This window comes from Notamacropus eugenii, chromosome 1 (genome assembly GCF_028372415.1).
Source record: "Notamacropus eugenii isolate mMacEug1 chromosome 1, mMacEug1.pri_v2, whole genome shotgun sequence".
NCBI classification, from domain to species: Eukaryota; Metazoa; Chordata; class Mammalia; order Diprotodontia; family Macropodidae; genus Notamacropus; species Notamacropus eugenii.
Genome location: NC_092872.1, coordinates 550637062 through 550925419, shown reverse-complemented (window position 1 = coordinate 550925419; position 288358 = coordinate 550637062). Strand labels below are relative to the sequence as shown.

The 288358-nt window shown below is 36.3% G+C and overlaps 2 protein-coding genes across 10 annotated transcripts; one reads left to right on the top strand and one right to left on the bottom strand.

Annotated features, from left to right (window-relative positions):
• Window positions 1–68191: 68191 nt before the first annotated feature.
• Window positions 68192–280404, bottom strand: KIDINS220 (kinase D interacting substrate 220). 9 transcript variants are annotated; one of them, XR_011972476.1, is made up of 34 exons: window positions 280241–280404; window positions 266374–266518; window positions 253249–253347; window positions 252573–252671; window positions 242731–242829; window positions 241563–241664; window positions 238518–238616; window positions 236198–236395; window positions 232127–232225; window positions 229234–229332; window positions 228320–228418; window positions 224125–224302; window positions 223369–223533; window positions 221341–221520; window positions 220390–220555; window positions 216838–216989; window positions 216299–216588; window positions 214176–214316; window positions 209790–210033; window positions 209521–209609; window positions 204278–204422; window positions 197868–198030; window positions 163529–163707; window positions 155698–155912; window positions 153007–153120; window positions 152138–152194; window positions 146908–146940; window positions 129660–129785; window positions 127177–127275; window positions 126260–126496; window positions 118474–118531; window positions 70693–77148; window positions 69115–69207; window positions 68192–68678 (listed from the first exon to the last, which is right to left on the bottom strand). XR_011972476.1 is itself a non-coding variant. In XM_072634281.1 (32 exons), exons 2-31 carry the CDS (start codon window positions 266479–266481, stop codon window positions 118499–118501), a joined length of 4107 nt encoding a protein of 1368 aa, XP_072490382.1. In that variant the 5' UTR covers window positions 266482–266518; window positions 280241–280404; the 3' UTR covers window positions 91596–97922; window positions 118474–118498. The 9 variants fall into 9 exon arrangements, 6 of the variants coding, with proteins under 6 accessions (XP_072490382.1, XP_072490383.1, XP_072490378.1 ...); XR_011972477.1 differs by having other exon boundaries at window positions 70693–77143; XR_011972478.1 differs by lacking the exons at window positions 146908–146940; window positions 152138–152194 and having other exon boundaries at window positions 70693–77143.
• On the top strand, window positions 71732–74041 carry ID2 (inhibitor of DNA binding 2). Its single transcript, XM_072634283.1, has 3 exons — window positions 71732–72079; window positions 72424–72487; window positions 73276–74041. The coding sequence occupies exons 1-2, from the start codon at window positions 71732–71734 to the stop codon at window positions 72478–72480; spliced, it is 405 nt and encodes a 134-aa protein (XP_072490384.1). The 3' UTR covers window positions 72481–72487; window positions 73276–74041.
• Window positions 280405–288358: the final 7954 nt, after the last annotated feature.

Sequence of the window (288358 nt, the reverse complement as noted above, 5' to 3'; positions counted from 1 at the left end):
AGTGCTACATTAGCAGGAATAATTAATTTAAATAGTAAACTATCAGACTGTGGAACAGCTAAACCCCAAGTCAGTTCTCAATGCTCCCTCTCTGTTCTCTTGGATCTCAGTAGTAACCCTCAGAGCAGTATCTCCTGGAGACTTTCCTCCTCACACCATCGGCAGTGTCCTGGGCCCATATACCCCATGGGGTTTTATATCCTTATGTCTAATGTCTCTCTCCCCACACTGGTCCCCAGGTCTGAGGTCTCTCCCCATAAAATATGCTTACCCTGGGCATGACAGTCCAAAGAAATACAGGTGGAAGGGACTCCTGAGTCTTTCTAGTGTAAACCCAAATAGGAATTCCCTCTACAACATCCATGACAGGTGGGTGTCCAGCTTTTGCCTGAAAATCTCCAGTGATAGGAAACCAACTATCTCCCACAGCAGTCCTTTCCACTTCAGGGCAGTTCTAATTGTTATGATGTTTTTCCATTTGTGGAAGGGAAATCTTTCTCTCTGTCCTGTAGGGTAGGTCCAGAGGAGCTCATTATTTCTATTTTACAGATGAGGAATTTGAATTTCCAAGTAGGTGATTTGCCCAAGGTCACACAGCTAGTAAGCAACAATAACATGTAGGACTCAATCCTAGGTCTTCTTGCATGCAGACTCTTATTGGAGGTTTATCGAATTGAATTCTGCTTCTGATCAAGAGCAGTCTTCTTTTCCAATCTTTTTTTAACTTCTTCCATCCTTGTTCACTCCTACTAAGAACATGTATCTGTACTCAAGTCCTTAACTTCCTGTGGGTCTTGGATTATGAGGCACATGTCTAACTAAGAGGCATTTTTGTAGTCTTATAGACACAGTTAAAAGCCCAAGGATTCATTGAAGTAGTGCGTAGGATCCCTGTGTTGGTTTGTTTTGATTTTTACCTGCCCATTCTCCTAATACTGACTTTCCTATTCCCTTTGCACATTTCTCTGTAACATCCCATTCTATACCAAAGGGAGGTGGGTTTCTTTAAATGTCCCACTATATATAGTTTCCCACTTCCTGTTACCTTCAAATGAGACTCCTTCCTCAGCTCCTCAATATAACCTTGTCTTCATGAGATGTACCTGTGCTACTTAAGTCCTGGATCCCCTCTCCCCAAAAATCTATGGAAGAGATTCTCGTATTTCTCAGGCAATCTCTCTTCTATTTTCTCTCTAATCAACTCCACCATTTCTTTCACAGCTTCTAACCATTTATAGGATGCTATAAGAATGCTGGCTTTCCTCACTTCTTGACTCTCAGACAACCTCATTTCCTGGGATTGAGGCCCAGTTTTCTTCCTTTCCCATGAGGTGTTGTTGGTCCAGAAGTGTCCTGACACCTGGCCTCCATGGGGTAAGAAGAGGAAATTCAGTTATCCTCTTTTGTTCCTTGGTGAAGCCCTTCCGAAATTGGTCCAACTTGAAAAGTAGTAGACTAGAAGTTAGGAGTCCTGGATTCTAGTTCCAACTTCGTCATTAACAATATGATTTGAACAAGTCACTTTCTCTCTCCGAGCCACAGGATCACAGAATTTCAGAGTTAGAAGAGAATTCAGAACTATCTAGTCTAAACCATCTCTAAAAAATATCTCTTCTGTAAACAGTCTAATGATTAGTCATCTACTCATTAGTTTAAAGATCTCAAGAGAAAGGAAAATACTGCCTCCTCCGGAGATACTTATTCTTCTTTGATATATTCGTCCCCCATTAATACCCTCCCTAATTAAAAAAATAATTAAGCAAAACTCAATGACAAAAATACATTTTTCAGCATGGGCAATGCCCCACTTCCATTATTTCTCATCTCTAAAAAAGAGAAGGTAAATTTGTTTCATCATCTGTTTCCAGACACTGAAATTGGTCATTTTTATTAATTGGAGTTTGGCTGGCTTGTTTTCATTTATGGTGTTGTAGTCATTAGGGATATCATTCTTCCAATTCTCTTTATTTCACAATTTAGTTTTTTCATGTTATTCTGAATTCCTACTATTTGTCATTTCTTAAGGTATAATAATATTCTACTACATTCATATGCCGTAGATCACTCAGTCATTCTCTAATTGATGGCTACCCAGTTTGTCTCCAGTCTTTTTGCTACCACAAAAGAAAGAGAGAAGGAGGGAGAGAGGGAGGGAGGGAGAGATGAAGGAAATAAATAAGGAAGGAAGGAAAGAAAAAAGGAAGGAAATATTTTGTTATATATGAAATCTTTCTTTCTTTGACCTCATTGGGGTATAGGCCCAGTGGGATTTATGGGTCTCAATACGAAAAGCTTAACAATTTTTCTTACGTAAATATAAATTGTTTTCCAAAGGAGTTGGACAACTTCATAGCTCCACTGACATTCTGTCAGAATGTCTGTCTTTCAAAAGCCCACCCTCTCCAGCATTGACTATTTGTCTTTTATCATCTTTTCCAGTTTTATGGACAAAATAGCAATTTGCCAATCTATCCATCCATCTAACCTCATGATAAACTCAGTCTTTGAATTTTTTCATTAACTCTTGCTCTGTTTAGGATTTCCAAAAGAAAGTATGATGACCACCCTCCACAGCCATCATTAGCAGTATTTTAAGAGTTGATGCCCCTGCCCTGAAAGTGGTGCAACTCATACTCTATATCCATTTCTCTAAGTTTAAAAAAAACCTTCCTCTCATCAACACTGTGAGAGAGGAGGTGCCAATATTGTATGTCATATATTGGTGTAGCAACAATCCATGCCCCACTAAAGGATATTTACTTAGGAACCCAGGGGCTAAAGAGACCCTTAGAGATCAATCTGGAAATCATTCTGCCATACTACTACAGGCAATAAGGGGAATAGGACTTTGTGATCTTTAAATTCTTTTGCAGCTCTAAAATCCTATTATCCTATGACATGTAAAGCTGTACAAACATGACTTTGACAAGCAATCAGTTCAGTTAAACCTTCTCTGCTCCCTGGCTGAAGGTCAGCAGCTTCGCTTGCTGAGGATTAATTATTTACAGTGGCCCCAAAGAGAATGCAAGAAGTGTCAGGGACCATGCCAGAATGGAAGCAAGAGAGACTGCTTCTGCTCACTTCCTCCTCTCTCCATCAACGCAAAGACTACCTCACTAGGTACTGATTGGGAGGGGGAGGCCTAGCTGGAAATACTCATTTCACAATTAATAAAGGGTTTTAATGAGAGACCTACTATGACTAATTATACCACCTATAAGAGCAAAGTTTCATTTTTTTTTAAATCACAGTCTGATCCAATTAATTTTTTTTTTTGAGAATTTCATGACACATTTTAAGATAATCGAACACCCTCCTGGGGGTTTAAAAAAAACTCTTTGGGGAGTCAATACTGGAACAGAGGAAGAGAGGAAAATATCTTCTATCACTTTCTCAAATTCCTGCTTTTGAGAACTCTTTTATATCCTTCCTTTCTCTTCCACACCAAACAATTTTTCATGCCCTAAGGCCTTACTGTGAGTATCTCCTTGCCACTAACAGAAGAATTTCAATATTTTACAGGATAAAACAGAATCTACCTAAAGTATTTTTTCCCCTTAATGTTTCCTCCACTGCATTCCTAAGATGCTCTCCTCGATCACCGGGATCTCTGATTGGGTGAGCAATTTGGAGGAGCAGTTACTACTGGAGTTTGCAAGGCACGAAATTAGGGATTTATACATGAATTTATAAGAATAAAACAGTGAAAGGCAATGATACTAATAGCCACATTAGTTGGCACCATTTGATCAATGATAGATATGACTGTTGTGCTAGACATTGACAGAAATACTGCTGCCTAATTATTTACCACTACTCTTTCATTTTCATTCCCACAACATTGTCCATGTTATGGTTTTTCATGGTTGGTCCAGGGCCGCTTGAATAGTAAGGGATCATTTTCTCTGAGTGGGTGTGTTTTGGGTTGGTTTTGCCTTTATGTAGGGGTTTGCTGAGGAATTTTTCCCACACTAGAACAGTGAGAAGATGTTAAAGGACAAATCCGAACAAGATGACAGAATTTGAGCAAATCAGGTATAATTTAGTGGAAACTCTGGGAACAATTTTTATTGTGTAGAACTAGAAACAGCATGGCAGTGGTGCTCTGAAAATGCTGACTTAGGCCTTAACACTCTTCCTTGGGGGCCTTAGGAAAATGGCTAAACCTCTCCGGGTCCATTTCGTCACTTGTGAAAGGGCCACATTGCTGCCTATCTCAAACCTACAGATTTTCCAAGAGTGAAAAACACTTCATAAGAACTATTCAAAGACCATTATAAATCTATCCCTAATATTCTCAAAATGCCTTCATTTCTGGATGCTAAAGCTCTTTGAAAATGAGGGCTCATTATTTCTTTTTTTATTTTTGTTTTGTTTTTCTGAATTTCACTAACAGCAAATGAAACAGGGATTGTCCATGAAACTGTTAGAAAGCTGTTTGTACAGCTTCCTTGCTTTCTCTCCCTCCCTCTTTCCCTCCCTCCTTCCCTCCTTCCTTCCTTCTTTCCTTCCTTCCTTCTTTCCTTTTACAAAAAAACGTTCACTTTCAAAGTAGTTCTATTACTTTGTGCTTTTTTCTGTTCTTCCTTCTTTTCTATGAATTTTTAATTTTTAAAATTGAAAAAAAATTTAAGTTCCACATTCTCTTCCTCCACCCCTCCTTTACCCGTTGAAAAGGCAAGAAATATAATACTATAAATATTAATAAATAACAATATAAATGGTATATACATACAATATATAAATATAAAATATATATATACTTCTGATAGTATACATATAAAGTTATGCAAAATATTTCCACATTAGCTATGGGGGAAGAAAATAAGGGAAAGTAAGGGAAAATATATATATAGTTAGAGGTACACAGCAGGGGCTCATTAATTCCCAGATGAATCCTAAAATGTACACAGATTAGGAATTTCATTTGTCCTACACTAAAAATGAAGAAATTGAGACCTAGAGAGGTACTATGACTTGTATAAGGTCATTCAACAATTCAATGACAAGATAAAGATTAAGATCAAGATCTGAAATTTATCCAGTACTTTCCACTATTTCCCCATGATTAAAGAAATTGGATATTCCGATTTTAACGATATCATTTTAAAGTGAGAGTCAAGGTTTATTCTGATTTGAATCTCCACATTTTCTAAAAATAAAATACAACACTTTGGATCACAATATCCACCACATAAGCATGATAAGAGGAAAGCATGGGAAGGCAATAGCGCCCCTGGAAAAGATCATGGGGTTTTTTTGGTAGACATAATTTCAATGAGTAAAGAAAGTGACATGGAAGTTTAATGAAAGGGGGAAGAAAACTAATTCAAGTGTAGGCTGCATTCTGAGTGCGATCATGTCAGAAGAAGGAAGGTGATAGTAGCAACTATTCTCAGAGTCACAGAATCTCAGGGGTTAGAAGGGACTTCAAACATTATCATAGTAAACCTATTTCTGGCTTAGAAATATCACCAGTGAGTGCCCCTCTAGCTTCAGCTAGAAGAATTCTAGTGAAAGAGAACCCACTAGTTGAATATCCCTAGTTCCTTTAAGTGACCCTTGCAGTGACCTCATGATCTACAGTCCCCCCACTACACTGGTTGCCTTCCTCTAGACACACTCCTACTAGTTGATAAGTCTTTCCAAAACGTAGCTCCTAGAACTGAAAGCAATCCTCTGGATGTATTCTGATCAGAGGAGTCAAACGGTAGTAAAGGAAGCAATGGGTGAGATTTGCAGACAGTAGATTTCTGCTTGAGGCATAAAGAAACTTTGCCATAATTACATATATCCAAACATGGAATGGGTTGCCTTGGATGGTAGTGGGTTCTCTTTCACTATAACTCTTTTAGCTAAGGCTAGATGACAACTCACTAGGGAGACTTCTAAGCCAGAGAAAGATTTGATATGATAAATATGAGGAACTCAGAGAAACTTAGAAAGATTTGCATGAACTGATACAGAGCAAACAAAACAGAACCAAGAGAAAATATACATACTATTACTACAAGAATGTCAATGAAAAGATCACTAAAAAAAAACAACTCTGAGTAACTGACAAAACAAATGAAGGTCCCAGAGAATAACTAATGAAACATGCTCATAGAAAGGGGACTAGGGGATTAGGTGACAAAGAAATACATACATTGAAAAAGAGGAATACTAGGACAAAACATCATATACATTGTCAGATATGGTTGAGGTACTGGATGTTTTTTCTTAATGTTTTGGTTACCTGGGAGAGGCTAATGGGGAAGGGGGAGGAAAAGGGGTATTGAAATTATTGTGATGTAAAGACAAAATGCAACAGTAAATCTTTTTTTAAGCAGCAAAGAAACCCATTTCTCCAAGAAATGGGAGAAAGTATACATAGGATGCAACAGAGCGTGAAGGATGTCCCACATTGAGAGATAAGAGAGAGTCCCAGATCTCTGAAAGCTTTCCCTGCCTGAAAAAAAAAAATAGGCTTTCAAGTATTGGGAAAAAAACAAACCAAACTATCTTTCAAGTTAGGGGGTGAGAAGGTAGGGAAAACACCCTTCATGAGACACTTGGGTAGTGACTACATAGCAGAGTTGAGACAATTCAGATCAAATTATATGCCTTTTTTTCTTCTTGGATTGTAAGAAACTAGGTTTAGTCTTCATTTACAGTGGCAAAGTCTAATCCATACCAATAAGAAGATGATACAGAAGGAGAAACAGACATGTCTGGACATTTAGACTAGTATAAAACTGCTGCTTTTAAAAAATATTCAGAAAACACATGGTTAGTCTTTGACTACCCTAGATAAGCACCTCCTTCACTATCTTTCACAAAAATATAATGGTACTCATTAACTTTCTTGGATTCACTCAGGATTTGCTTTCCTGCTTTGACTGTGTAGAGTCCAGTGCTTGAAGCCTGGTATTATGTCAGTATTTCTTTTCTAAGCCTATTTTTAAGGTGTTTATAATGGGGTCACTTTTTTTTTTTTAACACTCCAGGTCATCCTCTGGTGTATGAAATCTCAGTCTAGGGACAAATATCAGCTTTCAAAATATCATTGTCCTCATTTTTAATGTCTAAAAGTATTATACAATGACCATTAATTTGTTTTAGACTTTATCCAATATTCTTAGTTTCTTTTTTAGGTTTTTTTTAAGATTGAGTACAGTACTGTATTTGGAATTGGAGGACTTGAATGCAATCTAGTCTCTACCATTTACTATCTATCTGTCTGATGTTGGGCAACTCATCTAACCTCCCCGGGCCTCAGTTTCCCCCATTTATGAGACAAGGGAATAGAAGTAGATGGTTTCTCAGGTACCTTCTAAAGAAAGCATTGGAATAGATGACTTTGAGTCAATTCCAACTCTCCATTATCTTACAAAAGAGGATCTTTATCACATCGAATCACTTGCAGACAATGCCAAGCACACCTCTGACCATGGCCAAAGAACCAAGCTTTTATGCAGCATGTCTAATCATGTCTACTGTTCATGTGATTGGGACTTCTGGCCATTCCTGGATGATCTGCATCATGGCATCCAAAATAAATAGATCATAATAAATGATAGTAAATAGTAAATGCCAACTGTTTATAGAAACACTTATACTCGTTCCTTTGTTGTGCATTATATCCATCAAAGAAATGTCATTGAACTTAATAAAATCCTAGGATCCTAGACTGTTAGGGACAGAAGGATGATAGGATCATAGATTTAGAACTTTGGGAAGGTCATCTAGCAATGCCATTATAGTAGGGAATTCATGTCCTAGTTTCCACGTTTGCAGAAACCATGTTGGAAAAAAAGTTCAAAGTGAATTCCCTACTGTTTTTGAACGTTATAGCAGAGTTCACCATAGATTTCTTTTAAAGAGCAAACTCTAGAAAGTGGGCACTCTGCATGTATTAGTAAATGAAGAAGTAAATATGATTCAATTTACAATTTATGTGTAATTCTTCAATTTGATTCAGTTCAAAAATTTATTAAGTACTTACTCTGTGCCCAAAAAACCCTTCGAAGCCCAACTATTGCATAAAGCAAGGTGCTCTTGTAGGGATCGCAGATCACAACTCTAGAAGCCACCTAAAACATCCTTGTTAACATTTACAGAGGTAGAATTAAAGATTCATTGGCAGGTGGGCTACATATCCCCAGGGCCCAATCTGCCAACGGGTAGAAATCTATCACCCAAGAACAGACCATACTTACAACTTCCAAGAATCTGAGCTGATTATAAAGGATGTGAATTGTTTGATCAGGTTGCTTCACCTCCTTTTCAGACCTCCATCATGACTTGCATTTCACTGTTCATTAGTAGGCCTACTAAACGGAAGTATAGAGTTGAAATTCAAACCAGAAAATTGTTTTATTAGGAACTGCTCTGGCAAAATGTTTGATGAAAGACGTTTAACCTATTGACTAAAATGAGGCCTGGAATAATCAGTGAGTTTCATTTATTCATGTTTCTTTTATTTCCTTAACTAGAGAATCATGGAATCTCAGAGTTAGAGAAAGCCTCATAAGCCATCTAGAGCATATTGGACTAGACAAGAGCATAGGAGCTGGAGTCAAAAGACCTGGATTCAAGTCCTGGTTCAGATATCTCCAAGTTTTGTGATCATGATTAACCTCTCTGAATCTTATCTTCCTCATTTATAAAAGATGAGGAAAATATTATTTGTACCATCTATTTCCTGAGGTCATCATGAAGAATGTCCTTTGTGAACTGTAGAGTGTAACGTAAATGTGACTGATATTAATTACCTAGCCCAGCATTTTGTTCTATGTAAGAAAACCCTTTCCAGAAAGTCTGGCAAGTGGTCAGTAATCCAAGCTCCAGTGATGGAGCTTGGATTTTTGAAGTGATCAACTTCATTTCTTTTAATAGCTCTAATAATTAGGAATCATCTCCTTATATTGAGCAGAAGTCTCTCTGCAACTTCTGCCCATTTTTAAGTCAACAGACCAAAAATTGCTTGTTCCTGTTACATCAGTAACAATAGCTCATATTTCACCTTTAGCACTTAAATTGACCATGATCCCATGAGGTGTATAGTATGAATAACATTGCCCCAATTTTACAGATGAAGAAACGGGCTGAGAGAAGTTCTGGAACCTTCCTAGGATCAGATAAACAGCAAGTATAGGAAATGGGGTTCAAATGCCACTGTTTTCTGATTCTGAGGTCCAGGGCTCCTTCTGCAACCCCGCGTTGTCTCCATGCTAGGTACTATTGAGGAGGTGGGGCATCACAGAAGATGATACCCTAGTTCTTAAGGAACTTATAAGAGTGCCCAGCCCTGAAGCAAGAGGACTCCTCTTCCTGAGTTCTGACACTTACAAACTGTGTGACTCTGGACAAGTCACTTCACTGTTTGCCTTGGTTTCCTCATCTGCAAAATGAGCTGGAAATGGAAAGGGCAAACCACTCCAGTATCTGCCAAGGAAACCCCAAATGGGGTCACAAAGAGTCAGCTATGACTGAAATGACTGAACAACAAATGCATTAGTTGTATTTCCAGCAATATGCTTTGTTAACTATAGGCATTTGAAAAATGAATTAAAGAAAAGAGGGGAAGAGAGAAAACACCAAGCAGTACAAAGCAGGAGGATACAACAAATAGACTTGGGCTGGATCCCACCCCTGATTCACTAACTGCAGAATCCTAGGTAAGCCATTTTCATCTTTCTGACCCTCAGTTTCCTGAATTACAAAAGAGAATGTAAGAGCTGTAGCACCTACCTCACAGGGTGGTTGTGAGGTTCAAACTGGTTAATGTGCATCAAGTGTTTTGCAGCCTTAAATGAGTTCAGGCACTAAACAAGGCAGGCCACATTCACACTTCAGTACTCTAAGAGTGCAAAAAAGAGAGTAACCACTACAGGACAGTACATCATCAGGTAGGTCACCTTTTTATAATTGACCCTTAGGGATTCTTTCGTGGGGAGGGCATCGTTAACAAGGCTTATCGGTGAGTATGACAATGGATTTTTAAAACCAAATGCAAGTTTCCTATAGAAGAAAACTAAAATTCAAGATTATAAAAGGACCTGTAGAATCCTATCATCTAACACAGCAGCCCAACCAAAAAAAATGCTTTTCCTGGAATTTTGATGTGTTTAAAAACAAATCTCTTGGCACTCCTTCATTAGTGTTGTTATAATGGCTCTCCTTCCAGGCTGCTTCTTGAAATTGCTGAAAAGCAAAACAAGATTTTAAAGAACAAGATACATGAGAAAAACTCCTTCTTCCTCTTTAAATATGGATGCCCGGTGAGAGTAAAGAATGTAGAGGGAAAATCATGAAAATCTATTATAGCTCCAGCTGCCATATCTTACAGGACTGCTCGGGTGTTTTATGGCATTTCTGTTCACAGGAGATTGCTATAGAGATCTCAGCATTGCCGGTAGCCACACCAATTTCCAGGCTTTGCTGCTTCAAGAAGACCAGATTTTCTTGATTAATAACAAAAGGTTTTGTTGAGATCAGAGCTGTTTCCCACCATCTCTATGCAAACCCAGCAACACAAACTGTGTACATTAGCATTTCAAGGGGCTTCCTATTAAGGATCGCAAGAAAAGCTCCTCTTGGTGGGTAAAATCCATTTTGTCCTCTCTTGTGACATCTGTTCTCACTTTTAAAGCCAGAAAGGAAACTAGATAATGCCAGAGAGGCTTTTGAGTTACAGTATTGGCACTGGGGATGCAGCTTTGGACCAGAAAGGCATGTAACCTTCTCGGACATATATGAGGTTATAAAGGGGGAAATCTGCATATTCTCCTGTCATTTAGGAAAGTTTGAAAACTATCTCTCAAACTTTTAATCGTCTTTTTCATGATTTCTTAATTACATTTTCAATTACTCCTAAACCGTACAAAACCGGGTGCTTTAAATTTCAAATTTTTTTCTTCTCTTTGAATGTTTATTGCTACATATGCTATTGTGTTTCATTTCTAATTTCCCTAAAGCTCATTTTGTTTTTGTTGAGCGGATAAATGTAAGGAAGTGCAGTTAGGCAACTGAAATATGTATAAAAAAGATGGAGGGCAAACCACCAACCAATCAACTAAAAAAATTAAGTCCTATAGACTTGTTCCCTCTTTACCCCATCTGTGCAGCATAGCTCTTAGGCCTCTTACATTGGTCATCCTGGAAACAAAGTGAAGGCAGATTCCAGCAGTTTTTCCATTCACTATTCATTCAGAGGTTCATCAGCTCCATATGGATCCAGCCAACTGCTGTGTTAAATCAGAGCCCTTTCCCAGAATTGACATGGTAATGAAGTCATGGTATTGCTCACAGAAAAGACCTCCATAGGTATTCCTCTTTCGAACAAATGCACCCTTTTCACCCCATTCAGGCCTGAAAATTATCTCATAACATTACAACATCTGTGAACTGGGTTTTGGCCTTTTGGTGTCTAGCATGTTTTATTAGAGTGCCATGCCTTACACACTAGTTAACAGGAGGTGACACAGGGGTCCCAGCTCCACCACAGAGGCAAAATGAAACACAGGGGCTTCCCTCCCCAACATGCAGGGCTTCTCTCTTGGCCTTTGTGTTGGGAGACTTAATTTGTCCTTAAATGCCAGGGCTTTCATTTAGACCACTGCACTGCAATCAAACTTCTGTCCACTCACTTCCAGGTGTTAAACATACACACCAGTATTCACCTCCCCTGATAGGGAATCTTATAATTGGAGAAAGAAAGAAAGAAAGAAAGAAAGACAGGAAGGAAGGAAGGAAGGAAGGAAGGAAGGAAGGAAGGAAGGAAGGAAGGAAGGAAAGAAAGAAAGAAAGAAAGAAAGAAAGAAAGAAAGAAAGAAAGAAAGAAAGAAAGAAAGAAAGAAAGAAAGAAAGAGAGAGAGAAAAAGAAAGAAAGAAAGAAAGAAAGAGAGAGAAAAAGAAAGAAAGAGAGAAAGAAAGAGAGAGAGAGAAAAAGAAAGAAAGAAGGAAGAAAGAAAGGGAGGAAGGAAGGAAGGAAAGAAAGAAAGGAAGAAAGAAAGAAAGAAAGAAAGAGAGAAAGAAAGAAGAGAGAGCAAATTGATTTTAGCTAAATGAATTTGATCCATGCTCTAGCAAATGACATTTGTTCAACTAATAAGTGTATTTGAACTTTGTTTAATCTGGACCAGGTCAATAAAATCTCCAGTAAAGCATGGAGACTGAGGGAATTTATTGAAGGACTACACTATCGACATCTGCAACTTATATGGATTCTGCCCTGATACAATGATTTCATTTAATTTTATGTGACATTTAAGAGCCCTTTTAGAAGGGGGTGGGGGAAATGAAGATTTCTTTATTCTCTCTACAATCACCTCACCTGACTGCCCACAGATGAGAAGAATAAATGTCACATTCATTACAAAGAGTTGCAGATGATCCTGGAGATGGGTTTGACGGGGGAAACTTCCTTGCTCCTCTCAATGAAAGGAACATGTGCATATCTGAGGGTAAATTTTGGCTCTAACTGTGCATGCATTTTTTTTCTGCCAAAATTCAAGTGGTAGTTTGAATAAAATGTTCTTGACTGCTTATGAAATGAACTTGTGGTTGACAATTGGAATGTATGCAGCAGATCATTCAAACAGGCACTCTACCCTGGGTCTGAGTTTTCCTTGTTTTATGGACAGGGGAGGGATGACAAAGGATGCATCTCACAGACTTTTCACACAAATGGCCCTATGCTGATGTCTCTTCACTTTTGGAAAACCTTTCAGGTCACAACTGGTTTTTATACTAAAGTCATAGGATGTCTTGTCTAACAGAGGTGATTCATTCAACAACCCTTTATGGCCCACCTCATATGTGTACACATTGCATTTTGATGCTTTGGACTGGAAGTGCTGAAAACAGAATGAAAAAAATGCTTCTCCATCTTCAAGGAACCTCAATCCTATAATAAAAAAAAAATAAAAATATGAAAAGAAAATCATAGGGAGAAGAAGGATTAGGAGTCATTCTCTGGGATCCTAGAATTTAGAGTTAGAAGGAGCCTTAGAGACCACCTTATCCAACCCATTTGTTGTACAAAAGAGGAAACCAATGGTGCAAAGAATGGAAATGATTTGCTACGGTCACATGGATTATAAGTAGCCAGTCAGGATTTGAACCCAGGTCATAAGATCATAGATTTTGAATTAGAAAGTACTTTAGAGGTCATTAAGTCCAACCCCCTCATTTTACAAATGAGGAAACTGAGGCCCAAAGTGACTTGCTTCAAGGTCACACAACTAGTTAAGCAGCTGATGCAGGATTTGAATCTTGTTTCCGACTGCAAGCCCAGCATTTAAACCAGGCTGCCTTTTCTCTGGTGTTCAGAGTGATAACAAGCCAAAGTTCACTTTCCACAGCAGAGTGAAAAAGCAGGGAGGGAGGCCCAGAGAGGAAATTCAGAGCATCAGTGAGGCATTTACACGATGGACTCAGTATTTTCCTTTTTATAATTTTAACCATTATGATTGGTGTTAGAGTTGGCTTTTAGATAATGTTTTAAGGTTCACAAAGCATTTTATGTGTATTATCTCATTTTAACACCTTCTCAGTGGGGCACATGGAGCTCTCTGCTACTTGACCTGGCATTTTGGAAATCTGCTGAGAATGTCCCTCCCTTGGTTGGGTAAAAGAATTATTTCCTGAGATTAAGTACTCCCATTCTTGTCTCAACTCAAAGACTTCTCCCTCCATAGAATTCCTAATCTCCTTCCCTCCGTCTTACACTCAACATTTCAGCCCCAACTCTTCACTGGCCTTCTAGTCTATCTAATGTTGCAGACTTTATCAAGTGGCGTTATACACAAGGCTTTATACTAGGTCATAGAGATACAGACAAAAAAAAAAAAAGATTCTATTCTCAAAGAGTTTATATTTTACTAAAAGCTCAATGCCCAGGTGTCCAACTCCAACAGAAGGAAAACAGTGAAAATTATGTTATGCTCTGTAATTGCAATGACCAAGCTCTCCCCACCCCCAAAAAAGATGAGAAAGTGCCCCTCCCTGTCTCCTTTACAGAGATGATACCACAGGTACAGAATATTGCCTATACTATGAGACTCAGTTGATGTCTGCTTAGTTTTGTTGAAATGTTTTTCTTCCCCCAGCCCCTTTCTTTTTTATTCTTTCTTATATAGGATGACTCTATGGGTAGGGGAGGGCAGAGGGGGATTATATGTGGAAAAAAGGTAATGTAGATATAAAAGATAGTAATAAAATGTAAAAGGAAAGGGAAGAATGTGGAGGGAAAGGGCAAGATGAAGAGAGGAGAAAGAAGGGGAGGAGATGGGACAGATCACAAGCCTTATGTGGCAATAATACCTGCATTTTCATAGCACTTAACAGGGCACTTCCCCTATCTCATTTCAACCACAGCACACTTTTGAAAGAAGAATAACAGAGGGGTGAAGTCTGTAAAGTGGGGAGGAGGGGGAGGACCTGTTGCCTCGAGGCCACATGTGGCCCTCTGGGTCAGGCCTGCACAACTTAAGGGCCCACAGGCCACTTCTGGTCCACCAAAAAGTAAAAATGTAATGAATGCTTTGTCTGTGCCCTGCTTATCCCGCCTTCCCCTAGTCACTAGTGTGCTCCTCGTGTAACTTGGCAGGTGGGATGCCACTGCACACTTGCTCCTATTTTTCACAAGACCCATGGCAACCAATCACTGTCAGTCTCTAGTCTGAAAAGAGAGATTTCATGATCAATAAAAATCATAAGTAACAAGTGTAATTAATTTGTATCAGTTGAAATTTCTCTTTTCTAAAAATACAATCTATTTGCAAAATAGTTTAATCATTAATTATACCTTTACTTGGAAAGTGAGCTGCTAAAAACCTATCTGCAGCCCAAAGAAGTTTAGCCTATTTGAATTTTGGCCCCACCTGTTGCCAAGTTGTGCAGGTCTGCTCTAGGTCCTCAAGCGCAGCCCTTTGACTGAATCCAAACTTCACCGTTCAAATCCTTTTATTAAGGGAATTTGTTCAGTGAAGTTCAGTCAAAGGGCTACACTTGAGGACCTAGAGGGCCACATGTGGTCTCAGAAGTCACAGGTTCCCCACCCCTGCTAAAATAAGAGTATCTCATTAGAGAAGAAAAAATAGATTCCAGTAGAAAGACAGAACTGTCACTGGAAGTGCCATCCTACGTCCCTCCTTCTATCTCCTCATCACACTCCTCATAAATGGCTTGCTGAAAAGCATTCCAAAGCTGGAGAAAAGTGTGTGAGGGGAAAAAAAAAATCATGCAATCTCAAGGTTGAAAGGTGCTCCAGGGGATCCTGTAGTCCAAATCATACCTGAAAGAGAAAACCCACTAAAACACACCCAATAAGTGATCTGGCAGCCTTTGCTCCAAGACCTCCAGTGAGGAGAAATCAGCCCATCCCACAAGTGCATCACTCTAATAGCTAGGATGTCTACCCAGTACTTGTGGATCTGCCGTCTGGAGTCAAGCAGCACCTTCCACATGTCAGTCTTCTAAATATCTAGAGATAGTTATCATGTCCCACCCCCCACCCCCACCTGTCCCCAAGATCATTTCACTTTGGGATAGTTCAATTGTTAAGAAGTTTTCCCTTACATTAAACTGAAATCTGACTTTTGGTAAGATCCATTTACTTCTAGTTCTACTTCTAAAGCCAGATAGAATTATTCTAAACCCTCTTCTTCATGACTGTCTTTCAAATAATGGAAGACTGAAATAACACTGGTTGCCCTTTTCTCCTCTGGACTAAATGTCTCCAGTTACTTAAACTGATCTTCATACAGGGAAGGCTTGAATTAACACTGCCACTAACTCTTCCCTTCTCAACCCCACCCAACTCCTACAATACCAGCCAAGATTTTTGACTGAAGAAGCCGTAGGGCAGACCTGGCATGATCTGAGTTAACTTTATCCCCAAGTGGATTGATCTGGTACCACCCACCTGTGGGCCTTTGCGGTGAGAAGAATATAAAAAAATTTTCTTGGTGTTAGGAGGTGTTGTGGTGAGAGAGGGTCGTGCTCTTAAGACCCCAGAGAAATCCCTTACTCTTTGTTCTTAACCTCCTTGCTGGGGGCTTTTCTCTGTTGTCTTCTTCTAGGCATTCTCCTGTTTATCAATCTGTGGGGTTTAATAGACTGTAGCTCAAGTTGGTCATGGCAGTCAAAAAAATCTAATGTTATACTAGATCACATAAAAGAGGTTAATAGTTCCAAAACATTCTGTTTTGGAGCTAACAAAGCATTAAATATGCCAGAAGTCAGAAAAAATAACCTTAATAGATTCAACTTTAAATTTTGAATCATAAAACTCATTTTCCAAGAGCATTAATCTCAAAGTGCAGATCTAGAGAAAGGATGAATGTTGAAGAGCCAAGCCAGCAAGATTCACCAGACACCAAAAGAAAATGCAAACTGACAAAAAGACCAAACCAGAAGAGATCGAGTTCAGAGAAAGAACCAAGTCACTGATGTACAAATGTTTGTCCCTCGATTCCTCTCCTTTTTCACCCCCTTTGCCTGCAACCACTGGAGTTTGTACTGAGCATCGGAAGAATCATGTCAATGACTTTATAATGTGAAGGCAGTAACAGAGGTGGATAAGCACTGGCACCAGGACTTTGGAGAGGGACAAGAGGAACAATGACAATGAGCATCAAGTTCTGTAGACCTAGGGGAAGCTGAATTCAGTCTGTTAACTCAGCAAATTAACTCCCCACAGCCACTAGCCAGAGATATATGGGCTCAATAAAAAACAATCCAGGTTACTCCATGGTACTTCCATCCCAAAAGAACGGAAAAGAAAGAGTATGGAGGATTAAGTTGATGCTCTTATCAGACCACATTGAAAATACTCTGTTCAGTCCTTTCTAAGGACACTAAGTACCAGAAAATGTCCAGAGAAGAGGAATCAGTATGGTGGGCATACTCAGGGTCATACCTCACAAGGACCAATTAAAGAACTAAGGATGTGTAGCCTGGGGAAGACTTGGGGTGGGGCTAGAAATGATGCTACAAAACTTATTTGAAGGGCCATCACACAGATGAGATATTAGACACCTTCTATTTGGCCACATAGAAAAAACTAGGATCAATGAGTGTGAAAGAAACAAATTTCAACTTTGTAAAGAAAAAATTGCTAAAAGTAAAAACTGGAATGGTCTGCAGGTAGAAGATGACCAGAATCAGGATGCTAGGGTTCCCTCCAGCAAATGCCTTCCATCTAGATGAAAAGAATTGTTTGCCCTTCATTTTCAAAGAGGACCAATGATATTATGGGATTATCTCTTGACTTGTGCATGAATTGGATTTAAGTGAGGGAGAGTTACACAAGGTCATCAACCACACTCTTTCAGAGTCATCAAAGTCCAGTGGCAGGACAAAAGTCAAGATGACTGGTGATGGCCTGGGATGCGGTGAATGACTTTGGTGTCTTCAATGCCTAACCAAGCTCTAGTTCCTCCACAGTGCCTGCTTCAGCCACTTTCATGGCTGTTGGAACAAATCATTCTAGTTCACCCATTCTGATGGGAAAAGTCTGAGGGTACCTCAAGCTGGTTTAACCCATCTGCTGAGCTGGTTTAACATGCTATAGCTTCTTGGAGCTACAGGTAGATGAATCAATCAGGTGGATACCTAAAGTGGATGAACTCTGAAAAGGACTCAGCAAGTCTTCACACCAGAGATGCTAGTCCTCCTGAACATCTCATACTCCTCAGGTGAAGAGAGTAGCTACTGAAGCAATGGAGTGGTTTCTAGGATCAGTTAGAACTTCTGCTCTTGACTGGATGAAAAATCACTTAGAATATGAGGAGGAAGGAGAGAAAGAGGGTTCCTGACTCTATGAGCTTGATAATCCTTCAAAACTTTGCTTTCTGATATAGCAATTTTTCAGAGGGCTCCTTCAAAAAGTATCAAAATTTTCCATGCTGGTTAGCATTTAGGTTTAAAGGCAATCCCTTAGGTATGAGAAGGGGAGCTAAGAGATGGCTGATTCAGGGGGTGCCACCTTTTCTTGCTTTCCTGATTCCTTCCACTAAAACTTAGGTCCCTCTCTTCATGTTTTCAAGAAGCACTTTGTCTTGATCTCATTGAATCACAAGATCACACAATTGGAAGAAATCTCAGAGGTTATCTTGGTCAACCTGCACCTATATAGGAACTGTCTCAAAAACATCCCCAACAGGAAGTCACCCAGCCTTCCCCTGAAAATCTCTAGTAAGGGGGAACTCTCTCTCTCTCAAGGAAGCCTATTTCATTTTTGGACAGCTCTAAGGGTCAGGAAAAGTTGTCTTATGCTAAGCCAAGTTCTGCCTTTCTACAACTTCCCTGCATTGCTCCTACTGCTACCAATTGTTGATGCCAAGGGCCATGTCATTTTTCATCATTGTATCCCCAAAGCCTAACACACAGCTAGTCATATGTATAAATTTGGTACTTCCCAAATGTTTGTTAATATAGAAATATAGAAATTATCCTTATATGGCCTTGGAAAATTTAGTTTCTAGTCATTTTTGCTCTCTCCTCAAATTACCCTGTATTTATATCATATTTACTTTCCTACATTTATTATATTTGCTAAAACCTAGCAGAATGGAAGCTCCAGAAGGGAGAGGCTGGTCTTCATTCTTCTCAGTGCAGGAAGTTGCACATAACAAGTGCTTTAAAAATTTTGTGTTGATGTTAATTAAATTTAATTGAGCTGGTGTTTGGTAAAATAGAGATATAAGGATCCTAGAGAAAAAGTTACTGGATTCTTTGTGCTCAGGAGATTTGTTAAAGCAAGGTATTATATAATCACGACCCTTAAGTCCTTATTAGTTATTAGTGAAGGGGTGTATGGGGTGTTTAGGGAGAATTAGCACTTCTAGGGTGAGGGCTGATGTCCTTGGTCCTCTTTGAAAACGGACAAACCATAATTGTCAGGGAATGAACTGTTCAGCTCTAGAAGAAACATTCAAGAAAGTCCCTAGGAATTTGACTCATCAAAGTTCCTAAGAAGAAGCCCTTTTCTTAGGTATAGGACTTGAGCCTTTTCCGAAGATATTCAAAAGACAGGCAAGAACTTTGGAGCTAGGATCCCACCTTAGACCCTTGATAATGATATGACTTTGGGAAAGTCATTTAACCCCCTGGGCTTCAACTCCTCATCTATAAAATGAGGGGGGTGGGCAAGGAGTTCCCTTCTAGGTCTAGACCTCTTCTCTTTACTCTGTTTATAGGGTGACAGCCAAGGCAAACCCCTCTGAATCACATTCTGGGACTCTGCAGGTATCACTCCCCTGGGCCATCATCACACCACTCTATTTATCTCCTCAGCTTTGGGCCCAAAGCCCATTTGGTGGGGAGCCAACATCTTTATTACAGCAGTATTTGCTGAATTGCTTCAACTCTGTCTCAGTGACTCATCTGTCTCAATCCCTTTCTTCAATCTCCTTTTTCTTCCCTCATCTACCTTCCTCTTATAAATGTATTCCCTGCCTCTGCTCTTTCACACCTTGTACCTCCAGAGGCATCAGCCACTCCCCACTGCACATTCCCTTTCACTAAGTGAGGCCATTGGCCAACACCCAACTGTAAACCAGTTGCAACATACAATGCATCTCCAAACTCTTGATGCCTCAGGCTCCAGGGCTCAAAGGGCTCTTAATGATATGAACCTCTTCACATGCATGTACCGCTTTCCACATATAAAATGTTTCACATGACATTACCTCATTTATAAAACCACAGAATATTAGAACCACAGGAAACTTTTAGGGCATTAACTCTAAAACCATTTCAACTGATGAGGACACTAAGACTCAGAGCCTAAGGGGTTGGCTGATCATCACACTAACTATGAGGGGCAAAGTCAAAATTCAAACTGAAGGCTCCTGACTTCAAGTACCACATTCTTTCCCCTATATCACAACTGCCTCTATTTAATCCTCACAAGAACCCTAGTGAGGCAGACAGAAGACACATCAGACTCATTTTCTAATTGAGGGAAATAAGGCTCACAGATTTAAAGCCTTTCACAACTTGGCTTCAATCTGCCTTTCCTGCCATATCAGGCATTATTCCTCACCTCCCTGAACTCAATGGTCCAGCCAAACTGGTCTTGTTCCTTCTTCTTGCCTTATACACATGGCATTCCCTCCTCACCTCAGCTTTTAGAATTCCTCGTTTCCTCCAAAATTCAGCACAGCCATCATGAAGCCTTCCCCGATCCCTGCCTCTAGTTCCAGTACCTCCATCTTCCTCCAAATTACCTTGTATCTCTTTTGTATATACTCTATATTTGCCTGTGGGCAGCTAGGTGATACAGTGGATAGAGCACTAGTGCAGGAGTCAGGAGGACCTGAGTTCAAATCTCACCTCAGACACTTGACACTCACTAGCTGTGTGACCTTGGGCAAGTCACTTAACCCCAACTGCCTCATCCTGGGTCATCTCCAGTCATCCTGATGAATATCTGGTCACTGGATTCAGATGGCTCTGGAGGAGAAGTGAGGCTGGTGACCTGCACAGCCCTCCCTCATTCAAAACAAAGTCAAGTGCAAGTCATGTCATCATTTCTCTGATGGCATGGTCTTCTTCGGCAATGAAGGACAAACACACACATATCCACCTATGTACAGGTTGACTCCTCCTACAGAATATAATGAGCTCCCTCATCAATAAAAGAACATCCTTGAGAACAAGAATTGTTTGGGTTTTTTTTAACTTTGTATCTCTAACATCTAGCGCAATGCCTGGCAGATAGCAGCCACTTAATAAATGCTTATTGATCAACTGATAAAACGATATAGCTAGTAAGTACCAGGATTGGAACTCAGGCCCAGATCTCCTGACTCATCACCTTGCCTACCTCTCACTGCTTTCCCCTTAGATGGAAAACAACATTTATTCCTGCTTCAACTTGCTTTGACTGAATTCTCTAAAATTTACCTACCAGATTAAAAATACTTTTTAATCTAGGGGAATGAGGTTCAATCCTGAATATCCACTCACTTTTCCCTTTCACCTTCAAGATACCATCTTTATACAACTCTGAGGTACCACCTCATACCTATCAGATCGCTTGTTGGAGAAGATATGATAAAATTGGGACTCTAATGTATTGGTGGAGTTGAGAACTGATTCAACCATTCTGAAAAGCAATTTGGAACTATGTCCAAAGGGCAATCAAACTGTGTAGACCCTTTGATCCAGCAATACCACTACTAGATCTGTGTCCCAAAGGGATTATGAAATAGAGAAAAAGGCCTACATGTAAAAAAAAATTTATTGCAGTTATTTTATGGTAGCAATGAATTGGAAATTGAGGGGATGCCCATCAATTGTGGAGTGGGTGAACAAGTTGTGGTATATGACTGTAATGGAATACTATTTTGCCATAAGAAATGATGGTAGAAGATTTCAGAAAAACCTGGAAAGACTTACGTGAACTGATGCTGAATGAAGTGAGCAAACCAGGAGAACTTTGTATACAGTAAGAGCAACATAGTGTGATGATCAACTGTGATTGACTTAGCTCTTCTCAGCAATATAGTGATCCAAGAAAATTCCAAAAGACTCATGATGAAAAATGCTATCTATTCACATCTAGAGAAAAGACTATGGAGTTTGAATACAGATCAAAGCATACTGATGTGGATAGAAACAGTGCCCTAAGAGTTAAAAGAATATTGATTGACTTTGTGAAACCCTTGGTGTCCTAAAGTCTCCCCTTACCACAAAACTTTATTATGGAACATATAATTCCCTGTTGCCACCCCTCATCTTGGGGAATGGGATTTCCTTATCTTGTGACAATCATAGTCCTCACCCTGTGCCTTCATCTTGCAAGACTTCTTTATCTTGTAAGACTCCACCACAAGAAAACCCTAAAATCATCCTATATAAGTTTGACCCTTTTCCTATATTACTGCCTTTATTTAGCTCCTTGCTAAATCTCAGGCCTGCTGCTTTTGCATCAATAAAGCTCCCAGTGGCTACAGAGAAGGTCTAAGTGAATTCACTCACATTTTGAACCAGCTCTCCCATTTTTCTCTTCAACAATACTATTTTCACTTTTTTGTTGTTGTTTTTTGTGGATTTTCTCTTTTGTTCTGTCTCTTCTTTCACAACATGACTAATGTGGAAATATGTTCACATGGTCACATACGTATAACCTATATCAGATTGCTTGCCATCTTGGGAAAGAGGGATGGAGCAGAGAGGGGGAGAAAAAATTTGGAACTCAAAAATCTTATAAAAATGAAAGTTGAAAACTATCTTCACATGTAGTTGGAAAACATAAAATACTATTTACACACACAAAAAAAGATAACACCTTTATGACCTTACTTTTCATTCTTTCATTTAATAAACACCCATTATGTGCCAGACATACAGGAAAACTGGGTGGTACAGTGGATAGTATGCCAAGCCTGAAGCCAAGAAGACTCATCTTCTTGAGTTCAAATCTGGCCTCAGACACTTAAATAGCTATGAGACCCTGGGCAAGTCACTTAACCCTGTTTGCCTCAGTTTCCTCATCTGTAAAATGAGCTGGAGAAGGACATGGCAAACTACTTCATCATCTTTGCTAAGAAAACTCCAAAAGGGGTCATGGAGAGTTAGACAGGACTGAAAAACAACTGAACAACATGTGCCAGATACTGTGCTAAGCACTAGATCGTACGTGTATCAAAATCCCTGCCCAACTTAATGTGGAGGAGCTTTAGGCTTGACGGGGACCTTAGAAATTCTCTAGCCCAACCCCATATAATGTCAGCCCAGGTGGAAATGTCAACACAAAGTCCAGAGGAGGAAAGTGACTGGTCTGTGATGACACAGAACAAGTAGTGGAGTTGAAATTTGAAGCCAGGTCTTCTGCCTGCAAACTCATTGCTCTTTCCCCTGTCCTATGCCACTTCTTTTCATTTGCTTCAAGGCATCATTTCCCCTAACATCCTTGAGCATTATTCCCAGAAATATACTTTAAAAATATATACTTAGATATGTTACAACCTGCTATATCTGGATGCTTTAAAGACTTCTGTACAAGAGAGAAAAAAAATGCTAAAAAAAAAAATTTCTATATTCATGACTCAGGTCCTGTCACATATCAGAACAGTCCTCCAAATAAAAACCCTCATCTTCCTCATCAGTAAAATAATATCTGACATCTACTCAGTTACTGAGAGTGAAAAAATAAAAGCTCTTTACATTATCTCACTTGATGAAGGGTTTGGGTTTAGCCCGTAAGATTTAGAGCTAGAAGACAACTCAGATATAATCTAACATCATTTTATAGATAAGGAGAATGAGGACAACAGGAAAAAGTGGCCTACCCAGTGTTACACAAAGGTAATAAGTTATATATATATATATATATATATATATATACACATACCTATTACCCTCTAAATCCAAACCCAGTGATCTTTCATCCACACCACACAGGTCCCTTCTGGTTCTGACAACCTAATGCAAGTGGTGTAGTAGATTGATTCCTTGACTTGGCTTAAAGAGACCTTGAGTTCAAATCTTGCCTCAGACATGCACTAGATTTAGCCTCAATTCCCTGGTAAGTAAAATGGGGATGATAATAATAGCACCCACCTCAGAGGGTGGTTGTGAGGATCAAATGAGAAAATATATGTATGGTGCTTTGCAACTTAAAGTGATATTTAAAAGTCAGTCATTGGTGATGATGATGACGGTGGTGGTGGTGATGATGATGATGAGAGAAACAGGTCTGCAAGACATATGTAAAGCACTTTGCAAACCTCCATAAAATACTAATGATTATTACCATTGTCTCTTTATGTGTGTGTGTGCATCACAACTCAATAGTTCCACTGAACCACTATCTTAAGAATAAGAAATTCCAAGAACCTTCATTCTTTTAATAAAATCCTCATTCCATCCTGAATCATCTGGAATACTTTAACACTCATTCATTTTCCTATCTTGTGACCTTCCTAAAATCACAGCTCTGTGGCTTTCCAGAAGCCTAGTTTGCTGCAGTTTCAAAATCTATGCATTATATAGCTTCACCAAAAAACACACTTGTTGCTCTTTAAATAACCCAACTAAGAAAACTAAAAGTGTAATCAAGTTCATTAAGATGTTTTGATCTGCAGTTTTAACTTCATCCTTTCTTTTTATATGATCTTTAAAAAAAATACTGAGGATTATGACTGTGTCCTGGCCTTGCTCTGGTTAAACTGCTAGGTAATCATAATTTCCCTCTCCCCTATTAGTAACCACTTTGTCAGGGGCTAGTTGCTCTGTGTTGAAAGAATCAAAGGTTTCTAGCTACTAGGCACCCGGGAGGTGAAGTCCAACTCCTACTTTTAGAGATGAGGAAACAGAACAAGAAAGGTTAAATGAATTGCTCAGGGTCACATGACTTGAGAGTTTCTGAGATGAGACTCACTGACTCCAAGTTTAACGTTCTATCCAATATTCCCTTTTGTCACCATACATGTCTCTGCAATGTTGTCACCCTTTAGCTGGTCTAGACCCTAGCCCCTACAGCGCTATTCATTACATAGCTGAAACCCCTGATATATGTGGTCTCCCCTGTTTGTATCACTGGCACTAAACCCAATGCTTTACCTCTAACAAGCACTGACAAATGCTTTTTCATTCATTTTCATTTATTAATTTCTCCAAAACCTATCTTCCGTCTCCCTCCTTTAAGGACACCTGCTAAGTCATACACAGATAAATCCTTTTGTGTTAATGCCTTAGTGGATGATGAAGAATTAATACGCCAACCCCTCCGAAGTGGCACATTTGCATTTCAACAGGAAACTTCAGAAGGCACAACTCTTTAGTCTGGAGGACAAGTTCTTAAGGGTGGGAAGTAAAGCAACTAGAGAAGTTATTTAGGAAAGATGGCTTTAAGCAGGGAAGTTTATCCCAGATCTTTAAATCATCTGTCTACTCCACCTACTGTTAGGGCTTATACTCAAATAACCAAATGCATATGTGATCTCATCAGTTCCAGAGCTCTTCCCTACAAGACCAAACACAATTCATGCATGCCTGTCCTTGACAATGCTGTGTAAGTCCTCCCAGGGGGTCCTTTGACATATTGGAGGCCTTCCTAAATTTCTTCAGACATTGCAAGGGTCTACCTGTTATCATTCTTGCCACGTCACCAGCCTACCTTCTCTTTCTTTTATACAATTCTTCAACAACGTCTTTTACTCCTACCCTTCTTCCAAGTTCCTTATTGGCTATATGTTGTAGCCTGCCATCGTATACCTCTCCATTGCCCCCTAGGTAATTTCTATTTTAGTTTTTCAGAGGCAATACTGGCAAAATATTAGTGTTTAAAAGGTGGGCCTTTTTGTTCACAGGAATCCAGGGGTCAAAGGAGCTTTGCAGTTTTGCAAGGGTATTCCAACCTAGTTTTCTCTTTCTGTTCAGATCTGGGTCCAATTTGCTTCTATCAATCATTCATACAGTCTGAGATATACGTACTGATGGATAAGGGTGTCCATTAAAATGCATGTTGAAATCCGGGCAGTTAGACATACTTTATCTACTTGGTCTTTCCTGTGTGAATTGACAAATTGAATCCCTTTGAATGATAATAAATCTCTTCCAGGAAATTCTGCAACATCACAAGGCTTGACCCAATCGATATCACTTCATGAAAAGAAACATCTGGAGGATATGCCAGGATTCCTTCTTCAATCTAGACTCTTCCCTAGATATCCTCTACCACACTGACACATACCTTTGGCAAGCATACATTGTACCATTTTATGCACTGTTTATGCTTATTATGGGGGGATCACTGAATGGGGTACTTTTTATTGTCATATCTGCCAGTGAATCTTGATCATAGGTGATCTGATCATAGGATTATAGAACTTTAGAGCCAGAATCTTAGAGATCACCCTATCTCAGAATCTCAGAATTTTAGTTATATAGGACTTCAGCAACACCATGGTCTGACCACAATCCCAACCCCACCCACCACACCCCCAAAATACCTACTATGACATATTGCTAAGTGGTTATCCAGCCTCTACCTAAGGAACATTAGCAAGGAGAAACCTACTATCATCTAAGGAAATGCATTCTACATCCAGGTAGCAGTAACTGGTAAGAAGTTTCCCCTTAAATCAAACCAAAATTTGCATCTCTGTAAATTCACACACAGACACACACAGACACACACACACACACACACACACACACTCACACACACACACACACACACACACACACACACACACACACACACAGAGTTCCTAATGTCCTTTTTTTTTTTTTATACATAATAGCCTTTCAAATTCTTTAAGACAGTTATCTTTAAGACAATCCCTCTGAGTCTTTTCCAGGTTAAACATATCCAGTTTCTCAACTAATTCTCAAAGCTCTTTGTCATCCGAGTTGCCTTTCTTTAGATACTATACAGTTTATCAAGGAACAAGGGCCCCTGCCTAAGGGCTCCTCTGGACCCTCCTAGCTTTACAGTGATTATCAATAGTAACTGTTGCTGTTTCCCACCCAGCCAGATGTCTTTGCTTTTCTTGACCTCACTAAAGGAGTCATGCCCTGCCTACTTCTTAAACAGTCCTCTTCAATGAATGGGTGTTGCCTCACCCTAAGTGAGTACCTGCAAAGACCTTGGCGTAAAGGGCCCAAGATCTCCCAGTACATCCTGGGTCATCTCCAGTCATCCTGAGGAATATCTGGTCACTGGATCCAGATGACTCTGGAGGAGAAGTGAGGCTGGTGACCTGCACAGCTCTCCCTCACTCAAAACAAAGTCAAGTACAAGTCATATCATCATTTTTCTGATGGCAAGGTCTTCTTTGGCAATGAAGGACGAACACAATTTATCAAAGTTTATCAAAGAATAAGAGTATGAAGCATCTTATGAAGTAATACAAACCATATCGATCATTTTCATCTTAAAAGAGAGGCTAAGTGCAGTTCATCCATTCCCTGGATAAGAAAACTGAGAGTCAGAGAGGGAAAGTGACTTGCCCATGATGGCAGACAGAAACAGAGCCAGATTTGGTTTCAAATGCAAGCTTCTTTCCTGCTAGGCCAAGCTGGCCTTGACCCCAATTCTCTCCTCCCTCTCCCAATCCAGCCACCCCAGAAAACAGAATTGCAGTTCCTAATTAGGAAACGTGAATTGTGCTCATCACAAAACTAATTTAAGTGTGTTTCATTACTGAAAACAGAAATTACAGTCAAAATGCCATGGGACTCCGAGTGCCAAAACTTTATCATCACTCATTAAAAGAGTCATTTATCAATTCTTCAATAAAATTTAAGTTGTTAAATTATTGTTTGCAAATTATGTTGATGGAGAAAAATACTGAGTAAGCATGAAACACTACTTTTGATCCCAGAAGAAAGAATGCATGTTCTCCTTATTCTCTAGTCTGTCATTCCTAGGTCTCTGTGATTCATCCTCAATACCACTAATGTGTGGTGGGAGAAACTCCAAGTTCTGCTTCTTTTTCTCCAAGGCCTGATATGTGACAATAAGAGAGTACTGACAGAATCGTTGATTTCAGTTGTGGGAATCCTCTCTACTAACACAGATCTATGATTTATACACAGAAGTCACATTGCTAGTAACTGTTGAGGAAGGACCTAGTTTGAACAGACCCTTAGCTCAATATTCTGTTCATTATGCCAAGCTGCCTTTAGAAGGCATATAGTAGTATAGATAAATATATTAGTATAGATATAGATAAATTATATATTAGTATATTCATATATTAGTATAGATAAATTCTTTCTTCAGATATACATGTATATCTATGAGTAAATGTGTGCATATATACATGCACACACACATACAAGATCATTTTTACAAGGAAAGAGGCATTAGTATCTGGAGGGGTTAGGAAAGATCTCTAGTGGCATTTGAACTGAACTTCAGATGAAACTTAGTGAGACAGTGTGGCACAATGAGGAGAGTCCTGTTGCCTGAGTTTAGATCTCTACTTGTGTGATACTGGGCAAGTCATTTACTTCTATAGGTCTCAGTTTCCTCATCTATAAAATGAAGGCTTAGGCTAGACCTCTGAGGTTCTTTCCAAATCTCAATCAATGATTCTAAGCAGCAGAAGTAAGGATGTTAGGCATAGTGGTGATACCCAAAAACTCATAGGTGGGAGATGGAATTTTGTATGTAACAGCAAACAGGCTAATTTGGCTAGACCATGGAACTACAATGTGAAGGGTGTGGTCCTCAAGGAACTAGGGAGCCACTGGAGCAGGCTGCAATGATCTAGGCAGACCTGTACTTAAGAAATATTGTTTTTAAAATTCTTCCCTCCTTCTTTACTTCCTTCCTCCCTTCTTCCTTCCTTTCTGTCTCTTTTTCTTTCTTTCTTCCTTTCTTAGTTATCTTGCCTCCGACACATACTGGCTGTGTCACCGGGCACAAGTCAATTACCTTTTAGTACTCTCAGACAACTCTCTAAGACGATGAGTTGCATAGAAGGGGCCATTCTGCTTTGGTAGAAGGAGTTTCATCATCAGGGGGATCACAAAGGGAATCACAGATCTAGTCCCTGTCTCTATCCTTTATACTTTATCTGTCCAGTGAGGAAACACGCCCCTCCCTAGTAATCTCTTAATCATTTATTAAGCACTATTCCATGCGGAGGCATCGTGCTAGGTGATAGGAAAATAAATGAGGCCCTGACCCTTTTTTCAAGGAAGGCTGTTACAGATGTGTTCACAAATAAGTTCAAGGCAGGGTGCTGTCATTCAATTTAGCTCAGCACATATTCCTAAACACTCGCTAAGTATAAGACACGATGCTAGGCACTGAGTATACAAAGAGAGACATAGCACAGATTCTGCTCATGAGGAGCCTGCAATCTAACTGACAGCAAAAGGAAGATTTAGGAAATAACTTTGATACAAGGGAGAGTGAGATAAAGTCCAAGGAGTGGTGCTATGAAAAATGTCAAAAAGGAGAGCTCATGCTTACCTGGGAAGGCTCCATGGAGGAGGGAGCACCAGAAAGAAGGAAAGGACTTTAACAAACTGGGATGGAAGTAGGGGAAGAGAAACTATTGCAGACAACACAGAGATGGGAGGAAAGATGAAAACCAAATAGAAAATAGTTTATTTAGGCTACAATGAGCTCCTGAGGGCAGACAGCCATTATAGGTGCTTAATAAATGCTTATTAAGTGATTGATTTGGCTTGGCAATAAAATACATAAATGAAAATATGAAATAAGGTTTAAGAAGTAGGTTGGGATCCAGTTTGTAGAGAGTTTTGAATGCCAGAATAAAAAGCTTAAAGTTTATTTAATGCAAGGCAGCTGGGAGCCACAGGAAGTATTTAAGAGATTAGTGAAATATAAATGGGGGTGGGGAATGGACAGTGAGTTTGGATGACTACAATAGTGTATGAGAGAAGAGATGGGGTCTTGAAGAGGGAGGTAGCAGGCAGCAGAAGTGGAGAGGAGATTTGAAAGATTGTGTGTGTGTGTGTGTGTGTGTGTGTGTGAGAGAGAGAGAGAGAGAGAGAGAGAGAGAGAGAGAGAGAGAGAGAGAGAGAGAGAGAGAGAGAGAGAGAAAGAGAGAGAGAGAAAGAGAGAGAGAGCTAGGAGGGATTTCTGTCAGTTTTTACATTTTCTTTTCCCTTGGAAGGGAAAGGAAAACTTATTTTATTTCCCTAAATGAGTCTTTGTTGTCTTTAGAAGAGCTACAAAACCAGTTTAGAAATGGAGAAACCTGTTAAGTTTCATCAGCTTCTGTTTCTATGAAAAGCTGATCATTATCTACTGCAGAGAGGAAGAAAACTTCTGGGCTGGGTCACAGTATTAATGGAATGTGATGAGCCCACCACTACCTTAGGCTACACTCCCATAGATTTTTCCTCCGATAAGCAGTTGGGCCTGAACATCCACCTGCATGGGTGTTCTCCAAGAAATATTAGCAGCCTTGGCAAGGAACATAGCCGGTCAGAGCAGTAATGATAGAACTGGAAGTCTACCGATTTAACACAGATGAATACCCTGTATTCCAAGGACCATACCCCATTTGGCTGGAGTATCTGTCTTCATTTCTGCAAGGCACTAGACAAAGCCTCTCATCACTTCACCTCTCTGGTCCTCGGTTTGACTCTCTGGACTAGGCAATCACTGAAGTCCTTTCCTGCTGTCAATTTCATGATCCAAGGTAGGATCACAAAATCATAGGTTTGGAGCTGGGAGGCACCTCTGAAGTCATTTAATATAAACCCCTTCATTTTACAGATGAGGAAACTAGGACCAAAGTCGTGTAGGTAACAAATAGCAAAGCCAGGAAATGAGCCCAGGCTCTCTCCGTGCATCATGCCTCCTCCTTCCTGGCAGAGGTCACAAGGGAGGAAACCTTTTCAAAATCCCCTTCAAAGGCAGCAATAGCCATGCTGTAGAGAAACAAAGCTCCCAGAAATGCTTAGGTCTCTCAGCTACCCCGTGAAAAAGCAAAACAGTAGTAACCACAACAAACATTTCCAGCCTGCTTGAACATTTACAAAGCATTTGTCTGCTCTCTATGAAGTGGGTAGCAAAAGTATTATTACATCCATTTGATTGTCAAAGAAACTGATCCTATGATATCCTTGCAGATAGATACGAGTTAGGTGTAGTGAGGGAGATTTGAAGCTAGTAGGAAAGCCTAAAGATCAGTGATTAATTAATACCAACCTGGAAAGAGGGTTCTAGTGGCATGCCACAGGGCTATGTCTTTGGCTTGTTCATATGTTCTATGTCTTGTTCAATATAAAAAATATGGATTAAGGCATAAAAGGCAGGCTTATCTGTCATGTGCATGTGCTCAGAGATAGACAAAGTAATATAGCATGCTGCCTGACCAGAGTTCTGAAAAATGGAGCTGAATTCCCTAGTATTTCATCAGACCCCATCAAGAGTATCACATCCATTTCTGGGCACCACATCGTAAGAGTCACAGAATCAGCATCAGCACTGGAAGGAACCTCAGAGCCTACCGAGTCCCACCTGTACCTGAGTAGGAATGCCTTCTACATCTTTGACAAGTGGTCATCCAATCTCCATCTGAATAATTTTAAAGATTCACATTCATATTTGTGCTTTAAGCTTTGCAAAGTGGTCTCCTAACAAAGATCCTGTGAAATAAGTTGAAGCGGCATGGTACATATAATGAACAAAGTGCTGGACTTAGAAAAACCTGGATTCAAATCCTGCCTCTGATACGCACTAGCCGAATGAACATGGGCAAGTCATTTAACTTGTAATGATACATATGATACTTTCCTCAGAGGAGTCGTTTCAAGGCTCAAGTGAGATCAATCAATCAATAAGCACATAAGTGTATTCTATGAACCAGACACTGCCAGGTCCTGGAGATAAAAGACAAAAGGTGAATAGTTTCTTCCCTCAAGGAACTTACGTTCTATTACGAAAGAAAGTACGTATATCTAGGTACATGAGGTAATTGTTGTTGGAAGCAAGGGAAGGAGGGGAAGAGACATGAATAATTAAATTAATAAGGAAGCATCTCATGTAGAAAATGGCATTTGAGATGAGCTTCCAAGGTTGGGAAGGTCTTTCAATGCAAAACAAAAAATAATTTGTATATGATTCTAAATGCAACAGGGAACCGGAGCTTCTTGAACTGGGGAGTGTTGTGGCCAAACCTGTGCATTAGGAACACCACTTTGGCAGCTGTGTGCAAGATGGATTGGAGAGGGAAAAGACATGAAGCGGGGAAACCAATTAGGAGGCTAATACAACGGGCCAGACAAGAGAAGACCCAAACTGGGGGGGTGGTGTGTTAGTGGAAAGAAGAGGACAGATATCATAGATGAAGAAAAAGTAGTAACCAGACTTAGTACATGGAGAATGAAAGAGTGATGAGTCAGGACTTGCTTCAAGGTGCTGAATGAGGATGGCTAGAAGCCTGATCAAAACAGGGAAGCCTGGAAAAAGGTAGGGTCTGAGGGGATAATGAGTTTCATTTGGTTGATGTTGGGTTTAAGCTAACTCTGGGACATTCAGTTTGAAATATCAAATAGGTAGTTGGTGATACACTACTAGAGCTCAGGAGAAATAGGTCTGGGGGCTTCTGCGCGAAGATAATAAGTGGGAGACAATGAAGTCGACAAGTGAGTAAATATAAAGAGAGAAGAGAAGTAGGCCCAGGATAGAGCCTCAGAATGCAGACACAAAGGATGGCTCAATGGTTAGAGCACTGGGCCTGGAGTCAGGAAGTTGTTGTTGTTAAGTCATTTTCAGTCATGCCTGACTCTTTGTGACCCCATTTGGGGTTTTCCTGGCAAAGATACTGGAGTGGTTTGCCATTTCCATCTCTAGCTCATGTTATAGATGAGAAAACTGAGGTAAAGAGGAATAAGTGACTTGCCCAAGGTCACACAGCTACTAGGTATCTGAGGCCAGATTTGAACTCAGGAAGATAAGTCTTCCTGACTCCAGGCCTGGCACTCTATCCACTCTGCCCCCTTGCTTCTCTGGAGTCAGGAAGACCTGAGTTCGAATGTGACTTCAGACATTGTCTGACCTGAGGCAAGTCACTTACTTTTGCTTGCCTCAGTTTCCTCAACTGTAAAATGAAGATAATAACACCACTTAATGAGATAATATTTGTAAAGCACTTAACACAATGCCTGGCACATACTAGGCACTATATAAATGCTTGCTCCTTTCCATTCCATGATGATCCAAAAAAGGAGATTGAGAAGGATCAGTCAGAGAAGTAGAAGGAGAACCAAGAGAGAGAGAAGCAGCATGAAACCTTAGCGATCTTCTCCAGAAAAAGAGAGTGATAAACTGTAAAAGGTGGCAGAGAGGTAAAGAAGACCGAAGGCTCAGAAAAGACCATCAGATTCATCAATTAAGGGATCATTGGTGTCTTTGGAGAGAGTAGTTTCAGTTGAGTGAGCAGGTAGGAAGCCAGATTTCAAAGGGTTGAAAAGAGATGAGATGACAAGTATAGACAGTGGTTTTTTTCTCCTAGGCAAAGAATTTTATAAACCTTTAAGCTTAAAAAAAAAGTCTATTATTAGTATTACAAGTATCATTATTCTCATTGTATAGATGAGGAAACTGAGGCTTTGGGAATGTAAGTGATTTGCCCATGGTCTCAAGGCTTGTATCTAAGCCCCAAATCTCCTGACTCCAAGAGTTAATCCATTACATCATGCTGACTTTGACTCCAGGTGTTGGAGAACTCACTACATCCCAAAGCCAACCTGTTCCATTTATGCAGTTGTCATTGCTAGAAAGTGCTTGTTTTCTGACATTAAGCTATAATATGCCTCTCTAAAATTTCTACTCAGTTCTCCTGGTTCTGCCACCTGGATCCAAACAATTCCTCTTCTTGAAGATATCCCTAACAACTCTATCTGAAGCTCGATATCTCCATTTCCTCCAACAATGCTTGTACAGCAGAGAGACATCAACAAACTAAAGGGTAGCCCTAAAGAGGAAGATGAAAATATTGAGAGGAATATTCTTAGCCTACAAAAGAGATTTATAAAGGGACCTGATTACTAGAAGAAAAAGAAAAAAAAAATCATTTCTTCAGACTTAGGAGCTAGAAATTCCAAGAAGGCAAATTTTCATCAGGTTTAGAGATGGATGGGATCTTAGGGCTCATATGATTGTAGAATCACAGATGTCAAAACTGGAAGAGAGCTTAAACATCCTATGATCCAGTGGCTCTTCACCTTTTTGAAGGTAACGGACGTCCCTGGCTTCATGGTAAAGTCTATGGACCCCTTCTCAGAAGGAGAGGCTATCGCTGTTGTGGGGTTTTTTATATTCCTAATTGAAGCAAATGTTGAATTTCAGTTAGATTAGTGGAAATAACGATATGAATCTTTTCCCATATTCACTGAAATCTATCCACAGACCTTGTGGGTGGTCTATGAACACCACCCCCCTTCCCCAGGTTAAGAATCCTCATCAAATCAAACCTATTCATTTTACAAAGAAAAAGAAGGTTCAGAAGATTTTAAGTGACTTACTGAAGGTCACATTAGTAAAAAAACAATAAAGTCACAATTCAAAGCCAGTTTTCTGACTCTAAATCTAGTGCCCTTTCTCCTAGACTACCCCTACCTCAATTATTTTGCTTCATACCCAAGGAAAACCTTCCTAACAATGAAAGCTAAGAGTAGAATAGGCTGTCACCTAGAGTAGTCCTCTCCCTGCCTCTGGAAGTGTTTCAAGCAGGGTGATGTGGCCATCTCTCAGGGACATGTAGAAAGAACTTCTACACTGGAATGTTGGTTTGATGATGTGTAAGCTCCTTGAAGGCAGGCACTATTTCATCTTCATCTTTTTATCTCCAGCACATGGTGGATGCTTAACAAAAGCTTGTTGATCGATTGGACCAGCTGATCTCTAAAGTTTCTCCCACTCTAAGATTCTCTGTTTCTAAATAATAGCTCCCTCTCCCTTTGAAGAGTCAACAATGGATATTGGTAAGACACTGCATGATAAAGAACCCTGCCTCTTCAGAACAATGTCTTATCCAGGTGACAAATGTATTAGTCTTTGTATCTTCAGTATCTAACATATTGTTTAGTTGTTTTCAGTTGTTTCCAACTCTTCATAACTTTATTTGGGGTTTTTTTGGCAAAGATACTGGAGTGATTTTCTATTTCCTTCTTCCAGATCATTTTACAGATGAGGAAACTGAGGTAAACAGGGTTAAGTGACTTGCCTAGGGTCACACATTTATTAAGTATCTCAGGTCAGATTTGAACTCAGGAAGATGAGTCTTCCTAGCTTTGGATCTGATGCTCTCACTACTGTGCCACTTAGCTATCCTACCTAACAGACTGCCTGGTAATTGAAGGCTACCCTTCAGTTTGTTGATGTTTAATCAGTGCTTCTTGGTGTTAGATATGGGTAAAAATAGTCATAGATTTAGAACTGAAAAGGCTTTTAATCTATTTCAGGCCCCTCACTTTATAGATAAGGGGCCTGTACCCCCTGCAAATTTAAATAACTTACGTAGACAAGTAAATAGCAGAACCAGGATTTGAACTTAGGGGTTCTGATTTCAAATACCTTTTCACTGTACTATGGTGCCTCCAGAAATGCTGTTTCAAATGTAAAGTCAGAGTAACCAAAAGTTCCCAGGATTTTTTTTGGAAAAAGCTTTAAAGGTATATACCCTAAATGCCTGGCCAAATTCCAGCTCAGGCAATTTGCTCCTTTCCGCCTTCCTAAATTCATTCTTTAGTTGTACTTGAATAAGAAAATGTTTGCTTATGTTTCTTTTTGTTTTGCACTGCTATATTTAGTTTAAAAAAACCCATGTGCTTGACTCCATAGGTGGTAGGGTTCCAGGAAGAGATGCAATTTCTCTAATAGAAAGAATTTCAATTCTAGGCATCCAAGAAAAACCTCTCAAAGGCCCTCCCACCTGTTTCAGCAGCTCTCATCATATACATAAGGAAATGGAAGCCTCCAGTGGGGTTTCATGGATCTGGAATTACAAATTCTTAGGGCAGAATAAGACCTCAGTGGAGTCTAGTCCTGCCTGCCACCCACCTAATCAGCTAGTTCCAGAATGACGTGTACCTTGCCCTAGTAGATGACCTCATTCACATTCTGCATAAATAAATGTGGGGCTGGGGAGCTCAGGCTAGCAAAAGTTAGCAGCATGACCCTGGCCAAGGTCCTTAGGCTCTGAGTCCCGGATTCTTTATCTAAAACACAGAGCTAACAGTTGTGCTAGTTACCTCATAGGCTTACTATAAGGAAAATGCTTTGCAAGCCCTATATACAGTGTAAAACATAAAAAAGTAGCAATAATAAAGATTATATTTTACAGTATGTGTTTTTAAATACCCTCTCTTCAATGCTATATATACTTGGGATCTTAATAAGCAGTATTCCATAATCATGAGACAGAAAAGGTAGAAATGATACTTCTTTATATGTTCCTCTTTATATCCCATATAAATTCTTTTTATTATATAGAGGCTTAAGTTCATTGCTGGAATGAATTTTTTTTTCCAAATTCTCAAAAGTGAATTCAAGATTTGGAGTTGTTTTGGTTGTCACTTTTATTTTTGTCATTTTGACCATTACTTGTGATAGGGCAAAGAATCCATAGAATCAGAGAATTTAAAGCTGAAGAGACTTGAGAGATCTAGTACAATACCTTTATTAAAGAAATAAGAAAAATGAAGTCCTGAGAAGGAGCTGACTTGCTCAGGGTCATGAATATGATAAGTAACAAAGAGAGATTCGAATTCAGGTCCCCTGACTCTAAATCCAGTGTTCTTACCCATCATACCACATATTTTTCCCTTTACCAAAAAAAAAACCCAAAAAAACCCCCAAAAAACTTGGAGTAATAAACACTCTCTGAGAAAATTTAAAAAAAAATTTTTTTTGTTTGGAATGAAATATCCTGGACTTTTCCAAACATGCCATGGAACATCAACCCTACCTCCAATCTCACCCCTACCCTTGTTGTTTTGCAAGTGTTCACAGCTGTGGCTATTTATGGGATCATATTCACCAGTAACTCTGTTCACTTTATTGCAGTGAGAGGAGAAAAGAAAAGGAAGAAAAGCTATTGAAGTTGGAAGTCATTCAGGTCTCAATCTCAAACAAAAAAGTCAACACTTCAGGTCAGGGGCTGGAAACTTTCTTCCAATTGAAAACTATTCACCACCATTTTCCTCTGGCAACAATCTATTGCCTAAAGAAGTAGCCAAATTTACATGCCAATGGCTTCAAAGTCCAATCGTGATAACGGATGTGTGTGCATCCTGCAGGAAGTTGCCATTGTGAAGAGTGTTGGGCTTCTAAAGAATATAAGTGTTCTGGCTTGAAAAATCCTATACTTAGAAAAAGTACATAAGGCCCTAGTAATTAATCGGACACAAGTCTCTAAAGGGTCAAGGAGGAAACACATGTATCGTTTCCCAGACTTTCCTTAAAGAACACTGATAAAAATACCATGACCAATTAATGGCCAGGCCAACCATTTGCAACTTCTGGGAAGTCACATAGAGATCTCTTTCTTTTTTCCTGAAATGGGCTCATTTCCAATCATCTTTCATTGCTGGCTTACCCATTCTGTGCACTTTCCCCTTTTCAAACTTTCCAGCATTTACTCATTAGCTAGTTATGGTTAAGACAGCTTCTCTTCCATCATCACTGACTCTTTCCTAACTTTTCAAGATAATTATCTTTTCAGCTGAAGTTTCTCCCTCTTGGTTGTTTGCCAAAAAGTGAACTAATTTTCATAGTTTAGAGAAGAGCAGTTTAAATCTCTTTGTGAATTCAAACTTTAACTTATCCTAAAGAAAATATTCCACCGGTTATTTTGTATTAAAATTAGATGTGTATTTCAATAAAGAGAAAATTATAAGTCTCTAAACTTGATTTTCAGACACACAAAGAGGACAGTAGGCTTGAATAAACCCAAAGAGGGCGGTCCTTTGAAGGGTTACACTCAGGGATGGAGCAGATAATGCCTCCTCCAATTTGGCTATGCGGCTACCACCACTATACATATAATTATCATGGGTTTTCAAAACACCAGTCACATCTGAGCATTTTGCCATCTAACCTAATATAAACCTACTTAGATTGGAATATGAAAAGGAAGCAATTTCTCCCCTCCATCCCTCTGAAATATCTGTGGTTGTGCACTACTGATCTGAATGGTAGAAGAAATATGGTGATAGTGCACAAAATAACAGAGTAAGGTAGACTTAAGTTATCTCACCTCTGATATTTACTATCTGTGTCACAATGGGCAAATCACTCCATCTCTTATTTAAGGTATCTAAGCCTCAGTTTCCTCATCTTTAAGATGAGAAAAATAATACCTCTAGGGCACAGTGAATGAGTATCAGCTTAGGAGAAACTCATCTTCTTGAGTTCAAATCTGGACTCAGATACTTACTAGCTTTGTGACCCTGAGCAAGTCACAACCCTGTTTACCTCAGTTCCCTCATCTGTAAAAGGAACTAGAGAAGGGAATGGCAAACCATTTCGGTATCTCTGCCAAGAAAACCTCAAATGGGGTCACAAAGAGTTGGACACAATTAAAATCATTTGAAAAGCAGAAATAAAATAATACCTCTATCACCTGCCTCACAGGGCTGTTATAAGGATAAAATTAAGATAAGGTACATTAAAGGTTTTTCAAATATTAAAGCATTATCCTAATGTCATATAATACATTATTATGGCAAGAGTTGGAAAGTGTCATAGGTTGGTGTAGAAAGGAGGAATAAATGACCCTAAAATTTTCTGTTAGCGAGCCTATATTGCCATCTAGAACAAATAATTGCATAACCTATTATAAAAGCTGTAATGAGCCTAAGGTTGAGAGCTGGAAGGGATATCCAACCCAATCTTCTCACTTGATGGATGCCCAGAAGAATGAACTTGCCCAAAATAACATGGGTGACAAATAGCAAAGTCAGAATCCAACTCGGGCCCTCTTTCTATTACAAGAAAATCTTCCACAGTGAACTGCTTTCAAATGTTTAACAATTCCTGTTCATAAGAAGTGATCAGCCAAAACTTTAAACCACCCCATCTTCTTCATCTAAAGTGGAGATAGAAAACAGCTGGTAACCATCCTCTATTTAAGAGCAATTCATGTGGCCCAGGGCCCTAAATGAATTCTCATTCCTGGGGACTTGACCAAAAAGAAGGACATTTTCTCCCTTTGGCTCATTAATCCTACTTAGAATTACTCCAAAAAAATTTCTATGTGTCTACATTTCCACAAATGTATGTACAGGGTCCCAGCTCCCCATACAGGCACTCAAGATAATAATAATTCCTATGGGTAGGACAGCCTTTAAAATGTCACCGCAGAAAAAAATACAAAAGATTCACAAGAGCCCATAAATAGATAGGCCCATAAAACATTCAAATAGCTTATTAGCTCTCCCTTGGAAAGGATCTGAACATGGGGGCAAACTTCTGACATTCTAGTAGATCTCTAGCCCTCCTACAGCGCCCTCTCTGCACAGTCCCCCACAACCTCATAGTTTCACCCTGTGGTTTGGCTTTCTCCCAGAAGGCAAGAACACTTTGAGGCTGCTGAATAAGCAACCCCCTTCCTATCAGACCTGCGCTGTCCAAATAATTCACAGGCTTTGTTGTCCCAGTAAGATGCTGTTCAGGAACCATGTAGATGACCTTCTTTCTTCAAAGAACATGTTCTATTAAATCAGGAAAGTTTCTTTCTTTAAGAGACTCAATTCTCACTCAGACTCTCAAATTTCAAAATAATTACAGTTGTCTAAAAATGGAATAGGTTACTCTAAGAAGTAACAAGTTAACTGCTATTAGAGATCTTCACACAAGTGAAGGTCAGATGACCACTTGTAGGGATGTTGTAAAAAGGGCAATTGCTCAGGGATGGCTAAGACTGGATGAAGTCTGAGGTCCCTCCCAACTCCAAAAACATGTGATAAGGAAGTACCACCTATAAAATACCTTAAAATGCAGTACTTGTGTATAATAGATAAACTAGGTTTCTTCAGTTTTCTGGGAAAATATTCTCCTTTTACATTTCTGGCCCTATCTGTGATTGACCATTTCAACTACACACTATATTGAAGAAAAACAATCAGTACAAATACTTTACTCCACATTAAGACACTAATCTGTCAGAAATTATTTTTATTTAATTTATCATTAGTCTAAGTTATTTGGAGGAGGAAGAGAAGGAGAAAAGAGGGAGACAGACAGAGAAAAAGAGAGGGGTGGGGAGAGAGAGAGAAACAAAATTGAGTTAATTGCCATCCTATTATTCTTGAACCACTAGCCCTGGCATCAGTGGGGTCCATAGATCTATATTAGAATCCAAATTGGATAGTTTGTGGTGAGAGTGCTTCCCTATAGAGAAAAAGGGTACTTCCCATAGGGTGGACCCCAGTCTAATCCCTTCAGGGATAAATAGACTGCCCATTAATCCATTCACCTCATGCAAAGCCTTTTAATCCTCAACCCATTTTTCACTTTTCCACTGATCTTTTCCCTGGTGTCTGGAAAGAGTTTTAGAGAAAATTATTATTTCTTAATATTTCTAGAGAAACAAACAAACAAAAAAGTTGTATTTTTAATAGGTTTCCACACCTATCAGCTACCCTTAAATTCTTTGCCCCTGTCGTACTACCAGTCACCTTTAGCCAGACACCAATGCTAGATTATACTAACCATTCACCCTCTACTTTCCTACTCATTTTAAATTCATTTTAAATTCGTTAACGAATCTCAAGGGGTTGATACTTGTTAATCCTTTCATTCTTCCCAAGTTTTTTCTCTTTTACCTTCTCCACAGCTAGTATTCCTAAACCTCCTCCCTCCTAATATCTCCTAAACTACCACTTACCCCTTCCCTTACAGTAGAGAATCTAATTTCCTACTTAACTAGGAAAATAGAGACATTCCATCTCAATCTCTCTCTTCTCCCCAACTCCATAACTCAAAATCCCTCTTTACATCCCCCATTCTCTCTCCATAGTTCCAGTCTCAGAAGAAGAGGTGTCCCTTCTCCTTACCAAAATTAACCCTTCAACCTATTTTCTTGATCTCATCCAGACCCATCTCTTCAAAAAGCTTACTCTTAAAATCACTTCCTTTTTCCCCCCTTATTTTCATTTTCTTCTTATCCACTGGTTTCTTTTCTCATGTTTTTACAAACACGGCTAAGTCTCTCCTTTCCTTCAAACAACAACAACTCCATTTGGGATAATAATATCCTGCCATCTCCTTAAGCTGTTCTATACACATATGATTCTCCTTTTTACAGCCAAATCCCCAAAAAAGTCATGTACATTCCCTGCCTCAATTTCATCACCTCTATTCTCAACACCTTGCAATTCAACTTTCAAATCCAGGATCTGACTGAACCTGCCCCCTCCAACATTACTAACAATCTCTTAAATGGTAAAAATCCAGTAGTTTTTTCTTTGTCTTCATTTCACTTGTCCTCTGCAACTCTTGACACTCTTGACTGTGCCCCGCCCCCCCAAAATCCCATCATTCTCTCCTTCTTTGGTTTCTGTAATATTGATCTTTTTTGGCTCTCTTCCTACCTATTTCTTGCCTCTTTTGCTGGATCCTTCTGATTTTACTCACTAGATTTGACCATTTCCCAAGGCTTTGTCCTAGTTCTCTTCTTTTATCTCTATACTTTCCCTCTTTTTTGGTGATCTCAGCTCTCAAGGGGTCAATTACCACTTATAAAACCTATACTTTCAGCCTTAATCTCTTTCCTGAATTTTAGTCCTGCGTTATCAGTTGCCAGTGGGATATATCCACCTGTATTTTCCATAAGGATTTCAAATTTCCCATAAAATCCATCCCTATTCCAAACTTCCTTATATCTATTGAAGGTACCACAATCCTTCTAGTCACCACTTTTGCAGCCTTCCTGTCATGTTAATTGTTCCTTCTTCCTTAATATCCACATCATCAGTTACCATGACTCATTTATTCTAGCTTCACGTCTCTCACATCTCCCCTTCTCTTGACTAGAGCAGCCTTAACCCTAGTTTAAACCTTCTTGGCATCTTACCAAGAATATGGCACTGGTCTCCCAAATGGTCTCCCTGACTCCCCTCTCCCCCTCATCCAATCTGTCTTCCAGCCATTGTTAAACTGTTATTTGTAAAGCACATATCTGACCACGTCAAACACCCTTTCAAAAATCTTGATTGGTTCCCTATTACCTATAAAATGAAATAGAAACATTTAAAGTCCTTCACAATCTAGCCCCAGTTTGCCTTTCAAGGTTTGTTTCATATTCCCTCCCTCTTCTACCCCATCTCCTCCATGAACTATAGTCAAACTGGTTTTCTAAATATTCTAGGCATATAATATTTCCTCTCCTGCCTCCAGGTCTTTACAAGGGCAATCACACATGCCTGGGATGCACTCGGGAATCACTTCAATACACAGTGCCTTTCATTCTTGAACACACAGCTCAGATATCACTTCTAGTGGAGATATTTTTGGATTATATAGTTGTGAAATACTTCATTCTTGAAGTTCTTTTGTATATACCTTATATTTGCTCATTTATGTACATGCTGTGTTTCCCTGCCCCCGCCCCTACCCCTTACCAGTTCTACACATTCTATGTGATCTCCTTGAGCTCCTTTTTCTTTGTATCTGAGTAGTAGCACTGACCCTTGCACATAGTAGATGTTTAATTAATACTTACTGAATTAAATAGGAATGAATTGAATTGAGACAAACTGCTAAATAGCTCCCATACTTTAACATCTGAAAAACCTCTGTTTTCATTATCATGGGTATTCCCTTCCCTGAAGCAGACTGCTACACCCCATAAGTTATTGTATCATTCCCCCAGAGTTGCTGCAACTGAAAAATTCATCATCCTGTGACCAACGTGGTAGTGAACCTCTCTTAGGTTGGTTGTTGGACAAAAAACTATTGTCAATCACCAAGCGTAAGCATATTCAAATTCTTTCCAGCTTAGTAGGAATTGTCAAAGTTTGTATTTCATTATTATATCCTGTCCCCAACACGTGTGTGTATACATAGATATTCTATAATTCTTGAAATATACTTAGCCAAGATCCTTATTCCCTTACACCTTGATCTTTCCACCAATTACATCATGGGTTCTTACCCTGGAGTCCATGAACATTAAAAAAATATATTTTGATAATTGTATTTCAATATGTTTGGTTTCCTTTGTAATCCTAGGCATTTTATTTTTTGCATTTAGAAACACAATTCTGAGAAAGGGTCCATAATCTTCCCCAGATTGTCAAAAGGTCCATGACACAAAAATGTTTAAGAACTCCTGAGTTGGCCAACCTCTATTCTTGTCATCTTTCCTCAGAAAGATCTCACTAATTTAGTAGATAAGAAACTTAAGCAACATGTGAGAAGGCAGTTGGACTAAGAAGTAATTGGCTCCAGTAAAGGAAAGGAAAAGAATCAGTGAATTGTGTGAGATTTTGTATATTTTATAAATGAGAATACTTTGTAGGTAGAAGTAGCAAAAAACTGAGATTTTTCACTTTGGTCCAATTTCCAGAGGATGAACTTAACATTCCTATTGGGACAAATTCCCTGTTTCCCCATCAGGTGCAGACCAACTTAGAAAATGATTATTATACATCAGGTGTTGAATTGGAAATTCTAGGGCATCTTGGGAATGTTCCCAAAGGAAATGCTTCCAATAGACCAACAGCAAACAGATGAAAGAAGGAGAAAGGTTTTCTTTTCCCTCCTTGCAATGAAAGTAACATTATCCAAAATTAAGAACTGAAATCCTAAAGGGATTTCCAAAATCATGACACCTTTCGGCAATAAAAGAAGCATTTTACACTCCGCAGTCCTGACAATTCAAGTACTCCCTACTGGTTTGAATTTTGACTTGCTTGAGGAAATGAATAAGTCAGAAGCCGAAATATAGAGTTCGTTTCTACAAACTTTAGTCTCACATGTGGGACAGTTTGGAAAATACTGACTGAAGCGGAAAGAGAACAGCATGAGTTTGCACTTTTACATTTCCATTTTGCAGGGGTCTGATGAATCAAAAAAAAAAATCAAACCCCTATCAGGTTTCTGGTATTTCTCAGGTCCAACTATAGTGGCGTGGGCTGTATGGCATAAAGAGTGAAAATCCAAGCCAACCAACCCATGCAACCTCTGAGACTAGACTGTCTTAAGTGCAGTGTCATGTTTTCAGTGGGTAGGAGAAAAACCTAGACTATCAGCCAAGAACTATAGATGGAAAGGCCCTTAGAGATCACCTCATTCCAGAAACCCCAAAGGGGCTGAGACAGTGAATCTCAAGGTCAAACACAAGTTAGTGGCAGAGCTAGGAATTATGGCCAAGTCTCTTTATTTCCAGTGTTATTCCTTCAACTATCCCACTCTTCAGTGGATTTGGTCTATATAATAGTGAGTTGAAAATAACTTCATTCTGCAAAAGTCACCACAGTTCTTCCAGTCTCCCAGTGCTATGGCCTTGGTTTATCCTCAACATTCACTCTTCACCCCACACATCCAATCCATTACCAGATCTTGTCATTTTTACCTCTACTGCATCTCTGACAATCCCATCCCTCCCTCTACTCACACAGCTATCTATTTAGTTCAGACTCCATCACTTCTCATCTACATTATGGCAACAGCCTCCTAATTGGTCCCCCTGCCTCAAATCTCTCCCCACTCCAGTCCAGACTCCATACAGCTGCCAAAGTGATTTTCCTTAAGTGCAAATCTGATATTACTCTCTACTCAATAAACCCCAGTGACTTCCTTTAGTTTCTAGAATCATACATTAACTCCTCTGTTTAGGTTTTCAAGTCCTTCATAACCTTGCCCAGACCTATCTTTCAAATTACATTGGACATGACTCCCCTCCCACAATGTACAATCGAGCCAAACTGGCCTCTCTATTTCTCTTGCACAGCACTCCATCCCCTGTCTCTGTGCCTTTGTGTCTGCTTGACCCACAGGCCTGAAATTCCTTCCCTCTCTGTCTCCACTTCATAGAATCCCTTTCTTTCTGTATGCATCTCATACATTTGCCTCTTACAGGAAGCCCTTTCTGATTCCCCTTGGTAGTGGGAGATGGGAAAAAGGGGGTAGGGGGAGTCTCTCACATGCTAGTGCCCTTTCTCTCAAACTTCCAAAAATGGAGGCCTCAGCCAGGAAATCACCAGCGAGAGAGAGTGGCTAGCATGATACAGGGAAATTCCAGGGTGAGATAGCAGCTGCAATATGGCATCAAAATCCAGAAAGCCAGACAGAGAGAAGGGAAAAGAAAAGCACTCAGGCTTCTAAGGCTAAACCAGAAAAAAGTCCTTGTCTTCAAGGAGTTTCTATGCTTGAGGGCAAGGGAGGACAATATCATTAGCAGTTATATGGATTTTTGAGATTTATGTAGTATTTTACATACTTTCATCACATTTAGTCCTCACAATAGCCCTGTTAGAGAAATGCTGCACATATTAGTATCCCTACTGTGTGTGTTCATCTTTTGTTGCTGAAGAACACCATGCCATCAGAGAAACAATGACATGACTTGCACTTGACTTTGTTTTGAGTGAGGGAGGGCTGTGCAGGTCACCAGCCTCACTTCTCCTCCAGAGCCATCTGAATCCAGTGACCAGATACTCATCAGGATGACTGGAGACTGGAGATGACTCAGGATGAGGCAGTTGGGGTTAAGTGACTTGCCCAAGGTCACACAGCTAGTGCGTGTCAAGTGTCTGAGGTGAGATTTGAACTCAGGTCCTCCTGACTCCTGCACTGGTGCTCTATCCACTGTACCACCTAGCTGCCCCAAGTTTTCAGGTAACTTAAACAAGAACAAATCACTTAGGAGATGTTCTACTGTAAAGACAAGGAAAGAGGCTGGGGGAGGTTGGATGATTTGACAAACATCATATGTTGTATGCCTAAAGCCTAATGCCTTCAGTGTGAGGGCAGTCTTCCCTGTCTAGGTTCCAAATTCCAGGTGGTCCCCTTAAGACCAGAAGGGAGTGTGGTCAGTACACCCTAATTCACTGTTAAAGGAAATTCACCCAGAGGCTGTGACAGACCTTTGTCTGGAAACCTCTGTGACTGCCTGATTCTCTAGTTCCTGATTAAGTGACTTCTGTCCTAGTTCTCCTAGTCACACAATATTACAGCTGGAACGGATATTAAAGATAATCTAGCTGAGCCCCATCATTTTACAGATGAGGAAACTGAGGAACAGTGAGAGAAAGTTATTTGTTCAGGACCACATAGCTAGTGAATGACAGAGTGGAAACTCAAACCCAGGTGCCATAACAACAAATCTAGGGTTCTGTACTAAAGTATAAAACCTACATTATCCTTACTTCATGTGCATTTCTGGCTCCTTCCCCATCTCACTTTGATGCACCGCCTTGCCAGACTGGGGGTTGTTTCCAACCCTTTCATTTTTACAGATGACAAAACTGAAGCCCACGAGAGTGAGGAACTCAAGGTACAGAAAGAATCATCCAAAAATGGTCAATGTAGTATGGTTAAAGTTTTTTGTTTGTTTTGGGTTTTGGTTTTTTTTTTTTTGCCAACTATGCATTTTTGCTACAAAGGTTTTGTTTTTCTTTGTGGAAGGGAAGGTGAGAGAAAGAAAAAATAGATTTTTGTCCACTGGAAAAAAAATTTAAAGAAAAAGCACTGGCTATAGAATAATAGGACCTGGTTTCAAATTCCACTTCTGTCACTTACTATCTGAGTGACACTGGGCAAGTCACTTAACTTAGCATTTAGTTCCTCCCTGGAACCTCCCTGGATCTCACAGTCTTATCTGTTAAGCAAGGAAACTGGACTAGATGGCTTTTGAGTTGCCTTCCAGCTCTAAATCTAGGAGACAAGGGAGACATTTTTTAAATCTTTGAGCCAAGGGAGATATCTTTTTGTCTCCCTGAACCATAGAACGGATAAAGGGGAGAAATGTGAAATAAACCTGGAAAAGGAGACTGGAGCTAGAAGTCCATTATTTTATCCTATGGGAAATGCTGAAGCTTCTTGAAGTGATATGGTCTGATATTAGCAATATCAATTTAGTGGCCGGCATATCTGAGACACTCATGTCTGCCAGACAGGATGGAGATGCCACTTTTAGTCAAGTAATGTCATAGGCTTCCCCAGCTCCTTCAAAGCATTTCAGTTCTGTAATCACTATTTCCACATGCTTCACTTCAGCTCCTTCCAGCAGCTTCTCCTAAAGTTGGGGGGAATATAATAATTCACCCTACCCCACTCTCTTCCCCAACAGTCTTAAGTTTTTATAACCTAGTAAAGCAAATCTTTCTCCCAAAACATGACAAGTTTCAGCAGCTAAAAACAAAGCCAGAGATAGTAAAGCCTCAGAGAGACCTAGAAGGGAGCACAGAACAGAAGTAGATTTTGTTTGTGTTCAGTTCATTCATTTGCTTCTACCTTGTTAAATGCTGGTTTGTTTGGGGTTGGGTTTTTTTATATATTTTTGTATAGTTTTGGCCCTTTTTAAAAAATGTTGATTTGGTTATTTGTTATGTTGATGACTATTAAATTTAAAACAAAAATAAATATCTTGTGTGGCCAAATAGTCTGGCCCCTCACATTTGCTGAGTCATGCTGAGTCATTCACCTAGAACAGAAAGCCCCTCACGGAGGTAATAAGAAACAGCTGGGGCATGTGGAAGGGTAGCACATCTCTCCATTATAAAAGATGGGAGGAGACACCAGCAGAAGTTTGGTCCAAGAGAGGGAACAGAACAGAGCAAAGTTGTTTGCTTGCTGTGAGAGGCCAAAAAAGCCTCAAATTGGGTGAATTTCAGAGGGCCATTTGCAACAGTGCTAATGCAACGGAGTTAATGAAGCTGTTGCTGGGGCTCTGATTACTTACGCTATTAAGAATGGGTTAAACTAGAAAGATTAAAGATGTCAAGAAGCCTGAAGAAACCTGTGGTTAGCCAAATAAATAGACAGAAGTGGGAATTTTATCAATTAAACAAAGATAGGAGAATACTTCTCAAAATATGACGATGATGATGATGATAATGTGCTTATAGCTAGATGTTACGTCAGAGCTCTCAAACAGGAGTCCCGGGCTCAGGGCCACTTCTCATCAGAACTAACTCTTAATCAAAGGACAGAGGCTTCCTTCATGGGATCACAGAGCTGGAGACCTCAGACATCATCTAGTCAGAGATTTTACAGATAAGGAAACTGATGCCCAGAGAGGTTAAAGAACTTACACAAAGGACTTGCACACAAGTAGTTGCCTTCTATTATCCACATACAAAACATAAAGAGGTTATCTACTCACCACTAATCCCAGCAAACACTGTTCTGAATCGAGATGTTGAATGGATATACCTACACATACAAGTACATGACAGAGAGAGGAGTCCCCTTCACAGTGGGTGTGGAAGCTCTTGGTTCACATGGTCCTAATTATATTTCCTTTGGTGGGTCCAACATCTCTCAGCAATGTCCCTCTTGTGAGCAAAGGCAAGTAGTCAAATCAAGTCACCAGAAACATCAGATTATGACTCCTCTTGATCTTTGTAACAGCAAGCATGACTTGCTGTCAAAGTAGGCCACCGTTTCTCTTAGCTAGCACATCTGGGCTCTTTTTGTTCTGCAATGTCTCCACTGCTCCCTCTTCTACAAACTCATGGCTAGTGTTAGAGGGGAAAGATGGAATTTGCTCAAAAATATTTGCAAGGTCTGCTTCAGTAGCACGGGAAGGGCATCACTGACATAAAAAGTAACCGCGTGTACCCTGTGTCACTCGTAGCCCAACCTGTTTCTAATTACCTCCTTCAGATTCCCTCTGAAAAAAAAAAAAAGTTGTACTTAAAAAAAAATACTAGATACCATTTGGTATTGTATAGTTCATGTTAAAGTGAATTGAATATTTTATGTTTTATTTTAATTCACACACACATATTTAAAGACCACACCAGTCATTGGGATGCCTCACTGAATGTGAGTTTATGCTCCCAAAGTCAAAAATGGTAGGCTACCCAAAAGAGGCTCCACTAATTTTTACTTTGCAGCAGTGACCAATATATGATACGTTGGGATTGGGTTTCATTTTCCAAAGCACTTTCACATACATTAGCTGACTAGAGCCTCACACCCCAGAAGACAGGCAGAACCCTTAGTTTTCTCATTGTGACTTTATGAAGACACTGTGGCTCGTGCAAGTCTTAAACTGTCCAGCCAGAGGTCACAGTGGCAGAACCATGTCTTCTGATTCCAAGCCCAGAGCTCTTGTCAGCTACCCCATATTGACTTTTGGAAGGTAAAGGCAAAATTACTTAGAAAGAAGGAAATGGTCTCATTAGCACACATCATGTTCCTTCAACCCCCAGACGGAGATGGAAACATCACGGATAGCTCTCTAGTACTCTGGGGCTCTGGGGTAGCTAGGTGGTTCAAATGTGGTCTCTGACACTTACTAGCTGTGTGACACTAGCCAAGTCACTTCACCCTGTTTGCCTCAGTTTCCTCATCTGTAAAAAATGAGCTGGAGAAAGAAATGGCAAACCATTCCAGGATCTTTGCCAAGAAAACCCCAAATGGGATCATGAAGAGTCAAACATGACTGAAACAACTGAATAGCAGTAATGTAGGGCTTAAGGTAGAGGGGCAAAAAAAACCTCACAAGAAACTAATTCCCCAACACAGACATGGCCCTTCTGTTCAGGCTGTGAGGCCACTGTCACTCTTTAAGCAAAGTGAACAAAGACAAAAGGGATAGTGTGCCTGTAGCTAAAGCTTAGGCTTACTGTTGGGGTGTGTGTGTGTGTGTGTGTGTGTGTGTGTGTGTGTGTGTGTGTGTGTGTGTGTGTGTGTGTGTTCCTTTCTCTGTCTCTCTGTTTTTCTGTCTTTGTCTCTGTTTCTCTCTCTGTCTCTTTCTCTGTCATTGATGTTACACAGTTCCTGCTGTCTAGCTTAGTTATTCAGATCTCATCCATACTCTGTCATCCTGCTACCTATGGTTCCAAATTCCTCTCTCACATTTTCTCTTCCACCAGCTTCTCTAATAACCTTTCTCTGCAAGTGAAAACAGAAGAGCCCCCTCCCAAGTTCATGCAATCAGAATTCTCCAATTACAAGACATTGTGGGGTGAAGGGGGGAGAACAGCATGAGCTCCCCACTATGCATGTGCCCTCCACAAATGAATGAACTTGCCACAATAGGGAGTCGCCATTACAAAAACTGGAACTTGAGGTAATTAGTAATTATCTCATGTTTGATTCTTAGATCCAGTCCCCTTTCAGTAGGCAAGTCATTTCACCTCAGCCTCAGTTGTTTCTTCTATAAAATGGGGATAATGCAGACTTGTTGGGAGAAATCTAATGAAGTAATACATGTAAAGTGATCTGTAAACATGAAGTCATAGTCACATGACCAACAAAATGGAGAATTAGACATTTTCTCTGATTCTCTCGTCCTCTCAAACCTCAAGAATAGAGGGAATATGTGCAAGTACCCAAGGAGACAAGGATGAGAGCAGAAGTCAAATATAAGGAACGTTGGAGAAACAGACCTAAAACATTACACCCCCTATACCTACAGGTGAGGTAATGATGTTTATGGAATTAAATGGGAGGAGAGGGGGAATGCACATAGAAGAGAGGAAGAAGTCAGAAAGAAATGTGATATTCCCTAATCAAGTAAGAGTTTAAGAATGAAGGGGAAATGACTCCTGTAGACTCTCAGGAATAAGAAAATCTATGAGGAAATAAGAGAAGAGGGAAAAGGAAGGATTGAAAGGGGGAGAGGGGAGTGAGAAATTTTGTTTCAGTGGTAGGAGGGAGTACCATCAACAAATGCTCCCATGGAGAAGATAGAGGCATCCTATAATGGGAGAGGGGGATCTTACAATGGGCATAATCTTCAGGCATTAGAGAGATCACTCATTATGTTCTAGGACAGGGGTGGGGAATCTACAGCCTCGAGGTCAGATGTGGCCCTCTAGGTCCTCAAGTGTGGTTCTTTGACCAAAAAAATGGCGAAGGGAAGGGCAGAGGTTAATAATGAATCAGGAACAGGGGAAAATTCTTGCCATGGGATATGTCCTCTATCATCTGCAGGAACTAGTACTTCTAAGAGTTAACAAGAGAGAAAAAGGGGTCAAAAGGCTAGAACTACAAGGTAATAACACATAGTATTTAGCAGAGGAAAGCCAAAATGGGTACTATTAAAACTTTAATTCCGTGAAAAATAGAGACTAAAGAAGGACTAAATAAGTATAAAAGCCATGAATCAAAAAAAAAAAAAAGTCTGAAATAGACAGGAAGGGAAAATAAAGGAAGAGAATAAGGAAAAGAAATCTTTTTTCAAAAAAAAGGTACAAAAAAGTGACATTTTAAAAACTAATGAACAAAATAAGTTAAAGAGTACAAGAGGAAGAAAGACTTACCTGACTACTTAACTGAGAGGAGAAAACTAAAAAAGGGAAGAATTAAATAGCTAAATAAAAGCAAGAAAAAAGACAGTAATGAATAAGCTAAATGAAACTATGGAGAGGGGCAAGAAAGGAGAAGGAGATCATTTGAAGGTAAGGGGAAGAGAGCAGTGGGAATTGAGTTGCTTTTAAGCAGATTAAGCAAAAATAGCTCAAGAGAGAAAGTACTAAGTTTTCAGCAGAATGAGAGGAAATACTAATTTGGTGGGGGGCAATATTAGAGACAAATGAAGAAAATATAAACTTAACTCTCATAACTTTAAATGTGAATGGATTAAATAATCCAATAAAATGAAAAAGTAGCAGATTGGTTAAGGAAACAAAACCCCACAATCTGTTGCTTATAAGAAACACAATAAAAAACAAAGACCCCAAGTAAATATGAAGGGCTAGAAAAAAATTTATTATACACCAGGAGAATTCAAAAAAAGCAGGTGTTGCCATCATGATATCAGACAAAGCAAAAAGAAACATTCACAACAACAAAGGGGAAACAACACTATTCTAGAAGGAATCATACACAGTAAATAAACCAACATTGTAAAGCTTATATACTCAAAATGCCTTAACATCTAAATTCATAAAAGAAAAATTATATGAACAATAAATATTAAAGCACTATATAATTGTCAGCTGATTTTATTGTTGTTAGTATTGTTGCTTTCATTATCGCATTCTGGTTGGTTGAGTTCATATGGATATCACCCAAGGAGCACCTTTTATTTCTACTCTTGGATCTCAGCCATTTTCTATTCTCCATCAATGGATAAACCACTTTTGATTATATTCAACAAATCTATTGGTATATTAACATGTCATCCTTTATTGTGTTTTGAAAAGTAATGTCTATTTTCTCCAAAAGCACTTCTGTAGATTTGTATCTTGTTTATTGCATTCTCTTAGAATATCTATCAATCCTCTTCTTTCTTTTTGACAAAAGTGATAATCATTCTATATCTGCCTTAGGGTGAAAAGCTTTGTTTTTCATTAACTTTGTACAGATTTTTGTTTGTACACCTCTTACATATTGTTATCATTCATTTACCATGCTGAAAGTACATTTTAAGACAGGCATTATATACATGTTAATTTTTCTCTAAATTCCTTCTTCTAATGAAGCTTTGATTTCTTAAAGCATAGTCTCAGCTCTCTCCTTTGTGGCTTTATGTTCAAAGTGCCTTGCCTAGAAAAACTAAGCTATTTGTAAGCATTATTTTCACCCACCGGTAATATCTGGCCTCCAGATACAAGTTCAAAGCCTTAACTTTCTATTCTTCTTTGGAACACATTAAGAATTTTATACCTTGCACGTCTAAATAACATTTTATTTCACTGGAGAAAATTTTCATGAGATGAAACATCAGTTTATTATGTTATTCAGTTGAGATGTATAACTTGATATCATCCCTATACCTATGAATTTCTCTTTTACTTGAAAGCCATGCTCATATCTCTTAAGGAGTGAGGATAATTGATTAAGGTTAGGCAGAACCATAACATGTTTAAACTATCCCCCTGGAAGATGCCATGACTTCTATCAGTTGTTCTTGAAATAAATATGTTAGTGGTAGATTTTAAACAGAAAAGTTTTCCATATGGACATCAAATACTCTAGCATTCTCACTATGCTTGGATCCATTTTATATATCTATATATTTGTAATATATGAGAGTCATAAGTGCAGAACTTGAATCCAACTCAAATATTACAAAGATTTATGATAATCAGTAAAAGTAGTATGAGGGTTATGGTGCTTCTGGGTGGCTGGCTCAAAAATCACCAAAGAAACCAAGTTGTACTTTACATCCCTGTGACTTTTAGCATACCATTTTTGCTCCACAGCCAATAGAGTATATTCTTATAAACGTTATGGGATTTTGTTTTTTTGAGCAATACAAGCTGTGAATGCTTTTGCATAAAATATACAAACACAAAACTGGCCTATATCTGGAGAGGGTCACTGGTGTTCTCATCTGTTGGTAATAAATATGTGTTGCCTTCTGTTAAGAAAGATGGAATCAAGCTTGCATCAAAAAGAAAGTTGGTAAAGTGTTTTGCTAATAATTTATGCACCTCTATGAAGCGTCTCAGTCTATAACTCTGGAACTTATCTAGACCTGACACTTTCCAGTTTTGTAAATTAGCTAGAGTTTCAGTCACCCTTGACATAGCCATTCTTTTGCTCATTATACTAATGATACGTGAGCTTTCTGTTTTGTGTCTGACACAACTTGTACTTTCATTATATTGGGCTTTAACCACAAAGATGATAAGATATTTTCCCCATCTTCCTTCTTCAAGGGTTCTCTATCTTCTCTCTTTATCTTTCTCTGCTTCTCTCTCTCTCTCTCTCTCTTTCTCTCTCTCTCTCTCTCTCTCCTACAATTTCTTTGTTTCTCAAGCCTCTATATTTTCATTGATGTTTAACTGATTATTTTCATTCTTTCCACTGCTCTGAATCCTTGAATAATCTTTTGGTTAACCTTTTGGTTTTCAGTTCAAATTACTGACTAAAATCAACAAGATGTCAAAAACTCTTGGCATACTTTTCCAGCTTTTATTCCATTTTTTTTCTTTTCTATTGTCTTTCATTGGGCAATATGGGGTTTACATTTTCTACTATGCCACCACTGAGATGCTGATCAAATATTCCAGAGTCTTTCTGTGGGTTTTTCATAGTTTCCTCAAATCACTTCTGCCATGGTGATATGGATGCCAGTCATTAGGAAGAAAGATAGAGTGTTCTAGGAATACTCATAGCATCCTCATCATAGGATGGCTGCATATACCATTGTGTGAAGATTCTGAAAATTTTTTTATACTCTCTATCAAATGGGGTAGAATGCGAGGGGGATGCAGTGGCTGAGAGGACAGAGATAAAACATGATAGTTACAGCAGATACCAACTTTTAAAAAGTTATTCTGTTTATATATAGTTGGCCTATTTTCTGAATTTCTGGCATTAAACTCAAAAGAGTTCAAAATGCAGTCTAAGTGTGCCCATCTCCTTTTCACAGTCATTTGAGGCATTTGCATCATTTTTGCCATCTATTTCATTAGCAGGTAGCACTTCTGAAGTTTGTATTTAGTATATTAGGCTTTTAATGTCCTTGGGGACTTCTTTACCTTTTACCTCTTTAGGAGTTTTTACTCTTATTTTATCTAATCTGGGTTTCAGAATGAAGTTGTTTCTTACAATTACGCTGTGCTCTTGTTCTCTAAAATGCAATTAGGCAATGCGGAGATAAGACTGTCATAAACAACAGCAACTAGAAGTCTTGCCTAGAACTACTAACATTTATTTCCAGTTCTGTTATAATGTATCACTGGCACATAGTAGAAGTATTTGTGTCTTCAATTCATTTCATGTCCACCCAAGGTTTACCAACTTTAGCTCAGCACCAACAGTCCAAAATATTTCTAGCAGGTTGAGTATTGGTATTATTGATTTGTCAGGATATAGGCTGATGTGGAAACTTATGGTGCCCTATTTGTTAGATCCAAAGGAACAATTATATCCACCTGCTTTATTCAGCCATTTTCCCCACCCTACTCTACTTCTGCTTGTTTTGATTCCTACACATCCTTTTGAGGTTTAGCTTAAATGTCCATAGAAGTTGAATTCACTTTAAGAAGCCTTCCTTCTTCTTCCCAGTCAGAGATGTTTCCATCCTTTGATGGAATTCAGCACCTCTTTTGTTGTGTTTTCAAATTCTGCTTTATATTAGAGTTACTTGGGTGCATGACTTTCCTCTCTGATTTTTGTTAGCTCCAAGAAGTCAAGGACCCTGTTTTATTTTTATCTAACTTTTGTTCTGGCACCTCATTCTAAGTGTTGCATAATAGGCGCTTGTAGAACCCATGAAGATGTCAGTACTGCTGTTCATACGTACAGTTTATGGATTTTGAAAAATCTGTATGTGTACTGGGCCAGACACAAAACTTGCTTCTTCATGTAGTCTCTTTGAAGAAACTGCTTCATAAAGCCCAAAGCATTATAGAAATGTGGTAATTATTTTGATTTGTACTAATTCAGATAAAAAAGCACTCCAACATTTGAAGACTCCATTAATCTATTCTCTAGGCTAAACATCCCCAATTACTTCAATTGATCCTCATATAGCACAGTTTTCTCACCATATGAATCATGTTCCTGTGAATATACTACAGTTTATCAAAGTTCTTTATGAAATCTAACATCCCAGAAATGAACACAGTATTCCAGACATGGTCTGATCAGCACAAAGGATAATGAAATCATGAACTATTTTGTTTTGACCACTATGCTAGTATTACAATGTCCTTAGACCTCACTAGCTTTTTTTTTTTTTTTTTTGGCTGCCATGTTCTATATTGACTCACTGGGCACAAGAATCATCATCTAGCCATGGGTTAAAAATCCTGAACTTGACTTTCTGTGTTTTGTACCTGACAACTGTATAACTTTACATTTGTCTTTATTAAATTTCATGCTATTAGACTCAGCCCATCCTATAAGTTTTTCTTGTTGTTTTTGTTTTGGGAATCCAACTCTATCAACCAACATATTAGCTATCCTTGCCAGTTTTATGCTATCTGAAAATTTGATACATATCCTAGCTAAACCTTCATTGACTTCTTTTATTAATTTTCCTTCAGTCACCATTCTCTGGATTTAGTTATTCAACCAGTTCCAAATCCACCTAATTGGGCCATATCACTCAGCCCACATCTCAACATTTTTCCTCAAGAAACTGTTTTGCCAAATGTTTTACTTAGAATCAGGTAGACTATGTTTACAATATTCCCTAATCTACTGGTCTAGTAGCCTTCATATATGATAACTACTTTGTGAGGAAGACCACGAAGAAGAAATGCAGCTGTCTTATTTCCAGTCCTGTGGTATCCTCTCCATATTCTATGATGTTTAAAAGATCATTAAAAGCAGCTCAGAAATCAATTTAACCAAATTCAACAAACCTTATTAAGTGCTTACTAACTACAAGCATATTCACCATTACTTTCTATATCCTGGGTAATTATTGTAGCCTGCCAACTTGAATTAATTGAGGGTTATATTCACTTATCCTTTTCTTACTTATCTTGGATCTGAGTCTTCATTAGATAGGTTTGTTCTGTATTTAGTGGGTATTACACTCTAGAATCACGTAGGCATTTTGTTTTATTTTGGGATTAATATGAAACTTGTGGCTTATCCAATGTATTCTATACCAACATACCAGCCACACAGCCAACACAACCATAAATTAAATAGCAAAATACTTAACCAGGACAAAATAGCAAAGTAACAGAAAAATAATAAAAAAGTGGAATCATTAGCAGTGCCATACACAATGGGTATACTGGCTGCCTCCCTGCTGCCTATGAACACATCCATGTCAACCCCCTTTCTTAAAAAATTGTCACTTGATTCAACCATTCCTACTAATAATCTGTATCTCTCTTCCCCTTCTCAGCTAAACTCTTTCAGAAAGCTATCTGCCCGTGGGGTCTCCATTTCCTCTCCTTTTCCTCTCTTCTGAATCCTCTGCAAACTGGTTTCTAATTTCATCAATGAAATCAAACTGCTTTCTTTAAAGTTATTAATTGATTAAACTTACCCGTGAACAACTACATTTCTCCAACTATTTAGATCTGTCTCTATTTGTATGAAGAGAGTTTTGTAACTATGTTCATACGTTCTATTGTTTGCCTTGGCAAGTATTTCATATTTTCTACAGTTATTTTAAATGAAATTTCTTTTTCTAACATTTATTGCTGGATTTTGTTGGTAATATATGGAAGTTAATGATTTGCATGGGTTTATTTTATATTATGTAACTTTATTGAAGTTAGTTATTTCAATTAGTTTTTTGTTTGACTCTGTAGGGCTAAGTAAACTATCATACCATCTGAAAAAATGAGCAATAATTTTGTTTTCTTTGCCTATGCTTATTCCCTCACTGTTTTCTCCCTAGTAGTTCCAGCACTATATTAAATAGAAATGGTGATAACTGACTTCTTTGATTTACCTCGGATCTTATTGGAAAGGCCTCTAGTTCATCCTCATTATAGATAATGGTAGATCTTAGAGAAATACTATCATATTAAGAAAAGTTCTGTTTATTCTTGTTCTCTTTGGTGTTTTTGACAGAAATGGATGTTACAGCTTGTCGCAAGCTTTCCCCCCTCCATTTTTAAAATTATAATTATATGATTTTTATTGTTCCTGTCATTAATATGGTCAATTATGTTCATAGTTTTCCTAATATTAAACCATCCTTGCAATCCTTTCTGACATGTTATTGTAGTCTTCTTGCTAATATATTATTTTAAAATTTTGTACCAATTTTCAGTAAGGATATTGGTCTGTAATTTTCTTTCTCTGTTTCTCTCCCTGGTTTAGGTATCAAGATTATATTTGTGTCATAGAAGGAATTTGGTAGGACTGCTTTTAGGCAAGAGGTGGTAAAGACTTGAACCTGGATGGTGGTTATGTGACTAAGACAAGGGGGTAGATTTGAAAGAGGTTTTGGAGGAAGGACCAACATGACTTGTCAACTGATTGGCTCTGAGGGGTGAGAGAAAAGGAGGAGTTGAGGATGATATCAAGATTACAACGCTAGGTGTCTAGAAGAATGTAATACTCTCAAGACTTATAGAGCGTTTTGGGAGAAGAAAGTATTCGAGGACTGGGGAAATGATGAGTTTTGTTTTGGATATGTTCAGTAAGCAATTGGTGATACAGAGATATCTAATAGGTAGTTGGTTATGCCAGATTGGGGCTAAGGACTAGATATGTAGATCTGGGAATTATATTTACAGAAATTATAACTGAATTCATGGGATGAATCAAAAAAGAGAGGGTGAGGTCCTCTTCCCCAGAATTTTCTTTGTATCTATTTTGTATATATCTTCTGGGTTTCCCCAAACAGAATGTCCTTAAAAACAGGAAAGCTGTTTATTGAATGAATGAATGTATGAATGAATGAAATGAATATATAACATTTCTGCCTTGTATTTCAGCTTTACAACAATGCTGATTTTAGGAAAGAGCCTTGCGAACAAAGCTGACATTTACATAAAATGCCATAGTTTTACAAAGTATTTATGGACATCGTGCCATCCAATATAACAACTACTTATTATATGTCTACTATGCCATGCTAGGTGCAGATGAAATAATGACCAAATGAAAACCATCTCAATTTGATCTTCACAACAACCCTGTAAAGTAGGTAACAAAGGTCTTATCCCAATTTTACATATGAGTAAAATGAAGTTTAGAAAGGTTTAGTGCATAGCTGGGATTCAAATTTTGTTCTTCTGGGTCTGAATCCAGTCGCTCATTTTGTTGCAGCCTCCTATAAATTCTTGTCATTACCACGCTGGGAAGTAGAATTGATACGACAGATTCTGTTAGAAAGATGAAGAAATTAAAAATTCTTAGAGTTAGAATGTATTTTTTTCCTTACCAATCTTGGTTAAATTATTCAAATAGAAAATAGGATTGTTTACCCTCTAAAATTGGGGTTAAAATAACCACACTAGCAAGAATAGGGCAAAGTTTTCACCTCTGTGTCTATCACCTATTCAAATAAAGCCCAGGTGGGTCAGCTGAAAGTTGTCATCTGTGAAATTAACCACATTTATGGTTAATTTAGCAGATGGCAACAGTGTACCCATCTGTTCAATTAACCACACTTAAAAAAATAAGAATGGAACTTTCCTTACAATTTGAAAATAAATCTGATTTTCTTTTAATCTCTATAACTTAAGCAAAAGATGTGTACCAAAGAACAGATCCCAGGGTCATATTCATATAAAATCCTGATTATAATTCTATGTAAGTATCTATACTTGTCCGGTATGTCATATTTTTAATGTAGTCTATACTCACTACTTTCTCACACATACACACATACATACGTACACACACACACACACACACGTTTTCTCACTCTTAGGATCATTGATTTCTATCTGGAAGGGATCTCAGGGTTACCTGGACCTGAAAAGTCCCTCTTCTCAAATTCAGATTCATTTAAATTAAAAGAAATTCAACAAAATATCCTTTCCTGTTTGCCGTCTAGTGGGAAAGTGACCCCTGTTCTTGAAAGCTCTCCCATTGAAGCACAAGCTCTGACCTTGCACAGCTAGAGCTAGAAGGATTCAGATTATAGGCCTGAGAGCTAAGCTCCAAGAGGCTCATCACCAGAACACTGGCTGATGGGTGATGGAGTCTGGGATCCCAGCAACTCATGCAGAGGCAGGAAGTGATAAAATCACAGATGATTAAAAAAAAGCTACTGAGGCAGATGTAAAGAGAATAGGTATTATGCAAAATTTTCTCTGATTCGTGGATAACTACAGTTCCTGCCCTGAAAAAACTTGCAAACTAACGAAACCATGTCCTTATTTCTCAGGTGGTGAGGTGCTACAGTGGGCACCTAGGTAGTGCAGTGAAGAGGGCTGCCCCTGGAGTCAGAAAGACCTGAGTTCAAATTCAGCCTTAGAAACTTACTTGCCCTGTGACTATGGGGAGCAAATCATTTGACCTTAGTTTCCTCAACTGTAAAATGGGGTTAATAATAGCCCCTACCTCCCAAGGTTGTTGTAAAAATAGAATGAGGTATTTGCCAAGTGTCTTGCAAACTTTAAAGCACTACGTGAATGCTATTTTAATTTTTGTTGTCAGTAAGATCTCTAAGGTCCCTTCAAGCTCTGATTCTATGCTCCTATGTCATAAATACATTTTCCATACCTATTTGCAGGTAGCTACACTTTCTAGCCCAGGAGGTGGTATGTTGTTGTAGAAAGAATATTATGAGTCAGAAAAGTAGGCTCTATGTCCTGATTCTGCAGGAATAACATAACTATGTCAACTTTTGTCTATCACTTTAACTCATTATGCCTTAGTTTATTCATCTGTAAAATGAGGTTAATATTACATACCCAATACAGCCTCACAGAGTTGTTGCAAAGCTCAAACGAGAGATCAGTTTGAAACATACAAAATGTTACACAAATGTAAGGCACTCATATTAAAATATGGTGCTTTGCATTCTAACACTCACATGATCTTTTCACTGCCTCTGGGAAAGACAGTAATGAAAATTACTGTATAAAATGGCCATATTAAATTACACCCTAATTGTTATTCTGCATTGCTATGGTGCCTTAATTCCTGAGAGTTAGTAGGATCAAGATCACAGAATTCAGAGCAGGGTGAGACCAGAAAGATAAGGAACCATAACAGATAAGGAAACTGAGGCCCAAAGGGACTATGGTTATGGTTGTAACATATCACAATGTACAGAAGAAACAATAACCTGCTTGCAGGGCCTTTTCTTAGGGTCTGCAACTCTTATTTTAGGCTGGCATATACAGCCTGTAAACAGATGACCATTCACTCCTAGCTAAGATACTTACCTTCTATTCTCTACCTATCTACTGCTCATATCCTTACAAAATCTTCCTTGAAATAAATAAGTTATGACATTAAGAGTCACATTGAGACATATAATCTACCGCCTCACTTTACAGACAAGACCACTGAGGCCTGGAGAAGGAAAGTGACTTATCTAAAGTCCCATGAGTATTAGTGGTGCAGACAGAATCAGGACCCAGTCCTGGACCAGTACTTTTCCCAATACAACAGAGTGTTTCACATTCCAATTTCCCATAGATTTTTGAGAACTGTTTTGAACCTACTGTAATAATTCACCTTTCTATAGCATTTTAAAGGCTTATAAATCCTTTTCCTTAAAATAATCCTGTGAGTCAGACTGTGTATGTATTTGTACTCCCATTTTTACAGGTGAGTAAACTGAGGCATTAAAGTATTGAATAGCTTGCCTAAGACAGTTACTTCTATAAATGTTTGAAGAATTTAAACTCACAAACCATAACTTTAAATCTAATGCTCTATCCACTTCACCATACTCCTTTCTTTTGTCCTTTGATAGAAAGGACTCACCATGTTGATACACTAGAAATAACAACATGGTTCACACTGCCTTTCTGGGTGGTGCCGTTGTTCAGTCATTTCAGTCATGTTCTTCTCTTTGTGATCCCATTTGGGATTTTCTTGGCAAACGTACTAAAGTGGTTTGCCATGTCCTTCTCCAACTCATTTTACAGATGAGGAAACTGAGGCAAACAGGATTAAGTGACTTGTCCAGGGTCACACAGCTAGTAAATATCAGAGATCAGATTTGAACTCGGGTCTTCCAGATTCCAGGGACAGCACTCTATCTACCATCCCACCTACCTCTCTGGATAACATCTGACAAAACCTGACTGCCTAATTCTAAAACTATGTTCTACTAAAGTTATCATGTGATATAATTTAAAGCTTAAGTCAGAGCAGAAATAGACCTCAGAGGCCCATTTACTCCACTCCATATCTGGCCAAAAGCCCCCTCTAACAACATAAGACAAGTGGTCATTCAGATTCAGAAATTTACTTTGCTGACACTGGCAAGCTGGGCTCCTTATTTTAAGAGCACTGGCTTTACAATGAGAAAATCTGGGTTCAAAGGCAACTTCTGATACTTAACCACCTGTGTGACCTTGGGAAAGTCACTTAATCTCCTGAGGCCTCAAGTTTCCTCACCTGTAAGATAAGGAGATTAGACTAGATGTCCTTTAAGCTTCTTTCCAGCTCTAGATTTATGATCCCATGAATTGAAGTGAATTATGAAAGGTATTGAGAAATTACAAGAGTGGAGAGTAAAGAAAGCACAAAGAGGAAGTATGTTGAAAGGGAGAAATGAATGAGGCCTGACCTAAAAGAAAGCAATAAGGCAGAATTTTAATCAAAATCCAAGCTGTGAGTCCAGGAGTAACTGTATTGGCCCAAATAAACACATTTATTGCCACACATACATACATACATACATACACACACACACAAAAGAGCTGACAGGCTTTACTTTTTAAAGACTGTCAGGGGGTAAAGGCAATCTCCACCTAGCCAGTGGCTAAATTCCCTTTCCAATTCAATTGGAGGATGTTACCCCCAATTTATAAAGGGTTGAAACGGATACAGATGCATCTTTGCACTTCTTTACCAGTATCAGTGGTAGAGTAGATAAAGCACCAGTGCAGGAGTCAGGAGGACTTGAGTTCAAATCTCATCTCAGACACTTGACACTCAGTAGCTGTGTGACCTTGGGCAAGTCACTTAACCCCAATTGCTTCATCCTGCATCATCTCCAGTCATCCTGATGAATATCTAGTCACTGGATTCAGATGGCTCTGGAGGAGAAGTGAGGCTGGTGACCTGCACAGCCCCTCCCTTACTCAAAAACAAAGTGCAAGTCATGTCATTATTTCTCTGATGGCATGGTCTTCTTCGACAACAAAGGACGAACACACACACCAGTATCAACAACTCATTACCTCTATTACCTGCCCCTTACTTTCTGTGATTACATTAAATAAGTTAGGGGTGGTGGAAATCAAATTCTCCCCCCCCCCCCCTCCCCCCCCCCCCCCCCCCCCCGCTACAATTGAAGCCTGTCCCCATGCCTTCAATTGACTTCCCTCTATCTCTGCCAGCTGATATCCTTTTCCTTCTTAAAGTCTTTAACTCAGGAAGCACTTCTTACCATGAGCCTTCCTGACCTACAATGGACTCCTTCTGCCTGCTTCTTATAACACAGTATATAGATTATTTCTTTGCTCTTACCACTTTCTACCTCATATCCTTTTTAATTGCATAGTTGTCTTACTATATTATTATTCAGTCATGTCCTATTCTTTGTGATCTTGTGGACCACTGCATGCCAAGGTGATCATCTTCTAATGTCATATATTTTAATACTATTCATGAGTTTTTCTTGGCAAAGGTACTGGAGTGACCTACCATTTCCTTCTCTAGTGAATTCCCTTTTGTCAGAACTCTCCACCATGACCTGTCCATCTCTGGTAACCCTGCATGGCACAGTTCAAAGATAAGACAGTGATCCAGGAGGGGTGTCTTATTATACTATACTATTACTATGCTGTAAAATCCTAGAGGGCAGGAGCCATGCCACTTTTTTGTTTGTTTAATATAGTAGTCAGCATAGTGCTTAAGAAATACTTGTTTTATTCAACTGATACAACCGCAAAATGGTTACACTACTGCCAGGGTATCACAGAATTATAGAGCTCGAGCCAAATGGGACCTCAAAGTTCACCTAGTTCAACCTCCTAATTTAATATATGGGGAAACACTGAAGCCAAGAAAAGAGAAGCAAGTTGCCCCAGAATACGCAGGGTTAAGCATCAGAGATAAAAGTTGACCCCGTATTCTCTGAGAGTAGAATCGGTGCTCTTTTCACCTTACCATGTTCCCTCCCACAGTTAATTTTAAAAACTATTTCAAAGTGATCTCATCTGTTATGGGTACTCCCCTCAAGGGTACAGATTTTATCCATATATCTCTGCAAATCTTCCATAGAAGACTTAACACGGCTCTTTCCATAAAAGAAGGAAATATGTCATTACTACTAATAATAAAACCTGTGGCTTAACACATTGAGGGATTTTCTTTTAAGAATGATAATGCTTTACTGTTGGATGCTCCTGAAATGTCAAACCAGAATGCTGAGGTCTAAAAACTTTACACTTCACACCCAAGGGAACAGCTCTAACTGCTAGATTTGGAGTCTTGTAGGTTACCTATTCCCCTTGTTTACCTCTTCTCTCTGTCTGAGAGATTAAACTTTGGTTGGTAAGGATCAGGGGAAAGTCTGGGGATGCATAGTTCACATTAGAAATAATTATCTAATTATGTAGTGAAAGAATCCTTTTCACTGAGAGTGATAAGGTCTGAGCTCTAGACCTGGATCATCTATTAACTATAAATTGAAAGATTTGAACTAGATGAATCCATAATGCTCTTTCCACTTTTGAGCTCTATTTATTTTATTAGGATAGGAATTCTTTAACCTCTTTTGAGTTATAGAACACGTTGGCTGTCTGGTGAAGTCTGTGGACTCCTTTTCAAAATAATGTTTTTAGATAATTTAAGGAAATGCTAGGTTTCTATTAGAGACTAATTTAAAAAAAATGTCATTTTCCTTCATTCAGGTTCACAGACCTCCCTGAAAACTACTGTTGCCCAAAGGTTCATGGGCAAAGAAAGTACTCCAGATTCTAGAGTTTAATAATTCATTAAAAATGAAAAGCTTTTACAACTTGCAAAATGCTTTCACATACATTCTCTCACAAAATTACAAGATCTTAGGAAATGGAAAGGACTTTAGGTTTCTCATTTGATCCGTTTCATTTACAAAAAAAATGGGGTCTAGAAAGAAAGAGTATTGTCCAAGGTCATACAACTAGCCAGCGGCACAGCTAACAGTAGAATCCAAAGCACCCAACTCCCAATTGTTTCCACTGATTCTTCACAGCAATCTTGTAAGGTTGACAAGTAAAGTAGTATTATTCTCATTCTGTGGTCAAGGAAAGCGAGGCCCAGGGATTTGCTCCTCTCCTGCAGCATGTGTGGAGTGGAACAGCTGGGGCTAGAATCCTGATCACTTGACCCTGGGGTTGGAGAATGAGTTGGCATCTTATTCTGTACTCTGATTTTTAAAACATAATATTCAACCTACACTTAGGATTATGGAATTTAGTGCTCGAAGGAGCCTTAGAGATGGTCTGGTTCAGGGGTGGGGAACCTTTGGTCTTGAGGCGACATGTGGCCCTCTAGATCCTCAGGTGCAGCCTTTTGACTAAGTCCAAGTTTTACAGAACAAATCCTTTTACTACGGGGATTTGTTTTGTGAAGTTTGGATTCGGCCAAGGTCCACACTTCAGAACCTAGAAGGCCATCTGTGGCCTCCAGACCAAATGTTTCCCACCCCTGGACTAGTTCAATTTGTTCGTTTTACAGATGAGGTAACTGTGGCCTAGAAAGAAAAAGTGATTTTTGCTAGATCACACTGAATGTAAAGGCAAGAACCCGGATTCCCAGGCAGGTCACTCAGATGTCAAATATAAAGGAGGATGTATGTGCAGGTGTTAGAGAACTTTCACAAAGTTTGCACAAGTGGGAGTGAGGAAATGTTACTATGGGTGTGGAATATATGAACATAACTTAGGACTTGGCTGACCTGGTGATTTGGTTTCTCTCTCCCCCTCCCCTTCTATCCTTTGTTCTAAGGGTCGTCTCTTTGTAAGGGGAGGGAGAATATGCTGGGAAATATCGTTGTGGTAAAAATTAATAAAATAAAACAACCGCCCCCCTTTCTCAGTCACATTGTATGCTCTCTCCAGGATCGGTGACTTGAGAAAGCATCTATGGTGCAGTGGATATACAATGGATCTACAGAGTACCTGCTGCGTGTACACTGGACTCTGCCACTCGCTACCTTGGTTACGTTGGACAGGTTCTTTGACCTATCTTGGCCTCAGTTTCTTTATCTGGAAAATGAGGGCACAGTTCTAGACGGTGTCTGAGAGGTATTGGGAGGCGCCCCTAGGGAGCCTCTCCGAGGGATACGACGGTCGAGGCCAGGGGCAGACAAGACGAGCCCAGTTTGGTCACGCTCCTGACGTGCAGCGGTGGGGCGGGGTTAGAGCCACAGGCCGCGCTCCCGAACTGGGACGTTCTGGCGCCCTGGGTGCCGTGGGTGGCACCGCCTCCCAGGCGGGCTCTAACTTGACCCTGCGTCACGAGGATCCCCTCCAATCCCCCGCCGCGCCCCCACCCTGGGGTCTCCACTTGCGAGTCACATCCCTTAGCCAACGCGTATCCCTCGGTCCCGCCCCCGGCCCCCCTTCCGGGGCTGCCTTGGGAACCCGGCTTGCGCTAGCCTCCCCGGGAGGTTCGGGCTTTGACGGCACGCGACAGGCGCGTGGCACGGAGGTTGCGGGGAGCTGAGCAGCGCTTCCACCACAAAATGGACAGGATGGCTGCGTTATTGTTTGTTGAAAAAGGGAAGAAAAATACACGACACAGGTCCAGCCGCAGAGTATGCCAAAAGAGAGAGAAAAGCACCCCCATCCTCCCAACTTGCTATGTGCGTTGAATGGAATTACCGAAGCCTTGAGTGCGAAAACAGCCCTTACAGGCAGGCGAAAAGCTCTGACTTAACTCCTGGTTGAGGAAGGAGTTGTCTGCACTGCGCGTAGGGTGGAGAAAATGTGTCAGCGGTGAGAAGAGTGGATCGAAAGCTGTCAGAAAAGAGCTTGGCCAGAGCGCTCTGATGAAGCAGACAGACCTTCCGAGGACCCAAGAGTCGGTGCACGTGGGGCTCCGGGCCGCTAGGGTTCTTTAAAAGTTGGAGTGAAGTCATCGTGTTGGCTAACTTGATCCCAACCAGCAGCACATAGGTGGTTTCGGCCAAGAAAAAAAATAGCGCACAATGTGTTTCTTGTTAGAAACTCAAAAGGCAGGGACTCAGGTTTTTCTTTCTACGCTACATTATAATGTTAAGATGTAGTTTAATTCTGGACAAAACCACTCTTTGAGATGGATGTTAATGAATTCCCACAGATGATGTTGGCCAAACAGTGGTCAGCTTATGATTTGATTTCCAGCGTCAAGATGTGAGGGATCAGGATAGAAAAGCACTTTGAGGGGAAGAGGCCGCCTACAAGCCGGATTGTTACTACAAGCTAATTGTGCTGAGCGCAGCTGCGCAGAGCGAAGCCGCAGTCCTAGAAGGAGGCGCAGACTTCCTGACGCCAGCCTGCGGAGCTCCCACCAACACGCTGGCAGTTCCAGATTGTTTTCCAGACCTTATCTCTAGCTCAAGTTAATTTTCTTTTTAATTTTGTGACCGGAACAAAAGTAACAGGAAAATCCTTTGTGAAAGCAAAACGCTGTTACACATCGGTGCACTCCACAGCATTTGTAACTAAATATTTGCGGTGCTGGTAGTTAAATCAACCTTTCCAAAAAAACTTCTCAAACTCTGCTTTCTTTGAACGGATCTGAAATGTGATATCTCTAAAGGAGATCAGACAGTTGAAAGCAATTGATTTAGCAAGACATTTTACCTGGTCCATTTAAAAATCTCAGGGTAAAAAACACAGCATTGGAATTCTTGAAGTAATTATTCAGAATTGTGAAGGGTTTGGAAAGTTAATAATCCATTTTAGAAGCTGAACAGTTTTGTTAATGTAATTTGTTAAGAGTGTATACTTAAGATATATATATATATGATGATATATATTAAGATCATATGCTGCTAAGTTTTCAAAAGTATCAAAACGGTACAAAACAAAACATCTATGTTTTTTTGAGGACTCCTCCATTAGAAAATATTTTAAAATAAAATTCAGGTGTCCCTCCCTCCTTAAATTTTCTTAGAATCCTGTTTTGGTCACTTTTCCAATGTTGGCTACCTTGTACTATGCATATCTGTGTAATTAGTACCCTCAACAGACCTTAAGCTCCTTGAGGGTGAGGACTGTTATTTTTCATCTCTGCAACCCCAAAGAATTGCACAGTGCTTTGCACATAGAAAATATGTAATAATTGTTGAATTGAATCTTATTTCAGGCCAACGACTTCCTTTGCCAGGGTATTAAATAAACAAGTGAAAAACATGGACTTGTAATCCACATGCTGTTTCCTAGAAAACCACAACAAACCTTTAACTAGATAACAATCAGCAATACTTTCCATTTCCCATCCCCACTCTTTTTCTAAAGCTCAGCCGACGACATACACATTAAATCATTTGGGGAAAGATGATAAATAATTATTAGCACTTTCAGACTGCAGTTGTAGATCATGAAGGATTCTGGATGCCATAAACTGTATGGGAATGTTTGCATCTGGTTCTTAATGGGGGAACTTTCCTTCAAGATAAACCAAAGACTGAGGAAGTCTCAACAAGCTGTCTTTAAGTTTCTGTACTCTTTATCTTTTTTGGTTTAAAATGCAGTCTTCGTTCTGGACTAAATCTGGATATTCACTTTGTAGTGGTAATGAGGGGTGTAAACTGGCTTGTTCCCACTCTGGCGTACAGCCCTACAGTCGCTAGAGGGGTAAAGGAAAAGCCGCAGGGTGGGGTTGGGGGTGGGGGTGGGCATAAACTGTGGACCTTCTCCCTCAGGGGCTCCAATGGAAAAATAAAATGGCATTTTGTGTAATCTGCGGTTCCTAAGGGAAAGACTCGAGAAGGAAAGAAAACACTTTTAAGGATCTGTAGGAGCCTTGGGATCAGTCATCCATTGTGGATACAAAGAAAAGGAGAAAAATATCAATATTTGCTAGAAAAAGTAACCTTCCTATCTCCACCTTCTGGCCTTCCATTCCAGCACAGCCTAGTTTGAAAAGAAAAAAAGTCAAAATATTTTATTTTGGCAAAACCTGAATTACATTATGCTTTTACCATTTTTCCCTCGCAAAACTCTTTGCAAAGGAAGGTTTCTCTTTTCTCGCTCTTTTTCCTTCCCTCCCACAAATAACTAGTAACTTAAGACATACAACTGGCTGCAGGTGCTTGCTGGCCCTAGAGCAGCCAAGGGCCGAGGTGAGGCATGAAACTGCCCCTGTCTCAGAGGCATTGATCAGCTGGGAGAGCCCGCTGACTGACAGCCCCGGTTGCCGTGGCAGCCGCCTGAGCGGCGCCGCGAGGACAAGGCTGGAGGGCGGCGGTGAATGGGCGGCGTCACGCGCCTGGCGCCAGAGAGTCTGCTCCGGGGCTCGCGGCTCCAGCTCTGCAGCGGCCTGGGTTGCTCGCTGCTGTTGCTGCTGCTGCCAATTCATCACCTGTCAGGGATCACTCAGGGGGTCACAGGCGAAATGGACACAGCTGTGAGAACAAAACCAGGGGGAAGAAAGGAGAGAAATCCCAATTGCGCCAGATGTGCAAAAAGGACCTTGAGAATTTCAGCCCCCCCTTCTTCCTCCCCACATCTCCCTTGCCCCCAACTCCCCCCCCCCCCCAACTACAATCACATTGCATCACACAGCAATTGCAAAGCCGCCTCCTTCCCCCAACCCCTTGCAGTGCCTGAGCTGTGGCTGCCTGTGCACCCAACTGAGAGCTGCTTCTGATTAGAGCAAAAAATGGCCTGGACACAGATGTTAGGAGCAACTACAGTACTTGGAATAAAGATACCGGACAAATGAGCAGGTCTTAAAATATAAAGGGGACTCCCAGAACTCATGGGGTTGAGGGTGTATACTATGTAATTAAGAAGGGAGAGGGAAAAACCACCTACCACCCCGCAGGAAACCCTTCACACCTTTTTGCCACATACAAGTTTAGCCATTTCAAGACCTTCTCTTCCAGCTGGGATCATTTGAACTTTGGAGTCTTCAAATGCAAACACATATGCCTAAATGGATGGATTTTTATTCATTGTAACCTAAACAGAAAATACTGTAGCAACATTTTTCTAACACATAATTTAAAAGATCGTGTAACATTGGTACCTCTGGGAGATAAACCTGCAACTAAATTACTCCGTGGTTATTTTTATCACTTACTTTTACAACTTTGTTACACCTATCTTAAATATAAAATTAGGTTGTTGATCAGTGGCAGTGCAGTAGAATCAATCTTGAAACTTTTTAAAACTTTAAGCATATATGAATTTTCCTGTGAGTTCAAAATGATTATCTAGGGAGTATACTAGTTTAATTAACTTTTCAGGTTACAGCAACAACAACAAAAACCCAATTCCACACCTAAATAGCAGAACCACTGTTACAGTAATGAAGCTGGACTATAATGGAGACAGGCATTGTCCTTGGAAAAGAACTAAGAATATGTCAAGTACACCTCGTTTCAATGTCCAAAAATAAGAAAAAATAATAATTCCAGAAATCTAAACATGTTGACGTTAAAAGTATAATACCACTCACTGAAAGAGTGTCAATACAAAAAAAAAAATCTGTTCCCTTGTGACAGTCATGGGATGGTAACACCTGCATTAAATCATTACATTAAAGTAAAAAGTGGTAAATCACTTCCTGATTTAATACTAGTCAAATTTTATTACTTTAATGCTGAAATGACTAAAGATTCAGGAGAAGTCTCTTTCATTTCAATGTTTGTTTGTAATTCTTGCCTGAGTTTGTGGTAGATTTTGACAATACTAGGAGCTATCAACTCTCCCCCCCCCCTTAAAAACCCCCAAAACTTGACTTGAATTATTCCAGGTACAATAAAGTCCAGATTAAAAACTCAGGGACTGAGTCACAAACAGTAAGCAAAATTTAGCGTTCTGAGATCTTCCTGCACCAACTGAGAAAGTAAACATTAAGGCATAGGGGTAGTGGGGAAGACAGGGAAGAATGTATCCATAGGTTACAATATTACATACACCTACTAGTTATGCCTCTTCATCTTCCTCAAGGTAGTGTGGTGTAGATTTGATAAGCTTTAGACTTATTTGCTTACACTGCATTTCTCAGAGGTCTACTGGTCTCTAACTCATTACCAAACCCAAAAGAAAGAAATTATATTGCAAAACACAAAAAAATCAGTCAGATGCTCTTTTCATTGGAGGGAGTAGTATAAAGTAACTGAAAATATACTAAGAACCTCCGTCTTTTTTGTTCTGTACATGTAAGTACAGACAGTTTCTCAATTAGGGCTTACTGAAGTAAAACGGTAGCTAGTCAGCGAAGCGTCTAAAAAAATCAGAAGAAATTGCAAACAAGCTGTCTTTTAAAAAAAATCAATACTTTTGGAACATAGTTATCCTTGGCTATAGAAATAGCTACCTGTCACAATGCTTATGAAGTAGAAGAGCAAGGAGAAATGTCACCACAAACAATTATTGGTGCATAATTAATTACAGTAGTGTGCCACTTACCCTGGAGGGAGCAGACCAGCGGGCTTTCAAGGGCAACGTATGTAAATGTAGTTTCAATATGCAAATTTACTTAATGATTTCCGATTAACATGATCCTTTAAAATAGTCCTGCCCCTCTCACCAAAGGGAAAACAAGGTCTCGTGAAGAACTCTAGTTTTCAGAGCTTTCTGGCTGAGGACGGAGCGCAAGTTTCAGTTATACATTTATTTCACCATTTCTACAATTATTGCCTCCTACCTAGCTCCAGCTTACGATGTTCAAACTAAACTAGAATTATGTGTGCTTACCAACTTTGTTTTAAAATGTACTTTAAAGAGCACCATTCGTAGCGCAGTCATCTACCTTTAAAAGCGTCAATTTTCAGGGACAGGATTATTTGCGATCACTGCTGGAATACTTTTCCTTTTTCTCAATGGTATTCCATTTGTTGCATTGTACTTTGGATTCCACTTCCCTGAGCTAAACTTTCAGTCATTACAACTTTAGATAGTTAAAAGCTCAAAAGGTATGTATGGAAAGGCCATTATTACATACCCTGTACTCCTAAATTCACCAGGGCTTGTGTGCTCTAGCTACTTAATCACTGGAATTAAAATTCAAGAAAACACATTTTAAATTTTCTAAATCCGTCTACGCCTAATCTCCTTCCCTACAGTCTTCCTCCTTTTCCAGGGCTCAGTGGCAACCGTACAGTATTTACCACCCCAGCTGGGCTCCCTTAGCCACGCCCCCCACTTCGTGAAGATTGGCTTAGAACGCGGAAGGACTGAACGTTCTTTGAGCTTTCACTCCCACCAATGGCAGCGTCCTTCTAGCCTGATGGACAAGTCAAGTTCCACCAATAATAGCCGAGAGAAATTGGATTTGGTAGTCCTAGTGTGTTAGAATAAAAGCAGCGTCGACAGCCTACAGCTTCATTCTGAGCCCAGAGAGCTGTTCGGAGTAGAACTAGAGCGGATAAGCTGCTTCAGTCAGGCAGAGCGCTAGAAGCCACCGCTCTCTCTCGCTCTCCCTTTCTTTCTTTGCTGTGCGTCCAACATGAAAGCCTTCAGTCCTGTGAGATCTGTTAGGAAAAACAGCCTCTCTGACCACAACCTGGGTATATCCCGTAGCAAAACCCCGGTGGATGATCCTATGAGTTTGCTCTACAATATGAACGACTGCTACTCCAAATTGAAGGAGCTGGTGCCCAGCATCCCCCAGAACAAGAAAGTGAGCAAGATGGAAATCCTGCAGCATGTTATTGACTACATCTTGGACCTGCAAATAGCTCTAGACTCGCATCCCAGCATTGTCAGCCTTCATCACCAGAGGCCGGGACAAAATCCATCTTCTAGGACACCTCTGACCACTTTGAACACAGACATCAGCATCCTTTCCTTACAGGTAAATGTCTGCCTACGGTTCTCTACCACCATCCTCTCCCCACCCCTCTTTAGCCAGTTCATACATAGACAATTCCTTGTGCTGGCTGTCACTAACAACCCCACTGTTGTGATAATTAGGTTAGTGTTAAGTAATTTTTATTAATTAAAAATAAAGTAGATTGAATTGGTACTGAAATTGCTAATTAGTTCTCGAGATGTTACATCTTATGTTTGTAAATCTGAATTGTCATAGATTTGTGAAATGGTAACTGGAAGTTGTGAGAATACTTTACAAGGTTTTCACGTTCTAGATGCTAACATTGTGCTTCCATTCTTTCCTCCCCCCTTTTCCCCTGCTTACAGGCTTCTGAATTCCCCTCAGAGCTAATGTCAAATGAGAGCAAAGCACTCTGTGGCTAAATATATGGTGAGTGTTTGTAGCTTCTATGTTGAATGGCGAAGTGTTATGCCTAGTGTCTTTTTCCCCATTTGATTCTGAAGGTCCTGTTGTGAGTGTTCCTGAAATTTCACTTTAAAAGTGAACACAGTTGACAGTAGATGTTCATTTAATCCCAACAAAAGTAATGGGCTAGGTAACACCTTGGAAAAGCCTGTTTCTTCGCTGACCAAACAGAAAATTTCCTTTTTAAAATCACATCTGTAATTCACTGTGATAGTGGCTCAAATGAAATGTGTGTTGGCCTGTGGAGAGAATTTGTGTCCAGGCTGTTCTCTACTGTTACTCCGATTATATCAAGTGTTAACCTTTCTGGAAATTAATCTTATAAGAAATTCCATAGTGGACTCTTTTCCTAAAACTCTAGCCCTCTTGGGAGTTGTGGGTAACGAAGGTTTACTGTCCTGCCCCTGAAATATAGTGATCTGGGATTGTCTTCTATCAGTTTAAATAAGTGGCTGTTTTTAATCAAATAATTGCTATAAGAGGCAGACTGGCGCCTCTGAGCTCTGCTTGGAGATCCAAATAAGAGATTGGATTGTGAAGTTTTTCCTCCTGAATGTCTGCTATTTTAATGTTTAATTTGCGCTTTTGAGGCAGTGTGTGTGTTGCATCTGGACGCCAGGGTTTGCCCAATCTTTGAGTGTTTGGTTAAATGTTCAAACTGTGGCTTCCTCCCTGGCGCCAGTCTGTCCGGATCTCTGCCCTTATGTTACATTCTCCTAAACATGCCTCTCTCCTCTCTCAATCTTTTGCAGGTGTTCACGACTCTTTTTTTTTGCACAACAACAAAATCTACAGGATCTTTTCAGGCGCTGAACTTTATTTTTCAACTATGTAATGAGGGAAGTCAACATCAAGTTAAATGGACCTTTAAAAAAAAAAGAAAAATTGAGCATGAATACCCCCCTATCCCCCACCCCAGCGTGTTCTATGACCTGGACTGATTTTAGTTATTTATGAAGAGACTTTTAAATGCCCTTTCTGCAGTCGGAAGGTTTTCTTTATATACTATTCCCACCATGGGGAGCGAAACGTTAAAACTCACAAGGAATTGCCCATTTTAAGCAGACTTTGCCTTTTTTCAAAGGTGGAGCGTGAGTACTAGAAGGATCCAGTGTTCAGTTACTTAAATGAAGTCTTTTGGTCAGAAATTATCTTTTTGACAAAGCCTACTGAATGCTGTGTATATATTTATATATAAATATATATATATATTGAGTGAAACCTTGTGAACTCTTTAATTAGAGTTTTCTTGTATAGTGGCAGAGATGTACATTTCTGCAAAAAGTGTAATGATGTACTTAATCATGCTAAACTTTTTATAAAAGTTTAGTTGTAAACTTAACCCTTTTATACAAAATAAATCAAGTGTGTTTATTGAATGGTGATTGCCTGCTTATTTCGGAGGACCAGTGCTTTGATTTTTATTATGTTATGTCATAATTGAATCCAAATAAATACAAGTTCAAATTTATGTAGAATGTATATGATTAATAAAACATGCTTGAAGTGAATACCCAATATCTGCATGATTTTTGAATCTCATTCCACTCCTTATAACACTATCTTCTTCTTCACCCACCTTGCCTCTTAATAAAGATTGGAAATATGATCCTGAGCAAACTTATCATATGTGAGGCACACACTCCTAAATCAGTGGGGGGCAAAAGGTTGGTTAACTGTAAAGTCTACAGAAACTCACTCAGAATTTTCCCCTGATTCTTACCAGTGATTAGTATTTTAAGTTCTGAACAGCTATGGCATTTCCTTTTAGATTAATATAAAGTTAATTACAAGAGCTGTGGAACTAAGAATTTCATTTTTCAATTAGAATAAAGTTGGCTTCAGTGTAGAAGGGGTGGGCCAGCAGCTACCTTTCTGGGTGGGAATTTACAAGAATCTGTGAACAGCTTTTTAATTTAAAAAAATAGTTGTAGAACCTCTGACATAACTAAGAACTGGAAGAATTCTGCTATGTGATTAAATTTTGGCTGCTCTTTGACTGACTTGCTTCTCCAGAATTGAATTAGTCTGTAATAAGACACTTAAGAAAAGCTATGACAACAGATTTTAGTATTCCTCCTCATCCAACTCAGACTAGTTATTTAATATACAGTGGTTTATCTGTGTCCCCCTTCTGTGGTTGTGAGCCCATTAATCTTGAGTCTATTTACTATATCTTTTTAATGCCCTAGAGGAGATAATGGATAAGGGAGAAATATGTGCAAACTATAGAAAGTATTAATGAGCTATTTCAACTTTAGGTCGTTAAGTTGCAAAATTTGGAAGATTGCTGTTTTATAAAAACAAAATCTCCAGAAAAGAAATTACTTCCTGGGAGAGATGGCTCCTCTGTGGTTAGGAATATTGAGGGGAAAAAAGGTTGGGCCTTTCTGAGGAGTCTCACCTGAAGCCACTTTCACTGGACTGAACAGGTGTATGGGTGGTTCCATAGTCTACAATTGCCTGCTTTTCCTTGCCCTTGACACAAAATCTACCACCCATTTAGGGCTCCAGGGTGGAAAGGAGTGTAAGGGGGAACAAGAAAGCTGGGCTTGATGTCTTAATGTGTCAGACATAATTTAGGGATAAACCACTTCCCAGTGATTGGTGAACTCAGGGTACTGGCTGAAACCTTGAATTGGGAGAAGAGAAAGTAGTTAGGGATGCAGGGGAAAACCAAGCCTTGCATTATAAACCAGTTACAATCAATCCAAGTTACAACTATTCAGCAAGAGCACATCATTATCTTCTGAAGACGGTCTCCCTCTGCTGGATAGATGCTGTCAGAACAAGGTAACTGAACAGGACTTTAAGATACCATACAATTCTCTTTCCCCTTCTCCCTCCAAAAGGAATGAAAAAGGTGATATTCTATGAGTACTTCATACAACAGGACCAAGGTTGGCTATTTGGTTTCCCTTATATCATTGCAATTCTGAAATTTCTACTCTTCCTGCACAAGACAGCATGAGCTCTTTGGTCTTAGTCTTTCTCCATCCAAAGAATAAATCAGTAAGGTTAAGAAAATAATAGAGCTAAAAGTTCAAGGGCTGACTGTGGACTATGGCAAGCTCCTCTCACCACTATCCTTTTTGGTAGTATTCCTCTATACAGCTCATTTGATACCAGGTGTATACTAGCATTTTATTATCAGTTGCTTTTATATGACAACATTTCCTAGGGTAGGGGCTTTAAGGTTTACAAAATGCTCTCTGGACAACATTTCTGTAAGGTAAGTAGTATGAGCATTAACATCTCTACTATAGATGAGGAAACTGAGGCTGAGAGAAGAAATTACTTAGGATCATACAACTAGTGTATGGTAGAGTCAAGATTATGAACTCTTCCCAACATACCATGATACTTATTTTATAGCACCCCTGCTTGCACACAGTCCCCTACCAACACAGCACAGGATCAACAAATCTTGATCACAGCAAGATAAAGAAAGAAAACTTGGGAAACATCCAATACTGCTTTCTAATACCTTTGTGATTTGAGGACATTTACTGTGTTTGAATTCCTAAAGAGAAGCCCAACTAGACTAGTTCCCGCATCCTGGGAGTAAATCCAAAGTAGATGATGATGATAATAGCTGACATATTGCACTTACAAATTTCCCCCATCATTTGCTGAGTATCTTGGGACTGGCTACTCTCTGGACATTCCCAAAATCTCCACCAGTTTGAATTCCGCCTCCTTGGAAACATGTGAAAGTAGCCTTTCTGATTCATAAATCAATATCTAATTTTAGGGGGAAGAGGCTGAGGGGAGCTGGAATTGGGAATAACACATTGTAGTGCATCTGTAAGTCACTGGGCCTCAGTTGCTCAAAAGGCTTCTTTGAGGATTAAAATATTTTGATGAATATGTTGACCCTAACATTAGGATTAAAATTAGTCTATTTTAAGAAAGAAAATCTGTATCTTCTAAGACGATAAGATGCAGAGAATGTGCCAACCTGTGCTGGAAGAGGGGGCTTGCCTCACCTAAGAGCTCCCTATACCAATGAAATCAGAGCTCCCATTCCTATCTTTATCCCTTTCTCTTAAGTGCGCTAGATTTGAAATCCGAGGACCTGAGTATAAATCCTGGCTTACTTCTTAACTGCTTCTAAACATGTCACTTCATCTGCCTTAGTTTTTTTCTCCATAAAATAAGGGGCCTGGACTATATCCTCTGGGTTTTTTTCAAAACCTTACTCTTCAAAGGAGGGAGCCCAGATGATGGAGCCTGAGCACCACCTTCTGGCCTTACAAGAGAAGGCAGCTATTCATGGTTTGGTTACTACAAATAAATCTTTGCAACAAGAATAAGCATTTCTGCCTTAGATTAATGAACCACAGGACAAAATGCAGCGTTTCCAAAACTCTTCAATAGAACCATGACCTTACCAATTTGGGCATAATGCAGATAACAACTCAACACCTGTTCATCCTCTGACTTTTTGTCCATATCTTCTCACAAATCTTCCATCACCCAACATGCTGAAGGTATCTTGACCCTGTGTGGATATCAGTGGGACATAGAGACATTCTGTAGGTTCAGGGGTGTGCTGGAGCCAGCTCGATTCAATTCATGAGAAACCAGGGCTTCATTTATCGTTTTTTTTTCATTTTTCTAAACTTGAGAAAGTGATAGAGAAAATGTTAATAATGCAGATTAAACTTCATGTGCAGGATACATTTTTCTCCAGAAAATTGGTTGCACAACCTGGCACAGATTTAATACTCATGCTCACTACATGATCAGACTGCCTTTATTTTCCAGACATTCATTTTATTTATTTATTTTCCTCTTCTGATTTCTTATTCCCATTCCCCTCATCCTCCCTCCCTCCAAAGTCCCAACAAAAAGCTACCCATCCCTTTAGCTGTGCCCTCTGGAAGGCTTGCTACACAAGAAACAAATTTGCTTTCATTTTAAATCATTTCTTTTTCCACTTATTCCACCATCTCTTGGCTTTCATGGAGACCTGTCTCCCTCCTAATGACACAGCCTCCCTGTCTATTCTTTCCAGCACTGATTTGTATTTTAATGCATTCTTCTACCTCACCCTCCCCACCAATGCACTGACTGAGGTGAGAAAGTTGGAATACTCCATATTCTCCATTTCCACATCCAGATTCACTCCCTACCACCATCATTTAGTAACTTCTCTTTCTTTGAAGTTCATACAATTCATATCTACTATCCAATCAAAATCTTGATAGCTGTTATTTACAGATAAGACACTCCTCTTTCTTCCTCAATGAATTCAGTTCCATGGCTCTCAATCTTTCCTCCCCAACATTCACCCCCAGATTTAGAGACTTCAACATACATATGGATACTTCCTCTTATTAGAGCCTCCTAGTTTTATCAGTTCAAAGTGCCTTATATGTGTTAGGCCCTTAATAAATATTTACTGACTCTGATGGCATCCTTTACACACTTACCTTTAAAAATGCTTCCCTGGTAATGTGCTGTAGCTTATGCACACTGTGGGTAGCCAATACAGGCATCTTGTCTGTAGTTCCTCTGTCTTGGCCCTTGTTTGTATTGCAGCCCATCCTCCCCCTTCCCTGCCCCCTTTTTTTCTGCTGAAACAGCAAATACCTGTAACAGTCCTGTCTATTAGGGTATGTTTGTAAGAGATCGTTAACCTGAAGAAGAGCCTTTCCTGTTACTAGCCCCAGCAACAGGTCCTGTCCAATCAATCAAGTAATACCATCACCCCTATTGCTGCCCTGCAAGGTATCCCATACCTAATTCTTGTTGTTGTTCAGTCATTTCCAACTCTTTATGACCTCAGTTGGGGTTTTCTTGGAAAAGATACTGGAATAGTTTGCCACTTCCTTGTCCAGCTCATTTTACAGATGGGGAAATGAAGATAAACAGGGTTAAATGACTTGTTCAGGGTCATATAGCTAGTGTCTGAACTCAGGAAGATGAGTTTTCCTGACTCCAGGCCCAGGACTCTATTCACAGTGCCACCTACCTGCCCCTTACCCAATTCACCTCCTGCTTAAATTGAAACCTATATAAGCTTTGTCCTTTTACTCCTTCAGGGAGTCTCCACCTGCACAAATGGGGCTCTTCTGCTGGCAAATTCAATAAACCCTAATTAGTTTCTAAACTTTTGGTTCTAGCTCTGCTTTGTTCTGGACCCAACATTTTTATCTACAACACATATAGGAGATACTTCTTCACAGCCCTTTGAGTAACACATTTCTTGAGACTGTAGCACTCAATGACTCACAATCTACAACATAGCATCACTGCAAGAATATTCATATAGAAAAGAGAGGCCTTTCTGTCAGATAGAAGAGTAGGGTCATGAAAAGTACTGAGCAGTTTTTCAAAGGCAATCTAGTTTATTCTTTTTCTATTCAGTTCTGGGTTCAGTTCATAGCATCTCTGTCTCTTGTCTCTGTCTCTCCATTTGCAGCATTTGGTCAGTTGCTATATATATATATATATATACACACATATAGCAACTGACCAAATACTGCAAAGTATATTGCTGTAAATGCTTTCATGTCCAACAGACTGCAAACTTCTTGAAGGGAGGGGCTGTGTGATTTTTTTCCTTTGTATCTCCATGTCCTTGGCACAGAGAAGGCACTTAATAAATTGGCTGATGGCTGATTGATTGACTGATTGACTGACCAGTTCCATGGATTGTTTAATCCAATACCCTGAACGCTAGGCATTCTTTATCCTCTTGATTTTTCCTGTGTGGATAGTTAGCTAAATCCTGTTAAGTTGTATATTTCATTTAGGTGGATCTGCAATGTTTTAAAGTATGATGAAATTAAAACAACGAAATTTATAAATAGAAACATCTGCAAGGTGTTTCCTATATATAAGAAATGAATGAATGAATAAGAAAACATATTAATTGCTTATTATATATGAAGCATTGTTGACATAAATAGTGTCCACTCTAAAGAAGCTCACATTCTAATAGGTTAGGGTTAAGGTTACAACACAAATAGAAGGTTTCAGTGACAAGTGAGATGGAAAGACCCCAATGGACCTTAGGGTTTGATGGCAAAACATCTTCAGCGTCATTTCCTATAATAAAAATATGTCCATTTCTGGTACGGAACCATTTGAGAGTACTGACATTATCTGTAACACAGAAGTACTAAAAGCTTTCCAATTAAATAGAAGATTTCGCCTTCCCCTTTGATATTGTTATATAAATATTATCAATAGTAACATGAAAGGAGAAAGAAATTAGAAATATAAACATAAACACTAGCAAAAAGAAGCCCAAACCATCCATATTTGCTGATACAATCATTTACTTACAAAATCCTAGTGAATCAGCAAAGAAACTAATTGAAACAATGCTTCAGAATAACAGAAAGAAACAAAATAAAATCACAAAAATCAATACCATTATATAAAACAATAACAAAAATCAGGAAGTAAAACTAGAAACAGAAATCCCACTTGAAATGAATACAAAATGTATAAAATATCTGGGAGCCAAACTACCATGGCAAAATCAAGACATAAAAACAATTATAAAACATTTTTAAAGGAAATCAAGAATGACTTTTAATAATTTGAAATATGGATACTCATTGCACATGGTAGAGCCATGCAAACAATAATAATGACTATGATACTAGCTAAATTAATTAAGAGATTTGCTGCCATACTAATAAAAATACCATGAAGGGAAATTAGAGAGCTAGACAAAATAATAACAAAATTCATTTAGAAGAACAAGAGTCTGGAATCTCAAGAACAATAATTTTTAAAAAGTATGAATGATGAGGAAGTAGCAATTTTGGAATCAACTTGTAATATGACACAGTGATCATAAAAATTATTTGGTACTTTTTAAAAGTATAGTATGTCCTTAGAGTTTATTTTACTTAGGATTAATTCCTCCATTAAGTTACTCTCCCTCTAATTCCTTTTTCTACCGTTTTCCTCTTATTTTCCTGTTAAGTGAAATATATATTTCTACCCAGCTCCCTCCCCTCTCCAAATATACTCCTCTTCTCTTTTTCCATTCTATTCTTAATATTACCAAGACATAACAGATCCACTCTTAGGCCTGGTCTAATTAGACTTCTATGACCCCTGATGATGATAAGGTTCAAAGGGGACACATACCATCTTTCCATATTAGAATGTAAACAATTTATCCTTGTTTAGTTCCTTATGATTCATTTGTGTTTACCTTCTTTTGTTTCTCTTAACTCTAGTGCTTGAACTTTAAGTTTTTTTGGCTCTAGTCTTTTTATTAGGAATGTTGGGAAAACCTCTATTTCATTAAAGATTTGTTTTTATCCCTGTATGATTATACCTCAGTTTTGCTGGATAAATTATTATTGGTTGTAAGTCTATAGGCTATATACATTGCCTTCTGGAATGTGGTATTTCAAAATTTCCATTTTTCCACAATGGTACCTGATAAATCATGTGTGATTCTGACTGTGTCTCATTATTTGAAATCTTTCTTTCTGGTTGTTTGCAGTATTTTATCTTTGACCTGAAAGCTCTGGATTTTTACTGTAATTGTCCTAGGAGTTTATTTTGAGGTTTCTTTCAGTAATTATTTGATTCTATTTCCAATTTGGCACATAGTTCTAAAATATTTTGACAGTTTTGTTTAAGAATTTCTTGAAATTAGGATGTCTTTCCTCTTTTATGGTCAAGGTATTCAGGGAGCCCAATTACTATTAAATTTTTTTCTGTTTAGTTGCTTTTGCAATGATATTTCTAATGTTTTCTCCATTTCTTCTTTTAGTCTTTTGACCTTGCTTTAATATTTATTATTATTTCATGAAGTCATGGGCTCCTATCTAGTTCATTCAAATTTTCAGGAAGTTTGGAACGTGGGCAAGGTTTTATATCTCTTGTGCCAAACTATTAATTCCCTTTCCAATTCTTTTCTCCCCCTATAGCTCTCATTTCTTTACCAGTTTGCTCTTCTAGGACTCCTTTTATTTATAAAAATACATCAGCTCTTTTTTAGACTCCTGCTTCATCTCTTTCAGGAATTCTAGCTGGATTTGCTTTCATTCTAAAAGAGATAGAACAACATCCTTAATGAGGGTGATCCAAAATTTTAAAGTAAAATATTGAGTACCCCTTTAGACTGTAAACTCCTTGAAAGCAGAGACTGTCTTTTGCTTCCCTTTATATCCCCAGTGCTGAGGATACAAAAAAAGCATAAAAATGCAGTATTAAAAATGCTAGCTAGAACAATAAAGTAAGACAAAGTAATTGAGGGAATAAGCATAGGTAAAGAAGAAACAAAATCCATATTTGCAGATGACATGATGGTGTAGAGAACCCTAAAAACAACTAAAAACTAACTGAAACAATAATTGCTAGTATGCATATAGCACTTCTTATAAAATATATTACACATCTAATCTCATTTAACCTCCATAACTCTATGAGGAAGATGCTATGCTTATCCTCATTTTGCAAATCAGGAAATTGAAGCTGAGAAGGGTTAAGTGACTTCTCCAAGGTGACACAGCTAGTACATATCAGAGGCAAGTTTCAAACTCAGATCTTCCTAATCTGACACCAGAGCTCTATACATTGTATCATCTATAGTTGCCTAACAATTGCAGTAAAATTACAGAATGCAAAATAAATTTATATAGGTCTGCATGTCTGTTTACCACAATAAAAACCAGTAGGGAGAGAAAGAGAAATTCCATTTAAAATAACTACAGATATATAGAATACTTAGGAATATACCTACCAAAACATACATAGGAAATATATAAATACAACTATAATATATTCTTTATAGAAATAAAGTCAAAGAAATATTAGACTGCTCATGCATTTGCAAAACCAATATAAAAATGACAGTGCTATCAAATTAATTTACTTATTCAGTGCACACCAACTAACACTGCCAAAAGGTGACTTTTGTAAGACTAGAAAAAAATAATGAAATTCAAGGAATTTATCCTCAGAATCTCAAGGGGCACCCAACCACCCAACCACCCAACCCTCTGTTCTGCCTTCTATTCTGTTCTTCCCACAGCATGAATTGGGGTAAGGATTCACTATTTCATAAAAAGTGCAGGAAAAATTGGATAGCAATATGACAGAACTTAGGTATAGACTAACACCTCATAGCATATAGCAATATAAGCTCCAAGTGGATAAATGACTAACAATAAAAGGTTGTATAATAAACAACTTAGAAGAGCAAAAAGTGATTACCATTCAGATCTACAGATAGGCAAATGAGTTCATAACCAAACAAGGTATAGAGAAAATCAAAGAAGATAAAATGAACAATTTTGATTACATAAAAGATTTTGGATAAAGAAATCCAATGCAGCTAAAATTATAAGGAAAACAACTAAGTGAGAGAAATCTTTGCAGCAAGTTTCTCTGATAAAGCTCTCACTTCCAAGCTACACAAGAAATTATTTAAAATTTATAAGAATAAGATTCATTCTTCAATAGAAAAAATGGCCAAATGACTTGAACAGGCAGTTCTCAAGGGAAAAATCCAAGCTACCAACAACTGAATAAAAAATATGCCAAATCGCTAACTACTAAATAAATGCAAATTAATGCAAAACTGAGATTGTGTCTCATATCCATCAAATTGGCAACGTTGAAAAAAAAGAAAATGGTAAATGTTGGAGGGGCTTCAGGAAACTAGGAACATTAATACTGTCTTGGTGGAAATGTGATTTGGCACAGCCATTCTTGAAAGCAATTTGGAACTATAAACAAAGAGTTACCACAAACTGTACATACCATTTGACCCAGCTATACCACTATTAGGCAAACATCCTTCAAAAAACCCAAATAACTGGGGAAAAAAATCCATTATATATATCATACACAAGTATGTATACATGCATATGTATGTATTATATACATCTTTTTATGTCTATATGTATATATTTGTAATAGCTATTTTGTAAGAGCAAAGAACTTAAAATTTAGGGATGCCTAATCAATTTGGGAGTGGCTGAACTAATTATGGTATACAGATATAATGGAAAACTATTATATTGTAAGACATTGAGGAGATGATTTCAGAGGATCTAGGAATATCTGTATGAACTGATAGAGTGAAGTGAGCAGAACTGGGGGAAAAAAACATATGCTATGACAATACTGTAAAACTGATGAATTTTGAAAGATTTAAGAACTCTAAGTTTTAATTTAAGGATTTAAGAACTCAATGATCAACCATGATTCCAGAGGACAAATATGATTACCTACCTCCTAACCAAGAGGTGATGACGAATAGGATATACATTTTTTGAAATGGTCAATATGAGATTTTGTTTTGCTTGACTATACATACTTGTTATAAGAAGGTCACCTCTTACAATTTTAGAGGTCTCCCCCCCCGGGGCGGGGGGGGGGGGGGGATATGGGAAGGAGGAAAAAACAAAAGCAATAGGAAAAAAAATTAAATGAATGGATCACATAAAAGAACAATAATAATGAGAAAACATACCACTCTGAGATGCACATAAAGAATTAAGAAAAATTATGCACCTATAAAGATATATAACAAAGGATTAGCCAATAAGGCCTTCTTCTTCAAACATGTACAATTCTCCCTTCCTGGTACCAACCCATATGGAGGCTTGGGGACCCAACTTCCAGAAAATCAGAATGTAGGTCTTTGATTTTTCTTTCAAAGCTTTCCAGGTATTTGGGGATAGTTTTCTATCAGTTTACTGTAAGAAAAACACTAAATATTAAAACATTAATGTTCAAGAAAATAGAATGAGAAGAACCCCTCTATCCTGGAGGAGGGAAGGCAATTAACCCCTAGATTCTTTTTTTAACATATAAATATATATCCAAATTTTCTCCCCAACTCTTTTCTTCCCCCACTCCAGGATAAACATGCCTTTCCTTAATCTGTCCTCCCTTCTATCCACCCCCCTTCTCCCATTCTCCTCCCCTCTATTTTCTTGTAGGGCAAGATAGATTCCTATACCCCATTGCCTGTACAACTTATTTCCCAGTTGCATGCAAAAACAATTTTTAACATTCATTTTTAAAGCTTTGAGTTCTACATTCTCTCCGTTCCTCCCTCCCCACCAACCCTCAGTGAGAAAACAAGTGATTTGATATAGACCATACATGTGTAACCATGCAAAACACTTCTATAACAGTCATGTTACAAAAGACTAACCACATTTCCCTCTATACTGTTCCATCCTCCATTTATTCCATTCTCTCCCTTGACCTCTCCCCCTACAATAGTGTTTGTTTCTGACTACCCCTTCCCCAACCTGCCATCCCTTCTATTAACCTTTCTCTCCTATCCCCTTTCCTCTGCCTTCCTGTAGGGTAAGATAAATTTCCATACCCAATTGAATGTGTGTTATTCCCTCCTTAAGCCAAATCCAATGAGAGTAAGGTTCACTTATTCTCTCTCATCATCTCCTCTTCTTCCCTCTATTGTAAAAGCTCTTTCTTGCCTCTTTTATGTGAGATGCTTTACTACATTATACCTCTCCCTTTCTCTTTCTCCCAGTACGTTCCTTTCAACACTTAATTTTATTTTTTTGGTGTCCTCCCTTCATAGTCAGCTCACCTTGTGCCCTCTGTCTATATACACACACACACATATATACATGTATGTACACATACATACACACACATATAATTTACACATACATACACTTATGTAATATACACATACACATATATGTACACACATATATATGTGTGTATGTGTGTGTGTGTGTGTGTGTATATGTATGTATGTATATATATTCTCTAACTACCCTAATACTGAGGAAGGTCTCATGAGTTCCAAATATCATCTGTACATGTAGCAATGTAAACAATTCAACTTTAATGACTCCCTTATGGCTTCTCTTTCCTGTTTTACCTTTTCATGTTTCTCTTGATTCTTTTATTTGAAAGTCAAATGTTCTATTCAGCCCTGGTCTTTTCAACAAGAAGTCCTTTATTTCACTGAAATTCCATTTTTTCCCCTGAAGTACTATACTCAGTTTTGCTGGGTAAATGAATCTTGGTTTTGAGCCTAGCTTCTCTGATCTCTGGAATATCATATTCCAAGCTCTCTGATCCCTTAGTGTAGAAGCTGTTAAGTCCAGTGTTACCCTGATTGTGTTTTCACAATACTTGATTTGTTTCTTTCTGACTACTTGCAATATTTTCTCTTTGACCTGGGAACTCTGGAATTTGGCTACAATATTCCTAGAAGCTTTCCTTTGGGGATCTCTTTCAGGAGGTGATTGGTGAGTTCTTCCCATTTCTATTTTACCCTCTGGTTCTAGAATAACAGGGCAGTTTACTTGATAATTTCTTGAAAGATGATGTCTAGGCTCTTTTTTTTTTTATCATGGTTTCAGGCAGAGCAATGATTTTTAAATTATCTCTCTTGGATCTATTTTCCAAGTCAGTTGTTTTTCCAATGAGATATTTCACATTGTCTTCTATTTTTTTCATTCTTTTGGTTTTGTTTTACAATTTCTTGATTTCTCATAAAGTCATTAGGCTTCCATTTGCTCCATTCTAATTTTGAAGGAATTATTTTTTTCAGTGAGTTTTTGGACTGCCTTTTCCATTTGGTTAATTCTGCTTTTTAAGGCATTCTTCTCCTCACTGGCTTTTTTGGACCTCTTTTGCCACTGAGTTTAGTTTATTTTTAAAGGTGTTATTTTCTTCAGCATTTTTATGGGTCTCTTTTAGCAAGCTGCTGACTCATTTTTTATTGACTATCTTGCATTGCTCTCAATTCTCTTCCCAATTTTTCTTTCCTCCACTTCTCTTACTTAATTTTCAAAACCCTTTCTAAGCTCTTCTATGGTCTGAGATCCATTTCATATTTTTCTTGGAGACTTTGGATGTAGGAGCCTTGACCTTGCTGTCTTCCTCCTGTTGTATGCTTTAATCTTTCTTGTCGTAAGAGAATATCATTTCACCAAGAAAGTAACCTTCTGTAGTCTGTTTTTTCCCCTATTTTGGTCATTTTCTCACCCAATTATTTGACCTCTGATCTCCTTTTTAAGTGGAGGGTGCACTTCCCCAAGTTTCAGGGACTTTGTGCAGCTGCTTTCAGAGATACCTCCAGGGATCTATAAATTCTCAGCTCCTCTAAAGTGGTATGATCAAAGGAGAAGTGTTTACTCCTCTCCTGGCCTGCACTCTGACTTGTGAGCAACCACAAGCATTCTTGTCTGTCCTGGATCTGCGAGTAGGATTCCCTCTCCACAGCCACCACCAGCTCCACCATGCCAGTGCTCCTCTTTGCCCCAGGACTTCCACCCAGGACTGCAACCCAGATCACCCACTTGATTCCACTGTATATAGGCAGAGAGCTCTATCACCCAGGTGGGAGAGTTTTCCCACTGACCTTTGAAGCTGTTTTTGGTGTTTGTGGGTTGAGAAGTCTGGAAACCTCAGAGCAGAGATTCAGCACCCTGAAGCTTGCTCCATTCCTGTCTGTGCTGGCATGGCCCAGGCTGGGCTGGGCTTCTTTCTGAGCCTGGTACAATAGAACCCTCTTGTCCACCTTCCAGATTGCCTTGGGCTAGAAATCTGTTTTACTTTGTCATTTTGTGGCTTCTGCTGCTCTAGAATCTGTTCAAAATCATTTTTTACAGGTATTTTGAGGGGGTTGGGTGGAGGACTCAGGCAGATTTCTGCTTCTACTCTATCATCTTGGCTCTGCTCTTAGCCCCTAGATTCTTAAAGGAGAATAAAGCTACCTCTGTTCTGGGGACTACACTTTCTAGTGTCCGAGGGGGCTGGAATGTAAGTAAGTCTAGAGTCCTGTTACAACAAAACAGGAAAAGAAGATTCCTGAATTGAACATGAATTTTAAAAATTTAAAAGTCAACAAATAAACCACAAATAAGCATATGAGATAAAATCTTGACAATTAAAGAATACATAAGTTGGAAATCAAAAATACTATGGTATTGATAAGAAAAACTAAAAGCTGGTTCTTTAAAGACTAACAATATTGATAAATCTTTAGCTAAATAGGTTTTTTAAAAGTACAGAAAAACAAATCAATATAATTAAAAATGACCAAAGTGATATTATAACAAAACCAGGAAAAATAATTAAATGAATTATCAGAATGTACTGTCACATGCTGGAAAAAAAATAAAACCAAACCTAAGAACACAAGAGGATTAGCTTTGAAAATATAAGATACTAAAATTAACAACACCAGGACACCAAACAGAAATTTTAAATAATCCAGTTTCTGAAAAGGAAACAGAACTAGTTGTAAAGGATAAACCAAAGGGAAAAACTCCTAGCTCTCATGAATTTATAGGAGAATTTTACTACCTTTAAAAATCTATTAATATGTATACTACACAAATCATCCTCAAAATTTGGAAAAGAAAGCACTCTACGAAATATTTTTCATGAGACAAATATAGTTCTAATACCCTTAGCTAGGGAAGGACAAAATAAAGAGAACTATATTCTAATATCACTAATGAATATTGAGTTAAATTTTAAAAATAAGATCCTGGTTAAAAGATTGCAGCAACTCATTCCTGTGAATGAAATATTCATTCATAATGAATGAATTAAAAGTAAAATCAAAAGTCATTCCTATGATTAAGTTGGATTTATAACAGTAATATAAGGATGGCTCAGCATTAGGAAAACAATCAACATGTCTTATTTAAAGCAAAAATATCCAGAACTACATGATTATCTCAAAGTAAAAAATTCATTTGTGCTAAAAAAAAAATCCTAAAATTTATAAGGAATCATATTCAATATATTTTAAATTATCTGTCCAAAACCAAAAGCAAGCATTACATGCAATAAAGACACACTAGAAGCTTTCCAAGTAAATACAGGATTAAAGCAAGAATGTTCCGTTTCATCACTATTATTTGACAATTCTAGAAATGCTAGCAATACCATTAAGATAAAAGAATGAAATTAAAGGCATAAAAAAAGGGCAAAGATGATATAACTACCTCTATTGGCTGATGATATGATCATTTACTTATTTAATCCTAGAAAGTCAGCAAAGATACCTATATCTTTATAGATAATAGTTTCAGGAAAGTTGAAGGCTACAAGCTAAAACCACTAAAATCAACAGGATTTTCATATAACTAAAAATCTAGGAAACACTAATAGAATGAAAAGTTGTATTCAAAATAACTATTAAATGCATAAAATATTTGGGAGTCAATCTACCGAATCAAATTCACTATCTGTATTAGTTCAATCACAAAATACTCCTTAAAGATATAAAGAACTTAAAACAGATGAAGAAGTACTCAAAACTAAGGGCTGGGGCATGCTAATACAAGAAAAATGACAATACTTCAAAAGCTAATTTACCAATTTAGTGCTATATCAATCACATTGCCAAAGGTATACTTTATAAAGCTTTAAAAAACAATGAAATTAACAAAAAAATCTAGAGTATCAAGAGAAACATTGAAAACAGGTAGGAATGAAGGGGAAATAACACCTCTATACCTCAAGTCAGTTGGCAATGATTTTTAAAAGTAGAAAAGTATATCAAGGAAACAAATATCAAGGAAGAATCAGAAATAATTGAACTCAGTAAACCAGAGTTCAATGAATGTGAAGACATAAATTATCTAAAAAAGGACTCTATTTGACAAAAACTGATGGGAAAACTAGAAAGTAGTCTGACAGAAACTGGGCTTAGTATTAGATGAATACCTTACAATATACTTCACAATAAATTCCAAATGGATTGTGACCCCAATGTTAAAGATCATCCCCATGGAAAATCAGAATAGAAACAGGTCACATGCCTTTCACAGCTATGGCTAGGGACTGAATTCTTAAGCAAACAAGAGAAAGAGCAATTAGATCATTTTAATTACAGAAAATTGGAAAACTTTTGCACAAACAAAATTAATGCATCTAAGATAAGGGAAGCAGTCAAATGGGAAAAAATATACCAAATATCTCCAATATATGACATAAAGACCAGAAATAGAAATATAGGCCCAAAAACTATTACCCAATTGACAGGTAGTCAAAGGATATGAACAAATAGTTCTCTGAGAAGAATTGCAAACAATTAACAATCATATGAAAGCATGCTCCAAATAACTAATAATAATAAAGAACTGCACATTAAAACAACCCTGAGGTTTCAACCCACACACAATAAACTGGCCAACTTGCCAAACTCAGGAATAGTCAATTTTGGGGTGGAGGGAAATTGTGGAAAAAGAGGTGCACTAATGAATCGTTGGTAGAGCTATGAATACTTAGTACAACCATTCTTACAAATTATTCTAAAAAACTGAGAAAGAACCCTACCAAATAACTTTCAGTTTAAACAAAGCTTGTGGTTTGTTTTTTTGTTTTGTTTTGTTTTAGAAAAGGCAGAAAAATCGTGACCTAGGAGCACCAAAAAGACATATGACCTCATATCTAGCACAAGGGACCTAGCTCTTTAGAACAAAGAACAAGGTCCTCCATTATGATTGCCTTCAGCTTTAGCATTTTCTTTGATTCCTCTCCCAAGTCCAGAGCTTGAGGCTGTCAAACACTTCACCGTAAATTATGATGAGATTCCTATATACTTTCCATTTTGTTACCTCCAAAGACTATATACTAGATAACGGTTATTGTCCCTAAACCACTAAAGAACTTTGGGTGTCAGGACTCTCCAGTTTTCAAATTGTCTTCTCTTCCATTCTCCTATGTATATGAATGGGGAGAGAAAAGACATAGATCTAAACTAAAACCAGGGGACAATGTCATTATCTCTTTTCTTTTCCCCTTCCTAGCCTTTCATAAACAGATGCAGCCAGACTAAGTCTGAAAGGGGCTTTTATGTTATGTACTCTTTATATAACATGAATGAAAACGTTTCTGTTATGTTACCTGCACTTTTAAAATACATAAAATACTCAGCTCCAAAATTAGAGATTCAGTTACTGTATATAAATGATTTGTCAAAGTAAGCTTAAACCCCATGTAGAATTTTATGATCTAAAGTGAAGTGACCAATCTATTATAAACCCCATAAATATCCTTATTTATTGTCCAGAGGATCAGAAGTGTTGGAATTTCATACCTGAGGCAGAAAGGTTACTTACATCTGATCTTCTATCATGGTAAAATCATAGTTATCACAAATTTAGAACTGGAATGGGCTTTAGATATGATCTAGTTCGATTCCCTCATTTTACAGTGGAGAAAACTGAGGCCTAAGGAGCTAAATGAACTATTCAAAGATGTACAGAAAGTAGTTCCAAATCCTATACTTCTTATACCACTCTATATTAACTCTGTCTTAAACTAATTCAGCCTCCTTAGGAGTTACAGGTGATATTCTCTCTAACTTAAATCCTCACAGATGTGTGGCTAAAGGGGCAGTAGGAAGAATATCCATAGCTTTATAAAGTTGTGACTTGACCAAGAAAGGAATCAGACTGATTTTTATGTGTAAACTTACAAAAATGATCTTATTGCTTTAGAGTCATGTGTTGCTTGTAAGTTATACAGTTATTGGCCCTGGCTGTATCAAGTTTGTTATTGCTCAATTGTTTCAGTCATGTCTGACTCTTCCTGACCCATTTGAGATTTTGTTGGCAAAGATAGTGGAGTGGTTTGCTATTTCCAGTTCATTTTACAGATGAAGGAACTGAGGCAAACAAGATTAAGTATCCTGCTCAGGGTCACATAGCTATAAATGTAATTTGAACTCAAGAAGACAAGTCTTTCTGACTTCAGGCCTGGTGCTCTGTTTACTGTACCACATAGTTGCCCCTGTACCAAGTTAAGTCAGTTCAATAAGTTGATATTAGCAGCGTCCACCTTTTTCTCTTTTGCAGCATTTAACATTCTAACCTGCCCCATACACTGGGAAATTCATTGTACCCAGAGATGGAAAAACATTTAGAAAGGCAAGAGGTCCTGTATTGAAAACACTGGGCTTGCCTATGTCTAAGACTCACTTCAAGTACATAAAAGGACCAGTTATGAAAATGCTGTCCATGAAATAATGCATAAAAAGGATAAGTAGCTTTTGTGTAACAGTTCTAGATATATGCAGAAACTTGAATTCTGAAACTTATGTTGATTTGCATTCCAAAAAACACAGTGTGAGAGAGAGAGAGAGAGAGAGAGAGAGAGAGAGAGAGAGAGAGAGAGAGAGAGAGAGTGTGTGTGTGTGTGTGTGTGTGTGTGTGTGTGTGTGTGTGTGTGTGTGTGTGTGTGTAGAGTCTTTATATTCTCATTTACAGGCAAGAGCCCAAATTTTTTGAGCTTCCATGGCCAAATCACTGGTGAAAGAGAAGAAAACATTTCTCACTGGCAGCTATATGCAAGAAAGACATGGTGACAGCATATGAAAAAGAAGCTACCAAATTCTAGTTTTTGGATCTATTTTACTGTTGTAGGGATAGAAATTTTAAATGACATTTCTAAACAAAGTGAAGAGGCAATACAGTAAGAGACTATTCACAACCAAATATAGATTTAGGTGCCTACACTAAAGAAATATATGAACTTAATTTTAGGGATTTTCAGTTAAGATTCTTCTCTTTCCTTTTGGTACAGTTTTTAAATCTAAGGTCTTAATTTTTCTGATGCTTTGATTAGTGGATTAACATCTGACAAATAGCCAGGGGAAGTAAGATACCAAACTAAACTTGAAAAGAATATACATGTAGTAATGTAGCAGGCAGAATAGTTGTTTTTGACTATTCTATACTGCAATGAAATCAATGCTTTCCAAATCCTGGAAAGAAGGAAAAAGGAAAATAATCACAACTGTAAGAAATACTATGCTTGGGAAAGACACAAACTGGTCAGTGAAGTTAGTAAAGGCAAGAAAACGATATACACAATGATTATAACAACAGAACAACCATGAAACAATAAAAAGAGAATGTTGCAAAATTATTAAAAAAAAAAACAACCTCAAAGAAGAGAAATGAGAAAACACATCTCCCCACTCTTTTGCAATGTAGGTGGATCCATGGTTAAGGAACATCACATATATTTTCAGATATATGTATACATATATATTTTTAATTTAATAAAAGATTTTTAAAAACTTTTTTTCTATATATTTTCTTCATTTATTTTAAAAAAATTCCTTATTATATGCCCAAAGGGTTACAAAAATGTGCATACCCTTTGACCCAGCAATATCGCTACTAGGACTGTATCCCCAAGAGATCATAAAAATGGGAAAGGGTCCCACAAGTACAAAAATATTTATAGCAGCACTCTATGTAGTTGCCAAAAACTGGAAGTCAAGGGGATGCCCATCAATTGGGGAATGGCTGAATAAATTATGGTACATGAATGTAATGGAGTACTATTGTGCCATAAGAAATGATGAACAAGAAGACTTCAGAGAGGCCTGGAAGGACTTATATGACCTGATGCTGAGTGAAAGGAGCAGAACCAGGAGAACTCTGTGCACAGCAACAACCACAGTGTGTGAGAGTTTTTTCTGGTAAACTTGGAACTTCTTAATAACGCAAGAACGTAAAAAACAAAACATTCCTAATGGTTTTCTAAGGCCAAATGCCTTCCACACTCAGAGAAAGAACTATGGAATTCATTCACAGAACGTAGCAGATCATGTTTGTGTGTGGGTGTGTTTGTGTATTATGTTTTGATTTGTTATATGATTTCTTCCATTTATTTTAGTTCATCTACATAGCATGACTATAGTGAAAACGTATTCAATAGGAAAGTATATGTAGAACCTATACAGAATTGTATGCCGTCTTGGGGAGGGAGGAGGGGTGAAATCTTAATTTTATGGTAGTGATTGTAGAACATTAAAAAAAATAAATAAAAATTAATAAAAAAAAATTTATTATTGTAAGAGATGGCTCTCTAGAAGGTAGGAAGAGGGAGGAATACAAGGGAAAATTTAGATGATGTAAAAAAGCTATAATAAACTGTATTTAAAAAAGAAAAAATAAATACTACGCTTGACTAGTAAAAAACTCTAGTCCTTCTAGATCATTATTTTGTCTTATCAACACGGGATGTTTGGTTATAGGGCAGAGTTATCCTCTGATATTAACCTCAAAAGGACAAATTGGGATAAGTATAACTTAAGCAGATGTACACATAGCCTCCATTTATGAAAAGATAGTAATAATGATTGATTTCAGAAATTACTGTAATTCATTCATTAAAAAAAAATCAGGGCCTCTCCTATACCTTGGAGATCACCTAGTCCAATCCCCTCATCTTAGAGATAATAAGGGAAGTGAAGCCTGGAGAAGATAAGTAAATTGCCGTAATGTCATATAATAAGTAGAGGGGTGGGGTTTGGCAGCCAGTTATTGTGACTCCAAATCCAGTGTTCTCTCCATTGTACCACACTATTTATACTTCAATTGTAGCTAGCTTCATTCTTCTTCATTTTCTTTTCCAACAGCATGGTGTTTATTCAGGAAATTCCACCCCCTTACTCGGACATACATAAGTAGGTATGGTGAATTCTTATCTAACAGAGAGGAACATATCCTGGGAGGACAAAAACTGCGGTACCTGCTCTCTCTTTCTTTTAACTAGACATAAAACAATGGTTGTGATGAAATCTGACCTCTAATTACGGGGTATATGTTCTCCAGTTTTACAGTCAATGGCTTGATAACAACCCCTCACAGATTATGCTAAATACAATTTGAGGTAAGGCTGCTGTTTGGGTCTCCCCAAAGGAGAAAGCAAAAGAGGTACTCAATGTATAAAATTAATCATGTATGGGTCAAGTCATTTATTCCTACACAGAAAGAAGGAATACTAAACATGAGGGAATAATAATATGCATTAACAGGACTTAGTAACAATTTATAAGTACAATAACTATGGTTGGGAGGCTAACTATAGTTCTTATCAGATCACAAAGCAGTTTTGCAACACTGTTAATTGGATATTTCACATTTCACCTCAGCACTAGGCACTCTGTGATCTCTCTCAGCACCCTGTGGAAAAAAGGCCAAGTTAGGCCAATTCTTCTTTTGTTGGTAGTTGAACTCTCTAAAGTAGAGATACTGCCCCTAGTGTCAGCCACTGTCATTCCAGGAACTCTGTAACTACTGGCACTTAAAGGTCTCACAGGATCTTCAAATCTTCCAAAACTCACAAGGTTGATACCTGGACACAATTATCTCAAGTTTGCTTCTTGATCACCTGCTTAAGGATGGAAATACCAAAGGGGCTGTCCAAACCTAGACTCAGGCTTACATAGTCATAATATGGACTGCTAGTAGCATAGGGGTTCTGTGTAAGAATGGGGCTATTTGCCCCTCACTCCAACATGCTCTCAGAATGCAACTCAAAGACTGTGCCAAAAGAGAGGCAGAGGGATGATTCATTCCTTCCCGGTATCCACCAAGTTCTGGTTTAGCACCTAAATAGAAAACTTTTCATGGGGCAGCTAGGTAGTACACTGGATAAAGCACCAGTGCAGGAGTCAGGAGGACCTGAGTTCAAATCTCACCTCAGACATTTGACACTTACTGCCTGTGTGACCTTGAGCAAGTCACTTAATCCCACTTGCCTCATCCTGGGTCATCTCCAATCATCCTGATGAATATCTGGTCACTGGATTCAGATGGCACTGGAGAAGAAGTGAGGCTGGTGACCTGCACAGTCCTCACTCACTCAAAACAAAGTCAAGTGTAAGTCATGCAGATAAGTAAGATGTTTTAAAAAGCAGTTAATTCACAGAAGAGTGTCCAGCTGCAATCTGCATCTTCAAGGGTCTTTCCAATCCTATTTTAGTTCATGGATTCTTTGGCAACAGCAGGAATCATTCACTTTGTTCTTGATCCTTGACATTCCCCTTTTCCACTGAATAGTTATTTTGGCATCATCAAAAAAAATCTTCATAAAAGTATTGAGGTTCCTGGTCCAACACCAAGTCTAGGAACTTAAATCTGCATAACATGAGATAGCCTGTTTTGGGTTGCTGATTGCTTCTAGTAACTGAGATACCAGACCCACTTATTTCTTCCTTATTTTTTCTATTTTACCCCTATTCCTAGAGATGGATATGTTGCCATATCACCACTTCTTCCCCAAAATTTTTTAAAGTATTAAGTTTCACAGGCAGAATTAGCTTTGTACATAGTTTGAGCTCATTGTTTAACAATACCCCTACCAAGAGGAAATAGAGCAGGGAGGAGTGAAATCCTACTTTACACAATTTAGCAGCTTGAGTTAAAGACTTAGTGGAGGAAAAGATTGAAACAATTAGTTTCAGAATGGTATTTTATGATGCTGCATAGCTTTTTGTTATCAGTGTTATCCCTATTGTGAGTTACCATGAGTAAGTGGAAGGAGGTTATGTAACCAACCTTTTAAGCAGTGTGATTTGAATAGATTAGGAATTAGAGCTCTTCAGTCCTTGTTCTCCACTGATGAAAGTGCCATTAAGGTCATCTCATTTCCCTACAATATGCCCTAGTTTCTCAATAATACCCAAAAATGAGAGGGATACACTACCTCCCAAAATGGAATATTCCAACTTTTATATAGTTCTATTTGTTGTGAAGTCTTCCTGGAATTAAACCTAAATTTGCCTCTTTGAAATTTCTACCCATCTCCACTGGATCTGCCCTCTAGGGTCAAAAAGAACAAGATCAGTGTCTCTTCTGTATGACAGCATTTCAAATACTTGAAGACAATTATCATTATCCCTATTCTTCTCTTCTTCAAACTCTAGTTCTTTTAATAATTCCTTAAACAACATGGATTCAAGGTCTTTCACCATTTTAACTGCTGCCCATTATATACTCTCCAGCTTCTTAATGTTCTTGAAAATAAATAAAGAAATAAATTTAAAATACTCTAGATGTAGTCTATGACCAAGTCAGAGAGCAGAGTACCTCCTTATTCCTGGAAGCTATGTTTCCCTTAATTTAACCAAGATGCCAGTAGCTCTTTTGGCCACGGACATCTCTCCCAACTTTGAAATTCTGTGATTTTGATGTTCTTTCCTCTAAACAAAATAATTTATATTTATATGATCATAGAACACAAATTTCTATTTATCATAGTTGCTAGCCCAAGACCAATTGAATTATCTTGGAAAATACTAATGCTGCATGTAGAAAAGTGTTGCAACATATTCTGTGAAATTCAATAACAGTGTTGAAAGAATCTTATTTTCTCAGAGAAATTTCAGTCAATTATTTTTTATTTACATTAACATCTAGTACATGATAAGATGAGGAAACAGTGATAAGACAATCCAAGAATCATTCAAAGAGTTTTTACTTTTAGGTTGTTCTACTTCCATATACATATATATAATACTGATGCTGAGAATCCTCTCCCTGAAAGAAAATAATGAAAATATACTATATAACTTGATTCAAACAGAGCTATAAGGCCATCAAGTTTTTCCAACTAACTCCCAGATGCTAACCTGGCATTGTCGTATTCAATATTTAGCCAATCAATAAGCATTTGTTAAGCACCTACTATGTGCCAAGCATGTATATGCATATGTACATACATATGTATATATACATACAAAATAAATTTAAGTGTAGTAAAGGGTTGCTTGTGGGTCCATGATAAATTGAATCATCTTTTCCCTTTTCTCAACTCATTTGATGAAATTACAAGACATAATGAAGGAGCAAGTAGCAGGTACAATGAGATATAAAGGTTCAGCTCTTTCCAACTTTATAATTGCCAATTTTCACTTACAAAGGATGTGCCCCTTTGGATTCTGATTGACCAAGATTACAGAAGTGTAAAGAAGGGTTTACGCTTCTTTACCACCTGTATGATGCAGTTAAGTGGTACAATGAATAGAGTCCTGGATCTGGAGTCAAAAACCCAAGTTTAAATTCTGCCTCAGATACTGACTACCTGGCCCTGGACAAGTCATTTAACCTGTCTGCCTCAGTTTCTTTAATTGTAAAATAGAGATAATGATAGTACCAACCCCACAAGGTTGTTGAGAGGATCAAATGCAAAAAAAAAAATGTGTAAAGGGTTTAACACGTTGTCTGGCACATAGTAGATGTGTAATAAGCTTATGTTCTATTTCTTCTCCCCCTTTATACCTTTAGGAGACGTGAAGAACTTACTCAGTAAACTCGATGAAATTATAGGGCAGCTAGACACTGGCTGATTGAAGGATAAGCCACTCTCTAAAGCCTTTAAAAGGTACAAGCAAGTTCTAAGGAGTCATCTCTGGCAGTCAAAAGAGAGCTAGCTATAAAAGAACTCAGATCTTGAGGGAACTGTTCTCACCTTTACCCTATTCCCCCAACCCCTATCACAAGCACACATGCATTGACAATAACATCTTGCTACAGAGCAACTTGCCTAATTTGAAATACAGACCCTATCAGAGAGCAGGTCCGGACAACCCAGCTATGGAGTCAAGCTGCGTTTCTAAGAGGAACAGGCCCAGGGAGTTCAGGGAAGTGACCTGCCAGTGATAATCATAAGATTACATAAGTCCATGTAGTACTACTGTGATCATCACTGGCTACATGTGTGTGTGCGCGTGTGTGTCTCTCCACTAGCATGTGCCTATTCTTTCCACTGTTCTATGTATTTATTCATGGAAGAATTCTCCACAAGATTATGGTGAGAAGATTTTGTAACCATTGTTCATGCTATGTTATTACAAAAAAAATGCTTTTACTTTGAGCTAATATTAACTGGTTAAATATTAAGACCCCAGTGGGAGCTCTTGAGCTAGTTTTTAGAATATAAAACTACAAACTACCCTGAACAAAGTATAGTTGTGCCCTGGGAAACCCAACCAACCAACAGTAATCTAGAGGGTAGTCCAGAGGAGGCATTACAAAGGAAATTTTGGGGGATAACTAGCAGTTGGGGGGGAATTAGAAAAGGTTTCCTATAGAAGATGATACTTGAAATCAGACTAAGAATTCTAAGAGGCAGAGGAAAAAGATCCTTGCAAGACACTGAATCAGATTAAGAGGCAGAGGCAGAGAGTGCATTCTATTTACTGGAGACAGTCAAGGCAAAGGCTTGGAGAAGAAGATGGAGTGTTGTGTATGAGGATGGAAGGAAGCAAACAAACCACCATGTGCCTGACCCTGTACAAAAAGCTTTACAAGGAAGCAAACTGAGGTGACTAGAAGAATGGCAGTGAATGCAAAGAAACAGAGAAGCTTGGAATGGGGGGAGGGGAAGAAGCTAATGAGCTTTGTTTTAGGAATGTTGAATTTGAGAAGTCTACTGGATATCCACTTGGAAATGTTTAACATTGACAAGTTCGAACTGGAGCTCAGAAGAGAGTCTAGGACTGGGTGTACAAATGATTATCATCAGCACAGACAATTATTCCCCCGTATGCTTATCAAGAATAGAGAGCGAGAGAAGTGCAGGGCCTAGGACAGGGCCAGGGGATATTCTCACTGTCAGGAAGTATGACACAGATGATGACCTAGCAAAGGAGACTGAGAAGAAGCTGTCAGAGAGAGAGAAGACAAACAGAGAGAAGTGTCATCAAAGTCCAGAAAGGAAAACGTATCTGGCAGGAATGTGTGGCTAATAATATTAAACGCCACAGATCATCTGAGAGAAAAGGGTAGTCAACAATATCAAATGTTGAGGAGAGGTCAAAAAGGGAAAAGATTGAGAAAATATCATCATATTTGACAGTTAAGAGATTACCAGAACTCTGGAGAATAGTTTCAGTTGAGTGATGAGATCAAAAGCCAGACTATAAATGGTTGAGAATCAGGAAGGGGAGACAATGAATGTAAGCTGTTTTTCAGGAGTGTGGGAGTTTTGTTGTTAAAGGAAGGAGACATATAAGGTGGCAGACTGCAGGAAATAAGCCAATAGATAGGGATAGCTTAAAGATAAAAGAGAGGGTATGACTGTAGGCACAGAGTACAAGTAGATGTGCTGGCCTTAGTGAGAAGGCCTAAAGAGAAGGCCTAAAATATAAAGAAGAATGAGGGATGTTTCAAGGTGTTTTAAAATATAAATAAATAAACAAATAAACAGATAAATAAATAAAGGATAGTGGAGATGATCATGGTAAATGGTCTCTCCTTTTTTAGTAAAGTATGAGGCAAAGTCTTTTTCTGAGAAGGTGGCATGATGGTTGACCCATCAAATTTAGATAACAAATTTGTAGTGGACAAAAACAACAAAACTGTTACATTACTTCCTCTATGTACAGCAGACGCAAGTGCCAAATCTGATGACAGATGACAAACCTGAGAGTGTTAGTAAATTGGTTAAACAAAATTATGATTCAAAAAATTAAAATATATGAGAGAAAAATGTAAAGTCCTTCATTTAAGTTTAAAAAAAAAGGAAGAGACCTACCTGACTTAACAGTTCAAGTGAATAAGATTTAGGGCTTGGGGTGACCAGACACTCAACAGTGGTCCATGGAAAGGCTACTCCAAAAGTAAATGCTATACCAATGTTTATCTCTAGCCAGACTACATCAAGACAAATGTATTTACTTCTTAGTGCCACATTTTAAGAGGAGCACAGACAAACTGACATAAATCTAGAAGAGATATAACTAGGTCATAAAAGTTCTGGAAACAATATTATGTGAGGAATGACTAAAGAATTGGGGAGTTTTCGCTTTAAGAGGAGACTTAGAGGAAGCAGGGAATGATAGTTTTCTTCAAATATCCTCACTTTAGAAAAGAAATCCAGAGATGTTCAGTGGCCTATAAAAGATACTCAAATTAAGATGTGACTAGGCCACATTTTTCTTCAATGTGCCATATATTTTCACAGATTTTTGTTTTCTCTTTCAATTTACTTAAATAGTTATGCAAATTTGGTAGTTAATTCTTTTCTCTGAAATAGATAATGGTTACTGTCCTAGCCTAATATACATGTATATTTTCTTCCCTTCTGTCTTTAAAGATAGTTCCGGCAAAGGAACCATCTCTGAAAACCTCCATGAAGTACCAATTTTTTAAAGTGGAACATTCACACTGATTAAAGAACAGACATTAATGCAAGATTATCACCATTTCCTAAGAACATGTAAAGAATAAGAAGAGTATCATCATGTGTGTTGGGGTGTGGAGAGAATAAACAAGTTACTGAAAACTTAGTTTTTTAGAAAGGCATACTTAAGTAAAAACCAGAAAAATGTTGTGAAGATTTCTATAACAATTTTTTTTAGCCATCAGTAAGAAGAGAGCCATCACACTGAACTCCAAATTAGAGCCTCTCATTTGCTGAATGAAGAGGCAGAAAAGGTATTAGGAGAAAATAAACACATTAAGAATAATTGGACTAGCTCAAATATACATAGAGGAAGTGCATACTGGAGTCAACATAATTTTGACAGCATTGAGGGATTGATCCTCCAGATATCTAAAATAGAGGACAACAATTACTTGGGAGGAAAACAATAAAATTATTGCAAAAAAAGAGGGACTAAGAAAATACAAATAACTACCAACATTTGTTTTTACATTCTTTAAAAATCTTTACGAGAATATTCTACACACATACCAAGAGAATACTTTACAGTACAGAAAAGGAATGGGTAACTTTCACAGACCATATTCTTAGTCACAGAAATAACTGAAAAGGTATAAAGAATATAAGATCCCACTATGCTTACTGTATTTTTCTACTAAAAAGCATTTGATTATTTTTAGCACAAAACCCCACCTGAAAGGTGTTTCTCATGGATATCAAAATCATATAAAGCTTCTGTATTCAGAACTACAATCAACACAATGACCAACCACAATTCCAGAGGCCACAAGATGAAACATGCTTTCCACCTCCTGATAGAGAAGTGACAGTCTCGGAGGAAAGATTGGGGCATTTTTTAGACATGGCCAATAACGGAAATTGTCTTGTTTGAAAATACATATTTGTAACAGGGATTTTATTTCTTTTGCTTTCTCAGTTGGGGAAAGAAGGAACAGGAAAAAAAATGAGGATCTAAAAATAAAATTTAACTATAAAATTTTTAAAAGATAAAACAATCATATGCAGGTTTTTGAGAGATAAAAGAAGGGAAATAAAAAAGTTTAACAATACTCTGATTAGTATCAAACAAGGCATAAAACAAGGTGATATAAGGTCACCAAATATGGTTGGTATGCCAGTGAAGTACTGTAAAGTTCAAATAGAAGATGAGTTTTACAAAGATAGTCACCCAAAGTCACCCAAATATTCCTGTTTGCAGATGACATTGTGCTGATTGAATAAACCTAATAACACTGTAGACACTCCTAATCTAGATCCATAATCACTCAAAAGAATATGGCCTAAGAATACATTGAGGAAAGCACAAGTAGCATAATAATGAATTCCAGTGGTATAAAAAAATAGAAATGTCAGTAGCATGTTTTAGAAAACCACAAATTAACATTATCTTTGTCACATTAAATTATTTTTTAAAATATTTTATTTCTTCCTAATTACATGTAAAAAGAACTTTTAACATTTGTTTTTTAAAAATTTGGAGTTCCAAATTCACTCCCTACCTCTTCTATGCCGTCCCTGAAACAGAAAGCAATGTGATATAGGTTATACATGTGCGATTACGCAAAACATATTTCCATATTAGTGATGTTGTAAAACGAAATACACACACAAAAAAACCACACTCAAAAAAGTCAAAACTAGCATGCTTCGATCTGCATTCAGACTCCATCAGTTCTTTCTCTGGAGATGGGCTGCATATTTCATGAGTCCTTTGGAACTATCTTGAGTTGTTGTATTGCTGAAAATAGCTAAGTTATTCACAGCCAATCCCCGTAAAATATTGCAGGTACTGTGTACAGTGTTCTTCTGGTTCTGCTTACTTCACTTTGCATCAGTTCATGTAAGTGAAGTCTTTCCAATTTTTTTCTGAAATCATCCTGCTTATCATTTCTTATAGCACAATAACATTCGATTACAATCACATATCACAACTTGTTCAGCCCCTTCCCCAACTGATAGGCATCTCCTCAATTTCCAATTCTTTGCCACCACTGAAAGAGCTGCTATCAATATTTTTTTTATACATATAGAGGTCTTTTCTCTTTTTCTTTAATTTTTTAGGGGTAGACACCTAATAGTGGCACTGCTGGGTCAAAAGACATGCAGTTTTATAGCCCATTAGGCACAGTTTCAAATTGTTCTCCAGAATGGTTGGATCACTTCACAACTCTACCAACAATGCATTAGTGTTACAATTTTCCCATATCCTCTCCAACATTTAACATTTTTCTTTTCTGTTATATTAGCTAGTTTGATAGGTATGAAGTGATAACCTGGGTTGTTTTACTTTACATTTTTTAAATTAATAGTGATTTGGAGAATTTTTTCTCATGTCTAAAAATAGCTTCAATATTTTTTCTTCTAAAAACTGTCTGTTTATATCCTTTGACCATTTATCAAATGGGGAATGACTTGTATTCTTATAAATTTGACTCAAGTTCTCTACATATTTGAGAAATAAGGCCTTTATCAGAGACACTTGCTGTTAAAAATCCCCAGATTTCTTTCTAATTTTGGTTGCATTCATTTGTTCAAAAACTTTTAAATTTAATATAATCAAAATTATCCATTTTACATCCTGGGATCCTGGATCTTATTTGGTGATAAATTCTTCCCTTATCCATACATCTGACAGGTAAACTATTCCATGCTTTCCTAATTTACTTACGGTATCACATTTTATATCATGTACTTATTTTGACCTTTTGACCTTATTTTAGTATACACTGTGAAACGCTGGTCTGTACCTAGTTTCTGCCAAACTGTTTTACAGTTCTCCCAAGGGTTTTTGTCAAATAGTGAGTTATTATCCCAAAAGCTTTAATATTTGGGTTTATCAAATGCTAGATTACTATGGTCATTTACTACTGTGTACCTTGTTTATTCCACTGATCTACTCTTTTTCTTAGCTAATACCATATTGCTTTGATAATTACCACTCTATAATACAGCCTAAGATGTGGTATGGCCAGGCCCTCCATTACATTTTTCCCAATTAATTCTTGACCTTTTATTCTTCCAGATGAATTTTGTTATTAACTCTAGCCCTATAAAATCATTTTTTGGCAATATGACTGGTATCTCACTGAATAATTAAATTAGGGAGAATTGTCATTTTTATTGTATTTCAATTGTTTAGAGCTGACTTTATTTGTGTGAAGTGTTTTGTAATTGTGTTTATGTAGTTTCTGGGTTTGTCTTGGTAGGTAGACTCCGAAGTATTTTATATTGTTTGCTGTTATATTTGTTTGCTGGAATTTCTTTCTCTCTTGCTACTGAGCTTTGTTGGTAATATATAGAAATTCTAATGACTTATGTGGATTTATTTTATATCCTGCAACTTTGCTAAATTTGTTAATTACGTCAACTAGTTTTTAGTTGATTTTTTTGGATTCCTCTTAATTATACCATCACATTATCCGCAAAGAATGATAGTTGTTTCCTCATTACCTATTCTAATTCCTTCAATTTTTTTCATTTCTTATTGTTACAAATGGCAATCCCAGCACAATAAAATACTGAGTAACAGTAGTGATGATGGGCATTATGGCTTCACTCTCATCTTATTGGGAAGGTTCTAGCTCATTCCCATTACAGATAATGCTTGTTAACGCTTTCAGATATTACTTATTTTAAGGAAGTCTCAATTTATTCTATACTCTCTCGTGTTTTTAATAGGAATTGGTGCTATGTTTTGTCACTAATTCTTTACAATTACATTTAGTATTCAATTACTTTTTCAGCTATCTTCCCAAGGACCATTTTTAATATAATTTTTATTGAATTATGATCTGAAAAGGATGTATTTAGTACTTCTGCATTTGCTTGTGAGATTTTTATGCTCTAATACATGGTCAGTTTTGTGTAGGTGCCATGTATTATTAAGGAAAAAGATATATTCTATTCCCAATCAATTTTCTCCAGAGGCCTATTATTTCAAACTTTTCTAAAATTCTATCCATCTCCTTAACATTTTATTTGGGGGGAGGGGGTGTGGAGAGAGAGAGGAAAGTCAAGGTCCTCCACTAATACAGTTTTATTGTCTACTTCCTCCTGTGGTTCACTTAACTTCTTTAAAAATTTGGATGCTATCCTATTTGGTGCATATATGTTTAGTATTAGTATTTCTTCATTATCTATGGTAATTTTTGGTAAGATGTAGTTTCCCTTTTTATTAAAGGATCTGCTTTTGCTTTGTCTGAGATGATAATTGCTCCTTTTGCTCTTTTTTGCTTAAACTGAAGCATAATTGATTCTGCTCCAGCCCCTTGACTCTATCTCTCTCTACTGCATATACGTTTCTTGTAAGCAACATATTGTAGGATTCTGGTTTTTAATTCACTCTATCTGCATCTGTTTTATGAGTTCATCCCATTCATATTCAGTTATGATTACTGTGTATTTCCCTCCATTCTATTCCCACCACTCTCTGCCAATTCTGTCCCTCTTAATAAGTGTTTTGCTTCTGACCACCACCTCCCCCAATTCACTCTTTCTTCTATCTGTCCCCTTCTCTTCTCTTACTCCCCTCCTTTCATATTTCCTTATAGGGTAAGATAGATTTCTATACCCAACTAAGTGTGTATGCAATTTCCTCTTTGAGTCTATTCTGATGAGAGTAAGGTTCAAAAAGTCTGCCAAACCCCATCTTCTCCTCCACTGTAAGAACTTGTTTTTTGCAAGCCTCTTTTATGCAAGTTTCCCCTTCTTCCTACCCCTTCTCCCTTCTCCCAGTGTGTCCCTTTCTCACTCCATTTTTTTCCTAGATATCATCCCATCATATTCAACTCACACTCATGTCTTCTTTGTATACTCCTAATTGCCCTAATAATGATGATAAAGCTCTTAGGAATTTCAAGTATCATTTTCCCATGTAGGAAGTAAATAGTTTAAACCTTACTGAATCCCTTATGGTTTCTTTCCTGTTTACTTTTTTATGCTTCTCTTGAGTCTTGTATTTGAAAACCAAATTGTCTATTCAGCTCTGGTCTTTTCATCAGAAATATTTGAAAATTCTCTCTGTCATTGAATATACAATTCCCCGCTCTGCTTTGAAGGATTATACTCTTTTTTTTGGTAGGTGATTCTTGGTTCTAATCCTACCTTCTTTGCTCTCTGGAATATTATATTCCAAGCCCTCCAAATCTTTAATGTAGAAGCTGCTAAACCCTGCGTAATCCTTACTGCATCTTCATTACGTTTAAATTGTTTCTTTCTGGCTGCTTGAAATATTTTCTTCTTGACCTGGAAGCTCTGGAATTTTGATATAACATTCTGGAAGTGATCTTTCAGGAAGTGATCAGTCATTCTTTTAATTTCTATTTTATCCACTGGTTCTAGGATATCAGCATAGTTTTCCTTGATAATTTCTTGGAAGGAGGTATCTAGGCTCTTTGTTTGATCATGGCTTTCAGGTAGTCTAATCATTCTTAAATTATATCTCTTCAATCTATTTTCCAGGTCAGTTCTTTTTCCAATGAGATATTTCACATTTTCTTCTTTTGAATTTGTTTTATTGTTTCTTGATATCTCATGAAGTCATTGTTTCCACTTACCATATTTTAATTTTTAAGGAATTATTTTCTTCAGTGAGCTTTTGTATCTACTTTCCTATTTGGCCAATTTTTTTCAAGGAGTTTGTTTTTTTTTTTTAGTAAATTTTTCTACCTCTTTTACCTTTTGGCCAATGCTACTTTTTAAGAAGTTTTTCTACAGTGAATTTTTGCACATCTTTTCCCACTTATTGTGCTTCTTTTACCAAGATGTTGACTTCTTCTTTTATGATTTCTTGTATTACTCTCATTTCTTTTCCCAGTTTTTCTTCTACCTCTCTTAGATTTTTAAAATCCTTTTTGAGCTCTTCTAGAAGTTCTTTTTGGGCCTGACACCAATTCTACATTTTTTAAGGCTTCTCATGTAGCCATTTTGACAGTGTTGTCTTCTTCTAAGTTTGTGTTTTGATCTTCCCTGTCATCATAGTATGATGTGGTCAAGTCCTTTTTAAAAAAAAACAACTCATTTTTTAGCCTGTTTCTTGACTTTTAATTTCATGTTAAAGTTAAGGTCTGTTCCTAGAGTGGAGAGGGTAGTGTCGCAAGTATCAGGCTTTTCATACTGCTGTTTTCAGAGCTAATTCTGGAGACTTGTAAGTTTTTAGTTCTTCCAAGGTGGTATAATCTAAGGAGAGGTGTGTTCATGGCTCATCTGTCTTATGCTCTGGTCTGGGAATGACCATAAGCATTCTTTTCTACCCTGACCTGTGGCCAGAATCCCTACCCCTCTGTGGCTGCACATTCTAGTATGTACTGCTTCTTCTCACTCTGAAACTGTGACTTGAGTCTGTGACCCAGATCCCCATTTGGGCAAAGCAACAGTCCTGTACCCAGTGCCAGCAAAGTGTCTCCTGTAATCTCCTTCTGACTAGTTGTCTGACCCCTTTACCATCTGTGGGCTGAGAGCTCTGGAAGTCCCTATTGCTGATTCAGTTGCCCACAAGGCCTGCATTGGCTTGCTGGGGCAGGGACTAGTGTTGGCTCTTGCTGGGGTGCTGGGTCTAACTGCTGGTTTGCACCAGGGTTAAGGGAGAAGGCTCAGGGCCTCATGCTGGCATGTGTCAGTGCAGAGCACTTTACTGCTGGCTCATACCCTGGCACAGGGCTTCATTGCTAGGGTATAGCTTTCTACTGGCTTGCCTGGGCTATCTACACTTCAATCTCAGCTAAGTAGAACAGACCTTCCTTGTCGACCTTCTAAGTGGTCTCAGACTAGAAAATTGTTTCACCTTGTCCTTTTCATTGGTTCTGCCACTCCAGAATTCATTTTGAGGCATTATTTTAAAGTTGTTTGGAGGAAAATTTGGGCAAGTTCCTGCCTTACTCTGCCCTTATGATTCCCTTTTTATTTTAACATTTCCCAAATACATTTTAATGCCGTTCAGGCTGGTTGTAGATGTGCATTTGTGCATTTTCCAGTGCTTACTGCTGGTGAGTTTGACACATCTACATTATAGTTATATGGACAACTATACAGCTGGTTTGTGTAGACACTGCAGATAAACAATGAACTAGGACCAGCACTGACAGGAAAAGGAAAATATTCAGGACTGAATTTGAGAAGCTCTACAGACTTTTTAATGCCTCCATCAATCTGCAAACATTTAAATGTTTACTATGTAAAAAGCAATTAGATCAGTATTCATGACACTACCACTGCTGATAATGGCTAATATTATATACAGCTTACTATGTGCGGGGTATAGTGTGAAGCATCTTACAATTATTATCTCATTTGACCCTTGCAACAACCCTTGGAGATAGCTGCTATTATTATTGCTGTTTTATAGATGAGGAAATAGAATCAAACAGAGGTTAAACAACTTGCTCAGGGTTAGTAAATGTCTGAGGTCACATTTGAACTTGAGTCTTCCAAAATCTAGGATCTGTGCTCTACACATTGTGCCACCAAGCTGTTTCTATTTCACTTCTGTCTTTGATAAACACACAAAATTAAATAGCCCCTACCAACATCCAAAGGGAGATAATATGTACAGCTATAAATACATATAGAATAAACACAGGAGAATTACAGGAGGGGCCCCCTACAATCCAGAGAAACCTGGAAAATCTTCATGAAAAAAGATGGTACTTGAGCTTAGTCTTGAAGGAAACCAGAGATTCCAAAAGGCAGAAGTGAGGAGGGAGTAATTCCAGGCATCAGGGACAGGCAATGCAAAGAGATGGAGACCAAAGCATCCTGGTGTAGAACCCCAAATTGACCAGTACAGACGGAATGCAACGTGTGAGAAGAATGGAAAAGTAGAAAGACTGTGAAGAGAGACAGCATGGAGTATTACTTCCTTTCCTGTTTCCTTTGAAACAAAGGCCCAACTCTTAAATATCAATATTCTTCCAGTGATGTTGCACAGGTGTAAGTCATGAAATGCCACACTGTCTGAAGAATTAAAATTTAGTTCATCCAAAGGGCAATGGAGAATCACGTTGTGGGCATGAGTAGGCTGCAATATAGCAGAAAAAATATCACTGTACAGGACAAGTGGCATAAAAGATTTCATCAGGGAGGATGCACAACTGAAAAAGGAAGTAAAACAGTCACATAAAGACACAAGGGTAATTGATAGTTTATATCTACATAGTCGAAGAGACATGACCACTGGACCTACTTCTAGATCTATTTAGATGCAGTTTATCTAGATATACAGCTAACACTAAAGGGAGCAATCCTTGGGAAGAAGGGGCCTACCAGAAACTGCTGACTGCTATCAATAAGCAAGTTAGCTCAAGGGCCATGGGAACAGCATCAAAGCATCTTCCTAACCCTCCAATAAGGACTGGCTTTCAGACCACCTCATGCAGCTGTTAGCAGGCAAGCAATCTCTGTGGAGAAGGAGCCAGGCATTCCCAATAATGGCCACCTATGGGATAGGCAAGGCAGCCTAGCTGAAGCAACAAGCTGAACAACAAGCAACATGCTGAGAGATAAAAGGCAGCAGGCCCAAGAAAATCAAATCACTACCACAATCCCTAAGATCCTGACAGACACAGACCTAGACTTAGCCTAACAGCCCTAGGAATAGCAATGTCCTCCAACCACTGGCGTTTTGTCCAGCCCATTCCCCTCAACTATCAAAACAGAAAGTTAACTCCCATGGAGATGTAACCTGGATGGCAACTGCTTCTGTTTCTTCAACAACTGCTACTAAAGACCTGTTAAAAAAAAAAAAAGGGGCTCATGCCACCCAAGACTTTGGCATTGTTGAATGGTTCAGGTCAGAAATGAATAAGGTTTTATTAGTAGAAATGTCATTAAGGAAGCTCTATCACCTACTGCTTTGCTGCTGTATCAGAGCTTCAGTGAACCTTTCCACCTGACTTGTAGCTGAAACCTCCTATACATACTGTCTTTCTTTATTGGAATGTAAGCTTTTTGAGAGTAGACTTTGCTTTTTTTATTTGTGTGCACATTTTTCTAGCCTACTTTCTGACTTTGGACTTGCCAGGTTCTGTGCTCATCTGGAGGGAATGTCAGGGTTAAGTATGTGTCCTCTATAGTCTTGCTTTCTGGGAGTAGGGTGGGGGGAGGAGTGTAATTGAGTGTTGTGTTATTCCAGAATCTTGTGGATAGCTCAGGTTGGAGAGCAAAAAGCTTTTAGTGATCCCAAAGTAGTATGATAACTGCCCTTCTGGTATGAACACAACACAGTGTTCTGTACATAGTAAGCACTTATAAAATGTTTTTGTTTATGAAGGATAGAAAATGTAAAGGTTTACTGGGAGGAGATGGGCAAGGTTTGTATGGGATGTAAAAGCATGGATGGGCTCCTAAAGGGAATATCCATGTTGATGACATCATGAGTACATCAAAGCATTCTGATTAGTAATCAGCATTAATATGAACATGCTAAATTAAAGAAAATTTAAATTAAATTAAAATTATTGTTCTTACATACATATTCCCCTCCTGGCTGTGACTTTCACCAGGACTCAATTATCTTCTGACCCTGAAACTCAGACCAGGGTCCTTCTCAATCCTGGGAACATTCATCCCTCTGCCAGGTTACTCTTTTATTCCCAATAGTGAAGGCAGGGGCCTATATTTTGAGGATGGACTCAGCCTGGCCATTCTGCATTCTCAAGATCATGCTCTTGGCTCTTTGGATTTCACTACTGTGACTTCTCTCCCCTTGATGCTCCAGCTTTAAGCTTCCTTTTTACATATCATCTTTCCCCATTAGACTGTATGCTTCTTAAGAGCTAGGACTGTCTTTCTTTTGCTTGATTTTGTTTCCCCAGCACTTAGTATAGTGCATGGCAAGTGCTTAATAAATACTTGTTGCTTGCCTACCTTCAAAGGTTGTAACAAAAACATAAAACTAAGATCAACAACACCTCTACAAAGATCTAAAAAATGCATTAGGCTGAATCTTGATTGGGAAGTTTTTAAAAAAACTATAGCAAATCATTTTTTCATGCCAAGGCTGGCAAAAAGAGACAGAGACAAAGAAGTATGAGGACTAGGATTGGGTCCTAGGCAGGAATCACTAGAATATTTCAGGGCAGGGAGAAGCTATATGCTATGGTAAGAAGAGCACAAAGGAGTCTCATCTTCTATAGGTCACACTAGAAGCTGTCACTAATCAGTTCAGGGTCACAGATCCAGGATGGACTGAAGAGGAGAAGGGGCCCTAGGCTTTGTACTACTGAGCAAGGAGCAAGTTCAGTAGCAAGCAGCAACTATGTGGCTCCGAACTTAAGAGCAGAAGAGGGCTCAGTTCTAGTATCCAGGTCAGCCTGACACTTTTCAGTAGAATGACGGCAGGAATTTCAGACCAAAGGGGAGCCTGCAATTCTGTGGCTGAAATAGCAGAGCTTTCCAGTTTGGCCAATAATAGGTAAGTCCAGCAGCAGTCTACTGGCCCATAGATGTGTTGCTCAGATCCAAACCCAGGTCAGCAATTTACAGAGTTCATACCAGAAGGGCAGTTATCATACTACTTTGGGATCACTAAAAGCTTTTTGCTCTCCAACCTGAGCTATCCACAAGATTCTGGAATAACATAACACTCAATTACACTCCTCCCCCCACCCTACTCCCAGAAAGCAAGACTATAGAGGACACATACTTAGCCCTGACATTCCCTCCAGATGAGCACAGAACCTGGCAAGTCCAAAGTCAGAAAGTAGGCTAGAAAAATGTGCAAACAAACAAAAGAATTCCATCATAAGAAGCTATTAGGGTGAAAGGGACACAAAACACAAACCTAAGAGAAGGGAATGATTCCAAAACATCAACAATCAAAGACTCAAAGGAAAACATGGCTTGGACACAAATTCAAACAGAAATCCTAGAAGAGATAAAGCAAGAATTTAAAGAAATGAGAAACATGGAAGAATTAGAAGGTAATTAGCATCTTGGCAAAAGAATAGTATAAAACCTTACCCCAGCAACAAATTCCCTGAAAAATTACAATGGATCAAGTATAAGGTAATGATCTCATAACAGAAAAAAAAAATTTGAAACAGTCAAAAGTTTAAAAAAAATTAGAAAATGTTTCATAGCAAAAACAATTAACAGGGAAAAGAGATGAAGGAGAGATAATTTAATAATCACTGTACCCCTGAAATTGTACCCCTGAAATACATGACCAAAAACAGAGCCCAAGCATCATATTTCAAGAAATCATAAAAGAAAACTGCTCAGAAACAGAGGCAAAAATAGAATCTGAAAGAATCTAGTAGCCACCTCCTGAATTCTTAAAAGGATAATTCCCAAGAATGTCACAGTCAAAATCCAATTTATGTTCAAGCAGACACACTGAAAGAATTCAAGTACCAAGGAGTCCCAGCTCAGATCTCATATGATTTAGCAGCCACCGTTGTAAAGGAGCAAAGAGCTTGGAATATAATATTCTAAAAGGCAAATGATACAGACCTACAACCAGAAAAACTGAATTATATTTTAATCCTTTGGAAGGCAGAGAGAGGGGAAATGAACCTCTAGTGAAATACAGGACACTTAAGTATTCCTGATAAAAAGACCAGAACTATTTCTGAAGTGCAAACCTAGGAGCCAAAAGAAAAAAATTTTAAAGGCAAATATTAGTGAACAATCATAAGGGACTGAACAAGAATAAATTATTACATACCAACATGAGGATATGACAGATAAGTCTCATATGCACCCTATTATCATCAGAGGCTCTGGGGGGAGACTAATTTTAAAGAGCTCAGGAATGGTTCTATATTTTAATAATCTTTAAAAGAGAATGGGAGGGGAGGAAAAGAGAGAAGAAAAATTATTTTATATCATCAGGGTGTACATAGGTGCACAAGGTGCTATACAAGCAAAGAGGAAGGGTGAGGACAGCAGGTGACATTTGAGCCTCACATTTGACCACATTTCAATCAACAGGGAAAGGGGAGAAAGAAATGGGTGAGAAGAGTAAGAGGGAAAGTAGATTAAGGGAGGTATTAGTCCTAAGAAAAACAAACTCTAAAGATGTACTAAAAATTTGTAAATTTTTACAGCTATTTTACAGCAGCTATTTTTGTGGTGGAAAAGAATTGGAAACTGAGGGGAAGCATCAATTGGGAAATGGCTAAACAAGCTGTGGTATATGATTTGTTAGAGTACACTGTGCTATAAAATGAAACGATGAGGGGCATAGTTTAAAAAAAAAAAACAACCAAACCTGTGAAGACTTATATGAGCTGATGCAAAGTAAAGTGAACAGAACCAGGACAACACTGTACACAGCGAAAGCAATATTGCAGCAGTGATCAACTGTGAGAGACTTCGCTACTCTGATCAATACAGTAATCTAAGGCAATTCCAAAGGACTCACTCATGATAAAAAGTGTTACTCACCTCCACAGAGAACAGATACATTCTAAGTGCAGACAGAAGCATATTGTTTTTCACTTTAGATTTCTTGGGATTTTTTTAGCAACATGGCTAACACAATAATATGTTTTGCATGACTTTTTAAACATAGTGGGTACCACACTGCTTATATTCCTAATAGATGAGAGAGAATTTGGAACTAAAAAAAATTTTTTAACGTTAAAAATAATAGTAAAAGATTTGGAACCTGAGGAGAAGGCCATTGACTGAGGAATGGCTGAACAGGGAATGTAAGTGAATGTGATTGAATGCTATTATGCTAGTGAAACATGATGAAGGGGATGGTTTCAGAGAAATCTGGGAAGACCTGAAATAGTCTCAGTCTTGAATCAGTATCAACTGATAGGGGGCAAAGTGAGTGGAACCAAAATACATACACAATGACAGCAGTATTGTAAAGACAAATACTTGCAGGGCTCTGATCAGCTCAATGACCAACCATGGTTCCAACGGGCTCATGTTAAAATAAGTTACACACATCTTGATGGAGAGGTGATAAACTCAGAGAATAGGCTGAGACTTTTTAAAAAATAGTCATTGTGGGATTTTAGTCTTGCTTAACTATGTGTGTTTATACTAAAGTGTTGGGGTGTCTTTTCTTTCTTGGTGGGGGGAGAAGGGAAACAGTGAAGAGGTGTGAACAGAAGGCAGATTTTCACTGACTGAAAAAAATAACAATTAGAAAAGAAAAAAACTTAAAAAATATTGGCTAAGTCAAATGTAGAAAGAAACATTACTTGGCAAGTCAAACAACATTAAGTCAGGGAGAGGTAGTAGACCTATAAGTTCACTGATGAGAGTAAGAATAAGAGCAAAATTAAATATACTGATACTGTGCACATGCGTTAGCATGCTAACAATTCACAGGATCATAAAAATATGGAGAGTATAAAAAAATAGAGAATAAAAACAAAAAAGTCACCCACTTTCAAGCAATAATAGTCCTACTAATTTTATTTCAAAATTAGCTGCTGCAAAAGCCAAAATACTTTACCTCTAAAAAATTTTTTATAAGAATATGAAGTCTTTTCTTAGGCAATTTTCATAATCCCAGAACTGGCAGAGCAAAATGTGACTAGAATTTGAAGGCATTTTGACAAATGAGGAAAAAATGGTTCAACTCAAACCAGAATGAAGATAAAATAAAAATTGCTACAAAAATATACTCCAATAGACCAAATGTCACTTATAAAGACAACAACAGTACCTGGAATAATGAATGAGTTAAACACAAATTCAACATCAAAAGTTTTAAAATCAAGATGAACAAGTTGAACTTGAATCAAATATAATGATATTACCAGAAAAAAAAAAGTATATTGACATGTATTAGTATGATACAACTCGTAAGAACTAGAAACCTCAATACAGATGGATTCCAACAAACTTGGCTTTAAACCAAAATTCCAGTCAAGCCTTACCTTTTTGTTACTAAATTCTTATAAAAGGAAGGTGAAAAATTAATGAAAAAACACTAAGTGCTTATTATGTGCCAAGCATTGCACTAAATTGTGGAGATAAAAAAAACCCAAAGCTAGTGCTGATCCTCAAGGATCATTCTTACATTCTAATGGAGAATACAATACACATAGGTAAGGAAAGACAGCAATAGAGTTGGCTAGGAAGTTGTGGAGGAGGTGGCTCAAGAGAAGTGAAGTGCAACATGACTGATATTAGCTGAGGGCATGGCAGGTTCCTTTCAAACCCACCCCCCCCCCCCCCCCCCCCCAGCAAAGAGGGGATTGGGCATCTCACTGATATCTCTTGGTTTTTGCCAATGTTAGAGGAAAGGAAATGAGCGTGCTGGGAGCTGGGGTTGCCTTGCTGGGATGGAAAGGAACAAGCAAGTAACAAAGGTTCTATTGTTTGTTTTTTAAAAGGATCAGCTGTGGTGGGAATAGCAGTAACAAAAGCAGACTTTCAAAAGCCCATAAAACTATGTTAAATTTTAATTAATCTCTAAGAAGTGAATCATAAGTAGGTTAAATCTCTCTAGGAGAAAGATCACTCATTATATGAAATTTGGTATAGTTGATTCTCAATTATGGGCACTAATGGGGAAAAAGAGCTTGGGTAATATAAAATGGTACATGATTTATGCTAGTTTGAGAATTTTTTTTTGGAAGCTCTATAGTAAAGAATTAAGGAACAACTAGATTACAAACTTTTCTTGTTCTTATGCTTGTAACCCACTCCACATTAGGAATAAAAAGCATTGAATTTCATAATCAGATCTTGATTTCTAACTCAACTCTGTCCTTGATTACAAATGCTCTCCACAACTACCCTAAAAAGCCATCCACCAGCCTCTTCTTGAACTTTTTCAGTTATGAGGAAATTGCTTCACATTACTTCACAAGGAAGCCTATTCCACTGTCATAAATTCACATGGCTGGAAGGGAACTCAGGGGCCATTTAGCCCACCTCCTACCTTCTATGATAGACATGACGAGTGGCTGATAATAATCTTTGCTTCACAATCCATAATTAAGGAAAATCCACTACACCTTCATTGGCAGTCTGTTCCATTTCTGGAAGCTTAGTTACTTGCTTGTTCCATTCTACTCCCTGTGGACAAATTTTTGTTGTTTTTCTTACTCAAACCTAAATTTGTCTCTTTACAACAACCAATAAAATTCTGATCAATTTCTCCTACTCCTGCCATCTAGGGTCAAGTAGATTAAGTCTTACCACCTACTTCAAGACAGTCTTTCAAATATTTAAAGATGGCTTTTATGTCCCTTCTAAGGTTTCTCTTAACATCCCTAGCTTCTTAAAATGATAAGGCATGGAGCTGATGCTCTTCTGGTTGCTGCTCTCTGGAAGATCACCATCTCAACAGCTTTTCAGACAGAATTAACTCTTAAAGTGGCTTCCCTTTCTAACTGAGTTAATTAGGTTCTGACCTGAGATTTCAATGGTGTAAGGAATTCCTAAAATGGAAATTCCCTCCAGAGGTTCAACTGAGCAACTTGTCAGTAAACAATTGTCTCAAATTAAAAGGTTAAATGATTTGCCAAATGGCCATGAAGCTAGTATGTTTCAGAGAAAGGATTTGAATTGAGGTCCTCCTGACTCCGAGGCTAATACTCTTTAGTCATCATGCATTCTGCTTTTTTTTCTTTTTTACTATGTTGAAACATCTCCCTCTAAAATTTCTACCCACTTGTCTTAACTGTCTTCTCTGGGACCTAGCAAAATTAGTCCAATTTTTCCACCAAATGATTGCCTTCAAATATCTGGAAAGAGCTGCTCCATTCCCCACCAAGTCTTCTCCAAAAGATTTAGTTTCTTTTTCAAATCAATACCTCCCATAAGATCTTTCCAAATGCAAAGAAAAAGGAGGAATACATGTGATAGGTGGAAAGAAAAAAATTGGATCAAAAAACTGAAATAAGTTGAAGAAAATAAAAAGCAACCTTAAAAGTTGAAGCAAAGAAAATTTCATTGGAATAAAAGTGCAATCTGAAGGTCCTAGGGAGAAAAATACTTTGCACTGAACAGAGATCAGAAAGTGAGTGGTTAGAAAAATATATATTTTTATTAAAAGTTTGGCATGAAAATATGAAAAAGAACATGAAATGCTGGTTTGTTCCTAGATTGCATACATGCTATCATAAATCTGCACTTGCCTCAAAATTTTATGCTGCTTAAAAACAATAGGTTTTAAGAAAAACTTTATTAACTGCTGTATTACAGAAAATAACTACAGTTAAATTTGATTTGTCTTTCTTCTCAGATCCATTGGATAGCAGAATTATTCACTGGCGAGGTAGCCTCTTCTTCTCCCAGTTATTTTTGGAGAGAAGAATCAATTGTCAGGAAAAATAATTTGTCAACAGGGGAGAGAAAGCAATATTGCTTTGCTCAGTAAGCAGGATAGTGAGAAAGAGATGGAACCCACTCTGCCTTGAGAGCAAATAGAAGAGGTAGGTATAAAGAAAATGCCAGCTACAAAATGATTACTATCACCTTTCCGGTACTTCTGGCTAACAGTATCTTTCCTCATTCTTAAGAGTTCTCTATCACTCCTTATTTTATGTAATATTAGGAACACAGCCTAATTTGTTTTACATTAATACAATATTAATTCAGGCTCCAATAATCCAGAGGGTGCAGTTATTTGTCTAGGGTTGTGTCATAGATTTATAGTGCTATCAAGAGACTGAGAATATATCTAACCTGCTTCAAGAGGAAAAACTTTTTAAGGACTTCAGCATACTGACTGTATGTAAATTATGCTAATCACAAGTGAATTTTTTTTTCTGTTAATTTAAGCAAATAATATGATTATACCTTAGCATTCTGTCAGAAGTTTGATAAAATTCTTGAAGATAATGTAAGCATGACTCAAGATGGTTAAAGTGAAATTCAGGCCAACCTTTCCAATTAGACTAAATCAGGAAGCTTATCAGAGGAAGCTACTCAACAGGTTTTTTGGTAACAATTACAATATGTAGGTTAATTTATCCCTTGTCAATATTTCTGTAACTACTCTGCTCTCAAAAGTAGTACTACACTGGAACCTCACTATTTATTACATAATGTAATTAATTAGAAATCAATCTACTTCAGACATCATCTGAGAAACTTCTTACTCAAGAACCAGAATGATCACGTTATAAATTTTACCTACAACATACTTCAGCTCAATACAAGCAGATACCAACTTGAATGCAGTGTGAAGGTTTTTATATAAATTATTTGGCATTTTTAGCATATTTACTTAAATAAACTTAGTATTACAACTACACTTATCTTTTTCACCTACATGTATATTTTCCTTATTTTAATAATTTTTATTGTCTTTATTCAATAATCATATTCTAACATAAAGTTCAATTAAGTCCACTAAAGTCCACTTAAGTAAAACATACAGACCAATCACCTTGGAGCAGAAAAGTATGGGTTCTAATCCCAGCTTTTTCATTATGTAGGCTTAGACTTCTTTTTTTCTTTTTCTAGTTCCAAATTCTCTCCCTTCCTCCCCCACTCACTGAGAAGGAAAGAATCACAGTACCCATTATACATATACGTATATTTTCAACAAAACTGTTTTATACTGAACTTAGGGCTAACAATCAGTCTTGATTGTTTAAAAGCTGGACTTTGTGGATGTCATGATCTGACTTTAGCTGATTATAACATATACACATGTATGTGCTTGTGTTGTAGACTGGTTTAGAGAATAATAAAGATTTATATTTTTCCTTCAAAACTTTTTATGCATATGGTAATAAGTTGAACATATAGTTTTTGAGATGTCTTTGGAGCCTGGTATTTTATCATTATTTTATCCCTGTGGTGTAACATAACTGACACAACTAAATATTCTACATTGTTTATATTCACAGCCTACTATAAGTGGTTCCCACAACTTTATGATGTAGGAGTCAATGTGTGACATTTATTTTGGATATTTCTTATCTGTCTCTAGTGAGACAATTGAATTGACATTTAACTATGAATTACAGGACATAGAACTACTCAATTACAAAGAACTATCTTCAAATACTCTCCTAAAATCTACTCTAATTTTTTTTTTAATCATAGGACTTTGAAAATTTGGATACAGTAGTTTGACTTCCACATACCTTAATTCAGAATGAATTCTCCTTTTCAGATGCCATAACCTTGGATGTCATTTTCTTCCTAGGCATGAAAGGGTTTAAAATTATGTAAGATACTAAGCTGATCTCTCTATTCCTTAGGTGGTTCTACCCAGAGATTCTCAACCTTTTCCACCATGAGCACTCAAATGTTCACATCCACAAATCAGGCATACTGCTTTATGTAAGAATGTCTTTACCTTTCATTTACATTCCTATGATCAATTTTGTATTTTCCCTGCCAGTAGAAAACAGGAGAATAGGCAAATCCAAAAATCTAATTTTATCCAGGGTTTCAGATTTTCCATGCAAGGACAGGACATTTCTTGGAAAAAAACTTAAAAATGGTTTATATTTTATCTCCTTTTTCTTTTCCTCTTTGTATACTCTCTAGGAGATATTTAAACAAACAAAAATGGCAAAAAGCCAAGAAGTAAAGAAAAGCTAGGGACCTAAGCAATTGGCTCTTGAATATTTGGCTGTAGAAATAGTTGGCTGTAGAAATCCACATTATCTAACTTCAATGCACATTAAAATTTTTGTTTTGTCTTACTTTCTTTAATTTTTTTCACACTGCTTCAATACTATTCATACCCGTAAGTGAAAGGAGTAATACTCCTCTAACTCTCACCTTTCCCTTTCGTGACTTACTCTCACAATAATCAATTTCACTGAACAAATATTTTTCTGAAGCTACTAAAGTTTAGAGTCATTCCAAAGAGGCTGAGAATCCCTAGTATAACCAGAGATATTATATATGATCTTATACTTGTTATCTTAGTCAATAATAAAGGAGAAAAGCGTATAGTCTCCCCATACAAAAAATATTTCCTTGTGGTTAGCTTTTATAAGAAAAATGACAGATTAATACTACTGTAGGAATAAAACATGCAAAACATTTTTATAATCAATACTACAATTACAAGTAGACTTTGGGTAGATAATCTGCTAACAACTATTTGGTCAGTCAGAGAAAATTATTTTAACCATTATACAAAAATAACATGAAAATATAAGAATATGACCTTTTATTTCATGGTAATAAAAGTGATTAAACACTTATGACACTTTTAAAGTTTTACATGATAATATTTTATAAAATCATCTGTAAACATGACAGCTAAGTTTCCTATAAGATAAAGGCTTTTTTTTCCAGAAGTAATGTGTCATTCATGTGAATACTACCATGTGGCCAAGATAGAGACAAGTGCTAGACAAGAAAATTATTTGTGGCTAAGGTAAAAAGTATTCAGAATTCTTTTCATATCCACTTCTCTGAACACAGCAATAAGCAGGAAGAAATTAACCTGTAACTCAGGAACGGCTAAATGGAGTATAAGTTTGGGGAAAGTACTATTAACTACATTGAGAAAAGTGAACTCATGGTAAGAGTGGTTTATTTTTATAATAAGCAATTTTTTTTCCATCTTTACTGTAAAGTATACTTTTCTGAAGTGTAAGTTATAGAAATGAACAGTGATTTATTTTCCCTAGAGTCCTATTGGTGAATAAGCTATTTTCTGGGACTGTGGCTATAGGGTTGCACGGTATATTAGGTGGTACATGTTGAATTTTTTTGGCTCATTAGTGTTTCATTTAGAAACGTTAATCACCAAATACTTTTAAGTCATTTACCTAAATGATTCATTCAATCACAGGCATGAAGACGCTAGACAATTAATGTCAAATCGAACATGCAAAGTATAACAATAAGCCATAAAAAAGCACACATACAAATAGCTCAGAGTATGAATTATCAATAAATAAATACTCCCGAGTCAAAAATGGCATGCCAATTTTTTTATTGTTTTCTAAATCTACACACTTGATATTCAAGTACTGAAAAACATGCAAATTCACCTTGAGGGAAAGGCATGTGTTAAAATGACACTGTTACAACAATCACCTAAAATGAAATAAGTGGTCTAAACTAATCACAGAGCTTCACACATGAATGTGTTGATTATTAAATTCTAAAAGCTAATAACTGTCAATAACCAGCCTAGTCCTTTTGTTTTGTAACTGGATAAATATTTCTTTTGATGGAAGATAACATAAAATAATTATTTTATGAGTTATTAGATAACACACAACAATAATGTAATCTTCAATGGTTACCACAAGGAAGCAACTACTTTGTGCCATAACTTAAAGACTCCAATCCAGTTAATGATTCACTCATTATATCAATGAAGAGATATTAACTATTAAGACTCTATCACAATATGATTATTCAACTAAAACCATATGATCCTTATACTTTGCACATATGTATTTCTTCCTAGTTTTGACTATCAGGTGTGTGCTGCATAAATAAAAAGTTACTTCTAAAGACAACAGCAAATTACTGGATGATTATGATGTACTTACTAATCCACATATTCAAATACAGATATTCCAGCATGTAATTGGAATTTAAACAAGTTTTCATATTCACATTGATTTTGAGCATTTCTGTCTTCCTGCTTTGTTGGAGAGGTTTAAATGAAAGGTTCCATGATGCTTTCCTCCCCAAATAAGAAAAAAATGATGCAACAGTTCAGGAATACATAAGATAGGTGTATTTTCTTTCAGTGATGAATATTTTTATCTTCTAAAATTACACTATCTTGAATTGTTATGTAATTGTTTCATGTACAAATAGTTCAATTTACTTATCTATTCATTCAAGAAATACTGGAATGCTTGTTGTATGCATGCCTCCCCAGCTAGCTTTTAGTATAATGCTTTGTTCAAAGAAAGCACATAATACTTATTGGATGAAATAGTCATAACTGTTAAAAATGCAATTACTAGTGGGCTGCTATATTTTCGGGGGGGGGGCCATATAATTAATTAAATATACCAACACAGCAGAAAAGTTAAGTATATCAGGGGAATGTACCATATTCTGTTTCTAACTGACTCTTGAAATGCCATTACAGCTAAGTGTGATTTCATTAGCTTAGCTTTTGAATCAACAGATGAAGACACTGTTAAATTCAGGGTTGTGAATAACAAAGTACAATGCACCCACTCTAGATATTAGCAGGTATACTTATTCCCAAGTCTTCAATAATGTAAGAATCTCAATCAAGAAGCATGGAAAAAAATGGAAAGATAAAACCAAAGCTTCCTTGGGCCTAAGCCTGGGCACTATTAACTGACTTTCTTAAAGTCCTACTAAACTATCTGTTTAGTGCTTCAAAATATAACCATAGGGAATATTTATTTTTTCATGAAGAAAAGTGGATCAACAATGGTTGTCAACGGAATGTTAGCTGCTTTAGTTCAGGGACTATTTGCATTGTCTTTTTAAAGCCCAGAGCTTAAGGCCTTCCACATAATGGTGCTTAATAAATGCTTGCAAGATTGGATTTATGAATTACTCAATTTTACATGTTATTTCAGTGTCCCAACAAATTTTGTTTTCTAAAAGGGAACTCTAATAGTTTCATTTTTTAACATTAAGAAATAATGTTTTTAAGATCTAACGAAAGGTTCATTACTCTCAGATTTAGCCTTAGATTTTACTTTAAAATACATGGAGCCAAGTTACCACAAAAACTTTTAAAAACAAAAATGGAATTCCATGCTTTCAATTACAGGACAGTCGTTTATTTCCTAAAAGTTCTTTAAAACTAACTACTACATTCTTGTTTGATGGACTTTTAAGAAAATCTTGACTTGGAGGTAAAATAATAATGATTTATTTTTTCTTGTTTCCCTTAAAGAATGCTTTCTCTCTCTTCACCAAAACCTGCACTGTCAGAAGAGGTCACCGTAAGAAGCTCTGAAGAATCTTTTGAAAGCCTTGCATAACTTGAACGTTGGCTTCGTTTATGGGTCATACTTTTTAGATTTTCATTCTGAATACCACCTGAATTAGAACTAGAACCAGGCCGCAAAATAACCTGAGAGGTATCCCTAATTCCTTCTGTTTCATCAAAATTTTGGTTAGCTCTATTGGATGGAGCACTGTTATTATTTAGGGTCACAGTACTGGGTGTTCGATTCAAGTTATAGCCTTTTTGGCCAGTTATAGCTGGCCAATTTTCCTCAGGGCTACTAGCTATCAAGCTGCATTCTGAAGGACTCTTCTTATCTTCAGAGCAAATGGACATACGTGCTACAACTGGATCTTGAAGGCCACTTAAGCTGTGTGGTATTCCCTGTTTTCCACTGTGGCTGTCATCTTCAAGTTCTATGAGGTTGGCCTTTTCAAGATGAGAATCATCAGCAACTTCATTGTGAAGAGAATGATTTGGAGAACTTTCATTAGACCTTACTCCTGAATCAGAGGAATCTTTTTTGTCTAGGAGGGCATCTGATAAGTACTCTTTTGCTTTAATAAAGGTTCTAATAGGTTCTGTGCCTTGTTCTGGAGATTTAGGTATTCTATCTACTTTTCCTTCTGCTTTTTTATCTTTATCTTCTTTGAGAAGAGGAGTATTATCTGATTCTTCTGTCCCAGATTCATCTTCATCACTCGGAAGTTTCTGGTAGCGTAGCCCACTTCCTTTAAGTTTCAAATCTGTCTGGAAAAGGCTTGGTCTTTCTGAAGACTTCTTTCCTGGAAGAAGCTTACTTCCAGACTGATCAGATTTTTCATCTTCTTCAGTGATAGGATCCAAAGGAGATGCATCATTAGTGGAAACACCTGAAGATGAATAATCTATAACATCTCCCCTCTTGATCAAAAATGACTTCCTTGCATCATCTTGTTTCAGTTCACTATCCTTTCCTTTTTCTTGTTCTATAGAGGAATGAATGGAGCCCCCTGATGAACTCTGACCCATATAGTATAGCCCTGCGCTGTGTGGAGAAGATCTGCCACTAATTGTTGCAGAACTTGCGCCCCCTTCTAGCTGAGACATCTGAGCAATATATTCTCTATAGGCATCTCTATACTCTGCCTGAACCTTATCAGTAAGTTTTGAGATTTCAATACTGGAATCCTGTGAATTGAGACTTGAAAGACTTGGGGTTCTGCGAGTTTGTGACTGTGAAGACAGAAAAAAGAAAATACTTTAAGAATTCAACTAAGCAATAAAGAAGAATAACAAATACCAGGAATTTTGAAGTCCTGGAGTTCTCAAAAATCATTTAAGATTATCAGCATATTATGAAAACTTAATGTTATTCCACTTAAGTTCCATAGCTCAAGCAGTTTTAGAAATTCTTCAATTCTGACATTATTTTAAAATTATTTTATGTAAAGATTTTTAACAAATTCATTTAAAGCAGTATTTTAAAATACATAGCAATAAGCACTTGCATCAGCAAACTTTCTTTTTATATCTACAAACTGTCATTTGGGTTGTTTAAAAGTTAATAAAGACTAATCAAATAGTGTCATGGAAGAAAGGGAAGGAAGCAGGAGAAAGAGATAAATCTTTTAACGTTAAAATGTCAGTTTTCAACATAGTTTCAGAAGCTACTTGTATAACAACTTTGAAAGATTTAAGAATTGTGATCAATATAATGACTAACTAGGATTCCAGAGGATTCATAAAGAAGCAACCTAAAATACTCCCTGATAAGAGAGGTAGTGACCTCTGAGTGCACACTTAGGTATGTGTTCGTTGGGATATGTGGAAATGTCCTAAATGTTTTCTTGTTTATACATATTTATTACAAGAGTTTTGTTTTTCTTTCTTTTTTTTTAAAGGGGGGGTGGATCTTCTTTACCTGAAAAAATTTTAAAAAGAGGAAGAAAAATTGTATTCTTACATACTATCATTCTGAACTTCAGACAAGTCTCTAAGACCATAAGTTATAGATGAGTTAAGTTGTGTATCAGTGGAGATGATGGTTTACTGCATCAAATAAGTCACAGGTCCTTAACATAAGGACTGTCATTGATGCTGCACAGTGTCAAACACAAAAAATAACCAATATTACATGCTTGTGACTGTATTTTTCCAGTCAAGTACCAAATACAGGGAGGAAAAAGGTAAAAGGGAAAACATATAAAGTAAATAAAAGACGCAAAAGAACAAGAGAAAGGAGCTGTAAGGCTTAGGGTTGAATTAAAAAGACAGATGAGACAAAAGAGAACAGGTTTCCAAATCAAGTTGGAATCAGAATTCTCAAGAGCTACCATTATCATGAAAAAAAAATGTCTGTGAATAAATAATTTTTAACATTTAACTTGAAAATGAAAAAATCTTTCTTAATGCGCCCTGAAGTAGTAACCAGTTTTCTTTTTGAATTGGGAAATCACTGTCTTATGAAACTGCTTAATTCCATTTTTAAATAGCTTCAAGTGAAAAAGCAAGTTCTTAGCCAAAATCTGCCTGCTATGACTTTCACCTGTTATTTATAGTTCTTACCCATATGAATATAACAGAATGACTATAATAGTCCTTCAAAATTTAAAGACAGCAATCACAATCCAGCTGTTTCCCAAAGTCTTCTCTTCTTCAGAATAAATTTCTTTAATTTCTTCAACTATTTCTCTCACAACATGACTTTATGTCCCCTCACCATTTTGGTAGTCCTTCTCTAGGTGTAACATTGTCAATGTCTTTCCTGCTGTGTGGTATTCAGAATTAAAAACAATACTCCATGTTTTCTGATCCATGGCACTGTAGGATTACTACATTTTTTCATTTTGGATGCTTCTCTAAGTGTAAGTCAGCTCAGAGATCAGAATTAGCTTAAATTTTAAAAGGCTCCAAAAAGTGACAAGGAAAATATGTAGCTGGAAAACAGGCATAGAATCAAAGGAGAGGGGTAAGGAAAAACTAGAGGCAGAAAAGGTAAAAAGTAAAGATGTGAAAGCAATGAAGAGAGCCCTCAGTGAGGGAGAAATGTCCTGTTTCCCTTCTTATGGTCACTCACAATCTGATATAGCTTACAAGAATTCTGCCACTGAAATTTAAAGAAAGGTCAGTAAGAAGCATAAAGCATAAAATACAGATGAATTCTAAAGATCCTAAAGACAACCCAGAAGGAAGAAAAGGAGCTAATCATGTTGGGAGGGTGGAGGAGGAATAAGGAAAGGAGAATAAAGTTTTAACCTATTCTCTCCTTTAATTAGTCTTTTTAAAAAAAAATTCAGTAACAGAATATTTTTTAAAAACTTCATTTTCTAACTTAAAAAAAAAAAATCTAGTTTTGGCCTTGAGTAGAAAGGCATTAAAGGCTAGACTCCAACAATTTATCATGAAAGGGAGACAAAATGAAAAAGGAAAAACCAAGGTAGAAATTTTTTTAAAAAAGAAAATACAAGAGAAATGAATAAAAATATTTCCCATTAGTTCAAGAAAAATTATCCTTATAGTAGACCTACCATGCATTATATGAACTGCTTCTCCTGAATATTTTTTTCCTTTGAGATTCCTCATAGATGATTTCTATTTTTCATTCTTTTGTCTTTTCCCTTTTCTTTCCTTCATTTCCTGAATCCTGCTCATGTGTTCTTTCTGACTCTTCTTTCCCTCATTCATCCTCTCTTTCCTCTTCTTTTTCCTGCTCTTCACCTGTCCTCTTCCTTCCCTTTTTGAAGCACATCCAGAGAAAGAGACTGTATGCTAAAATTTCTATTACTGTTTTTAACATTTCTAGTTACATTTAATATCAGATGAGAAAGTGTGATTATGAAAAACTACTATAGTTCTTCTATTTTGTGTATATACAGTTCTGTAATGAACCTATGTGTAACCATTTATCACTTAATCTAATCCAATTTGAAAATACCAAATGTAGTGAAATATAACCAATATTTTCCTTACAAAAATGCATTTTCCCCTTATTTCAGACACTAAAGGCAAAATTTAATAAGTACCTGCCAACTTAAATTACTGTGGCGTGGAGGAGCTTCATCAAGACCAAGAGTGTTCAGTTCTTCAAAACTAAAGTTCAATGTGTAGGGAGCATGACTAGAAAGCTCTGTATGTGGCAATTCATTATGTAATGAGCGACGAAGAGATTCGCCATGAGGAACGGAGATATCAGCATGATCCGACATTACATGTGACTCTTCAGGAACTGGTTGGTGTTCTGCATTTCTCATATCCAGTACCTTAACAAAACAAGGAAAAAAAGAGTATTAGTGGTGCTAATGGAAAACCAGGTCGTAAAAGTTATTTTTAAAATTCTCAGTCACATTAAACACCAGGAAATCTGAAAATACATTTAAAATAAATTTCAAACAGTATATATGGCTACCTATAATGCCTTTGGTAAGTAATAATGTAATAGATACTGAATATTTTAAATTAAGAGCTACACTGCCTTATAATTTGCCTACTGTACTATCAATATTACTCTGAAATACAACTGGCATGAAGAAAACAGTGTGACATTTAATACAAACCAGGAAAATGAACAAAGGTGCTGTAAACTAAACTTCTGTATAAAATACATTTAAGTGTGATTTGACAAACATCAATATATAAAATCAGAAATGCTATCAACATTATTCAAATATTAGGAACAAATAAATACTGGGATTACATCTTACTGGATTAATAACAGGAACTACTTCGATTAATATTTTGTACCTATCCTTTCTGTATTTCTGTGTGTACATATACCCCCTGAAAGAAAGTAAGCTCCTTGAGAGCAGCTATTTTTTTATTTTTGTCTTTGCTCCTTTAGCACTGAGCACAATGCTGGACACAGAAGAGGTATTTAATAAATGCTTGGTTGATTCATTACTAGTTTTTGACAAAGAAATGAATGAAAATTATTTAATCTTACCACACTTCTGAAAAGATGCCAGTCCCCAAAATGCATGTTCATTTCTTTCTTCAATTCTTCAATGTTACACTGAGCCAGTACACGGCCATTAATATTTGCCTGATTAAATTAAAAATTGAATAATGTATATAAACACAAACACAACACAAAAGATTTCTGAACTAAACATTTAGTACATTTTAAGATAACTTACAGACTAGAAAAGGTTGTAAAGAAGAATCACTATCATTTTGCTTTAATAATCTGGATATTATTCCAACAACTTCAAAGTACTCTTTCAGGTAAAAGATGAATAAGTCATAAGCTCATCTATCTCTCCCTACTTAAATTCTACTAACTCTTAAGGGCCAGTTTAAGTACCACTTCATTCACTCCAGACTTTTCCAGTCTCTGAACTCTTACAGTACTTAATGTTTGCTACTTATTTTGGCATTTATCATATCCTTCACAAATTCAAAACTCTAACTTCATTAGTGTACAAACTCTCCTCCAAAGCAAATCATAGTAGTTACGGAAATATTTCATGAACAGCAGTCACCCAAGTCACATTCTTTGATTTTAATCTTCTCACTGGACTCCCTCTTAGTACTCAGCTAGTTGATTCAAGGATGAGTGCTTTTCACCTAGTTCTATATTTGAAATCCCTCTAAATTCGTAGGGACTAGTAGAGCTTGCACACAAGAGAGGATAGCCTTTGAGAATAAAGGCTCACTTTCATATCACGATTAAGACACCGGAATGGACTTTAGTAGAGAAACTAGTTATATATTGCATTATAATTTAACTTTTTCATGCACATATGGAAAGCAGCATTTTGCAGTGAAGAGACCAATGGAGATCTTTAAGAAACAGCTGAATAGCTACTTATTGGGTATATTGTAATGGGGATTTATTTTTGGGATAATTAAATAATGACGACTTTAAGTGCTGGGCTGGGAGCAGGGATGATGGGCACCATTATTCCCAGAGTACTGGGCTATCTTTATCAGAGTCTGAGAGGAGTTGTTGGTCGAGGGGGTGGCACATTTTTAGTACTAGGCAATTATTCTTGTAGAGGACCAGGATTTCAGTAAGGATTCACATTTACATGTATTTAATTGCTATAAATTAATGAATTAAGAATCCTGATGATTATAATTATACCCCCCCCCCCCAAAAAAACCTCCCAAATTTGTCTACATTTGTATCACAGTGACATCTTCATAGGTAGAAAGGTGTCAGAATCACAGAACTTCAGGACTGGAAAGGATGTCAGTAGTCATTTGCTACAACTTATATCCAAAAATGAATCCCCATTACAATATACCCAATAAGTAGCTATTTTTGGATATAACAGAAAGAGAGCTAAGTAAGCACCAGGTAGCACAGTAAAAAAGCCCATGCTACCAAAAGATTTTCATTTAAAATCAGCAATAGAAGAAAGGCTCCAGGGATTTTAACAGATAGCAATAAACAGATTTTAACAAATAGGAAGTAAACAAAATTCATCCCTTACTCAAAACTTAAAAAACTAAGGACAGTTACTGGGGTAGAGAAAAGAGGAAGGAAGTAGGGTTAGAATAACAGCTGAAGACTAGAGAGGAGGCTCATTATGGTATGTGTTTATATTTCTCTAATTCTGGCTCTAAACTAACAAATATTCTTCCAAGTCTCACGTTAACATTTATGAGTCTCTGTTTTATGAGCTGTTGTGCCCAAAACTGATGATTTCATGATTAACTTCCTAGAGATAAAACTGGGGTGATTTTGAAACAAGGACTATACTCAAATGCTTTCTAATTCAATAGGACCTAAAAGAGCTTGTGATTCAGTAGAGAAATACTTGTTCTTCACTAATACTAATACTTTTTTAATGAAAATACTCTTAAGATAACATAATTTGCTGGAAATGCGCTCAACTCCAAGGTGATTAATCAAAGTGAAGCCTTTCTACTTGAATGCATGGCTATTTGACACAGCAAGTTTAAAAGTCAATTAATGGAAACTAATCAAATTATAGGTACACTGGATGGGGGTAATATAACTCTTTTTTGCAATAATAACTGCTAACCCCAAACCATTAAATAAACAATTATACAATCATAAAATTAACAGGTGTAAAAAACATTTTTAAAATTGCATTAAAACTTATAAATTTTGATAATTATTTAAATCACACAAATAGATAAAAGGTAAAGAACCCCCCAAAATGAGGTTCTCAGTTGAAAATAAAGCTTAAAATCCAAGTGGTAAAAACATTTGATTACAGTAGTAGTTTCTTAAAGTGATTTTTATTTTTAGATATCATACCCATTTTACACATTAATTGGGAAAAACTGAAAACTTGGGATAATGAGGATAGTACCATGTTTAGATTCAGGTTTTTTGGTTCTTGAGAGAGTACACTTTAAAAGGTTAAATTCATTGGCTTCACCATATTTATACAACTCCATTTTCTCTTCTCTTATTTAAATATTAGTCTGGTATATAAATATATACATCACCTTTTTTATTGTTGCACAGTACTGCGGTATCATACTTTGGTCCAAGCCCTCTATTTGTTTCAGTTTCTCACACACCGAATCCACATTCATTGAGTTCAGTGTCACTGACTGTCCTGATACTGTTCCCTAGGAAAGGGAAAAGATATATACATTTACAGTATTTTTAAAATGTTTTATAGATACAAAATCTTGTGATGCAAGTATGCAAAATCTCATGGTATAAAGTATAAAAACACCACATTAACACTGAATTCAATAACTTAAAAATTATCACAAGGAATGGTCCAAAATCACCTGTAGTTATGAAATGGGAAGGAAATATTACTTAAGACATAGTACAAAATTATTTTAAAATGTTGGATTGCCAATGTGTTGCTTCACTATGGAAAAGCTGCAGTTTCATTCAAATCACAAATATCTAAAAAAAAGAAAACAGAAGGCTAGGTCACTTAGATGCCAAGCAAGACCAAGTGGAAGAGTATTTCCTGAATATGCCTTAATCAATATGCCTCTTACGCAAGAACATAAGAGATTAGCTTTGGGAAAAGAGAGAAGTAGGGGAAAAAAAAAACTGTATAAAAGGTGAGAGCTTACGCAGAGAATCCAAGTGTCTACAAACATCAAAAGAAAAAAATAACCCCCAAATATAATTATTTATGTTTCTTTTCCAATTCTATAATGCAACCTACAGAATGCCTTAACCAAAATAAAAAAATATATAAAAATCCTAAAGATTTCTGGTATCTGCTATATTTTAAGTAAATTATTTGTTCATAAGGAATGGTAGTAGAATTTTATATTTCCCTTGAAACAATGTAAACAGCCCACAATGAAAAAAATGTAGATTTATTTTTTAGTTACACCATTACTTGAAGATACTATACTGAAAAATTTAAATCTACTGTTTTAAAGCAAAAATAAGAGTAGTTTATAATAGCAAGGGCATATCACTGTAGAATGATATGCTGCTTTTCTTGCCTCCCTCTGTCAGTTTTATAGCAAGATAAAGAAATGTAAACACTATAGGGAGAATAAAGAAAGCATTTAATTCTTGCACTCACCATCATAAATACCAGCCGGGGAACTTAATATACTTAGTAGAAACCAAGACCATTCCAGAAGACCATTTAAGAAACCTACCTCCAAGCAAAAATTATGTGACTTCAATTACAAGGCTATATTAGCATCCAAGACTACTGTAGAATGTTGTTAAATGTTAGATATTAACATGGCACTGAACTCTAGTTGAAACACACACAACAGACATTTGTATATACCATCCATTCCACACACACTTATAAGCATACTATATTTTGTGTATACGTATGAACATGTTTGGAGTATTGAGTGAAGTTACGCAAATGCCACTTAAATAACCCCTATGATTTCCAGAAAATTGCCAGTCACATCATTGATAGAAAAAGATGAGGAAACTATGAAGTAGAACATACTGGAGGCAAAGGCATTCATTGTATTTGAAAATATATAATCACAAAGAAAACACAAAGGCATAAAATGTATCACAACATACTTGAAGAGCAGGGTATAAGGTACTTTAGAACAAAAAATTATCAACATTTCTGCAATGAAATTATAAGTATTATTTATTTTCATATTTCATATTTTAATTGAATTATGTCACTGAATATCAAATAATTCCTAAAAGAATTATATTTCCTATATAAAATAATATTGTATACAATATCATTATGAAGCTTTTTTAGAGGGAATATCAGTGAAAAGGAAAAGAAAGACACATTGAATCAGTTCAAACTCTTCAAATGATCTTACTCATAAAAATGTTAGTTAAATTCTATGTTAAATTAAAATTTCAAATCCATAATCATTAGTCTATAATTCTGTAACAAATGCTACTAAATCCAGTTGAATTGAGGACACTTCCAGAGGAATTTAGACTACTAGTTCTATAAAGGCAAGAATATATTCAAAAACCATAGACTTAAGTTTCTAAAATATATCCAGAGAACACTTTATCCATTTGGTCAGAAAAAGGTAGATTCCTAGGCTAGAAACTACATCTATGGAATATATTCTATTCTCTCATCATAAGGCAGGGTTCTAACTTTTTAACACTAGGAAAAATTGTCTCTGTGTAACATGTACTACTCAAATTTACTAGTGAATAAACAACACATAGTTATGTATAAAGAAAGGATCAATATGATCACTATTAGATAAATGAATTTTAAAGGCACAAGTCTGTAATAGATGAAGAACCAACTAAATCTAAAACTCTTCAGAGATTAATACAGACCTATCTAAGCCCAAGCAAAATCTAGACAAGTACAAGCTTAGTTTAATAAAAATTTTTATAGTTACAATGAAAATTATCATTGTGGTTAAAATATAATTTAAGATAATATGTATAAGAAGGGTCCATTACATATGACTGGTCCAATCCCTTGAATTTGGGTAGGTGAATGTTTAAACCACCAGTGAAAAATAACAATGTATCCTTAAAGATTTAGTAGCGTGCAAATATTCCAAGAATTCCTCAAAGACCGTAACTACATGAAAGACGTAATTGTAGGCTATTAGTAGGTTCTAGTTACTTAAAAGTCATTTCTCTAAATAAGTGATAACTTGTTTATTTAAGTCTTCATTAAGTTTTATATTTAGATAAAATTCCTATTATTCAATAAATTCACAAATTCCATGGACATTTCTAAAATGTAAATTTGCACATTACTGTAGATACTATGTGCTCTATGATATATTTATTCTTTGCTTAAAACTATAGTTGAATGTTTATAAAAATTCATTCTAAACTACTTTTAAGAACAATGCACAAAATGTTTTTTTTAGTAACCTGACCAACTTGAAGATACAAATCTTATACTCTTCAAAGGCTAAGAAAAATGTAATAGTTATTTTTAAAAAATGAATAGACTGACACTAAGCCCAGAATTATATTCAAGCAAATGCAATACAATAAATTTTTCACTTGATGACTTTGCATAGGAAGAAAGAGAATCTAAGATACAATATAGCTACTTAAAAAATAAAGCCTTTTGCACTGTAGATCATCCTCTGCATTTTTATACTTTCTTCTACCTTTCTATGACATCGTTATTTCCTGATTCTTCTATTTAACTTCTCTGTCTCCTCTGGTTGATTTTCACGAATGTTTCTCCACCTAACAATGGGAGGTCTCCCAAAGTTCTGTCTTACACTTTCTTATCTTCTCTCTCTACACTAGGTGATTTCAACTCCTGTGGTTTTCATGTGTCTTCTTATATTTATGGTCCTCAAACTGACTTCTCCAGCCCTAACATTACTGACTTCTCCAGCCCTAACGTTTCTGACTTCCAGCCTCACATTTCTAACTACCTTTTAGACATATCAAAGTGGATGTCCGAAAGACATCTTAAATTCAACGTGTCCAAACTGAATTATCCCCTCATCACCAAATGCTTCCCTCTAACTTTCCTACTAATGCTAAGGGTAGCACTATCCTTAGTCATTATGGCTGAGAACCCAGTTGTCACCTTGGACTCTTTATCCTCTCTCACACCTCTGATAATCTGCGGTCAAGTCCTGTCCATTCTGCCTTCTTTTATATGTTTCATATATTTTTCCTTTTCTCCTCTGACTTATCACTCCATGTCTGGACTACTTTTGCAATAGTCTACTTGTTGGTCTGTCCCAAGTCTCTCCTCACCCCAATCCATCTTCCACTCAGCTGCCAAAATGATCTAGAAAGAAAGATCACATTACGTCGGCCCCCTATTTAAAAAACTTCTATGGTCTCCTAATATCTCCCGGTCAATATAAAAATTTCCTGTTTAATTTCCAAAGTCATTTTATAACCTGGCACCTTTCTACTTTTCTAGTCTTCTAATACCTTTCTTCTTTCTAGTTCCTTCCAAATGAGACAACTAAGTAGTACAGTGGACAGAGTGAGACCTGGAGTCAAGAAGAGATATGAGTTCAAATCCCACCTCAGACACTTACTAGCTGTATGACTCCGAATAAGTCATTTAACCTTTGTCTACCTTTGTTTCCTCAATTACAAAATGGTGACAATAATAGCACCTAGCTCCCAAAGTTACTGAAGACCAAATGAGATATTTGTAAAGCACTTAGCACAGTTCCTGGAACATAGAAGGCACTTAAGAAATGTTTCCTTTCTTCCTTCCATGTACTCTGTGATCCACTGACATGGATCTTCTATTTCTTGAATATAGTATTTTATCCCTTACTCCAAACATTTTCATTTATTGTACCTCATACTTAGAAACCTCTAGTCCTCTTTACCACAGAGCTTCCCTGGCTTCCCTTAAGTTTCAGGCAGTCTCACCTTCTTTAAGAATCCAAGTTGAGATGACAAGAGTAAAAGTCAAAACTTTTGCCCAGCTCACCCAATACATCTTTTCTATAACAATCTAGGAAATGTATCAGATTAAATTCTGATCAGGAAACCCAAGATAAAGTCACAGTGAATCATTTTTCTGGTCAGGGCAGCTTAGGAAGATAGGTCTGCAAATACCGGGATGGGGTCTGGCCAGAAGAGCAGAGGCAGCAATGGGGAGCATCCTAGCACCCAGAGACTAAGGGGGCTGAGACTGAACCCCAAGGCTGGAAAAATCAAGGTAGAAAGATCACAAGGGACCCCTAAACCATCAATGGGAATAGAAACAAGTGCCAGCTACAAGCTTTGTCACCATTACCCAGTTCCAGGGCAGAGAGGGGCAGCTGTGAGTGAGAGAGGGCCTAGCTGTGTAGGGAGCAAGGAACAACTTACAAAAATATTGCTCTGTGACTCTGAGTCCAAGAGCAGAGGAAGAACTCAGTTCTAACCTTTAGTCCTATATATAAGCCTTTAGGAGAACAACGAGGGAAACCCAAACCAAAGCCTAGTGGTTTAATCTCTCTGAACCTGCTGAACGTCTCAGCAGGCTAACAGTGACTGAGTTCAGCAGCAGTCTATTGAAATCTGACCACACACAATCTAACAGACTCAAACCTACATCAGGAACTTACAGAGTACACACTAGAAGGGCAGTGAACAAATCAAAATTTGTAACCATAGAGCTTCTTTGTTGACTAGGAAGCTTAGGACATAAACACGGTAGAAAAGAACCTGAAAACATGTACAAGCAAAGTTTAAAAGAAAAATGCTGATTCAACACAAGTTTATAAGACTTCTGAAAAGAGTTAAAGAGATAAAAGAGAAATGAAGATTTTAAAAACCAGATTATGAGTGGTAGAGGATAAAATGGAAATGAGAGCTTTGGAATGTTATAAAAGAGAATAGCTTTGTAAACAAGTTAAAAGAATATTACTAAAGAAAATAACACCTTAAAACCTAGAATTAGCCCAACAAGAAGTTAATGACTCTATGAGATATGAAAAAATGATATGTCAAAAGGCTGAAAAAAATGGAATAAAATATGAAATATCTCCTAAGAAAAACAACTGACTTGGAAAACGTATAAAATAGTCTTCCAGGGAATAGTTTGAGTTAATTTAGTTTGACCTCCTTGCTGTCCAAGTGATTTGCAAAAGTCTTCTCCAGTACCACAATTTGAGCACACTACAGTGCTCAGCTTTCTTTATAGTTCAACTTTCACAGCCACACACTGCTACTGGAAATATTGAAAGCTGCAATACTGCTACTATGGCGATACTCCAAAGAGATCAATGAAAGAGGAAAAGGACTTATGTACAAAAATAAAGTTCTTTTTGTATGGCCAAGAATTATAAACTGAGGGGATGTCAACTGGACAGCAAAACAAGTTAAGATATATGAATGTGATGGAAATGCTATTGTGCCATAAAAAATGATGAAGGATATGGTTTTAGAAAAGCCTGGAAAGATCTCTATGAACTGATGCAAAATAAAGTGAGCAGAATCAGGAGAATAATCTACACAGTAATAGCAATATTAAAAAGATGATCAACTTGGTGAAAGCCTTAGTAATTCTATCAATACAATGACACACCACAATTCCAAAAGACTCACAATGCAACATGCTATCCATATCCAGATAAAGAAATGATGGACTGAGAATGCATACTGAAGCATACTTTTTCTTTTCTTGATTTTTTTGGGGGTGTAGGGGTGGGGAAAGAAACATGGCTAATATAGATATTTATTTTGTACAACTGTATATATTTGTAATAGGTTTTGTTTTTCTTGCCTTCTCATTGGGTGGGGGAGGGAGAAACTTTGAAATTGAAAAAAAAGGAAGTCTCTGTGCTTAAAAAAGTCCTCTCTAATCTTAGTATCTTCCTTCTAAGTTTATCTCCAATTTAGCTGTTTACAAGTACCTAGGTGACACAGTGGACAGAATGCCAGGCCCGGAGTAAGGAAAACCTGAGTTCCCTGTTTGCCTCATTTTCCTCATCTATAAAAAGAACTGGAGAAATAAATGATAAATAACTCTAGTATTCTTGCCAAGAAAAACCCAAATGGGGTCATGAAGAATCAGACACAACTGAAAAACAGCAACAATGTAGTTATATAAAAGTTGTCTCCTCTATTAGATTATGAGCTCACTGACAGCAAAGCTGTTTGTTATTTTTCCTTTATTTTTATTCCCAGTGCTTAACAAAACCTAGATGATTGAAATAAGATTACAGAATTTGTGGATAACAATAAATATAATTTACAATTATTACTTCACATAAAATTTTAGGAAGAAAATGTGGCAGTATGTCTTGATATTACTGACAGTTACACATCGAAATAGTATGTGACCCTGGGCATCTCTTGACCTCAGTTTTTAAAGTGACTTGACTAGATGATCTTTAAAGTTGTTTTTGTTTCCCCAGTGCATATTTTATGCAGAGGGTAGGGGCTGGATCTGTGCTTTCACTAATATAGGCAAATCTCAATGATGAATTTCCTCTGGAAATGCAATCTGGAACAATCTCTGTCTCAGCAAAGTTGTCTAGAGCACTGAAAGTATAAGTAACTTGCGGAGAGTCACAAAACTAATAGATGCCAAAGATGGCACTTGGTCTTAAAGAAAGGAACTTTGGATAGAGACTTAGCAACTATAGATCTGAATAGACGACGATGACCCAAAGCATACTCCAGATGTGGTAGAGCTATATACAGGTGCCTATGTTGAAAGGGACCTCGTGATGCTGTCTTTTACACCACTTCTAGTGCCTAACTATCCTCTGGTAATGTTACAATGTGTGTGTATACATACACACATATGTATGTATGTGTATATATATCCATAATGCATTTTACTCTTCACCATCTTTATTCTTAAGAGATTGTGATAGTATCTGTGACATTATCTCAAAGAACAGGGATATTGAAAAGATGGGATTTTATTTCAGCGACAGCACTGGAAATCATTAGAAGCACTACACAATATCCTAAATATAATCCAGCCCATTTTCTCATTCCTTTTCAGTTCTGGGCCAAGTTTGTTCAAACTGCATCCCTTAATCTAGGCAACAATCATTCTTCACTCATTTGGTTTTTCTTGTGCAGATGTTTAGGTCAAATTCTTTTTTCTTTTCTCTACTATTAAACATTTCTTAATTTATCTAATATTTCCCCCCATTTAACGTAAAAACAATTTTTAACATTTGCTTTTTCACATTTTGAGTTCTAAATTCTCTCCCCAGGCCCTCATTTAGAAGACAAGCAATTTGATATAGGTTACACATATGCTATCATGCAAAAACATTTCCATGAGTCATATTCTGAAAGAAAACAAACAAAAAAGAAAACAAGAACGATAAAAGAAAAAAAGTATGCTTTGATCTGCATTCAGACCCCATCAGTTCTTTCTCTGGAGATGGGTAGCACACTTTTCATCGTTAAGTCTTTCAGAATTGTCTTGTATACTTAGACTGCTGAGAATAGTTAAATTATTCACAATTGGTCACTGTATACTATAGCTGTTACTCTGCACACTGTTCTCCTAGTTCTGCTCATTCATTCTGTATCAATTCATGGAAGTCTTTTCAGGTTTTTTTGAGAGCATCCTGCTCATCATTTCTTACGTCACAATCATATGCCACAACTTGTTCAGCCATTCCCCAGTTGATGGATATTCCATCAATTTCCACTTCTTTGCCACCACTAAAAAAGTTGCTACAAATATTTGTGTACATAAAGGTCCTTTTCCTTTTTGTTTTTTATCTCTTTGGAATATAGACTTAGTGGTATTGCTGAGTCAAAGGGTATATATGGTTTTATAGCCCTTAGGACATAGGTCAAAATAGTTCCAAATTGCTCTCCAGAAGGACTTAATCACTTCACAATTCCACCAGCAGTGTAATATTATCTCAAATTTCCCAAATCCCCTCTAATCCTTATCATTTTCCTTTTTCACCATACTAGTCAATCTGATAGGTATGGGATGGTACCACTGAGTTCTTTTAATTTGCATTTCCCTAATCAATAGTGTCTTAGAATATTTTTATATGATTATAGAAAGCTGATTAATTCATCTAAAAATTGCTTGTTCATATCATTGGTCAAATTGTTTTTAGTGAATACAACCACTCTGTGGTATCATGCTAAGTTCTGGGGATATAAAGTGAAAATGAAATAGTATAGGCTCTGAAGGAACATACATCTTCTCAGGGAAGAAAAGGGTACATATAAAATTGCAGAGCAGAAAGAAAGAGAAAAAGAAAGAAAAGCAGGTAAATGGGAAAGGTACCAACAGCTGGGGGAATCAAAGACCTCAGAAAGAAGGTGGTGCTTACACTGAGATATGAAGGAAACTAGGGCTTCAAAGAGAAAGTGCTGAGAAAAAAATGAATTCTAGACATAGGAGACAGCTCATGCTAAGGAATGGAAATGGGAGATAGATTTTGAATTTTATGTCTAAGGCTTAAGAAGAAAGAGTTTGTGTATATCAAAGATAGCATTAATGGTAGCAAGGAGGCTGTATAATGACTGAGGAAAACACCTTTGGTGAACACATACCTTCCTGTTTTATGTTTTGTTTGCCATTAAGTGAAGGGTCAGATGACTTCTTTCTGTACCTGTCAATGAATTTTATCTGATTTTAATGTTTATATGGGGAACGTGGAGCAGAATAAGAAACTCTCCTGAGCTCTCCCAAATTCCCCTCTAAAAAACTTTGAATGCCTCAAAATGACTTTTGGAACTGCAGAACCAACAAAAGGTCAGGGTAAAACAATTCTCCAGCCCAAGACAACTTAGAAGATAAACTGGAAAGGTCTGTCTCACTGAGGTAAGGATGGAGCACAATCTAGCACAAGCAAGTCAAGAGCAAGGCCCAGTGAGACCCTGAGCCCCGCAACCCCAGTGAAAGCCTGTAGCAAGGTTCAGCACCACCAGGCAAGCCAGCAGTAGGCCTTGACTCACAAACCAGGACAGGTCTTGAGGAATACTGAATCAGCAGCAGTGACTCCCAGAGCTCTCAACCCACAAACAATAGGACTGGTCAGGAGATTACAGGGGACACTTTACTGAAACGGAGTGCAGGATTCTGTTGCATTGCCCAAATGGGGATCAGAGTCACAGGCCCAGGTCACAGTTCCACAGTAAGAAGGAACACTAGCATATCAGAGCATCCAGCCACAGTGGAGCAGCATTCCTAGTCACAGTTCCAGGGTAGAAAAGAGTGCTTGTAGTCACTCATAAACTAAACCACAGGTCTAAAGAGCAGTAACCAATTATCACCTTAGATCATACCACCTTAGAAGATGAAAAAACTTACAGGTTCCCAGAACTGGCTCTGAAAAGAACAGCACAAAAAAATGTGAAGCTAGGTACTACTACTATTCCCACCACCCTAGGGCAGAGACCAAGTTTAACATAAAACTAAAAGTCTAGAAATAGCCTGGAAAAATGAGCAAAAAATCCCCCCAAAAAACAAAAAAGAACCTGACCATAGAAATTTACGATGGTAACAGGTTAAGAACAAAACACAAAGGAGGACAACAATGTCAAAATGGATATATGAGAAGACTTAAAGAAAAAAGTGAACTGGAGTCAGGTCAAGAAAAACTCCTAGAAAAGGCCAAAAAAGATTTTAAAAAAACAAATTGAGAGGTAGAAGAAAAATTGGGAAAAGAAAAGACAGTGATGCAAGAAAACCATGAAAAAAGTGCCAATAGCTTGGTAAAGGAAGCACAAAAAATGGAAAATGATGTACTAAAGAAAACAACTCCTTAAAAAGTAAAACTGGCCAAACAGAAAAGAAAGTACAAAAATTTACTGCAGAAAACTCCTTAAAAAGTAGAACTTGCCAAATGGAAAAGGAAGTACAAAAGTTCACCAAAGAAAATAATTCCTTAAAAATTAGAATTCGGCAAGTAGCACCTAATGACCCTATGAGACATCAAGAATCAATCAAACAAAATCACAAGAAAGAAAAAAATAGGAGAAAATGCAAAATATCTCATTGGAAAAACACCTGATCTGGAAAATAGATAAAGGAGAGATAATTTAAGAGTTACTGGACCACTTAAAAGCCATAATTTAAAAAAAAAAAAAAAAAAGCCTAGACATCATCTTTCAAGAAATCATCAAGGAAAACTGCTCTGATAGCCTGAAACCAGAGGGTAAAACAGAAACTGAATGAATTCACCTATTACCTCCTGAAAAAGATCCCCAAAATTAAAAACTCCCAGGAGTATTATACTTAAATTCTAGACCTCTCAGACCAAAGAGAAAATATTGCAAGCAACCAGAAAGAATTCAAATACTGTGGAGCCACAGTCAGGATTACCCAGGATTTAGCACTTTCTACATTAAAGGATCAGAGGGCTTGGAATATAATATTCCAGACACAAAGGAGCTAGAATTACAACCAATAATCAACCACCCAGCAAAACTGATTATAATCCTTCAAAGGAAAAATTGGACATTTACAGGGACATAGGACTGTAGAGAGCCAGTACTGCTGGAGTCCAGAATGTAAGGTACTTGGGATTTGTACTAGCATAAAGGCTGATGTTCTCAGGAAATTGGGTCACCATCCTACTCCTGATAAGCAAGGATGAGATCGGCCTGACCCTGAATGTGTACCCCGAGGTTGTTACACAGAAGGAGCTAAGATATGGAAGTAGAAGATATAAACTAAAAATGTTCTCATGGGAATAACCTTGCTTGCTTGCTTGAGAGAGTATATAAACTTGACCCTCAGATCAATAAATCAGTCATGTACCAGTCATGTACAGATGGTACAGGCTCGCCTAAGCCCCCACTGCTGTTAACACTTTCTTTTCTATCAACCGCCATGCCTTCGATCTGCCAGTTGCTGGCAGAGAACTTTCAAGATTATGGATGAAAAGACCAAAGTCGAACAGAAAATTTGGTCTTCAAATACAAGACTCAAGAAACACATCAAAAGGTAAACAGGAAAGAGAAATCATAAGGGATTCAATATGGCTCAGCGGTTTATATTACTACATGAGAAGATGATACTTGAGAACTTTATCAGTTAAAAGAAGTATATATAGGCAGGGTGTGGGCATGAGTTGATTATGATAGAATGATATAAAAAAACAAAGTGAAAGGGTAAGAAAGTGGAATGCATTGGGAGGAATGGAAAAGGAGGGGTAGAATGGGGTAAATTTTCTCACATAAATGAGACAGGAAAGAGCTATTACAAAGGGGAAGATGGGGGGATAGCAAGTATTGCTTGAACCTTACTCCCACTGGAACTGGGAGGGAATAACATACAGACTAAGTTGAGTACAGTAATCTATCATACCCTATAGGGAAATAGGAGGGGAGGGGAATAAGAGGAGAAAAGACTGATAAAAAGGAGGTTAGATTGGGGGAGGCGGTGGTGAGAAGTAAAACACTTGTAAGGAAGGACAGGGTAAGAAGAGGGAGTAAGAGAAGGATAACAGGAGAAAACAGGATGGAAGGAAATACACAAGTTAGTAAACATAACAATCAATGTGAAATAAAAAAAAGCAGAGGTAGCAATCATGGCCTTAGGAGAAAGCAAAAACAAAAATGGACCTTATTAAAAGGCATAAGCAGGGTAACTATGTCTTGCTAAAAGCTAAAAGGTACTATATACCATGAAGCAATACCAATGCTAAACACATATGCATCAAATGGTATAGCATCCAAATTTTTAAAGGAAAAGTTAATGCATCAAAGCAGGGAAGAGACAGTAAAACTATACTAGTGAGGACACTCAACTTTCCCTTCTCAGAACTAGATAAATCTAACCAAAAAAATGAACAAAAAATGTTAAGGAGGTGAACAGAATTCATATCTATGAGACCTCTGGGAAAAACAGAAAAGGAATAGAAAGGAAGATACCTTTTTCTCAGTAGTACATGGCACCTAAACAAAAACTAACCATATATTAGGACACAAAAACCTTACAACCAAATGCAAAAAGCAGAAATACTAAATACATCCTCTTTAGATCATAATGCAATAAAAGTTACAATGAATAAAAGAGTCGTGGAAAGACAGGTTAAAATTATTTGGAAACTAAATAATCAGAAAGAATGAGTGGGTCAAAGGACAAATCATACAAACAATCTATAACTTCATTAAAGAAAATGACAACAATGAGACAATATACTAAAATGTATGGGATGCAGCCAAAACAGAACTTAGGGAAGAAATTTATATCTCTAAATGCTTACATCAATAAAACAGAAAGAATAAATCAATGAAATGGGCAAGAAACTATAAAAAACAGAAAAAGAACAAATTAAAAATCCCCAATTAAACACCAAATTGCAAATCTTGAAAATTAAGGGAGAGAGTAATACGACTGAGAGTAAGAAAACAACAACACTGAACTAATAAATAAAACTAGGACTTGGTTTTTTGGAAGAAAAAAACAACAAAATAGATAAACCTTTGGTTAATTTGATTTAATAAAATGAAAACCAAATTGCTAGTTATCAATAATGAAAAGGGTGAATTTTAGGACCCATTTTGCTCAAATAGATGTCAATAAAGTTGACGATAAACGGATGAATATTTACAAAAATGTAAATTGCTCAGATTAACAGAAGAAGAAATAGAATATTTAAATAATGCCACAGTAGAAAAAGAAATTGAAGAAGCCATCAACGATCTCTCCAAGAGAAAATGCCTGGGACCAGAGGGATACAAAAGTGAATTCTATCAAAAATTTAAAGAAAATCTAATTCCAACACTATTTAAACTATTTGGAAAAATAGGCAAAGAAGCAGTCCTACCAAATTCCTTTTACAACACAAATATGGTGTGGATACTCAAACCAGGAAGAACAAAAACTGAGGAAAAAAACTTTACACTAATTTCCCTAATGAATATTGATGCAAAAATTTTAAATAAAAACCTAGAATGAAGATTGCACCAATGTATCACAAAGGTCACACACTATGGCCAGGTGGGATTTACACCAGGAATGTAACAAAATACAACACCTGTTCCTATTTTAAAAAACCCACTAATTAGCAAAGAAATAAATGGAACTTTTCTCTAAATGATCCATTTAAAACCATCAGCAAGAGAAGAAAAAAAATTGAAAGAATAGGCAATGTGGAAACAAAACTATTATTCTTTGTAGATAACAGGATGGTATATTTACAGAATCCTAGAGAATCAACTAAACAAGTAGTAATAGTAGTAATAATTAACAGCTTTAGCAAAGTTGTAGGATATAAAACAAACCCTTACAAATCACTGGGATTTCCATATTACCAAAAAAGCCCAGCAGCAAGAGAGAGAAAGTGAAATTCCACTTAAAATAACTGTAGACAATATGAATTGCTTGGGAGTCTACCTGCTAAGCCAAACCCAGGAACTAAATGAATAAAATTACAAAACACTTCACACAAATCAAGTCAGATTTAAACAATTGGAAAAATATTAATTGCTCACAGGTAAGGCCAAACCAATATAATAAAAATGTCAATTTTACCTAAATTAATTTACTTATTCAGTGCCATACTAATCAAACTACCAAAAAATTATTTTAAAGAGCTAAAAAAAATTTATGACCAAACAAGAGATAGAGAGTATTACAGGATGTAAAATGGAAAATTTTGATTATCTTAAATTACATAAACAAAACCCATGCAGCCAAAATAAGGAAAGCAGAAAGCTGGGGGAAAATGTTTTTTTTACAAGTATCTCTAATAAAGGCCTCATTTCTCAAATATATAGAGAACTGAATCATATTTATAAGGATACAAGTCATTCCCCAATTGATAAATGGTCAAAGGATATGAATAGGCAGTTTTCAGGCAAAGAAATAAAAACTATAGTCATATGAAAAAAATTTTCTGAATCACTACTGATTGGAGAAGTGCAAATTAAAACTCTGAGATACCACCTCACATCTAGCAGAATGACTAATTATGTCAGAAAAAGAAAATGATAAAAGTTAGAGGGCATGTGGGAAAACTGAGACACTAATGGACTTTTGGTGAAGTTGTGAACTGATTCAAACATTCTAGAGAGCAATTTTGAACTATACCCAGAAGATGATAATTCTTTGACCCCACAATACCATTACTAAGTCTGTATCCCAATGAGATATATGAGAGAGGTGGGGGGGGGGGGGGGGAGGGAGAGAAAGGGAGAGAGAGGGAGAGAGGGAGAGGGAGAGAGAGAGAGAGAGAGAGAGAGAGAGAGAGAGAGAGAGAGAGAGAGAGAGAGAGAGAGAGAGAGAGAGAGAGACCTAGTTGTACAAAAATATTTATAGCAGCTTTTGTTAGGGTGGCAAGGAATTAGAAATTGAGGGGATATCTATCAATTTAGGAATGGCTGAACAAATTGTGGTATATGATTGCAATGGGATATCGTTTTGCTATAAGAAATGACAAGCAGGATGATTTCAGAAAATACTATAAAGACTAACATGAACTGATGCACACAGTAAAGTGAGCCAAACTAGGAGATCATTATATAACAACACTATATGATGAAGAACTGTGAATAATTTAGCTATTCTCAGCAATACAATGATCCAAGACAATTCCAAAGGACTTATGATGAAAATATACTATCTACCTCCAGAGAAAGAAATGTTGGAATCTGAATGCAGATTGTAGCATACTGGTTTTCATTTTCTTTATTTTGGGGGAGGGAGGGTCATCTAGGTTTTCTTTCGCAACATGACAAATGAAAATGTTCTGCATGACTACATATGTATAAACTACATTAAACTGTTTACCATCTCAGGGTGGAGAATGGGAAGAGAGGTACACAGAGAATTTGGAACTCAAAATTTTAAAAAATAAATGTCAAAAATTATTTTTAGATACAATTGGGAAAAATAAATTATTAAAACCATATTCATGTAAGATACTGCACTGGAGAAAAGCCTTCTAGGCTGAGGTTTTCTTGTTTTAAATCAGGCATAACACGTTGCACGTCTATGCTACTAGAAAAATTTTTTTCTGAAATAAAAACTAGAATGTTACAAAGTGACACTGAAATAGTCATTCTGCAAAGCAATTTGTAACTGTGTCCAAAAGGTTACCGAACTGTGCATACCCTTTAATCCAACAAAACTATAAAAATGCCTACGCCCCAAAGGAGTTCTTTATGTTACATAAAAGAAGTAGAGACGAAATGCCAACAAATTAAGAAACAGCTGAGCCAAAAATAATATGTGAACATAACGGAATACCACTGTGTCATAGAAATAAGGAAGCAGGGGGTTTCAGAGAAACTTGGGAAGATCTGTATGAATTGATACAGAGTAAAGTGAGCAGGACCAGGACAACAGTATACACAATCATAACAACTCTGTAAAGACAAGCAGCTTTGAAAGGTTTAAGAATTCTGATCTAAGTAATCATCAATCATAATTCCAAAGAAATGATGATGAAACATTTTATCTTCATTACTGACAGAGGAGGGACTGAAGAGTACAGAATGAAATATATTTATTAGACATAACTAATGCAGAAATTTGCTTTGCTTAACCATTCACATTTATTATAAGGATTTTGTTTTCCTTTCCCCCCCTTTTTTCAATTGAAGGAAAGTCAGGAGAAGGAGGAAGATAAAGCAGATTTTTGTTACATGAAAAGAACAAAATAAAATGTTAAAAAATCACTGCAAAGTCGTTTCAAGTCTCTCAGCTCATCATTCACTTCTAATTATACTTATTCAGATAAGCAGCAACCTTTAAGGAACATAAAAAATATTTTACAAAAGGAAGAAAATTTTCTTTAAAATAAAAAATAAAAAGGAAGAAAAACAGCAAGAATTCACATTGTTATTACTAAAAATCCAAACCATTAGGCATTAAAAATCACTAATACTATAATTCTGAACAATTTATGTGATGCAGTCATAATTTATCCGTATGAACAAATAAAAGTTCTCCTCATTTAACATTCATTAGTAAGACATATCTGGAAAGTTTGGAATCAATCACCGCAATAACTTCTAACTGAATAATAATCATAGATCATAGTCACTTTGAAATGGGTCTTTAAAATAACAATAACCTACCATATTATGTCTTTTTAGTATAGTAAGCAGCACATTTTGAAGTTAAAAATATGAGTTCAAATCCTGCCCTCAAAATTTTACTAGCTGTTTAATAACAAAGGGTAGGTCATTTAACGTCTCAGTGCCTCAGTTTCCTTCTCTTTATTATCTACCTCACAAGACTGCTATATAAAGAAGGACTTCTGTACCAAAAGTACTACATGTTATTATTGGTGGAAAACCTGGGAAATGACAAAGAAGTATCAAAATGACAATAACCATAGCTAATTTAATTTTTTCCAATTTGTGTTTCAATTATTATCAAATTTATAATATTTTAATTAATTTAATTTAATTAATTTTATAATTTATAATTTAAATTAATATTATTGCATAGTGAACACATGAATTATTTCAATGGGAAGACTGAAATTTAGCTGTATTCTTATTTTAAAGTCAACAAGCTTTAGTGGCAAAGAGCAAATTATTTTAACATTAAGAACAAAAAACAGCATGTTGGAATTACTTGTTAAACTTCAAAAAGATGCACACAAATTTGATTTGTTCTTCATAAATGCAGCACCTATATCCTTTTAAAGGGTCCAGTATTTTTAAAAAGTTAAATTACTTTGGGGATAATTTATTTTGTATCAAAACTTTATTTTCTTTAATAAATGTACTTAGAAATCATCAGCTAGAAATTCATGCCATGCAAAAAGCTAAAAGCAGCTTTTCAAACTAAGCAAAAAAATCAAAATGAGCATTAGTTTTTCTCAGCCCAGCTTTAAAGTGCCAAGGATAGCCTCTAAACAATTCTAATAAGGTAAGTGAATGAGAATTCACAAAAAATTGCTGTACCTGTCTCTGTTTGTTAAACCCAGATTTACACTGCTTTAAGAAAGGAATAAAACAGAATGAAAGATAATATTAAGATGAAAACATCAAAACACAATGCTTAATAACTAACAGATAGTAGCACTTGAACCACTCATTTTATTTAAAAAAAAACAAAAACAAACCTAAACCCTGGAATCTAATTCTATAACAATATATTATGGGACATCATTATTTGATACCCAATGTTGACATGTGCTGTTTTTAGACAATTTATATGAAGTGAAATTCAAAAGTATCTAGTCTATGAAACTTCAGAACTTACCAAATATTAAATATTACCAAATAACAGTTTAAAATTAATTAAGAACACCCCCCAAATTTGAGAAATTACAGTTGAGGGTTATTTACCTTTTTTTTAATTTTTTACTTCTTTCTTTTTTTATTTCTTTCCTTTTTAACAACAAATGTTCTATCATTTTGCTACAGGTAATATAAAATTAATTAACTCAAACAAGCATTACATAACACAGAGCATGTCCACGAACATATTTGAAAGAAAGTACTCTGTTCTTTTATAATAGGTTTGTAAAGTATGAGGAAAAACCCCAAACCACGACATTTTAAGGGTAAAAACCTTCACAGCATGCAGTAAGAAACTAAAATTGACTATGGGAAGCATTGACACATTACTTTTAATACATTTTTATAGTAATGCAGATTTTTAAAATTCTAATTAAAGTCAAAGCATGTGACAATTACTCTTATTATCAAACATACAATTGTTTCTAATATTCTAAAATAATCTGTATTGCTATTAAGGTATCAAGTTAGTTGACAACGCTAACTCCTTAAAGCTGATATATTACATCCTTGCAGTAGGATTCTACTAACTTTATATGTTTGTTTTGAAGTGGCCAAGACTGAGCTTTAAACTTTAAATTACACAAATGCTTGTGAATGCAAATGATCCTGGACACTTTAAGAGTATCTGAAACTGATATAATTTTGCTACAAGGAAACAACTTACTAAAATACCAACTTCATTAAAAAAGAAACTAGTTCTAATAATGCAGGAAAATGTGTCTTTGCTACTTCAAATCAAAATCACAGCCACAAAACTAGCAGATGGAGAGTCTGAAAGATGGGTTTTATTTAACACTACATTTGTAAGGTTTGTTTTCAAGGCAATCTTTTGAAAATCATTGAACTTTTATAAAACTTCAATGCAATTAATTTTATCACTTAATTTTTTGATAGTTATAATACTTAGGCATTGAAACTAACATATGTCTGTACAAATATGTGTGTATGTATTGCTGCTATGGACTCAAAACCTTTCCATTAAAATGTAATTAAAGATTATATCTTCATTTTTTTTTTCAAGTTCTAGCCTGGAATACAATACAATGACTTTCAAGTAGGGAACAAATTACTTTTTTTAAGTTACCCTTCAAAAGACAAAAAAGAATAACTTGTCTGGGTCTGAGCTAAAAAGGGGGGGGGGGGGTGATGGGGTTATTTGAAAACTTTTTGAATCATTTCCGTTTTTCAAGCTGACTCACAAACTGACAAGAACTGATGAGTAGTACACAACATGAGCAGCTACACTGTACAGGCTTTTTAAACAGTTCTGAATGCACCTTATTCCTTACCCATGGCATCTTTATTTTTCTTGTCTTGGCCTCGTCCTAAGCAGAGATAGTAAAAAGTATGGTTTGGGTATAAGGACAAAAGTTCTTTTAAAAGTAGGTTAGGATATTCTAAACCAGAAGTGAAGACAGGAATATACAGTCAATTCCTCAACTTAAGCCATTTCATACTTAAGCCTTCTACTTGTTTGAAACTAATTAAACATCCATTTATCTCTTTATTTCAGGTAACTAAACATATGAACATAAAGGCATACAAATTTTTCTTTCCTAGACAATCTTAATAATTCTTTGAAAAATATTCTGAAACTCCTTTTATAACTGTTCTTAAAGACCTGGTAACTGATTTTTATGGTTTGGGTTGTTGCTGCTAAGTTGTTCTTAAGTAGAAAGTAATGTTGATAGCTGTTAAAGTATGAAAGAGGGATTGGCAATAAATATAATAAACTGACTTTATAGCCCATTGTTTTCCTGGTGCCCTTTATTTGGTCTGACAGTGAGTAGCTTTACTTTTAAATGATTTACTTTTTAAAATTCAATAAATGAGAGAAATATCATTACCATTATCAACAATAAGCATTTACTGAAAACCCACTTGAGTAATTTGAGAGTACAGCTCAAACCAATTTATGGAATGATTTTCAATGTCACCACTTACTACAAGAAAGTTTACTGCAAGGAAAATAATGCACTGAGATCCAAACTACATTTGGAATCATTCTTTAAGAGACAAAGACCAACCAAATTACTAATTATTAACCTTTGAATGTTGATAACTTCAGTAAAATGAATGAGAGTTTTTAATCTACTATATTTATCCATGACAAGTACGAAACTGCTATTCATGAAATGTTAAAGATCTAGAGGAAGATCTGTATCAGGTAGGGTGGATTCTTTGTGGAGGATCCTATGAGAGAACTGGTGACAAAGAATTTTATCTGTTAAGATGACATGGTTAGGTTGAAATCTGCACTGATGTATGAAATACCCACAAAAGTGCACTGAAGTATGTAGCATTTTCTGATACATACCTAGTACAATGGGTAGTCTCATTACCAGGCATCAGGGTAATAAAGTCTTTGGTCATAACATCTCTTAAAGCCCATACACTAAGTCATAAAAGGGTTGAAATATTTATCAGAATGAGTTACCACATCCCAAAAAAAGTACTGATGTACTAAAGAAGTATACTCCTTGATGGCAGAGGTCAAGACAATTTAAATTCTTCTAACCTGAGAACTTGGCAAAGTATTCAGCACAAAGCAAGTGGTTAAAAAATATTTGTTGTTAATTGTGAATAATATATACATATCCATTTTACTGAAATTGAGGCCAAATTTTACTATTTAAAATGAATACAGGACTTTAGTATCACTATTTTTACTTTCGCTGTTTGTCTTATTTTTATTTAATCCTTGATCAGGAACACGTTTAACACTTTTCTTATGAAAAATGTAATTTAAAATAATGTCTTTTTGACATTCTTTTCAAGAATGAAGTGTAATAAATAAATGATGGTATTTTTACAACATTCTTTTAGTTAAAACATCTGTATCTTTAAATGCTTATATGTTGCTTTGGTTAGAAGTTCACAGAATAACATCCTTATAGATTTATTTTCAGTTCCACTACTGAATTAACTCTCAAAAAGTTGAGCTATGTCTTTATTTATTTTTCTAATTAATCCTCTACCATAAAAACCAATCCCATATGCTACTGTAGTTGTTAATTGTTTTGTTCAAAAGCAAAGCATTCTTATATTAGGCACAGGGCAGCATTTTCTTTTTAATATTATATACAGCAAAATAGTATAGCAAATTTATTAAACATAGGTAGAAATATAGAATTAGTTCTTATTGTCAGCATCTTTTAAACATTTCACTTAGATTATATTTTCTCCTTCCTCAAAATGGAACTTTGAAGACTATCCCTAAATGGAAGATCGCATAATGGTTCTACAGAATTCTCTAGTTATTAAAATTTTTATACATTATTTAGAATAGAACATTAACTAATTTAGCATATTCAAACTATTAAAGCTCTTAAAGTTGGTCACAGTATAGGCATACATCACCTACATCATTAATACTTGTGATGAAATTTGATATTAGGTGACAGCCTTCAAAGGAAAAATTAGTCTCATCTGAACAACATTTAGGCATATATAACAAAAATATCATTAGTAAGCAAACTGATATTAAAGGGAGTTAAGAACACTACGAGTTAAGTTGGGGTATCACCAATTGACAAAACAATTGCCCTAATGATATTACAGCTAAATATTGAGACATTACATTGAAATTTGGTTATGATGCACTGATAGTATTATTAAATAACACTGGTCAGGGGAATATGCAGAATATGCGTGTGTGTGGTTTTCTGATCTATTTCACAACATTTTTTGGCATAAAGGATAACATTTGTAATCATGAATATATGTAACAAAGACTCTCTAAGTAAAAGTTATTATGGTATACAATGCCAACTGATCTATGAATGAAAAACTTCCTAAACACTCCAAAAGAATTATGGGATACCGTGTTCATCATTTGTGGCTAACTGAAAAGACTTGAATATGTCTACTGAGATGCTAATGGTTCAGAAGAATTTACACTTGCAACAGAAGCACAAAAAATAGTTTTATCTTTTTTCTACTACCATTAATAATAAACTGGAATCTTAATGTTGACTTAAAAGCATATCAAGTTCATAAGTATGTAGGAATTCCGGATACAATTCACTAAATTAGTTCAATCAACTGTCCCACATATTAAGAGCTTTAGAACCATGACTGTTTATACTTACGTGTGCAATAACGCACTATTAAATAAAATAAATCAAACAGAAGGATGTACATGGAATGAGTTCAAAAGAACTCTGAATTTTATTTAATATATAGTGCTTATTTTGAAGTTTTCATGCTGAGTTCATGTCTTACTAAACACAAGAATACGAGAAAAGTCTTAAAATTTCTTGCAAAATAAATCATATCTTTAGATGTTAGCAAAAAATTACTATTAGTTCTCTTATGATAAGATAATCCTGTAGTTCTAGCAGCAAATTTATTTTACAATATATAGTCTGTGGGTTACTGTAGAAAAGAAAGTGATATGGCATTTACAATATAAGTACAAACTGCAGACACAGGTTTAAGTATTAAGTACTGAATATGATTTCAATTTCAACACTGTGGTTTTTGAATGATTATTTCAGATATTTTAATGCAAAATTCTTCTATCTATATAGCAATTAACTACAACAACATGATGGTAGTGGTAAAGGCTAGAGTCAAATGATAAATCATAACTTAGTTATGAAAACTATAGAAATAAAAAATAAAACTGGAAAAATACATTTTATGGTTAAGTCAAGAAGAGGTAAGATAGGGAAAGAAAGGGCTTAAGGGGTAAATAAACACACTAGCTCTTAAATTTATTTTAAAAAACTATACTTATTAGTGTTTAGCTATGCTATGCTAGTTGCCCATCACAACACAAATGCAGTGTTAGTGAATTGCTAAAATTACAATTAATATAAGATCATTACTGTTGAAAAGCAATGAGATGCTAGAGTTCCACACCACATGACTACTCAGTTATTACCAGTGAGGAGTCTGTGGGTGAAGAAAGCCCCTCAGCAGCATCCTCCTTGATAACTTCCTAACAACACAACAAAACAACACAATATGGGTGAATCAATTAAGGCTTAAACCAAAATATGACAATGAATGAAAATGATTTTCAAGATTATCACAATATTAAATAACCATTTTATAGAAGTAATAAAGTTCTTTTTTTTCTTAAACTTCCAATAACTTTTTGGTGGTAACATTTTAGAATTAAAAAGACAAGTTAATTTTTTTTTTGAGTTCTAAATCTTCTTTTCAGAAAAATTTAGTTAAGGGGGAAGTGTATTTTTCTCTTCAAACAGATATATAAGGATGGTTTTTGCCTTTTGAAATTATTTAAATTTGAGTAAAACATAGTTATCATAAAGGACTGGAAATAAAGTATATTTAAATACAAAATGTATTTTGTTTCCATTATGTTTTCTTGTAGTATTTTTTGAAAATAATTTTAACTACCTTGTTAAAACAAAATGCTTTAGGATGATTTTTCAACACCTCTCATTTATATAACATAGTAAGTATTTTTAGATATTTCATATCCAAGTCCACGAAAAATTAAATGATAATTCATAAATGGCAACATTCATTAAAAAAATACAGGAAAATTATTACAAAAGTCTTTATTACAACATTCACTACTAACACTGCAAGTAATTTTCCTTCCATACAGTAACTAATTAAACATAAACAAAATACATTTTGTATTACCAATAGCTTAGTAATTCTTAGAGATATTTATTTAATAATTTATATTATTTGTACTGAAAGGAAATTATCAAACTTATTTTTAAGGTCATCTATATGTATCTAGATCAATATTTTCATTACCCTTCACATACTTACTAGGCCACTGTTCTGATCTCTGGAAAAATTCGTTTTTATAGATGGACGTGGGATGAGATGTTGGAAACTGCCAGGGTAATACCTTGGCGGGTTAACATATGGGACAAAGAATGGCTATGGAAAGAAACATGTAACAAAAAAGGGGGATAAACAATTACAGAAATAAAATTATATTATGATCAAAAGAAACTTATCAATCCAACAAAACATAAATCCTCTTTTTAAAGCCTAATGTGTAAACCAAAAACAAGTCCAAAAAAGCTTCATTTATTTTGCATAGATAATATTGTATTAAAAATAAATTCAGGGAAGTGGAATTATTTACATTTTTGCTTTGTTCTAAAAACACAAAAGATATTATGTATTTTTTAAAAACTAAAGTTTGGCTCCTTTTTGATTCCAGTAAACAAAATACACAATACAGTCAATTCACAACTAAGTAGTTATTTTATATAAAGAATGCTTCCAGAAGGATCTAACTCAGATATTATCCAGGGTAGTTCAGCTACTCTAATATGCTAAAAAGGACCTCAGCTATGTTACAATCCTGAGTGACCTGAAGGGCAACATTATATTAAGCCTTAGGAGTAACTTTTAATATGCAAGCAGGTTATTTCAAGGGTGGAACACACAGCTCAGCTACAATTTTATGACACATTATAATTGGATAAACTGAAATTTAGCTTAAAAATTTCACACTAGCTATGGTAGATATACATTAAAATTCATAAGTCTCAATTCTATTAAGTTTTTGGAACTTATCTAGTTTTTTGTTTTTTTAAGGCCTAAGCTTTTAAGTCTTTTACTATCAAGGCCAAAACAGGTCATTTCTTAGAAAAATGAGTCAAAAACACTAGTCTTGAGAAAACAACAATCAATGTTGGTGACTATTCAGCCTAGTAATCTATATTCCTTTTCTCTCATTTTTCTCACTTTTAAAAGATGTTTCTGAATTTCAAAGTTGAACTAGCATCTAAATATCACAACGGACACAATTTGTGCAAAAGTATGAATTTTGACTGCTGAGGTGATTTAAAATAAAATCTACAAAAATAAAATTTCCATTAGACTAAAACAGTGCAAAGACATGAGTTCTGCTTGTCAAGTTGCTGCTTCTACAGAGAAATTTTATTATGATAAAAATTATTTTATTGAAATTTCACTTATGAAATTTATTTCTATTCTGGTAACAAGGGTAGAACAATCAAGGCAGCTGGCATAAGATGTCTGTGGCCAATCACTTATTACTGCATATTTCAATTTTATTTGGGTTTACTTTTTAAAAGTAAATACTTTAAAAATCATCATAAAATTCTACTGTGCATTCTTACATCAAACAGCCCTTGCATAGCATCCTAAATGTAATGTATTTTGGCAGACTGATTGTTCCTATCAACAATGGCCCAAGGTAGTAGTAGTAGTAGTAGAACCCAAACTCAGCATGGAGGTTGTTGAAGATAAATTGCTGCCATGGAACCACAAAGCACAAATCTAGGATTTACCAAATTTGCCTCGATGCAAGAACTATCTTTAGGATGACTAATCAACAAAAGATGGTTCTGTCTTCTTCAATTTGGTTGTGTAAGATCAATCCTGTTTGAATTTATTTAAGCTGGTTTCCATTTCCCCAGTCACAAATTGCCTAGAGCATCCAAAGTCATGGCTCATGAGTGCAAACTTCTAGAAAGTAAAAGTAGTTTTTACATATTTATTATGAATTAGCAGCTCTATATTACTTAAAATCATAATACATAGATTACACTGTTTATATTCAAGTACAAATTCCTATACATTTACATTCATAACAAAAACTCATGTTTCTAAAATTTTTCTCTACATTCATAAATATGTACAATGTCATATCTAACTGTAAAAATCTTCTGAAAATTTTTGAGCTTTAAATTTCAGTAGTTTTCTATCTTTACTAAGTACTTTATTTTCTGAGGTACAAAAAATACCAAAAACAAAAAATCGGCCAAAATTTATGAAAGATCCAAATAAGCAGGAAGGTGAAGAGAATGAGCATTTATAGAGCATCTAGTGTACCAGGCACTGTGCTAAGGTCTTTTATTATAAATATTAACTCAACTCTTCCTCATAACAACTCTAGTAAGTAGGTACTCTTATCCCCATTTTCAGATGAGGAAACTGAAATAAGCAAAGACAAAGTGACTTGCTCAGGGTTACACAACTTCTGGATGTCTGAGGCCACATTTGAATTCAGGTCTTGCTGATTCCAGGCCCAAATTCTGTCCACAACTACGCTGCCACCTCGCTGCCTCCAATGACAATTTAAAACATTAAACAGGACAAGTAGAATATGCATAAACAAAAACAGGATGATCTTCAAATTAAATCATGTTTCTATTTATATCAATGTGTATGTCATAGAAAATATACACACATAAAAACAAGTTTTGATTGCCTGACTGCCAAAATGATTTCCCTATAAAAGTAAAAAGTACGTCTTATAATTGGATTGAACTTAGAAATCATTCTAATTTAATTTCTCCCTTCTTTCTTAAATATTTACCTCAACAGTAAACTATTTTAAATATCACCTTTATAGTTTCCTTTGTATTTTTTGAACAAATTATAATTTCAAAATACCAAGGAAACCACGAGCTACTTAATTATGGCATCACATGGAAAGTCAACTCTTGGAATGACAAGGTAGTGGCACTGACTTACCCGGTTATAGAAGGGGTGCTGAGGTCCTGTCAGGCCGCTGTAAGAGCTGCTAGGAGGTTGGGGTGATAGTATATTACCAGGAAAAGTTCCAGTAAAGGAAGCTGAAGAACTCAGAGTTGCAGGCAGACTAAATGCAGATGGAGCTCGAGGATTCACATCTAGCTGCATAGCAGAGTACTGAATTCCTCCAATCTGTTCTCTTGCAGCACGAACATCTAAAATGTTGAATTATTCACAGATAGTGGAAAGAAAGAAAAGCATAATTAAATCTCCATGTTTTTGTAGCTTATATCACATTCAAGTAAGACAAATGATTGTGACTTACTCAGATTCAAAGAAACCTGAAATTAAAGAACTGCTGATATATACAGAGATAAGACCTCTAGAAACTAGATGCTTAAGAAAGGGCAGATGAATTAAAACTCAACTGATCCATGAGAAAATTACAGGATCAATTTCAAAATAGCTTTTTACTTCTTTGTTGAAAAGAATCATTTTAAAAATACAAAATCACTAGCTCTAGTTAGCAAAATAAGATATTGGCGCTAGTCTGTTTTTTAAAGATAAGAGGCTATTTGCAAAGGGCAACAAAATTTAAAATACCGTAATTCAATTTTGTTAAACAAACTGAAGATAATATGCTATGTCAAAATGTCTACAGTACTTTAGAACCATTAGCACAGGAAATAATCCACTGTGGGCTCCTAAATCCTTCCTAATATACGTTATCCAAGGGAATCTGAAAACTTCCAATGTCTAATGCTATTTTAACTTCAATTGTACACATTACTGTGTGAATTTAGTATGTTAAAAGGAAAGGCTTATTAGAGATAACAGTCAATTGTCACTTACATAATAACCTGACAGAAAAACTTTTTCCACATACAACCTGACACAGGGTGCAGAGATACAAGCTGTCAATAAAGTCTGCCAATATTTGATAGCTCTTCCTACCCCCATGAATTACTATTAAAAACATTTTTTGTTGTTCAGTCATTCACATCCAACTTTGTATAATCCCATTTGGGCTTTTTTTTGACAGAAATATTAGAATAGTTAGTCACTTTTTTCTCCAGCTCATTTTACAGATAAGAAACTGAGCAAACAGGGTTAAGTGACTTGCCAGGGTCACATGGCTAGTGAGTATCTGAGGCCAGATTGAACTCATGAAGATGAGTCTTCCTAATTCTAAGTCTAGTGGTCCATCCACTGGGCCACCTAGCTACCTCATTAAAAAAATAATTTTAAAAATACTGTAGCACAAAAACAAAGACAGCAACATAAATCTTGAGTCTGTAAGAGCAAAGGTGCTAGCACGAAAATCTACTACAATATACTTTACATTAAGTCACTTTGATTTCCAAATCTCTGTCTTGATATTCTGCCAGTATGGAAGCAGCTTCTAGAGCCATAAGCAAAATGAAGCAAAAAGTCACAGAGAATTCACACAAAATGGGTTCACTCTTACATTGTGGCATACCATTAGCATCATCCTTACTAGGTTCAAGGCACTTTGAGATATTCAAAGAAGAATAAGATTTGTAAGCTGGCTGTTACCTTGGAACTTATATTTTGGTTTAGAAGTGACATGTACATGTAAAAATAACTATAATACAAAAACATTTAAGTATCAAATGAGAAATAGAGAACAATGGTAAAGGAAATTGGAGTGTCCTTCCTTGAGCAGATCAGCCAACCCTACTACCTCAACCAGCTATTCTGGTTAAAAAAAAAGACAGCATCATTAACTTGTAAGAGACAAGAAAGCTGGGAAGGTTTCCCCCCACAATTTCTATAAGCCTTCCAAAGTAGAATAACCCACCTACTTATGAGAAGAGGATAACACATCTTCTCCTTTTCATTAGTGTTCTTTTCATCTCTTTAACAGGCAACCCCATTGAAGGTCTCTGGCTTTACACCATGTTCTTTTATTTTCATGTATTTCTCTAGCTTTGATAATAATTAATAAAGTATAAGAACTTGATAATATGACCTTTTCACCATTCTGATGTCATGATTTGGATGGCTGTATTAATCAATTAGCTCTCAAGACAGAAAATTTTTATTCCACAGTTAGAGAATAAATTCTTGGACTGAACTTCAATGGCAGTTATTAGTTTCAGAGAATGACTGAGAAGAACATAGAGTAAATAATGCTGCCCTGTCAAGATCTCTATAGTTCCTGGTTCCTGAATTTATCACCCAGCATATTAGTTATTCCTTCCTGCTTTGGGTCACCTGAACACAAGTGGAGTTTACTTGATGCTTGTTGACTGACAGACCTAGAAGCCTGGTTTGCTCACAGTGACAAAGGGCAAATGTGAATTTACACTACTGAGGCAGTCTCCTCTCTCCACCAAAATACCCACTCTACAAGGACTATTGGAGACCCAGAAAACATTCCTGATGGAATAGCAGGAGAGAATGAAAATAAACATTACCTAATACCTAATTACCTTTAATTACTATAAGACATTTAAAATGTCACATTTCCTCTAAATATAGGAAAAAGGCCTCAATTTGAACTTCCTAAGGCCTAGAAAACTTTAGGGAATCTAAAAGGTCACTTTCCAAGGGACATGTCACCTTCCTATCTACTTATTCCTGATAATGCTCTATAAAGGTTCTAGATACAAAGAAGTTTCTTTCTATTAATCTTACAATGATACCCAGTAATGAAATTTATTTCCTGACCAGAAAGAGAAAAATACAATTTCTCGACTTAAGAAATTAGAATTTAAATAAAACTTTTCCAGTTAACTTTATTAACTTGGTGTGATGTTCATTAAAGATCTTCCCCCTTCCCCCTTTAATAGGCCTCATCTGGAGCCCATTAAGGGAGCCTGACTAAGGGAGGCTTGTTTGGTAAGAATGCCCACACCTTTTGTTAATTAATAAGGCCTAGGTGATGAGGGTCATACTCTCTGGCTCTCAAAAGTGTATATATACTCTGAGATGAGGTTTTTGTTTTGGGGGGCTTACTATTTGGAAGAATGTTCAAGTGATATGACCAGATGAAACTCTAGGTAACTGTTAAAGATCCCTCACCCCCACCCCTCAAAACCCAGATGTTGGTGCTCCTCTCTCTGGTCATATATGCATGTAATAGTCAGACAACTGGATCTGTCTGTTGATCTCTGATGTATGTATTGCTTATGGTCAGACAGTTAGAAGCTCTATCTGTTGGTCTTTATTTTCTGTTTGTATTTTCTCTGTTGGTATGTGTGATTAAAGAAGATTATTGACCCCTCAAAAGTTGTTTTCTTTGAGAAAAGCAGATCAAAGAACCTATGCTAGCAAGTCATCCTGGGCATACTGGGGTGCTTGCTGTGACACATGGTAATATTGTAGTTTGTATTCTTAAAGTCTTTCAAATTCCTTGTATATTAATGACCTCTTTCAACCTTTACCAAATCTTTTTTTCCCTTAAATGGCTAAAGATTTCCTCACCACTTTCTTGTTTCTCCTGAAATTTGGATAAAAGAACTGCTTGAAGAGTGAAACCTGAGGGAACAGAAAACAAGCCAGGAAGAAAACTGTCTGGTTCACTTGTTTCAGGATACCTCCACAGGCTCAAGAAAGTAAAAATTATCTCTATTTTAAAACTGGAATAAGGATGGTACCTACAAACTATACACTAACAAATCTGACTGAAATTCCTGGTAAAACTTGTAGCCTGGAGTCAGGAAGAACTGATTTCAAATCTAGCCTCAGATACTTACTAGCTGTGTGATTCTGGGCAAGTAATTTAACCTCTTTTTGCTTCAGTTTCCTCATCCGTAAAATGAGGATAATAATAGCATTTACCGCACAGGATTGTTGTGAGAATCAAATGAAATAGTAATTGTAAAATGTGTTCATCACAGTGCCGGAGAACACAGTAAGTATTATATGTTAGTGGTTATCATTATCATTATCATCATCATCGTCGTCGTCGTCATCGTTGTTAAAATTGTGCAGCATTAAACCGATTGTTAGTGAACATATAAAAATGGGAGTGGTGATGAAAAAGAGCTAGCATGGCTGCATTAAAAATAGCCAGGCTAACTTTATTTACATTTTGATATAAGACAGGTAAGGAATGTTGTATACAGGAAAATCCCTAAACCAATAAAGATCAACAACTATTATGCAATTGCAGTATTAGTTCTACCTGTCACATAGTGAAGTTTAGGGACTTGCCCACCACCACATGGCCAGTTTGTATCAGAAGTGGAATCTGAACACAAGTTATCTTTCTATTCACTAAACCAAAGTGTTTCATAAATTCAGTAGGGGCAAATGTCTTCCATTTGGGTTCAACTTTTTTTTTCTTTTATAGAGTAAGACAGCAGCTTTTCCGACAAAGATCTGAAGATATCTGTGGACACCTAATGGTAAAAGAGGCACAAAAATTCACTGAAGAGGTGAACTTACCAAGTAGAATAGACCAAATGGAAAAGGAGGTACAAAAATACTCCAAAGAAAAGAACTACTTCAAAAGCAAAATTGGTAAAATGGAAAAAGAGATACAAAAGCTCACTGAAGAAAATAATTCCTTAAAAATCAGAACAGGGCAGGAGGAAGATAATGACTCCGTGAGACATTAAGAAACAAAGCAAAGGTAAAAGTGAAAAAACAGAAGAAAATGTGAAATATCTCACTGGAAAAACACTGCTCTGGAAAATATATCAGAGAGATAATTTAAGAATTATTAGACTACCTGAAAACCATGATCAGTAACAACATCAACAACAAAAAAGCCTAGACATCATCTTTCAAGAAAATATAAAGAAAGCTGCCAAAGAATTCACTGATCATCTCCTGAAAGAGATCCTAAAATAAAAACTCCCAGGAACATTATATACAAATTCTGGAGCTCCCAGGTAAAAAAAAAAAATTTCTATCTATCTATCTATCTATCTATCTATCTATCTATCTATCTATCTATTTATCTATCTATAATACATATGTGTGTGTGTGTGTGTGTATATATGTACGTATATTCCAAGCAGCCATAAAGTATCCATTCAAATAGCATGGAATCATAGTAAGGATCACACAAGATGTAGCAGCTTCTCCATTAAAGGATCAGAGAGCTTGGAATATGATATTCCAGAAGCACAAGGAGCTAGGATTACAATAACCTACCCAGCAAAACTGAGTATAATCCTTCAGGAAGGAAAAATGGACATCTGATGAAACAGAGGATTTAAAAGCATTCCTGAATGAAAACAACAGAGCTGAATACAGTTATCTCCTCCACATAGCAACTTTTTCCATCACAGTTTCAATATACCACAGGCTGGCATGAGAAATTAAATTGGAATTTTGGTTTAGAAAATCAGAAATGCATAAAATATATGTATAGTATTGTATACATCAACATAGTTTATCTTTTAATATCACAAATCAACAATTCAGACTTCTCTGGTATGAAGGGAGGGCCAAAAAATTTGCACAGATTTTCCAGACTGTGGGAGCATCACATGCCTAACCCTTATAATGTAGAAAGGATAACTGTGGAAAATTTGACATTCAAACACAAAACTCAAAAGAAGCATAAAAAGGTAAACATGAAAGAGTAATCACAAGGGATTTGATAAAGTTAAACTATTTACATTTCTATATAGGAAGATGAGACATATAACTCCCAAGAACTTTTATTATTTTAAGGGCAGTCAGAAGGAGTCTACATAAATACAGTGCAAAAGTGTGAGTTGATTTTGTTGGGATGATCTCCAAAAAAACCCCCAAACAAATCGAAGGGGTGAGAAAGAGGTATGGATGCACTGGGGCAAGGATGAAGGGAGAGGTAGAATGGGGAAATTTTTCTCACATAAAAGCACAAGGAAGGGTTTTTATAGTGCAGGGTAAAAGGGGGGGGTGGGCAATACTTGGAACTCACTCTCAATGGAATTAGTTCAAAGAGGGAAGAATATATACACACTCAGTTGGGTATACAAATCTATCATACCCAACTGGGAAATAGGAGGGGATGGGGATAAGATATGTGGGGGAAGGGAGAGGAAGTGGGAGAGGGGGGAAGAGAATGATAAAAAGGAAGGCAGATAAAAGAGAGGTAGTGGTCAGAAGTAAAACAGATTTCTGAGGAGGGACAGGATAAAAAGGGGGGGAGGGGGAGAGAGAGGGAGAGAGGGAGAGAGAGGGCGAGGGAGAGAGGGAGAGAGAGAGAGAGAGAGAGAGAGAAGGATAAATAAAAGAAAAAAGGATGGAGGAAAATACACAGTAACTATAGCTATGACTGAACAAGATAAGCTCACCCATAAAATGGAAGATGATAGCAGAATGAATTAGAAACCAGAATCTAACATGTTATTGACAGGAGATACACTTGAAACAGAAAGACACAATCAGAGTTCAAATAAAGGGCTGAAGCAGAATCTATCACATTTCAACCAAAAGTAAAAAAGGCAGGGAAAGTAAAAAAGGAAGGGACAGCAATCATGACATCATACAAAACAAAAGGAAAAAGAGATTTAAATAAAAGCGGTAAATAGAGAAACTACTTAAAAATAAGAGCCATTCTCCAATTGATAAATGGTCAAAGAATAAGAACAGGCAGTTTTCAGAAGAAATTAAAGTTATTTATAATCATACAAAAAATGCTCTAAGTTGCTACTGATTAGAGAAAGGCAAATTAAAAGAGCTATTAGGTTCCACCTTACACCTATCAGAAACGACAAATGCTGGAGGGGATGAGGGAAAATAGGTACACTAATATACTGCTGGCACAGGTACAAACTGGTCTAACCATTTTGGAGAACAATTTGGAACTATGCCCAAAGAGCTATAAAACCATATACATATGTCTTTGATCCAATAATATCCCTATTAAGTCTATATCCCAAACAGACACAGTAAGTATCTCAGGTGGAATTTGAACACAGGTCTTCCTGACTTTAAGCCCAGTGCTATTTAAGTGAAGTTATCTTAATAGTGTTATTTTCATTTGAAAATTTATAATTCCCTTGAAAAACAGCGAGAAAAAAACTTACAGGGAAAATAATTTGGTAATAAAGCTAAGATTTATATGGTGCTTCAAGATTTACAAAGTGCTTTATATATTATCTCATTTGATGCTTACAACAACCCCATGAAGAATCTATTAAAAAGACAAATAAGTAACCTAGTGGATACAAAATTAAACCTGGAATCTGGAAGAACTGAATTCAAATCCAGTCTCAGAAATAACCTCACTGTGTGATTTTTGGGCAAGTCACTTAACATCTGTCTTTCCTCATCTTCCTCATTCAAAGGCAAAATGGGGATGATAACAGCACCAATTGTAAAACACTTTGCAAATCTTAAAGTGCTACAGCTACTTCTTATTATAGCTATTATAACTCCTTAATTCTCCCATAAGATATTAATTACCTACAACACATCTTAGAATTTATCTTTACAAGAGATTCTTAAAAGGTAGGCCAAAAACAAATACAGCATTATCAAACTCATCTATTAAATACGCAAATTTATTATTGGAAGAAACCTTAGAAAACTTGTACAATCTTTTAATTCCAGATGAAGAAATCAAGTTAGTGAAATGAACTGACATACCAAAGATCAGAAACAAAGTAGCAGAGTGAGGACTAGAATTCATCACGCTAGAACTCATCAGCATCTCAGACCAGAGAGAGTGTTATGTGGAACTGCTGGTAAGTCAGTGTAGCTGGATCACAAATTGCACAGAAAGCAGTGAATTATCTGCTACCCACTGTTTCAGTAGGAAATTTGATAAACTGAGTAAGAAATAGTGAAGTTTTGAAAGCCTCAAGTATCATGCAGACTTCACACACTTAAAAAAAAAAATCTAATCACTATTACCCACCTGCAATAATTTCTCGAAGTTTAGGATCCAGGTTTACAGTACATGGCAAAAACGTTTTTACATCTCGAGCAACAAGAACTGGTGTTCGTGAAGACAAAAACACTTCAAAGTTCCTTATATCTCCATCAATTTCAAGCAATGGCTCAACATCTTTAGTTGTTGGGATATTCTTTGATATTCTTTGAAAAAAAATGAAAATATCAATGTAAAATAGTCAATATTATCACTGTATAAGCAGATTCTGCTAAAGGTTTAACAAAAAGATTTTGTTTCTCTTAAAAATTAAGTTTCAGCAGCAGTCATCAAAACCAGTTAGTATTGGTAGAAAAATAGAAAACTGGAACAGACTAGATAAAAGAGAATCAGAAATGACAGAATTCAATAACTCAGTTTTCAATAAACCATATATAGAAGTTACTTGGGGGAAAAAACTTCATTTTGTTAAGAACTGCTGGAAAAATTGGAAAGGAATCTGGAAAAAAATAGGTTCAGACCAATGTTTTATATTACACAATGAACTGAAAATGGATATGCAACCTTAATATTAAAAGATTTACCTTTCATAGTTATAACTAGATATATTCTTAATCAAATAAAGGATAGAGGCAATTAAAAAATTTAAAAGAGATAATTCTGATTATATGAAATTCAAAGGCTTCTTTGCACCTAGGAAAAGAAAGCAAAATGTAGAATGGGAAATTTATCAGATAAGAGTTTATCATCTATATGCATATGTATGTATGTATGTGATATGTAGGTATGGATGTATATACATGTATGATTGTATATGTGCGCATATAAAAACACATATGTATGAAAAACTAAAATACAAGACAAAAAGCTATTTTTTGATATGCTGATATGAACAAATAGTTCTCAAAAGAACTGAAAACCTTTAACATCTGAAAGACTGCTTCAAATCACTAAAAATTTAAAAAATGGAAATCAAAATAACCCAGAGGTTTCATCTTACTCCTAGAAAACTGGCAAAGATGATAAAAGATGGAACCAGTCAAGGCTGGAAGGGCTTTGGAAAGAAAGATACTCTAATACACTATTGGATATATAAAAAGATCTAAGCATTTTGAAAAGTAATATAGAATTATGTGAATAAAGAGGCTAAAATATTCATACAATTTGACGGAAATTCTACAAAGGGAAGGGAATAAGCACTGTGCTTTTAACAAATATTATCACATTTGATCCTTACAACAACCCAAATGGGGAAGCTGATGCAAACAGAGGTAAAGTGACTTGCTCAGGGTCACACCGCTGGGATATATGTGAAGCCAAATCTGAACTAAGGTCTTTTCTTCCTGACTCCAGGCCCAGTACTCAACCTACTGTGCCCTCAAATGCCTCTGCTAGGCATATATCCCAAATCCAACTCAATGATAAAAGGAAGTCTCAAATAAAAACAAAATATTCATAGCAGCACTTTTGGGGGTAGAAAAGAACTGGAAACAAAGTAAATTCCCACCAGCTGATTCATAGGTAAACAAAACTGTGGTGCATGAAGGTAATGAAATATGTGGTGCTGTAAGAAACTATAAATATGATAAATACAGAAAAGCATGGAAAGGCTTTTATCAACGAATGAAAAGTGAAGTAAACAGAGCCAAACAATAAGCATGACACCATAAAAAGAAATACCACCACAAAGTAACTGAAAATGATTACAAAATTGCAAAGAATAAAAATAGCCCCAAAGAAGAGATATGAGAATATCTCCCCTCCCCTGACCTCTGCTTTTGAAGAGGTGGAGAATTTCCAGGAAATAAAATAAATAAAAAGGCTATCAGATTTTTTTTGATGTATTGATCAATTTTACTGATATTTTTCTCCTTTTGCTCTGTTTTATGAGTTCTTTTTTTAAAGGAGATAGATCTCTGAACAAGAGAGGGAGACATATACAGAGAGATGCAGGCATTGAAAAACCAAAGATTATTAATAAAAATTTAATTTGAAAAATGTGACATCTTTTTGAAAAAAATACAACATCAAAGCAAGACAGAAAATGTGTATTTTAACAGAAAACATTACAATTAAAACTGAAGATTAGGGAAAGTATGTGGGGATATTAGATAACAGTTTACAACTCATTTCATGAAAAAAATTATTAGACCAATACAATCAACAGTTTTCATCCATAGAGTCTGAACTAGTTTTAACTCTATTTTCTGAAAAGACCAACAAATTTAACCTCTTCCTCATCAGACATCACTAAGACAACCTTCTGCTACCATCTCTTCCTTTCATCTCAGTCTCATATGAAGGAAGAGACTGGCCCTTCCCCTTGCCAAGCTAATCTCTCTATATGCAGAAGTAATCCCATTCCAACCCATCTTCTTCAGCATATTGCTCTATTACTCCCATTTTTTTCACTTATCTTTAATCTGTTCCTTTCTATTGCCAATAACATTCTCATTACTCAAACCTCAAAAAACCCTCAACTACATCAACCATTTTCACTAGTTCTGTCACTACTACCATCCTATATAGCTCTTTCCTCGCTCTTCTGGTGAAATTCCTGGAGAAGGACACCTATAATACATGCCTCCATTTCCTTTGCTCTCATTCTCTTAACTCTATAGTCTGAATATCTTATCACTGAGGTAAAGATGCTCTCCTAAAAGTTACCAATGATCTCATAACTGTCAAATCTAATGGTCTTTAATCAATCCTCATCCTTACTGACCTCTGTAGCCCCTGACACCATAAATAACCTTCTTCTCCTTGATACTCTTCTCTTTTAGTGTTTTTGGGATACTACTTATCTCTTGGTTTTTCTCCTACCTATGTGACCACTCCTCAGTCTCCTTTGTTGCATCTTCATCAGGTCACACTTTGCTTAACTGTGTGTCACACAGAGCCACAAGGCTCTGTCCTGGGCACTCCTCTTATTATCTTACCAATTTTCATGAATTCAATTACCAAATTCCATACAGATGATTCTCAGATTCATTTGTCCAGTCCTAATCTCTTTCATGACTTCCAGTCTTGCATCTCCAACTACCATTTATACATCTTAAACTGGATGTCCCAGAGACATATTAAACTCTTCATATCCAAAAGTGAAGTCACTTCCTTTCCCCATACCTTACCTTCTTGCTACTTTCCCTATTACTATTAATGGTACCACCCTTCCAGTAACTCAGGCACAGAACCCATGGATCATTCTCAATTTCCTTACCTTATAATTAGTGGCCAAATTCTGTTATTTCTGTCTTATCTCATACATCTGTCTCTCTTATACATCTTTCATACATGCCACCTTCTCTCCTATGAAAATGCCACCAGCCTAATACAAGTCTTAATCACCTCCCCTCTGGACTATTGCAATAACCTGCTGGTTGGTCTCCCTACCTCAAGTCTCTCTCCACTCCAGTCTATCCTCCACTCAGTTGTCAAAATGAACTTCCTAAAGCACAGGTTTGAACAAGTCACCTCTATGCTCAATAAACTCAGGTGACTCCTTATTATCTCCAGGTTCAAATATAAAATGCTTTGGCTTTTAAAGCCCTTCTTATCTTTCCTGTGTTCTTCCACTTCACACCCCACCTCTCACCCCTATCAACATACTCTGTAATCCAGTCACACTTGGCCTCCCTGCCTTCTCACATTGCTCACAGATGACACTTTCAGGAGCTGTCCCTCTCCCCGACTTATCTCCACCTCCTAGTGCTTCAGCTTCCTTGAAATCTCAGCTAAAGTCCTACTTTCTGCAAGAAGTTTTTCCTACTCCTTCTTAATCTTATCTTCTAAATATCTTTTTTGGAAATAGTTGTTTGTATGCTGTTTCCTCCTTTAGGCTGTGAGCTCCCTGAAAGAAGGGGCTGTTTGCTTTTTGTTACTTTTTGCATCTCCAGCATTCAATACAGTAGTGCCTAGAACTTAATAAGTGCTTCATAAATGATAGCTGACTGATGAAAGTCTATATGACTTATTTGTGGATAACAATAACTATAATCCATAATGATTACTTCACATAAAATTTTAGTAAATAAAATGTGGGAAACCTCCTGAGAGGATTCTGGGAAGATGACAGAGTAGGTCAGAAAACTTTCAGCTCCAAATTTCCTCCACAAAAAGACAAAATATTGCCTCAGAGGGAACAAAGATCAAAGGATATAAATAAAAGTTGGGCTCAAACATTGTCTTGCTAATAAAATTTAAGAAGACCCCAGGAAAGACTCAACCTCCAGGGGTAGAGGTTCAGCCTGAATGAAGTGAAAACATTTTCAGGCTCTGGAAAATCATCACACAAGCCCTGACGGCAGTTGGGCTGAGAGGCAGCCTCAGCCTTAGAAACTTTATCTGGTAGACAACCTGGAGATATGAAGGGTGAATAGATGTTTGAAGGACGTTCTATGGTCAGGGGATTCCAAGCACAAACCTGATGAGTACAATAGCAGAGGAATGGAGACCCTGCTGTCTGTGAGCACGTGCAAGAGACTACAGTCTCTGCTTTCAGTCCCATGGTAGAGAGGACAGTGTAGTTTGCAGTCACCTGAGAGACCACAGGGAGCAAGATCATTTGCAGGACAGCATGGCTGGGAACCATAGGTTTAAGAGTGGAGAGGAGAGCTCAAAGTTGAGCCTTGGAATAGATCTCAGAAAAGAACAGCAAGAAGGACCTGAGATTCGGGGCATCATTCCCCATACCTTGGTACTATTATTGACACGAATAGCTGCTAAATAAATGCATAAATAACAATGAGTAAGCAAAGGAGAAAGAACCCAACCATAGATAGCTACTACGGGGATAGAGAAGATCTGAGTTCATATGCAGAGGAAGAAAATGGAGCTGAAAAAACCCCACTCCTTTCTCAATGAGAAACATCAAATGGTCCCAGACACAAAAAGAATTCTTAGAAAAACTTTGAAAACGACTTTTAAAATCAAATAAGAGAGACTGAGGAAAAATTAGGAAAAAAAATAAGAGCAATACAAGAAAGCCAAGAAAATTATGAAAGGAAAGTCAACCAACTTTAAGTAAATAATCAAAAATTTAAGGAAGAAAAAAATTCCCTGAAAACTAGAAGTGGATGAGGGAAAGCTAATGGCATTCTCCTGAGAAGATTCTGGGAAGATGACAGAGGAGGTCAGAAAACTTTCAGCTCTCCAAATTTCCTCCACAGAGACAAAACATTGGCTAATGGTACACCAATAAAATAAAACAAAATCAAAAGAATGAAAAAAATAGAAGAGAATGTGAAACATCTCATCAGAAAAACCACTACTCTGAAGAACAGACTAGGGAGAAATAATATAAGAATAGTTGAACTATCTGAAAATTACGATTAAAAAAAGAATCTTGATACAATATTATAAGAAATTATCAAGGAAAACTGCCCTGAAGTTCTGGAACTAGAAGGCAAAGGAGAAACAGAAAAATCCACCAATCACTACCTGAAAGAGGTCCCAGGTGGAAAACTTACAGGAATATCATAGCCAAGTTTTGTAGCTCTCAGACTAAGGAAAAAATATTGGAAGCAACAAGAAAAAATGTAAATATCATAGACCTACACCAAGGATTACAATAAGACCTGCTAAGTTCAAGAACCACAGGTTTTTTTTAGAGCAAAAGAGCTGGGATTATGATCAAGGATAATTTACCCAGCAAAGTAAAGTATAATCCTGAATGAAAAAAAAAAAGACATTTAACGAAGTGAAAGACTTTCAGGTATTTTTGACAAAAACAGCAGAACTTAAGGGAAAATTCAGCATAGAACACCCAGGAGAAATGTAAGCTAAACATTAATGACCAATTATAAGGGAATCAACAAGGTCAAACTGTTTACTTCTTATATGTGAAAACATTATCAATACCCTTATGACTATCATTACTATTTAAGGTAGTTTAAAAGAAAGGCTTGGGCTGAGCTGAATATAATGAGTAGGGAGATAAAAAGGAGCAATTATACAAATGAGGCATAAAAGGAAAAAACTGATACAGAAGAAGATAGAAGGGGGAGGTGCTAGAACCTTACTCTCATTGGGGATTAGGTAAAAGAGGGAACAATACATACATACATACATACATATATACATATATAAAATTAGAGGAGCATAAAATTTTTCTAAATTCAGAAAGAAATAAGAGGGCAAGGTGATAAAGGTTGGGGTAGAGGATAAGGGAGGAACTCTTGAAGGTGTGGATAGGTTAAGGAATAGGAGGGCATGGTAGCAGGTAGAAGTAAAGCAAAAGGAGTGAGGAGGAATAGGATAAATAGAATGAGAAACATAGTGAGGAAAAATAGGAAGGAAGTAACTATAACTTAAAATGTGAATGGGATGAATTTACCCATAAAATGGAAATTGAGAGATTAAAAATTTGAATCCACCAATGTTGCTTCCAGGAAACACAAAAAATGAGAGATACACACAAAGATAAAATAAAGGAATGTATTAATTAGGTAAACTTTTCTACTTTCTGTTCTAACTTATTTTTCCTTCCAAAACTCATTTCATTTTAAAAATCTTTTGCTTTGTTTCTATTAGCTACACTTATGGTCTTTGTGGTAAAGTCATACCTATTTCCCTCCCCTCAAACGATTTACTGGGGTTATCCTCATTTGGGGTGGGGGTTGTCTCTTGGACTTTTCATAATCTAGAGTATTTGTTAATAGTTATTAGCATTTTCTTCTGCTGAAAATATACTTCTCATATTTTCAGCCTCTAGTTTTGCTTTGGAATTTTGTACTCAGGCCAATATCCTCTAGTACCATTGGTAGGGCTGAAAAGGTTTTTGGTTTTTTTTGGTCCTGTCCCCTTATAAGGTCTGGATACAAATGCTGGTCAGGATAGGACAGCTACTAATCAGGCCTCATTCTCTTCTTTGGTCTCTGGATTCCATCTTGGTCTCTTGGTGATTGACAGGGATTTCTGGAGTTGGGTGGTCTTTTTTTTGCGCAATACTCAGTTGGGAACTGGTTTTAATCTCAAATGTCACCCTAACAGACCCAATGGTCTCAGGCTTATTGTTCATCCCAATCAGTGCTGGACCAGGTGTGCTGATGTAGCCCTGCATTCATTCTAAAAAGCTTTCCATGTCTGAGCAATGCACACCTAGGACCTGTCTCCCTATTAAGTGTCCTATTGTGACTAATTCTATCTCCTAGTTAAGTTTTATCACGCTTCTGACAGGGCTGGGATATGCCTTCACCCTTCATTAAATTTAACAAGCCTCTGATAAGTACTTAATATGTACCAGACATTGTGCTAAATGCAGAAAATCCAAAGGGAAAAATGAAAACATCTCTAACCTCAAGGAGTTTTCATTCTACATGAAGAAACAATGTGTACACAGATAATGTAAATACAAACTAAATAAAAATTAATTTCAGTGGAGGGGAGAACATTAACATAAGTTTCATGTGACTTCAGTGGCATTTGCGATGAGCCTTAAAAAGAATTAGGTAAAAAAGCTGAGGTAAGGAGTGAGAAGATTTCAGGTATGGTAGTCAGCATATACAAAGCGAGAGAGGCAAAAAATGGAAATGAGCTACAGGGAAATGGCAAGTAGAGCAATGTGGTTGGAACATACTTCAGATGATCTGGTTTGGCTGTTTTATGAGGCAATATTGCTCATAATTTTACATTAACTGACTTGATAAATTTTTAAAAATGAGTTTATATTCTAAACCAATATATAGCCTTTGGTTGCTCTTATTTATCTCTGGATGGAAAGGAAGCTAAATGTTGCTGGCTGTGTAGTTTCTATGCTCTTTTGCTATCTTCTTCATGGTGACTATTTTATATCAGTCAAAATTCCTAAGGAAATGGTGACAGCTTGTGTCATCTATGAGTCAGGAAGATCTGAGTTCAAATCTGCCTCAGGTATTTATTAGCAGTGTGACTCTGGGCAAGTCACTTAAACTGTCTGCTTCATTTGTAAAATAGGGATAATAATAGCACCTGCCCTACAGGTTTGTTTCAAGAAGCAAGTGAGACATTTGTAAAACATTTAGCACAGTGTCTGATACATAGTATGCTCTTAATAAATGCTTGTTTCCTTCCTTCATCTGTTCTTTTATCTATTTCCTGTTTTTCAATATCAACAGCTCATTTAAGTAGGTATGGTGAAGTAACCTCAATTGTATTCTACATATTCTCAGTTTTATTTTTTTCCCTCAATTTGCTATTGATTTTAACTTCTGTTTTAATGAGTTGACAATTTGGCTGGACACAGAAAGATGATAAAGAAAGGTATTTCACATCATTTACCAGTTGTTTCACATCTGTTAAAACACAGACAAAATGCATTTTTTGGATATCATTTGGCGATCACCATATTCAGATTCTTCTGGCTTTCTTTTTAGAGCAAGTATTCACTATATTTAAACTTGATGTTTCTCTGTGGTCCACAAACGTTTTGGTCTCTTTTATTTTTTGATCCTGAGACATTTTCCAACATTTAATTGCAGATTCTTTTTTGTAATCTAGGTTCATTTACATTGGGAATACCAATGTTTCTTCTGAAGTTCAGCTCCTTCTGAAGTAATTACTGTTGTTGTTCATCCTTTATTTTTGAAGTGGACCAATGACATTACAGTGATGTCTTGACTTGCTTGTGAGCTGGATTTAGGTGAAGCACAGTTGCATAAAGTCTTCAGCCTCCTCTTTTCCAGAGGCATCAAAGTCTGGTGGCTAAACAAAAGTCAGAACTAGCAATGACCCAGGATGTATAGTCTTCAATGTCTGACCAAGCTCTGGGTGCTCCATAACACCTGTTTCAGCTGTCTTCATGGACACTGGAATCAATTGTTCTCATTCACTCATTCTGCAAGGGGAGGTCTTCACATGCTTGGAATGGACATCCCCTTACCTCACCACCAGGTTTGAGGCCTATCTGTTACCGTTACCCTGATTTAGCCCATGTGTCAAGAGAGTTTTTACCATGGTATGTCGGCTGAGAATGCTACAGCTTCTTGTAATTACAGGTGAAAACTGATGGACACAAAAGGTGGATGAGTAGCCCTGAAAAGCACTTGGCAAACTCTCACAATAGAGATGCCAGCCCTCCCTGTACAATCCATATACCTCACCAATAATTATAGCAGCATTTACAGAAAATCTAAAAACAATGTGATTCTTGGCACCTTCTGACAAGTTTGCTACCACCAGCACAAGATAAGTTGAGCAGGACTGTATAGGACTGAAGGCTATTTGCAACTTACTTATTTTTTTACATCTTATTTGTTTGTTTCATAGGCAAAAGATTTCCCACCAATAGCCAGCCTATAAACAAAAAGCCTCTTCACACTAATCTGGTCCTTAAAAAGCAGAAATTCTATGTTGTTAGGGCCACATTCAAAGTCTTCTCGGTAGAACTTGTACTTTGCTACCACAGCCTTTGAGAGCACAGGGTCATCTTCACTCTCCCATGAAGCTTCAAAAGATTTTATTGTTTAGTCATTTAGTCATTTCTGACCCTATGGTTTTCATGACCCCATGGAACATAGCATACCAGGCCCTTATACTCTTCACTATCTCCTGAAGTCTGTCCAAGTTCATGTTCTTTACTTCCATGACACTATCCATCTCACCCTCTGACATCCCCTTCTGCCTTCAATCTTTCCCCCCAAATCTTATAAATCTTATCAGAAAACTTATAAAAGTCAAATAAGCAAGATGGTGTACCTCCAGCAAAGTACTGGTACTGCTATCACTATTCCAACTTATACCACTTGCTCTATGTCCAGAAAAAGCAAGGAGGGGCTTGGAAAAAGGGAATAAACATTTACATAGTGCTTACTATATTCTAGCTACTGTGATAAGCACTCTATCACATTTAATCCTCATAACAACCCTAAGAGGTAGGTACTATTATTATTCCCATTTTACAAAGGAGGAAACTGAGGCAGAGATTAAGTGATTTGTCCAGGGTCACACAGTTAATAAAAATCTGAGGTTACATTTGAACTTGAGTCCTCCTGAATCTAGGCCCAGCACTCCCAGCAGTTGGGAGACTGGTCTGTACATCAAGTGCCTACTGACAAACAAGATCATAAATTATATAAATATATACACATATAAAATTAAATTGAAGTCCACATAAAATATTTGAAAAGTTTTTAATAGAAAATTAAACAAATCTAGAGTTTTCAAAGTTTTAATTATCAAAGTAATTTAAGATTATTGCCAAATTCAGCCAGCTAAAGGAGTACTTTCAGAAGATCATTAACTCTTTCAAATCTCCACTGAAATATACTCAAACAAATTATAACAGTAGTCTGTTCTAACAACAATATTTCTACTACTCCCAGTTGTGAGATTCAACATTTGGGTAACATCCAAACAGAAGAAGAAACACATGAGAATAAAATTAGCCAAGAAAAGAATAGGATTCTAGGGAGGAGATAATAAAGTATGTTAATTTCAGACTAGAACAATGATGGTTTCTTCTACATCACAAATTCAGAAGATCTCTTCGTTACCAAAAAAAAAAAGGGGGAGGGAATAAAAAGCTTCCCAAACTAGTGCTACAACTGCTCAACAAGTCTACTACAACAGCCTTCAATTTCCTTACTAAATATTAATCAAAAATTAAATGTAGACCTAGACTAAAGGCTTCCCAAAGACATATACATTGTTTTTCTGAGAACTATGCAACTCTGACCAAAAACAGAAATTAAGCAGTTAAAAAGGTGGTCCACCTATTTCAGTTTTTTGAAACTATAAAACAAAATACTAAAAAAAAAAAAAGAAAAAAGATTTAAAGAAAAACACACAGCTGAGAAGTCACATGAAACAAATTAGTGAGATTTTAATGCCTGTTCTGCTCAAGTCTGAATGTGAGCAGTGTTCTAAATATGATAAACAATACTGCTGTTCACAAGCCAACAGTCTGCTGCTGGTTTACAGGCTGAATTCTCTATTCTAACCTTTTGAGCTTAATACATTAAAGTCTTCTGCTGAAGGAGATATTTATGTAAATGATAATCTTTTGGCAACGGTCCATTGAAATCATGTGTCCTTATTTTGCAGTTACATTTTTCAAAAGGAGAGTAGATAAAGAATTTTAAAAGAGATTTCACTCTTTAAATAAGTATTTATTCAAATTTCCAATATTATGAATCTCATGAATTAAAGATATTTGTAGCAAAATGACCTACAAAAGTATTATGACATCGTAGGTATCGATGAGGTAGCAATTTTAATGCGATATTACTTATAATACCAACAGTACAATATTTCATCATGCTACCTTCTAAATAATTTTAAAATATTTTGCCTATAAATGATAGCTTTCTAGAGGCCTACATTTAATCCTCAGCCAAAGTAAATGTGTTTGTTTGTATACATGTGTATATGCATCTGTGTATGTATGTATAAATATATGCAGACATACAGACATATACATTCATGTAATTTTCATTTGAAATGTATTTTTAAAACTTCTTTTCAGAAAATTTATATTCCTTACATCTAAGACAGTTGCCCAGACACTTCATATGTAAAAATAAGATTCACTTTAAATACTGTAAAAGAAGCCTCAACAAGGCAAAATCAAAATGCTGCTTTCCAGTTCTAGCACTTTCTGTTGAGTAGTGAATTTTTACCCCAACAACCGGCAGCTTTGGATTTATCAAACACTGATACAAAGTTAAATAAACAGAAACAGGAAAAAAAGGCAGGCAATAACAAAATTACAAAAAAGAACAACTTTAAAGGACTTATGATTTCTAATCAATTCGCTGCTCAACCATGAACCCAGAGTATCAACAATAAAGAATGATACTTCTTCAGAGAGTTGATAGTATCAGTATATACAACACATAGTCTGACAGAATTAGGTATAGACTATCACCTCAGAGGAAGTACCAAGATACGAGCCAAACTTATACACAGTTTAAATATAAAAGATCTCATTATAAACAAATTAGAGAAGCAAGGAAGAAAATTCTTTCAGATCTGCAGATAAGAGAAGCATTAATGACCAAAGAAGGGATAAGGAAATCACAGAAGATAATATGGTCAATTTTGATTATGGGAAATATTAAAAGTTTCTGCACAACAAAATCAAAGGAGCTAAAATTAGGAGGGGAAGTTAACTGGGAAAAATATTTGCAGCAAGTTTCTCTGATTAAGATCTCAATTCCAACACGTGAGGAACTGCTTAAATGTACAAGAATAGAAGTCATTCCCCAAATGCCAAATGGTCAAAGCACAGGAACACAAATTTTCAGAGGAAAATGATGTTCCACTTCATACAAACCATATTAGCAAAACTGACAAAAGAAGAAACTGACAAATGAGGACAAATTGCAGGAAAATTGTAATGCACTGTTGGTAGAATTGGAACTAACAAGAGGATGGTAACCATCAATTGGGCAATGACTGGAAAAATTAAGGTAGATGTAATAGAATTATTATTGTGTCATAAGATATAGTTTCTGAGAAATATTGGAAGAATTGTATGACCTGACAATCTATAATTAGATGCTAAATTGTGGTATGGAACATAAGTGCCATAGGAGTTCAAGAAAAAAAAATACAAGGGGGTAAGAATAGTCACTTAAGGAATGACTTAAAGGATGAAGAGGGTCTTAATGGATGGAGAAAAGAGTTATACAAGTTGCCTAGATCTATTTTCTCAGCATTATAAATCTTGAATGTTTCAATGAAGAGAGAGTTTCTTAAGTATGTAGTATCAAAACATATAGATAACAAGTATTTTTGCCAGAATCATTAGAATTAGAACTTATTGAGGGCAGGAACTGTTTCATTTTTGTCTTCATATTCTCAGAATGAAGTACAGTGTCTTGGATAGCAGGCACTTAATGTGCTGAACTGAATAGAATAGATACATGTATATTTTAATTTTACTACATTTAATCTTATATTAATTCAATCAACCTGTGTGTGGAAGGCCCAAACGCATCCTATACATTTTTGGAAAAGACAATAAAAATGCAATAGCTTTAAATTTAAATTAAAATCATTTCTTAAAAATATCTTTTGACATTCACTATCCTTTTTGTTCCTAACAACAAATCTTAGAAGTAGACTATAATGATGGTTTCAATCATCACCTTTACAAAAAAATCTCTCACATTTATATTTCTAGTCCTAAGCCCTCAGTCAACCTCCAAATGCCCACAGACCATTTCTACTTGTTTGTTAATATTCCCCAATCTAAATTTGTTCTTTCCAAATTCTACTGGTCCTTCTAACCTCTCTATTTCTGACACTGGCACCACCTCCCCTGTTCAATCACTGGCCAAGTCTTACCAATGTCACCTCTGCAGAATTTCTTGGACATCTTTTCTCATGGCCGCCACATTAGTTAGTATGGACCTCCATTACTATCCACCTGGCCTACTACAATGAAGCAATCTTCTCGCCTCAATATGCTTTCTAAAAGTAGATACTGAGTTACAGAGAAGGGTATATTACAATTTAGCCAGAAGGGAAATCGCCAGAGTAAAAAGTGGGGAGAAAAAGTCTTACCTACTTGAGAAAACCTCAGTACTAGGGTCTGTTCAGCAGAACGAACGGATTTAGGGAAATGAGAAACTAAAAGTCAACAAAGACCCAACTCCCACCCCCACATCCCCATTGACAAAATTACCTTGTAAGACACCACAAGTCAGGTTTTCTCTTCCTTGTTTAGGAAGATGATTTAGTAACCTTCAATGAGATCTTTTTTACATGAGTATTTGAAAGAACTATGGTGATGGCAATGTGGGGAATTTTTGGTGTGGCAACTTCCTGTACCAAGAGAGATTTCAAACCACCTCTGTCTCAAGAGAGAAATCTTGGATGGCACTAGCATTTAAGAGACTTATCCAGAATCATAGAGCCAGAGAGTGACACAGGCAACAGATTGTGAGCCAGGGTTTTCCTACATTCTGCTGCACTATCTCTCTACACCATCTCATGAGCATCCTCTTTCACTCTGTGACCAACAGTTCCATAAAACTTCTTAGATGCCAGCAAGCAAAAGATATCAATTTATTTGCATCTGATTTGTACATTATATCTGGGTCATTCTGTGTGCATTTATCATTGTTTGGACAAGCATATTAAATCAGTATGATTCAATTAACAAGTGAAGAATGAGAATTCGTTTAATGGTTTCCAGTGGTACTAACAAACATTTATAGCACTTCATGTAAAGCTTGCAAAAGACTTTTACATTATTTAATAATGAAAACAACAATAGGATTTATATAGCACTTCACAAATATTATCTCATTTGATTCTCATGACAAGCCTTGAAAGTAGGTGCTATTACTATTCTTGCTTCATAAATAAGGAAACTGAGAAAGGCAGAGGTTAAGTGAATTGCCCCAAGTCACATAGCTATTAAGTGTCTACAGCAGGATTTGAATTAAAGTCTCCCTGATTCCAAGCTTACTACCTGCTGGTCTAGAAAAAAGATTTGCAAAATGCTTTACATATGATTTCATTTGATCCTCACACTGAAGCTTTATAACATTCCTGTGAGGTAGACAGTTTAGGTATTTTTTGTAATTTTTTTTTTTAAATTTTAAACTTAAATACAAAATGAGAAAAGGGAAAAAACTGTAATGCACACCACAGACCATAAGAGAAGATTCAATATGAAACAATAAATTTCCATTTCAAGAAAGCCTATATAATGGCTACTACACATTGTTTTCAAAGCTGCCCATCTTTTCTTTGCTTCCTTCTTGGTTTTTCTTTTGTTTTTTGCTATGCACTTTTTAACTTTATTTTATTTCCCTCCCTCCCCCCACTAACGTAAAGAAGGCTACAATTAAGAATGGATATATATATATATACATATAGATAGATCTCTCTAAATATACACATATATACATTCACAGACATATATGTAAGACCATATTATGCTTATTTCCACTTATCATCGGTTTCTCTGAAGGTGTATAGCATCTTCATATATCAAACTCTTTCTATGTTTTTCTAAATCAACCAGCTCATCATTTTGTATAGCAATACTCCAACCTAATCACATCCTATCTGAGAGACTGGCTACTACAGGTATTAAATGAGGCTCAGAGAAATTAAATGACTTGGCTATGGTCAAATAACTAGCATGTGTCACAGACTGGATTTTAATCTATGTCTTTAAAATTAAAAGTACAGAATTCCTTTGCTACTACTTCACAAAGCACAGGCTCATAAAGATAATGGTGAAAAGAAGTTTAAAGAGGGTTGGGAGGCCTGGATGACCTCAAAGGTCTAATTTCAGCACTAAATCTTATGATTCTATGATTCAAATGAGATCTGTCATCATTCAAGTAGAGAATTACACCAAGAAGTGGGCACTTAAACCAAGTCTTCTAGAAAGGTCTAATAGGCTGTTATAATAAATAAATAAATAAATAAATAATAAATAGTGGGGGTTGCACTTAGCACAGAAAAATTCAATAGCAAAGTAGTTCTTTATGAAAGAAAATCAAAAGATACCAGTAACCTTTGCCAGAAAAAAGTCTCAACATAAATGACTACATGTGTAATCAAATGCTGAAAATTCTAAAAGTACACTTACAAATGTCTACCACTAAAATACACCAAAATTAAATCACTTAATAAATGTAGATGATGAGTGCTATAGTATTCAACACAAAGCATTTGTAAGCTACATATTTAAATATATAATGACACTGAACATTCAAATTGGTTTCTTAATTTGGAAGGAAAATTATCCAAGTTTTTAATTTATTGGAATTTTGTGATGACTATTTTAAGGCTGGCTAGTAAGGAAAAATGATACAAAATCAAAAAACACTGGACTAGTGTCCAACCAAAATTACAAATATTTGAATGATATTTTTTATTAGAAAGCTGCTCCTCTAAAATAACTTTTTTATGTCTTTTGAGGGCTTGTCCCCAGAAAGAACCTGATATTTTTGACTAGGGTTAGACTCCCAAACATAATATTTAGAAACATTAGTTATGCTTAGTACCTGATTTAGATAAAGAATCAAATATTTTCATTATGCTAGTACGTTGACAGCCAGAAAAAAAGCTATTTATTTCCATGAGTGACCTTAAAACTTGATTTTTTTTCCCATTGTGGAACACTGAAAACTCTTACAAAAAAGTGCTAACAGATTTAATTTTACTTTTCCTTTTTCAAATTCTTTTTTTTGAAATGCTTTTAAGAACCAGTTTATTATCCATTTCAGTAAAGTCACATTTCACATTTGTGGGTCTGATTTGTCTCCCAGTCTTTCCTCTGTCCACTCTGCAAACCATCTTCCAAACGGATGCCAAAGTGATACTCTTTTTAAAAAGTATTGAAGCCTATTACTGACAGCTCCTGTTTCCTCACTGCCTTACCAAAGATTATATAAAACAAAAATTAAAAGGAGGAAGGAAAAGCAGTTCAGAAGACTGACACATGAACCATGCCACACAGTCTATGTATTATTACATACTCGGAGTCTCCTACCTCTCCATAAAGGGAAGAGGCACATTTTCTCCACTTTTCCTAAGGCTGAACATGGTTGTTATAATTATTTAACTTTCAGTCCTACCTTTTTTTGTTTTATTTGGGTTTTGATGTAAAGAAGTTTCCCCTATGAATGTATATCCCTTAACTGCTCCTCAACTTTCTATGCTTAGAGAACTGTCAATGGACAGTGAGAGGTTAAGTGACTAGCTAGCGTCACATTACTGATATTTGTCAGAGGGACAACCTGAACCCAGGACTTCCTTACTCCAAGGCCAGCGTTCTACCCACTATACCACACTACCTCTATTTTAAGTTTCTTTTTCTGATTCTGCTCGCCCTGTTGGAGTGATGATGGAGGCTCTTTTCCTGGCTCTGCTTATTTATCTAGGCTTCAGTTCAGACGAGTGTTTCCACACTTCTCTACAAAGTACAGCACAGGTCTGACCTTGATGCTCAAGGAGTTCTGGTGACTCCCTTGTCTCTACGATAAAATAGAAACTACTGTATTTTGATTTTGAAGTCCTCCACAATCTGGCTCCATACTCCTTTTCCAGGCTCAGGGGCCATTTCTGCACTCACTCTGTTCCAGACGAACTAGTGTCTTCACATTTCCATGCGCATGACACTCCATCTCCCATCTCTGTGCCTCTGCACAGCCTGCACCTCGTGCCTCCAATGTACTCCTTTTAGGATCTTGAGCTTCCTTTAAAATCTCAGTTCAAGTGCCACCTCCTACAAATTTGCTAGCGACCTCCTCCTAGAAATTACTAGGTATCTATTTTGTATTTAATTTTCTATGTACATGCTGCTGCCCTAATAAAATAGAACTCCTTGAGATCAAAGATCACTTCACTTTTTGCCTTTGGCACCTCAATGCCAGGCATGGAAATGTGCACTTAATAATGGCTGGTTGATATAAGTAGGCCCTATATAGTGTTTACTCCCTTCCTTTCCCCATTGAATGAATCAGATGCCAAAAATATACCACTCAGCTTAATCACTTTATTCACTAGATACAACTCAAAATGACACAACTACTTCTCAAAATTACAATTTACAATTTCCTTTCAATCATCATCATACATCATCACTGTCATCATTGTCATCCTGATTCTGAAGTTAGCTGAGATGCTATCTATTACCATTGGAAAGAATACTTATGTTATTGAAGTCCATGAACCCACTGAAGGTGATCTAAGCTATCTCTTGTAAAAAAAATTTTTAAAAAATAAAGAGAAATGAAGATCACTAAAACCAATCAACATCAATCACGTCTGCTGGTATATGCATTTTTTCCATATCCATGGTCTCCCATGTCTTCAAAGATTGAAAGGAAATGTATTTTTCCCAGGGCCAAGTTTGGTCATTGCTTTTCTGTTTCTTCAATGCCTTCTTCAATGACTAGCCCTGAGACTTTGTATAAGCTAATTAACCCTTTTGGGCTTTAGCTTTCCAATCTATAAAGTAAGGGGACTGTACTTGGTGACTCTACTCAACTCCCTGCTCACAAAGGTCCTTTCTAGCTCTAAATTTATGAACTTACTTTTCATGATAAATTAGCATAAAACACTGAAAACTCCATTATGAATTTTTAAAAAAATCTCTTTTAGAACGTTTTTCCCTGTTCAAGTAAAGCTATACTTTAATAAAGCTACCTAGCCAAAAATTACAGCCATCTGATCAACACAAATTGTTGAAAAGGCTTTTGCAAACAAAAATACCAGTTTGTTACATTAAAATTGATATTCTAAAAGATGTCCAGGCAAAACCTGGGGCTAGAACCAAGAAGAACAGATCAGAACTATAAAGATGACTACTTGGAGTGTTATACAGATTGTTTAATTTCTTTCACTTTTTTGTTTTTTTCTATCTTTTGTCCTAAACTTTACCTATTAGCCTTCATTTTAAAAAAATTTTGAGTTCTAAATTCTCTCCTTCCCTCCAGTCCTTCCCCTAACCACTGAGAAGGCAAACAATACAATATCAATTATACATGTTTTTCATTTATTAAAAAGATAAAGTTAGCATTCTGAAAAATTAAAGTCCCACCAAGAAGTGTTCATTTACTGCAATTAATAAATATGACTGGTGGATAATCAGTGAAAATTAAAAAAACTGTTTATGAAACAAGCAAGTCACAGCACAATTTTTACATCTTTGATTTAATCATAAAACTATATAAAACCAAAAATAATTTTAAAAAAATTAATGTCTCAACCACACTGGATCCTGGATTAATTCTAAAATGGATAGTTGATGAGATTACTGGCAAACATCTATAGTTGGAGAAGTATTGATTACAATGGGTCAACATGGCTTCATCTATAAAGAAGTCATGCCAGACAAATCTTATTTCCTTTTTGAACAGACTTATTAAATTAGTAGATGATAAAAATTCTGTGGGTATAGTTTTACTAGACTTTAGCAAAGAATATGACAAAATGTCTTACATGACTCTTGTAATGAAGACAGCAAGATATGAATTAGACAAGAATACAGTTAAACAGATTCAGAACTGATTGAACAGCTACTCAAAGATTGTTTGTTGGTCTGATATCTACAACCCAAAGATTGTTAATGGTCTGATATCAATATGGCAGGAGTTCTTCAGCGGAGTGCTCTCAGAGATGTGTGATGGACCTTGTGTTGTTTAACATTTTTCTCAATGATTTATGTAAAGGTACAGATGACGTGCTCATCAAATACGCATGTGGCATATAGCTAAGTAAGACAACTAAAAGAATCAGGAACCAAAAGAATCATGACAGGCTAAAACACTGAGCTGAATCTAGTTAAGCTGAAATTCAACAAAGATAATAAATGCAAAACTTTCCCCATTAGTAAAGAAATCATCTTCACATACGTAAGACTGGGAAAGCATGGAAAGACAGCAACTGTTTTGAAAAATATTTAGGGATTTTAATGGACTGCAAGCTCAACGTGAATCAGGATGATGTGGCAGCCAAAAAAGCTAATGTGATCTTGGGATACATTAAGAGGAGACATAGTTTTCAGGAATAATGAGGTGATGCTCTAAATTTTTTGTATTCTCCTCTCTGTCCTTATCAGACCTCTTCTGAAGTTACTGTGTTCAGTTCTGAGACCGATGGTTTAAAAATACCATCAATAAAGTGGAAAGTGGACAGAGGAGGGCAACCAGGATGATGAAGGACCTTAGCTTAATGTCATATGAGAATCAAGTGAAGAAACTGGTCATGTTTTACCTGGAGACAAGGAGACTAGAGAGAATATGATAGATGTTTTCATGTACTTAAAGGGCTGTCAGTTGGAGAAGAGATTACACTTGTCATCTGGCTCCCAAGAGCAAAGGAGGAAAATTTAGTCTTGATTTCATGAAAAACTTGCTAGCAATTAGAACAGCCCAAAAGTGGAACACCCTGCCTCAAGAAGTGTCCCCCTCCTTGAATAGCCTTCATGCAAAGACTGGCCATCCACTTGTCAGGCAGGTATGTTATAGTGGAGATTCCTTTCATGTGTGGGTTTGATTAGTTGGCTGCTAAATTCCTTTCTAACTCTTAAATTTTGTGACTTTTTTTCCTGTGGAAAGGTATAAAGCCATTTAAGGGATCCAGGTTGCCATTTTAAAGTCAAAAATGGGAGACAACTAAATCATGGAGTTTCAGAGTTGACAAGGCCCATAAAGGCCAATTAATTCAACCCTTACAACATTCCCAAGTGTTGTTACTCAGCTAACCAAGAATTCTCCACAAAAAGTAGAGAGGCCAACCAGCAAAACAAAACAAATGATTACTGTGCAAGGAACAAACTTTAGATGAGAGCTAAAACAGGATTATCATTTAAAACAGAAAAGATTTGATTTTTTAATTCTTGAGTAGAACAAAGATGAATTATCTGCATGAAGTTGCTTCATGAGTGGCTGTGCTCAAAATATATTTATATGTATCACTTGATATGGATGAGTCTCTGACTATAGCTAGCCTTCCAGTTACATCCTTTTACCAGGCCCAATAGTCTTTTGTTTCATCTTTGTATGATCAGTATCTAGCAAGGCAATAGGCACATGACAAATGGTTGTGAATTGAACTTCCAATGTAGGAAAATCTACCACGGCTCATAACCTGCTAAAATAAGCTTCTAAAACCCAGGATCACCTTTCCCACCATGATATGGCACTGAAAGGAGAATATAAATGGTGAATAATTAATAAAGCATAGACATGTTTTTTAAACAAGCATAGGTATGTTTGTGGAGTGAAGAAGGAAGAAATAATTGTATACAAGGTAGCTGATAAATAAATGCTTGTTGAATGATTAACTTCTTTAATTAAAGAAAGTGAGGCTAGAGAAAGTCATCATTTCCCTTTGTTTAAGAAGGCACCCTAGAAGAGATGTGAGGATGATTCAATTCAACTGAAAGTAATATGTATTTATTAAGTGCTTACTGTATGCAAGAAGACACTGTTTCTAGGGGACATAAAAAGACATCAATATGACACTCAAAACTCATGGCTCAGTACATAGTGCTGATCTTGGAAACTCAAAATTAGAAAAGTAAAGAAAACTTACCAAAAATAACAAAAGGGATAGACTCAATGAGTCACACAACTAGCATTTTATTTTTACTCCAAATCACACTTATAACTTTGATGTGTATGTAAAAGAAGGAAACTGTATATAATATGGGCAAAACACTAGCGATTTAATAATAAACAACTAAAAACTAATCAACTAATAACAACCAACTTGAAGGAAAAGGAAACTAGTGAGAGTCCAGGGAGGGACAAAACAGAAAGACACAACATTAAGTTAATGAAAACTTAGCTTAATGTTAGGCAAAGTATCATAATATAATACAATCATTTATTATGAAAAGTCTCCTAAGAAAAGCAATAGGAAACCATTCTTTGAATTATTTAAAAATAGACTAGACCAAGTATCAAAAAGTCTGTGGGCTAACAAGGAAATGAACCAGAGACCTTAATACATGAATGCAATGGAAAATAGATATGCTGAAATAACTTCGGAATTTATGAAATTATTAACTATTAATAAAATAAAAATAACCTTAAGGTACTCTGCTCCACATCATAAAGGTATTCTCAAAATATCTTCCTAAATAACTGTTAAATAGTGTCAAAACCGAAATTGAAAATATGATTATCTTTAAGAAAACTATGTTTAATCTGATCTTTAAAAATTTTCTGTCACTGGTTAAAAGGTTTACTGAAAATATCTGAAGTAGAGCTTCATATAGAAATAATTCAATGGTTGTCTAAAATACTATAATAAAAAAGTAGACAAGATAATGCTTATCTTCAGTTTTTATTTTACTCCTTTTCTTACTTATGTATGTTAACAAAAACCCTCAAATGATTTAGACAAAAGCTTTTAGCTCAACACATAATTGCAACAAAATTACAATAATTGTACCAATTAAAATAATCCTGAATGAACAGTATGTCATCTTAATGTTCCAATGGTTTATAGAAGGATCTACTTAATTAGCTGAAATTGCTTTCCAGTGTTAGTATCAAATGTCATTTGTTAAAAGTTGAACAATTTAGAAAATAATTTAACAAAGCAATTTTACCAAACACCAAGAACCAACATTTTCTTTTTCAGCTGCATAAAGCAAGCAGATGTGTCATCAAATTGCTATAAAAATAAATGAGGCTTTTTATGGGAAGAAAATAAATTTTACTACAAGTGCTAAAAAATACTATTTTCTGATTGTTTTACTAAATCAGATTTCCTTAATAATCAAAGGAATGTATGCCAGTTATATCCTACTGATACTTTCAGCCTAGAAATGCAACCTTTTTTCATATTCAAGTAACAGAAGTAAAAGTATGCAACTACTACTTAACTAGAAACAGAAAGGATATAGTCCTAATTTAAATATAGTAAGATGACCAAGTTATCACCTAAGATTTCATTATTACAAACACATTTTAGTGTGTTTACTATATTATGTCATTTCCTTATTAATTCTCCAAAAAATGCTAGCTGGTTTATCTTATTTCTTACTGGAAATGCTTCATCACATTCTCTATAAATAAAACATAAAGTATTCTTCAATTAATTGTCTTTCAAGAAGCCCACAAAGTTTTGACATGAAAAAATTTTAATACTTCAAAACAATTTTTAGGTTAAATGCCCTACTGAAAGACAAATAATTAAGCAACATGATCAAATATGAAAAAAAACATACCAAAAATTGGCCATTTGGTGCAAATGAGATTTTAAAAATTATTTGTAACTTTTCTGCCTCTTTTTAAAAGATTTTTATACCCCAATCAGACTATGACTTCCTCAAGATGACTGCAGTATATCATTTGTTTTGTATCTTTCTCCCTCCCCATTACACTCTACAACCATTAACATGTGCAAAGTTAAGTATAGTCTTAGTAATAAGTCTTTAGTAAAAGGCCTGTTGGATGAAAAAATAATAAACAAATATAAAAAAATCCAAGAATAAATTTGTCTCTATCATATTCTTAGCTCATTTGCTTAAAGTAAATAACATATAAAGTTTAAGCAGAACAAGCTATACTCAAAGAATACTACGTACTAAATAACATAGATTTACACTTAAAAGAGATTTCTGGGTTAGGCCTAACAGGCCAGGCCAGTAGTTCTGATTCACTGACACTGAGATACTCATGGACCATAGCATATTTAATGAGAAGTTTATTCAATCACAAAATCAATAATGATGCAATACTGATTTATGTGTAAGTGGCTCCCTTCTGTCTCAACATTTGTCATGGTGGCAACATCTAATCAGAAAGGTATATTGACTCACAAAGCAGTAGAATTCAGCAAAGTCTCATCTGAGGAGACTGCTCATAGGCTGGACTTTTAAAATATCACAAGCAGCTAGGAAGCCACACAATTTGTTCAAGCTCTAATCCCTCAGATCAATCAAATCATGAAGATATCCTCCTTGTCCCTTTAAAGAAAAACCAACCCAGCCTTCACAAAACAGATACCACTGCTACCACAAGACCTCAAAATCCCCTTACCCATACCCAAAAGGAATTCCTACTACAGCTAACATATGAAACAAATGGTCATCCAACCCAAATACCTCCAGTGAAACATATAATGTTAATGTAAGGTTAATGGTGGGTAGGGGGAAAAGTTAAAGATCTTCCCTGTCCATTAATAGGCCTCAGATATCTTTTGTTAATTTCTAATGAGGCACTGGATCCCCCTTCCAGCTCTGAAAAAGTATATATATACGTTGAGGTGAGGTTTGACTTTGGGGCTTGTTTTTTGGAAGAAAGTTAGTGTGCCAGATGAGACTCTGGGTTGCTGCTAAGGAGCCCCTTGGCTTTGAAAACCCAAATGTTGGTGCTTCTCTCTCTGATAATGACATATGTATTATCTTTATCTTCAAGAAGTTTATATGTTAATAGAGGAAGACCAGGCATCTTGGAAAAGAGAGAAGTGACCAACGAAAGGTGCTGTGGTTTGCAAAGCTACAGAAATAGAAGACTCATAGGAGAGAAGAGTGATATGCCCTTTCTTAAAGCAAGGGTAATATTGACTTGATTACCATTCTAGGAAATTAGGGTGGAGAGAGTACAGTAAGCTGATAGGAGATAAATTAAAGAAGTATTTCAGTTGGTAGTTACTAACATCTCAACTAGGTTTTTTAAAGCAATAAAATCATGAATTTTCATGAACATATTCAAACATATTCATCCATGCAGAGGATCATACAAAATTCCTTGACAGATAAAATCAAAGAAAAAACTTTGCTCAGTGATTATCCTCTTGATGACTAATATGAAGCAAAACTAAATGGACAGATAAAATACTTCCTAAGTGCTTACTATATGCCAGGAACATGATAAGGGCTGAGAATACAAACACAAACAGAAAAGGAAGACAACCCCTAAATTTAAGAAGCTTACATTCTAGTGGAAGAAGACAATACATACAAGAGCTAAAATATAAAGGGAAAGAATTTGGGGGTGGGGGTGGAAACAGTTTCCCACACAAGGGAAAGGCAGAAAAACAGTAAGGAAGCAAGTGTCTGGGAAGTCATGAGCTACTTCAGCATGGATGGCAGGGGTATTTCCTCAAATGAAATTTAGGAAAGGAATTCATTAGGGCATAAAAGCCTATACTTATACCACTGACCAAAAAAAAAAAAAATCACTATTATGGAGGATGCCCTGAACTAAGTCCAAATGGAAGATTCCTTACAGACAAGCAGGTTTTCAGTGCTCCTGTAAGCACTGTGGTGACTGCACCAAGGTTTCCTCAACAAGTCCCACAGACACTTTCTAAAGTGGTAAGTGCATACTTAATATAAATTGTAACATATGGCCTGAGTTTGTCTAATAACAAACATATCTGTGACAAGCACTGCATATGAACAATAACCTGGGTCCAAAAATAAAATGGAAGGAGAACAGAAGGGATTGCATTTGGAAAATTCTGTAAAGATTTTTAGCTTTCTCTAACACGAAAATCGATCTTTGTAACATCAGTTTTCTCCCCATAATGCTATATGACTATAAATCATGAAGCATGATGCTATTCAAAAAACCTCCAGTGGGTCTTTCATGTCTCTTGGATCAAATACAAACTCCTCTGTTTGTTATTCAAAGTCCTTTACAACTAGCTCCAACCTACCTTTCAATACTTACTGCATATTACTCCCTTCTTCATTCACTCTATGGTTAAGTCACACTGATCTTATAGGAACTCACAAATAAAATTTTTATCTCTCATCTATCTCCAAGCATTAGCACAAACCATCTGCCACCAATGGAATGCACAAAATCCCTCTCCTCCACCTCTTGTAATCCCTAGTTTCCTTCAAAGCTGAGTTCACTCACCACCTCCTTACATGAAGAATTCTCCACACACCCAAGCTACTGGTACTCCCACCACCTTCAATGATCTTGTACTTGTTGTGTACAGATATTTTATATACCCATACGTTATTTCCCTTGCAGAATGTAGTAGGCTCCTTGAGAAACAGTGATTATTTCAACTTTATCTTTTTATTCCTAGAGCCTTGCACATACTAAGTGCTTAATAAATTCTTGTTAACTGATTATTTTGATAATTTATATATATGTACATATATAAAATATATTTATAGCATTTTAAGGTTTATAAAACATTTCCTTCAAAACAGCCCTGTTAAGCAATTAGTGAAAATATTGTTTATATCCTTTTTAATTGGTGAATAAACCAAAATTCAATATGTGAAGTAATTTTACCAAGGTAACTAAACAAGAGCCACTAACTATAGCAATCAGGATGAAGGGTTCTCTAGGATGGCAGACTTTAAGATAAGGAACCTCAGACATTTTCCCCAACCCATTATGATTCCTTCATTTATTGGCAAGTGCCTCTCCAAATGAGTTACAAGGTAACCCCAATGCCTACAGCAAAGAAGGGAAAACGAAGACCATGAACAAGCTCTACTGAACCCTCAAATCTATATTCAAACTGTGACAATGCTGCAGTGCTCAACAAGGCTTTCTAGCTTAACATTTCTGGTAAAAAAAAACAAAAAAAAACAAAACCCATCTCTGAAGAACATTAGAGATGCTCCCACTTTTCAGGGTTTCTATCATTTCCACCCTAGCTAGAAGCTCTTTTCTTATAGTGAGAGTCCCAGAATGCATCAATTAACTTCTCACCTTCTTCATCTACAAAATGGGAACAATGATACTTGTACTACCTACCTCACAGAACTTTTATAACACTAATAAGCACTTAATAAACCTTAAAATGCCATGTAAGTTATTATCAATGGAAGACTAAGATTACATTTGGATGCAACATCAAGCTACTGACTTATACTGAATATTAACACAGAATCCACTAAAGCCCCCAAGTCTCTTTCATTTGAACTGCTTTCTAAGCTATAGTTTTTGCACTTTTACAATTGTTTTTTTGAAATTTGAGGAAGAGGGAAAGGGATGCAAAGATTCCAGTTCTGTCTGCTGATATAAGCTACTTTTTCTAGTTTCTTATCACCTAAAAGTTGAACAAACTGTATATCCTATCAGCTTTTTTGTACTCTAATATCAACAATCTTATAGTAATTATAACTTTTTTTAAGTGAGCACTAAACCGAGATATGATCTTGTGATAAGGCTAAAACAGCTTTCAAAATAAAACAAACACTATGGAATCATTTGCTTTATATGGACATCTTCAAATTATGAAATATACATTCAATAATAGAAATGACATAAAACAGTCTATTAACAAAATACTATTAATAATCACCAACACAGAAGCTATACAGCAGCATGCCACTTCAATTTTTCTATAAAGTGTACTTTACTGAAATACATGGGAATAAGAAAAAGTAAAAGTTCACTAATTTTCAAATATATCATCTTTTAAAACTATATAATTGAAAGACCATTGAATAAAAAAGAACTGAAGAACAGCATGAAAGTTCATAGAAGATAAAAACTCTTTAAAATACAATCAAGTGATTACCAAAAAGAGTAACAGACTGATTAGCGATAAAGTAATTCAAAGAGAAACATGATAAACTTCCAGAACCACACAGAAAGATCAACAGCAGTCATAGAAGCTGGAAGAAGAAGTTAGGGGCCACCAAGGAAACCAGCACTAGCTCAAATACACAGACCAGAAACCCACAGCAACACACAGACTGAAGAGCGAAGCAGCACCTTAATTCAACACCCTCAGTGAGGCCAGAAGAGCACACAGTTCTAAACACAGATCATGAAGTCTATAGTACTCTGATGTAGAAACATCAAGAGAGGTGAAAGTTTTTAGTAGAAGCCCAGGAAACAGACTCAGGAACAAATATGAATTGATCACACCATTCCAGGGTAGAATGGAGAGATGAAAGGAAGGTGACTGAAGCCCAAAATCATAAATTGAGACTTGAAAATAGAGGTCAGCAAAGAAGTTAATTATAATGAAACAGATGTCAAGGCAAAGTAGTTAATTATAATGCTAAATATTTTAAGTATTTATATAATTGTATGGAAATTATATAAATATTTATAAATTTATTTATAAATAAAACAATGTAACTATTATTATAATAAAAATCATAAGTTAAACATAATGAAATAGATGTCAAAATATTACAAAATAAATTTCCAGGCCCTGGGTTAAGACCTGATTTATACATGACTATAACATTGTAAGGAAAAGCAACTATGAAAGTCTCAAGAGCTCTGATCAATATAATGACCAGCCATGATTCCAGAGGAATGACTATAAAATGTGCTTCCCAACTCTAGACAGGTGATGAACTAGAAGTGCAAAATGAGACATAACCAGGTAAAAAAGGGTATCTAGCAGAGAAACTTTTCCTTTTGAAGAAAAACATGGTCAATGTGCTGATTTGTTTTGCTTAATTATGCTGATTTGTTAACAGGGAGGGTTATTTTTAATTTGAAAGGAAGGAAGAGAATAGGGAAAGGGACAGGAGCTACTGACAGAGATGCCAAAATAACTTTCAAAAATTTAATGAAGGATTTTTTTTAAACAGACAAAAGAGAACATAAGTCCTGAGAGAAAGAAACAAGTGGAAATGTCTCAAATTAACATACTGAATTTATTATAAACTTTTAAACAAAGCAAACTATATAACAGAAATTTGCAGTTTCATATACAATCTTCTTTTTCTGTTCACTTTTGTTGATTGCCAAGTTCAGAATGTCAAAAAAATTGTTTTAAAAGAAAAAAGACTGGGCTTCCACCACTTATTGGTCATAGGATCTCTGGCAAGATCATTTGACCTCTCAGAGTTTCTCCCCAACAGCACAGTGGGGAACACAATGGAACCATCTATACTCTAGGGGTTCTTCTGAGGAAAACATTACATAAGTTCCATAACACAACATAAATATGTGCTAGCATTATTACTTTTAATATTGATTAATTTCAGATCATTTTAATTATATCCTTTCTCACTTCCTTGTTTCACCTTAAGACAAGAACCCCAGGAGGCACTTGTTCCAAAAGGAACAGCTCATGAAGTTCAAATACCTTTAACCTGTAACATCAGGAGTGAAGAAATTGTTCCCTACAATTCAAAATACCTTCAGACTCTCCTAAGCTTCTTCTGAAACTTCAACCAAGGCCCACAGTCCCTCTACAAAAAACCATCCAGTCTCTCAGACAACATTTTTTTCTCCAAAGACAAATAATAAAGTTTCTAATAATAAAGGGAATTTCTAAATAATAAAGGGAATATCTAGAAGGTACACCCCATACTTAATTCAATTATTACCACTCATTTTAGGAAAAGAAATGTCTTAAATGTTACACAAATGCTACCTTAAATTGTAAAGATATTTTGCAAAGGATGTATGGAATCTAACTTTTTAATTACACAAAATTACTTGGTTATAGCCTACTGAACATTCATAATTAAGTACTGCTATATAGAGAGAAGCATTTAATTTTTGGTAATAAAACTTAATATTATAACCGTATCAAGAGGAAAGAAATCAAGTCATTAATTTTGCCAACAGAAAAAAGGTTTTCTAAACTATGAAAGACCAGATAGAATTTAATTCTTCTTCAGAGGCCCTAAATAATTATGCAGCACTGCCATCTACTGGAACACTTACTTAACACAGTGTGTACATTTTTTTAAATAGTGATTTAATGTTGAGTTTAAACAAGGTTAAGACTTAGAAGAATGAAAATCCATGAAAGGAAAATAACTACTAATATTTTATTATACTAGAGCAAAAATTTTAGTAGGTAAAAAATTATCAAACATCTTTTTAGAGTACTTGTAAAGTTTCACTTCTATGTGTTAAACAGTAATTTACAGTGATGATGTTTTTCAAATTAATTTTTACTGTTTCTATTTATCTTTTTCAGAGACAGAAAGACACCTGGAAGAGCAACTTTATCTTTTAAAGGCATGAGGTATATTTTGAAAAATAATAATAAAGGCGTATGCATTCTCACTGCGGATTTTACCCACAATATTAATTTGACACTTCTGCATCCCTTTGAAATATGTGTATATCCTATATTACCCACTCCCAAGCTATGCCAAGTCAAAGAACTGTCAAATCAAATACAAAGCCCTACACATATTAGATGTCAAATGCTTTAAAACTGTATTATAAATGAAGTATGGGTTTTCTAGAATTATGAATCAGTTCTATCTAAAAATTCCAATGTTATGAAGATAATTTTTAAGTGTTCCACCCTATTTATAACAACAACTATTAGAATTTTTGATTGTTTATAAATTTTAAATTAGCAACTGGTATTATAAATGTGAGATCCTGAACTTCTTAAGCAACTGATAATGAAAATAGGTCATAAATAGCAGAAATTAGATTGACAATGACCACAATAATTCAATATGGAACTTTAACCAATGTAAATCAATGACCAAATACAGAGACAAAAATGCCTCAGTCAGCAACCCTATATATTTGGCAAATTTCCAAAGGCAACAACAGTTTCAAACATAGGATTATACCACTACAAAATTAGTGACAAAAGGGGTTCACTAGATCATCTAGTCCAAGCCCATCATTTTACAGTTCAGGAGATAAATGTACACATCCCCTTCTCTGTTCTAACACTACCACTACCCTGGTTTCTGGTCCTTATCACATCACATCTAGATTATTGCAATAACTTGCAGAATAGTATCAATGCCACAAGTCTCTCCCAATTCCACTCGATCCTTCACTCAGCTGCCAAAGTGATCTTCCTAAAGCTATACAGACTATGTCAGCCCCTATTCAATAAACTCCAGTGGCTCTCTATTACCTCCAAGATCAAATACAAAATCCTGTTTGGTTTAAGACTTTCGTAACTTGGCACCTTTCTACCTTTCTGGTATTCTTCCATGTTACATCCCATCAATCCCCCACCATTGACCTCTTTGGCTGTTCCTTACTCAAGAAATCCCATCTCTCTACTCTGGGTATTTTCCCTGGATATCCCCCATGAGTGGTATTCTCGCCCTTCCATCTCTATCTTCTACCTTTCCCTGCTTCCTTCAAGTCTCAGCTAATATACCATCTTCTAGAGGAAGACCTTCCTGATTCCTCCTTAATATTATTGACTTCCCTCTGAGATTATCTCCAATTTATCCTGCATATATCTTATTTGTACACAACTGTTTTCTGTAAATAGGATATAGCTTTAGCCCTTCTTTGTATCCCTGGTGCTTAGCATAGTGTTTGGTACAACACAGACTCTAAATAAATGTTTATCTAATTTGAAGAAAATGAAGCTCAGAGAAGTTAAGGTCTTAAGTGACAAAACAGAATTTGAATCCAGGACCTCTTGATTCCAAATTCAGCACTCTTTCCACTCTAAACACATTTGTAAAAAATTTAGGAGGCAAGATGATAGATGACTGATGAGGATAAGAGTATGATGACGCCTACCTCACAGAGTAGAAGGAAAAAGTTTGGCAAGAGACCCAGCTAAGTCAGGTTATTTTAAGAGAACTTAAAGATGAAAGCTCAACAAAGACAATAAAAAAAGAGAAAAACTAGAAAACATTTGCAAAGATTTTCATAACAAACCCTGTTCCCCATCAAGAACAATAGAGGTACTCTACTTAGACTCTAAAATCATAGTCCTAGACATGCTTATAGAGTGGGTAAAAACGGCACTAAGAAGAACAAAGAAGAAAAAAGCAACTAGAACAGACTAAATGTACATATAGAAGATACAGCCTGGAAGCAACACAACTATAACAGCATTGTGGGATCAATTCACAAAGTATCAGAAGATCCACCAAGTGGATAGAGAAAAAAAAAATCTTTGAAATTATTAATACCAAAAAAGGTAAATGAGAGAAAAATAGCAAACACAAACCTAAGTGCTATATTTCTGCCTTGTAAAAAAAGATTTATGACTCTTCTACACAAACATCAAAGATATCCTCAATAAATTTATTAGTATGAAACAGAGATTGCCACAAGTGACATGCTACTATGCTCAAGGGGCCATAAAACTGCACATACCCTTTGCTACATTAATATCACTACTAGGTCTATATACCAAAGACATCAGAAAAAAAAAGGAAAAGGACCTACTTGTACATAAACATTTATAGTAGCTCTTTTTGTGGTGGCAAAGAATTGGAAACTGAGGGGATGCCCATCAACTGGGGAATGGCTGAACAAGTTGTGGTATACAAGTGTAATGGAATATTATTGTGTTATAAGAAACAACAAGCAGGATGATTTCAGAAAAACCTGGAAAGACTTACAAGACTGATACCAAGTGAAGCGAGCAGAATCAGGAGAACATTGTACACAGTAATAGCAATACTGTATGATAATCAACTGTAAATGACTTAGATATTCTCAGCAATACAACGATCAGTACAATCCCAAAGGACTTATGAAAACTGCTATCTGTCTCAAGAGAAAGAACTGATGATGTCTGAATACAGATTGAAGTATACCTTCCCTCTCTCCTTCCCTCCCTCCCTCCCTCGCTTCCTTCCTGTATTCTTGTATAAAACAAGAATACAGAAATGTTTATAATTACACATGTATACCCTATATCACCACACGGAAAGGGAAAGGAGAGTGGGATAAAATTTGGAACTGAAAACTTTAAAAAAATGTCAACAATTGTTTTTACATGTAATTGGAGAAATAAAATATTTTAAAAAACAAGTGACATTACAATCAATCACATCTTCACCACCTCCAAATTAACTGAAAGAAGTACAGTATGTCAGATCCCACTGTGCTTAATATTTGTTGATAATGGAAAAATACCTTAGTTGGTAGAGTAGAACCCTACTTTGAAGGCTTTTTTCTAACCAAGTGCCTCCCATCCATTAGCAAAATCATTCAAAATTGTATGAATGAAATTAAAACAGAAATAACATTGTTCAATGATTCCCTAATAATAAATATCAGGCAAGACTCAAAAAGAAAGTTATCTTATGTTTAAAGATGTCTGCCACTGTAATGGAGGTAATATAGTGCAAAGTCCAATTGAAGAAGTACTCTCTGAATGGCAAAGTCCTACAGATGCTTGTCTGTATATGATACTGTGATGGAGAATTAAACTTTGCACTGACTGCAATAGCTCCTAAAATAAATACACAACCACTGAAAAAAGTTTAGCATCCTCACTCAGAAAAGAAAAGCTAAGTGGATGAAGAATGTCCTCTGCTAAGACTATGACATAATTTTGGAAAGATAACCTAAACAGATTGTTTATAGGTATCTATATTACATATAGATAGTACAAATAGATGACCTAGGCCCAGAATTAAGGAGGAATAGAGCAGGATAGAGTGTCTTCAAGAAATTGAAAAGCTCCTTTAATGATCCTACCAATTATCAGAAACAAATGCTCATCTTGTTAATACCAATACTGTGCCAGAGTTGATCTATGACTGTGATACATCACATATAGTCCCCAATGAACTGAAAATGACAACATAAAGAGCAACAGATAGATATACGGTAAGTTTGTGGAAGCTGCAACATATAACAAATGGAGTACTTTGAAAGAGAAAAGAGTAAAAGAGGTCATCAGGAAAATGCAAAGAAAGAGAAAACAGTCATGTGGTAAAGGGGAGAGATGACAAGGGCCCAGACAGAGTGTTCCACTGGTATCCTCATGATGAAAGGAAAAATCAGAAAAGGCTTCCAGGTCTTTGGGTCAACCCCTTGTGATGAAATTATGGTAAGCCATGGAAAAGAGTCATAAAAGATAGGCAGGTATGTATTATCTACAATTTGCATAACTGGAGGAAATATCCAACTTGATATGATCACATACTCCTTTGAGTAACTTTATTAGACCAATCAGATTTTTTTTTAGGGGGGTGGTTAATGTGTATACATTTAAATCTTATGTAACATATAAATGGAAAGAAAAAATTTAGCTAAAAGCAGAGAACATGAATTTAAAGTTTATACTGAAGAGTGAATGAAATAAAATACTACCAAAATATTTTGTATTGCCCTTACTATATAAAGAAAGCAACTTAATACTTCACACCAAATTGACGGCAACAGTTCAGGAGAGATTACAAGGGACTGAACTAGAATAGTAACTGTGTCAATGGTAAGAAGGGGACAGGCATCTTGAAAAAGTAAAATGAACAAGACTAGGCAAATAACCAGATATGGATGGTAGTGGCTATGGATGAGTTTTTTTCACTTGGTAATTTTTCATTTTACAAACATTTTTGAGATACCACAGAACACAATGAATGCTTGTGAAGTAACTACAGAGAAACTTCACTTTAACTATACTCACTTAAGGTCCAATTTGAAAATCTGACCAAATATGGCAATCACAAGATCAAACAAATCTTTTAATTTGAGTCAAAGTCAGGACTACAATCAGTTAACACTTCTTACTAGGTGAAGATATTAGACAAACTTCCTTAACTTAGTAAGGTCAATTTATATCTAAGGTTTATCAAGCAACATACCACTTAATTTAATGGGATACCAATACTTTTATTGTTTAATGATCAGGGATTAGTATTTTCTAAGCTACCTGAGAAAGTACTTGCACATAGATCTTCCAAAAATGACATTTTTCTAAATAACCAAATAACAGTTTGAATGGTATGACTGTTTTCATTATTCCCCGTAGTAAATAAAAGTGCTCAAGGAAAATGTGTGCGCGTGTGTGTGTGTGTATGCACGCGCACATAGAATATGTATACTAAGTATTAATGTGGTAAATTTTTGTATATGAGTATACTGATAAAGGCAAAATACTCCTACATTAAAATGCTGAAATCTGCTCATACCGGCACAAAAGTATATCTGGGAACACAACTCTGAAATAGTAGCAAATATCAAAAGAAAATTTGATTCAATATACAAAGATTTACTTTGTAAACTCTCCTAGAACACTTCTAACACACAAAGAAACTACAAATTCAATTCAACTGAAAAGACATTAAAAAAGCATGAGTTATCAATTATAGTACCTCTCATAGATGGTTTTTAATGTCATTTGATCGGGAATGCCTTCGGTTTCCTCCAAATACAGTATGAGCCATGAAGTTCGGTAGGGCCATTGTTCTGTAATGTTGATCCAGCTAGCAAGCCTATCCCAATTGAAACTAATTTGATTGGCTCTCAATAATCGTCCTACAGAGGATGAAAACATAACATTTTGTAAATTAATATAAGTACAAGCAAAAAAAAAAAATGAGCAAACTTTCCAAGAGACAAATTACATAATTTAACTTTGCTCTAAACACAAAGTGAAACACCAAGTATGTCAAATATTGATTTTATCTTTTGTGATCATCTGAATTGTTATGAATTTTCTAGTTCTTTAAGCAACTGACTATAAAATAACTTGATTACAGATATTAGGATACTGATTTTCTTTTATACATATAAACAATGAAAACCAAGATCTCATAACCTACCTGAAAAGAGTGTTTTTATGTTCACTCCAGAACTGTAATATCTTAAGCTATCCTAAGATTATGTGTATCTTGCTGTACATTTCAGGAATACTAATAATATCTACTTTAGATATGATTCATATATGGACCTCTGCAGCAAGTTACTCAGCAAGTTAAAGTATAGACTGGCTTTATGAAAATATGTTATGCTGGTTAATAAAGTCATCCGGATTACATAAATTTCTAAGATGCTTTCAAGCCAGGGACTCATGAATGAAAGATTTTAGTCTTGGACTTAAAAAATAAACAGGTAAGATCCTGAAAACATTTAAACAAAACCACAATAGTGATAGCGAAATTCACAGATATTATGCTGAGAACTTAAACTGGCACTTAGAAATGGAAAAAACTGTGTAGAAAAAAACCCCGTAAATTTGATATAATATTTATTTGTATGTTCTTTACACTACAAAACAGACTCAATAGTTTATACTCAGGTACAATCTAAAGCCAAAAAAACCCCAAACTGTCTCATTTGAAAAGTTTAAATCTTAATTTTTCTTAAATGATGACAATTTTTTAGTTTGATGAATAAGATATCCTTTCAACAAACAAGATTCATCTTTAAAAATAAAATTTGCTTAAGTGTGAAATGAACGAAATTGCTACATACACTTAAAAATAAATCTACTGTACTATTGCTAGCGAACGCTCTCTTCCTCATTTCTGCATCTCTATGATACAAAATCAGACTGCTTCCCCAACACTATTCTCTGATAACTTCAACCCTTTCTATTTTGACTATACCCTTCTCATTTCCCTAATATTGCCTAATCTAACACTTTCATTAGGCCATAAAGAATGACTACACTACAAAAAAACTGTTTCTTAAATAAAATGCTCTTCTCAAACTCTTTTCAGACATGGAAACCAAATGACACTTCATCCCTTACCATTCTCTCCAGTACCATGTGCTCTGTCTGCCTTTCTATACAATGAGCCAGGGGAGATCAGTACACTTATTCAATCAATCAGCAAATATTTATGAAGTACCTATATGTGTCAAGCACTGTGCAAAGCACTTTACAAAAATTATACCAATGGATCCTCCAAACAACCTTGGGAGGTAGGTGCTATTATTATACCATTTTACACTTGAGGAAATTGAGACAGAATGCATATAAGTGACTTGTCCAGAAAATCAGACCGTAATAAAAAGACTATCTAGATGAAGTCAGAGGCTAGCGAGAGTTGTCAAACTTAAGTTTGTGATAGACAAAGATGGCACAGCAGCATGATTTCCTGAAGTTCCATTTAGCAACATGTGAGATGGAATAAAAGAGACAGCTGACAGGAGCCATTCAGAGTTGTGATTTAATAAGAGGGCATGGAATTTGAGAGTAGAGGATACTGTAGTGTATGAAATTAGTTAACTAAAAAGTAGGGAGGAAAGGAGCTTAAAAACAAAGGTAAGAACCTGAGAAAATACTGAGGGGTGGAGGTATTGGAGGTCATTGTGAGAATAAACAATAAATTTAAGAGGAGTAAGGCATAGGGAAAGATGGGATAAAAAGGGTTGGGATAAAATAAAGGAGTATCACAGTTCTTGATTATGGAAGTGAAATGTCTGTTAGAGGATGGTGAGACTAGATTTTAACTGTACCTGCGTGCAGTTAAGGGGAAGCTTAGATATTAAGATGGTTAGGGAATTATCCACATGTAGGATGAAGTCCCCTAGTATAAGCTGCAGAACAATTGTGGAAAAGCAAAACAATCTGAAAAAGGAAGAATGATCTCAATTGCCACTATGATCTTTAACTGGGTGATAAAATTTTGAGAGAATGAGTTTCAAAGAAGAGGTTACAGATCAAGTTGCTTGCAGAAGCGAGAGTCTATGAGGAGCAGTGGAGAACAAGGAAGTAATCTAAAGGTGTGTGTATATATATACACAGGGGAGGAGGTGAGAATAAAAGAGAAGGTGCCTTGAGACAGCTTCCTGACATGGCCTCTTTCTTCCATCCTGGGCAAGTTTTCTGATCTGGCCTCTAACTCCCAGGGTAGGTCCTCTGGGCTAACTTCTTTTCATTTGCAGGGGATCCTTCCTGCCTACAGGGGGATCCTTCCTTCCCACAGTTGACAGAGAGATACCATTCCTTCCTATTCCCTCCACTTTACCCCCTGGCCTAACCTGCCTGCAGTTATAGGAGAGGAATACTATTCCATCAACTTCCCCAACTGGTCTCCTCAAGAGAGCAGAATGAAACAATATCACCCAGACGCCAAACCCTTAGTAAAGTTAACTTTCCAAACTCATTCAGCAATGATGTTTAACAAGCTCCCACCCAGTCATACCCTCCCCATTCCAATGATCTCAAACCCCCAACTGTCTTTATATAAACCATGTTCTCCATTGCCCTCTGCTGCTTCCTTATTCTCATCCCCCTCAATCCAACCCCTACCAAGGTGGCACTTCAAAGCTACTCATCCCTTCAATCATGCTCTCGTGAATATGTACTCTATAGGTAACAAACTGCCTTTTATCAGACATTTTTATTTCCCACTTGCTTCAACTTCTGGCTCCCTCCTGTGCTACACAGCCTCCTGGCCACCCCTTTGGCCACTGGCTGTACTTTCACTTGTTCTTCCTACTCACTGTCACTTTCAGACTCTCCTTCTACCTCCATCATTCAGTTGTCTCTCCAACTCTGAGAGATAACCCAATCAAAATTCTGATACCTATTTTCTACAACCTCCAGGACATTCTCCGTTTTTTCAATGCATTCAGTGGTCGATCCAATTTTTCTTTTCTTCTCAATTCCTGCCTTGATAAAACTAGGAAACTTAAACACACATACCAACACTCCCTCAAATTTCTTAGCTCATTTCCATGACTTATTCCACCGTCCCACCTCAGTTACACAAAGAACTTATCACACTTGATCTTGCTATCACTCCATGTTCACAACCTTGGGAGTTCCCTGTCCTTCCACTTCTCCCTCCACCATGCAGCCCCAAACCCTGTTCTTCACCCTCACCATGACCTCCTATCTTTAAATGTTTCCTACACATTTCTACCTGAATAGCCCATATATATGTAAAAATGAACATGTCTAAAACAGAACTTACTATTTTTCCCCTAAACAAACTCTTCCTCTTACCTTTTCTATTTATGTCAAGGCACCACCATCTTTTTAGTCAACTAGGCTTATAACATTAGCACCATTCTCAAGTATTCATTCTCATTCACTAATGAAAAATCAATAAGCGATCAAGTCATCACCAATTCTATCCCCATTACATGTGGCTCACTCATCATCTTCACTCCATTCACATTTCTACCACTCTAGTTCAGGCCCTCATTACCTCTCACCTAGACCACTGGTTCCTATTTGGCCCTCCAGCATACATCTCTCCCCTCCCTAATCCATACTCCACAGAGCTACTCAAATGAAAGAGGCAATATGACATGTTGCAGAGCAAGATGGACTTGAAGTTAGGAAGATCTATTTTCAAATCCTATTTCTGGTACTTCACTAGCTATGTGATTCTGGACAAGGCATGTTACCTGTCTTAACATTCAGCATCCTCAGCTACAAAATAAGAGAATTAGACTTAATGACCCCTAAGGTCCCATTCTTCTCTAAATCTATTATCCTATGATATTCCTAAAATGCAGGTCTAACCATATCACTCCTCTTGCTCAAGAAACTTCAACAGCCTCCTACTGACTCTAGAATAAAATACAAACTCCTTTATTTGGCATTTGAAATTCTTCACAATTTAGGTAATAATTACTATTACTATAATAACTTTAATAGCCAGTGTTTATATTAGTGGCTACTATGTATCAGGCACTATATGAAGTGCCTTACAAATATTATCTCATTTGATCCTTACAACAATTCCAGGAGGTTGGTGGTATTATTATTCCCATTTTACAGGGAAAAAAAACTGAGGCTGAGAGGGCAAGTGACTTAATCAAGGCCACAAAGCTACTAAGTCTGAATTCAGGTCTTCCTGATTCTTGGCCCAGAACTCCATACACTGCCACACCTAGCTAGCTAGCCTATCTTTCAAGCTGATTTACACATTACTTTCCATAAGACGCCTGATTACTCAGGCAATCTACTTAACTGGCCTGTTTCCTGTTCCCTGTAGAACTCCATCTTGTCTTCATGTTTATAAAACTGTCCCTCATCCTGAAATGTTCTCCTCTTCCCCTTCATAGACTGGGAATTCAGCTCCTTTCCAGGATCAGCTCCAAAATACTACTGACTTCTAAAGGCCTTTCCTGATTGCCCCTTATGTTAGCTCCAAGCACTTTCCTCCTCCAAAAATATCACTTGTTTTTATTTCATATGTAGATTATGTTTATTTATCTGTGAATATATTTCACTCTTTCATCAAGTAAAATAAATGCTCTTTGACACATGAACTGTCTCCCTTTTTTGTTTGTATCGTCAGGTCTAGTTCACTGGTTGGGACATGACAGGTGCTCAATAAATACATGCTGATCGATTATCTTCTATAAAATTCAAACTCTGCTCTTTTAGTGAATGAGATAATTACTATAAAAATAGTTCTGTAAATATTAAATCCCTACACTAATGTGATTATTACTGTGATAAATTATATAAACACAAAACTTTATTTAAAATTTAATCTGAGTTCAAAATCAGATTTTTCCCCATTATAAGAAAAATTTCTAGAAAGTCCTACTCTAACTCATCAAGGAATGAAAATTACCCTGTGTTCCTGATATTTATAATAAGAGAACAGAGCCTCTAGTGGGTCCTGAAATGCTAGAAAGGTTTTGAGTATGGTAAATGTAACAGACTTTTCTAAGGATCAGATTTAGTAAATAGGAATTCCACATCATACTTAGGGTGGAACTCTTTGGTGGACACAGCAACCCATAACCCAGCTCCACTCCACTCCTACAGGGATAATCACAAAGCAATACAAAAGGGTGACTGATAAAGACAGCTAAGATTCACACGGTTTTAAAACTATTTATAAACATTAACTTGAATGCTGACATTCTAAATGTGAAATCCTTAGCCAATGACCAACCCATTACCAAGCATTAATTCAGCACCTACTATGTTGCAAGTGTTTGGTATACAAAGACAAAAGGGAAATAATCCCTGCCTTCAAAGGAATTTTACTCTATCCACAGAGATAATACTTTTATATATACGTGCAACAGATACAACATAAATGTTGGGGGTCAGTTGAGGGGGAAGAAACACTAACAGTTCATGGAGATCACATATCCCTGGGTGAACTCAATCATATTAATCTTAATTAATTAACATTCCCAGTATAAATAAAAACAGAAGGCAAAAGAACATTACAACTAAATGGAACAGTGAATCACCGATTCTTTGGAGAAGTTTATTTTATAATGTATTCAAAGACAGTAAGAATCATCACTTCATGAGACATTTGGTCATCTTGTACTGCGGCAGTCAAAAGTATGTGTAAAACCACTAGACAGTTTCTATGTTCCCCTGATATCACATGTACAATGTTAAAAGAAACTGATGAAAACCTATAGGAAGTAGAGTGAACCCTGAGGTGAACTGATTGAAGAAGAAAACAAAAAAAAAAAAAAACATTCAGAATGAGCAGGCAAACATGGATTTTGATCTATACAGTGGGGGAGAATACTGCTATCAATGAGATGAAAGATTCATTTAAGTTTTCAAATGTTTAATTATCAATGCTTTTTAACATCCAAACATAAGCTGAATTTTAGGTGTGTGGCTTCTTGTTATTCCATTAAGCATTTGTTGTATTATGGAATGAGGTTTTAAAGAAGTAAAAAATGGTTTTAAAAATACCTCCTATTGCATTCTTAACAACGTAAATCTTGTAAGCAAACTACATTGTGTTACTTTAACTTGTTTCTGAAAATGTCATTTGAGACAGTCAGAGATGATTTCCTACAGCAAAGAAAACAAGAGTAAAAGACTTACCTGTCACAGAAACAATATTAAGTAGTCTTCTCATAGTCTGAGGACTAATATCACTGAACCAGTCCTCTGTCACTAATAGCTTTGTAAGATCAAAAGACATCTGACGTGTAATGCTCCGCTGCATCTGTCTTCTTCTGTAAGTATCCTAAAAAACAATACAAATGCAAATGAGAATTCATTCATGTGACAAGTAGGAGAATCTAGGAACCTGAAAAAGAAAATGCTGAAAGAGAACAGTGAGAGGGGCTGGACCTATCCTTTCAATGGTAAAAGAAATAGTACACGTAAAATGGTGTAAGGTGTGTTCAGGAAGGACCAGTACCTTTGGTGTGATGGCTGCCGAGCCCTTTTCAGGGCTGTTTTCCACCTTTGGTGGAAAAAAATAATCTGTTCCACTCAACTCTCACCTGTGCCTTCAAGAAGCTGCAGCAAGCAACAATGGCCACACCCCAGTAAACTGTTTCGGCAGATGGGCGAAAGTAGGTTGAGAGTAACCAACGGTGTGGATACACGGGGAGCTGTAGTCACAACCCTGCACACAGGCAGTCCAGGTCATAGGGTCGTTTCTCAATGGAAGCAGTAGTGGGACACGGCAGCCCTGAGTGTCTGAGCAGCCTTTTAAGGATTGCACTGTTCACCTCCTGGTGTGAGGAAGGGGGCTAGAAAATGTGTCCTAAAAATTGCCTGCTTACTCAACCCTGGCCTGATTACCGCGGCAAGAGGGGAATCTCACTCTGTGGTTGAAACACAAAAAAATGTACAAAATGTACAAAAACATCCGCAAAGATGATTCCACTTCCCATCGGCACATGAAACATGCACACACTTGTCTTAGACAACACAAAATCCAGTAGACCTGAAAGATGAATTGCTCTTGTTGCAAAAGGTATCATATCCAAATAGCAGCCCTGAGTGAAACAAGGCTGATAAATGAAAGCCAGCTTACTGAAGTTAGAGCTGGATACACATTTTTCTGGAGTGGCCACAGTGAAGAGGAGCACCGTGACACTGGCATAGGTTTTGCAATCAGAACTTATCTAGTCAGCAAGCTGGTATGCCTGCCAAAAGGAGAAAATGACAGGCTCATGACAGCGCGATTGCCACTTGCAGGAAAACACCATGTCACCATTATCAGTGCCTATGCTCCCACCATGATGACCCCTAATGAAGTCGAACAAAAATTTTATGAAGACCTAAAGAACCTTATCAATGTGCCAAAAGAGGACAAGCTTATCATTCTGGGTAATTTTAATGCTAGAGTAGAATCAGACTACCAGACTTGGCAGGGAGTCCTAGGGAGGAATGGAGATGGAAACAGCAATGGTCATTTACTGCATGACCTCCTCCCCTAAACGCAATAAAACTTCATGGATGCACCCTTGCAGCAAACATTGGCATCTAATAGACTATGTGATTTTAAGAAGAGACAGACAAGATGTGAGAGTGACAAAGACAATGTGTGGTGCAGCGTGCTGGACTGATTATACACTTATCTTTTCCAAGCTAAATATTCACATTCATCAAAAGTGCTGCCCCCAAGGCAAAATGACTACCTGAAGAATTAATGTCAATGAATTAGAGCTCTTTTCTGAGCATCAACACTTTGTTTCTGACTTGGAGGGAAAGGTGAGCCAACACAGAGTTGGCAACAGTAGAGCAGAAAAGGAGTGGACAGCTTTCAGAGATTTGGTGTACAGCACTGCATTTGCTCCTCTGGGTCAGAACAGTCGCAAACAACAAGACTAGTTTGATGAAAATGATGGGGAAATTCAGAAGCTGCTAAATGAAAAATGAGAACTCCACAGGATTTATCAGCAGGATAGTTCATTCACCTCTTAGAAGGCAGCATTTAATTCCATCAAAAGCAAAGTACAGGCAAAGCTTAGAGAGATGCAGGATTCCTGGCTCAGTAAGAAGGCAGATGAAATTCAGTTTTATGCTGATAGTAACAATCCAAAGTGTTTTTATGATTCTCTGAAAGCTATTTATGGACCAAAAACCTATGGTGCATCACAACTACTCAGTACTGATGGAACCACAGTGATCAGTGATAAGGACATGATCCTAGAGAGATGGGCTGAACACTTCCATAGTGTTTTCAACAGACCATAAACAATCAGTGCTGAGGCCATTGACCTTGAAGTCAATCCCTCCTTAGTTGAACTTCCAACTGAAGAAGAGATTTTTGAGGGCCATTAGGTTCCTTCCATGTGGCAAAGCACCTGGTGCTGATTCTATTCCAGCTGAGATTTACAAGGTAGAGAGTTCATTGCTCATACAAAAGCTGACTGATATTTTCCAGGTTATATGGCAAGAAGAGGTTATCCCCCAAAAGTTCAAGGATTCCTTCACTGTCCATCTCTATAAAGGTAAAGGGAATAGATTGTCTTGCAACAATCACAGGAGGCTCTCTCTCTCTTAGTCATTGATGGTAATATTCTTGCTAGAGTTCTCCTTAATAGGTTGATCCTTCACCTGGAAGACAGTCATATCCCTGAGCGCCAGTGTGGCTTCAGAAAGGGCTGAGGAACAGTAGATACGGTGTTTGCTGCCTGACAGCTCCAGGAGAAATGCCAGGAGCACAACCGAGGTATGTACATAACATCTGTAGATCTGAGCAAGGCCTTTGACAATGTTAGTCATGAGGGCTTATGAAAAATTATGTCAAAATTTTGTTGCCCAGAAAAGTTCATCAGTATTGTAGGTTAATTTCATGATGGCATGTTTGTCTGGGTTCTGGATAGTGGACAATGCTCTTGGGCCTTCCCAGTCACCAATAGAAACAGAGCTCTGTGATTGCTTTTTAGCATGATGTTTTCAGCCATTATGTCAAATGCTTTCAATGAGGATAAACATGGCATCAAGGTCCACTACCGTATTGACGGTAAGTTCTTCGATTTGAAAAGACTACAAGTCAAGATCAAAGTGGAGGGAGTGTTGGTACATGATTTTCTGTTTGCAGATGATTGTGCACTCAATGCAGTCTCTGAAGCTGAGATGCAACAAAATATGGATCAATTCTCTGCTGTCTGTGCTAATTTTGGCCTAATAACTAACATGAAGAAAACACAGGTGTTCCATCAGCCACCACCATACCATCTATACATGGAATCATCAGTTACAATTAATGGAGAAATTCTGAATGCTGTGGATAATTTAACTTACCTTGGCAGAGTACTTTCCAGGGAGGTATACGCTGACAATGAGGTTGAGCTGGCTCAGTATTTGGGAGGTTCTGAAGAAAAGTTTGGGAAAGAAGAGGTATTGGACTGACTCTGCAGAGCCACTGTGCTGACCTCATTCACAGGCTGTATGCCTGTGAAACATGGAAAGTCTACCAGCACCATGTCAGGAAAGTGAATTGCTTCCATTTGAACCACCTTCAGAAGATTCTGAGGATCACCTGGCAGGATAAGGTACCAGACACTGAAGTCCTTACTCAAGCTGAATTGCCAAGCGTTGAAACTACGCTTCAGAGAGCACAACTCCGATGGGTTGGTCACGTTGTTCAAATGCAAAATGTATGCTTGCCAAAAAGACTATTTTATGGAGAACTCACATGGAGCAGGCGATCATATGTGTTACAACATGTGTTATATCAGAAGTGTTACAAGGACACTCTCAAGGTCTCTCTGGGACCCTTTCCTATTTTTATGATCTCTTGGGGATACAGTCCTAGAAGCTATATTGCTGGTTCAAAGGGTATGCACATTTGTGTAGCCCTTTAGGCATAGTTCCAAATTGCTCTCCAGAATGGCTGCATCAGCTCACAGCTCCACCAACAATGAATCAGTATCCCAACTCTCCCACATCTTCTCCAACATTTATCATCTTCCTGTTTTGTCATGTTAGCCAATCTGATAGATGTGATGTGTTCCTCAGAGTTGTTTTGATTTGCATCTAATCAACAGTGATTTAGAGCATTTTTTCACGTGACTTTAGATAGCTTTAACTTCTTCTTCTGAAAACTGCCTGTTCATATTCTTTGACCATTTATCGAGTGGGGAATGACTTGTATTCTTGTTCATTTGACTCAGCTGTCCATATATTTTAGAAATGAGGTCTTTATCAGACACTAGCTGCAAAAATTCTTTCCCAGTTTTCTGCTTCCCTCCTACTCTTGGTTGCATTGGGTTTGGTTGTGCAAAATCTTTTCAGTTTAATGTAATCAAAATTATCCATTTTGCACTTCATAATGCTTTCTATCTCTTGTTTAGTCAAAAATTCTTCCCTTCTCCCTAAATCTGATGAATACACTACTCCTTGCTCTACTAATTTGTTTATAGTGTCAATCTTTATACCTACTAGATCATGTATCCATTTGGACTTTATTCTTGTGGATGGTGTCGGGCATTGGTCTATGCCTAGTTTCTGCCACATTGTTATTCAGTTTTCCCAGTAATTTTTGTCGAAGTGAGTTCTTATCCCAGAAGCTAGGGTCCTTGGTTTTATCAAACAGTAGGATTGCTATATTCATTAACTACTGTGTCTTGAGTACCTAACCTATTTCACAGGTCAACCCTTCTGTTTCTTAGCCAGTACCAAGTGGTTTTGATAACTGCTGCTTTATAGTACAATAGTAGGGCCACCTTCCCTAGCATTTCTTTTCATTAGTTCCCTTGATTTTCGAGACCTTTTTTTCTTCCAGATGAATTTTTATACTATTTTTTCTAGTTCTAGAAAATAAATGTCTGATAGTTTGATTGGTATGGCACTGAATAAGTAAATTAATTTAGGAAGAATTGGCAAAAGTCATCTCAAGTGGCATGGAGGGCGGAAAGGCCTAGCAATATACAGAAAGGGAGAAAAAACCTCATAGGCATCAGGTGAGGGAGGAAAATTGATAGGCAGGAAAAAGCAGAAGATTCTCAGCACAAACAATCCTTATTTCTCATCACTTACATTTATTTCATTTTTTCCTTGCAGTTGTTTAAAGAGTATATTCTTTTGGGTAAACTTGGACATGAGTTAAGTGAAGGAAGTTACTAAAGAAGAGAGCAAACAAATAGAAGGAGCAAGATGTGGCACATCTAAGTATACAGCAGAATTAAGTTAATATGGCTCTCTGCTCAAGTCAGTCAGTCCCTGAAAGTCAACCTGAAGCTTCTGCAAGGAAATCCAATGATAAAGTTCATTTGAAATGTAACAATTCAACAGTTATAAAAGGTTTTAATAACACATTCTACCTTTTTTTCAAATGCATTATAACAACACAGAAGTCTGTTTGAAAACAAGCATCTTACCCGTCTGTTGAGGGCTGACTTGCTGCCAAGTTTGGTCATTTCTGCAAGGCTGTTCTGTGAAACTCTTCTGTCAGCATCTTCATGCAATCCTTAAAATAATTGATGAAGACAAACAATTTACACACTGAAATACTTCTGTGTTACTGTTTCTTTAAGTAAGCAGTCACAACTCTCCCAAATATTTTTAAGTAAAAAGTATTCTCTTCAAAAGCAAATTTAATTTCTAGCTGTTAGTAAGAACTTTAATGGTTTAAAAGTTTGGTTTTTACCTGTGCTATCAGAACATACAACTTCTCCATTTGAAGTGGCAGTTACGAGAAATTTTCTTGCACTGCTTAATCCACGACTATTAAGGAAAACAGGCAAATGAACTATATTGCGCATGTAGTCATGACCATTTATATTTGAATCACGAAGTACACTATTGAGGTTCTGGTTAATTGCCTTTATGATAATGTGCGGATCACTTGCAAAAATAGCAATGAATGGACCTTTTGAAAACAGAACTCGGACCTGTAACACAAGAGAGGTTTACATGCATATGTGTTTTGATATACATACATATTCAAATATATTAGTCACACGTATACACTTACTTTTGATATAAATTAATTTAATAAGAAACACTATACTGGGCAACAATCAGTGCTATGAAATGCAACAGGACTCATCATCCACATCTATCAAGAGCTTACAATGGCTATATGAGACAAATGAAATAATGTTATTTTTTGAGGCAGCTAGATCCCTGCACCTGAAGGTCAGGAGTACCCGAATTCAAATATGTCCTCAAATACTAGCTGTGTCACCCTGGACAAGTCACCTAACTTCTCTCTATGCAGTGTCCTCAATAATAATAGCACCTACCTTCCAGAATTGCTGTGAGGATCAAATAGTATCTGTAAAAAGTGCTCAGTATAAGTGGCTGGCACATAGAAGGTAATTAATAAATCTTTCTTTCTTTCTTCCCTCTTTTTCTCCCATCTCCCTTCATCTTTTCTTTCCAGATCTCTAAAATGCTCCTTGATAGTGACCAAAACAATTTAAATCTCTTCAAGAAGCAGTGTGATGATAAAAAGCATTGGTTTTCAGAAGTCAAAAGACTCAAATCCAACCTCCAATTCTGATATTTATTAGCAGGGTAACTAGGGGGAATTTACGTTTCTGAGTCTCTTGCTTCATCTGTAAAATGGAGATAACATTGCTTGCATTACCTACATGAAGAGCTCTGCAAACCTTAAAGTGATCTTCGGTTATACATTTAATATTTGTTTTGTGCTGCCCCTAGATCTGACATTATTCTGTTTTATCTTTTGAAACTCACTCATTCTCCAGGGCCATCAGATACTTCCTTGTTTATAAAGCTTTTCTCAACACCAATCAGATATTTCATAGTGCTTTTTTCTTTTACATCTCTCCCAACTCTTATTAAATTACCCTTTACATTATAATTATTTATACTGTTTGAGTTTAACAAATTTATTAGTATATTAGGAGAAACGTTCATCTTCTCACTCAATTTTCTCTCCCATTAAGACTATTATTTCATGTGAACCAGGAAAATATTCAGAGGAAGAAGAATTCAGACTTTAAATCAAGCAGGGGTTAACCAGATAGGTGTTTTTTTATCAAATTATTATTTTGATAAGTATATTTCAATATTAGTTACCTTTGTAATCCTATGTATTTTATTTTATATATTTAAAAACATTTACTGAGAAGAGGTCCATAGTTCCACAGTCTTTACCACAATGCTAAAGGAGATCGTGACACAAAAAAAATTAAGAACTCTCACTTTAAACCTAATAATAAAATGGACAAAAATGTAAAATTTGCCTAAAGCATCTAATTGTAAATTTATGCATCTTGATGTGATTAAGACAACAAGGAAGAATTAATAGTCTTACATACATGTTCAGTTTTTAACTTGGGGCTTATCTTAAATATAGATGCAAGTGAATAACAGTATTAGAAATATACATTAAAAGTCAGCATCTAAGTCGACATTTACCACTAGTAGAAAAGTCTGAAGCTATCTTCAAATTTAACATCGAAGGAATTTTCAAGAAAATATTATTTATATATGGCAAAGCTTTTAAAAATGTAGTGTGGATTTTTCCAAATGGATCATAATTCAAAGAAATTTAACATTACATATACAATTAAAAATTAAAGAAGCCTCTCAGAACTTAATAGACTCACAGAAAAAGTGGTAAGACCTTTCATAAAGCACTTTTAAAGATCTACTTTCTTTTATTTTTAGTACCTGAAATGAGCTAGTGATATATATATATATATATATATAGAGAGAGAGAGAGAGAGAGAGAGAGAGACAGAGAGAGAGAGAGAGAGAGAGAGAGAGAAATAAAGGGGATAACACTGTTTCCAATACCTAAAACCTAGACTTAATGTGAGTATTTACAAAATTTATGAAATATTTACCAAAATCTACAAATATTAGATTATTCTAGCATATTAATGAAAAAACTGATGAAAAGTTCAAATTAAATTTCATCAAATAAATCAAATATTTTTATTTTCTAACAAATGTTTTAAGTATATCTCATATTTATAAGGCATTAATGAATTTTGGTATGTAATTTCCTTTTAAAAATTAAAAAAAGCAAAACTTATTTAAGAAATATATGAACAAGTGTTGCTATGCATATAATGTTTGCATATAGTATATAAACACATATTTGTATATTAATGAGAATTCTTTTTGATAGTAGCTTGCTTTTCAAAAGAAACACATTCCTTAATATTGACCTTTGGCTCTAGAGAAAATGCTTACCAGAGCTTCTTTATACAGATAACTCAAAGAGGCACACTGAAAATACTAAATTACTCCCCCAATGACTTTTTAAGTTAGAAAACTATGAAAGTAAGACAAGAACTGTTAGGGTTAGTCAAACTACATCATGTCAAGAAGTCGATGTTTTTTCTTGTTTCTATTAAGAGTTAAGCCTCTGGAGCACTAAGAGCAAAGCCATGCTTTTTGTATTTTATTAAATAAAAAATATATACAGGAAAAAAAGCTGTCATATTTCTATTTTGTCTAATTTACTTTCAAATCAATGTTGCAGTAACGTTTTCCTCCCAATACAGTAATTCTTCTCTATAGGGTTTTTTATGGAAGTTAGTTTAGGTAAAGCTCGAGTTACATAGCTGTTTTTCATTTGAACATTTATAAAGACAGAAACAAAGTGCTTCCTCTTTACTGTGCTAATAATTGTGACTAAATATGCAGTTGTTCCAAAAGTATCACATGTCCTTTTTATTATCTGTACTCCTTTGAAACTAATCACATGAAACTACTAAATTAGTAAATGTCTTGAAATCTGCATATACAGCATGAATTATCCCCAATTTCATATTTTCACTTATTAATACACCAATTTTTAAAGTGACATCCACAATAATTTTAAGTGATTCTTTAAAAAAATAAAACTTTTAACATCACATCTACCCATAGCCCAATCAATCTCAAAACACATTTATAGTCATCATCATGGCCATGGATATTTCCAAAGTGAGATTTCATACTTTGTGCCCACAGAAGAGAGTTATTAGAAAATCCATGCTTTTCTCTGTTTGAGGTTAAGTCCTGCTGATACAGCTGTATCATTCAAAATATTCTTACTTTGTGACTTTCCTTCTGGAGGTAGATCTTTTCTGATTTACTATAATCATCCTTCAGTATAAACTGCTTTGATTGAAAAAATTTTAGAAGTAAGAGTTAAAATAGTTTCTTTAGGCTTATTTATCCTTCAATGTAATGGATATGACTGGTACATTTTTCTTCAGGTGTTTTTTGGGAGGTTGGGGGAAGGGGTAGTTCTTCAAGTACTCCAGAGGTTCCCCACTTCTCCTCTCCCACTTTCTCATATACACATTGTTCTATGATTTGGTCCCTCCATAACTATTTTTATAGCCTTTTTCTCAACTAGAACTGAGGGCAGGCAACATTTCTTATTCATCTTTATGGTCCATGGTGGGGCACTTTATGCCATTACTTATACTGCTGAAGTATACCTAATGTGATCTGTTTATTAACAGCACTTGGGGTTGTCCACTACCACAACCTTCTGTGGTGACTCCACAGTTCTGTCCACAACCACAGAAATACTCAGAGAAAGATCTTTACCATTTCTATCAAAAATCCTCATTAGACTTAAAATATAAGTTATAAGATTAAAAAAGAACTTAGAGACCATTTAGTATAAAAGCTTCATTTTACAGGTAAGGAAACTGAAGCCCCTAAGAGGTTAAATGATTGGTCCAAGGTCAAAGAGTTAGTGAACAGCAGAGCTAAAATTCAAGTATGTATGTCACTGATTCTAAATTCATTGTTCTTTACCATAGTGCTTTTTCAGCTGTCATATCTTCTATAAGATCTGTTTCTGTAATGCAAAATATTTTAGCTTGAAATACTATCTCATATTACTACTGATAAATCAAAACTATGCAAATAATTGAAAATTACTCTTAAAAAAGAGTATTAATAAAAAAAAGGACACATAATATACTCCATGATATCTACTTAATGCAAAACTCAAATTTACTTCAATTAAAATAGTATCAAGTTTGGCCTCTATAGTCAACTACCAAGTATATAAAACTCTTTGAATAAGTTAAAATGACTGCAAACATACTGTGTCTAGCATCTGTAGGACTTTGTCTTGCTCACATGCATCCAGCCCATCAATGATAACCACCAGTCTCGTCTGATTCTGAGTGAAGCTGTCTATGGTTTTTGCCTTTCTAGCCATCAATTCCACTTCACATTTCAGAACCTGCTCAAAAGAAAACATTTAAGTTAAAATGAAATATTTCATAAAAGAAAGTTGTTTTTTATTTTAATATTAATGCAAAATAATCCAGTAAAACAAATGCAGACTCAAGAGTCTTGAATCCTAGCTTCAAATTCTGGCTTCACTCATGATATTACACTACTCTGAAAAAGTTACTTAGAGGGTAAAGTCAAGATGGCAGAGGGGAATTTTTGCCTAAGCTCTATCAAGACATCTCCACAAGAATTTAAAAAACATGCCAGACTCACACAAAACCTCATAAAAAGTCACAACGAGTTTTTCCAGCCCAGGGCAACTTAGGAAGATAAACAGAAAAGTCTACAGATGCTAGGGTAGAGGCTGGTCAGGAGTACAGGGTAGTGGCAGTGGCAGCAAGACAGGAGCAAGCACCAGGGCGGAATCCCAGAGGACTCCTTAACTAGTGCTGGGGGCCCCAGTCATCTGGCAACTCCGTTGCTTAATGTCCAGTTTTAAATCACAGATCCAGGAGTAAACAGCAAGAGCTGTTACCAAGCAAAGGGTCCTAGATGAATAGTGAGCACAAATTCCAGAAACTAAGCTTGTGTGGCTCTGAGTCCAAAATCAAAGAAATGATTCAGTTCTAACTTTTAGATCAGAACAAAGACTGGAAAAATGAGGTTAGGAGACTCAGATCAAGGGGCAGCCAGCAGGTTCAGTCTCTCTAAAACTGTAAAACCTCACAGCAGGCTAACAATCACTGAGTCTAGTCACAGTCTATTGAAACTCAACTACATATAAGTCCAGAAACCCAAAACTGGGTGAGGAATTTCCAGAGTTTATACCAGGAGGGCTGCAAACAGACCTCTCCTTGGATCACAACACTTTAGAAGCACCAAAAACTTGCAGGTTCCCCACATAACCCCAGAAACAAATAGAATCCAACACTAACATGAAGTCCAAAGACAAGAAGTAAGCTAGAAGAATGAGCAAACAAAAAAAAGAAGCTGGCCATAAAGAGTTACTATGGTGACAGGGAAACTCAAGATAAACACAGATGGAAAAAATGCCTTGAAAACATCTACAAGCAAAATCTCAAGGAAAAAATGCAGATTGGACGTAAAAACCAAAAGAATTCCTAGAAGAGTTAAAGTAAGAACTTAAGTGATTTAAAAAAACACATAAGAAAGGTAGAAGAAAAAATGGTAAAAAGAGCTAATCAAGAAAGTTATGAAAAGAGAATTAACAGCTTGATAAAAGAAGTACAAAACCTTACTGCAGAAAATAACATCTTAAAAATTAGAACTGGTCAAATGGAATTTAATGACTCCATGAAAAATCAAGAAATAACAAAGCAAAGTAAAAGACTGAAAAAAATAGAAGAAAAGATGAAATATCCGACAGGAAAACAACCTACCTGGAAAACAGATCAAAGAGAGATAATTTACACATCATTGAAAGCTATGAACAAGATACTTGGAATTAAAGAATTCACCACTGGAAGGGAGGTGAGAGATCATGATTCAGTGCTTTCATTTTAATATATATATATATATTCATCAATCACAAAGCATTTACAAAGCACTTACTATATGCCAGGTGCTGTTCTAGAAGGTAAGGATACAATGACAAAAATAAAACAGTTCCTGCCCTCAAGAAGCTCACATTTTATCAAAGAAGACAACATGAATTTACAAATACATACACAGTAAATTGAGGGAAGAAAACAAAATAAGCAGCTAAGGAAATCAGGAAAAGTTTCATGTAGACAGTGGCCATTAAAAGTGATCTATGCAGAGATAATAATTGATCTCAATGGATAACAGATGTCAAGAGAAGGATCTGGAATATACCCACAGTTAGGGAATGTACCTGAATTTAATTCCAAAGGAAATTAAAAGTAAAATTTTTAAAGATCACAATGTTTTAAACACAACTCAATGCTTATAATCCTAGAAAATTCATGAGCTATAGCTTTTATTATAAATATTTCAATGTTTACTTACCTTCATAAAACCTTCACTTTTCAACTTGTGCAGTTTGGTGGCAGCTTTATGGAGACGTTTACGCTGAGAATTTAGGATAGAGTCTAGAACTTTCCACCAAGTACGACAATTTAAGATGAAAGCCAAACCAACAATAGATGCAATTGATATAAGAATAGCATTCACTGTCATATGTTTTTGATCAACTCTAAATATAGCAAGGAGGGTGATTCCAGCAATAATACATCCCAAGATGAAAATGAAGATGACAAAAGATGGGAGACAGCAAGTTTTCTTCCACTTTTTTTTCCCTGTAACACATAAAAAGTTTTTGCCATTATTTATGCTTCTAAAGTCTAGATAACTTAATTCAATAGTCAATGTACAATATCAAATTATTAGGATGCAAGATGACATTTAAAATAAATAAAATAATAAATGAAAAAACAAATAATAAATAAACAATAAAATAAATAAAATAAGGAATTTAAAATGTGTAAAAAGAAATGAACAAAACTATTATGTTAAAATACATAAATAGAGAAATATAAAAGTTCTACCCTGGGTATCTTCAGTCTTGAATACTCGAAAAAGTCTTGTGGCCAAGAAACCAAATTCCCTTTCACAAGCATCAGAAAGAGTTGCAATCATCTCAGCCAATGAAGTTTCTCCACCCACACTAGAGAGTCTATTGTAATCTGTAAATAAAAACCTTCCAAAAAAAATAAAACATATTTTGTCATTATTTGAATAAAATTCAAATTATAAGTCTTGTAAACTATTTGGATTACTCATTGACTTTCAATTAATCTTTTTTCTAAATAAAAAGATAAAAATATCTTTACATTTTCAAACAGTCAAGGAACATGAATTAGTTCTGATAAATTCTAATTTAAAAAAAATTTTTTTATCCAATGAGAAGAAAAAGATCACAAAATATTCAGTATGAAAGGGGGCCTTAGGGTCCATTTTGCCCAATTCTTTTATCTTACTAAAAAAAGTGAAGCTCAGAGAGGTCACATGGCCAATAAGTGAAGACCTGACAACTGTCCATGGAATCGGTTAGGAGTAGTAAAACTAGTTGGAAACAATCTTCTAATTAATGGGAGGGAAGGAAGACATCACCTTCTTAGCACACCTCAATGGACAATGGCTACAAGACAATACAAAAGCCAAAGCAGTCAAATTGTTTTAAATAGATACCATGTATAAACATATAATATATACATACATATATGTATATATAAAAGATACGTATGTATATGCTGATATATCATATAGGAACTATAACTTTGACTTCATTGATGTAGGGAACTCTCAAGTGATGAAACACCCTTTTTATAGTCTTTATAGAGAGTTGCCTAGAGTACTGAGAGGTAATGGCTTGCTTAGGGCTTCATAGCCAAGAACAGCTAGGTGGCAAAGCGGATAGAGTGCTGGGCCTGGGGGAAATGCATAAATACTATACGACCTACATACTATTACCAAAGTAATATTCCTTTAGAGAAATACAACCATAAAACTCCTTTATTCATGCAACTCCAGGGGCTTTCAATGACCTCTAGGATCAAATGTAAACTGCATATTTAACTTTCAAAGCCCTAGAGAACTTATCCTTTTAACCTCACTGGACATTACTCTCCCTTTCTATATTCCGTGATTTTACAATCCAGTCAAACTAACTGCTTTTTTCTTTGATCACTGTACATCTCCTATTTCCAGGCCTTTGAACTGGCCACCCCAACACACCAGGAATGCATTCCCTCCTATACCTCAGAGTCCCTCTCTTCCTTTAAGATGCATAAAAAGGTTTCCATTGTTTAGTTTTTTCAGTCATGTACGGCTCTTTATAACCTCATTTGGAGTTTTCTTGGCATAGATATTAGAGCAACTTGCCATTTCCTTCTCCAGCTCATCTATAGGTGAGGAAACTGAGGCAAAGAGGGTTAAGTGACTTGCACTGGGTTAAACAGCTTGTAAACGTCTAAGGTCACAGTTGATCTCAGGTCTTCCTGACTCCAGGCCCAGCACTCTATCCGCTACATGCACCTAGCTGCCCATAAAAAGGCTTATGTGGACCTTATCAACAAATAAAAATTTTTTAACTTCATAAGTTTAATAAAGGTCTTTTTTTTTTTTACTTCACATTCATTCCTGGATATAGGCACCTCACCCTTCCCTCTAGAAATGAACTATACATTTCAACAAAGATAAACAGTTAAACCAAAAATAAAAACTGATACAATGACTAAGTCTGACAATGTATTCAACATTCTCTTCTCATGATTCCCATATCTCTCCATTTAGATAAAGAAATTGTGCTTTACTGGTTGTTCTTCAGGACTAGACTGATTATCATACTTACTTAGTTACTTTTATTTTTATTATTCTTTTCAAGTACACTATTATGGAAATTGTGTTTATTGTTCTTCTGGTTCTTTTGATTTTACTTTGCATCAGATCCAAACAAACATTCCAAAATTTCTATAAATTCCTCATATTCAGCCACTAATCAATAAACATATATTAAGCACCTACTATTACATGCCAGGCACTGTGGTAAGTGCTGGGGATAACAAGAAAGGCAAAAGACAGTTCTTATCCTCAAGGAGTTCAAAGTCAAAGAGACAACATACAAACAACTATGTGCAAGCTAGATAGCTGACTAGTAAGAAAGAAAACCAGGTACACCTACACACACACACACACACACACACACACACACACACACACACACACACACACACACACACAGAGTATAAATTGGATATAATCAACAGAGAAAAAGCATTAGAATTAAGACTGATCAGGAAAGAATTCCTGAAGAAAGTAGAGTTTTAGTTGTGTTTGAATCCACAAGGCAGACAGATATTAGAAAGGAGAGCATTTTGGGGATGGGGAGGAAATTAATTTCTTAATGCACAAGAGTGTCCTATATATTCATGTACTACAGTTTGTTCTGTCATTCCTCTAACAGGCATCTACTCGGTTTTGGGTTGACACAAATGCTATAAATGTTATATCATATACTGGGGGTTTATTTCTGTTTCTTTTTATTTCCTTATAGTAAAATAAGGAATATGATCACTATGTCAAAGAACATGAACAGTAGAATTTTTTTTCACATAATTTCAAACTGATCAACACTATAATGAGCCCAGTCCCAATTGCCTATTATCTGTCCTCTACATAGCCCCTTTTATTCCCTCAGTTTCAGTGTATCCAAGAATCTGAGACCAGGTTTCCATATGAAAAAGTAAGTGAATCTTTCTAAAGTTCTTTATGTAATCAAAGTGTAATGAGCTGCCTTGGCAAAAGCGGATTGGGAAGTGAGTTCTGTTCACTGGTTATCTTCAAGCAAAGGCTGAGTTGATATGTTGATGTGTTGGTCATCTTGCAGTAAATATTGCATTTGTGGCATGAGTTGTTGGTCTGGATGGCCTCTCAAGTGCCTGCAGCTCTAGAGTTATGGTGATATGATCCTAAGTAGTCACTCTGCCAATCAGAGAAACCAATTCCACTGCCTCCTGAAGCCTCTCACTCTGCCTTCAGATAGCTAATGATGGAGAACATGTTTTTCCTGACATCATGGCTTAATCTGCCTTCTTGCAACCTTTCCTTATTGTTCTTTGATCTATGCTCCAAAGCCGAAAGGAACATAAAATGGATAAAATTTCATAGTAAATAATACTTTGAAACTGCACAATAAATTTAAGAAAATAAAAAAATTTTTAAAAAATTACTCATAATATAGTTTCTGTTACGAGTGCAGCTGATTTTCTGAGAAGACTAAGGCATCATTGCCTCTGAGTTTCTAAAATACAATTATGAATAAAAAATTTTTATCAATTTACTATTAAGCTTAATTAGGAAATACCTACAAACAAATAACACATTACATCTTTCATGGCAACAAATTATTAACAAATTTAGCTATTAAACCACCAAAGAAAACCTCTGAAATTATATGTTCCATAGAATTTTGTACATATCAAAAAATTAACATGACCAGAAGAGAAATTTTTCCTTAATCCATTAAATTTTTACTTTTGACTGAACATAGCACAGTATTTTCCAAGAAAGAAATGAGAAACAAAAATCATTCAGCTCACCTGACAGGTAAGGCTTTTGTAGTTTGCTCTGGCAATTCAGGGGGGTTTACAAACATCAGTTTGAGGAGGAGTTCCAAGTAGCCAATATGTCTTGCCAACCTAGTGCTTACGACCCAGGCCCAATTCCAACTTTCCCCTTCCCTTCGACCACCAAAATAAATTACAGCTGAAATGCAAAAATAAACCCGATGAAATCATTTTAGGTAATCCACTTCACATTAGTCTCCCTAAGGAATAAAATTCAAGTGTCAGCTTTCATTCAGTGACTCACAAATGAATTATGTACTATGTCAGTTTTAAATTTATTGCCAACTTCCCCATACCCAGTGCCATAATCCTAAGCCATCCAATTATACTACCCAGCACCCACCTCTCACTAATGTACATTTACGGTCTCTAGACTAATTTAATATTAGCCTATGGAAAACAATTAGAAAAACAAATCTATGGTTGATAAAGTAGCGGAATACATAAATAGTTCTTTTCTTGCAAATGAAGATAACACTCGGATGAGGGATTAGGGATTGTTTTTATTACCCTTGTTTCAGGAAAAATACAGTGATGCTCCCCTAAACTAAAGGAATTATTCAATTCTGCAACTAGAAAAATATAGTTAACATAATTTATTTAAATAAAGTCTAGTGGAAGCAATATGTAACTAAAGTTTTCTTATAACAATGTCTGGAAAAAGAATTTTACATAATAGATTTTAAAAGCTGCTGAAACCAATTAGAATTCATCTTTTTTCCAGGTCAGTTAGTATGGTAAAAAGAATTAGTAGGCAAGTATATGTAATTTATTTGGTTAAACTTTTCCACTCACTATATGTTAACTTCCAGCAACAGCAATTTTAACTTTCATTAAAAGAAAACAAAATGTCAATATATTAAGTAAAACAATGAAATATGACATATTTATCAATGTGTGAAAAGCATGAAAGCAAAGACTTACTAAAGAATATATACAGAAGTGCCAAGAAGCTTAAAGCCACAGCTATTCCAAGTTTCAAATCCACGGTAAAAGCAAGCAATAAACCCAATCCTCCACAAAGTAACAATGTAAGAAATACTATAAGCCATGAGAACTGGAAAAGAGGTTCAATTTGTTGTCCAGCAAAAGTCTTCATCTCATCTGAAAGAGAAATAGGATAAAACTCGTAAGAATAGAAATGAGAAGATACAAAATCATTTTAAGATCTAATATTTTCAAAACCTGCAAAACACTTTCAAAAAAATCAGAACAAGCAAGAGCACTTTAGTAATTTTTAATGTCTCATTCTACATAACATTTTTTTTGAAGAAATTTACAACAAAATAATTTGTTCATAAAAACTCATGATGTGATAACTTTTTGAAAAATCACCTTGAACACAGATATAAACCCACCAATAAGATTTCCCACTTCCCCAAGGTGAGCACACAATTCCATATAAGCACTCTTGCCTATTTCAAAATCAAGTATGTCTACATCTGTCTCAACAGGAGAGAGAACTCCGAACAAGACTGATTCACTTCTGGTTGCAGAGGTAAAGCATTATTTGTCACTTTGACATGGCTAATGAAGATGCCTGATGAACAAATCAAGGACATTTGGGGGCAATGAATGCTGAATACTTGTTAGTCAACTTATTTGACTTAATGAGGATGGAAGATTAAATCTCAGCATTTCAAGACATTGTGACTGGTTCAGGCTACTGTGTGTGAGCTGTGCATGTAACAAAAAACAGAGACTTAAGAGCAAACTGGAAAACTGGGGAAGGGGAAGGGAAGGCTAGGAACACCATGTACAACTAGGTGCAAATGCTCTCTCACTCACATATACAACTGCACAGGATTTCCCTGCCCATGGCAATGAGATATAGTGGTGGGACCTCTTATCCAAGTGGCTGCAGAAGCCAGTGGAATCATATGATAAAATCTCTTAAATAGAGGAGGGATCTTGGATTCGAGTGTAGAGAGGCAGGGACCTGATCTCTCAAACTCAGGGATGGTATTCTGTTGTTGAGAAGGAAACAATGTCATTAGATAGTTTCAGAATTCAAGCCTTCTGGAGGAATGTCAAGAGTTCTTGGACTGAGGATCACACGTTTGGCACTACAGCTTGAGGATCAAGAAAGGACTGAACCTTGATATAGAGAAGCAAAAACTTGGACTTTGTCATCTGCTACTACCACAAATTACTCTACTAGTACAATTCAGATGGGAAAGAGGCTGCTTCTTTAACAGACCTAGGTTCACCTCCTTCTGGAGTGAAGTTCAAGTTCTTAGGACCATATAGCTACAGGTCTTTATAGATGGTTAGGGTGAAAGGCAAGGACCACTAGAATGTTGGGAGTGAAAAAAAAGTTAAGTACAACCCTTTCAGGTAAGGCTAAAGGCCTGGATAGGTCACTAGGGTGAAAGCAAACAATGGAAAGGAGAAAATAATTTTACTGACTGTTTATAGGCCATTGTCAATCTTTTATGTGCTTTTCTATTTTCTGTGAAGTAAAAAAATGTTGTCTTGTGCCTACTATGCTTTGTTGCCTTGTACGGTTGCATGCAAGCTAAGACTCTTTTAACCACTCTAGTTGGTAAACACCTAGACACAAGCTGTATTTTGAGGTTTCAAAATAAACTCCAGATGGGGACAAAATAAGCTAAAGCCAGTCATTCAATTAACATTTATTAAGTAATTACTATTTATTGTCAGACACACAGCACTAAACACTGGAAATACAAAAAAGGGTCAAAAAAAAAAAAAAGGCAGTCCTCACTCTTAGGTGATATGATTTGAGCCCAGTCCCCTAGAGACTGAACTTCATCCAGGTAAGGCCAGGGCTTGAAGTGCCACAACAGGGATTATATCATGCTTTACAAAATCCTACATATAATGCTTTTCTTTAAAAATATTTTTAATGATAATCTAAAAACTTACAAGAAATTCTTAGAAATGTGCTCTTTAGATATATGCATATAAAAATTATTTCAATCACTTTACCTTCTAATTTCTTGAGCAAAAAAGATTTCCCACTTCCCCACTGGGCATACAATCCCACACAAATGGGGGGTTGCATGGTTGGTTCACTAAGAATATCAGCCAGAGCACTGCTATACAAGTCATAACCAAGCATATCTCCATCGGCATCAGTAGGAGACAAGTGTCCTGTAAATTAAAAATATCACACAATTGTATTAAAAGATGATTTTACTTATATCATTTGAAAGTAATACGAAATAGTATTACTTTTTTGGATTCATATAATCAAGGAAAACAAAAAAAATTACCTTTCAAATAAAGAATGTAAATAGCCTTCAAGAAAATTAAAAATTAAATCTGAGTAAATGTGTGCCAAAATAAGAAACTAAATAGAAGGACTTTTAGAACTTTTATACCTTGAATTGTTTTCTGGATCTATTAGAAATATTAATAAATTGTGTTTAAAGCTTCCCAATATATATAAAAAGTCACATATGAACACTTACTTTATAATGTTCATTTTTTCCCATGTTAAAACCTTGCATATTTAATATTTCACAGACTATCTATTTCAATTATGTGACAATGTAAAAGTAGTTCAGGAATTTTTGTTCCACAGATATAATACAGGTAGATTAGATCAATTAAAAAAATAAATGCATACACTCATACACACACAAACACACATTCCTTGAAACAGCTGATTACTTTACACTTTCAAAAAGGAAATGTATTTCATTAAAGAAAAATAAACTCACTCAGACATAAAGTACTTACTGGCTCCAAATATTTGAGTTAAAATACTTTTCTGATGGCTACAGTCAATGTTGTATGGTGTCTCTCCTGCTTTATTTGGCCTATAAAGCAGTCGTCCATCTTTTGGATTTCTTAAAAGAAGTTCTGCTAACTTCCGGCTTCTGCCACGAATGGCAATATGGAGAGGAGTATCTCCTTTCTATAAAATCATGAGAAATATTTGGTTTTTCATATATTTATACAAAATAAAATCTCCCAAATTCAAACTAAGTAAGAGACAGCCTAGTTAGTTAAAAGTATCATTATCTTTTTCATCTACACTTACTATTCTAGGTCACAATCTCCCACCCCCTAAACTTCCTTCCCTTTAATCTCTTTCCCTATCTGGCATATCAGAACTGTTCCTGGTAACAATAAAAAAACAAAAACAGTAAAGAAAATCCAACTAAAGCCAAGTACAGTCTTTGGAATTACAGAGACTCTATTACTATTTTTTTCTTTCAATTTACACCGTTTTAGTCATTATGTATTTTGTTTCCTTGGGTCTGCTTACATAGTGTTACACCAGCTGATAGGTCTTCCTGTGTTTTTCTGAATTCCTCATATTCACTGCTTCTTATATTCCATTACATTGATATAAAAAAATTTATTTAACCCTTCACTAATCAAAAAGACTGCACTTTCTTTCCAAGGCTTCACTACCACAACCAATTGTTAATTCCTGGATAATTCTAACCTGGTCATAAAGAAATATCTTTGATTATGCTGTTGCAGTGTTTTCACTATGATTTTTTAAAAACTGTTGTGTCAGTATCTATTAGTGAAGTTCAATATGTCTCTCTGCTTAGCCTTGTCTGGTTTAGTTATTAGGAACATATCTGTCTCATAAAAGATACTCTGTTGAGTACTTTCTTGTCAGTGAGAATGAGCTGGACATCATGAGAATTAATCTCTCTTTAAATATTTGGTTAGATCCTCCTCTAAAACTGTCTACAAAAGAATTTCCTTTTTTTATCATTTCCCTTATAGTGTGCCTAATTTCATTTTCTGAGATTGCTAAACTTTCAATGCCAATTGCCAACTTGTTTTATTCCAACTCTATTTTTTCTCTAATTCCATTCCTGGAAAATCTAGCAATGCTGTACCAAAGTCTAGAAAATGTTAACTAGATCTACTACAGATTAATGTTATCTAACCTTAAAAAGGCTTAAACTGCTATTTGGAAATTCTTTAAATCATCTCTTAATTCAATCACACATCAGTTCTTTCAAACTTTCTCAATATTTCTCGAATGATTCTAACCTACATCCCTTATCATCATTAGAGGAACTCATCTCCTATTTTATTGAAATTATCTGGCAAAAGTTCTTTATATTCTTTCCATTCCATCTATCACTGTACATTTCCCCTATCCATTCAATAATATCTCTAATTTTATCTACTTTAATCTTTCCCTCCTTTTTAAGAGAAAAAAGTTTTCTTTCCATCTGTTCACTGGTTTTCATCTTTTCTAATTTTTCTCCAGACCCTTACTCTTTCTTGCTCTTTCTCTGTGTTATGGGATACATTTCTTTCATTCTCTACTGGTCCCTTTCCCTACAAATTATTTAACCCCAATTGCCTCATGCTGGGTTATCTCCAGTCATCCTGATGAATCCGGTCACTGGATTCAGATAGCTCTGGAGGAGAAGTGAGGCTGATGACCTGCACAGCCCTCCCTCCCTCAAAACAAAGTCAAGTGCAAGTCATGCCATTATTTCTCTGATGGCATGTTCTTCTTCAGCAGCAAAGGGCAAACACACACAAATTATTTAAGTCTCTCCTGTCATTTAAAAATTTTTTCTTCATTCTCTTCAGCTATTCCCAAAACTTTCCTTCTTTTCACTGACAGATTTCTCAAAAAACAGGCCCAAAAGAACCAAAAATAATATCTAAAGAACAAGGTTTAGGATTTTGTGGGTTTTGTTTGTTAGTTTGGCAGGAATTCCCTGCCAGGGAATCACTATCAATCAATAAATACTAATTAAATGCCTGCCACGTGCCAACAACTACAGTAAGCATTAGAGATACAAAGACAAAAAAGTATAAATAGACGGGTCTACAAAATCTCAAAGAAGAGTCAGTGAAAGAAGTAGGAAGGGAACTAGAATACAATTCCAGGGAAGTCAACTGCTGCAAGAAACAGTAGAGGACAAAGGATTGAGGAAACAGTATCTGAGGACCAAGAAGTACTTGGTCTCAATTTCTGCAATTAACATCCAAAGTTTGAGAGCTCATGCTCAGATTACTACAAATAGCCTCCCAAATGAATTCCATGTTTCCACAAAAAAGTACTGCTATGAATATTTTGGTATATATGTAACCTTTACTTTTGTTCTTGACCTCTTTAGGACATATGCCTAGCAGTGGGTTCTCTGGGTCAAACAGCTCCCACACTCTATGGCCACCACTTTGATAACATCTCTTGTCCCCTCAAAAAACCAATGTCTACCAAATAAATTCTAAATTCAATTCCTTGGTATTCAAATTCTGTCACAATCCGGTCCAAATCTACTTTTACAGACTTATTAAATGGTATTTCCTGATACAGATCCAATTCTTTAGCGCAATTTAGACTGCCTTTACTACTCCTTTTACATACATGGTGCTTTCATACCTTTCTCATGTTGTCCATTTTGAATGGAATACAAATGGCCATGCCCTGATTCATCTTTCCCCGATCATTATCTAAACTAATCCACGTCCAAGACCAAGTTCAAATGCCTTCTCTGATTTTCCTAAATAAAAGTAATGCCTCTGAATATTTAAAATCTTAATCTCTACATTCATATGTCATTTATTACATACTTCTTTCTACTGCAGATATTGTTACAACTATTGCCTCCTACTTTTAAGTCACTAAGGGTGAGGACCACCAATCAATCCATAACCCTTTACTAAGCACTTACTATTTGCAAGGCACCATGCACCATCTTAACACTGGGAATACAAATACAAAGAACAAAACAATTCCTATTCTTAAAAAGTAGTTTAAATACAGGATAGTTTGGGAGGAAGAGCATTAGAAGCTGTGGGATCAGGAAAGGAATCTTCATTCAGAAGATGGTGTTTAAAATGCATTTTAAAGGAGGAAAGGAAATCTGAGGTAGAGGCAAGGAGTGACAAATACATGTCACAAAAGTGGTGAGTAAATATTTATTGAAAAAACTAACATTCAAATGAATTGTACAATTAATCAAGTATTTATTGAGAGCTTGCTATTTTCTCTGTATACCATTTTGTTGTCTGGGTTGTTTTTCAGTTGTATCTGACTCTTCGTGATCCCTTTTGGGGTTTGCTTAGCAAAGATACTGGAATATTTTGTCATATTCTTCTCCAGCTCGTTTAACAAACAAGGAAACAGGCAAACAGGGTTCAGTGACTTGCCCAGGATCACACAGCTAGTAAGTGTCCAAGGTCAACTTTGAACTCAAGAAGGGAGCCTTCCTGATTCCAGGCCCAGCATTCTATCCACTGTGCCACCTAGCCTCCCCTCTCAAAATACAAAGTAACACACAAAATGTTACTTTATTCAAGTCCCTAGGGAATAACTTTAATAAATAGCTAACAGTTCAAATTGATACATGACTTTTTCACAATTAAAATGTTCAAGTGTTCTCTGATTGCAAGTTATTAAATGTAATACATATATTAAATGTATTAATATTAAATATATTCATACAAATTTATCTTAATTATAGAAATTTATACAAACATAAATAATATTAAATATATTTAAAATATTGAATATGTTAAACGTAATACATATATCCTCCACTAATGTACCACTTCAATGCCTTTTCACAATCTGGAGACTGTCTTGGGTTCCTGAAGGCTATTCCAACGAAAGACAAACTCCACAGGTCCTACACTAAGTTGGAAAAGGTTCGAAAAGTAGTCCAACAATGGACTATTACAACTAATATAAAAATATTCAAACAGATTGTTTATCACACTAGTCCTTATTTTGACAAAACATACTAATACCAACTGAAAAGACAATTTTGCAATCATACATATAACCACTCTAACTACCTCTTCTCTCCACCAAAACAGACCTTAACACTCATGAGCCTGAATGGACAAAACCAGTCAAACCAAGCACTGTCATCCAAAATATTACCTCTATGAAGAAATTACCGGTATTTGTTTGTGGGGGTTTCCCCCCTTTTTTTACCTTATCTACAGCAGACACCTTAGCTCCTTTATCTAGCAGAAGTTCAACCACTTCAATATTTCTCATCTTCGTGGCCTTTATGAGTGGTGTTTCACCATCCTAGAGACAAAAATGTTTTTATGTTTACTAACCTAAAAACTTTAATTAACAATGGTATTTTAAAAAACAAATTACACTAAAGTGCTAAAGTGTAAATTTAAATAATTTACAAATCCTAAAAACACATGGAGATATAACTAGTTAACAGAGTTCAGTTTAAGATGGTCTCATGTTAAAAATTTGCTTTAAAAGTTTTTCTTCACCTAAGTTGCAAGAAATTAATTTTATATTAATATTACAATAATTTATGATATAATCGTTATAAAATTATATATAATATATAATTATAAATAATAATACATAATATGTTATATATAATTATATACCATATAATTATATATAATTATATAATAAATATAATTTATTATATAATATAAAGTATTATAATACTATATTGTTATATTAATATTGCTAAAATGTACTTTAAGTTACCAACTAGACACAATAAAATACAAATTAGAAAAATACTGCAGATCAGAACTGTATCCTAACAGCCTGGATACTTTCCACAAAGTTACTTTCCAACATTCAAATATATCTATATCCATATTGATGGAGGCATTCCCTATAATAATATCAATACCAGTATACTTTCTCATTCTGTGCAACTCTTAACCACTTACTCCCATGATATTAACCATAATTTACTGTGGATAAATTAGGACTATCTTCACTAGAATAGTATATGCTTGAAGATTTTATATAAAGAGAACTCTACAAAAAAAAAATGAACTTTTTAAATGATATGATGAGACCAAGGGAACTAAATAAATATTCCTGTTCTATTTGAATTTATATTAAGCTAATGCACATACCTTTGAGCATATTTCAGTATCTGGATTGCACTGCAGGATATCTCTCACCATTGCTGCATTGCCTTTTTCAACAGCCCAATACAAAGCAGTCTTATTATCCTATAAAATAAGAAGGTATTTTAATACAAAACATAAAGTAAAAAGTGGTATTGTGGGGATATAAAATATCATTGATAACATTCATGGCAGAAATAATAACTATTCACTTTAAGGTATGCAATGCATATGTCATTTTGGGTCTAACAATCCTATAAGGTAGGTACCAGAGTTGTCATTTTATAGACAAGAAAACTCAAGTAAAGAAAGATTAAGTAATTTATTCACAGTCACACAGCTACTAAATATTGGCCTATCTCCATCCCATCTTCTCCAGAAAAATGTTCCTACTCCCTTCTCCACTGTTCCTCATCTTAAATCTCTCCTAGTTGCTTTTCTACTGCCTACAATCATGCCCATGACTGCCCCATCCTTAAACAACCCTCACTTGATCTACCTAATCCCACTCACTGCCATCCTGTATCTCTCCCTGCTTTGGCAGCCACATTCCCTGAAAAAAGGCTGTCAAAAGCGCCTCCACAACTTCTCACTCTTTTTAAAGCTTCTATAAGTTGGTTTCTAAATTCATTATTTAACTGCAACTCTTTCCAAAGTTACCAATAATCCCTTAATTGCCAAATCAAATAAGCATTAGCACAGTGCTTAGCACATAGGTGCTTAATAAATACTTACTAACTGATTTAATGGCCTATTCTCAATCCTGGTAGTCTCTGAACTTGCGCAGCAATTGAGTCTACTGACCCTGCTCTTTCTGGATCCTCTCCTCTCTGGGTTTCTGTGACAATGCTGTCTCCTAGTTCTTTTCCTATCTGTGAGAAGGCTTCTTCACAGCCTCCTTTGTTGGTTCTTCAGTCATACCAAACCCACTAACTGTGGGTGATGTACAAGGTTCAGTGCCAGAACCTTTATCTTTTTCTTCAATACTATTTTACTTGATGATATCATCAGCTCCAAAGGGTTCAAATATCTAAAGTCAGATTGATTTTCATATCCACATATGCAGCCTTAGTCTCTCTGCTAAGCTACACGTAAGGCTGCCTCTTGGATATCTAAACTGGACGTACACTGGACATCTCAAACACAACATATCTCAATGTCTCTCTGCCCCCAAACCTCTCCATTTCCTAACTTCTTTACTACTGCTGAGGGCACCACCATCCTCCCATTCACCCAGACTTCTGACACTCCCTATTTTAACTCACTCCACACAGCCAATCCACTGTCAATTCTTATCATTACTACCATCACAATGCCATTTTTATATGTCCCCTTCTCTCCCATGGTAGAATGACAGCTTAGGCCCTTAACACTTGTCATTTAAACTACCAGAATAATCTTTTAATTGTTCTTCCTATATCAAGTCTATTTCCACTCCAATCCTTTCATTGTGCTGCCAAAAAAATTTTTCAAAACATAATATAAGGCTCAGCCTGCTGAATGAGTTCCAGAATGTCCCTGTTACCTCAAGGATCAAAGGGAAATTTCTACATTTTACAATTAAAGTTCCTCCTAACGACTCCTTCCTACATTTTTAGTCTTCTAACACTTTCCTCCAGCCATACTGGTCTACTTACTATTCATAACACAAAATGTTTAATCTCGCATCTCTGTGACTTTGTACCAGCTGTCCCCCATGCCTACAATGCTTCATATCTACCACTGCAAAGTTTGCTTGGTTTCCTTTAAGGCTCAGTTCAAACCCTACCTTCTGTAAGAGGCCTATCCTGGGTCCTCGAATTGCTAGTGCTTTCCTCTCTAACATTACTTTCCACCTACTCTGTAATTACCTTGCATTTTTCATATTATCTCCCCCATTCAACTGTTTGTTCCTTCAGGGTAGGGACTGGGTTGGGTTTTTTTTTTTTCATTTTTATTTTTTGGGGGTGGGGTAGCTTTTTTGCCTTTCTTTGTATCCCCATCCCCTAGCACAATACACAGTACATAGTAAACTTTTAATAAATGCTTGTTGACTGGTTGGATTAAGAGGTCTCCAGTCACCTTGGAGGTAGTAGCTGCATTACAGTGGTGACTACACAAGCTTGACTGCAAAGGATTAGAATTAATAAGAAGTGATAGATTTAATAGAATTAACATTAAATAGATTTAATAGAAGTAATAAGAAGTGATAAGAAATGGAAGGAACTAGTATAGGATACTCTGAGAATTCAGCAGGGAAAAGAAAGGAAGATTTAAGACAAAAGCTTGAGGGTTTGGAAGGGTCAAATAAAGGTTTTCTAAGAATAGGGGATATATAAGCATGTTTGCAGGCAACAGAAAAAGTTAGTCAATAAGTAGAATCTAAAGATAAAAGACTGAATGATCAGTGGAGCAAGATCCTAAAAGAGATAGAAAGGAGACAACTGTAGTGATTAGAACGAGCAAGGAGAATGGCAACTTTTTATCCTAAGAAAAAATCCTACAAGCTAAGAAAAGTAATACTACTTCACACAGCATGGAGCAGTGGATAAAAGGCTGGGGTTAAAGCCAAGAAGACCTGGGTTCAAAACCTGCTTCTGATACATGTTGCCCGTATGACCCTCAGTAAGTTGCTTAATTTTCAGTAAGTTCAATGAACAACTCTCTATTAACTGAAGAGAAGATCTGCACTAGCAAAGAATACTCCCTCAGCTGGGAATTCCCTATCACAATGAAATTATAAGTCTAGTCCTCACTCTTATCCCTGATTCATAGGATTTTTTCCAAAGGAATTCTAGAATAACAAAAGTATATAAAACCTACTAGGTTTACAAGTTAATGTTTTTGGGTTTTAAGATCGTAGATGTTTGCTAAAACATGTCATTTATATTCCAACTAAAAATAATGTAGTTGTACTTACGTGTCCTCTAATATCTATGTCAGCATATTTGTGTAAGAGGGCTCGAACAATTTCAACATGACTACCCCTGACAGCACCGATTAGTACGGTGTCCCCACTCTGAAAAACAATAAATTGATGATGAGAAAGGATGAACTTAGATTTGAAATTTAATAAAACATCATATTTTCTTAAAAATCTGATTTGGAGCAAAGCATATATCCTTAGTACTTCAAAAGATTTAGAAATCTGTTGGGACTAGGTACTACCCCTGCCAATGTAGACTGCAACTCCTCCATATCTCAGAAGAAAGTTTTGTGACATGCTGTGATCAGAAGTTTACCACCTGGTGAATAACCTTCTCATAAGCCTCTCTAAATTTAATAAGGCTGGTTCCAGAATGCACCCATACCAAGCTTTTTCACTTTGGAAGAACATGCTAAAGTTTGTTTCTTGCTGGGCTAGCTTTTGAAACTAGAGTAACTGCTTGTGCAACAATGAAGCATCATAGTATAACATTAGGGAAAGGCAAACTATCATTACTGATACAGCTGCCAGTACATACAACATAAATTTGGAAATTATAACTATGTTGGAATAATGATTCAGCAATAAGTGCAAAAAGAAAGGTAATGGTCAATGTGAAATCTAGAAAAAGGATTTAGACAATAATACCCTGCCAGCATGTCTCAGTCCCATCCAAGGGGTAATGTTTATTCCCTTACCCTCCTCTATAATCATACAATATAGAAGGATAATTTCTTAGAAGGCCAATGAAAAGGTTAATGAAAATACTCCTTATATGGTTATATGATCACACGGTCATATGGTTATATGACTCCCTTTGCCCCTGTAACTATTTTCAAAATGTAAATTCTGCTCATTAACTTGGTTCTCCCAACTATCCTGGTACTAAGAAGAGAATAAATACCCTGAAGAGAAATAGGTATTTGAATTTTGTGACAGAAAAATCCCATACTGAAAAATAATAAATTAATTTTCTGGTTTATAAATGAGTTCTGTATTAATTTAGATAGCAGTGACTCAGTGCTGAAAGAACTGTCCATTGAGATCTCATACAGATTTGGAATCATGATGATAAACAGAATTTAATGCCAAATAAAACTTGGCTGAAAGAATCAGCTAGTTTTTACTTCATAGAACAAATCCCCTTAATAAAAGGATTTGTTCTGTAAAGCTTGGACTCAGTCAAAAGACCACACCCGAGGACCTAGAAGGTCACATGTGACCTCGAGGTCACAGGTTTCCCACCCTTGGTCTAGGGGATTTCAATCTTAATTGTATTATAGGGTAGCCAAATTGAAAAGAAGTCAAATAGAATCAGACCTGAGGTGGGGAAACATACATTAAACTATTAAGCTATCACTGGCAATCCTTGAGAGGAGTTTCAGTTCAGCAGCAAAGTTAGTAACTAGAATACGGAGGTAGAAAAGTAAGCAGAAGTGAAGAAATGGAAGCAGTAACTGCTGATGACTTTTTTCTAGTAATCTAGTTGTAAAAATAGAATTATTATAGGACAATAGCTTGAAGCAAGGTTGAACATTTTTTTTAAAGGACCGAAAGGTATATGCATGATGTCGTAACACAATGACTCATATTTGTATAGTTTTTAAAGTTTACAAATTATATTCCATACATTATTTCATATGCTTCTCATAATGACCCTATGTGAAGGTGCTACTATTATTATTCCCCCTTTTTTCAACAGATGAGGAAACTGAGGATCAGAGAGATTAAATGTATCTGAGCTGGAATTCAAATACAAGTCTTCCTGACAGTAGTGTGCTACCCCCAATACCAAGCCACAAGGAAAGAATCAGTAAATAAGGAAAAATTTAAGATTAAAAAAAGAGAATGGTCAAAAGAGATAGAAGATAATACTAAAGGCACAAGAAGGACTAACTTTGGTAAGAAGGGCCCCCTACCTCCTCATAAAGGACTATAGGAAAAGAAGAATGAAGAATTATATAGAGATGTTTTAAGGTTTGCAAGAGGTAAAAAGACAGAGATTATGTCCATTTGGACTTTTTTCCCAGTAGAAGAAGAGATCCTTTATTTTAAGGAAGGAGGTAGGGGTAGTATGGGGTACCTGAGTACAGAAGAGAAAGTTCACTATAGCTACTGTGGGGTGTGTGACAAAGAGTCAATCAGGAAAAACATTAAAATATTGCCACGAAGCAATAAGGGCACCTCTGAGATAAGGAAACACAAATTCATATTGGACCTAGTTAGCAGAGTTATATGACTTTTTCCAGCAATGTTCAACACCATGATAGTATAGGAGTTCTTAATCCAGGGTCCATGAACTTAAGCTTTAAAAATATTCTGACAACTTTATTTCAACAAAACTAGTTTCCTTTGTAATCTTATTTATTTTATTTCAGGCATTTAAACAAAGGTATCTATAGGCTTCACTAGTCTGCTAGGAGAAGCAGAGAAAAGAGAATGGTAAGGACAGCCATATGATAAGAAGAGCTTTGAATAGCAAAGACAAATGAATGTGGGATTCTGGGGGAGGCAAAAATGTCAAATGAAATGATTAACAACGAGATCCAGATTATGAAAAGAAGAAAGTTAGGTCAGATCAAGGCTGATAGACTGAGAAGAGGAAACGATAGAAGACTTGGATAATGTGGTAAGAAATGTTTAAGAGAAGTGGAGCTGAGGAGGTAATGGAAAAATAAGCTATGCTCACAGAAAAGAATTTCAGAATCCAGGATAATCCATGAAAACTAGTTGTAGATGATGGTATAACCTAAAATGTGACTATTCCTGTGGGTGGTTGAGGTAGAAATAAAATCTAAGTCATAAGAATGGTATTCAAGGTGACATGAATAATGTGTATACTGAAATATTTCAGAAAGAGGGTAAGATTGAGAGAAGAGAAGAAAATTATAAACCAAACTAGTATCTGAGAAACTCCTTGAGAAAAGAGAAAGATCTGGAAACTGAGAGACTTCAACAAAAGTCTTTACTAGGAGTCAAAGGCAGTTGCTGAATGACAGTGCAAATGCACAGTCTGGAAGTGGCAATGAGGAAAAAGTATATCTGCCCTTTCTCCAGGCCCAGTGTGTCAGGGGCTTAAGAAGGAATGCCACATACTGTAGCAGAAGGACAAAGATGTATTGTTTTCTAGAGAGATCCAAATTTCCATCAACGCCAGAAACTGGGAAGAATGTAAAAAGTAAGAAATCTAGCATGAAGGAGTTTTTAAATGATGGTACCAGAATTATAGAGGATATACATAATGGAAGGGACGGTTAGACTGAAGGGAAGGCAAAGACTGAAGACAGAAAAAATCTAGAGTGGATAAAGATGAAAAAGCAAGGAGTGATCAGAAGAGGATTTTCTTCTCAAAAGCTGGCAACAATAAAATAAGGCAGATCAGGGGGAATGAGGCAAAGTGGGACATATACTAATAATTACATAAGGTCCTTCAAACAACAAAACCAAAAAACTTTGGTATAAACTGAATAGTTTTTAATGATGTTGATTTCAAAGCGTATTTTTAAATGACTTTGTATAAACACTGCATTTAAAGAGAGGTATCATGGTACTAGATAGTTTACTTTAAAATCGGCAAGATCCACCTTAGACATATACAAACCCACTTTGATTCAGGGCAAGTCACCTAAAATGTCGGTGCACCCAGGCCCCTTTGTAAAACCATAGTTTCCTCATCTGTACTTAAAAAAAAAAAAAGGATATTTCTTTCTAGGAGCACCCTATACTGAAAAAATCACATTAGGTCAAAAAAAAAAGCAAACAATTTTGCATTTTCTGCATACTGGCATTTCTCTCAGTAAAATGTGAGCTCCTCAAAGACAGGAATGGCTCTTTTTTGTCTTTATATCCCCAGCACCTAATACAGTGCTTAGCAAATAACAAAAACTTAATAGATTCTTGGTGAATTGAAAGGAATTAAAAGACATTTTTTAACTAATGGCAAAAAATATATACTAAGCATCTGAGGAATATGTAACACAAACATATAAGACATTTTCTAATCAACTTCATCGGTTAATGTAATTATTCTTCTTCGGAAGGAAATTTTCATGACCCATCACTTACCCGATCAGGAATATTCACATATGTCCCAGCATCAAGTAAATCCTGTACAATTTCAATGTGCCCCTCTTTTGATGCAATCATCAAAGCTGTATTTCCATCTTTATCTGTTAAATTCACATTTGGATTCCTTTTCAAAATTTCCTTTACTGTCTGCGTGTAACCACCCTTTACTGCCACAATAAGCGCAGTCATTGAGTTCTTTAATTAAAAAAAAAAGATTATTAGTGCATATTGAAGAAGACCACTTATACTTCTAAGACTGAAATTCTCAAAAATCTGATATAATTGATAAAAGTCCTTTATGGCTTTGTGATCTCACTGATACAGGTATTGCAATATATCTACTAATGATAAAAAAAGAAATGCTCAGTTGTTAAAGATTCACTGCTAGGTTTATTACCTCTTCATATCCATGTGTTTCAAGAGTTAACATATAAAAAGCAAATTACTCTCTTATAATACAATCAAGTTTTAAACAACAATCAAAATTACCTGTTTTGCTAAATCAGAGTCAGACATACATAATCAAGATGCAACAATATGCTCTAATTAAAAATCAAAAATAAGTTACTGATTTCAAATTACTACCATAATGTTTTTAAACATACCAAAAAAAAACAAGAATATCAATATGGTAACAGTTAAAAGCCAATATCAAGAAACATAATACATTTTATCTTTCATGTTAGTTTAAAAATCATATTAGCCAATATGTCTCAGCAATTCTTCTTTTTCTGAAATGAGGCTTTCTTTCTGGTCATGATGATACACTATTTTGTACTCTAAAAGAGTGACCGCCATTCCTAAAAACCTGTCTTTCTACAAGGAATTCACTGTGTCTTAAGCTTTTACTCTAAATAAAAGAGGTATAATACACGCTAGGGATTTTTAATTTCTCTCCTTCCAGTTAAACAATATTCATATGAGGAGATTTGTGATTTCTTTGGACTATGACCTTAAGAAAAGTCATTCAATCTCTCAATGTTTAATCTGAACTCAGGTCTGAATCCTATGATTCTTTGTATTCTACCTCTCTGGGTTGTGTAGAAAGCACTTTATAAACCTGTACCATATATAAAAATGAGTTAATATAATTATCCAGATCTTAAAATTTCAAGAACCAATTAATATAAAATGAACTAAGGGTTCAACAAATTCCATAAGGTTCATAATGTTCTTCAATTTAAAAAAATCATGCTCTCGCCTGACTTCCACTTCAGCAGTTAATAACTACAGAATATTATCAACAGTTATGCAAAATATCCATTTATTCATCCAACAAAATCTTCCATATCCAATTATGCATTGTCAGATACCAACAGAGTAACATTTAAAAACTAAGTGTCTGATAAATGTTTACTGAATTAAGTAGTCTGGCTTATGTAAACTGGTGGTTACTGTCATTGCCTAAAAATTATGTTATATTTTTCAGAAAATTTTATCCTCATTTGGGTTAGATAGAAGGTTAGTCGTCAAGAGCTAACACTGGATCAAAGAATCCGGTAGTGAATTATCCTTATTGTAGTTTTGCAGCAATAAAAAATATTAGTAATCTCTTCTGTAAATTCCTATAACACTATACCTATACCTTAACCATAACACACATTTTTAGCATTTCATTATATGCTGCTTAATACTATTTGTGAAGCATATGCCCCAATTAAAACTCTTCAAGGGAAAATAATCTTAGGTGCCTCTTCAATATCTCAAAGTACTTTGTAGCATAATATTTGTCACTAATGGATGATCAAAAGACATATGTTGATATGCTTAACAAGGTAAAAAGTTTCACCTTTGATTCCATTCCAGTTTTAATCTGTTTGCTCAAAAGGCAATATGAGCTATATGCTGGAAAGTATAAAAATAATATTCATTTTAAAATGTTTAGTTTTTTAATGTAGTATACAAAATAAATAATCTTTAAAACTATGCATTTGAAAATAATCTGAATTATTTTTCTGCCTGACTTGAAAATTTTAAGTTTAACTTTAGCCCACAAAAATATTCATGTTAACATTAAACTCCTAAATACAAAAATTTAAACCAGAACAGGTAAGTAATCTACTATGTGACTTTAAAAGAAAATTTTTTTCCATATTAATTTTATCTAAATGTGGAAAACAACTTTATGCACACACACACACACACACACACACACGCACGCACACACACAGAGATATTTATTTTCAATGCCTAAAATTTAATCATCTTCCTCCTTGGATAAAAAAAAAAATATGAAGTCATCACTTGTTCAGTTTTAACACACACACACACACACACACACACACACACACACACACACACACAACACACAACTTACAGCTCCTTCTTGATCAACATCGGCTCCCATATGCAGTAAGTGCTTAACACATTCCAAATGGCCCTTACGTGCAGCCCAGACTAAGGGGGTAGTTCCATACTGTAAGACAAATTTAAAGTTATTAACATTTACATAATGTCAGAAAAAATTCACATTCAATTTGATTCAAGTCATACTTTGAAATGATTTATATAACTCTTTTTACTAGTTATATCAATCCAACTTCATTCATCACTTTAATCTCATAAATTCATGTTTCAATTAGGCTTCTATTATTATTTGGTAAATCTTCTGTTCATTCTTTATGAACTCCCTATCTTTTTTCCACATAATTCCATTTTTTTTTTTTTCACATTCCTCAAGCCTCCAACACCACCTCTGCCTTCTTCACTCTCAGCAGATAAATCTGCCTCCTGCTCTTTTGGGAAGCTCCTTCATTGTCCCACCTAACGCCACTCACCAAAACCTCAATATTTCCATCTTCTAATTAAGTTCTTTTCCTCTGCTTCCTATCTCAGAGTATGAGAGCTGACCCTACTTCATTATGTTCTTGGTCCTCCTCCTGATTCCTTCAGGGCCTTGCTCCATTAATTAAACCATTTTTTGTTACACCTTTAGTCTTCCCAGTTCTACTGATTCTTTCTCTTCTGTATATAAATATGAGTGTTTCCTCATCCTCATCCTAAAAGAAAAAACTTGCCCTTAACTCTACTACCATTTTCCAGTGACCTATTTTACTTCTCTTCATAGGATTATAGAATCAAATATTCAGAACCGCTTGAAACCTTAGATCACCTAGTCTAATCCCTTTATTCCACGATTAGAAAACTTGTCCAAAAGAGGTTACAAGTATTAATAGAATACAGCTAAAAAGAAATTACACCGATCTGTGGATAAAAAAAAAAAATAGCACAAGTCCATGAGACATGTTACAACTGGATTGTTACAAGAGAAATGAACATGCATATGGAACTCCAGGAGTAAGGAGTTCACAATTCAAACAGAAGCCTTGCATATTTATGAAATTGCAACAAAGGGAGGAGAAGAGAGCAATCTCCCTCCTAAATGGAAGTGGCATGGAAAGATAAAGATAATAGTAGGGGTGAGGAAAGGATGAATCCCCTTGTAAAATGGAGGAAAAAAGCAATTTCCCTTCAGTATTGCTAGGCCATAAGGATAGGATAGTCTGCTTATGTACAAGCTCCATCCTGAGAAGCTGTGCAGACTAAGTGGCGCCTGTCTTTGTAGTTGGTTTGACTCCCAAAGACATAGAAGGAATCTGGATAGGGGTACAAACATCAAATCATGTAAGCTCAGGGAAAGGAGGTGGGAAGGACAGGGGCAGCTTTGCCCTTGACAACATGTTCAGGGCCTCCTGGCATACTCTGGGTCCTGTGTTTCTGGAAAATATGACAACTCAAGAAGACAAGATCAAACTATCACTTCCATGCATCTCCAAAAACTATATCTCCATTAATTAATCATTTTGATGCTGAAAATTAGACTGGCAACTATATATCTCCATAAAAATATCCTACCATCACCTCAAGTTTAATGTGTATTATCAACTTTTTCTCAAAACCAGCATTCCCTTCAGATATCTCTTAAGACTTTTAATGACATAATTGTCTCAGTCACCCAAGTTCAAAAGCTCAGAATTATCCTTGAGTCTTAGCTTTCTCACTTGTAGAACTGGTTGAACTAAATGATCTCCATGAGTCCTGCTCTCTCTAAATCTTACATTCCTAATCCTGACCACATCATCTCACAACTGGTCTATTATAATAGCTTTCTAACTGTTACTTCAACCTCCATTTTCTATCACTCTCCAATCCACCATATGATCAGCTACTAGATTAATTTTCTAAAAATATTTCATCATTAATCCCACACTATCCAAAGGGTAAAGTTCAAATTCCTCAACTAGTGTCCAAAATCTTCTACAACCTACTTCTACTTCTAAATCTTACATTCCCCTACTCTTTTACACAAACTTTGCAAAAAGTCCAACTAGTCCACTTACTGTTGCTCAAATATGTCCAAGAATTTCAGAGAAAAAAGTCATAATCAATCCCACAGACCAATATTCTAAAAGGGATGCTTAAAGTAAAAAGGATCAGAAGCTCACAAAAACAAGATTCTAAAAATACAATTACAAATGAGTGCAACGAAAAATAAAAGGGGGAATTAACTAAAGAAACACAAGTTTGGCTACTTGAGAAGTACCTACCTAATGAAGACTTCAAAAAGTCAAGAGAGTCCATAGTGAATACAAAAAACTAGGAAGCCCTTATAACAATAGTACCTAGAAGACTAATGCCTAAAATTAGCTGAAGCTTGTAAAGAATAATAAACCTAAGGAAAGTTAACAAAGATAATAAATGGAAAATAAATTTCAAAAAAGCATACAATGATATTTCTTATCAAGCGGTCAGAGCAGAGGCATCACATTTTGACTTGAGAAAACAGAAACAGTACTGAAGAAAACAAAGATAAAAAGAAGACTTTGACTAGGACAAGTATACATACATGGAAGAGGTTCAGGCTGGAGGGCATTTAAGGACTGCTATTCTAGGTATTTGAAAGAGAAAGTTTACTAAACGCCTGAAAAAAATTTCAGAGTATTATTACCAAAAGGTAATAAAGCGTATTAATAGCTACCAACACACGCCTCTTTAAATACTTTAAAGGTTTTTATAAGAATTACCTACAAATATATCAAGAGCATCTCTGTTCAAGTTATCTGAGGAAGAGGCAATCTTTTGCAAGTATTATTTTATAGCAGACCACATTTTTACAATTAAACAACTGACTGAGAGGCAAAGACAATACAAGATCCCAGTGTGCTCTGTAAGGTGGCATTATGTTCTATTTTTTTAAGTGACTTCTCCTCAGGGCTGTCAACCAGAAGCTCATTAGCATTAGGAACAAAGTTCCTCCAGCAAAGCCTGTTCCAGCCCAGGGTATCCTCCCAGTTCTTAGATATACGAAGGGGGCATAATGTCAACTCTAAACTGATTAGGAGTAGCCTTTAAATAAACCTACCTTATCAGTGCAATTGACTTTAGCTCCATTTTTCAGTAACAAATGTACAATATCTGCATGGCCTCGCCCAGCAGCCCAAATGATTGGATATACATTGTATTGCTGAAATATTGAAAACATAAAGAAAATCTTAGGCATAAAAGTTATATTTTATAGTTACATGTTTTGTATACTATTGGTCTTACATTTCTATTTAGCAAATATTTAATACTCAAAATAAATGCCAAAAAAGCAAAAGTTAAAATCTATATACTGCATATCCCCCACAAACACACTTCTCTATACTGGAATAGTCTGAATTATTAATAAAAGCATTAAAGGACACAAATCAGCTTTGAAGAATTTTACATACCAAGTCCATTTCATTTGAGCAACTAGTTCAGCAGACATCAGTCTTTCAAATAACTTAACATTCATAGTATAGAAGTACTAAAATCTGTCATGGTATTTGGAATTTATGAATATTTCTAAATGCTTTAGACATTTAGAATTTACTTCTCATTATAATTAGTAGGAATTAAAAATTAAATAAACTCCAAAAAGTACCTTTTTTTTTTTTTTTGTGAGACTGGGTCTCCCTTATCTCACCCAGGCTATTCATGGGCCCAATCCCACTATTCAGCAACACAGAAGCTCATCCTGCTTTGTTTCTACCCTGAGCCGGTTTGTCCCACCTAAGGCAGTCTGGTAACCTGTTCCTAGTAGATTATCATATTGGTGGCAGACTTAGTACAGACACCCAGTAGACTTTAGCCCAACAGCAGCTCAGAACTCCTACATTCAAACAATCCATTAGACTCAGCATTCTTAGTGCTAGGGATTGTAGGTATATGCTACTAAGCCTGGTGAGATCACTTACTATTTAAAATATTAGCATTTTACTTTTATGATTTCTTACAAATAACATTAGAGTTTTATGGTAACTGCTAAAAATAATCAGGAGTAAATTGGAAAAAATAAATTTTCAGTAGTGTTCTCACTGTTTATTGTTCATGATAATCTTGAGCATTCTATCTATCTTGGAACTGTGATGAAATTTTCTTAAATGGAATAACTATTTCATCAATATTTACTTTTATGTAACATAAAAGATAAACTCTAAGCAATTTCTAGTATCTAAAGAAATATAACTGTTTACTTTTACAAATGATTTTTAATGAAACCTTACCAGTCCAGTGACATTTGGATTGGCACCTTTTGAAAGGAGTAAATCTACTACTTCTGTACGGCCTTTATAACATGCCCACATAAGAGCTGTCCATCCTCCCTAAAGAAAACAAAGAACATTATAAAAACCTCTACTTTTTTCTAGTAGAGATTTATTATAGGCCATTTAGCCTATGACACAAAAGTACTTGCATATATTAGTTACCACTAATCCTAAAAAAACCATTGTGAGAAAAGGTAAAAGAGAAAAGAGCAGATGTAACACTACGGAGAATTGAAATTATTTTCCTAAAGTCATCACAATACCAACAATAGTACAGACAACAGGAATCAGGTCTCCTAACAGGATTATAATCATACTGAGGTTTTACAGATAATACAATTTTGAGACAGAAGGGTTGGATAATCTAATTCAATCATTTCTTTTTATAGATGAGGAAACTGAAATCCTCTGAAATCATAAGGAGTACATCTATGATCTGGACCCATGTACCTTGACTCAAAATCTAGCACTCTTTCCATTACATTCCACTGCCTCTCCTTACAGTGTAAGCACTTATAAGCACTCTTCTATAGCCTTTAACTTGCAAGAAAAAAAGAGGCCTTGTTGCACTGACAGTTTTTGCCTATTAGTAAGCACTCTGCACCTGTCCAGATACACTACTGGTACTGCTGCAGATTCCTTCCTGAGAAGTCCTATTACATTAAATGGCTCACCCTGGATCCAAAGACATTCTGAAGATTAGAAGATATCACAACATATCAGCTACTAGCACACAATAGATTTAGAAGCTCTTCTTTCTTACCGAGGAAAGCTGTAATAAACCATGCTATATATCATGACTTTGGAACAATCTCTTTAAACCTTATATGACTAAAAAGATATCCTTATTGCTAGGAGATTAAATTCATACGCTTTATTTATTAAGAGTCTGTTAGGTGCTAGGTGTCATGGACATAAAGATTCCTGTTATCTAGTAATACTAACATTTAATACTGTCATGAATAAAGCACTGGACTTGATCTCAAGAGAACTAGGTTCAAATTATGACTTAATACTTCTTAACTCTATAAGCCTGATCAAATCATTTCAATTCCAGAGCTTTAGTTTCCTCATCTATAAAATAATAAAAAGTGAATTATTATGGTTTATAAATACTAATGGTTAAGTGAACAGGCTTACAGGCATTTCAATCATATGCTACATTTTATAGAGTTAAACAATCAAATAGTTCATAACAGCAAGAATGCAATATAAAATCCAAAGAGGTGAATATTAATCATTAAACAGATCACAAAGAAAATTCATAGAATACTGGGTATAAATTAGTAAGGAAACCAGTCGTTTCTGACTATATTCATCTCAAGAGTTCATTCTGCATACTTTCTAACTCTGGTTATATGTTCTATGTATATGCCCCTGCTCCATCTGATAAGAATTCCATACTATCGTCTTCTTCATCAGGCTATCGTAGTGATCTTTAATTTAGAGAACATAATATAGAGCTCCTCTTCCTAAGGACCTATCAGCATGCTACAGTATGCCCTGTAGCCTTTCTAGGTCAGAGGCTGGCAATCTATCTGATATTTTTCAATGCTGCTGGCCCTGGCTGACTGAAAGGCAGAATATCTTTTTTTCAAAGTACATGATACCATCCACAATGGTGTGACTACAGAAAATTGCCCAAGATTACTAAATCCAGTCATGTAAGTGTTAGTCCTATAAGTGTTAAACTTACCCAAATCTCAATTTGTTTGTTTTTCCTGACAATAACTAAATGGCATTAACTAAATCTGTTTAAAAAAGCACTGTGCCATCACATAATAGCCCCAGTCAATTGAGGAGCATAGTGGCAGAGCACATGTGGGAGTGTTTCATTTGAAGCCCCACATAAACAACCCTGCCTATCTACACAGCCAAATCTCCTAGTCCTATTCAATGGGACACAGACCAGTTTGGCTCTGTGAATGAATCACCAGTCCATGAATCAGGTAAAGGATACCTCCCTAAAAATTTTTTTTGAAGCTATTGCCTTCAAGATAACTAAATGTACTTTACCCTAGTCAGGTTTGCAGATAACTACTGTCTAAAATAATATCTCAGCACTTATTTGAAGTTTCTCTCCACTCCTTAAGTACCAACAGACTGTCATTCTGCCATAGAGCAAGGTCACCGTTATTTGCTCTCCACTCAATTGAAACTTTAGGTAATCATCTCTACAGTCAAGACCAGATATTACATACTCTCGTTTCAAAGTAATCATCTCTACAGTCAAGACCAGATATTACATACTCTCGTTTCAAAATTCTTCTTCTATCAATATATTTAAATAGTCAGGTCTCCTGGTTGAGGGTCATGTTTGATTCTGTTCCTCATTGTGTTGTTAAGAGAATGGTGTGACAGTCAAATCAGATCAGTTGATGCCAGAAGCCTCATCCCACGAGTCACCTGACTAGTATCTGCTGCTACAACTAGTGCTAGCAGGTTCATCCACCCCACTTTATAGGGGAGATACAGAAGTGCAATACTAACTCTTTGAGGAAGTTGTAGTCATCTCTTGGCATTTTTTAAAAAACTGTTCTGTCCAAAAGTTTGAGGGCACTCTTTAGGACCAGATAGTTCTTAAGGTGGAAAGAGATGTGGGGCAAGATCAAAGTTTTCTGTCAAGGAGACAATTTAAACTTATCCATGAGGTCTAAGTTTGTAGTCATGTTGGTTACTACATCCTTGGCAGAATTTGTGTCATGGAAACCCAATGGGGATTGCAAGGTAATAATAGGTATTTTCCTTAGATATTATTGAGGTCCCCTAATTTTGTATTTTAAATTGTATAGAAAGCATCCTCTTCTCTCAGTCATCAATCACCATGGACACACATTTAGTCCCATTAAAAGGCAATCTTGACTATATGGCACAGCAATCTCACTTACTTTGTCCAGCCAGGTCATCACAAAACATTTTCCTTTTATGTTTAGCTTCATGCAGATCAGAATGCAAATGGAAATTATGTCCACTGTTACTGTCAGTAGGCATGAAGCCCTTTTGATTCCTACCAATGCACCCATTTGTCATACTGCAATTTGTCATACTGCAATTGATGAGTTCTTTAGACAGGATGGAGGCATAAACCTTACCCATGGTGTTTCCCAGGATATAGGTCTACAGCTGGAGGGCCAATTCCTATTAGTTTCAAATAATGAGCTGACACTCCTTTGGGACACAGTCGTATTTGTGTGATATATTAAAAACAGTGGTTAAACTATGTCCCTCTGGCTCAATCTTCTTTCAGATCTAGTATTTAATGCTATCTGGTCCCAGAGCTGGGCTACTATAGTATTTCAATGATCCCATAATTTGACTGAAGTAAATGGATCACAGAATGGGCTACCCAAGTCACCAAGGATGTTGGGATTTGGTTTCAAGATATGCATGACTGTAGGAAAGGTGGTACTGGGTCTGGATACATTTTCAAAGTATTCATGCAATGTTAATGTGTTAATCTGGCATACTAGAGAGATTTCACTGATACCTCCTTAACAGCAAAAAGGCAATTAATTCTATATAGTCTCTGCAACTGGGCAGCTGCTTCTGCACAATTTAAACTATTAGATTTAAGACTGATTCAACCATGACTATATTTAAAACTCCTAGTCACTCTTCTGATGGTCTGAAAGTCTGGTTCACTTTTGCAATTGTTAAATGTTTAAATTCACTCATACAGCAATCCAGTTAATTATGAACTGATGAAATTACTAGATAGGGATTTATAATATAAAGTATAGCCATTAATATAACAAAAAAGGAAAATGATAAATGTTGGAAGGAATGTGGGAAAACTTGGACAATAATACACTGTATACTCTTGGTAGAGTTGTGAAATGATCCAGCCATTCTGGAGAGCAAATTCGGAAGTATGCCCAAAGAACAATCAAACTGTGAATATACTTAGATTCACAGTACCACTGCTAGTTTTGTATCTCAAATAGATTTCTTTTTAAAGTCAGGGGGTGATCCTCTTTGTACAAAAATATTTATAGCAACTTTTTTTGTGGTGGCTAAGAATTGGAAAATGAGGGAATGCTCATCAATTGGGCAATGGTTGAACGAGTTGTGGTATATGATTGTAATGGAATATTATTGTGCTATAAGAGATGACAAACAGGATAATTTCAGAAAAACCTGAATGAACCTATATGAACTGATACAATGTGAAGTGAGCAGAACTAGGAGAACACTGTACACAATAACAGCAATACTGTGCAATAAAGAACTGTGAATGACTTAGCTATTCTCAGAAATACAATGATCCAAGACAATTGCAAAGTACTCATGATGAAAAAATGCTGACTCTAGAGAAAGAACTGATGTTGTCTGAATACAGACTGAGGCATACAATTCTTTTTTTTTTTTTTTGAGTCTTTGTTTGAACCTTCTTGCACAAAATGACTAATATGGAAATGTTTTACATGATTGCACATATATAACCTGTATTAGAGTACTTACCACCTTGGTGGGGGTTGGGGGAAGATGGAATAGAATTTGGAACTTAGAACTTAAAAAAAGTCAAAAATTGTTTTTACATGTAATTGGGGGGGGGGGGGGAGAATAAAATATTATTTAAAAAAAGAAATGTAAAGTATGGCCATTAGTTTCCTTCTTCAGTGCTTCATTTTCAATTATTTCAGTTCAACTGTGAAATCACCACTCTTACCATGTGTTGGTTCTAGACTATCAACTTCCTTTTAGCTTCCTCTGAATACCTTAGCTCCTTAATACCTTTGTTGAAACATTTTGCTTATTCTGACATTAGCCTATTGTTTCCTAGTTGCTGAGTTTCTGAAACCACCTGCCACCATGTAGGCATGAAAAAGGATGAAATTTGCCTTATTATCATCAAAGAGGGTATATGAAATCTTTTATCTAAACATACCCTCCATCAGTGGGTGCAGGCATATTTGGAATCACAGACTCCATCTCTGGTTTTAATTTGTAGCATGCAGTTGTGTTTCCTTGTTGCTGTTTTCTAAATTCCTTAATACTACAGAATACTGTCTGACATCTATTACATCTAAAGGCAAGTTTAGAAGTCTCCATGCCTTTTATGAAATTCTGGAATTAGTCACAAATCTGGCATATAAAATCTATAGCCAATGGTAATGTCTTCATTTAAGGCAATGACATAGGGCTAGTTTTAAATAATATATTTTCTAAGTAAATAGTAAATAAAAACTGATTCTAAATTGTGATCTCTTAATTTAACCTTACTAACTAAAACTGTTTCCCTAACTCCTTTCCCTACTATTATCCCTCATTCTAATCCAAATCATGTCCCTCACAAGATCAACAAGTCTTACTTAATAATAACTTATCCCTTTCCCTACTGCTTCCTTTACTGACTATCCCTAATTAGTCTACAGCTTCTCTTACTGTTTTCCAGGCTTTTCTAGATCTTTATCAGTGAAAAAAATCTGATAAAATATATGTATATTTAAAAATACTGAAATTGATAATATTAAAAGAACCACTATTCCGTTACAGTACATTACAACACCAAATGTCATAGTAAAAAAGAAAAGGGTAATCAAACCAGTAGCAATTAAATCAATACAACTGCCTATTTTTAAAATTTTTAAATTTTTCCTTTAAAATTAAAGCACAGAGGTCATTAAAATACACAAAAATTATAAATTTTAAAATTTTATTTTTTAAGATGAAAAAGAAGATCATATAAAAGGGAAATAAATTACACCAAGCATGGGGAGGGAAGTAGGGAAGTAGTTTGGAATAGAATAAAATCTTTTGTCATAGGTGAGAACAGAAGAGACAGCAGTCTTCCACAGATATGGGATCATGAGGACACAAGGAGAGATGTTAATAAAAGTTGGTAAAAATTAGTAAAAGCAAATTAAAACTTCATAATTTATAAATATTATATACTGCATAAAAATCAAACTAATTCACATTTGGTTTTGGGAAATTTTTCCTGAAAATTACATTGGCCTAAATGCAGAGTACTAATGTACAGCAGAAATGTGAAACAACTCAAGACAGGATTCAAAGAAGCATAAGCACAAATACTTATTGATGAAAGAGGCCCCAAAGTACATCCAGTTTAGGCGATTCATTTTGCAGATGAAGAAACTAAAATAAGGTCCAGAGACAGAATGACCCCACCTCTTCAATCTTTTTTTTTTTTTGAGAACAAAATATTATTTATTTAATAAGAGTTCTTATTTACGTAGTGCTTTAGGGGTTACCAAGTATGTATCTTATTTATGTATGTATTTATGTATCTTATTTCTTTTGATCCCTATAACAACTCTGAAAAGTTGGTGCCAATTTTAATCTTCATTTGACAAAGGAGGAAACTGGGGCTGAGAGAAAATTAGGGCTACATAACTCCTAAGGGTCTGAGGCAGGACTGGACCCCAAGTCTTCCTGTCACCAATTCCAACACACTCATTTTGAACTTCCTTGGTTGAACCCCCTCCTCACCCTTGCAAGCTGGGGGGAAAGAAGAGGGGAGGAGAAAGCTGAAACTGACCTGTTTTGCTTTCTTCCAGTGCATAACTGATAAAATTACCCATTCTCATAGTTTCTACCCAAGGCTAGAATTCAGAAGCAAGGGATAGCTTATAGGCCTCCCTGAGGGAAGGGGAAGCTGTGAACACTTAACAGATGTACCCCATCAATGACACGAACTAGTCACTTATGAAGCTTTTCTCAACCATTATTTTTCCTTTTCTTTTCTTGAAATGTGATAATTATTAAAAGCACATACACGCTCCTGGAGAATGGGGTTTAAAGCAGGGCCAGTGACACATAGGACTGAAAAACTGTCAAAAAAGGAAACACATGGTAAGACCCAGGAAGCTGCTCCTTTCTTTTCCCAGGAAGCAGTCTTTGCAACAGGCAGGCCATTTGGAGCAGTGTGTGGGGAGCCTGCATTCGGGACTGCGCTGAGGACATCAGGGGTCTGGGCTTTTCAAAAAGTAGAGGAGGCCCTTCTTGGCTCCTCATGATTTTTCTCTTCCACATTTTGCTTCACTCCACAATGCCTAACAAACCCCCCATAATATGCTTCCTGCTACTTTTAGCTATCCATTGACAACTTCTGACAGATGAAGGGAGTGAAGTGTTACATTGGCAGGATTTCATTTTGCCCCAAAGCCTTCTCCAGGAGCACATTCTATCTAAAAAAACTTTTTTAAACTTTAAAAAAACTTAAAAAACTGGTTTTAAAAAGTAATTAAAATTAATTTTTTTTTAACAAGCAGCTTAACTGAGGAAGGCCACATAAACTATTGGAATAGCACTGGTTTTGAGTCATATGATCCAGATCCAATTTTGACTTCAACTCTCCCTGTCCACCTCTTCAATCTTAAAAAAAATTTTCATGTAATTCTTCAACCTAGCATCCAAACTTCTGGGGAAAATGGACTCCTCACATTTGTCTTCCTTTCTTCTCATTCACTTTTCAGCCCTGTGCAGCAAGCTTCTGACCTCATCACTTAACTGAAACTGCTCATGAACTCACATGTATTCCTCATACTTGTCTATCTTGGTTGGATTTAAGCATTCCATTACATTAATATGCCACAATTTATTTAGCCATTCCCCTAGGATTTTTGTAATTCTCTACATAATGCCTCTATGAAAATTTCTGAATATAGACCCTTTTTTTGTTCCTGCTAAAACTTTCAGGGTATAGTTTCAACAAGAGAATTACTATGTCAAAGGATGTGATTTTTAAAAAATCTCCACAGAAAGAGCTTGTAAGCTCTTCAAAAAGTTACAAGTTTGCAATTCTAACAGCAACCAATGAGTATAGCTATCTGCACAATCTCCTCAGCAATGAGTTTCAGTCAGTCAGTTAACAAGCATTTATCAAAGACTTATAATGTGCCAAGCACTCTGCTAAGTACTGAGCATACCAAGACCATAATAGTCTCTGATTTCAAGGACCTCAGTTTCACTAGTTTTAATTACTGCTGCCTGTCTGATAAGGGGCAAACCCTTCACTTTGCAGCTAAGGAAATTGGAGAGCAAAAAGTTTAAGTGGCTCACCCAGGATCACATAGGTAAGTCACAGTCATAGCAATAAACATTATTCCTACTATGTGTTAGGCACTCTGCTAAGCAGGATACAAATAAGAAAAAGGCAGTCCCTGCCTTCAAGGAACTTACAATCTAATGGGGGAAAATAACATACAAAAGGAAGCTAAAAGGGAAGGCTACCAGAAGATACCAAGCTGGGGCCATGATGTTCATGCAGCTGAAACCAAGCAGTGAAGCTCACAGAAAGTGAAGTTTAGCTGGAAAGTTTTGAGCTCTCTATAAAGGAAAGGAGTTTGGGAGGAGTTTATTGCTCTGCTCTGCAGCCTTCCAATCAGAGAGGAGGGGTAGCTGAGAGTATGGAGGTGGACAGTACTATGGCAAAGCCAGGACTGGTCCTCTCAACTCCAAATGCAGCATTCTTTCCACTATACCAGAAGTTCTTGACTTTGAATCCAAGACCTTGTTTTTAAAATATTTTGATAACTGTATTGCAATATAATTCATTTCCTTCCTGTTTTATACATTTAAGAATATTATTCTGAGAAGGAGTCCAGAGACTTCACCAGTCTGAAAAAGGAATCCATCAAAACAAAAGGCATGCCTCAAAACCTCAGGTGGTAAGGAACAGGTTCAGGTTCTTATATTCCAAATCCAACATTCTTTGAACTATACCAGGATGCATCTAATGGATTACCCACATCGATCAAAGAATCTTCCAACTACCACAAGACCTACAATAAGGATCCCCATTGTTCAGACGACTCAATGCTATGGGCCTACTTTCAGTAATAGTGACGCTTGCTTTGGTTTGGGCAAGGCCATACATAACCTCTCTGATAAGTAGCAAGAGATCCCCTGACCAAATACCTGAAGGGATCACTTATTCTTTTCAAGTTCTGTACATGCCTTCTCTCTGATGGAATGTAAGCTCCCTGAGAAAAGGAATTATTTCATTTCTGTCTTTCCTTTGCCAGCTCCTAGCACAATGCCTGGAACACATAGTAAGTCCTCCATATACGTGCTATGATTGAGAAGCAGCAATATAAATATTAATCATGAACTTAAACAAAGTTTTTATAGGATTTGTTTTGGACCAAATAAGAGATGTATATTTCTAGGACTATTCAATCATATCAATTTTATAGTCAATTTGCAGGGGATGGTTTAATATACAAAGTTAGATAATTGGACAAAATAAAAAGTTAAACTTGATAATAATTAAAGTAATAACTGCATATTTTCAAATCCAACAACTATGAATTCTGTTCATTTCTAGATTTTCTAAAAATGTCAAAACCACTTAATGAAAAATAAGAACCATGCTGTAAAAGTGAAAATTGTGTGGCATGTCTAAACTGAACTAAATTATCACAAATGTTGAAAAAATATCTTGAAAGCTATAATCTTCAACAAAACAAATTTTTTTTAAAGGGTTCAGTGTGAAAATACTGTACTTTCTACCTTCCAAATTCATACTTGAAGAAAACCAAAGTAATTTTTCCAAAGGTTTTTAAATGCAGCAAAGCAGTCCTATAAAAAAATCTCCAAGGACAATAAGCTATGTTAAAAGAGATGTCAAAATATTAAGCTCTGAAATAAATTGACACTGACTTAAAAAATTCTAAAAAGGTCTATACTCACATAGATTTAATGGATAAAATTTCCCTACATCTTATAGTAACTGCATAGCTTAAAATGCTTCAATATTATTTCACTTATTTAAAAATAAAAGACTCTGCCTCTAAAATGTATCTAATTAGCAACATATTATGAAACATACGTACCATATCTTTATGCTCCAAATTAACATTGCATTTAAGTAGCTCCTTCACAACAGCTACATGGCCTTCTTTTGCTGCTGATATAAGGGCTGTCCAATTATCCTTAAAAAACATACACGTTACCATTTCAAAAATAACAAATTTCATTCAAAATTAAGAAAATATTTAAAGTATATACAAAATGAAGAGGACACTGGAATGGCTTGATTAGCACTGAAATGCAACTTCACACAATATAAGGATTCATCTGTCTACTGTATCCTAAAATTATTCAGGTATTAATAGTTTACAAATTATTTTTACAACTGCTTGTTCTGGCATTTCACTAAATTCCTAATAGCATACTAACTTAAGTAATCATTTACTATAACTAAAAATTAAAGACTATGTAATAAGGTTTACAAAAACGATTCACCATCTACTAAAGAGAAACTCCAAAATGATTTAGTTTAGGCAATAGACAAAAACAGTTGTCAGACTTTTAAAAACAAAGGAGATACACTTTCTACTATAATTCCTTTTCATATGTATAAATTCAGAGAAGGATTTGAATGAAAAAACTAGGACATGATAGACATTTAAGGTGTATGTGTGGAAATAAAATTTTAAACTTTTTTAAATATCAAAGGGTTTTTTTTTAAGCAAAGAAATATAAAGAGGATATGAATGAACTGCATACCACATCTTCCAGATTGCAATTAGCTCCATTCTTAAGCAGCTCTTTTACTATCTCAAGATTGCCATTTTCAGCAGCTAACATCAATGGAGTCTGGCCACACTGGAATAAAAGAGAAATACATGACTCGTCAAAAACCCAGGCTTTTATTAAAATGTCAGGTCAAATACAACAGACTTACAGGATTTTCATGAAGGCAATATTAAAATTCTAGCTATCTGGACATTATGCTTTGATTCAGAAATATGACTGAAACTTTTAGTGTTTCAAATATCTTTGATTTCTTGACATAGATACTCCTTCCACTAAGGCACATCGCAACCCTTCTGGTGACATGGATAATTGGCCTTTTACAGTTGCTGTGAACACACTCTAATTTTTAGAAAGTTCCTTACAAGCTAAATCTGCCTCTAAACCCTAAGACCTATTTCACATAAATTGTTACTTAGCCTTGCTTCCCTCATCCTGTATTTATTCAGTTGATATTCTGAACCCAACTATAGTGTTTTATATTTATCTCCATTTTATTTCATTTTATTAGTTAGTTCATCATTCTAGCCATCATCTGTCAACCAATGGATTAGTTTTATCTTTATTAAAGTACATAACCTAAGTCACTTGAGAAAATTTTGAATAAATAGGTACTGAGAATAGACTAGTGTGGCACTCAAAAGATCTCTGTCCAAGCAAATTAAATTTTATTAGTCTATTTTCTCTCCCTCCAATTCCCTACCCCATTAGAAGAAAAATTCTTTGTAACAAGTATGTACAGTCAAACAAAACAAATTCCTTCAATGACTGTAGCTAAGAAACATCTCATTCTGCACCCTGACTCCATCACCTCTCTGTCAGATGATAGATCACATATTTTGTCATCAATTCTTTGCAATCATGGTAACTGTTATAATCAGAGTTCTTAAAGCTTTCAAAGTTGTTTGCTTTTACTATTCTTATAAACTGGTCTCTTGATTCTATTCAATTCATTCTCCCTCAGTTTGTACAAGACTTCAAAACTGTACATTTTAATAACATTGATATTACAGTATAAAGAGCTCTTCTGGTTCTGCTCACTTCAATCTGCATCGGTTCATACAAGTCTTTCCAAGTCACTTTGAAATCATCTATTTCCTCATTTTTCATGGCACAACAGAATTCCATTGCATTCATAACCCATAATTTGTTCAGCTATTACCCAATTGGGGGGCATTTCTTTAATTTCCAGTTTTGTGCCATCATAAAAAGAGCTACAATAAATATTTTTGTACATATAGGAATTTTTCCTCCTTTGATCTTTGTGGCATAGGCTTAGCAGTTATATAGCTGGATCAAAGGGGATATCAATATTACCTTTTATAAAATTTAATTTTGTTACATATTAAGCTTTAAACTGTCTCCATCCCTTCCTCCCCACCCCACACTAGAGAAGGGCACTGCCCATTTAATACATGTGTGTGTGTTTGTGTGTGTAAAAACCATAAAATGCATACTTGTATCTAACAGTTCTTTGAAAGTGTACAGCATATTCCTTCATGGGTCCTTTGTAGGTGATTTGAATATTTATAACAGAATAGCTTAGTCATTCACAGTTATTCTTCAAATAATACAGCAGTTACTGGATCCAACATTCTCTTGGTTCTGCTCACTTCACTTTTATTTCATGCAAGCATTTTCATGTTTTTCTAAAATCAACCTGCTTATCATTTCTCATAGCACAGTAGTATTCCATCAAAATCATGTATCACATTACCTTTTTTAATTAATTTATTTGTTTTCAGTTTTCAGCAGTCACTTTCATAAGTTTTACATTTTCTGCCTTCCCCTCCCCACTCCCTCCCTGAGACAGCATGCAATCTTATGTGGGTTCTACACATACATTAAAATTAAAATGGGAGAAAACATGAAAAAAATCAAAACAAAACATAAGAGAAATGAGTCTGCTTCATTCTGCATTCCAATTCTATAGTTCTTTTTTCTGGATGTGGATGGCATTTTCAATCAAGAGTCTTTTAGGAATGTTTTAGGTCCTTGCATTGCTGTAAAGGGTTAAGTCTACCAGAAAGAGTTCTCTCACCCTATTACTGTATATAATGTTCTCCTGGTTCTGCTCATTTCACTCAGCATCAGTTCACATAAATCCTTCCAGACGTCTCTGAAGTCCACCTGTTCGTCATTTCTTATAGAACAATAGTATTCCATTACATTCATATACTACAACTTGTTCAGCCATTCCCCAACTGATACGCATTCCCTTGATTTCCAGTTCTTGGCCACCACAAAAAGAGCTACTATAAATATTTTTGTACATGTGGGACCCTTACCCATTTTTATGATCTCTTTGAGATACAGCCCTAGAAAGTGGTATTGCTGGGTCAAAGGGTATGTATGCACATTTTTGTAGCCCTTGAGACATAGTTTCAAATTGCTCTCCGGAATGGTTAGATCAGTTCACAGCTCCACTAACAATGAATTACACTAGGTTACAATGTAACTCCAAGGGCTGATTTGCATTTCTCTAATCAATAGTGATTTGGAGCATTTTTTTCATATAACTGTAGATAGCTTTAATTTCTTCCTCTGAAATCTGCCTGTTCATATCCTTTGGCCATTTAACAACTGGGGAATGGCTTGTAGTCTTCTAACTTTGACTCAGTTCTCTATATATTTTAGAAAAAAGGCCTTTACCAGAGATACTAGTTGTAAAAGTTCTTTCCCTGTTTTCTGCTTCCCTCCTAATCTTGGCAGCATGGGTTTTGTGCAAAAACTTTTCCATTTAATGTAATCAAAATTATCCATTGTGCATTTCATAATGTTCCCTATCTCTTGTTCAGTCATAAATTTCTCCACTGTCCATAAATCTGATAAATTATTCCTTGCTCCCCTAATTTGTTTATGATATCAGCCTTTATACCTAGATCATGTACCCACTTGGATTTTATTCTTGTGTACGGTATCCAGCATTGGTCTATGCCCAGTTTCCACCACACTATTATCCAGTTTTCCCAGCAGTTTTTATCAAGTAGTGAGTTCTTATCTCAGAAGCTGGAATCCTTGGGTTTATCAAACAGTTTATCAAACAATGCTATAATCATTGACTACTGTGTCTTGTGTACCTAACCTATTCCACTGATCTACATCTCTATTTCTTAGCCAGTATCAAGTGGTTTTGATGATTGCTGCTTTATAGTACAATTTGAGATATGGTAGGCCTAGGTCACCTCCTTGAGCATTTCTTTTCATTAATTCTCTTGACATTCTGGACCATTTGTTCTTCCAGATGAATCGTGGTATTATTTTTTCTTGCTCTAGAAAATAATTTTCTAGTAGTCTGACTGGTGTAAGCACTGAATAAACAATTTAGATAGAATTGTCATTTTTATTACATTAGCTTGGCCTACCCACAAGCAACTGATGTTTTTTCCAATTACTTAGATCTGACTTGATTTGTGTGAAAAGTGTTTTCTAATTGTGTTCATATAGTCCCTTAGTTTGTTTTGGCAGGTAGACTCCCAAATATATTATAGGGTCTACTGTAACTTTAAATGGGATTTCTCTCTCTATCTCTTGCTGTTGGGCTTTGTTAGTAATATACAGAAATGCAGATGATTTATGTGGGTTTATTTTGTATTCTGCAACTTTGTTAAAGTTGTTTATTATTTCAAGTAGTGTTTTGATTCTCTATGATTCTGTAAGGATATCATTATATCATCTGCAAAGGGTGATAACTTAGTTTCTTCTTTGCATATTCTAATTCCTTCAACTTCTTTGTCTTCTCTTATTGCTAAAGCTAACATTCCCAGTACCATATTGAATAACAGTGGTAATAATGGACATCCTTGTTTCACCCCTAATCTTACTGGAAATGCATCTAGCTTGTCCCCATTATAATGCTTCCTGATGGTTTTAGGTACATATTACTTATTTTTTTAAGGAAGGCTCCATTTATTCCTATGCTCTCCAGTGTTTTCAATAGGAATGGGTGTTGTATTTTGTCAAAAGCTTTTTCTGCATCTATTGAGATAATCAGATGATTTGTTAGTTTTGTTGTTGATATGATCAATAATGCTGATAGCTTTCCTAATACTGAACCAGCCCCTCATTCCTGGTGTAAATCCTACCTGATCATAATGTATTATTCTAGTGATAAGCTGCTGTAATCTTTTTCCTAATACCTTACTTAAAATTTTTGCATTTATATTCATTAGAGAAATTGGTCTATAATTTTCTTTCCAGTTTAGCTGTCTGAACCATATTTGTATATCAAAAGAATTTGGTAGGACTCCTTCTTTCTCAATTTTCTCAAAAAGTATATATAGTATTAGAATTAACTGTTCTTTAAATGTTTGATAGAATTCATTTGCAAATTCATCTCGTCTTGGAGAGTTTTTCCTAAGAAGTTCATTGATGGCTTGTTCAATTTCTTTTCCTGATAAGGGGTTATTTAAGTATTTTACTTCCTCTGCTGTTAATGTGGGCAATTTGTATTTTTAAAAATATCCATCCATTTCATTTAGACATTACTTTTTAGTCACTATTCTGATCATTTAAACAGCTCCAAAAACACCAATTTATCAGTCCACTTCTCTCTCTCCATTTCTGCCATTCCATACTTTGCTAAATTTCAGATATATAACATGTAAAACATTCCCTTGATCTAGCTATCTAAGAACCTTATCTAAATTAAATTAGGCTAGTTTGAGGTGACTAAATGCTCACAAGCCATCTCTTTAATAATACATTCTAGAATTTTGCTGGGAATCTAAACAAACATCACTGGCTTATTATATAAATACCCCACCTTCTTTTCTCTTAAAAAAATTCAATATTTTCACATTTCAGTCCTAACCTATATTCAGTTCTAGCTCTTATATTCTTTGTAACTTTTTCAGAACAAATCATACCACAAGTTATTGCAAGTAACCCTGGTAAATACAGTCCATCTGTACCCTAAAAAGCATCTTATTATTCTTTTTTATCTTGCTAAAGGTACTACCTTTCCCATCTTCCCTCACTTCTGAGAGTTTGTATTTTTTTTTAAAATCTAGACAGAGCACCGTACACTCCTTTGTTTCATGGATGTACTTAGTATTTTGGAGTTCAGTCTCTACCCCCACTCACTCTTACTTGTCCTTTAAGTAAGCTAGGTTACATATTATGATAAATGATGCTTTACTTCTGTTTATGTCTTTATTTCTGTCATCTAAAATTATCTGAAAAATTTATATATCTTTCAAATTCTATACGTCGTATAGTAAAAAGAATATAAGATTTATGGTCAATAAGATTTAGGGTCAAAGGAACCTTATTCTAATCCCAGCTCTACTGCATGTGTAACTTCAGGTAGTCACTTGACCTTCTCAGATTGTTTTCTCACCTGTAAAATGAGGGGGAGGGAATAAATGATCTCTACTTTCTCACTCTAAATCTATATTTCCTCATGCATTTATTTTCAAGGAGGGGCATAAATGTATAGTATTAGTATTAATATGCTCAGATTAAAAATTGGCAGGAAAACTGGAAAGTAACTCAGCAGAAATTAAATTAAGGATTAGCAATGGCTATTCATTTAATCTGACAAGTCCATAATCTTCAAATACTGTCCATAAAAGGCTCATAAAGAGCAGCACATTACAACAAAAATAGGTTGAAATTTGAGACTAAGTTAAAAAATAACATATGAAAAAGACAACATTTAAACCCAAAATGTTAAACCTCCTTAACATTTACAACATCAAACAAAAGCAACTGATTTTCAGAAATAATCATCCTGGGTCATTTCATGATCCTTTACCAGGAAGGAGAATCCTGGTAATAAATGAAAAAAACTGGTTTGTTACAAACATAGCATATATTCCATTCACTGTTGTCCTTTAAAGTAGTTATCTTCAAGAGGCTACTTATTTCAACTAGGCTTATACTTATAAGTGTTTCTGGAAATGTCTCCTTTGGAAGTATCTTCAGAACCAGTTGCCCAAACAAGAATTTTGGTTTTATCATTTTATAGTCACATTTGCTTTTTAAACACAAAATAAGTTGCCCACTTGTTCACCTACTTTACTAATAAGATTTGACACCTAGTAATTTTTGGCAAAAAATCAAATAGAATCATGAGAGGATGATGACTGCCATAATTTTAATATTTCAAAGAAAGTGCTGCAGGCTCCAAAGAAACTTCCAAAATAGAATCCTAGAACTTGCAGCAATTTTAAGCAATGCCAGCATTATTGGAATAAGTATATAAACTCTCAAGGCAATTAGCTGGGCTTTTTTCTTTTTTAATCAATTATTTTTCAATTAAAAATTATCTATTCTCTCCACTTCCCAAAGCCTTCAGAAAAACAAAACCTTTGACAAATATGCTTAACCAAGCAAAACAAATTTTCATGACATTTATATCCAAAAATGTATATCTCATCCAACAAAATGAGTCCACTACCTCCCTGTCAGGAGTTTAAGTATTATTTACTACTGGTGTTCTGGAATGGTTGGTCTCAAAGAAACTAACTTTTAAGGGGATAAACACTCAGATAAAATTCTGATTAAGGTTTTAAAAATTAGTCACATTACTTTATTAATTACTCATGTCTATGACATGTTTAACAATATACAAAAGTGTATTCATATTGTGTCATCTGATCACCATAATAAGTCTGCGTGAAACTCTTGAGTTTTCTCATGTGGTTCTTAATAACAAAGGGAAAATGGATAATATCATTTTGTGAAAGATTTTCAATAAGAATTAAAACAAAAATTGTTTTCTGCTTTCTGGTAAACAGTCAGAAAAATTTCATTAGCTAGAGCACTAATTAACTAGCATTCCAGTTTAACAAGAGTTTACTGTATTTCAATTCAGTCATACATGCCCTGAATGTTATATTACTGAGTATTAGTCTTCAGAAAGAAAAAAATAAAACTGCCTAAATATTTTATTTGGAGTACTAAAAGGGTGAAGAATAGTAGATGGAAGTATCTTTAGACTTCTGTAAAAATAAAATTATGTACTTCACTTCAGCATTTAAAGAATCAAAATATTTGACAGTATTTCCCTAAACTTTAAAGGGAACCATAACCAAACAATCTAAATAGATACAAACTCTATTATTATTCTACTTTTCATCAAATTTAATTAGATATAATCATTCACTGACTAGAAACAACATTTATATTTATTAAGCAATATTTTGTGCTTAATAAGCCTAAGTTATTTACTATAATAAGTAGACCACATACCTTATGGCAATAAAATCAAAAAGCTCTTTTCAAATGTCTACTGATGCCATCTTTTTTTCTTTTCCAAATGAAGTTATTTGTTCTGATTCATTTTGACTATGAAAACAGCTGTGAAGAATTTAGTTCCTCCGTCTTCCAAAGAAGAAATCTATTTACAGTTTGCTATTTGTCTGTCCTTCATTCTAGAAGAGGACCATGACATCAAGATGATGACATGACTTGCAGTTGACTGATTTAAGTGAGGCAGGGCTGTGCAAGGTCACCAAACTCACTTTCTTCTCCTGAGCCAACTGGGTCCAGTGGCCTGATATTCATAAGGACAACTGGAGATGACCCAGGATGCAATGTGAGACCCTGGACCTTTTAGGCTAAGGTCTTATCACATTGTCAATTTGAGTGAGATAACACCCATTCCATGAACAGGCTTCTATAAATAGTTCCTCAAGGGATGGCCCCTTTAATTAAAAAAAAAAAAAACCAAACTGGGAGGGGAAGACCCTTAGGGTTCCTGGGTAAAAAAGAAACAATTACCATATAGTAATTACATTCACTCTGTGCTAGGTGGGTGGGGACTTGTAGTCCAGTCTATGAGCTCCAGAGTAAATTGGGTTTAAGGCTTGATCTTTGAGCAAGAAATATAGCCAGTAAACTCAGAGGAAAAAAGGTAGCTTTTAGGCATGGAGTGTACCTTCCCCTGGGTAGAACACCAGAGGATAGGAGAGAAGGAGAAAGAGAAGGAGAAGGAGGAGAAGAAGGAGAAGAAGGAGGAGGAGGAGGGCTAAGAACACCTGGATTCAAGAACTACTTTTGACCCATCTACCTTGTGTGACTCAGTCCTCCAGAAAATGCTTTAAGACTATCAGGGATCAAAAGGCCAACTGATCTAGAAACATTTCACTAGAATTTGTGGTGAAACAGAACTATTCCTAATAAAATTCTAATGATGTGAAGGGAATTTTATTTAATGTAAAAGTTATGTATATATACAAGTATGTGTATATATGTACATGTATATATATAGATAGATATATATACACACACATGTACATATATGCATTTATACATATGGGAGGGAGAAAGAATGTATAGCCCTGTAACTTAATTGGCATAGATAATTAAGGGAGGAAACTGTCCCTAAGTGTCTTCTCTGCTATTCCAAATAAGAATGTCTATAAAAGAATTATATCTCAAAAGTTTCACAGTAGGTCTGTAGGTACTCAGTAAATGTCTACTGAATTCAAGTGAAGATCAAACAAAGATTTCTAATAAAAGATTTTAAAATTAGTAAAATTAGTCCTTTCAGATGCCTCACTAGAAAACTTCATTTCTATGTTAATCATGTGATAAATATTCATTAGTTCCAATATATACTCTTATTTTTAATTCAATATGGTCATATAGTAAGAGACAGAACTAATGGACAGCTTGCTCTATTGGTATTAACATGATTTCAATAGAGTTGGAGAAAAAGAATGCTGAATACCACTAAATCCTCTGAACAATAAATGGACAATAGTCACATAGGTCAAGGATATAGGTGATATAAACCACATCACTGGAAGGAATACCCGTAAGAAAGAACACATATCCAATGATGTACTGGAGAATCACACAACTGACTAGTACTGGGCCGAGAGTCCATTAAAATCTCCCAGTCTTTTTCATACATCTATATACTTATATTTCTATCCCATTTTGCTCTCATGACTAATTTTTTTTTAACCCAAGTGTAAGACTTTTACATTTATCCCTATTCAATTTTGTCTTACTAAAATTCAACCTAACATTCAATACAGTTAATCTCTTTTTGGATCTAATATATCAGCTATCTTCCCCAGCTTTGTGCTATTGGAAAATCCGATAAGTAAACCATCTCTACTTATATCCAAGTTACCAATAAAATTGTTAAAACACATCTAACGATTGTTAGATTCCTTCTAAGCTAACATTAAACCAGTAATAATTAGTATTGGGTTCCGGACAATCAGTGAATCAATAATCATTCCCACTGTAAAACAAATAGTTTGAAGGTAGAGAAGATAAAAAGAAAAAGAAAATATCTCTGCTTTCAAAGAGCTTACATCCACCAGAAGACAAAAACATAAAGAAATATAAGGTATTTAAAGGGAAGAACATTAAGAATTGGGGTGGTAAGGAAAGGCATCATGTAAAAAGTGGTGCTTGACCTTTGAAGAAAATGAGGGATTCTGAGACAGAAGTAAGGAGGGAATGTATTTCAGACATGAGGAGATGGGCCAGTGATGGTTCTAATAATTTCTACTAATCTGTTTTCCAATTTTCCCATAAATTCTCAAGAATAAAGTTTTTTCCCTAACTAGTGTATTTTCGGGTTAACACTGGGTTGCTATGTTTCTGGGTCTTGCCTAACCCAGTTTCTCAGGCCAACTTTCCTATTTCTTTTAACATGTGCCAAATAATTATCATGATTTGTTGTCGTTCAGTTGTGACCTCATTTTGGGATATTCTGGCAAAGATACTAGTTTGCCATTTCCTTCTCCATTTCATTTTACAGATGAGGAAACTAAGGCAAACTTAAGTCACTTGGCCAGGATCACAAAGCTACTAAACATCTGAGGGCAGATCTGAACTCAGAAAGATGAGTCTTCCTCACTTTAGGTCCAGCATTCTATCCACTGTGCCACCTAGCTGCGCCTTTCATGATTACTGTTTTATAATATAATTTGAAATCAGGCAATTAACTTCCTCTAATTATCTTAACAATGCGGCAATTAGATACAAAACCTCAAATATACTCATTACTTTCCCAAATCTCTTAGCTTCTTCTGCCCTCTGAATGGGGGGGGCTGGATAGATGGGGCACGAAACTCAACCCAAAACCTTCCTTTATAGAGGGCAGACCCTAGATTTTACAGCTAACTCCACTTTCCAAGTGCAGCTCTGCACGGTCTCAACTCTGTGGTATGAAATGCCCTCATACTAGGTACCTATAACATGACCCTTCTTTCTAGCTTCCTCTTGTGTACTGTCTTTCCAGATTAGATGGTGAGTTCCTTAAAATCAGGGGCTAGCTTTTTTATTTGTATCTTTAGGAGTTAGCATAGTACCTAGCACATAGTAGAAGCTTAATAAATATTTACTGAACTAAACTGAGACCTCAATGGAGCAGGTGGCATCAGTTAACCTTTGTTCTTGCCACATGACTGCCTACTTGTCCACCTCCTTTTCCAGTCACAGAACTCCCTGATAGCATCTTTTATACTGCTTCAATTATTAACACAAAGAAGTCCTATTAGTACAAAACTCCTATTCTAATCCTGCCTTATGAGGTTGCAGTGACTTCAGGTTCTCAAAGTCTATGTCAGTAAAAAATTTTACTAAATTAGAAAGGCTTTCAGTATGGATTCAGTTATCAACTTCAACTGTGTCTGCAGCTAAGCTGTTGTCCAGTAATCAGTCTGGCTAAGTACAGAGAAGGTTATCACAAGACTAATGACCAGTGGTACACCCTATTCACAGTGTCACCTAACTGCCCTGATGGAATGACTTAGTTATGGATACTTAAAACTGCTGAGAAAATTGGATAGCAGTCAACAACAACAAATGGCACAAATTAAGTTTAGAACAACTCACACATCATACAACTTGATTAGCTCCAAATGGACACACAATCTAGATACTGATGGTCACATAATTACCTTTCAGCTCTATGTTTGGGAATTCATGAATAAAGAGATCACAAAACAAAATGGACAAATTTCATTATATAAAATTTAAAAGTTTTTGCACAAACAAATCTAATGTAGTAAAATTTTGAAGGGAAACAGGTAGCTGGGAAAAAAAATCTCTGCTAAATTTTTCTGATAGGGGTCTCATATCCAAGAATAAAAGGAATCATTTGTAACTTATAAGACAAAAAGTCATTTCCCCAATGGATAAATGGTCAAAGGATATGAATAGGCAGTTTTTAAAGAAAGAAATCCAAGCTATCAAAAATAACGTGAAAAAAGTTCTAAATCACTAATAACTCTAGAAATGTAAACTAAAGCAATTTTGAGGTTTCACATAAGAACCATAAGAGTGGCAAAAATGACAAAAAAGAAAATGACAGATGTTGGAAGGGCTATCAAAAACAAGTATACTAGTACTGTTGACTGAGCTGTGAATTGATCTAACTGTTCTGCAAAGCAATTTGGAACTATGCCCAGAAATTTACCAAATTGTGCATTCCCTTTGATCCAGCTACATCACTATTAGGCCCATATTCCCAAAAGAAATCAATAAAAATGAAGAAATATCTATCTATCTATCTATCTATCTAAAAAGATTGATTGCAGCTCTTTTTGTGCTAGCCCAAAATTGGAAACTAAGGTAGTGTCCTCCTAATGGGAAATGACTAAACAAACTGTGGTATATTAATGTAATAGAATATTAGTGAACATGATGAAATGGACCATTTCATTGGAAACGGAACGCTTTTGTGAAATGACGCAGAAAACAATAAACAGGACCAAAAGAACAATTTATACAAAGGTGACATTATAGGGGGAAAAAAACCTGAAAGACTTTCAAATTCTGAGCACAGCAATGATAAACCTTGAGTCCAAAAGAATAAAAATGAAACAAACCATTTCATTCCTAATAAAGAAATGATGAATTTAAAATGCAGAAAGAATGCCGGAGAAAATGTAGGGAAGTTAATGCATTGTTGGTGGAGTTGTAAACTGATCCCACCATTTTGGAGAGCAATCTGAAACTATGCCCAAAAGGCTATAAAAATGTGCATACCCTTTGACCCAGCAATACGACTTCTAGGGCTGTATCCCAAAGAGATCATACAAATGGGAAAAAGACCCACATACACAAAAATATTTACAGCACCTTTTTGTGGTGGCAAAGAACTAAAAATTAAGGAGACGTCCATTAATTGGGGAATGGCTGAACAAGTTGTGGTATGTGAATGTAAGGAAATGATGAACAAGCAGACTTCAAAAAAACCTGGAAAGACTTACATGAATTGATGCTGAGTGAGGGGAGCAGAAGAGCCACACAGTGGAATGACTAACTTTGATAGATGTGGCTCTTCTTGGTAATGCAAGGTTCTAAGACAACTCCAAAAGACTCATGATGGAAAATGCCAGCCACGTCCAGAGAAAGAATACGGAGTCTGAATGTGGACTGAAGCAGACTATTTGCTCTCTCTTTTTTCTTTTGCTTCTTCTTTCTCATAGTCCATTCCATTGGTTCTAATTGTTCTTTGCAACACAACTAAGGTAAAAATATGTTTAATGTGAATGTGTATATATATATATATATATATATGTGTGTGTGTGTGTGTGTGTGTGTGTGTGTATGTATGCACATGTATGTGTGTGTATATATATGTATGTATATATATGTATATATACAGAGAGAGAGAGACACGGAGAGAGACATGGGGGGGGAGAGAGAGAGAGAGAGAGAGAGAGAGAGAGAGAGAGAGAGAGAGAGAGAGAGAGAGAGAGAGAGAGCGCCTATATCAGATTGCATACTGTCTTGGGGAGGGGGGAAGAAGGGGGAAGAGGGAGGAGGAGAAAATTTAGAATTAAGAAGCTTGCAGAACTGAATGTTATAAACTAAAAATAACTAAATAAATTTTTGAAAAATAAAACAAAATGTGGAAAGAGACATTCATTTGTAGACATGACTAATGTGGGGATTTGTTTTGCTGGACAACACATGTACATATTAAAGGATGTTTTTTGGGTTTTCTGTTGTTTTTTCATTGGATCACTTGAGTGAGGGGGAATAGTGAGAGGAACATATTTTTAAAATAGTTGTCACTTGAAAAATAAAAAAAAACCTATTTTTAAATGAAAATATAGAATTTATATTTTCAGTTAAATGAACAATCTATGAAAAGATTCTATTTCATTGTCTTACCTCATTTCTTTCATCCACATCCTTACATTTTTCTAGAAATGCTTTTAGGCCAGGAATATTTTCTTCTTCTACATAAGTTAGCAGACTATCACTCAAAAGGTTTGCCATCTTCACAGAAGAGCTTCAGTTAGCTAAGTTTCAGTGCCTGTTTAAAAAAAAATTGAAGTATATTTAAAAACATGACTAGAAAGCAAAAACCAAAAAAAGCATTAAAAATCATCTACAAATCCATACCTCCTAAAGACAATGTCATTTTAAATCAGTCTTTTTTATTTAATGTCAAGAAGCTATGGTAAAAAAATTATTTAGTAAAAATCTTAGAATTCAGTCACTAATTTCATATTTCTTTCTAGATTTCCAAATCTACAGTTCTGTCTTTGCTCCTTCACAGAGACAGCCCACAGATTCTGACCACAGCATAAATCCTAAAAAGAGATTGTTTATTTACCACCATCACCAAAGCCTTTTGTTACTAATTAATCAAAACTCTAGAAGAAAATCCAAGAAGATATGTGTGTGTGTGTATACACAAACACTTATAGATAAAATGAGAATCTATGTAAAGCTCTTTACAACCCTTAAAGCAATCATTATCATGTGATACATGAACAAATGGAACATTAAGGGTTTTACCTGTCATTTCTTAACACATATATTCATAGAATAAATAGTGGCTTAGAACACTAATAAATATTTGCACTGCTCATTTACAAAAACCTCATCTCTCCTTGCTATCCTCTGAAATTCTGCATTCAGTTGGGTATATCTTTCCCTTCTTTACCTTTCACTTCCCTTCTTTCATCAGTTAATTGTAAAGCTTCATCAGATTGTCATTTTGCTTTCTTCCTCTTTGGAATGATTTTTGTTGTTGCCTCCTATACAATACTGCAAACCTCTATGCATAGTTCTTCAGCACTCTACCAGATCTAATCACTTAAATCTATTTATCACCTCCACTTTATATTCATAAGGGATGTTATTTAGGTCACACCTATATTGTCTGATAGTTTTCCCTACTTTCTTCAATTTAAGTCTGAATCTTGCAATAAGAAGCTCATGATGTGAGTCACAGTCAGCGCCAGCTTGTTTTAACTTGACTACAGAGAATTTCTCCACCTTTGACTGCAAAGTGTATAATCAACCTGGTTTCTATACGACCATCTGGTGATGCCCATGTGTAGAGTTGCCTTTTGAGTTGCTGAAAAACAGTAGTTATTTTGACAAAATTCTATTAATAGTCTCTGCCCTGCTTCATTTTACATGTCATGGCCAAACCTGCCTGCTATTCCAGTTATCTTTTGATTTCCTATATTAGCAATCCTTTATGAAGAATGTGACATCTTTTTTTGGTGTTATTCCTAGAAGATGTAAGTCTTCATAGAGTTGATCAACTTTGGTCTCTTTGGTATCAGAAGCTGGAGCATAGATTTGTATTACTGTGACATTGAATGGTTTCCTTTGGAATCAAACAGATATCATTCAGTCATTTTTGAGATTAAACCTCATCATTTTATTGACTATGATGGCTACTTTATTTCTTCTAAGGGATTCTTGTCCACTGTAGTATATGGAGAGATCGCCTGAATTAAATTCACTCATTCACATCCATTTAAATTCACTGATACCTGATATATTGATGTTTAACCTTTCCATCTCCTGTTTAACCACATTATCCAGCTTTCCTTGATTCACAGGCCTTACATTCCAGATTCCAATGCAATATTAATCTTTATAGCACTAGAATTTCCTTTTCTTCACCAGATTCATCTACAACTGAGCTTCCCTTCAGATTTGGCCCAGCCACTTCATTAGTACTGAAACTAAGTGTAGTTGCCCTCCACTCTTTCCAGCCGTGTACTGAACACCTTACAACCTGTGGGACTCAACTTCCAATGTCATCCCTTTTATCATTTTAGTATTGTCCATGGAGTTTTCTTGGCAAAGATACTTGAGTGGTTTGCCATTTCCTTCTCCAGTGGATCACTGGTAGGGATCAAATGGTAAGGACTTAACAGAAGCAGAAGAAATTAAGAAGTGGCAAGAATATACAAAAGAACTACACAAGAAAGACCTTAACATCACCTATTCTCACGATGGTGTGGTTACTGATCTACAGTCAAACATCTTGGAGAATGAGGTTGAGTGGGCCTTAGGAAACACTGCTAACAATAAGGCTAGTGGAGGTGACAGAATTCCAGCTAAGCTATTTAAAATCCTAAAAGATGATGCTATTAAAGAGCTGCATTCAATATGCCAGCAAATTTGGAAAACTCAAGATCAGGTTACATCCTAATCCTTAAGAAGGGCAATGACATGGAATGTTCAAATTACCGAACAACTGCACTCATTTCATATGCCAGGAAGGTTATGCTTCAGATTCCTCAAGCAAAGCCTCAGCAATATGTGAACTAAAAATTATTGGAAGAATAGGCTGGTTTTCAAAAAGGCAGAGGAACTAGACACCAAATTGCCAACATGCACTGGATTATGGAGAAAGCAAATGAGTTCCAGAAAAACATCTACTTGCTTCATTGACTACACTAAAGCTTTTGACTTTGTAGATCACAACAAAATATAACAAAAGAGATGGGAATACCAAATCATTTTACTTGTCTCCTGAGAAACCTATATATTCAGGCCAAGATGCAAAAGTTAGAATCAAACATGGAATAACTGACTGACTTAAAACTGAAAAAGCAATATAACAGGGTCTGTATATTGTCATCTTATTTAACTTATATGCAGAATACATCATGCAAAATATGCCAAGCTGGATGAATCAAAAGACAGAATTAAGGTTGCCAGGAGAAATAGAGGATACCAATCTCATGGCAGAAAGTAAAGAGGAATTAAGAAACCCCTTGATGAAAAAAAGAGGAGAGTGTAAAAGCTGGCTTGAAGTTAACATTCAAAAAACTAAGAACTTGGCAACTGAACCCATCACTACTACCTGGCAAACAGAGGGAGAAACAATGGAAACACTCAGATTTTATATTCTTGAGCTCAAAGATCACTGCAGACAGTAAACTGAAGCCCTGAAATTAAAAGCTGCTTGCTCTCTGGAAGGAAAGATATATGGTAAATCTGGACAGAAGACTAAAAAGCAGAGACATCATCTTGCTGACAAACATCCATATAGTCAAAGCTATGGTTCCAGTAGCAATATTTGGCTGTGAGAGTTGGTCTATAAGAAAAGCCGAGAGAGCCGTAAAATCGACACATTCAAATTGTGGTGCTAGAGAAGACTTTGGCCACATAATGAGGAAACATGACATGTTGGGAAAGATCAAAAGCAATAGGAAAGGGGGACAGCAAAGGAAGAGATGGATAGATAGTATCATAGAAACAACAACAAACATGAACTTGGATAGGTTTTGAGAGATAATGGAGGATAGAAAGGCTTTTTGTGTCCATGTGGTCACAAAGATTCAGTCATGACAGAATAACTGAATAAGAAAAATAAATCTTTTGTCTCTATAATATTAAGATTGTGAATTGACTTTTTTACTTTAGAATTCATTCATTCGCAGGCTTTAAAAAATGTTAAAAATTTATTTGATTAGAGTCCCCTCCATTTATTACGCTAAGCTTTATTTTCTTGCAGGAAAAACTTAGTGCAATCAATGTAAAATGTATAGTTATTCACACAGCTCTTTTCTCTCTTCATGAAGGATGATATCTTCCTGTTCTGACAATTAGTTTAATTACATATAACACAAAGACTATACACTATATAATTATATATCATATGTGATCATATATACACACATACAATTAGGCTGACTATACTTAGGGGGGTGGTCCAGAGAGAACAAACTCATTCTATTATTTGGCTAATACTCAAAGCCTTTCTAGAATGGTAGAACCTACTGGAATTTATGTTCTATTGGCTTAGCCTTCAAGAACTCAGTCTCACCTGAGCGACATAAAGTTTTTGCATAATATATCATATTATTATTATACACTATTTATATGTTTTATACACACATATGTACATATACATATATAAATATGTAAAATAAATAATATGTAAATAAATATAAAATTAAGCTGACGATGTATCTTTAACATTTTCCACAAAGTCTTACTCTAATGCTTCATTGTGTCTTAGAGGTGACACTAAGTTTTTGAAGGCTAAGCCAAGTGGAACCTAAGTTTTGGCAGGTTCTTCCATGCTGGAGAGGCTCGGAATATGGCACAAGTGAACAAATAAGTCTATTCTCAGTAGACCAGCCTCGTTAAGTACAGAAAAGTTTGCCACTAGTAGGGTTGTCATCTTACGGATCAATTCTTTGGCCACGGCAAACTGCAAAACAAAGAAAAATACAAAATAGCCCTTAGGCCCTTCTGCTTCTACAGAGATGGTGACAAAGCAGCATAAAAAGGAACAAAGGGTGCTTCTTTAAGAAGCATACATTTTTTAGATGGTCTATAAACTTTAATTTGACTGTTGGTACTCTAGGAATCATAATGTCTAGAGTGCTAGGCCTCAAGTCAAGAAGCCTCATCTTCCTGAGTTCAAATCTGGCCTCAGACACTGACTAGCTGTGTGATCCTAGGCAAGTCACTTAACCCTGTTTGCCTCAGTTTCCTCATTTGTAAAATGAGCTAGAGAAGGAAATGGAAAACCACTCTGGTATCTTTAAAAGAAAACCCCAAACAGGGTCACAAAGAGTTGGACACAACCGAAAATGACTGAACAACAACTAATTCAAACTGTGAGCCTCTTGTCCAAAGACAAACAGACATAATACTGGAGGAAGTGAATCTTGACATTCTTGCTATAAACAAAAAAACAAGAAGGAAGTTGCAGTTAAAGGAAAGGAGGACTCAAGGGTTCTCCTTGAAGAGGCAAAGAGAAGAATTATCAATATTGGTTTTAGTGTACATCCAAAAGCAAAAAGAAATAACAAATGTTAAGGCTTTTTGGTATCTCATACTGAAGTACTGATGATAAATATCTGAAAAAATATATAAGGCCAGAAGAATAATTTCACCTTATACACTAACAAAAGTTGCAAAGGATGAAGAGGTAGAAATTTTCAGGAAGAATTTGACAAGATATACAACCCGCAATTCCCTCCCCCAAAGTAAATTAACATACATTTTGATAATTTGTGACTTCAATGAAAAGGTGGGGAAAAGTAAAGATAGTAAGAAATAAATCAGAATGCAAGGGTCAGGAAGAAGGGATGAGAGATGTCAAGGACTTGTAGACTGCTCAGAATTTTTAAATCATGATTACTTTGAGAAAAGAATTCATAGCTCCTGACACTGAATAACATCACAAAAAATATTAAACATTATATTTCAATAGTCAGAAAAGATTAATTATTGATGCATACGTTTGTACAATAAGATCACCAACTTGTCAGAGTAAATTTTAGAACTGGCAAAACAGTAGGAGAATTAATGTAAAAAAGATATGGTTTGTATTTGAAATATCTCAATCTTGAATTATTTAAACAAGTAATTAATAATATAAAATGAGAAATAGACAATAGAAATTACAATAATACTGCTCATTTTATGAGAAAATTTAACGAAGAAAAATCAACTGCCATAAGGCCAAAAATCTGAGAAAGCATCTAATCAATAAACACTTAGTTTAGCTGCTAAACACAGCAAAGCCAAAGGCAACATGGCCTCAAAATCTACTGAATGAGGACAACAGATAATCACAAGCAGCAGCATCTCATAAAACAGAGAGAAACAGTGGAGGGTAAAGCCAGTTTCAAAGAAAACTTGTAGAGAGATCCAACTAAGCAAAGGCATACTAAGGATACTTAAGGATGGGAATGGAAACAGGGCAACAAAGAAGAAAAAAATGGAAAAGCTAATTATAACAAACCATTTTCATCATCAAGAGGCACCACCCTTGGGCTCTAACTTATAGTTTCATATCTAGTTATAAGGAAAGTAGAACTGTCACTAAAAATAAAAGAGATGAAAAGAGTAATTGGATGAAAACACATTCATACCTACAAGAGGCAGCACAAATAGACAATGAAATGAGCCTAGAGTGGAAAGGGGTCACTGGATTGCCTTTAGTGTTGTTCAGTCGTTCAGCCATAATTAATATTCAACTCTTTGTGATGCTGTGGACCATAACGTCAATGCTGTGGATGGGGTTTTCTTAGCAAGGACATTGGAGTGGTTTGCCATTTCCTTCTCCAGTTAATTGAGACAAATAGAGGTTAAGTGACTTGCTAGTAAGTGTCTGAGACTATATTTGAACTCAGGTCTTTCCTCACTCCAGACCAGGCACTCTATCCACTGAGCCACCTATCTTTGCCTCTGGAATGTCTTTAGGAAATCATTAGGATCCTTTAATGACACAAAGCTCTTCCTAGGCAGAATAACACATCTTTTTAATATCAGTATTCTACCAGTGATGCTGTAAGGCAGCAAAACTTGACACAGAATATTCTCCAAAGAAATGAAAGTGAATATCACAGAAAAGGCAATGGAGGAATATGGTGAGGTTGAGCAGGTGGAATATACAATCAGTAGGGAACTTTTAAGAACAAGAGTAAAAGATAGTCAGCAAGGTGGCACAGTGGAGAAAATGACGGGCCTGGAGTCAGGAAGATCTGAATTCAAATGCTGCCAAAGACACTAGCCGTGCAACCTAGAGCAAGTCAGTTAACTTCTGTCTGCCTCAATTTCCTCAACTGTAAAATGAGAATAATAATAGCATCAACCTCCCAGGATTGATGTGAAAGTACTTTGCAAACCTTAAAGTGATATGTAGATGCTAGCTATTTTTATCACCTTCATTAAAAATGTCATTAAGGAAATGTATGATAGGAAGATAAGGGCTGGTCGCACTGCATTAAGAGAAAATGAGGAAGGTCTCTAGTACATTGGGCTGACACTCTCTGAAGAACTTATGGGAGAACATGAACAACAGCTGCATGGGATGGACAGATATATGGACTGTGATCTGCAACAGCCAAATGGATGAGATCACAGATCCATTTGAATCGCAAGAACTGAGAGACCATTCTCACAAAGACTGAGGTAAGAAACTTCTAACAAAAGCTTTATATATTTTCATGACCAATGGAAATAAAAACTCAAGATGGTGGATATTTCTTTCAGGTAAGTTGCATTATCTCTTTTGTTACCATGGAAAATAACGATGGCAGGGCCAACAGGGCTCTCTAGCTTAAGATGCTTCAGGAGAAACTGGGAAACACAAACTCAAAGCCAAACTAAATACAACTGAGATCTCTTTGTCTAGTTCAATTTCCTCACTTGGCTGGTACTGAGAACTACAGAATTATGTAATTTTACAGTTGGAAAGGACCACAAAGGCTATTTAAAATAAATCTTCACTACAAACATATCCAACAAGTCTCCAAACATTGTTGGAATTCCTGATTATGACTCTACTTCTTCAGGTACCACATCTTGTCTCTAGTCCTTTAAGCTCCTCTACCTGATGCCCTGATTCTGGATCTTCAACTGATAAAAATGGAAAATAGATTCAGACTTCCTCCACAAATTTCTCGGTCTTCAGTCTTCAATCTCCTTCCCTCCCCCCTCCCCTTTACTAAACATTCTTGTTTAGGTATAACATCCTCAACACTGAAGCTTGAAGGAGCAATTGCTTTCTTTCCCTCAATAAATTCAATACAAAATTTAAACCTCACATTTTGCTACTTATCCCCCCAAAACCAACAAATCAAACAAAAGAAAATTTCCTTACTGCAGTAAGTTTGTGCTTTTTAAATGAGTAAACCACCTATGCTGGAACTCTCTAACATATCTTCCTTCCTTATGAGACTTATTGAGAAATTTCATCATGTTTTAAGACTGAATCTGCCTGGTCCTCATATCTCATTAGCATCTTCTTCCCCTCTGACTGGAGTCTATGATGGAGGGGAAGGACAATGGCCTCTAAGGTATCTATTTAAAGAGGGGGCTCAGCATATTTTATCTCCACTTCGCACCAACCTCACTGATTCTGGACTTCTCTGAAACTCTCCAACACAAGGTTTATCAGGTACCTTCTTTGCCAACCTCCTTTTTAAGTATCTTTTTTGTTTTCTCCTATTAGCTTATAAGCTCTCTAGGGCAGACACTGTTTTTGTTTTTACTTGTATTTGTATCCCCAGCATTTAGCATGATGCCTGTCACAAAGTGGGAGCTTAAAAAATGTTTACTGCTGATTAAAATGTTTAACCTATCATTTGACAAGACTGTAGAAAAAATCTTTGAGAAGATAATAAACAAGGGCTCATGCTTTATAACAGTGTCATATGTGTTTATATAACTTTAAGCTATAAGCACTACCAGCACTGTCCTTGTCATGGCTTTGTGAAGCAGTGAGTACGCAGAAGGATTACTATCTTCATTTTATCAGAGAAAAGCACAAAGCTAGAAAGTCTCAAAACTTGAATTGAACTGAACTCATGATTCCAAGTCCAACATACTTAAGCTGGTCACTTTGTGAAACTGCCTCACTTAAATCCAATTCAATCCCAAGTCATCACCCTCATGATATCTCTGGTCCTCTTCCAGAACAAAGGACAAAGAACAACGAACAACATTCCACTGTGCCACTATGTCTTGGACCAGGGATATTTATATGTTTTCATTCAATAGTGGGTCACATGATCAGAAATATGTACTACCAGAATCAGATCATTACTTTTAGCTTCAATTACATTTAGTGATTCAAACCTGTTAGCATAAAATCTAACATATACAACCATAGTGGTACATGGATGCTTAAATTTTATTTGCCTACTAATTCATATGCACTAGCTAATTAGGTATGAATTTTTGTGGCTAAAAATCTCAGGCAAGCTTAATTTGACCTAAAGGCCACACACTAGATAACTCAGGCAATCAGAGAACCATATATTTATAGGTAGAAGGAACCTCAAAAGTCAGCTAGTTCACCTCTTCATTTCACAAAAGAGGGAACTGAAGCCAGAACAGTGAAGTTACTTGCCCAACGTTTCATAGACTGCCAATCAGTGATAGGGCCAAAATTCAAACCCAAATTCTCTGACTCTAAATCCATAATTAACTTCTCTCTGAACTATTCATTCAGAACAGAATTTCTATCCACACAATCCTAAGAGAGTACCTTCAATTCTATATATCTCCAAGACAAATTTTTATTTTTATTTAATTAGCATACAGAAGCTGACGTAAATATTTTACCAAAACTGCAGTACTTACATTCTTTATAACTTGTATTTGTATAAACATCTAGCTAATTAAAGCTAGGATAAATACAGTTGTGCAGGGGATCTACAGATTAAGAGTTAAAATGGCCCTCAAGGTCACCTGATAATAAAAATAGCTAACATTTTATATTATAAAATTCACTGTGTGAAGTGCTCTGCAATTATAATCTCATTTGATCCTCAAGACAACACTGGAAGGTAGGTGCTCTTATTATTCCCATTTTATAAATGAGGAAATAAGGCAAACAGCTATTAAAGGAGGGTCCCAGAGTTAGTAAGTGTCTGAGGCCAAAGTACTACTTATACATGGAGAAACAGATTCAGAGAAGACACATGACCTGCTCAAGGTCAAAGAGTAGTTACTGGCAAAGAGTCTGGTAGAACCTTTATAGCAGGGCACGCAGAATTTATCAGTCAGAGCTTTATCAGGGAGAAAAATAGTTGAGTATTATTGCTCCAGTTTTCTAGGATTTTTCATGATTTTATGATGTCCTTCCAGCTTGAAATTATGTTGTTCCATTTATTTCTTTAGTAGAATCACAGAATTGTCAAGAAACAAAAATTTTTATGACTTAAGTCCTGCCATAGGGTCAGTAAATAGAACCTAAAGACAAACACGTTTAACTCAATGATCTAAGTGTATCAAGTAGGATATTTTGAAATAACTTACACTGGTACAGAGAGTTGATCACTGAGGGATGACTTAGCTACAGCAGTTCATAAAGACAAGACAAGACAAATTCAATTTGATAAACATTTAATAAGTACCTACTATGTGCAAGGCCCAGGTCTTTTTAAAAAAAGTATTCCAATAGTTGTTAGATTTTTCTCTGGCTTTCTTGGGGGGGGGGGAAGAGAAGGAAAAAAATTCAGAACTAAAATTAAAACAAAATTGAATTTGAAAAAGATTGTTTAAATTTTTTTTAATATATAAAATTATTATAATATTAGCACTTGCCTCAAAAAAAAAAGGAAGGAAAGAAACTCAGGGATTCTACAACGAAGAGAGGAGAGTGTTCATTACAGACTTGGTGGGAGAAGGGTAGGGGGAGAGGGAGAGTCTTATTCAAATATACAGAGGAGGGAAATGGAGTATTAAGTATCAGAAAAAGCCAGCAGGTAAATCTGACCAGAACAGAAAATATGTGAAGGAATTTAATATAAAATAAAATTGAATAGGGGAAAAATTACTTCAATATTACAACTTACAAAGCATTTTCATACATATTATCTCCCTGATACAATAAACCTGTTGGCAAGGCAGACATTATAGTATCCAAGTTTAAAAATGAAGAAACTAAGTTTGAGAAACAGTAAGTGTAGTCTAAGATTCCACAATATTAAGTAAGAAACAAGAAAGTGAGTCCTTTGGCTCCTAGTCTGGGGCTTTTTCCATCTCTCTCCAAATACTGATCAGTTCTGCACCAAGAAGATACTCCTTGTAAATTATAAACTACTTATCTGAATGGGCCTGCACATACAAGCTAGTGCTAAAGACAGATAATCTCTCTGCCCAGAAGAATTAACCAATGAGTCTTTAGAGTTCACAGCTTTCCCTCTGTTAGTCCATAGTCCTATTCCTATATAGGAGAGTGGCAATAAGCCTCTAAGGTAGTGTCACTAAATCTCTATGCTAAGAGCTAAATGCTGTAACAAAGATATAGTTTAGCAAAAAACCAAATGCACATAAAAAAAAACAGGAGCAACAATGTACTTCCTACCTACCAAAGTGGCTGTGAGAATAAAAGAGATAAAGGAGGAAAACATCTTTTATAACCCTGATGGACTATATTAATGAAAGTTATTAGCATTCATTTTTGAAAAGGATGTCCCTGAAAGCGTGATTTGATGACATTTAGCTATTTATAAATTTGTGTTACAAAACTGGAGAGGCTCTGAGAGATCATCCAATTCAGGTATTCTTAACCTGAGATCCATGAAGCTGTTTTTTCAAATATTTTAATAACTATTTCAATATAACTAGTTCCCTTTGTAGTCTTTTGTATTTTATTTTATATACTAAAAAACATTATTCTTCTCAGAATAACCTATAGAGTCCATAGGCAAATAACCAAAAATGTCCAAGACACACACACACACACACACACACACACAAACACACACGCATACGTTTAAAAAAAACCCTGATTTAGTGGAACATTCTCATTTTACAATTTATATTTTACTTTCTTTCCACAACAGCAGGCTGAAACCCTTCTAAGAAGAGAGAGAACTTTCTTCTTAAAATTCACCACACAAAGGAATCTAAGGAAATAAACTCTGCTTGGTCTGAAAGGCATTAAAGAAGACTGCCATGATGGGGCAGTCTAGTGTAGCAGAAAGAGTTTAGGATTTAGTGTCAAATAATCTAACATTCAAACCCTGAATCTGAGAGATGCTAATAAATCACTTCAATGTGACTGGCATTTAAAACAGTACTTCCCCCAAGGGTGTTTTGGAAAGAGTTTGCACCAGTTCAAGTTGATTGTTAAATTTTCAGTATGAGCATTTATATTTCGGAAAAGTAGTGCTACAAATCAGGGCTTAATTTAGTGTTTGATTGTGGGTACATTTTTTTCTTGAGTCAGCTATTAAACATTTACCAGGATATCTCTAACTTCACTTTTCTGAGCCTTAGTACATGGGTTAGATTTCTTCAAGATCCTTTTCCTAGTTCTGAATTCTATGATTTGAGCCTTCAGATTTTAAATGATTGGTTAAATGTCATCAAGCTCAATTCTATGAAGCTGCTTGTAATAACTGCGTATAGAGAGACACACATACATATACACACACACATATACTATGTAGCCAACCACTGAAAGATCATGGAGGCCTGCTGGCTCTTAGGCTGAGGGCCACTGGGCCCTGGGGGTGTGTGCGTGTGTGTTAATACATATATATGCATATAATAAACATACACATATATAAATTTAGTTCTTTAGGATTATGAAGCACTTCCTGTGTGTTATCCCTTTGTTGTTGTGTCTGACTCTTCTCCACTCCATTTGAGGTTTTCCTTGGCAGAGATACTAGAGTGGTTTGCCATTTCCTTCTCTAGCTCATTTTATTGATAAGGAAACTGAGGCAAATGGGGTCAACTGACAGCTCCTAAGGGTCTGAGACCAGATTTGAATTCATGAAGATGTCTCCCCAATTTCAAGCCCAGTGCTCTATCCACTGTGCCACCCAGCTGCCCCTATACATCATCATGCAGTCCCCAACTGAGTATGCCGTAGCCTGGCATAATGAAAAAGACAAAGGACTTAAGAGTCAAAAGATATGGGTTAAATCCGGACTCTGACATTTGTCCGCGTCATTATGTGCCCCAAACTCCGATTCCTCATCCTCAAAGCAATCATGACAAACTTGCACTGCTTAATTTTATGTTTAGAGAGGGAAGGTACGTTAGAAGCCAACCCTCTCTTCTTACAGGTGAGGAAACTAAGGCCCAGATGACATAACTGGCTCAAGGTCACAACGAATAACGAAGCCCAGAGGCTGGACCTGCATCTTAAAAGAAAACTAAAGCAAAGAGCTCCAAGCAAAGTCATCCGGCAGCAAGGGTAGCAGGAGCCAGAAGAGATCTCCCAAGCCCTGGCCCAGGCGAGGTCCGGAGCCCGGCCCCTCCCTCTGGAAGGATTACCGCAGCGGCCGCAGCCCCACCCACACGGCCAGCCACCTTTTGTTTAGGAGCCTCGCGGGAGCTGAGGCAGAGACGTGCCGGGCATCCGACACGCCTCCATCGTGTTCTCGTGCAAGGACCCGCATCTCCGCGGTCTCCCGCACCGTTAGAAGATTCGGCTGCCGAGAGCCCTCGGGGCGCCTTCGGCGGGATGGCCTCGCTTCACAGAGGAGGGAAACGTGACCCTAGGCACAGTCACTCCCTCGGAGAAGGCGCGCCCCCGCGCCCGGCGGCTCCCTCCTCGGGGAACACGCACACGCACAGTAGCTCCCTCCTCTGTGAACACAGACCCACCCCTGCTCTCTCCTGTGTACACACACACACACGCACACACCGCCATATCCCTCCTGCACACACACACCGCCAAATCCCTCCTGCACACGCACACACCGCCAAATCCCTCCTGCACACGCACACACACACACACACACACATACACACAGTAGCTCCCTCCTCTGTGAACACAGACCCACCCTTGCTCTCTCCTGTGTACACACACACACACACCGCCAAATCCCTCCTGCACACACACACACACGCACACACACACGCACACACCGCTAAATCCCTCCTGCACACACACACACGCACACACCGCCAAATCCCTCCTGCACACACACACACACGCACACACACACCGCTAGCTCCCTCCTCTACGAACACACACACTCCTCACTCGTTCCCTCCATGAACACACCAACACACACCCCCGCTAGCCCACCCCTGTGAACACCCACACACCTCGCTAGCTCCCTATGTAAACACACCGCTAAATCCCTCCTGCACACGCACACACGCACGCACACACACACACACACACACACACACACACACACACACACACGCACACACACACCCCGCCCCCTCCTTCCCGCCCCGCCGGCGCCACCAGCCCCCCTCCCCCTCCCCCCAAAGCCGCTGCCACCGCCCTGCAGGGCGAACGTCCCGCTGCCCGTCCCCGCCGCCCCCCACTCACCGTCCGGAAGCCCGGCTGAGGCTTCTCTCGGGCCCCCACCGGGGAGCCCTCTTTACGGCTGCCGCTGTCAGACTGGAAAGAAGGGGACTCCGAGCCTCCGTCTACCACTCCGCCCGAGCGGCCATTTTCCTCCTTCTCCCTCGAACTGACAGATCACGTGCCGCCGCGGGGGCGGGGAAAGGGGCGGAGCTTCTGAGGAGAGGGGCGGGGCAGGGCGAGGAGCGGGTGCGGAGAAAAGAGGAGAGGGGAGGGAAGGGCGAGGTGGAGACGGACAGGAGGGGGGAAGGGAAAGGGAGAAGGAGGAGAGGGGGAGGGGAAGAAGGGGAACGGGAGGAAAGCCAGGAGAGGCGAGGGCAAGCAAGGACGTCCAGGTCACCGAATCCCAATCCTTCCGAGATGCCATGGAAAGTGCATTTGGAGGCAGAGGGCAGAGGCTAAAGACCTAACTCTTGGCATGGAGCTGACCTGATCCCCTGACTCCTCACCCCTAAAAGTGTAGAATTGAGGATGCCCCAAGGTGGACTGCCTCTAACGCTGGCGTTCCTAAAGCAGGGACGGGGTGACCCCTTGTAAAAGGTGCTAGAGAGGAGATTGCTGATCAGCTCCGTTTGGAAGCACATGACCTCTAAGATTCCTTGCCATTCAAAGCAGTAAACGTGTATTAAGGTTCTGAAGATGGAAGAGCAGCCACCTTTAGGAGGGGAGAAGTCCCAGGTGAGTATAATTCAAACCAGGGCATGCTTTCCCCAGAGCAGGAATACACAGTGCTCAAACACCAGAACACCCACAGGGGATACATGGTAGCAGGGAACATGTGTGAAGGTGTATACATGTAGCTAACACAGCTATGCAAAGATGTAATTGACGCCCTTGCCGCAGGATCTTGCATCTGGTGAGGTGTTTGCACGACTCTCTGGGTGTCTTCTCTTAGCTAAGTTTTACCTTCTGAAAGAAGCCTTTCTCCTTACCCTCCCTCCATTTATTTCATATATTATAGATATAGATATAGATAATACATATATCTTATTTGTATATAGTTGTTTGCATGCCATCCTCCTTGAGAACAGGGAAAGTCTGGGACCTTTCTACGTATTCCCAGTGCTTAATACAATACCTAGCACAGAGTAGGTGCTTCACAAATTCTTGTTGATTTACCAAAAGAGGTACCATGTTGGGTACTGGGAGTACAAAGACAAAATTAAGATACTCATTTCCCTCCAAAAGCTTACATTTGATTCGGGGATAAAATATGTAACAGGCAAATAAATACAAAGTAATTTAAGGAAAGAGAGGACACTAACAACCAGGGAGACATCAAGGAAGGTTTCCTAAGGGAGATGGTACTGAACTGAACCTAGACAGAACTGGAAAGGGATTCTGTTAGCAGGAGGAGAGGAGTTAGTGAGTATATGAACCATAGACTCCAAAGCATTTCCATTTTGCTAAATTTAAATGTAATGGTCTAAACCCAAACCAAGGGCACCAAAGATAGCCTATGTAGCATGGATAGATAGATACTTGATCTGGGATTCAGCCTATTCTTCTCCAGAAAGAATATAGTTTCCCTCTTTGTGGGGAGTATAATTAGGGATTTCATTAGGTTCTTACTCCTTTACTATCCTAACTTCAAGAGTGATATTGGGGCTAGAATTATATCTATTAGACAAATATTTTCATCCTAAGGATGTTACTTTTTAGGAATGGGGGGAGCGGCCCGCTAGAATCAAGGCACAGAGGTAAAAAGCATTTATTTATTAAGCACTTAGTGTGTGTCGGGCACTGTACTACAAATGCTGCTGGGATAAAAAATAGAAGCAAAAAGAAAGATAGCCCTTTCCCCCAAGCACCTTACTACATTCTAATAATGGAATAGAGCTACAGACAATAAGCCTAGATTTTAACCTTGAGGTAGTGGCCTTCAGATCCATATGGATTCCTTCCTCTGCCATTTCCAGGATACTCATGAAAGTTATTAATAAAACCATAACATGATTCTTGAATCTCCAAGCCAAAATGAAAATCCTGGCTATCTGAACAGAGTTGTCCTTAACTTAAGTGTATTTAAACTAGCAACTATCATCTTGTATTCCTCTACCTCTGTATATAACACAAACAGCCAAACATCCATAGTCAATCATGAATTTTTATGCAGAAGTAGAATAAGGAAGGTATTGCAAGAGCAATCATATAAAGTACATATTAGCATACACAATCATGCAAAGAATTAATTAAGGGGGATTTAAAATCTGTTCTGGTTTTTCATCAGTTCTCCAAGGAGTAGCCACTCAGTAGGCTCTTTCTGAGTTCTTTGTCATGTAAAGCAAAGATTGCTCTGAGGCTTGACAGCCATGCTTGGTCCTCAGCCCTGACACACTGCAAGATGTCCTCAGGAAACTGGTTGCCATAGCAATGCCATGGGTTTTTTTTTTCTTCCTTGCTGTAACTCAGCTCTTCTTTCTCTCTCTAATCTCCTGCTGTACAGAAATAAATTCCACCCCCCCTACTCAAAACTGGCAATAATCCAGGCAAGAGCTATTCCATTTTAAGAAAGTAATGCTCTTTCTGAGACTACAAATCCCAACATGCCTAAACCTTGAATTCTTTTACGTTTGGCTAAACATGTCCACATTCAAAGTCCTGGTAAGGTCTGCCAAAGTTTGCTGTTCACTGCTGTTTGGCCTAGAGGCCGATGGGCTACCCCAGTCTACTTACCTTTCCCAGGTCTTCGGAGGCCAACCGGATAAACGTATCGAGAAAAGAGACTTTCCAGAGTTGAACAAGGGTTAGGCTTTATTCAGGGTCTTAGTTATGTATCCATATGCAGGGTGAATTCTTCCCCAGGAGAAAGGAACCCTCCTCCTCCCCAGGGGCAAGGATCATACAGCAAGAGGATGGGAGTGGAAGAGGGGAGGGACCCTCTTCCCTCTAAGGGCCCCACAGCAAGAAGAGAGAGAGAAGAAGAGGAGGAGGACCTTCAGGCTTTCCTGTCCCCACTTAAGCTCTCCCAGCCGCATAGTTTGCATGTGAATATCGTGAGTGCTCTCAGCCCCTAGCCAATCAACGATGGGTGTGCTCAGACCACGGACCAACCCCAAGGGTGGGATACTCTCCCCAGCAAGTTTCCCACTGAGAAGAGGTGGAAATACACGAGATATCTCGTGTTTCTCACCTTAATCCCCAGCTGTTCCCTGGGGGCCTCGTGAGAACTCTGAGGTTTAGAAGTCCTCGCTCTTACCTGCCCAAGACTGTTCAGGTGAAACTGAGCTTACACCCCCAACACACTGCCATAGTTTAGAAGAGCATAGTGTCACTTCCACACTGTCATGATATTTGGGAAGGCCTTAGTGGTGCAGAACAGAATAATTTCTTTTAAATTTATGGGTGTTGAGGTTACATCATTCCTGTATGAGTAGTTGTCAACTGCTTTCCCTTTGATAGGGAATACAGGCTCTAGCATTTATGGCGTAGAATGAGGGAATTTTTAGTAATCTAGTTTAATTGGACTATTTTCTGTTTACCCTCTTTTCTCTTCAACTCTGCTATTTTGCACAGAAAAATTCTAGAACAAAACCTCATGTAAAATGGTCTCTGATTAAGTTCAATTGAAATTGAAATAAAGGAAACATTGACAATGCTATCAACAAATGTCATACAGCCCTAAGGAACTTGGTTTAATTTTAAACCTATAAATACATTTTCAGAGTTTCTTATAGGTCAAACTTGATTTGAAAAAAATATATTCTCAAGGGGCACCTGACATTCTGGAATTTAATTTTTCCACTATTGCAATAAAATGATACATGAGACATTCAGATGTTTCTACAACTTCATATTTACAGTTTCTAGACTACATGGACCTGGTAATATCCATTCTTTAGGTCTGCAGTCACTTGGAGCAGGCTGAGTATGAAGGCTTATCCTGCTGTGCTGGTAGCCCAAGGTAATCTTAGTCCCAATTTAGATATGGTTCCTGGGTCATTCCTTCTCACACATAGAGACAAATTGGAAAATATCAACCACAGGTTCAAGGAACTGATATCTGTGTAGCAATGATACTTGAATTCGAGAGAATGAGAGGAAGAGCCCACAGATCAAAGCCTTGGGGGCAATCATGCTTAGGGACTGAGATCAATTCAATAAAGAAGACTAAGGAGGAGCAGTCAGGTAGTTAGGATGAGAACCAGAAGCAAATAATGTCATCGAAGCCAACAAAGGAGAGAGTATCCAATCAGGGAGGGTGACCCACGGTGGCCAAACCTACAGAGAGTTCAAAGAAGTTAAAGATTAGGGCAAAAAAGAAAAGATTTAGCAATCAAAGTACCACTGGTAAACTTTGAGAGAGCAATTCCTGTAGATGGTCAGATTAGAAGGGATTAGAAGGCAATAGATGGTGAGGAAATAGAAACACAGAGTGGAAACTGCCCTTTTCTAGAAAGTTTGACAATGAAAGCCAGGGTAAATAAGGATGATAGTTTGGAAGAATGAGAGTCAAATGGAAGGTTGTTTTTTGTTTGTTTTTGAAAAGATAAGGGAATCCTGGGCATGTTTAGAAGCATCAATGAGGACCCAGCAAATAACAAGAAATTTAAGGTGAAAAACAAGGAATGATCAATGGGGCAACATCACAGAGAAGACAGTTAGGGGGTGGGATCCAGAGCACAACTACATAAGTTAACCACAGCACAGAGAAAGACCATCTCTGCCACCAGACTGGAGTAAAAAAGTGGAAGATGAGTAAAGGTGCAGAAGAGTTGAGGTATGAAGGAATGGAAATGATGAAGTTCAGGATAGATGAACTCTAGTCAGTAAAGGAGGAGGCAGGGCTATCTGCTGAGAGAGTGTGATTTGGAAGTGGTATTGGGTACTTGTAGTCAGCTAGGTGTTTGCAGTGGCTAGAGTTCAGGAAGATGGGGGTGCAAATGCTGCCTTGGACACTTAACTTACTATGTGACCTTGGACCTTTCTTCCCCTTAATTTCCTTAACTGTAAAATGAGGATAATAATAGTGCTTACTACACAGGTTTGTTGTGAGGATCAAATGAGATAATATTTGTAAAAAGCTGGCACATACCTGGCAACGTGCCTGGCACATAGTAGACACTATGTATAAATATTAGCTACTATTGTTGCCACTGCTGTTATTACTTGAAGAAAGAACAGTTGTTTTATGGAATGTGAAAAAATTGATCAGGAAAGAATAAAAGGATCACCTTTCAGGAGTGATGGCCCAGTTGTCAGAATATACAGGATATACACACACACACATATATGTATATGTATGTGCATACACATACATATTTTATATATATATATATATATAAAGTGATGGCATTAAATATAAAGATTTCCATTAAGTTAGTGTCTTAGAATGTGAATCAGTGCAAAGATAGCTACAAACCCTGAGTCACACACCATTAGTAACTAACCTCATATAGCTAGCATTTCAACTGCTCACATTATGGTTTATGAATCATCTTTAATAGGAAAGTGGTAAGAAGCTCATGATCTCTGATATAAAATCTCCCTAGAAACCTACAATTAGTGGGCAGTTTTCTTGACTTGATTTATTCAAAAGATCAGATGACAGAAAAATATGACTTTGAGTCATGTGGGCTGTTTTCCTGTACTATATATCACATGATGTTCTCTCGATTCTGCTGCCACAAATATCTACTGGTACAGTTGATCCCACTGCCTAACTTGCTGCTGCCATTGGTGAAAAGTGACTATCTATATTAAAATGTTGATTTTCAAGTCCCTTTTCATGTTCTTTTTTGTTCTAGGATAAGAAAAAAATATTGAGGAGAGGTTTTTATGTTTTTACTTAGGTCCTTCAGAGTTTCCTACTTATAACCAATGCAAAAGTATCTTTCATTAGTTTATCTTTCAGAAGAAAAGAGTAGAAAACAAGTATTTCATTTAATCCATCCATTACTCATACCACTCCATGGTGACACGGAGGTGACCCTGGGTAATCAAAGGTCATACTCACAGAACATGAGTTCTGGCAAGTTCTACCATTCTGGAAACTGGCCTTGAATATGTAGTCATACAACATACCGTTTGAGGGCTAATCAGCAGGGGTCGTCACCAGCAAATTGGACACATGGTGATGAATTCTTTAGCAATGGCAACACGTGAAACAAAGAAAAATACCGAATGGTTCACTTCCACTTGCACAATGACAGTAGCAGGAAAGAGAAGAGGATATCTAAGCATGATCCCAAAGTATTTTAAATATGTTATTTAAACATATTTTTTAAAAAATTGTAAAGTAGTTGCTACAAGAACCAGAGAAATGAAAAGACTTGCTCAAATCAGATCTAGCTAGTAAATATCAGAGGCTTGATTTGAATTGAAGTCAATCCTGACTATGGATCCAGTACTCTTTAATTACTGTGCCTACGTATAAACATTTTTTAGGCAATTAGGTGACTCAGTGGATAAAGGTCTGGGCCTGGTGTTAAGAAGATCAGAGTTTAAATCTAATCTCAGATACATCCTAGCTGTGTGACCCTGGACAAGCCATTTAGCCTCTTTGCCCCAATTTCTCCAGTTGTAAAGTGAGGGAAACAATAGCACTTACCTCTCAGGCTCCTTGTGAAAATCAAATGAAATAGTATATGTAAAGTGTTTAGTGCAGTGCCTTGCATACATAGGCGGTGCTTAATAAATGCTTATTCCCTTTCCCTTACTTCCTCCCCCTCCTTCTCCCCTCCCGTACTCTGAGTTCTTTATCTAATGATGAAGTTGATTTAATATAACCATAATAGTAAAGATATCCTCAATATAGAATATACGTGAAACCAAAAGACACAAGAAATTGGAGCTCAATGGATTCTCCTCAGGGGATGAGTTGGCAGAATTGGTTTGATCATGCACTCAAAACTAATTTCAGTTGTTTCAGTCATGTCTGACTCTTCATGACCCCACGTGGAGTTTTCTTGGCAAAGATACTGGAATGGTTTGCCATTTCCTTTTCCAGATCATTTTACAGATGGGGAAACTGAGGCAATCAGGATTAAGTGAATTGCCCAGGGTCACACAGCTAATAAAGTGTCTGAGGCCAGATTTGACCTCAGCACTCTATTCATCGTGCTACCTAGCTGCCCATAAAAGCAATTAGAAACACCACAACAGATGACACAAAAATGGAATGGATTTTCCAGCATTTCTATAGTGATACTGTCATGAATTGTCTTTAGCTCCCCACTTTTCTTGATGACATCATAGTTAATAACTGATAACTTAAAACTATGTCCCCAGCATAACTATGCCCCGCAATGTCATAGACCTGGAAAGGACCTTAGTTTAGAAAAGTCAAGGTCACCCATCCATTGCATCCTGGGCCATCTCCAGTCATCTTAACTTTTGTCTTGCCCTTGGACTTCTATAACTTGGGGAAGAGAGTGAGGATGAGAACTCTGTGCAGCCCTGTTTCACTATAATCCAATTCACACTCAAATCAAGGTATCACTTTATGATATCATTGGTCTTCTTCTAAAACAAAGGACAAATGACAACTTTAACAGTTGAAATTTTGTGGCTCTTTGGATGGAAATGAAGGTGACGTGCCCTTGGTACACTTAGTGTCAGCCTGTGGAAACGATACTCAATGGGTCACAGATTGAAGGGATGGCTCCCTATTATAGCTATAGGGCAGCACTCTCTTGATCCATAAATGCAGAAATTGAGGAGTGAGGTTGATCTCTGCTTGCTTGATGGAATTCACAATCCTTCCTTCCAAATTTACTTCTTTCTGGTAGATCTTTTAGTGTAAAAAGACATTGTCTGATTCTCCAGGGTAGAGTTGATGGTGGCATATGACTTAGTATGACCAGAAATAAGGAGCAAAGAAAGGTTTTGAAGTTTTGGCCCCTTGACTTTACTCCTTTCTCTAGCTTGCCGCTGAGGAAGCAGGAGCCTGATGACATGACTTGTATTTCTCTTTCTTACCTACCACCGAGGGAACAGGAGCCCCATGGCTCCACTCCTACATTTTTTCTCTCTTTGTGGTGGACAAGGAAAACATTGGGTTTCTATTCCTCTCAGTCCTGCTTGCTGCTCTGACTTAGAGGTGGACTAAGTAGCATTGACCTGACTATGGAGCCTTTTTTC

Coding starts and splice junctions, on each gene's coding strand:
- ID2 (XM_072634283.1), top strand. CDS start 71,732: ATGAAAGCCTTCAGTCCTGTGAGATCTGTTAGGAAAAACAGCCTCTCT. Junction 72,080..72,423: donor TCAGCATCCTTTCCTTACAG/GTAAATGTCTGC, acceptor CCCTGCTTACAG/GCTTCTGAATTCCCCTCAGA.
- KIDINS220 (XM_072634282.1), bottom strand. CDS start 266,481: ATGGCAAACCTTTTGAGTGATAGTCTGCTAACTTATGTAGAAGAAGAA. Junction 242,830..252,572: donor ATTTGGAGCATAAAGATATG/GTACGTATGTTT, acceptor TGTTTTCTTTAG/GGAGGATGGACAGCTCTTAT. Junction 236,396..238,517: donor ATGTTGATCAAGAAGGAGCT/GTAAGTTGTGTG, acceptor TTTTAATTAAAG/AACTCAATGACTGCGCTTAT.